General features: G+C 46.4%; 5 protein-coding genes and 2 long non-coding RNA genes across 28 annotated transcripts; 3 read left to right on the top strand and 4 right to left on the bottom strand.

Moving 5' to 3' along the window:
* Positions 1-7,105: 7,105 nt before the first annotated feature.
* MAL (mal, T cell differentiation protein) lies at positions 7,106-11,553 on the bottom strand. The gene is made up of 4 exons (XM_056343809.1): positions 11,399-11,553; positions 7,843-8,010; positions 7,492-7,629; positions 7,106-7,244 (listed from the first exon to the last, which is right to left on the bottom strand). Exons 1-4 carry the CDS (start codon positions 11,483-11,485, stop codon positions 7,170-7,172), a joined length of 468 nt encoding a protein of 155 aa, XP_056199784.1. The 5' UTR covers positions 11,486-11,553; the 3' UTR covers positions 7,106-7,169.
* A 45,998-nt stretch (positions 11,554-57,551) lies between these two features.
* Positions 57,552-62,627, top strand: LOC130151883 (uncharacterized). Its single transcript, XR_008822786.1, has 2 exons — positions 57,552-57,995; positions 62,244-62,627. It is a non-coding gene; the product is annotated as an uncharacterized LOC130151883 (long non-coding RNA).
* Positions 62,628-75,971: 13,344 nt separating this feature from the next.
* THUMPD2 (THUMP domain containing 2) lies at positions 75,972-87,607 on the bottom strand. 4 transcript variants are annotated; one of them, XM_056342569.1, is made up of 10 exons: positions 86,566-87,553; positions 86,074-86,203; positions 84,549-84,952; positions 83,309-83,386; positions 81,901-81,953; positions 81,511-81,598; positions 80,829-80,900; positions 80,117-80,231; positions 78,271-78,388; positions 75,972-76,780 (listed from the first exon to the last, which is right to left on the bottom strand). In XM_056342569.1, the coding sequence occupies exons 1-10, from the start codon at positions 87,481-87,483 to the stop codon at positions 76,474-76,476; spliced, it is 2,283 nt and encodes a 760-aa protein (XP_056198544.1). In that variant the 5' UTR covers positions 87,484-87,553; the 3' UTR covers positions 75,972-76,473. The 4 variants fall into 4 exon arrangements, with proteins under 4 accessions (XP_056198544.1, XP_056198546.1, XP_056198548.1 ...); XM_056342571.1 differs by lacking the exon at positions 86,074-86,203 and having other exon boundaries at positions 86,566-86,686; XM_056342573.1 differs by lacking the exons at positions 86,074-86,203; positions 86,566-87,553 and adding an exon at positions 85,765-86,041.
* Positions 87,608-88,218: 611 nt separating this feature from the next.
* On the bottom strand, positions 88,219-134,960 carry GPCPD1 (glycerophosphocholine phosphodiesterase 1). 6 transcript variants are annotated; one of them, XM_056342592.1, is made up of 21 exons: positions 134,311-134,486; positions 126,283-126,368; positions 121,969-122,053; positions 121,064-121,148; positions 114,606-114,681; positions 112,708-112,749; positions 111,342-111,465; positions 108,961-109,207; positions 107,712-107,874; positions 107,493-107,625; positions 107,204-107,258; positions 105,112-105,204; positions 103,146-103,223; positions 102,323-102,362; positions 101,470-101,531; positions 99,967-100,032; positions 98,846-98,982; positions 97,532-97,667; positions 97,031-97,191; positions 93,683-93,783; positions 89,953-90,083 (listed from the first exon to the last, which is right to left on the bottom strand). In XM_056342592.1, exons 2-20 carry the CDS (start codon positions 126,329-126,331, stop codon positions 93,729-93,731), a joined length of 1,887 nt encoding a protein of 628 aa, XP_056198567.1. In that variant the 5' UTR covers positions 126,332-126,368; positions 134,311-134,486; the 3' UTR covers positions 89,953-90,083; positions 93,683-93,728. The 6 variants fall into 6 exon arrangements, 4 of the variants coding, with proteins under 4 accessions (XP_056198566.1, XP_056198564.1, XP_056198565.1 ...); XR_008822474.1 differs by lacking the exon at positions 93,683-93,783 and adding an exon at positions 90,849-91,016 and having other exon boundaries at positions 89,975-90,083; XR_008822475.1 differs by lacking the exon at positions 93,683-93,783 and adding an exon at positions 90,849-91,013 and having other exon boundaries at positions 89,975-90,083.
* On the top strand, positions 134,710-246,775 carry CHGB (chromogranin B). 14 transcript variants are annotated; one of them, XM_056342586.1, is made up of 10 exons: positions 135,096-135,295; positions 135,963-136,014; positions 171,085-171,146; positions 171,835-171,946; positions 173,500-173,609; positions 174,415-174,584; positions 240,164-240,207; positions 241,697-241,790; positions 243,442-245,216; positions 246,363-246,775. In XM_056342586.1, exons 6-10 carry the CDS (start codon positions 174,422-174,424, stop codon positions 246,444-246,446), a joined length of 2,160 nt encoding a protein of 719 aa, XP_056198561.1. In that variant the 5' UTR covers positions 135,096-135,295; positions 135,963-136,014; positions 171,085-171,146; positions 171,835-171,946; positions 173,500-173,609; positions 174,415-174,421; the 3' UTR covers positions 246,447-246,775. The 14 variants fall into 14 exon arrangements, with proteins under 14 accessions (XP_056198551.1, XP_056198561.1, XP_056198560.1 ...); XM_056342585.1 differs by having other exon boundaries at positions 171,832-171,946; XM_056342576.1 differs by lacking the exons at positions 135,096-135,295; positions 173,500-173,609 and adding an exon at positions 134,710-134,811 and having other exon boundaries at positions 171,832-171,946.
* LOC130151033 (uncharacterized) lies at positions 160,714-170,443 on the bottom strand. Its single transcript, XR_008822476.1, has 3 exons — positions 170,327-170,443; positions 167,072-167,399; positions 160,714-161,503 (listed from the first exon to the last, which is right to left on the bottom strand). It is a non-coding gene; the product is annotated as an uncharacterized LOC130151033 (long non-coding RNA).
* On the top strand, positions 191,121-224,094 carry SHLD1 (shieldin complex subunit 1). The gene is made up of 2 exons (XM_056342596.1): positions 191,121-191,138; positions 216,479-224,094. The coding sequence occupies exon 2, from the start codon at positions 216,610-216,612 to the stop codon at positions 216,994-216,996; it is 387 nt and encodes a 128-aa protein (XP_056198571.1). The 5' UTR covers positions 191,121-191,138; positions 216,479-216,609; the 3' UTR covers positions 216,997-224,094.
* Positions 246,776-250,224: the final 3,449 nt, after the last annotated feature.

Below are 250,224 nucleotides of genomic sequence, written 5' to 3'. Positions count from 1 at the left end.
GTTCTCACTGCTAGTGCAGGGTGAGACGCATTGATCTCGGTGGATCTTTTCTCCATGAGCCAAAGCACCGGGGAGCGTCTGAACAATTTATAGCTGGTGCCTCCGAGAGTCTCCACACAAGCCCTGCAGGCCACCTTGTGCGCTAGTAGAAATGAGGGACTGCAAGGTAAAGAAGTGGTGGGGTGAATGGCATTTGCCTTTTCAGGACTTAAAGACTAAGTAACGTAGTAACCACAAATCTCCCTCTTCCCAAGGTCCGCACACTAGCTGCGCCTGCATCGGCTCCCGTGAGGGTCTTCAGGGCTCCTCTGCCTGCCCTTGCGTGCCGCTGGAGGCGAGCCCTAGCTCGTCTCAGACCCACAGGACAACTCATGTTCGAGCACTTGAACATGAACCAGGAATAAGGCATTTCCATCCCTCAAAGCAGATGGGGTTCAATGCCTGATTCTGTCAGCATAAGGGAGACGAAGGGGCTGGAGGGGGCCGTGGTCTTGGTGCAAGGGTCAGGGGTGGGGAAGGGACCGTAGCTGGGCCAGGGGAGGGGGTGGCAGTTGGAGGTGACCATCAGTCAGACTCTGCCACAGACCCACATGGAGCTTTGGTCCCTCCTTAGAAGTCATCTTTTGTGGGTTTCCTATTCATGCAAGATTGTTCATATTACTATAAATGCTTGTAGAGATGTTTTACCCAGCATACGGTTTACTCATCTCTCCTAGATAAAGCCGACTGTAAAATGAGAAACATCAGAAACTCCTGCATTTTCCATGGAGCCAGCCAGAATTTTCTGTAAGTTTCTGTGCTTTCAGACAAAGCAAATTCTTCTTCTGCCATTCAGGAGAAGACTGAACTGCTTTAGTGCTTTTAACTCATTGCATCACTGGAGGCAAGGTATCCAGTATACAAATATTTGGGGAACTGCCAGCGTTGTCGTTAAGAAACTATTCATTTAAGCAAGACCAACCAAGATTACAATCTGGGCATAGTTAATGAATTATATGTCTCTAATCTTGTTTTTGTCATAGGAGCTGAGGTTTTGCCTGCCTTCAAGCGGGTAGTTTGTTTTAAATAAAGTCTAATTGCCTGCTCTCCAGAGTAGATGCCTGCAGACCTCCCTGTTTTGCTGAGGAAGCTGGAAGAGAAGGCCAGAGATGGAAGAAGCTCCTGTTTCACTACCAGCTGAAATCCATGGTGGCTGCGGGGGATGCAAAAGGTCCACTGTTTTTAACAGTCTGAACAAGACTTGTAAGTGCTCTGAAAAAAGGGCTGATTTCTGGCTTTTTAAATGGGCTGCTCCATCTAGCGACATCTGCAAGGGAATCCCAGGGATGGGGAGGGTGAATGAGGTGGCATGATGAGATGGCATGCTGCTGAAGATGAGGTGCCAGTCTGGGGGGATCTGGAAATGTCTGAGCAAACGCAGAGCCTAGGATGGAGCAGCCCCGTGTACTGGGCCAGGCTGGGATGGAGCAGCCCCGTTACTGGGCCAGGCTGGGAGCAGCTCTCCAGGCCAGGACTGCAGGTGCCTTGTGGTCAACAAACTAAGTGCCAACCAAGCGCAAGCAGCACTCGGCAGAATGGCCGTCTCACGTTCCGTCTCACGTTCTATCTCATGTTCCGGACACTCTTGCTAATTCGCAATTAACCCCAGACAGGCACGGGGACAAGCCTGCAGTGTTTGTTATGCCCAGCATTTCCAGTGGGGTGACAGCAATCCTCAGGCCGATGCTGTGCTCCGGGCTCTCTGTGCGGACGAGACCTGGTGTGCATATGGCAGATGGTTTGTAGGTCCTGGGCAGCATCTTTCCCTCCAGAAGCATCGGGATGTGCCATTTTCCCGGCAGCTGCCTTGGGCTGCCCAGCTCCCCGGCCACGCGGGTCCTTATGGCTGTATTGAGATGAAGGGCTGGGCATGGTGGGCAATGGAGACCTCAGGCTGCTTTCTTCATGTTCTATTTTCTTCTCTTCTTTCACCATGCAGGGAACATGCATATTGCTACAACTCACCTGGCACCTGACAAGCACAATTCAGCAGCCTGGTGTGATGCAGCCAGACCTCACCGTGTTACTGGCCCTGTGCCAAGCCGGACACTCATTCACCTGCAAGCTGTTCAGCTGCACAGGATTGAAGCTGGAGTCACGCTGCAGGGGGGTCCAGAATTGCAGCAGGACTTTGTATCAGTTCATTTGGATGCTCTCGACCCTGTGGTGGTCCTTCTCTCCGCTTAGCCCTCCCCGGGCAAAGACCTGGCCCAGGTTAGACCAGGGCCACATCCTTGTCTCAGCTCGGTCCGCAGTCGCGCTGGGCTGAGGAGCACTCCGGCGCAGCAGCACCCACCTGTTTTTTTCCAGTGCTGGTTTACAGCAGGTTGGACTAATGCTGGGGGCGGGGGGGGGGGGAGAGGTACCTCAGCAAACCAGGTGGGGCCGGAAGGAAAGGGACAAGCAGGTGAACTAGTGCAGATTGTGTAAATTGGTGTGTGGCAGGGCAGGGAGAAGCAAAGGGCAAAGCAAGGCAGAAAGAAATGGGGAGGAGAGATGGGAGCCCTGCCAAGGCACAGGCTGCAAATGCGATGGCTGGGAGGCGTGGGACATGGATGTGAGGGGACAGGCAGCACTGCCTGGCGTGTGGGTGCTGGTCACACCTGGGCGCAGAAAGTGGGCAGAAACATCGCATCCCAGGGTCCAGGATCTGACCACAAATGTCTGCCTTTGTAAATGAACCTAAACAGAAAGCCTCTTCTTGTGTTCATGCTGAACTCAGGCACGTTGACAGAAGCAGAGGAAATTTGGGCACCAACCCCCACACACCCACCCCATGACAATATGATACTGAAACCAAAGTCAACAGGTGCGTGTTGAATATGAGAGCCAAGTGCTGTTGTCCAGAGTGTCTGTGAGTTCCTTCCCAACTCTGAAAAGGGTTTCTGGTTTCTTGTTCTACCTCTGTTGCAATCAGCTTGCTGTTCTCACACAAACAAGCAAAACAGGTCAGGCTGGCTTTCGGCAAGGAAGAACAAGAAAAAAAAAGTCTAATGTTTTTCTCAGATTGAAATTAAAAACCTTCAACCCAAAACCATGTTCACAGCCTAAAAGTCCCCCCTGGATGTGAAGCAACGGAGCTGCCTCCAATTCAGCTTTAATTTCCCTTCCATTCTCCAGCCCTTGTTGTTATCCAGGAACATGAGATGCAGAATGGAAGCATTTTCTGCCCCACGGGCTGGAAGAGCTAACTTGGTACCACTGTTTATTAGGCACCACTAACATGAAAACACCCCTTCTGGGGTCTAACCCCCATTTAAATCAACTCACTGTCGTGGTTTAACCCCAACTGGCGAGTCAGCACCAGGCAGCCACTTGCTTGCTCCCCGCCATGGGATGGGGGAGAGAATCAGAAGAGTAAAAGTGAGAAAACTCGTGGGCTGAGATAAAGACACTTCAGCAGGTAAAGCAAAAGCTGCGTGTGCAAGCAAAGCAAACCAAGGAATTCATTCACTACTTCCCGTGGGCAGGCAGGTGCTCAGCCACCCCCAGGACAGCAGGGCTCCAGCGCGCGTAACGGGGACTTGGGCAGACAAACACCATCGCTCTGAACTTCCTCCCCTTCCTTCTTCCCCCAGCTCCATACAGAGCATGATGCCATATGGTATGGAACACCCCTCGGGTCAGTGGGGTCAGCTGTCCTGTCTGTGTCCCCTCCCAGCTCCTTGTGCCCCCCAGCCTGCTCCCTGGTGGAGCGGGGTGAGGGGCAGAAAAGCCCTTGGCTCTGTGTAAGGGATGCTCAGCAGTAAGGAAAACATCCCTGTTATCAACACTCTTTTCAGCACAAATCCAAAACATCGCCCCATACCAGCTGCTGTGAAGAAATTAACTCCATCCTAGCCAAAACCAGCACACTCACTCAAGTTAATTGCTGCGGAGTACTTTAAGCATTCAGTTGAACGGTGACCCTGCAATGGCAGAGTTCCAGATCCCCGGGGCAGCGAGGAGGGCGCGCAGCAAGCTCGCTACCCTGGGCTTCAGGAGAGCAGACTTGGGCCTCTCCGGGCACCTGCTTGGTGGAGTAGCGTGGGGTAGAGCCCTGGAGGGACGAGGGGCCCGAGAGAGCTGGTTAATGCTGAAGGACCAGCTCGTCCAGGCTCAGGACCAGTGCGTCCCAGCAAGGAGGGAGTCGGGCAAAAACGCCAGGAGGCTGCATGGATGAGCAAGGAGCTCCTGGACAAACTCCAACACAAAAAGGAAGCCTGCAGAGGGTGGAAGCAAGGACAAGCAGCCTGGGAGGAATAGAGAAATGTCCGAGCAGCCAGGCGTCAGGTTAGGAAAGCTAAAGCCCTGACAGAATTAAACCTGGCCAGGGACGACAGGGGCAACAAGAAAAGTTTGTGTGGGTATGCAGTGATGGAAGGAAGAGCAGGGAAGACGTGGGGCCTCTCCAGAAGGAAACGGGAGGCCTGGTTACCTGGGATATGGAGACAGCTGAGGTACCTGGCAATGTTTTTGTCTCGGTCTTCACCGGTGAGCGCTCCAGCTGCGCCGGCCAAGTCGCAGAAGGCAAAGGCAGGAACTGGGAGAACGAAGAACCAGCTGCTGTAGGTGAGGATCAGGTTTGAGAGCATCCGAGGAACCTGAAGGTGCATGAGTGTGGGACCTGATGAGATGCACCCGCGGGTCTTGAGGGAACTGGCGGCTGAAGTGGCCGAGCCACTCTCCATCATATTTGAGAAGTCGTGGCAGTCCGGTGAAGTTCCTACTGACTGGAAAAGGGGAAACACAACCTTCATTTTTAAAAAGGGGAAATAGGAAGACCCGGGGAACTACAGGCTGGTCAGTCTCACCTTGTTGCCCGGTGACATCATGGGGCAGATCCTCCTGGGAGCTATGCTAAGGCACATGGAAAATGAGGTGACTGGTGATGGCCAGCATGGCTTCAGTAAGGGCAAATCGTGCCTGATGAGTTTGATGGCCTTCACGGGGTTACAGCACTGGTGGATAAGGGAAGAGCAACTGATGTCATCTACCTGGGCTTGCACGAAGCATCTGACACTGCCCTGCGTGACATCCTTGTCTCTAAACTGGAGAGACATGGGTTTGATGGATGGACCACTTGGTAGATGAGGAATTGGCTGGATGGTCACACTCAAAGAGTTGTTCAATGTCCAAGTGGAGACCGGTGAGGGGTGATGTTCCTCAAGGGTCAGCACTGGCACCGGTGCTGGTTTAGCATCTTTGTCGGGGACGTGGGCAGTGGGACCAAGTGCCCCCTCAGTGACTTTGCCGACACCGCTGAGCTGTGTGGTGTGGCTGACACGCTGGAGGGAAGGGATGCCGTCCCGAGGGACTGCGACAGGCTTGAGAGGTGGGACCGTGCAAACCTCATCAAGTCCACCAAGGCCAAGTGCCAGGTCCTGCACGTGGGTCGGGGCAATCGCAAGCACAAACACAGGCTGGGCAGAGAACGGACTGGGAGCAGCCCTGAGCAGGAGGAACTTGGGGGTGTCGGTGGACGAGAAGCTCAACAGGACCCAGCAATGTGCACTGGCAGCCCAGAAAGCCAAGCGAGCCCTGGGCTGCATCCCCAGCAGCGTGGCCGGCGGGGCGAGGGAGGGGGCTCTGCCCCTCTGCCCCGCTCTGCTGAGACCCCCTGCAGCGCTGCGTCTGCTCGGGCGGCCCCAGCACGAGAAGGAGCTGGAGCTGTTGGAGCGAGTCCCGAGGAGGCCACGCGGATGATCAGAGGCTGGAGCCCCTCTGCTGTGGGGCCAGGCTGAGAGCTGGGGCTGTTCAGCCCGGAGCAGAGCAGGCTCCGGGGAGACCTCAGAGCAGCTCCCAGCGCCCGCAGGGGCTGACAGAAAGCTGGGGAGGGGCTTTGTGCAAGGGAGGTAGTGACAGGGCAAGGGGTACTGGCGTTAAACTGAAAGGGGGGAGATTCAGGTTAGATATTGGCAAGAAATTCTTCCCCGTGAGGGCGGCGAGGCGCTGGGCCAGGCTGCCCAGGGCAGCTGAGGGTGCCCCATCCCTGGCAGTGGCCAAGGCCAGGCTGGACGGGGCTGGGAGCAGCCTGGGCTGGGGGAGGTGACCCTGCTCGTGGCAGGGGGCTGGAACTGGGGGGTCTTTGGGGTCCCTTCCGACCCAAACCATTCTGTGATTCCATGAACACCATCACTGAGATTAACCTGAGTTGGTTAACCCTGGAATTGGCTGCAGAGCCCACAGGCGCCCCTTGCCAGAAAAGCCCTCTCGTTCATGCCCAGGTCTGTGCCCCCTCCTTAGGGCACTGCCCTGTTGCAGTGCAGTGCTCCTGCGGCTACACAGGGCTGCATTCCTGTGTGCAGCAAAGGGAAAATAGCAGAAATTACTCTTGTGTATTTGCAAAACCACAGCAAACCCATCTTTATTAGCGACGTGGTGCTGGTGTATGTGAGAGCAGCCATGTGCCGTGCCAAAGACAAGTTGATTGCCTCTGCTTGTTCAAGATGTTATCCTAACCATGCATACAATTCTCCTACAGACTACCGCATACCTTCTGAGTTGTATTTTGTAGGCAGATTAAAGACAGTGTTAATTCCTGGCATTATGGTTATGCCTCATAATTCGGCAATAACCTTCAGGGGTTGCAATAACTCAAATTGCCCCTGAGACAAGTTAAATATTGTCCCCGTTTCTCATCACAAGTCAGAGACAGCATTTCCACAAACTGCATGAAAATGTTATTTTGGCACAGCAAGTTTATGGAGGGAGGGAATCAGGCTTACATGGATGGGCAGCAATTAAAATGACCCAATTTCATACTCATGCTCCTTAGTGCTGGTTGTTCAGGCTTCCCCTGATACCAATAACAACCCCAGAGGCATAAAAGTGTGGTTCAGAGAGATTTTAGCACTTTGAACCCAACTACATTATTCTTTTTAAAGCTGGATGTTTTTTCTATTTGAGCCCCGATTACCAGGATCAAACTGTACCCAACCCAGAAGAGAGTGAAGGGAAGCAGACTGCGCCAGGACATGGCTTTCTCTGGCAGGCTCTTTGTCTTCATTGCCATGGTCTCACATAAAAAGCTGCTTGTTTATAGTATATACATTTAAAAAAACACACCCAAACCCAGCCTGGAAACTGCAGTCGTTGAACAGCTTTCATGTTCATGGGGTGACCACAAGCCACACTTGCCGGGGAGGCTTTTAGGATGCTTTCCATCGCAGGAGCGAGGACACCTTGTGGATCACGTACACCAGGGTAGCTAAGAATGCAAATACCTACAATGGAAAAAACACATCAGCCAGTTAACTTTTTATTACGTGGTATGAGTTCCTGTGTGAAGCAAACACCTCATGATGCATTAGATTTCTATTGACTCTTGCATGTTTGGAGACATTCATGCATAGTAGGACCGGGACTAGTTTCTCCCCCCTCCCTGAATGGCTGGTGCAGGCAAATATTTGCCCTTAAGGCCACTCCACAGTTGCCTCCTCACCTTCCTTCCCCTGCTTGCCAGGCACTCACCGCAGCAGCGATGTTCTCACGGTACATGATCGCTTCCGGAGGGAAGACAGCCAGCAAGCGGATGCTGTAGGTGAAGTAGGCTTCCAACACGGCAGCACTGAGGTAGAACAGAGCTGCTGTCTCGTGGCAGATGACATCCTAACAAACAAGGATCACACAGTCATTTCCAAGGAGAGAGCACACTGAAGGGGGGGTGGGGGGGTGGGGGGGGGTGGGGGGGGGGTGGGGGGGAAGAACCCCCCCAAGCAATCCCCAGCCTGCGATTTGGGGTGCAGTAGCAGCAAAGGAGACAACTGTCTATTAGTGACACCAGGGAGGGCAGTGGCCCAGAGGTTTGTCACATCTACTTACCAAGGTGACCCAGAAGCTCTTGCCCCCATGCACCCCGAAGATGTAGAGGCACAGCAGGCTGACAGTCATGACAAAGCAGAACACAGAGACAAACATCACCCAGCCTTGCAGGATGGCGTCTGGGACCCTTGAGGATGCCACCAGGATCCAGACAAGGCCCCCAAAGATCTGCAAGTGAAAGTGAGAGAGAGGGTGAGCATGGGATAAATTGGCTCATCCAGAGCAAAGCCAAAAGCCATGCACGCCTCTCGCACGAGCACTGCACATGGCAAAAGCTCAGGGATGCCGCCGAGTTCTTCCCAGCTGCCGCTGGAAACTGAGTAGCTGGGAGCATCTGCTCTAACCTTGACCCAAAAAAGCCTCCATGTAGCCGTGCCTCCTGGTGCCACTGACGTTTGCACCCCCCCCACACCCCAGCACTGTGCTCGGGGGCTGGGGCAGGCGTTTCCAAGGTGGTTTCGGTGAGCAGGGAAGCTTATCTCAGAAGGGCGTTTGCTTCACACCCAGTGTGGCAGCTCCCTGAAGAGTGGTGCCAAGCCCAGCTCACCTGCACCGCCAGCACAGACAGGGGACCTCAGGGAGGCGACAGACATGGCCTTATTGAAGGCCATGTGCAAATGTTACCCTGAAAGGAGAGAGAACAGGCTGAAGAGAGGTAATATGGCCAGTTTTGCTCTCTGAGGTAGGGGAAATAAGGTTTGAGGCTCCCAGCTCCTCCTGGGAAGCAGGGCTTGCGTTGCTGCTCCAGCTATTTGGGTCATATGTCACTGGCTACACCAGAGCTCTGCCAGGTACCAGCTGCTGCTCCAGTAGCAGGTGGGACCCCATTCTCAGTCAGCCTTCAGAGCTTGCTGTGGGTTCTCTGGTGGGATACACAAGGACATCTGTATCTAGACTCCATCCTTTCTCTGCCAGCAGATTCCTGCACAAGCGGACGAGAGCATGATGTCCAATGCTGTGGAATGTCCAAGTTGCAAGTGGGGTCTTTGCACTGAAATGCGCTCAGCAGCTTCCCCCGCTTCAAATCAGCCCAGTTGTTTCTTGAACCTGTGCAGTTTAGTCTGTGCAGCATCCTGTGATGAGGAGCTCCTCAGCTGAACCCACACTGTGTGGAGGCCAGTGCTGCTGTGGGGACCTGTCCCTCATCACTGGCTGGTCTTGGCTTTGTAGGCAAATCTCCAGAGGTAAGACAGCTTCACTGACTCTAAGATCGCTCTGATTGCCAGTGTATCCCAGGCCAGCCTTTGCCAGCATTGTACAATCCATGGCATTTCCATTTCCTTGGAGGCATTTTGCAAGTGGAAAAAAAAAAACCATTCTGATTTATGATATTCAGAAGATGTCACATTGTTTGTGTCACCCCATACGTGGTTCCATTACGCAAATTGATACATTAAATCAATGATGGGGTTGAGACCTTGCACATATCTCAGTGAACGTAGGTCTTCCGAAGTGCTGCTGGTTTGGTGCCTCTTGTAACAACCAAAGCCTGAACACCTGAACTTGAACGCTAATCCAGCCCCTGTAATAACTCGTGTGGTGACACCACGAGTGCACCACAGCTAGAGATCCTGGAGAAAACCTTACAGCTGCTCCATGAAAATCCAGCACAGTCAGGGTGAGATATGAGGTTGGTGGAGGAAGTATCACTTCTCAATTCCTACCCCTTGCCATCTCTCCTTTCCGCAGGATGTGATTTCTCACTCAGGCAAGTATGTTTGACATTGTTTGGTCACTGACTTTGGTGTTACAGTGCTGCTGTTCAGCAGACTCACAAAAATGAGGCAAGGGTCAGGAGGCTCGGTGACAAGCCCCAGCAGAAAAATTTATCTTTTAAATAGCCTTTTGCAAAGGAAACATATCTCTTTTTCAGCTCGTTTCAGCTTTTCTGCATAGGCCTGGCTATCCATATATGCAGAAAGCTCTTCAAATAAAACAGATTACAGGAACTAAACCCAGCCTCACAGAATAAAAATGGTGGTTCTTAATCAGCACATCCAGATGCAGCAATCATCTGAGCTGCAGGCAGGATTTTCTGGCATTATTGCAACTGCCTTAGCATTTGAAGTGCTGATTTTTTTTATTAGTTTTTTTTTTACTTACCACATTAACACACTGCAGGCAACCTCAGATTCCACTAAGGACTGAGAAATTCTTTATACTTCTGAATGCTGTGATTCAAGGCAGCTGCCTCCTTTGTACATAGCAGAGACAATACTGCTGCACAACCTAGAGCCATACACCTCTGGAGCTGGAGAAATCCTGTTACACAGCATTCCTCTTTCCCCAGTGGTTCCTGAGCTTTTAAGGCTGCACATTTCCAGATTTTACCCAAACATAAGGACAGGGTGCTTATTTTTGTCTCATTAAGCAAGCTGCCTTGCCAAATCCCCTGGAGATAGGAATTACAAAAGAAAAAAAGAAAAAAGGCACCATGAGCACGCTGAGGCCAACACAACCCAGTGGCAGGGGTGGCTGGCAAGACCACCCAGCCAGAGTCTCCCCAGGGACTTTTCACCCTCCACGTAGCTGCAGGAAACCTGGAGCTTGCGCCCGGGGCCTGGGCAGTGACCAAGTCCCCAGAACATATTTGGAGATGCTGAAGCAGAGCCTTTCTCTACACATTGGTAATGCCTGCTTTAACCCAGCTCCTCTTTGCTGGGCTACTGTCCCTAGGAGAATGAAGTAAATGCTATAAATCCCAGGAGTGTGGACTGAGTTGGGTGACAGGAGAGGATTTGGTCCCAGATGGCAAAGCTGAAATTTTTAGCATGAAATAATTTGAATGCCATCCTACAACACTCAGCCAAACCCCTCAATGCTGGATGAAAGTGCTCAGGCTTTGGGAAAAGCCTCTTAAACTGCTGTGAGAAGAGCACGCTTCATGGGTGGGGGCAGAGGACACAGGAAAAAGATTCAAGTTGAAACTTTCCACCTTTCCGTCAGTGCTCACAGCAACGGCTTTTAATCCCCTGTGCCGAGTCCAATGAGACGGTCATTTTTCACCCACTCAGTGAAATGACAGTAAGGGAAGAAGTTACAAGATCTTTGCTCGCCCTTTGCTCACCTGCTGTAGCCCACACAGCCAGGTCCAGCACGCTGTGCCTCCAGCTGAGGAACGCTGCAGCTGCAGCAGCCCAGGCTCTTTGCTGCTGCAAATAACTACCTCGGCTAGCCTCCACCCCCAGCTTTAAACAAGTAGTTTATCCTCTCCCTGCATCAGCTTCTACAACCACCTTCCAATTCATGAATTGGCTCAATTTGGCAGCCTAGTTTAAACCTACCAGCAACCCCCTTGAATCTGTTCGGCAGAAAATTACAAAGGGTTTTCAGAGGCTGCAGATGAATCCCCTGCAGACTAAAGGAGAACTTCAGAGCCCCAGCTCCAGGCTTGAGGTTTTCCTTGAGGGGGAGTGAGGCACCAGGGGCTGCTCCCAGACCCTCGTAGCTCCTGGACTGCATGCTTTGTGTCAGGTCTCATCTCTCAGACACGTGCAGCGTGCTGGATGCCCCACAAGCAGCACCTGCCCTCCCCCAGGGAAAAGCCAGCACTCACAATTTCAGGAATGAAGAGCACATCTGGGAAAGTCGTCAGAACAGCCAGACCGCTGGGCAAAGAGGTGGTGGAAGTTGCCCCAGACATTGCAAGCCTCTCCCACGGTGACTAGCAGCCACTCTGGCTCTAGCTGCTGGAGTTAGCTGCCGAATGCAGCCTCCTTCCTTCCCTCCCTCTCTCTCTTCCTCCTTCCCTCCCCTTCTTCCTGCTCTTCCTCCTTCCTGTGGAGGTGAAGGCAGCTGCGAGTGGCACAGGTGCGGCCAAACCCTGTACCAAGGGTTACCTGGTGGCCGACGGGAGCCGCGGGAGGTTCTCAGCAGATGTGGGCAGCCCGGAGCCGTTCTGAGCCGTGCAGGGCCAGTGCCGGTGCGGTGGCAAGCGGCACTGGCTTACACACGGGGGTAATGGCGAAGGCCTGTACCCATCCAGCTGGGCGGCCTCTCATCCCCTTTATTTGCACAGTAAGTCAGTGTCCCCCACATGAGCTGGCCACAGCAGCAGGCACAAGGGCAGCTGGCATCCAGGATGTGCCAGCTACTGGAAAACAGTGGGGATGAGAAATCTCTCATAGACGGAGATGCCCCCCAAGACAAGGGCAGGCAAACTGCAGGGCAAACTGCTTCCAGTGTCTCAGGAGACTGGCTATGCCAAGGTAACAAAAATGGCCTAAAATAATGAGACTTCCCAAGCCACTTGGTTTCCTTTTATGTTTTTGCTTTTTGTTTTAGTCTGGAGTCCATGGGAGTCAGTCATTCCCCTCTCTGTAATGCAGAGCATTTACTTCTTTTTAACACACTGACTTGGATACCCAACAAAACCACACGGCGTCAAACACCAGGAAAAGAAAAGGAGCAATGCGGGAATGCATATTGCTATGGAATAGTGACCCATTGAAGAAGTGCCCATTTCAGCCAGGCCTTATATGTGATGCTTGGCCTTCTGCAGCTGCTGCCATGCACAAGGCTCTGGTGCAATGCGGCGCAGGAGGCAGGACTGCCTCGCTCCCGGCCCCTCGTGGCTCTGATAGCTGCCACCGTCAGCTCTGGCCCTGAGCCCCCAGCCAGCCTCCTCATGGCTGCAGCAGGGGGCACGTTCCATCGTCATAGCTTTGCTCTCCAATCCTGCAGCAGCTTATGTCCCAGCCCCAGGGCAGGATGGGGGCCCTGGGCAGCACTGAGTGTGGTGATGAGGCTACGTGAGCCAGCTACATTGGAATAATGGTGGCGTCTGCGCCACTGGTGTGTGTCCTTCTGGCTCGGAGCACTACGGGTACATTTTGCAGCAGGCTGGCAGGCAGGAACAGGGAGGGCTCTGCAGCAGGGAAAGGAATAAACACTTGCCCCGAACCCAAGGGACACAGAGACTGGGGGCATCAAGTGCAAGACAGGAAGATAATGTGAAAACTTTCCCTTACAGAGGAGCCAGTGGGGCAGGTGGCTGGACGAGGCTGCAAAATTGGGGAAATTGGACAAATACTTTTAATAAGCAGACTAAGGGAGAAATATGTATTATTTCATACAATATGCACAAGAATGTGAGCAGAAAGGGAAGGGACCACATGCCTGAGCCCAGCTGGTTTGAAATATCAAACTCAAGTCTTCACTATGGCTTGCTATAGGCATTGAAAGGACAACGAGCAACTGGGAATTCCCTGGGCAGCCTTGGCAGGACACACTGGACTGGCCCCAGGGGTGCTCCAGGAGGCCAAAGCAGGTGGGTGACTGTGAAATACCATAATGCAGGAGCTTTCCAGAGCTGTTTCTGTAGGATCTGAAGATCCAGTGCTGCGAGCAGCTGAAGCAAACCCCGCACGCCAGCCGGAGCTTTGGGCAGTGTTTCCCCCCAGTCGCTGCTCAAGGGCCACAACCAGCCACTGAACAGTGAAACACTGAACTTTTGTACCAGGCTGATAATGGGCAGAGGTCAAAGTATTCAATGAAGATAATTTACACACATAGGGTGTTTTAGAGGTTAACAGACGGCTTTGGGATATGCATTTTTTCCCTCAAACACTGTAACTGGTTATTAGTATGTGTTAAATAAAGCACCCCCAGGACCAAGGCTGTGTTGGGCCAGCAAGGGAAGGTACAATATCCACATGCTCAGCTGCAGACGTTCATCAAGTTTATTCCCACTGTACTCCTCCATGATTTGCTCCAGGGAGCCAACATGAACGCTGTTGACAGTGACATGGAAGAGCTCCTCTCAGGCTGGGAAGAGCCAAGGAGGAGCCAAACATGCTGTCGCCCGGGGCCAAGCCGCTGCTGCTGCGCTGAGCTGTGCGCAGCCTTCACCCGCCCTGTGGCCCCAAGCACTCCCGCTCCCGCTCCTGCTCTGCCGCGCCGGGGCCATGCCGTGCCGTGCCGTGCCGTGCCGCGCCGGGCAGCACCGGGCGGATGGGCCCAGCCTGGCGCGGGGTGGCCGCGGGCCCGGGACAGGCAGGAGGCCCTGGGCTGCGCTGGGGCGCGCGGCCCTGTCGCCTAGCAACGGGCGCCAGGGCGCTCGCCATTGGCTGCGCCCAGAGGGGTCGAGGCCGCTGGCCAATGGGGAGGCGCTGTGGCGTAGGAGAGGGAGGCTGGGGGACACCAGCGCAGACCAAACCGGCCCAAACCGGTCCTAAGGGCGCGGGTCGGCCCGGCCTCAGGCCGCCCCTGAGGGCCCGGCCCGATTCGGCCCCTGACGGCCCGGCCCGGCCCGGCCCGGCCCGCCTCACCGCTGAGGCTCCCCTGAGGCGCCCCTGTGGGCCCTGTCTGGCCCAGCCCCTGAGGGCCCGGTTCTAATCCAGTGTGCGACCGGAGTCTCCCTGCAGGCAGCTGGAGCTGGTGAGCTGCCCTGCTTCCGCTGTGGCAGAGCCACCTCGGTGCGGGGAAAGGTACCCTCAGGGGGGAAGCTGCTCTCGTAGGGCCTGACCAGGCTTGGCCTGTCGGCTTCTGTCCCAGGGGAGCCGGCCTGGCAGCTGTGCCCTGTTGGCTTCAGGTGTGGTTTGGGGCAGGGCTGAGGCAAGGGGCCATCGGGGCTGGGCAAGGCTTGCCTGCCTTGGCCTGTCAAGCACTGTCCCTGGGGTGTGCTCTGCCTTGGGTGCTGCTGTCTCTCCGCTTTCCCCACCCCTGCCAGAGCTGCAGGCAGGCACTGCCTGGGGGGCGCTGTGCCAGGCTGCTGTCACCTCTGGCTGGGGCTGTCGATGCCTTCCTTCTCCCAGGGCTCCCTCCTCTGCCTCTTATAGCACCTTCTGATGAGCTTGAAACGAAGATGAGACCAGAGCAGACTAGTCACCAAGCTGGCTTTTCTGCAATACACAGCAGGGATCTGTTCTTGACTTTCAAACTTGATGGTAAGAAACTAAAGTTGCAAAGAAAGAGTGTTCTGAGGTTGACCGGAAAGGAAGTAAAACCTGGTAGAAACAAATGCCTTGCTTAGCTGGCACCTAGTCCAGATTTCATAAGCTAGCGTAGCGGTAGCTTGTGTTCACACTCACACTTGGTGATGGTGCAGGGTGCTTTGACCTGACTGAAAGCCAGTGTAACCTGTTCTCCCTTCTAGTATTTTCTACATGCGTGACCTCCAAGTACCGGTACCTGACACTGGCTGGCTGGCTGACAGGTCTGTCTGCACCCAGCCACACAAAGTGGGGCTATCTAGCAGCAGCACCTCAGATAATTCTAGAATAGCCTTTGCTTTGAAATGCATTACTTCTTGCTAGAATGTGGGAAACAGCCAAGGCCAAAATACCTTCCACTTGATGCATTTCATAAGAATTCATCTCTGTTCTTCGGTCAGCCTATTCTGTCTGAGGCTTATTGCATTCCTGAAGGGCAACCTCTTTGGTTCCTCTCTGCCTTCCCAAGGTGAATTCACTTGGTAGGGTGGAGGGATTCCCCTTTCTGCTTGGTACATACAGTGTCATATCTGGTGCTTGTAATAGCATCTTTCATTCAGGAAAAGCAAATGAACATTTGTTCTCTGTGGGGAGGCCATTAGCAAGGTTTATAGTTATTGTGGACCCTTGCAGAGCTGAGTCATCCTGAGATAGCTGCCCTGAGTAAACATGCTTTCCCTTTGTTGTGTGTGGTTCTGTGCTTGAAGTGTAGTCCTGTCTGTAGTTATATTTAAATGGGAATGTTTTTATGAATGGTATTTCTATAAAAGTACTGCTGTTCTGTAAGTCTGTAAATACTGATGTCTGTAAATATGGGTGTCTGTATGTAGATTTCTATAAAATATATACAAACATTTTTCTGTTTAGCCTGGAAGGGGGATGTCTCTGTATCAGATACTGCCCAACAGTCTAACCAATTCATTGAGTTCGTGGGTGCCCTCCACAACAGGGTGAAAGCAAGTTTAGATGAATGTGATTCCTTCTTCCACCTGGGGGAGAGAAAGGCAGAGGAAGGAGCTTTCCCCAGGAGGAACTCTCCTGGGTCTTCTCATGTCTGCCAGCTCTGTGCTTTCTAGGACTGTTTTTACTTGCCCATGTCAGGCTTCAGATGGGAAGATGTAGCCTTTAAATTCTGCCTTATTTTCTGTTACCTGTCTGAAATGGCTTTAGTGTGCCTTAGGTTTGCCATGCTTCAGCTCTGTCGAAGTGATGGAAGGGTTGCTGCCTCTAGCAGATCCCCTGATGTCCTAGAAGCAATGCTGTGCTCCACAAATGTGGCCTTTTATCATGAGCAATGGCTAGTGATTAATTGGGAGAACGCTGGAGTGAAATGAGGAATCTCCAAGGATTCATAGAATGGGGTAGGTCAGGTGGGTCCTTCTGATGTTATCTAGTCTGATTCCTGCTCAGAATCGGCCCAGTCAGATGATGTTAGTCCAGGCTGTGTCCAGTCATGTTTGGAGTATCTCCAAGGATGGAGATTCAGCATCATCCCTGAGCAGCTTGTTCCAATGTTTGGGCACCCTCATGGTGAGCAACTTGCTTTGTCTTGAGTCAGAGTCTGTAACTTGTCTGTTGCCCCTTGTTGGTCCAGTGTGCCCCTCAAGAAGGATCTGGCTTTTTTTCCTCCAGTGAAGGAGAGAAGTGAGAGTATGAAGTGAGGTAAACACCCCTCAAAAACACCCACCCACCCTGCTGCCCACAACCCCCCACTCCATGTAGCATCTTCTCTAGCTTTTCCACTGTCCTTTGCCAGTAGCTTCGTTTCCTGTTGAGCAGTGGCTTGCATTTCCCTTAGCCTTCCTTTGGCTTCCAGTCGCCCTCCAGAAGCCCTTTCTGTTGTCCTTCACCTTTTTTAGTTTGGCTTCAGCTAAGCTGTGGCTTTCCAAAAGCCATCCCTGCATACTTGCACAATGTCTCTCAGGGGTGTTAGAGGATGTTGCTCCATGTCTGCTGTCCCCTGGCCACCTCCTCACTGCCCCCTGTCCCCTGCCTGCAGAGTCTGAGAAGTCTGTTCTGGTTTGTGTGGTTGCATTCCTTCCTCACCAGGTTAGCCAGCCTGCTAGCAGGGACTTTCTTACCCACTCAGTCAAGGAGGCCCAGGGACACCTGGACTGGCAGTCTGTGTTCCTCGTGTTCCTCAGGAAAGGGTCCTGTGGTCATAGGAGCCAAAGCCCTGACTGTGCCACCAGCCCGATGGAGGCAGCAGGATGGGTTTGCTCCTATTTGAGACTTCCTGAGGAGAGTCCTGCCATGGCCACCAGCTTTTCCCCCTGAATGGTGCCTGATGTCACGGGGGTGAGGGCCTGATGAGCCTCACCAGCCTCCCTGGAGCATCATGGAGCTGCAAGCCACTTGAGGCTTCAGGTCAGGTTGGCAGAAGAGTGCCTCTACCTAGCTGCAAAGGGGAGCTCTGATAAGTGCCAGCCTCCTGGAAGCCTTGCCTTGTCTCACCCTTCTGCCTGTGCTCCACAAAGAGGGTGTCACCTGTGTACGGGCAAGAGCACCCCCACTCCCCCTGCCTCTCTGGACCTGTTGTGCAAATGAGCAGTGTATGTTCTAAGGGCAGAGACATCTCTCTGCTCTACAGACAGCCTATATTCTGCATACAGGCAGAAGAGCTCCATACTTACTACCTGTGTGTACCAGGTCTTTGTTCAGCAAGGAGAAAAGCCTTGCTGTGTGCTTCTATAGACAGAGTGTGCCTGATGTACAGAGACACCGCCCCTTTCACCCCTCAGTCTTCACAGATTTCACGGGGAGGGGGGGGGGGTGGGGGGGTGGGGCGGAGAAGCCCTGCCCGGCCCATCTTTGCTTTATAACCAGAATATGTTCTGTGTCCCAATGGGGAAGTGGTTTGTGGTGCTGTCCATGTGTATTCTCCATACAGGTATTTTATAGTCTGCATGGTGACAGAAAGGTATTGCCTCACCTCACCCTTCTGCTCTTTTCTAGTCTCTATACAGCTGGTGTACACTGTATAAGCAGACCAAAAAGCCCTGCTTTGGTGGTATCTAGCCTATGACTAGATGGAAGAAACTTGCTTTGCCTGCATAGGGTCTGTGTACATGAAATATAGTCAATATCTGGAGAGAAAAGTCTTGCCATCTATTTTCTGATAGGCAGAGTATCACCTGATATGTGCTACATACTGAGAAAGCAAGCCTGGCTTAGCCCGTCTGTGTGTCATCTTGAGGAAGACAGTGTGTAGTCTGTATAGCAACAGAAAAGCCTCCCCTTCTCATTGGCATGTCGTGTATTCAGATGGTAAATATTAGATGTACAGGTAGGTGAGGTGCTGCTTTTCTATGTGTATGTTTTACGTTTGGCCCATATATTCTCTGTGCAGACAGAAAAGCCACTCGTCACCTTGGCTGAGTATATTCTGGATGTGCATAGGCTGTAGTCTAAAGAAAAGACTGAAAAGCCTTCCCCCCTCCTATTGAATATATTCTATAGAGATAAGCTAAATCCTCTCTTAACCTTGTGCATATTGGTAGCTAGGTTCTCTTGTGTGTATAGCCAGAAAAGCATGACTGTATGGGCCTTCTATAGCGCTCTGTGGAAAGAGGCTATTTTCTGTAAGCAGGGAAGACCTGCCTCATCTCTTTGTATCTACTCTACAAAGAGATAGTACACATTCTATATAATGGCAGTATGTGAGCTCTATACAGACAGAAAAACCGCGCCTTGTCTCTCTCTCTCTCTCTGTATGTCTGCATGTAAAGTAGGTGTATCCATGTGCATGTGTTCCAAGTCAGGACAACATGCACTCCTCCTTTGCCCTTCCTCCTTTGGCCTTCAAAATGCCTGTGTTCTATGTAGAGATGACATCTATTCAACATAAAGACGTTGACATTCATATTCAGCATAAAGACATGAAGCATAGCTTCCCCTCACCTGTTTGTTGTGTGTAGTACGTACGCAACAAATTCTATGTCTATTCTGTATGTCCTGTGTGTGTGTTCCATGCAGAGTGCATCTACGAAAAGAAAAGCACGGTTGTGCTTTCTGTGTCCGTATACTTTTTCGTGCATAGACAATGTATCTTCTGAATAGAGAGGAACACAGCTTCAGTGAGATGCAATCGGCTGAGGCTTCACTTCCTAGGGATAGAGTGTATAGTGTCTGTGGATGTTCTGCATAGACCACACGTGGGGGAGTGTGTATCTATGTTTGTGAAAGACACACATTTATATGTATCTCTATATGTCTGTCCTTTATACATATATAGATATCTAGGTGGTGTCCTAGCTGTGTGTATTTTATATCCGTACAGAAATTGCCTCACTCAGGCAATGTAGGACTTGTTCTGTAGAGAATATACATAGCCTACAGGTAATGTAAATGAAATGAAGAAAGCTTCAGCTAGGCAAGGTGAGGCTTTTTTGTTCCTATGTAAAATGCATACTCCCTCGTTTATGCCCCATTTGCAGATGCAAAAGCTTCAGCCAGACTCTTCCGAGTGTAGGCAGTTAAACATGCAGTTGAGCTCTAATCAACATAGCAATGGAAAGCAGGGATGTAGTCAGAATGCTTTTTGTCTGTCCACTGAGTGTCTGCTGTCTGAATGAATCTTCTAGCTTCAGCCTGGGAAGCTCAGCTGAGCCTTCTGTGCTGCCACAGATGTGGACTTGGTGCTGCTTGTGTATCTCTTGGGTAGTGGGCAAACAGCGAAGGGGGGGGGTGAGAGTGACCACAGGAGCAGAGAAGTGGCTCCCATGTGAAACAGGAGCCCTCCAGGTGGCCATTTGAAGGAGCTGAGGGGAATATTTTGGGAGCTACCTTGTATCTTGGCCAAAAGGGACCTTCTGTGAGTTGCACGTTTCTTTGAAGGCAGAGAAGTGGGTCGTGCCCCTGCGCAGGTGCTGCCTGTGAAGGATAAAAGCTCTCTAGGAAGCACTGAGAGCAGTTGGCCAAAGAATTGACTAATCCCTGTGCAATAAATAGCAGGGATCTGGTAAGAGGTGCAGCATTTGTGTCCCAATCAGGTGTAGTCCAGCTGTGTGCAGGCAGCATTTCCATTGTGTGAACGTATAGTGTGGTTCTTGGGTACAGAAAAGCAAGGAAGAAATGAGGAATTTTCCAGGAATCCCTAGGAGACAACAAATCGGGATGCATTAAAGGTCTTTCACAGAACATGCTAGGAATGACGTCTCTAGGAGATTGACATAAATTTTGTTGACTAGGAATTTCTGAAGAATAAAAATAGCTATTCCACTGCTGTTTTCTAGGATTGCCCACAATCTTGGATTGCCCATGGTTTGAAGCATCTGAGGAGTGCATCATCTTATGGTCCTGAAAGAGCGCTTCACCGCCTAGTTGTTTTGGAGTGCTTCATCATTTGGCTTTTTTGGAGACTTTCATTGCAAGGCTTTTTTTTGGAGTGCTAAAATGTCCAGTTCTTATTGGAGTACATCACCACACCACCCTGGAGGAGTGCATCACATTTGGTAATTTGGGAGCTGTTTGCTGTTTGGTTTTTTGGGAGCTTTCCACCCTAGGGCTTTTTTGGAGACTTCTGTCACCTAGCTTGCTTGAAGCTCTCTACCACACAATTTATGGGAGCGCTTTAGCCTAGGGATTTTTGAGAGTTCTCTGTCTTGGAGCTTTTTCCAAGTGTTTCACTGAATGGACACTTTGAGCACATAACCCTGGGGCTTTTTGAGAGACCTTCACCATTTTGTTTCTTTGGACACCTTTTAAGTTTGTTTATTTCCTGGAATTCTACAACGCCTGGTATTTTTGGAGTGCTTCATCACATGGCCGTAGAGGAGTGCATCAACATTCGGGTTTTTGTGAGCCATTCACAAGGAGCTCTCCACCTTGGTGCTTTTTGAGAGATGTCTACCCCATGGCTTTTTGAGAGGGCTCCACCACAGGGATTTTTGGGAGTGCCTCACCCTGGGGCTTTTTTGGAAGACTCTTACCCCAGTGCATTTTGGGAGCCATCCACCCTGGGGCTTTTTGGAACCATTTCACCATTTGGATATTTTTAGCACTTCATCCTCGTGCTTTTTTGGATGCTTTCAACGCTGGGGCTTTTTGGGAGCTCTCCACCATTTTGGTTTTTTGAGAGCCCTTTAAGGTTTGTTTTTCTTTTGGAATTCTACAACTCCTTGAATTTTTTGAATGCTTCACTATGGACACAGAGGATTGATTCATGGTGTGGCCCTAGAGAAGTCCTTCACGGAGCAGCCCCCAGAGGACTGTTCCTCCTTGCTGCTCTGGAGCAGTGAATCACGGTATGGCCCTCAAGGATTGCATCAGTGTTTTGTATTTTGGGAGCTGTTTGCCAGTTGTGATTTTGTAGATCTCCAGCCTGGTGCTTCTTGGGAGCTCTCCACCCTGGGGCTTTTTGGAGCACTTTACCACTTTGTTTGGAGACCTTTTAATTATTTTTTTCTGTAATTCTACAATGCCTGGCATTTTTGGAGTTCTTAACTGTGTGGCCCCAGAGGAGTGCTGCACCATGCAGTCGTGCAGGAGTGCATCACTGCACAGCCCTGGAGGATTGCATCAGTGTTTGGAATTTTGGGAGCCTCTTGGTGTTGAGGTTTTTTTCCAGCTGTCCAGCCTGATGCTTATTTGGAGCTCTCCACTGTTGGGCGTAATTTGAACTGCTCCACAGCTGGGCTTTTTGGGAGCATGCCACCCTGGGGCTTTTTAGGAGGTATCCACCCTGGGGCTTTTTTGAAGCCTTTCACCTTTTGGAAATTTTGAGTGCTTCACTCTGGTACTTTTTTGGATAGTTTCCACCCCGGGGCTTTCTGGAACACTTCAGCATTTCAGGTTTGGGGAGCCCTTTAAGATATTTTTTGTTTCTTTTCTGGAACTCTGCAATGCCTAGAGTTTTTAAGAGTGCATCGTGGCACAGCCCCAGAGGAGTGCTTGCTGTACGGCCACAGAGGAGTGCATCATCACGAGGCTCTAGAGGAGTGCTTCACATCACTGCCCTGGAGGAGAGCATCACTGCACAGCCCTCAAGGACTGCATCAGCGTTTTGTATTTTGGGAGCCATTCACTCTTTGTAATTTTGTACATCTCCAGCCAGGGGCCTTTTGGGAGCTGTCCACCCTGGGTTTTTTTGCAGCACTTCACCATTTAGTATTTTGGGAGATCTTTAAGGTTTGTTTGCTTTTGAGAATTCTACAATGCCTGGAATTTTTGATTTGCAGCGCAGCCCTGGAGGAGTGCTTTTCTGAGCTGCCCTGGAGGAGTGCTTTGCTGTGTGGACCAAGAGGAGTGTATTGCCGTGAGGCCTGGAGCAGTGCTTCACCTCACCACCCTGGCAAACTTCATCACTGTGCAGACCTTGAAGACTGCATCAGTGTTTAAGTTTTTTGGGAACCATTCACCATTTGTAATTTTGTAGATCTCTGACCCAGGGCTTATTGGGAGCTCTCCACCCTGGGACTATTTGGTAGCCCTCCACCCCACACCTTTTTGGTAGTTCTCCACACTGGGGCTTTTGAGGAGGGGTCCACCCTGGAGCCTTTTCAAACCATTTCACCGTTCAGATTTTTTGAGCACTTCATCCCGGTACTTCTTTGGATGCTGTCTACCCTGGGTTTTTTTGGAGCACTATACGATTTTAATTTTTGAGGACCCCATTAATATTTGTTTGTTTTCTGGGATTCTACACTGCCTGCAATTTTGGAGTGCCTCGAGGTGTGGCTGCAGGGGATTGCTTCACCTTGTCGCCCTACAGGAGTGCTTCAGCTCACCGCCTGGGAGGAGTGCCTCACCCTGTGGCCCTTGAAGATTGCATAAGCTTTGGGTTTTTTTGGAAAACGTTCACCATCTCTAATTGTGTAGATCTCCACACAAGAGCTTTCTGGCAGCTCTCCAACCAGGGGATGTTTGCAGCCCTTCACCATTGTGTTGCTTTGGAGAACTTTTCAGTTTCTGTTTTCTTCTGGAATCCTATGATGCCTGGCATTTTTGGAGTGCTTCACTGGACAGCCCCAGAGGACTGCTTCACCATGAAGCTGTGAAGGAGTGCATCACCACACAGCCCTTGAGGATTGCATCAGCATTATGTACTCTGGGAGCCATTCACCATTTTGATTATCCGTAGCTCTCTACGCTGGGGCTTTTTGGGGAGCTCCCCACCGTTTTGATTTTTAGGAGACCTTTAAGGTTTGTTAGTTTTCTGGAATTATACCACGCCTGGCATATTTGGTGTCCTTCACCGACTGTAACCCGTGACAGGATTGATTTGTCGCACATCCCCAGAGGAGTCTTCACTGTGTGATCACACAGGAGGCCGTCACCATGAGGCCCTGGAGGAGTGCTTCAGCTCGCCCCTCTGAAGGAGAGCATCCCCGCACAGCCCTCGAAGACTGCATCCGCATTTGGATTTTGGGGAATCATTCACCATTTCTAATGGTGGAGATGTGCAGCCAGGGGCTGTCTGGGAGCTCTCCACCATTATGGCTTTTGGGGAGACTTTTCTGCTTGGTTTGTTGTACAATGCCTGGAATTGTTGGAGTGCCTGACGGCGCGGACTGGAGGAGTCCTTTGCAGCACAGCCCCAGAGGAGTGAATCGCTGTGTGACCCTGGAGAAGTGCTTTTCCTTGCCACCCTGGAGGAATGCATCACCGGGTGCCCCCAGAGGAATGCATCGGCATTTGGTTTGCGGGGAGTAATTTGCCATCTGTAAGTACGTGAATTCCCAGACCAGGGGCTTTTTTGGAGCTCTCCACTCTGGGGCTTCCTGGGATGCATCCACCCTGGGAGTTTTTTTGAAATGTTTCCCCCTTTGGATATCTTGAGCCCTTCATCCTGGTGCTGTTTTGGGTGCTCTCCACCCTGGAGAGCTTTTTGGAGCGCTTCACCTTTGTGGTTCTTGGGACCCCTTTAAGATTTGTTTGTTTTCTGGAATTGCGCAACACGAGAGGTTTTGGAGAGCTTTGTGGTGGGGCTGCGGGGAATCGCTTCATGGTCTGGCACCAGCATGGTGCTTTGCTGTGCAGTCCTTGAGAGGCGCATCAGCATTTGGCTTTTTGGAAGCAGTTTGGGATCTTTAATTTTGTACGTTTCCAGCCAGCGGGGGATTGGGAGGGCTCCACCCTGGGGCATTTTAGAGGGCGCCTGCTGTGGGCCTTTGGGGAGCTCTCCAGCCCGGGCTTTGTCAAACCGTTTCAACATTTGGATATTTGGGGCATTTCATTCTGGTGCTTTTTTGGATGCTCTCCACCCTGGAGAGCTTTTTGGAGCGCTTCACCATTTTTCGTTTTTGGGAGCCTTTTAAGTTTTGGTTGCTTTCTGGAATCCTACACTGCCTGGAACTTTTGGAGTTCTTTCAGGCTGCGTGGCGTTGCTTTGCAGATGGCCCCAGAGGAGCACGTCACAATGCAGCCCTGTTGGAGTGCTCCATTGTGACACCCTGGAGTTCTTCACCTCGCTGCCCTAGAGGAGTGCATCGCTGCGTGCCCCTTGGGGGTTGCATCAGCGTTTGGATTTCTGGGAGCTGTTCCCCATTTGCAACGTGGTAGATCTCCAGCCCCCGTTTGGAAGCTCTCTGCCATTTTGGTTTTTGGGAGACTTTTATGGTTGGGGTTTTTCCGGGAATTCTACAGCACCTGCAATTGTTGGCAGTTCCTCACGGCACAGCAGCGGGAGATCCTTTTGTGGTGCAGCCCCAGAGGAGCGTGTCACTGTGACCCTGGAGAAGCGTTTCACCTTGCCACCCTGGAAGAGCGTGTCAGCATTTGGTTTTGGGGGAGCAATTGGATGTTTCGAGTTGTGTAAATTTCCAGCCAGGGGGTTTTGGGAGCCCTGGTGCCTCTGGGAGCACTTTACCCTTTTAGGTTTTGGGAGCCCTGTAAGCTTTGTTTGTTTTCCGGAATTCTACAGTGCCTGGATTTTTGGAGTGCTTCGCGGTGTGGCCGTGGGGCATTGCTTCACGGCATGGCCCCAGGGGAGTGCTTCACTGTGCAGCCCTGCGGGTGTTCATCGCTGTGAGGCCCTGGAGGAGCGCTTCAGCTCACCACCTGCCCTGGAGGAGTGCCTCACTGTGCGGCACTCAAAGATTGCATCCGCGTTTGGCTTTTTGGGTCTCGCTCACCATCTGTAATTTTGTGGATCTCCAGCCCGGGGGCTTTTGGGGAGCTATCCACCCTGCGGTTTTTTGGAGCACTTCACCAGTTGGTTTCTTTGGAGACCTTTTGAAGTTTGGCTTTTCCCTGGAATGCTGAAACAACCTGCCGTCTTTGGAGTGCTTCACTGTGTGGCCCCAGAGGAGTGCCTCACTGCCCAGCCCTTGAGAATTGCAAGCCGTGCTGGGGGCCGTGCTGCGAAGCGCTCCCCTGCGTCTGTGCCACAAAGGACTCACACAATGCCAGGCGTGAAGAGAATTCCAGAAAGGAACCAAACCTGAAAGGCCTTCCAGAAACCAAAACGGTGGAGAGCTCCCCAAAAGCCCCCCGGTAGGGACCTATGCAGAGACGAAAAGAGCGAACGACTCCCAGAGCAGGCCGTCACCATGAGGCCCTGGAGGAGTGCTTCAGCTCGCCGCTCTGAAGGAGAGCATCCCCGCACAGCCCTCGAAGACTGCATCCGCATTTGGATTTTGGGGAATCATTCACCATTTCTAATGGTGGGGATGTGCAGCCAGGGGCTGTCTGGGAGCTCTCCACCATTATGGCTTTTGGGGAGACTTTTCTGCTTGGTTTGTTGTACAATGCCTGGAATTGTTGGAGTGCCTGACGGCGCGGACTGGAGGAGTCCTTTGCAGCACAGCCCCAGAGGAGTGAATCGCTGTGTGACCCTGGAGAAGTGCTTTTCCTTGCCACCCTGGAGGAATGCATCACGGGGTGCCCCCAGAGGAATGCATCGGCATTTGGTTTGCGGGGAGTAATTTGCCATCTGTAAGTACGTGAATTCCCAGACCAGGGGCTTTTTTGCAGCTCTCCACTCTGGGGGCTTCCTGGGATGCATCCACCCTGGGAGTTTTTTTGAAATGTTTCCCCCTTTGGATATCTTGAGCCCTTCATCCTGGTGCTGTTTTGGGTGCTCTCCACCCTGGAGAGCTTTTTGGAGCGCTTCACCGTTGTGGTTCTTGGGACCCCTTTAAGATTTGTTTGTTTTCTGGAATTGCGCAACACGAGAGGTTTTGGAGAGCTTTGCGGTGGGGCTGCGGGGAATCGCTTCACGGTCTGGCACCAGCATGGTGCTTTGCTGTGCAGTCCTTGAGAGGCGCATCAGCATTTGGCTTTTTGGAAGCAGTTTGGGATCTTTAATTTTGTACGTTTCCAGCCAGCGGGGGATTGGGAGGGCTCCACCCTGGGGCATTTTAGAGGGCGCCTGCCGTGGGCCTTTGGGGAGCTCTCCAGCCCGGGCTTTGTCAAACCGTTTCAACATTTGGATATTTGGGGCATTTCATTCTGGTGCTTTTTTGGATGCTCTCCACCCTGGAGAGCTTTTTGGAGCGCTTCACCATTTTTCGTTTTTGGGAGCCTTTTAAGTTTTGGTTGCTTTCTGGAATCCTACACTGCCTGGAACTTTTGGAGTTCTTTCAGGCTGCGTGGCGTTGCTTTGCAGATGGCCCCAGAGGAGCACGTCACAATGCAGCCCTGTTGGAGTGCTCCATTGTGACACCCTGGAGTTCTTCACCTCGCTGCCCTAGAGGAGTGCATCGCTGCGTGCCCCTTGGGGGTTGCATCAGCGTTTGGATTTCTGGGAGCTGTTCCCCAATTGCAACGTGGTAGATCTCCAGCCCCCGTTTGGAAGCTCTCTGCCATTTTGGTTTTTGGGAGACTTTTATGGTTGGGGTTTTTCCGGGAATTCTACAGCACCTGCAATTGTTGGCAGTTCCTCACGGCACAGCAGCGGGAGATCCTTTTGTGGTGCAGCCCCAGAGGAGCGTGTCACTGTGACCCTGGAGAAGCGTTTCACCTTGCCACCCTGGAAGAGCGTGTCAGCATTTGGTTTTGGGGGAGCAATTGGATGTTTCGAGTTGTGTAAATTTCCAGCCAGGGGGTTTTGGGAGCCCTGGTGCCTCTGGGAGCACTTTACCCTTTTAGGTTTTGGGAGCCCTGTAAGCTTTGTTTGTTTTCCGGAATTCTACAGTGCCTGGATTTTTGGAGTGCTTCGCGGTGTGGCCGTGGGGCATTGCTTCACGGCATGGCCCCAGGGGAGTGCTTCACTGTGCAGCCCTGCGGGTGTTCATCGCTGTGAGGCCCTGGAGGAGCGCTTCAGCTCGCCACCTGCCCTGGAGGAGTGCCTCACTGTGCGGCACTCAAAGATTGCATCCGCGTTTGGCTTTTTGGGTCTCGCTCACCATCTGTAATTTTGTGGATGTCCAGCCCAGGGGCTTTTGGGGAGCTATCCACCCTGCGGTTTTTTGGAGCACTTCACCAGCTGGTTTCTTTGGAGACCTTTTGAAGTTTGGCTTTTCCCTGGAATGCTGAAACAACCTGCCGTCCTTGGAGTGCTTCACTGTGTGGCCCCAGAGGAGTGCCTCACCGCCCAGCCCTTGAGGATTGCAAGCCGTGTTGGGGGCCATGCTGCGAAGCGCTCCCCTGCGCCTGTGCCACAAAGGACTCACACAATGCCAGGCGTGAAGAGAATTCCAGAAAGGAACCAAACCTGAAAGGCCTTCCAGAAACCAAAACGGTGGAGAGCTCCCCAAAAGCCCCCCGGTAGGGACCTATGCAGAGACGAAAAGAGCGAACGACTCCCAGAGCAGGCCGTCACCATGAGGCCCTGGAGGAGTGCTTCAGCTCGCCGCTCTGAAGGAGAGCATCCCCGCACAGCCCTCGAAGACTGCATCCGCATTTGGATTTTGGGGAATCATTCACCATTTCTAATGGTGGAGATGTGCAGCCAGGGGCTGTCTGGGAGCTCTCCACCATTATGGCTTTTGGGGAGACTTTTCTGCTTGGTTTGTTGTACAATGCCTGGAATTGTTGGAGTGCCTGACGGCGCGGACTGGAGGAGTCCTTTGCAGCACAGCCCCAGAGGAGTGAATCGCTGTGTGACCCTGGAGAAGTGCTTTTCCTTGCCACCCTGGAGGAATGCATCACGGGGTGCCCCCAGAGGAATGCATCGGCATTTGGTTTGCGGGGAGTAATTTGCCATCTGTAAGTACGTGAATTCCCAGACCAGGGGCTTTTTTGCAGCTCTCCACTCTGGGGCTTCCTGGGATGCACCCACCCTGGGAGTTTTTTTGAAATGTTTCCCCCTTTGGATATCTTGAGCCCTTCATCCTGGTGCTGTTTTGGGTGCTCTCCACCCTGGAGAGCTTTTTGGAGCGCTTCACCGTTGTGGTTCTTGGGACCCCTTTAAGATTTGTTTGTTTTCTGGAATTGCGCAACACGAGAGGTTTTGGAGAGCTTTGCGGTGGGGCTGCGGGGAATCGCTTCACGGTCTGGCACCAGCATGGTGCTTTGCTGTGCAGTCCTTGAGAGGCGCATCAGCATTTGGCTTTTTGGAAGCAGTTTGGGATCTTTAATTTTGTACGTTTCCAGCCAGCGGGGGATTGGGAGGGCTCCACCCTGGGGCATTTTAGAGGGCGCCTGCCGTGGGCCTTTGGGGAGCTCTCCAGCCCGGGCTTTGTCAAACCGTTTCAACATTTGGATATTTGGGGCATTTCATTCTGGTGCTTTTTTGGATGCTCTCCACCCTGGAGAGCTTTTTGGAGCGCTTCACCATTTTTCGTTTTTGGGAGCCTTTTAAGTTTTGGTTGCTTTCTGGAATCCTACACTGCCTGGAACTTTTGGAGTTCTTTCAGGCTGCGTGGCGTTGCTTTGCAGATGGCCCCAGAGGAGCACGTCACAATGCAGCCCTGTTGGAGTGCTCCATTGTGACACCCTGGAGTTCTTCACCTCGCTGCCCTAGAGGAGTGCATCGCTGCGTGCCCCTTGGGGGTTGCATCAGCGTTTGGATTTCTGGGAGCTGTTCCCCATTTGCAACGTGGTAGATCTCCAGCCCCCGTTTGGAAGCTCTCTGCCATTTTGGTTTTTGGGAGACTTTTATGGTTGGGGTTTTTCCGGGAATTCTACAGCACCTGCAATTGTTGGCAGTTCCTCACGGCACAGCAGCGGGAGATCCTTTTGTGGTGCAGCCCCAGAGGAGCGTGTCACTGTGACCCTGGAGAAGCGTTTCACCTTGCCACCCTGGAAGAGCGTGTCAGCATTTGGTTTTGGGGGAGCAATTGGATGTTTCGAGTTGTGTAAATTTCCAGCCAGGGGGTTTTGGGAGCCCTGGTGCCTCTGGGAGCACTTTACCCTTTTAGGTTTTGGGAGCCCTGTAAGCTTTGTTTGTTTTCCGGAATTCTACAGTGCCTGGATTTTTGGAGTGCTTCGCGGTGTGGCCGTGGGGCATTGCTTCACGGCATGGCCCCAGGGGAGTGCTTCACTGTGCAGCCCTGCGGGTGTTCATCGCTGTGAGGCCCTGGAGGAGCGCTTCAGCTCGCCACCTGCCCTGGAGGAGTGCCTCACTGTGCGGCACTCAAAGATTGCATCCGCGTTTGGCTTTTTGGGTCTCGCTCACCATCTGTAATTTTGTGGATGTCCAGCCCAGGGGCTTTTGGGGAGCTATCCACCCTGCGGTTTTTTGGAGCACTTCACCAGTTGGTTTCTTTGGAGACCTTTTGAAGTTTGGCTTTTCCCTGGAATGCTGAAACAACCTGCCGTCCTTGGAGTGCTTCACTGTGTGGCCCCAGAGGAGTGCCTCACCGCCCAGCCCTTGAGGATTGCATCAGCATTTTGTCTTCTGGGAGTCCTTCGCTCTTTTCATCTCTGCATAGGTCCCTACCAGGGGGCTTTTGGAGAGCTCTCCACCGTTTTGGTTTCTGGAAGGCCTTTCAGGTTTGGTTCCTTTCTGGAATTCTCTTCACGCCTGGCATTGTGTGAGTCCTTTGTGGCACAGGCGCAGGGGAGCGCTTCGCAGCACGGCCCCCAGAGCAGGCCGTCACCATGAGGCCCTGGAGGAGTGCTTCAGCTCGCCGCTCTGAAGGAGAGCATCCCCGCACAGCCCTCGAAGACTGCATCCGCATTTGGATTTTGGGGAATCATTCACCATTTCTAATGGTGGAGATGTGCAGCCAGGGGCTGTCTGGGAGCTCTCCACCATTATGGCTTTTGGGGAGACTTTTCTGCTTGGTTTGTTGTACAATGCCTGGAATTGTTGGAGTGCCTGACGGCGCGGACTGGAGGAGTCCTTTGCAGCACAGCCCCAGAGGAGTGAATCGCTGTGTGACCCTGGAGAAGTGCTTTTCCTTGCCACCCTGGAGGAATGCATCACGGGGTGCCCCCAGAGGAATGCATCGGCATTTGGTTTGCGGGGAGTAATTTGCCATCTGTAAGTACGTGAATTCCCAGACCAGGGGCTTTTTTGCAGCTCTCCACTCTGGGGCTTCCTGGGATGCACCCACCCTGGGAGTTTTTTTGAAATGTTTCCCCCTTTGGATATCTTGAGCCCTTCATCCTGGTGCTGTTTTGGGTGCTCTCCACCCTGGAGAGCTTTTTGGAGCGCTTCACTGTTGTGGTTCTTGGGACCCCTTTAAGATTTGTTTGTTTTCTGGAATTGCGCAACACGAGAGGTTTTGGAGAGCTTTGCGGTGGGGCTGCGGGGAATCGCTTCACGGTCTGGCACCAGCATGGTGCTTTGCTGTGCAGTCCTTGAGAGGCGCATCAGCATTTGGCTTTTTGGAAGCAGTTTGGGATCTTTAATTTTGTACGTTTCCAGCCAGCGGGGGATTGGGAGGGCTCCACCCTGGGGCATTTTAGAGGGCGCCTGCCGTGGGCCTTTGGGGAGCTCTCCAGCCCGGGCTTTGTCAAACCGTTTCAACATTTGGATATTTGGGGCATTTCATTCTGGTGCTTTTTTGGATGCTCTCCACCCTGGAGAGCTTTTTGGAGCGCTTCACCATTTTTCGTTTTTGGGAGCCTTTTAAGTTTTGGTTGCTTTCTGGAATCCTACACTGCCTGGAACTTTTGGAGTTCTTTCAGGCTGCGTGGCGTTGCTTTGCAGATGGCCCCAGAGGAGCACGTCACAATGCAGCCCTGTTGGAGTGCTCCATTGTGACACCCTGGAGTTCTTCACCTCGCTGCCCTAGAGGAGTGCATCGCTGCGTGCCCCTTGGGGGTTGCATCAGCGTTTGGATTTCTGGGAGCTGTTCCCCAATTGCAACGTGGTAGATCTCCAGCCCCCGTTTGGAAGCTCTCTGCCATTTTGGTTTTTGGGAGACTTTTATGGTTGGGGTTTTTCCGGGAATTCTACAGCACCTGCAATTGTTGGCAGTTCCTCACGGCACAGCAGCGGGAGATCCTTTTGTGGTGCAGCCCCAGAGGAGCGTGTCACTGTGACCCTGGAGAAGCGTTTCACCTTGCCACCCTGGAAGAGCGTGTCAGCATTTGGTTTTGGGGGAGCAATTGGATGTTTCGAGTTGTGTAAATTTCCAGCCAGGGGGTTTTGGGAGCCCTGGTGCCTCTGGGAGCACTTTACCCTTTTAGGTTTTGGGAGCCCTGTAAGCTTTGTTTGTTTTCCGGAATTCTACAGTGCCTGGATTTTTGGAGTGCTTCGCGGTGTGGCCGTGGGGCATTGCTTCACGGCATGGCCCCAGGGGAGTGCTTCACTGTGCAGCCCTGCGGGTGTTCATCGCTGTGAGGCCCTGGAGGAGCGCTTCAGCTCGCCACCTGCCCTGGAGGAGTGCCTCACTGTGCGGCACTCAAAGATTGCATCCGCGTTTGGCTTTTTGGGTCTCGCTCACCATCTGTAATTTTGTGGATGTCCAGCCCAGGGGCTTTTGGGGAGCTATCCACCCTGCGGTTTTTTGGAGCACTTCACCAGCTGGTTTCTTTGGAGACCTTTTGAAGTTTGGCTTTTCCCTGGAATGCTGAAACAACCTGCCGTCCTTGGAGTGCTTCACTGTGTGGCCCCAGAGGAGTGCCTCACCGCCCAGCCCTTGAGGATTGCAAGCCGTGTTGGGGGCCATGCTGCGAAGCGCTCCCCTGCGTCTGTGCCACAAAGGACTCACACAATGCCAGGCGTGAAGAGAATTCCAGAAAGGAACCAAACCTGAAAGGCCTTCCAGAAACCAAAACGGTGGAGAGCTCCCCAAAAGCCCCCCGGTAGGGACCTATGCAGAGACGAAAAGAGCGAACGACTCCCAGAGCAGGCCGTCACCATGAGGCCCTGGAGGAGTGCTTCAGCTCGCCGCTCTGAAGGAGAGCATCCCCGCACAGCCCTCGAAGACTGCATCCGCATTTGGATTTTGGGGAATCATTCACCATTTCTAATGGTGGAGATGTGCAGCCAGGGGCTGTCTGGGAGCTCTCCACCATTATGGCTTTTGGGGAGACTTTTCTGCTTGGTTTGTTGTACAATGCCTGGAATTGTTGGAGTGCCTGACGGCGCGGACTGGAGGAGTCCTTTGCAGCACAGCCCCAGAGGAGTGAATCGCTGTGTGACCCTGGAGAAGTGCTTTTCCTTGCCACCCTGGAGGAATGCATCACGGGGTGCCCCCAGAGGAATGCATCGGCATTTGGTTTGCGGGGAGTAATTTGCCATCTGTAAGTACGTGAATTCCCAGACCAGGGGCTTTTTTGCAGCTCTCCACTCTGGGGCTTCCTGGGATGCATCCACCCTGGGAGTTTTTTTGAAATGTTTCCCCCTTTGGATATCTTGAGCCCTTCATCCTGGTGCTGTTTTGGGTGCTCTCCACCCTGGAGAGCTTTTTGGAGCGCTTCACCGTTGTGGTTCTTGGGACCCCTTTAAGATTTGTTTGTTTTCTGGAATTGCGCAACACGAGAGGTTTTGGAGAGCTTTGCGGTGGGGCTGCGGGGAATCGCTTCACGGTCTGGCACCAGCATGGTGCTTTGCTGTGCAGTCCTTGAGAGGCGCATCAGCATTTGGCTTTTTGGAAGCAGTTTGGGATCTTTAATTTTGTACGTTTCCAGCCAGCGGGGGATTGGGAGGGCTCCACCCTGGGGCATTTTAGAGGGCGCCTGCCGTGGGCCTTTGGGGAGCTCTCCAGCCCGGGCTTTGTCAAACCGTTTCAACATTTGGATATTTGGGGCATTTCATTCTGGTGCTTTTTTGGATGCTCTCCACCCTGGAGAGCTTTTTGGAGCGCTTCACCATTTTTCGTTTTTGGGAGCCTTTTAAGTTTTGGTTGCTTTCTGGAATCCTACACTGCCTGGAACTTTTGGAGTTCTTTCAGGCTGCGTGGCGTTGCTTTGCAGATGGCCCCAGAGGAGCACGTCACAATGCAGCCCTGTTGGAGTGCTCCATTGTGACACCCTGGAGTTCTTCACCTCGCTGCCCTAGAGGAGTGCATCGCTGCGTGCCCCTTGGGGGTTGCATCAGCGTTTGGATTTCTGGGAGCTGTTCCCCATTTGCAACGTGGTAGATCTCCAGCCCCCGTTTGGAAGCTCTCTGCCATTTTGGTTTTTGGGAGACTTTTATGGTTGGGGTTTTTCCGGGAATTCTACAGCACCTGCAATTGTTGGCAGTTCCTCACGGCACAGCAGCGGGAGATCCTTTTGTGGTGCAGCCCCAGAGGAGCGTGTCACTGTGACCCTGGAGAAGCGTTTCACCTTGCCACCCTGGAAGAGCGTGTCAGCATTTGGTTTTGGGGGAGCAATTGGATGTTTCGAGTTGTGTAAATTTCCAGCCAGGGGGTTTTGGGAGCCCTGGTGCCTCTGGGAGCACTTTACCCTTTTAGGTTTTGGGAGCCCTGTAAGCTTTGTTTGTTTTCCGGAATTCTACAGTGCCTGGATTTTTGGAGTGCTTCGCGGTGTGGCCGTGGGGCATTGCTTCACGGCATGGCCCCAGGGGAGTGCTTCACTGTGCAGCCCTGCGGGTGTTCATCGCTGTGAGGCCCTGGAGGAGCGCTTCAGCTCGCCACCTGCCCTGGAGGAGTGCCTCACTGTGCGGCACTCAAAGATTGCATCCGCGTTTGGCTTTTTGGGTCTCGCTCACCATCTGTAATTTTGTGGATGTCCAGCCCAGGGGCTTTTGGGGAGCTATCCACCCTGCGGTTTTTTGGAGCACTTCACCAGTTGGTTTCTTTGGAGACCTTTTGAAGTTTGGCTTTTCCCTGGAATGCTGAAACAACCTGCTGTCCTTGGAGTGCTTCACTGTGTGGCCCCAGAGGAGTGCCTCACCGCCCAGCCCTTGAGGATTGCATCAGCATTTTGTCTTCTGGGAGTCCTTCGCTCTTTTCATCTCTGCATAGGTCCCTACCAGGGGGCTTTTGGAGAGCTCTCCACCGTTTTGGTTTCTGGAAGGCCTTTCAGGTTTGGTTCCTTTCTGGAATTCTCTTCACGCCTGGCATTGTGTGAGTCCTTTGTGGCACAGGCGCAGGGGAGCGCTTCGCAGCACGGCCCCCAGAGCAGGCCGTCACCATGAGGCCCTGGAGGAGTGCTTCAGCTCGCCGCTCTGAAGGAGAGCATCCCCGCACAGCCCTCGAAGACTGCATCCGCATTTGGATTTTGGGGAATCATTCACCATTTCTAATGGTGGAGATGTGCAGCCAGGGGCTGTCTGGGAGCTCTCCACCATTATGGCTTTTGGGGAGACTTTTCTGCTTGGTTTGTTGTACAATGCCTGGAATTGTTGGAGTGCCTGACGGCGCGGACTGGAGGAGTCCTTTGCAGCACAGCCCCAGAGGAGTGAATCGCTGTGTGACCCTGGAGAAGTGCTTTTCCTTGCCACCCTGGAGGAATGCATCACGGGGTGCCCCCAGAGGAATGCATCGGCATTTGGTTTGCGGGGAGTAATTTGCCATCTGTAAGTACGTGAATTCCCAGACCAGGGGCTTTTTTGGAGCTCTCCACTCTGGGGCTTCCTGGGATGCACCCACCCTGGGAGTTTTTTTGAAATGTTTCCCCCTTTGGATATCTTGAGCCCTTCATCCTGGTGCTGTTTTGGGTGCTCTCCACCCTGGAGAGCTTTTTGGAGCGCTTCACCGTTGTGGTTCTTGGGACCCCTTTAAGATTTGTTTGTTTTCTGGAATTGCGCAACACGAGAGGTTTTGGAGAGCTTTGCGGTGGGGCTGCGGGGAATCGCTTCACGGTCTGGCACCAGCATGGTGCTTTGCTGTGCAGTCCTTGAGAGGCGCATCAGCATTTGGCTTTTTGGAAGCAGTTTGGGATCTTTAATTTTGTACGTTTCCAGCCAGCGGGGGATTGGGAGGGCTCCACCCTGGGGCATTTTAGAGGGCGCCTGCCGTGGGCCTTTGGGGAGCTCTCCAGCCCGGGCTTTGTCAAACCGTTTCAACATTTGGATATTTGGGGCATTTCATTCTGGTGCTTTTTTGGATGCTCTCCACCCTGGAGAGCTTTTTGGAGCGCTTCACCATTTTTCGTTTTTGGGAGCCTTTTAAGTTTTGGTTGCTTTCTGGAATCCTACACTGCCTGGAACTTTTGGAGTTCTTTCAGGCTGCGTGGCGTTGCTTTGCAGATGGCCCCAGAGGAGCACGTCACAATGCAGCCCTGTTGGAGTGCTCCATTGTGACACCCTGGAGTTCTTCACCTCGCTGCCCTAGAGGAGTGCATCGCTGCGTGCCCCTTGGGGGTTGCATCAGCGTTTGGATTTCTGGGAGCTGTTCCCCAATTGCAACGTGGTAGATCTCCAGCCCCCGTTTGGAAGCTCTCTGCCATTTTGGTTTTTAGGAGACTTTTATGGTTGGGGTTTTTCCGGGAATTCTACAGCACCTGCAATTGTTGGCAGTTCCTCACGGCACAGCAGCGGGAGATCCTTTTGTGGTGCAGCCCCAGAGGAGCGTGTCACTGTGACCCTGGAGAAGCGTTTCACCTTGCCACCCTGGAAGAGCGTGTCAGCATTTGGTTTTGGGGGAGCAATTGGATGTTTCGAGTTGTGTAAATTTCCAGCCAGGGGGTTTTGGGAGCCCTGGTGCCTCTGGGAGCACTTTACCCTTTTAGGTTTTGGGAGCCCTGTAAGCTTTGTTTGTTTTCCAGAATTCTACAGTGCCTGGATTTTTGGAGTGCTTCGCGGTGTGGCCGTGGGGCATTGCTTCACGGCATGGCCCCAGGGGAGTGCTTCACTGTGCAGCCCTGCGGGTGTTCATCGCTGTGAGGCCCTGGAGGAGCGCTTCAGCTCGCCACCTGCCCTGGAGGAGTGCCTCACTGTGCGGCACTCAAAGATTGCATCCGCGTTTGGCTTTTTGGGTCTCGCTCACCATCTGTAATTTTGTGGATGTCCAGCCCAGGGGCTTTTGGGGAGCTATCCACCCTGCGGTTTTTTGGAGCACTTCACCAGTTGGTTTCTTTGGAGACCTTTTGAAGTTTGGCTTTTCCCTGGAATGCTGAAACAACCTGCCGTCCTTGGAGTGCTTCACTGTGTGGCCCCAGAGGAGTGCCTCACCGCCCAGCCCTTGAGGATTGCAAGCCGTGTTGGGGGCCATGCTGCGAAGCGCTCCCCTGCGCCTGTGCCACAAAGGACTCACACAATGCCAGGCGTGAAGAGAATTCCAGAAAGGAACCAAACCTGAAAGGCCTTCCAGAAACCAAAACGGTGGAGAGCTCCCCAAAAGCCCCCCGGTAGGGACCTATGCAGAGACGAAAAGAGCGAACGACTCCCAGAGCAGGCCGTCACCATGAGGCCCTGGAGGAGTGCTTCAGCTCGCCGCTCTGAAGGAGAGCATCCCCGCACAGCCCTCGAAGACTGCATCCGCATTTGGATTTTGGGGAATCATTCACCATTTCTAATGGTGGAGATGTGCAGCCAGGGGCTGTCTGGGAGCTCTCCACCATTATGGCTTTTGGGGAGACTTTTCTGCTTGGTTTGTTGTACAATGCCTGGAATTGTTGGAGTGCCTGACGGCGCGGACTGGAGGAGTCCTTTGCAGCACAGCCCCAGAGGAGTGAATCGCTGTGTGACCCTGGAGAAGTGCTTTTCCTTGCCACCCTGGAGGAATGCATCACGGGGTGCCCCCAGAGGAATGCATCGGCATTTGGTTTGCGGGGAGTAATTTGCCATCTGTAAGTACGTGAATTCCCAGACCAGGGGCTTTTTTGGAGCTCTCCACTCTGGGGCTTCCTGGGATGCACCCACCCTGGGAGTTTTTTTGAAATGTTTCCCCCTTTGGATATCTTGAGCCCTTCATCCTGGTGCTGTTTTGGGTGCTCTCCACCCTGGAGAGCTTTTTGGAGCGCTTCACCGTTGTGGTTCTTGGGACCCCTTTAAGATTTGTTTGTTTTCTGGAATTGCGCAACACGAGAGGTTTTGGAGAGCTTTGCGGTGGGGCTGCGGGGAATCGCTTCACGGTCTGGCACCAGCATGGTGCTTTGCTGTGCAGTCCTTGAGAGGCGCATCAGCATTTGGCTTTTTGGAAGCAGTTTGGGATCTTTAATTTTGTACGTTTCCAGCCAGCGGGGGATTGGGAGGGCTCCACCCTGGGGCATTTTAGAGGGCGCCTGCCGTGGGCCTTTGGGGAGCTCTCCAGCCCGGGCTTTGTCAAACCGTTTCAACATTTGGATATTTGGGGCATTTCATTCTGGTGCTTTTTTGGATGCTCTCCACCCTGGAGAGCTTTTTGGAGCGCTTCACCATTTTTCGTTTTTGGGAGCCTTTTAAGTTTTGGTTGCTTTCTGGAATCCTACACTGCCTGGAACTTTTGGAGTTCTTTCAGGCTGCGTGGCGTTGCTTTGCAGATGGCCCCAGAGGAGCACGTCACAATGCAGCCCTGTTGGAGTGCTCCATTGTGACACCCTGGAGTTCTTCACCTCGCTGCCCTAGAGGAGTGCATCGCTGCGTGCCCCTTGGGGGTTGCATCAGCGTTTGGATTTCTGGGAGCTGTTCCCCATTTGCAACGTGGTAGATCTCCAGCCCCCGTTTGGAAGCTCTCTGCCATTTTGGTTTTTGGGAGACTTTTATGGTTGGGGTTTTTCCGGGAATTCTACAGCACCTGCAATTGTTGGCAGTTCCTCACGGCACAGCAGCGGGAGATCCTTTTGTGGTGCAGCCCCAGAGGAGCGTGTCACTGTGACCCTGGAGAAGCGTTTCACCTTGCCACCCTGGAAGAGCGTGTCAGCATTTGGTTTTGGGGGAGCAATTGGATGTTTCGAGTTGTGTAAATTTCCAGCCAGGGGGTTTTGGGAGCCCTGGTGCCTCTGGGAGCACTTTACCCTTTTAGGTTTTGGGAGCCCTGTAAGCTTTGTTTGTTTTCCGGAATTCTACAGTGCCTGGATTTTTGGAGTGCTTCGCGGTGTGGCCGTGGGGCATTGCTTCACGGCATGGCCCCAGGGGAGTGCTTCACTGTGCAGCCCTGCGGGTGTTCATCGCTGTGAGGCCCTGGAGGAGCGCTTCAGCTCGCCACCTGCCCTGGAGGAGTGCCTCACTGTGCGGCACTCAAAGATTGCATCCGCGTTTGGCTTTTTGGGTCTCGCTCACCATCTGTAATTTTGTGGATGTCCAGCCCAGGGGCTTTTGGGGAGCTATCCACCCTGCGGTTTTTTGGAGCACTTCACCAGTTGGTTTCTTTGGAGACCTTTTGAAGTTTGGCTTTTCCCTGGAATGCTGAAACAACCTGCCGTCCTTGGAGTGCTTCACTGTGTGGCCCCAGAGGAGTGCCTCACCGCCCAGCCCTTGAGGATTGCATCAGCATTTTGTCTTCTGGGAGTCCTTCGCTCTTTTCATCTCTGCATAGGTCCCTACCAGGGGGCTTTTGGAGAGCTCTCCACCGTTTTGGTTTCTGGAAGGCCTTTCAGGTTTGGTTCCTTTCTGGAATTCTCTTCACGCCTGGCATTGTGTGAGTCCTTTGTGGCACAGGCGCAGGGGAGCGCTTCGCAGCACGGCCCCCAGAGCAGGCCGTCACCATGAGGCCCTGGAGGAGTGCTTCAGGTCGCCGCTCTGAAGGAGAGCATCCCCGCACAGCCCTCTAAGACTGCATCCGCATTTGGATTTTGGGGAATCATTCACCATTTCTAATGGTGGAGATGTGCAGCCAGGGGCTGTCTGGGAGCTCTCCACCATTATGGCTTTTGGGGAGACTTTTCTGCTTGGTTTGTTGTACAATGCCTGGAATTGTTGGAGTGCCTGACGGCGCGGACTGGAGGAGTCCTTTGCAGCACAGCCCCAGAGGAGTGAATCGCTGTGTGACCCTGGAGAAGTGCTTTTCCTTGCCACCCTGGAGGAATGCATCACGGGGTGCCCCCAGAGGAATGCATCGGCATTTGGTTTGCGGGGAGTAATTTGCCATCTGTAAGTACGTGAATTCCCAGACCAGGGGCTTTTTTGCAGCTCTCCACTCTGGGGCTTCCTGGGATGCACCCACCCTGGGAGTTTTTTTGAAATGTTTCCCCCTTTGGATATCTTGAGCCCTTCATCCTGGTGCTGTTTTGGGTGCTCTCCACCCTGGAGAGCTTTTTGGAGCGCTTCACTGTTGTGGTTCTTGGGACCCCTTTAAGATTTGTTTGTTTTCTGGAATTGCGCAACACGAGAGGTTTTGGAGAGCTTTGCGGTGGGGCTGCGGGGAATCGCTTCACGGTCTGGCACCAGCATGGTGCTTTGCTGTGCAGTCCTTGAGAGGCGCATCAGCATTTGGCTTTTTGGAAGCAGTTTGGGATCTTTAATTTTGTACGTTTCCAGCCAGCGGGGGATTGGGAGGGCTCCACCCTGGGGCATTTTAGAGGGCGCCTGCCGTGGGCCTTTGGGGAGCTCTCCAGCCCGGGCTTTGTCAAACCGTTTCAACATTTGGATATTTGGGGCATTTCATTCTGGTGCTTTTTTGGATGCTCTCCACCCTGGAGAGCTTTTTGGAGCGCTTCACCATTTTTCGTTTTTGGGAGCCTTTTAAGTTTTGGTTGCTTTCTGGAATCCTACACTGCCTGGAACTTTTGGAGTTCTTTCAGGCTGCGTGGCGTTGCTTTGCAGATGGCCCCAGAGGAGCACGTCACAATGCAGCCCTGTTGGAGTGCTCCATTGTGACACCCTGGAGTTCTTCACCTCGCTGCCCTAGAGGAGTGCATCGCTGCGTGCCCCTTGGGGGTTGCATCAGCGTTTGGATTTCTGGGAGCTGTTCCCCAATTGCAACGTGGTAGATCTCCAGCCCCCGTTTGGAAGCTCTCTGCCATTTTGGTTTTTGGGAGACTTTTATGGTTGGGGTTTTTCCGGGAATTCTACAGCACCTGCAATTGTTGGCAGTTCCTCACGGCACAGCAGCGGGAGATCCTTTTGTGGTGCAGCCCCAGAGGAGCGTGTCACTGTGACCCTGGAGAAGCGTTTCACCTTGCCACCCTGGAAGAGCGTGTCAGCATTTGGTTTTGGGGGAGCAATTGGATGTTTCGAGTTGTGTAAATTTCCAGCCAGGGGGTTTTGGGAGCCCTGGTGCCTCTGGGAGCACTTTACCCTTTTAGGTTTTGGGAGCCCTGTAAGCTTTGTTTGTTTTCCGGAATTCTACAGTGCCTGGATTTTTGGAGTGCTTCGCGGTGTGGCCGTGGGGCATTGCTTCACGGCATGGCCCCAGGGGAGTGCTTCACTGTGCAGCCCTGCGGGTGTTCATCGCTGTGAGGCCCTGGAGGAGCGCTTCAGCTCGCCACCTGCCCTGGAGGAGTGCCTCACTGTGCGGCACTCAAAGATTGCATCCGCGTTTGGCTTTTTGGGTCTCGCTCACCATCTGTAATTTTGTGGATGTCCAGCCCAGGGGCTTTTGGGGAGCTATCCACCCTGCGGTTTTTTGGAGCACTTCACCAGTTGGTTTCTTTGGAGACCTTTTGAAGTTTGGCTTTTCCCTGGAATGCTGAAACAACCTGCCGTCCTTGGAGTGCTTCACTGTGTGGCCCCAGAGGAGTGCCTCACCGCCCAGCCCTTGAGGATTGCAAGCCGTGTTGGGGGCCATGCTGCGAAGCGCTCCCCTGCGCCTGTGCCACAAAGGACTCACACAATGCCAGGCGTGAAGAGAAATCCAGAAAGGAACCAAACCTGAAAGGCCTTCCAGAAACCAAAACGGTGGAGAGCTCCCCAAAAGCCCCCCGGTAGGGACCTATGCAGAGACGAAAAGAGCGAACGACTCCCAGAGCAGGCCGTCACCATGAGGCCCTGGAGGAGTGCTTCAGCTCGCCGCTCTGAAGGAGAGCATCCCCGCAGAGCCCTCGAAGACTGCATCCGCATTTGGATTTTGGGGAATCATTCACCATTTCTAATGGTGGAGATGTGCAGCCAGGGGCTGTCTGGGAGCTCTCCACCATTATGGCTTTTGGGGAGACTTTTCTGCTTGGTTTGTTGTACAATGCCTGGAATTGTTGGAGTGCCTGACGGCGCGGACTGGAGGAGTCCTTTGCAGCACAGCCCCAGAGGAGTGAATCGCTGTGTGACCCTGGAGAAGTGCTTTTCCTTGCCACCCTGGAGGAATGCATCACGGGGTGCCCCCAGAGGAATGCATCGGCATTTGGTTTGCGGGGAGTAATTTGCCATCTGTAAGTACGTGAATTCCCAGACCAGGGGCTTTTTTGGAGCTCTCCACTCTGGGGCTTCCTGGGATGCACCCACCCTGGGAGTTTTTTTGAAATGTTTCCCCCTTTGGATATCTTGAGCCCTTCATCCTGGTGCTGTTTTGGGTGCTCTCCACCCTGGAGAGCTTTTTGGAGCGCTTCACCGTTGTGGTTCTTGGGACCCCTTTAAGATTTGTTTGTTTTCTGGAATTGCGCAACACGAGAGGTTTTGGAGAGCTTTGCGGTGGGGCTGCGGGGAATCGCTTCACGGTCTGGCACCAGCATGGTGCTTTGCTGTGCAGTCCTTGAGAGGCGCATCAGCATTTGGCTTTTTGGAAGCAGTTTGGGATCTTTAATTTTGTACGTTTCCAGCCAGCGGGGGATTGGGAGGGCTCCACCCTGGGGCATTTTAGAGGGCGCCTGCCGTGGGCCTTTGGGGAGCTCTCCAGCCCGGGCTTTGTCAAACCGTTTCAACATTTGGATATTTGGGGCATTTCATTCTGGTGCTTTTTTGGATGCTCTCCACCCTGGAGAGCTTTTTGGAGCGCTTCACCATTTTTCGTTTTTGGGAGCCTTTTAAGTTTTGGTTGCTTTCTGGAATCCTACACTGCCTGGAACTTTTGGAGTTCTTTCAGGCTGCGTGGCGTTGCTTTGCAGATGGCCCCAGAGGAGCACGTCACAATGCAGCCCTGTTGGAGTGCTCCATTGTGACACCCTGGAGTTCTTCACCTCGCTGCCCTAGAGGAGTGCATCGCTGCGTGCCCCTTGGGGGTTGCATCAGCGTTTGGATTTCTGGGAGCTGTTCCCCAATTGCAACGTGGTAGATCTCCAGCCCCCGTTTGGAAGCTCTCTGCCATTTTGGTTTTTGGGAGACTTTTATGGTTGGGGTTTTTCCGGGAATTCTACAGCACCTGCAATTGTTGGCAGTTCCTCACGGCACAGCAGCGGGAGATCCTTTTGTGGTGCAGCCCCAGAGGAGCGTGTCACTGTGACCCTGGAGAAGCGTTTCACCTTGCCACCCTGGAAGAGCGTGTCAGCATTTGGTTTTGGGGGAGCAATTGGATGTTTCGAGTTGTGTAAATTTCCAGCCAGGGGGTTTTGGGAGCCCTGGTGCCTCTGGGAGCACTTTACCCTTTTAGGTTTTGGGAGCCCTGTAAGCTTTGTTTGTTTTCCGGAATTCTACAGTGCCTGGATTTTTGGAGTGCTTCGCGGTGTGGCCGTGGGGCATTGCTTCACGGCATGGCCCCAGGGGAGTGCTTCACTGTGCAGCCCTGCGGGTGTTCATCGCTGTGAGGCCCTGGAGGAGCGCTTCAGCTCGCCACCTGCCCTGGAGGAGTGCCTCACTGTGCGGCACTCAAAGATTGCATCCGCGTTTGGCTTTTTGGGTCTCGCTCACCATCTGTAATTTTGTGGATGTCCAGCCCAGGGGCTTTTGGGGAGCTATCCACCCTGCGGTTTTTTGGAGCACTTCACCAGTTGGTTTCTTTGGAGACCTTTTGAAGTTTGGCTTTTCCCTGGAATGCTGAAACAACCTGCCGTCCTTGGAGTGCTTCACTGTGTGGCCCCAGAGGAGTGCCTCACCGCCCAGCCCTTGAGGATTGCATCAGCATTTTGTCTTCTGTGAGTCCTTCGCTCTTTTCATCTCTGCATAGGTCCCTACCAGGGGGCTTTTGGAGAGCTCTCCACCGTTTTGGTTTCTGGAAGGCCTTTCAGGTTTGGTTCCTTTCTGGAATTCTCTTCGCGCCTGGCATTGTGTGAGTCCTTTGTGGCACAGGCGCAGGGGAGCGCTTCGCAGCACGGCCCCCAGAGCAGGCCGTCACCATGAGGCCCTGGAGGAGTGCTTCAGCTCGCCGCTCTGAAGGAGAGCATCCCCGCAGAGCCCTCGAAGACTGCATCCGCATTTGGATTTTGGGGAATCATTCACCATTTCTAATGGTGGAGATGTGCAGCCAGGGGCTGTCTGGGAGCTCTCCACCATTATGGCTTTTGGGGAGACTTTTCTGCTTGGTTTGTTGTACAATGCCTGGAATTGTTGGAGTGCCTGACGGCGCGGACTGGAGGAGTCCTTTGCAGCACAGCCCCAGAGGAGTGAATCGCTGTGTGACCCTGGAGAAGTGCTTTTCCTTGCCACCCTGGAGGAATGCATCACGGGGTGCCCCCAGAGGAATGCATCGGCATTTGGTTTGCGGGGAGTAATTTGCCATCTGTAAGTACGTGAATTCCCAGACCAGGGGCTTTTTTGGAGCTCTCCACTCTGGGGCTTCCTGGGATGCACCCACCCTGGGAGTTTTTTTGAAATGTTTCCCCCTTTGGATATCTTGAGCCCTTCATCCTGGTGCTGTTTTGGGTGCTCTCCACCCTGGAGAGCTTTTTGGAGCGCTTCACCGTTGTGGTTCTTGGGACCCCTTTAAGATTTGTTTGTTTTCTGGAATTGCGCAACACGAGAGGTTTTGGAGAGCTTTGCGGTGGGGCTGCGGGGAATCGCTTCACGGTCTGGCACCAGCATGGTGCTTTGCTGTGCAGTCCTTGAGAGGCGCATCAGCATTTGGCTTTTTGGAAGCAGTTTGGGATCTTTAATTTTGTACGTTTCCAGCCAGCGGGGGATTGGGAGGGCTCCACCCTGGGGCATTTTAGAGGGCGCCTGCCGTGGGCCTTTGGGGAGCTCTCCAGCCCGGGCTTTGTCAAACCGTTTCAACATTTGGATATTTGGGGCATTTCATTCTGGTGCTTTTTTGGATGCTCTCCACCCTGGAGAGCTTTTTGGAGCGCTTCACCATTTTTCGTTTTTGGGAGCCTTTTAAGTTTTGGTTGCTTTCTGGAATCCTACACTGCCTGGAACTTTTGGAGTTCTTTCAGGCTGCGTGGCGTTGCTTTGCAGATGGCCCCAGAGGAGCACGTCACAATGCAGCCCTGTTGGAGTGCTCCATTGTGACACCCTGGAGTTCTTCACCTCGCTGCCCTAGAGGAGTGCATCGCTGCGTGCCCCTTGGGGGTTGCATCAGCGTTTGGATTTCTGGGAGCTGTTCCCCATTTGCAACGTGGTAGATCTCCAGCCCCCGTTTGGAAGCTCTCTGCCATTTTGGTTTTTGGGAGACTTTTATGGTTGGGGTTTTTCCGGGAATTCTACAGCACCTGCAATTGTTGGCAGTTCCTCACGGCACAGCAGCGGGAGATCCTTTTGTGGTGCAGCCCCAGAGGAGCGTGTCACTGTGACCCTGGAGAAGCGTTTCACCTTGCCACCCTGGAAGAGCGTGTCAGCATTTGGTTTTGGGGGAGCAATTGGATGTTTCGAGTTGTGTAAATTTCCAGCCAGGGGGTTTTGGGAGCCCTGGTGCCTCTGGGAGCACTTTACCCTTTTAGGTTTTGGGAGCCCTGTAAGCTTTGTTTGTTTTCCGGAATTCTACAGTGCCTGGATTTTTGGAGTGCTTCGCGGTGTGGCCGTGGGGCATTGCTTCACGGCATGGCCCCAGGGGAGTGCTTCACTGTGCAGCCCTGCGGGTGTTCATCGCTGTGAGGCCCTGGAGGAGCGCTTCAGCTCGCCACCTGCCCTGGAGGAGTGCCTCACTGTGCGGCACTCAAAGATTGCATCCGCGTTTGGCTTTTTGGGTCTCGCTCACCATCTGTAATTTTGTGGATGTCCAGCCCGGGGGCTTTTGGGGAGCTATCCACCCTGCGGTTTTTTGGAGCACTTCACCAGTTGGTTTCTTTGGAGACCTTTTGAAGTTTGGCTTTTCCCTGGAATGCTGAAACAACCTGCCGTCCTTGGAGTGCTTCACTGTGTGGCCCCAGAGGAGTGCCTCACCGCCCAGCCCTTGAGGATTGCATCAGCATTTTGTCTTCTGGGAGTCCTTCGCTCTTTTCATCTCTGCATAGGTCCCTACCAGGGGGCTTTTGGAGAGCTCTCCACCGTTTTGGTTTCTGGAAGGCCTTTCAGGTTTGGTTCCTTTCTGGAATTCTCTTCGCGCCTGGCATTGTGTGAGTCCTTTGTGGCACAGGCGCAGGGGAGCGCTTCGCAGCACGGCCCCCAGAGCAGGCCGTCACCATGAGGCCCTGGAGGAGTGCTTCAGCTCGCCGCTCTGAAGGAGAGCATCCCCGCACAGCCCTCGAAGACTGCATCCGCATTTGGATTTTGGGGAATCATTCACCATTTCTAATGGTGGAGATGTGCAGCCAGGGGCTGTCTGGGAGCTCTCCACCATTATGGCTTTTGGGGAGACTTTTCTGCTTGGTTTGTTGTACAGTGCCTGGAATTGTTGGAGTGCCTGACGGCGCGGACTGGAGGAGTCCTTTGCAGCACAGCCCCAGAGGAGTGAATCGCTGTGTGACCCTGGAGAAGTGCTTTTCCTTGCCACCCTGGAGGAATGCATCACGGGGTGCCCCCAGAGGAATGCATCGGCATTTGGTTTGCGGGGAGTAATTTGCCATCTGTAAGTACGTGAATTCCCAGACCAGGGGCTTTTTTGCAGCTCTCCACTCTGGGGCTTCCTGGGATGCATCCACCCTGGGAGTTTTTTTGAAATGTTTCCCCCTTTGGATATCTTGAGCCCTTCATCCTGGTGCTGTTTTGGGTGCTCTCCACCCTGGAGAGCTTTTTGGAGCGCTTCACCGTTGTGGTTCTTGGGACCCCTTTAAGATTTGTTTGTTTTCTGGAATTGCGCAACACGAGAGGTTTTGGAGAGCTTTGCGGTGGGGCTGCGGGGAATCGCTTCACGGTCTGGCACCAGCATGGTGCTTTGCTGTGCAGTCCTTGAGAGGCGCATCAGCATTTGGCTTTTTGGAAGCAGTTTGGGATCTTTAATTTTGTACGTTTCCAGCCAGCGGGGGATTGGGAGGGCTCCACCCTGGGGCATTTTAGAGGGCGCCTGCCGTGGGCCTTTGGGGAGCTCTCCAGCCCGGGCTTTGTCAAACCGTTTCAACATTTGGATATTTGGGGCATTTCATTCTGGTGCTTTTTTGGATGCTCTCCACCCTGGAGAGCTTTTTGGAGCGCTTCACCATTTTTCGTTTTTGGGAGCCTTTTAAGTTTTGGTTGCTTTCTGGAATCCTACACTGCCTGGAACTTTTGGAGTTCTTTCAGGCTGCGTGGCGTTGCTTTGCAGATGGCCCCAGAGGAGCACGTCACAATGCAGCCCTGTTGGAGTGCTCCATTGTGACACCCTGGAGTTCTTCACCTCGCTGCCCTAGAGGAGTGCATCGCTGCGTGCCCCTTGGGGGTTGCATCAGCGTTTGGATTTCTGGGAGCTGTTCCCCAATTGCAACGTGGTAGATCTCCAGCCCCCGTTTGGAAGCTCTCTGCCATTTTGGTTTTTGGGAGACTTTTATGGTTGGGGTTTTTTGGGGAATTCTACAGCACCTGCAATTGTTGGCAGTTCCTCACGGCACAGCAGCGGGAGATCCTTTTGTGGTGCAGCCCCAGAGGAGCGTGTCACTGTGACCCTGGAGAAGCGTTTCACCTTGCCACCCTGGAAGAGCGTGTCAGCATTTGGTTTTGGGGGAGCAATTGGATGTTTCGAGTTGTGTAAATTTCCAGCCAGGGGGTTTTGGGAGCCCTGGTGCCTCTGGGAGCACTTTACCCTTTTAGGTTTTGGGAGCCCTGTAAGCTTTGTTTGTTTTCCGGAATTCTACAGTGCCTGGATTTTTGGAGTGCTTCGCGGTGTGGCCGTGGGGCATTGCTTCACGGCATGGCCCCAGGGGAGTGCTTCACTGTGCAGCCCTGCGGGTGTTCATCGCTGTGAGGCCCTGGAGGAGCGCTTCAGCTCGCCACCTGCCCTGGAGGAGTGCCTCACTGTGCGGCACTCAAAGATTGCATCCGCGTTTGGCTTTTTGGGTCTCGCTCACCATCTGTAATTTTGTGGATGTCCAGCCCGGGGGCTTTTGGGGAGCTATCCACCCTGCGGTTTTTTGGAGCACTTCACCAGTTGGTTTCTTTGGAGACCTTTTGAAGTTTGGCTTTTCCCTGGAATGCTGAAACAACCTGCCGTCCTTGGAGTGCTTCACTGTGTGGCCCCAGAGGAGTGCCTCACCGCCCAGCCCTTGAGGATTGCATCAGCATTTTGTCTTCTGGGAGTCCTTCGCTCTTTTCATCTCTGCATAGGTCCCTACCAGGGGGCTTTTGGAGAGCTCTCCACCGTTTTGGTTTCTGGAAGGCCTTTCAGGTTTGGTTCCTTTCTGGAATTCTCTTCGCGCCTGGCATTGTGTGAGTCCTTTGTGGCACAGGCGCAGGGGAGCGCTTCGCAGCACGGCCCCCAGAGCAGGCCGTCACCATGAGGCCCTGGAGGAGTGCTTCAGGTCGCCGCTCTGAAGGAGAGCATCCCCGCACAGCCCTCGAAGACTGCATCCGCATTTGGATTTTGGGGAATCATTCACCATTTCTAATGGTGGAGATGTGCAGCCAGGGGCTGTCTGGGAGCTCTCCACCATTATGGCTTTTGGGGAGACTTTTCTGCTTGGTTTGTTGTACAATGCCTGGAATTGTTGGAGTGCCTGACGGCGCGGACTGGAGGAGTCCTTTGCAGCACAGCCCCAGAGGAGTGAATCGCTGTGTGACCCTGGAGAAGTGCTTTTCCTTGCCACCCTGGAGGAATGCATCACGGGGTGCCCCCAGAGGAATGCATCGGCATTTGGTTTGCGGGGAGTAATTTGCCATCTGTAAGTACGTGAATTCCCAGACCAGGGGCTTTTTTGCAGCTCTCCACTCTGGGGCTTCCTGGGATGCATCCACCCTGGGAGTTTTTTTGAAATGTTTCTCCCTTTGGATATCTTGAGCCCTTCATCCTGGTGCTGTTTTGGGTGCTCTCCACCCTGGAGAGCTTTTTGGAGTGCTTCACCGTTGTGGTTCTTGGGACCCCTTTAAGATTTGTTTGTTTTCTGGAATTGCGCAACACGAGAGGTTTTGGAGAGCTTTGCGGTGGGGCTGCGGGGAATCGCTTCACGGTCTGGCACCAGCATGGTGCTTTGCTGTGCAGTCCTTGAGAGGCGCATCAGCATTTGGCTTTTTGGAAGCAGTTTGGGATCTTTAATTTTGTACGTTTCCAGCCAGCGGGGGATTGGGAGGGCTCCACCCTGGGGCATTTTAGAGGGCGCCTGCCGTGGGCCTTTGGGGAGCTCTCCAGCCCGGGCTTTGTCAAACCGTTTCAACATTTGGATATTTGGGGCATTTCATTCTGGTGCTTTTTTGGATGCTCTCCACCCTGGAGAGCTTTTTGGAGCGCTTCACCATTTTTCGTTTTTGGGAGCCTTTTAAGTTTTGGTTGCTTTCTGGAATCCTACACTGCCTGGAACTTTTGGAGTTCTTTCAGGCTGCGTGGCGTTGCTTTGCAGATGGCCCCAGAGGAGCACGTCACAATGCAGCCCTGTTGGAGTGCTCCATTGTGACACCCTGGAGTTCTTCACCTCGCTGCCCTAGAGGAGTGCATCGCTGCGTGCCCCTTGGGGGTTGCATCAGCGTTTGGATTTCTGGGAGCTGTTCCCCAATTGCAACGTGGTAGATCTCCAGCCCCCGTTTGGAAGCTCTCTGCCATTTTGGTTTTTGGGAGACTTTTATGGTTGGGGTTTTTCCGGGAATTCTACAGCACCTGCAATTGTTGGCAGTTCCTCACGGCACAGCAGCGGGAGATCCTTTTGTGGTGCAGCCCCAGAGGAGCGTGTCACTGTGACCCTGGAGAAGCGTTTCACCTTGCCACCCTGGAAGAGCGTGTCAGCATTTGGTTTTGGGGGAGCAATTGGATGTTTCGAGTTGTGTAAATTTCCAGCCAGGGGGTTTTGGGAGCCCTGGTGCCTCTGGGAGCACTTTACCCTTTTAGGTTTTGGGAGCCCTGTAAGCTTTGTTTGTTTTCCGGAATTCTACAGTGCCTGGATTTTTGGAGTGCTTCGCGGTGTGGCCGTGGGGCATTGCTTCACGGCATGGCCCCAGGGGAGTGCTTCACTGTGCAGCCCTGCGGGTGTTCATCGCTGTGAGGCCCTGGAGGAGCGCTTCAGCTCGCCACCTGCCCTGGAGGAGTGCCTCACTGTGCGGCACTCAAAGATTGCATCCGCGTTTGGCTTTTTGGGTCTCGCTCACCATCTGTAATTTTGTGGATGTCCAGCCCAGGGGCTTTTGGGGAGCTATCCACCCTGCGGTTTTTTGGAGCACTTCACCAGTTGGTTTCTTTGGAGACCTTTTGAAGTTTGGCTTTTCCCTGGAATGCTGAAACAACCTGCCGTCCTTGGAGTGCTTCACTGTGTGGCCCCAGAGGAGTGCCTCACCGCCCAGCCCTTGAGGATTGCATCAGCATTTTGTCTTCTGGGAGTCCTTCGCTCTTTTCATCTCTGCATAGGTCCCTACCAGGGGGCTTTTGGAGAGCTCTCCACCGTTTTGGTTTCTGGAAGGCCTTTCAGGTTTGGTTCCTTTCTGGAATTCTCTTCGCGCCTGGCATTGTGTGAGTCCTTTGTGGCACAGGCGCAGGGGAGCGCTTCGCAGCACGGCCCCCAGAGCAGGCCGTCACCATGAGGCCCTGGAGGAGTGCTTCAGCTCGCCGCTCTGAAGGAGAGCATCCCCGCACAGCCCTCGAAGACTGCATCCGCATTTGGATTTTGGGGAATCATTCACCATTTCTAATGGTGGAGATGTGCAGCCAGGGGCTGTCTGGGAGCTCTCCACCATTATGGCTTTTGGGGAGACTTTTCTGCTTGGTTTGTTGTACAATGCCTGGAATTGTTGGAGTGCCTGACGGCGCGGACTGGAGGAGTCCTTTGCAGCACAGCCCCAGAGGAGTGAATCGCTGTGTGACCCTGGAGAAGTGCTTTTCCTTGCCACCCTGGAGGAATGCATCACGGGGTGCCCCCAGAGGAATGCATCGGCATTTGGTTTGCGGGGAGTAATTTGCCATCTGTAAGTACGTGAATTCCCAGACCAGGGGCTTTTTTGGAGCTCTCCACTCTGGGGCTTCCTGGGATGCACCCACCCTGGGAGTTTTTTTGAAATGTTTCCCCCTTTGGATATCTTGAGCCCTTCATCCTGGTGCTGTTTTGGGTGCTCTCCACCCTGGAGAGCTTTTTGGAGCGCTTCACCGTTGTGGTTCTTGGGACCCCTTTAAGATTTGTTTGTTTTCTGGAATTGCGCAACACGAGAGGTTTTGGAGAGCTTTGCGGTGGGGCTGCGGGGAATCGCTTCACGGTCTGGCACCAGCATGGTGCTTTGCTGTGCAGTCCTTGAGAGGCGCATCAGCATTTGGCTTTTTGGAAGCAGTTTGGGATCTTTAATTTTGTACGTTTCCAGCCAGCGGGGGATTGGGAGGGCTCCACCCTGGGGCATTTTAGAGGGCGCCTGCCGTGGGCCTTTGGGGAGCTCTCCAGCCCGGGCTTTGTCAAACCGTTTCAACATTTGGATATTTGGGGCATTTCATTCTGGTGCTTTTTTGGATGCTCTCCACCCTGGAGAGCTTTTTGGAGCGCTTCACCATTTTTCGTTTTTGGGAGCCTTTTAAGTTTTGGTTGCTTTCTGGAATCCTACACTGCCTGGAACTTTTGGAGTTCTTTCAGGCTGCGTGGCGTTGCTTTGCAGATGGCCCCAGAGGAGCACGTCACAATGCAGCCCTGTTGGAGTGCTCCATTGTGACACCCTGGAGTTCTTCACCTCGCTGCCCTAGAGGAGTGCATCGCTGCGTGCCCCTTGGGGGTTGCATCAGCGTTTGGATTTCTGGGAGCTGTTCCCCATTTGCAACGTGGTAGATCTCCAGCCCCCGTTTGGAAGCTCTCTGCCATTTTGGTTTTTGGGAGACTTTTATGGTTGGGGTTTTTCCGGGAATTCTACAGCACCTGCAATTGTTGGCAGTTCCTCACGGCACAGCAGCGGGAGATCCTTTTGTGGTGCAGCCCCAGAGGAGCGTGTCACTGTGACCCTGGAGAAGCGTTTCACCTTGCCACCCTGGAAGAGCGTGTCAGCATTTGGTTTTGGGGGAGCAATTGGATGTTTCGAGTTGTGTAAATTTCCAGCCAGGGGGTTTTGGGAGCCCTGGTGCCTCTGGGAGCACTTTACCCTTTTAGGTTTTGGGAGCCCTGTAAGCTTTGTTTGTTTTCCGGAATTCTACAGTGCCTGGATTTTTGGAGTGCTTCGCGGTGTGGCCGTGGGGCATTGCTTCACGGCATGGCCCCAGGGGAGTGCTTCACTGTGCAGCCCTGCGGGTGTTCATCGCTGTGAGGCCCTGGAGGAGCGCTTCAGCTCGCCACCTGCCCTGGAGGAGTGCCTCACTGTGCGGCACTCAAAGATTGCATCCGCGTTTGGCTTTTTGGGTCTCGCTCACCATCTGTAATTTTGTGGATGTCCAGCCCGGGGGCTTTTGGGGAGCTATCCACCCTGCGGTTTTTTGGAGCACTTCACCAGTTGGTTTCTTTGGAGACCTTTTGAAGTTTGGCTTTTCCCTGGAATGCTGAAACAACCTGCCGTCCTTGGAGTGCTTCACTGTGTGGCCCCAGAGGAGTGCCTCACCGCCCAGCCCTTGAGGATTGCATCAGCATTTTGTCTTCTGGGAGTCCTTCGCTCTTTTCATCTCTGCATAGGTCCCTACCAGGGGGCTTTTGGAGAGCTCTCCACCGTTTTGGTTTCTGGAAGGCCTTTCAGGTTTGGTTCCTTTCTGGAATTCTCTTCGCGCCTGGCATTGTGTGAGTCCTTTGTGGCACAGGCGCAGGGGAGCGCTTCGCAGCACGGCCCCCAGAGCAGGCCGTCACCATGAGGCCCTGGAGGAGTGCTTCAGCTCGCCGCTCTGAAGGAGAGCATCCCCGCACAGCCCTCGAAGACTGCATCCGCATTTGGATTTTGGGGAATCATTCACCATTTCTAATGGTGGAGATGTGCAGCCAGGGGCTGTCTGGGAGCTCTCCACCATTATGGCTTTTGGGGAGACTTTTCTGCTTGGTTTGTTGTACAATGCCTGGAATTGTTGGAGTGCCTGACGGCGCGGACTGGAGGAGTCCTTTGCAGCACAGCCCCAGAGGAGTGAATCGCTGTGTGACCCTGGAGAAGTGCTTTTCCTTGCCACCCTGGAGGAATGCATCACCGGGTGCCCCCAGAGGAATGCATCGGCATTTGGTTTGCGGGGAGTAATTTGCCATCTGTAAGTACGTGAATTCCCAGACCAGGGGCTTTTTTGCAGCTCTCCACTCTGGGGCTTCCTGGGATGCATCCACCCTGGGAGTTTTTTTGAAATGTTTCCCCCTTTGGATATCTTGAGCCCTTCATCCTGGTGCTGTTTTGGGTGCTCTCCACCCTGGAGAGCTTTTTGGAGCGCTTCACCGTTGTGGTTCTTGGGACCCCTTTAAGATTTGTTTGTTTTCTGGAATTGCGCAACACGAGAGGTTTTGGAGAGCTTTGCGGTGGGGCTGCGGGGAATCGCTTCACGGTCTGGCACCAGCATGGTGCTTTGCTGTGCAGTCCTTGAGAGGCGCATCAGCATTTGGCTTTTTGGAAGCAGTTTGGGATCTTTAATTTTGTACGTTTCCAGCCAGCGGGGGATTGGGAGGGCTCCACCCTGGGGCATTTTAGAGGGCGCCTGCCGTGGGCCTTTGGGGAGCTCTCCAGCCCGGGCTTTGTCAAACCGTTTCAACATTTGGATATTTGGGGCATTTCATTCTGGTGCTTTTTTGGATGCTCTCCACCCTGGAGAGCTTTTTGGAGCGCTTCACCATTTTTCGTTTTTGGGAGCCTTTTAAGTTTTGGTTGCTTTCTGGAATCCTACACTGCCTGGAACTTTTGGAGTTCTTTCAGGCTGCGTGGCGTTGCTTTGCAGATGGCCCCAGAGGAGCACGTCACAATGCAGCCCTGTTGGAGTGCTCCATTGTGACACCCTGGAGTTCTTCACCTCGCTGCCCTAGAGGAGTGCATCGCTGCGTGCCCCTTGGGGGTTGCATCAGCGTTTGGATTTCTGGGAGCTGTTCCCCAATTGCAACGTGGTAGATCTCCAGCCCCCGTTTGGAAGCTCTCTGCCATTTTGGTTTTTGGGAGACTTTTATGGTTGGGGTTTTTCCGGGAATTCTACAGCACCTGCAATTGTTGGCAGTTCCTCACGGCACAGCAGCGGGAGATCCTTTTGTGGTGCAGCCCCAGAGGAGCGTGTCACTGTGACCCTGGAGAAGCGTTTCACCTTGCCACCCTGGAAGAGCGTGTCAGCATTTGGTTTTGGGGGAGCAATTGGATGTTTCGAGTTGTGTAAATTTCCAGCCAGGGGGTTTTGGGAGCCCTGGTGCCTCTGGGAGCACTTTACCCTTTTAGGTTTTGGGAGCCCTGTAAGCTTTGTTTGTTTTCTGGAATTCTACAGTGCCTGGATTTTTGGAGTGCTTCGCGGTGTGGCCGTGGGGCATTGCTTCACGGCATGGCCCCAGGGGAGTGCTTCACTGTGCAGCCCTGCGGGTGTTCATCGCTGTGAGGCCCTGGAGGAGCGCTTCAGCTCGCCACCTGCCCTGGAGGAGTGCCTCACTGTGCGGCACTCAAAGATTGCATCCGCGTTTGGCTTTTTGGGTCTCGCTCACCATCTGTAATTTTGTGGATGTCCAGCCCGGGGGCTTTTGGGGAGCTATCCACCCTGCGGTTTTTTGGAGCACTTCACCAGTTGGTTTCTTTGGAGACCTTTTGAAGTTTGGCTTTTCCCTGGAATGCTGAAACAACCTGCCGTCCTTGGAGTGCTTCACTGTGTGGCCCCAGAGGAGTGCCTCACCGCCCAGCCCTTGAGGATTGCATCAGCATTTTGTCTTCTGGGAGTCCTTCGCTCTTTTCATCTCTGCATAGGTCCCTACCAGGGGGCTTTTGGAGAGCTCTCCACCGTTTTGGTTTCTGGAAGGCCTTTCAGGTTTGGTTCCTTTCTGGAATTCTCTTCGCGCCTGGCATTGTGTGAGTCCTTTGTGGCACAGGCGCAGGGGAGCGCTTCGCAGCACGGCCCCCAGAGCAGGCCGTCACCATGAGGCCCTGGAGGAGTGCTTCAGCTCGCCGCTCTGAAGGAGAGCATCCCCGCACAGCCCTCGAAGACTGCATCCGCATTTGGATTTTGGGGAATCATTCACCATTTCTAATGGTGGAGATGTGCAGCCAGGGGCTGTCTGGGAGCTCTCCACCATTATGGCTTTTGGGGAGACTTTTCTGCTTGGTTTGTTGTACAATGCCTGGAATTGTTGGAGTGCCTGACGGCGCGGACTGGAGGAGTCCTTTGCAGCACAGCCCCAGAGGAGTGAATCGCTGTGTGACCCTGGAGAAGTGCTTTTCCTTGCCACCCTGGAGGAATGCATCACGGGGTGCCCCCAGAGGAATGCATCGGCATTTGGTTTGCGGGGAGTAATTTGCCATCTGTAAGTACGTGAATTCCCAGACCAGGGGCTTTTTTGCAGCTCTCCACTCTGGGGCTTCCTGGGATGCATCCACCCTGGGAGTTTTTTTGAAATGTTTCTCCCTTTGGATATCTTGAGCCCTTCATCCTGGTGCTGTTTTGGGTGCTCTCCACCCTGGAGAGCTTTTTGGAGTGCTTCACCGTTGTGGTTCTTGGGACCCCTTTAAGATTTGTTTGTTTTCTGGAATTGCGCAACACGAGAGGTTTTGGAGAGCTTTGCGGTGGGGCTGCGGGGAATCGCTTCACGGTCTGGCACCAGCATGGTGCTTTGCTGTGCAGTCCTTGAGAGGCGCATCAGCATTTGGCTTTTTGGAAGCAGTTTGGGATCTTTAATTTTGTACGTTTCCAGCCAGCGGGGGATTGGGAGGGCTCCACCCTGGGGCATTTTAGAGGGCGCCTGCCGTGGGCCTTTGGGGAGCTCTCCAGCCCGGGCTTTGTCAAACCGTTTCAACATTTGGATATTTGGGGCATTTCATTCTGGTGCTTTTTTGGATGCTCTCCACCCTGGAGAGCTTTTTGGAGCGCTTCACCATTTTTCGTTTTTGGGAGCCTTTTAAGTTTTGGTTGCTTTCTGGAATCCTACACTGCCTGGAACTTTTGGAGTTCTTTCAGGCTGCGTGGCGTTGCTTTGCAGATGGCCCCAGAGGAGCACGTCACAATGCAGCCCTGTTGGAGTGCTCCATTGTGACACCCTGGAGTTCTTCACCTCGCTGCCCTAGAGGAGTGCATCGCTGCGTGCCCCTTGGGGGTTGCATCAGCGTTTGGATTTCTGGGAGCTGTTCCCCATTTGCAACGTGGTAGATCTCCAGCCCCCGTTTGGAAGCTCTCTGCCATTTTGGTTTTTGGGAGACTTTTATGGTTGGGGTTTTTCCGGGAATTCTACAGCACCTGCAATTGTTGGCAGTTCCTCACGGCACAGCAGCGGGAGATCCTTTTGTGGTGCAGCCCCAGAGGAGCGTGTCACTGTGACCCTGGAGAAGCGTTTCACCTTGCCACCCTGGAAGAGCGTGTCAGCATTTGGTTTTGGGGGAGCAATTGGATGTTTCGAGTTGTGTAAATTTCCAGCCAGGGGGTTTTGGGAGCCCTGGTGCCTCTGGGAGCACTTTACCCTTTTAGGTTTTGGGAGCCCTGTAAGCTTTGTTTGTTTTCCGGAATTCTACAGTGCCTGGATTTTTGGAGTGCTTCGCGGTGTGGCCGTGGGGCATTGCTTCACGGCATGGCCCCAGGGGAGTGCTTCACTGTGCAGCCCTGCGGGTGTTCATCGCTGTGAGGCCCTGGAGGAGCGCTTCAGCTCGCCACCTGCCCTGGAGGAGTGCCTCACTGTGCGGCACTCAAAGATTGCATCCGCGTTTGGCTTTTTGGGTCTCGCTCACCATCTGTAATTTTGTGGATGTCCAGCCCAGGGGCTTTTGGGGAGCTATCCACCCTGCGGTTTTTTGGAGCACTTCACCAGTTGGTTTCTTTGGAGACCTTTTGAAGTTTGGCTTTTCCCTGGAATGCTGAAACAACCTGCCGTCCTTGGAGTGCTTCACTGTGTGGCCCCAGAGGAGTGCCTCACCGCCCAGCCCTTGAGGATTGCATCAGCATTTTGTCTTCTGGGAGTCCTTCGCTCTTTTCATCTCTGCATAGGTCCCTACCAGGGGGCTTTTGGAGAGCTCTCCACCGTTTTGGTTTCTGGAAGGCCTTTCAGGTTTGGTTCCTTTCTGGAATTCTCTTCACGCCTGGCATTGTGTGAGTCCTTTGTGGCACAGGCGCAGGGGAGCGCTTCGCAGCACGGCCCCCAGAGCAGGCCGTCACCATGAGGCCCTGGAGGAGTGCTTCAGCTCGCCGCTCTGAAGGAGAGCATCCCCGCACAGCCCTCGAAGACTGCATCCGCATTTGGATTTTGGGGAATCATTCACCATTTCTAATGGTGGAGATGTGCAGCCAGGGGCTGTCTGGGAGCTCTCCACCATTATGGCTTTTGGGGAGACTTTTCTGCTTGGTTTGTTGTACAATGCCTGGAATTGTTGGAGTGCCTGACGGCGCGGACTGGAGGAGTCCTTTGCAGCACAGCCCCAGAGGAGTGAATCGCTGTGTGACCCTGGAGAAGTGCTTTTCCTTGCCACCCTGGAGGAATGCATCACCGGGTGCCCCCAGAGGAATGCATCGGCATTTGGTTTGCGGGGAGTAATTTGCCATCTGTAAGTACGTGAATTCCCAGACCAGGGGCTTTTTTGGAGCTCTCCACTCTGGGGCTTCCTGGGATGCATCCACCCTGGGAGTTTTTTTGAAATGTTTCCCCCTTTGGATATCTTGAGCCCTTCATCCTGGTGCTGTTTTGGGTGCTCTCCACCCTGGAGAGCTTTTTGGAGCGCTTCACCGTTGTGGTTCTTGGGACCCCTTTAAGATTTGTTTGTTTTCTGGAATTGCGCAACACGAGAGGTTTTGGAGAGCTTTGCGGTGGGGCTGCGGGGAATCGCTTCACGGTCTGGCACCAGCATGGTGCTTTGCTGTGCAGTCCTTGAGAGGCGCATCAGCATTTGGCTTTTTGGAAGCAGTTTGGGATCTTTAATTTTGTACGTTTCCAGCCAGCGGGGGATTGGGAGGGCTCCACCCTGGGGCATTTTAGAGGGCGCCTGCCGTTGTTATCGATTTGTTAATAAGTTAAGATTGATTGACTTTGATTTATTATTTGATTTTATAGAATTATTTTATAGAATAGCAATATAGAAGGATAAAAATATATTTTGAGGAAACTTATAATTGCTCAGTAAAAGCTGCTATGAGACCCTCTGTACATCCTGTACCAAGGCCAGAAGAATGAGCTGGAGTCATTGTTGAAACTTAGGTAATAATTTAGGGTTTGAAAGGTTTCTTTGTATCTGACCAGTCTTCTGTATGTAGAAAGTGTATTGAGATGTCAGAATATGCGATTAATGGAAATTGGGAAGAGTCGATTGGAACAGCTTGTAGTTGCCTGCCAAGAAACCGTGAACTTTAGGAAAAGGTAATTCCGGCAGGGGGAGATGGCGACCACCGACTCACATACCACCTACCCAAATTGTACCCCAGACCCATTTCTAGACCTTTGTAAGCTCTACTGCACAGCATCGGATATAGGAGGAGAGTATGTTAATGATTTACTGGAAATATTATGATTATGTATGAATATTTAATGAATATGAATGAGTATGTTCTATATATGGTGTCTGATTTTGAGACTTGGTGTGCGTTGATCGTGAGAGGACTCGCTCACGCACCCGGCTGTCAGTAAAGAAGTGTCTGCTTATCTACATCACATTGGTGTCAATAAGTTCTTCATTCCGAGATTTCGGTAACAGTTTTGGCGACCCAGATGGGACCTCGCTGAAGGAGACCGGAGGAGTCGGGGACCTGATCGGTTCCAGCCGGCACCGAGGATTTCTCGGGGATACCCATCGATCCCCGATCCGTAAGGCTTTTAGCGACGTTCCCTGGATTTTTGGTAAGACACTTCTTTTTTCAATTGTAGTAAGTGGGTTGGAGTCCCACTAAAGTAAGTAAGTAAGTGCACTAGAGGAAGTGGGTAGGAGTCCCACTATAATAAGTGTATGGTAAGGAGTGGGTTGGAGTCCCACTGAGTAAGTCTGCCTGTCAGAGGCGGTGAAAGAGCTGCGCAGGGTAGGACTAGGAGTCTGCCCGTAAGACATAAGCGAAAGCTATTGCAGGGTTGGACTAAAAGGATCCTTGTGGAAGTGGAAGCCTAGGCGTCTGCCCATAAGACATAAGCGAAAGCTATTGCAGGGTTGGACAAAAGTGTAGACAAGAGAAACTATATGCTATAGTGTTCTCTAAGGTAGTGCCTCTAACAAGAAGTTAGAAGAAGTTTTTGGGGTTTTTTGTTGTTTTGTGAGTTTGTGTATTAAGAAGAAAATTAAGAGGTATAATATTGTGTTATATGCTTGTTTAAAGTAACTGTGGGAAAGTGTGAGTGTGGCTGTAAGGGTGAGACATGTAATTGAGAACGAAAGCGAGTGTGGAGCGTGGATCCGTGGATCGGAGTGACAGAGTTGAATAATTGTGTATTGTACTGTGAGTAATTACACCATGGCAACTAAGTTAACTCGGTTGTTTAAAAGTAAAAGCATGGGTAATCTTGCTGTAAATGACAAAATCCCCAAAAATTCTTTGTTGGGATGTTTATTGGCACATTGGGGAAATTTACAGGATGATCTGCAAAAGAGCCAGATGATTGAGTATTGTAATAATTTGAGTATTGTAATAATTGGTGGCCTTTGTGTATATTGGATGATCAGGAAAAGTGGCCCATGAATGGGACACTGAATTATAACACTATTTTGCAGTTAATGCTGTATTGTAAAGGAGAAGGGAAATGGAATAAAATGCCAGATGTGGATTTGTTCTTTTACTTAAGACAAAGAAAGAATTGGCAGGATGAATGTAAGCTAACTATTAGAGATAATTTGGTAATGGCTATAACTTCTGATAATAAGAAAGTGGAAAAAAATGTTGTTCAAATTGTGAGATTGGGAGTGGATACAGGAGCAACATTTTTTTATTAAATACCTGTAAAGGAAAAATTGGAACAAAAACAGGCCATTCCTGCAACCCCTGGATTTGAAATTTGGAAATAAGATAATTACACATGAATTTTTGTATGTACCAGAATGTCTGATACCCTTCTTAGGAAGAGATTTGTTATCCAAATTAAATGCACAAATTGTTTTTGACGAAGAACTTTTCTTGAAAATACCTGAGTCAAAAATGGGAGAAATCTTGGTGATATAAGAAAAAGTAAAGGAACAAGAAATTCCACCGGAGGTGGATTTGGCAGTGATCCCTACTGTATGGGAAACAAATATTCCCGGTAAATCGAAACTAGCAGAACCTGTTAAAATAGATCTGAAGGAAGGCGCAGGAACAGTGAGAATTAAACAATATCCAATCAAAACGGAAGTGAGACAGGAATTAAAGAAATTGATTGATAAATTTTTGGAGTATAAAATTTTGGAAGAATGTGAATCTGAGTATAATACTCCTATTTTACCAGTCAGAAAACCTTCGGGTGAATATAGACTGGTACAAGACTTGAGAGCAGTAAATCAAATAGTTAAGGATATTTATCCTGTAGTAGCAAACCCTTATACACTGTTAACAGCATTGAGGGAGACTTATCAGTGGTTTACAGTGCTTGGTTTAAAAGATGCTTTCTTTTGTATACCTTTGGAAAAGGGAAGCAGAAAACTGTTTGCTTTTGAATGGGAAAATCCTCAAACCGGGTGAAAGATGCAGTTGACATGGACTAGATTACCCCAAGGATTTAAAAACAGTCCAACTATTTTTGGAAATCAATTAGCAAAGGAACTTAAAATCTGGAAACAGGATAAATCAAGACCTGGGCGTTTACTTTTACAATATGTGGATGATATATTGATTGTTACAGAAGAAAGATTTATTTGTATACAGGTGACTATTGACCTCTTGAATTTCCTGGGACTAAATGGGTACAAGGTATCCAGGAAGAAAGCCCAGATAGCCTGCCAGACTGTGATATATCTGGGCTTTGAGATTTCAAAAGGACAACGACAATTAGGAAAAGATCGCAAAGAAGCTATTTGTGGTATACCTGAGCCGAGAAATATTCATGAACTCAGAGCATTTTTGGGAATGACTGGGTGGTGTCGCCTTTGGATCACGAACTATGGGCTAATAGCTAAACCGCTGTGCGAGGCCCAAAAGAACTCTCCCTTTGTATGGGGCCCACAACAACAAAAGGCTTTTGTAGAGTTGAAACGTGCCCTAATGTCTGCACCTGCCTTGGGACTGCCGGATCTAACCAAAGATTTCCAGCTGTTTGTACATGAAAGACAACACCTTGCACCGGGCGTGTTAACCCAGAGGACAGGAAGCTGGAAGCGACCAGTCGGATATTTCTCTAAACAACTGGACACAGTGAGTAAAGGGTGGCCAAACTGCCTTTGAGCAGTGGCCGCAACAGTGATGCTCATACAAGAAGCTCGGAAATTGACTTTGGGAAGAACAATAACAGTCTATGTCCCACACATGGTGATAACTGTCCTAGAACAGAAGGGGGGACACTGGCTGTCTCCCAGCCGAATGATGAAGTACCAGGTGGTATTGACTGAACAAGATGATGTGATTCTAAAGGCAACTAACCTGGTAAATCCTGCAGTGTTTTTAAGTTCCATACAGGAAGAAGGACGACTGGAACATGATTGCTTGGCTGCCATCGAGTATGTTTATTCCAGTCGTGAGGATCTGAAGGATGTGCCATTGGGGCGACCAGACTGGGAATTGTATACTGATGGAAGCAGCTTCATGGAACAAGGAGTCCGATACGCCGGATATGCGGTAACAACAGAGACTACAGTTATAGAAGCAGGAGCATTGGCGAGTACCACATCAGCCCAAAAGGCGGAACTCATCGCTTTAATTCGAGCCTTAGAACTAAGCAAAGACAGGAGAGTAAATATCTGGACTGATTCAAAATATGCCTTTGGGGTAGTGCATGTCCATGGAGCCTTGTGGAAAGAGAGGGGGTTATTGTCCTCTCAGGGATCAAACATTAAGCATCAAACAGAAATTTTACGATTATTGCAAGCAGTTCAAAAGCCAGATCAAGTAGCAATCATGCACTGTAAGGCACATCAGATTGGGAATACAAAATAATAGCTGGGAATAATTTAGCTGATAGAACAGCAAAAAAGGTAGCAAAGAAACAAGCATTGCAAATGGCAATAATTCCTTCTAAAACAGTAACCCTTCCTAGGGAAAAACCGAGATATTCAGAGGAAGATGACAAATTGGGTCAGTTATTAAATGCTAAGAAAAACTTAGCGGGATGGTGGGTAACTCCTAATGGACAGGTAGTAATTCCACCTCTTGTGATGAGAGAGATAATTCAAACGAGACACCAAGAATGTCACTGGGGAGCAGAAGCCTTAGTAACATCTTTACGAAAGCAAGTAATATCAGTTAAGATGTCGGGAATAGCTAAAATGGTAACTGCAAAGTGTGAAGTATGTTTGAAAAATAATCCAGTGATTAAGAAAAAGGTTCAAATGGGTAGACTGAAATCTGGTGTAGAACCTGGAGATTATTGGCAAGTAGATTTCTCAGAGCTACCCAGACAAAATGGGTACCGGTACATCCTGGTAGGGGTTGATACTTTTACAGGATGGCCAGAAGCCCTTCCCTGTCGCACCACACAAGCAAAAAGAGGTTGTGAAGTGGTTATTACAAGAAATAATTCCAACATTTGGAGTTCCTATTGGAATTTCCTCTGACAGAGGTCCACACTTTGTTGCTGAAGTAGTCCAAAGTGTTAGCAAAGTATTGGGTATTAATTGGGATTTACATGCGTCTTGGAGACCACAATCTAGTGGGAAAGTGGAAAGGATGAATCAAACTTTGAAACGACAAATAAGTAAAATTTGTCAAGAAACCAGTCTAAAGTGGCCTCAGGCGCTTCCATTGGCATTATTATGAATCAGGGTACAGCCAAAGAGTGGAACCTCAGTCAGTCCTTATGAATTATTATATGGAAAAACATATGAGTCTCCAGAACCAAATCTAAACATACATGTAAAAGGAAAACAAGATGTGTATAACTATTTGCTTTTTCTAAGGAAAACTTTGGCTGCAATTTGGAGTGCAGTAATTTGGAATAGACCTTTATTCCAGGAAAATTCAGTGCATGATTTCCAACCAGGAGACTATGTCTATGTGAAGACCTGGACCTCCGAACCTTTGCAGGAGCACTGGAGAGGACCTTTCCAGATACTGTTAACCACTTTTACAGCTATCAAAATTGCAGAATCAGATGCTTGGATACATTATACTCGAGTGAAGAAAGCACCTACTTCGTGGAAGATTGTGAATCGTGACCCAGAGACTTTAAAATTGACTTTGAAACATGTCTAATTTTTCATATCAGGTTACGATTGGTTTTTGGATTTTATTTTGGTCGGTAGTGTTGGTGGGATCATGGGCTGACTTGGTGGACAGGAACAAAAGACAAATAGAAACAGAACAAGTAATTGACATTCCCAAACAAATGGCTGAGGAAAATTTGATGGTAGGATTGATTAAAGAATATGCCAATTTACAAAACGTCACGCAGATCACTGCTTGTTTGCCAATACCGAGGGCAGTAGGTGAATCTATTCTATGGGGAATTTTAACTATGAATTTGACTAATCTGGAACATAAAAATGAAACCACCTATTGTGAACAAAGGCCAGTGACTCAATGGTATGAGCAAATGAAAGTCATTAGAAAACAGTGGAAAACTCCAGGTAGTCTGGCGGATTGTGAAAAATTGTTAAATTATGTTTTTACTAAAATAGGGAGATTTAAGACTGTGGGATGGTGTTCTTATGATGAACAATTTAAAACCAATGTGAGCAAAGGTGTCATGGAATGGAAGTGTAACGAAACTGGCCAAAGTACCCAATTAGTAGAACAGTGGGACTCTATATGGTCTATGTCCATATTTTCCCATTTTCAGTATATGGCAAGAACTTCTTGGTGTTTTACCTGGGATGGAAAAGTTTGTTTCAGTATTACCCTGGGTTGATGATAGGTCAACTACATCGGGAGAGAAGGAAAATAAAATAGTGCCATGGTGGAAATGTGAAAAAGTGTATGATTGCAGTAATGCAGACTTAGTAATCCAAAGAGTTCCTCCGTAGGCCACTGTTTTAAAATATGGTTGTTTTTGTCGAGGTCTTAAGAACACTCTCAATTTAACCAGCACTTTTACAGTTAGGAAAGGAACTTTGTTTAGTTGTAGTAAAACTACTATTTGAAGTCCAGGACATTTAGTTTGGGCATTAAGTGATGGAACCTGGACCACACATTTACCATTAGATGGTAAGGTGAAACATATTACTTTAGGCATGCCAACATTGTGTCCAATTCGGAAGAAATCACCATTTAAAGGATCCTTAGAGAATTTAGAATTGAAACGAATAAAGAGATCTGAGACAAATGATGATACTTGGAATGAACCATTTACAGGAGTGAAAACTGGTTGTGCACTTGAATCACTTTTAAATCCTATAGCTTCATATAGAAACAGAGCATGGCTCTATCAGTTAATTGGCCAAGTGGAAAAATTAGCAACAGTTAACCAAAAGGGGTTTAAGGAATTGAATGTACAATTACAGGCGACCTCCAGAATGACTTTACAAAATAGAATGGCACTAGATATGCTCCTACTTAAAGAACATGGAGTATGTGGATATCTCAAGGATAAATTGGACCACTGTTGTATCCACATTCCAAATGTCACTCAGGATGTGGAATGTGATCTAGACCTATTAGGAAAAATTGAAAAAGAAACTGAAACAATTCAAAAGGATATGTCAGAAGATTGGCTTGGGAAAATTTTTAACAAACTGGGATGGAATTTGAACTCTTGGATACAATCTATAATTAAAACTTTGTTTCTGTTACTAATTGTCTTTTTGATGAGCATGCTAGTATATGCATGTTTGAAGAAACAGTTTACCAATAGAATTGCAGTCAATCGTATGATTGAGAGAAGTACCAACTATTTTATCAAGACATGATCCATCACCAAAATATGTTGAAACAAAAGATATATGAATAATGTGAAAGTATTGAAATAATGATTTTCAACACTTTCAAAAGGGGGAAATGTTATCGATTTGTTAATAACTTAAGATTGATTGACTTTATTTGGTTGATTATTTGATTTTATAGAATTATTTTATAGAATAGCAATATAGAAGGATAAAAATATATTTTGAGGAAACTTATAACTGCTCAGTAAAAGCTGCTATGAGACCCTCTGTACATCCTGTACCAAGGCCAGAAGAATGAGCTGGAGTCATTGTTGAAACTTAGGTAATAATTTAGGGTTTGAAAGGTTTCTTTGTATCTGACCAGTCTTCTGTATGTAGAAAGTGCATTGAGATGTCAGAATATGCGATTAATGGAAACGGGGAAGAGTCGACTGGAACAGCTTCCAAGAAACCATGAACTTTAGGAAAAGGTAATTCCGGCAGGGGGAGATGGCGACCACCGACTCACATACCACCTACCCAAATCGTACCCCAGACCCATTTCTAGACCTTTGTAAGCTCTACTGCGCAGAATCAGATATAGGAGGAGAGTATGTTAATGATTTACTGGAAATATTATGATTATGTATGAATATTTAATGAATATGAATGAGTATGTTCTATATATGGTGTCTGATTTTGAGACTTGGTGTGCGTTGATCGTGAGAGGACTCGCTCACGCACCCGGCCATTAATAAAGAAGTGTCTGCTTATCTACATCACATTGGTGTCGATAAGTTCTTCATTCTGAGATTTCAGTAACACCGTGGGCCTTTGGGGAGCTCTCCAGCCCGGGCTTTGTCAAACCGTTTCAACATTTGGATATTTGGGGCATTTCATTCTGGTGCTTTTTTGGATGCTCTCCACCCTGGAGAGCTTTTTGGAGCGCTTCACCATTTTTCGTTTTTGGGAGCCTTTTAAGTTTTGGTTGCTTTCTGGAATCCTACACTGCCTGGAACTTTTGGAGTTCTTTCAGGCTGCGTGGCGTTGCTTTGCAGATGGCCCCAGAGGAGCACGTCACAATGCAGCCCTGTTGGAGTGCTCCATTGTGACACCCTGGAGTTCTTCACCTCGCTGCCCTAGAGGAGTGCATCGCTGCGTGCCCCTTGGGGGTTGCATCAGCGTTTGGATTTCTGGGAGCTGTTCCCCATTTGCAACGTGGTAGATCTCCAGCCCCCGTTTGGAAGCTCTCTGCCATTTTGGTTTTTGGGAGACTTTTATGGTTGGGTTTGGTTTTGGAATTCTGCACACCTGGATTTTTTTTTTGACTGATTTGCAGTGCATATCTGTAGGATTGCTTCGCCACGCAGCTCCAGAGGAGTGCTTCACAGTGCACTCCCAGATTGGTGCACCACCATGTGACCCCCGTAGTAGCACTTCAGCTAGCGACCCTGGAAGAATGTTTCACTGCACAGCCTTCATGGATTGCATCAACGTATGGGGGTTTTTGGGGATCACTCACTGTTTGTTTTTATGTAGATCTCTAGCCAAGGGCTTTTTGGGGGTTCTGTGGACAGGGACTTTTTGAAGGACTTCACCATTTTTGGTTTTGTGAGCCCTTTTAATGTTTGTGTTTTCTTCTGTAATTCTGCAAGGCCTGGCACATTGGGAATTCTTTGTGGCACAGCCCTGAAGGAGTGCTTCACTGTGCAGCTCTTGAGGAATACACCAGTGTGTGGGGTTTGGGGGAAGCTATTCACTGTTTCTTTTTATGTAGATTCCCAGCCAGGGGCTTTCTGGCAGCTCATTAACCACGGGGCATTTTGGAGCACTTCACCTTTGGAGAACTTTTAAGTTTGGGGTTTTTTTCTGGAATCCTACGATGCCTGGCATTTTTTACGTGCTTCACTGGACAGCCCCCGAGGAGTGCTTCACCATGATGCTGTGCGGGAGTGCATCACCACACAGCCATTGAGCATTGCATCAGCATTTTGTACTCTGGGAGCCATTCACCATTTGGTTTCTGCGTAGCTCTCTACCCTGGGGCTTTTGGGGAGCTCCCCACCATTTTGGTTTTTGAGACCTTTAAGGTTTGTTTGTTTTCTGAAATTCTACAATATCTTCATTTTTGGAGTGCTTTGGTACCCAGACCTGGAGGAGTGCTTCACACTGCAGGCCCAGAGGAGTACTTCACTGTATGGTCCTGGAGGAGTGCATCACTGTGAGACACTGGAGGATTGTATCACCACACAGCCTTTGAGGTTTGTATCAGCATTTGGGTTTGGGGAGTGTTCACTATTTGTAAGTTTATAGATCTCTAGCCAGGGTTTTTTTGGGAGCTCTCCAGCCTGTGGCTTTACTGGAGCACCTCACCATTTTGTTTCTTTAGAGACCCTTTGAGTCTGGTATTTTTCTGGAATGCTGCAACGCTTTTTGGAGTGATCATGGTGCAACTGTGCAGGACTGCACCACCATGCATCCCTCAAGGACTGCAGCAGTGTTTCCTATATTGAGAGCCATTCACCGTTGTTTTCTTTGTAGCTCTCTACCCTGGGGCTTTTTGGAAGCTCTCCACCATTTTGGTTCTGGGGAGATCTTTAATGTTTGTTTGTTTTCTGGAATTCTACCATGTCTGGCATTTTTGGAGCCCTTTGTGGCCCGGAGCCTTGCTTTGTGGCATGGCCCCAGAGGACTCCTACACTGTCTGGTCCCAGAGGCTTACATCACACTGAGACTCTGAAGGAGTGCTTCACTTCACTGCCATTCTCTGGCTCCACCACTTAACAAAAAAAAAAGCCCTACCAAAATAATACATATGGACAAGAAAGGCATTGCTGAATCCCCTCACCCTCATTACAACCTTCCTGTAGTACCAACATCACTGAGGAAAAAACTGTTTTCAAATCAGTTTCCCTCCTTGTGCATCCATGTGCAAGCCAGATCTGACCTCTGTAATGTCATTCTGTACAGCTCCTTTTTGGTCTTAACAAATGCATGTGTTCCTTGCAAAAGTGTTTTAAAAATCTTCATTATCCTTGTCTTCTGAACTTGGTTCCCAGTCAGAGTCTTCATCAGTAGGCTTGCTCTCTTCTTCCTCATCATCTATCAACCAGTCATTAAGGTTGTATTCAATTGGTTCATTATCATCATTGTCATAATCTTTCCCTACAGCCCTTCCTCCTCCAGGAACAAAACCATCACCTATTCATGAATCTTAGATGCAGAACAAGATCTAGTTAGTCTCTCCCCTCCAGAGAAGAGAGAATCACCTACAGCATCCCACCCAGCAGTGGCAGTTTGGGGGTTGATGTTCAGGACTCTTCTGAAAAGCTGTGCCATGTCTCTGACCCCTGCTGCAGCACTTACCCATCCAATCACTCAGTTTTCCTTCCTGGCCTTAATCCCAGCCTCTTGTTACAGAGGAGCCAGAAGGTGATGTTACATCTCTCTGCAGCACCTTTTATCGCTTTCCTCATTCTCCCCAAATTTTCTCTAGCCTAGACTACACATTACCTTTACTTTCCCTTTCAGCTGTCCTGTCTTCTTCCTGTACATCTGATCACTGATGATCTTCTCTAGAACTCAGGCCTTTTTCACCAGGTCATGGCCCAGACAAAGCTCCAGATAAGGTGCTGTCCATTCTGGGTAGACACAGGTACTGCTGCACAGTTAGCCTGCACTCATCTGGTTACTAAAGTACACCACGAGGACTGCTTTTCGTAACTACTGTTCCTGAAATGCAGCCAAAGCACATTAAGTTATCACAGGTGACAGCCGCAAACCAGTTTCTGCAGAATGATTTTGTAAAAGCTAACGACTGATGTAGCTGGTTATTCTTCACTTCATAGAATACAGATAATTACAATTAATGCATTTCTTTCAGATCATTTCTCCAGCTTGAGATGATTCTGTATGTATTTGTACTGCGTACCAGTGTAACAGCCATACTCAGCATTCCTGGCGCCACATTATCAGGCATGATACTCACCTCATCTCCGACCACAAGTCTTCATGAAGTGTCCCAGATCCAGGCTGGTTTCTGTAAGTACAGGCCACATTTTCTGTTAGCACTTGGAAAACAGTATCAGGCCTCCCCAGCCTCAAAGCAGAATTTGAGTAGTACACAACTCACAGGCTTCTTCCTTGAAGGCAAGAACTCCTGAAAAGCCAAACCACGATGCACACCTGCACACCCCAGAAACTTGCCCCTTGCCCCCAAGACCGCACTGTGTCCACCTGCATATGCCCTGCCAATAGCCCACGTTCTTAAAAACACGACAAAACTTCGCTATCTTTGGCCACATGTCCAACACTGATTAGGTCATCTTCCTGAGAAAAAAAACATTCAACAGTATATGCTGCTGCTGCAACTTTACAGTAAACTCAATGAGCACATACATTATGTACAGTCCATAAATTTATGTCCAGGTAAAAGTCTGACATAGTCAGGCTCAAGTAAATGCTATTTCTATTTGGTACCTCACCTGTCCCCATCTCTCTATAAAGGTTTCTTACCAGATGTGTACACTGAGAAAATCATGTATGAAATTGAAACCCAACAGAGATGTAGAGGATTGAAGCTGGGTTAATTAACATCGATAATACACAGCTGTGGGCTGGCTTCAGGGGCGGTGGGTTGGCTGGTGTGGATAAGGTGCAGCTGTGGCTGGTTCCTGCTAAGTGGTTAAATAGCTCTAAGGGGTATGGAAGAGGAGCAGTCAATGAAGAGAGATTGGGATGAAGTAAAGAGAGGAGAGACGAGGAGAAGGCAGCAGAGGGACTGGCCCGAAGAGTATGAAGAAACAGCACGAATGGTGGATGGACCTTTGAGACCTGGCGGGGGACCGATGGCCGTGCTGGGGCAGCTACCTATAACTATATAACTACTTATTGAACTATAACTACTTATTGAAATTAACTTGGTATGTGATGGTAAAAGACCTTGTTGCAGCTAGCTAGTTTTGAGAGTGCTGCAACACAGAGATGTTTTTGTTTTGTGGATGTTGTGCAGGGGTTTTGTAGGTAAGTTAAAGAGAGGAGGTGAGAAAGACACCCAGATGCAAGAGAGTGTTGGTAATATATTTGACAGCCTAATATTATTATACATGTCAAATGCTCTTTTGCATTCAGTATCTTACACTGGGTGTCCTCTGAAATTTCCTAAGTCATCAGGGCAAATCATAGCTAGTCTGGTATGTTGTTTCCAAATAAAATCTAAAGTTTTTTTAGTTGCTAGTCATATGCAGTTCACAAAAAAAACCAACTCAATCTTACTAACCTTGTGGACTTCATAAGTGAAACAAGCCTGAATATAAATAACCATTTAACTTCATGAATAACTTAAGAGACTCTTCTAAGCAAGTTGAAAAAGCAGGAACATTGAAAGTATGTCAAAACTCTCCTTTTAGTGTACACTTTGGCGGTGTAAATGAAAGCAAATTTCAAACCACAAGCTGAAAGCTAACATCACAACAGACTGTCTACAGTCCAAGGTATATTGCTGACTGACTAGACTTCTAAACATGCAAACAAGAAATTATTTTCACATATGAACATGCATCTCTCTGAAAGGACACGATTCCTCCAGTGTTTTCATTGCATCCATAATACTGAAGTAGCGTAAGCTTTAGAGTAAGTGCCTGAACATTATTGACCCTTAGTCTTCACACTGTCACCAAATCTGCAAAACTTGCAAAGAAAGCCAGTGCCACGGTCCTGGGTTGCAGCTGCTGCCTGTCCAAAGCTGTGAGTCAAGCCTCTACCACAACTGGAAGCAACAACTGCAGAGATAAACCGAGCTCAGTGAGCAAACTGAGGGTAACTAAAGTGCGTTCTATGTGTATCCCTCAGCTATCCAAAGGCTGCCCAAAACACCCAATTTAACTGCAAGATGCCAGTTGTCATCCCCATCAGCACAGCATGACGGCAAGTTACCCCAGCTGCAGCACATCCCCAGGCTCCATCCACAGCTCAGACGATGCATTATTTTAAAGGTTGACATGATCTGAGTCTGCTAAATCCTACAGTTCCTCCCCTACTACACAAGTCTCCTTCCCCCTTGTATCTTCGCAGTTCCATAGGGAGACAGAGCACAGCTGCCTGGCTTGGCTAGGCTGGTAACCCAGCCACGCACTGCCAAGTACTCCAGCAGTGGGAACTCACAGAAAAGGCCAAAGCAGCGGAACGAGGCAAGATAATCTGAGACCACAAGTTTGAGCATGGATAAAAGTGTGATCGCTTTTGGAACTACACAGTAACATGCTGACCTGTCTTGAATGTTGTGTTGTTTTGGGGTTTTTTTAATGTGTATGCATTATATAAACACATTTCTAATCACTTCCCAGTTTGTAAGAGGAAACCAGTAACTTCTACCTTAAGGATCAAACCAGTAACTTCTACCTTAAGGATCAAACCAGTAACTTCTACCTTAAGGATCAAACCAGGTAACAGTTAAAATACTCCTGCCCCCCCTCCCCCCACCATTTATCCGGAAGGGAACTCTTAACAGAAGTTAAACAAAATGTCTAGACCTTTTACTTCCCAGATTGTTCAACAAGCTCCTTCTTGTTCAGCAAGTCTAGCCATATCAATAGAACAGCACTTGCAGGCTGATAACTGATCTCTAGGGCACATGCACTTTGTGCAGCCACAAGATAAGCACAGGTCAAGGTATAAATATAGCATACGGTAAAGCCCTAAAAACAGTCTCCAAGAGAATTTCAAGAAACTTACTCCCAGATACTAATGCTCAGCTATTATTTCACCCTTCCTTCTTTTTATTTCTCCCTTTATGCTTTTTCCAGTTCTTTTCTGCCTTGCTGTCTTCCTCATTTCTGTTGTCCTGTACAGGCTTTTGTATCAAATTTTGTATTTGGGTTGAAAACGTAGTAGTTAAGACCAAAAAAACCCAACTCTCACTGAAATTTTAATCAGTTTTCCTTTAACCATCCTCCAATTACATTTTTTTCCTCTCACATCTTGTCATGCTTGTTATTTTCTAGAACAGTGTATTTTGTCCTACACTAGAAGACAACAATTACCCTTTTTTTCAACAAGTAGACTCAACTGATTTGTACACTTGTACTTTAAGCATGAAAATACTTAGTTTCTGTGGACTATTTTAGGTAAGAAACACCTGGTTCTAGTTTTATGACTTTAATCCCTGCTAGCTCACCTGTGTTGACATTGCAAACAAACAAACAAACCAGTTTAGAATGTTGAGGGCACTGCCTTACATGTTCATTCAGCATAATCACACTAAAGTCGCCCGTTACTTACGGGCTTTGAGATGGGTGCATTAATAAGGAATAGTTGGCTGAAGAACAATTTAGAAACACTTGTTCAAAGTCAGCAAATGCAACCAAAAATTTCAAAGAGGCTCAAGTAAGAAGACACATCTTTGTTTTTTGCTGCCACTTGCACCTTAAGTGCTCTAACTCCCAGCCTTTGCGCTGCTGATGTTAACAGCAACAGCCGAGTTCTTCCTCCCACCCCTGTTTCCATGAGCAGGAGCCTGCAACCAATTCCGTCAAATGCAGATTTCACTATGTCAGTGCAAATGCATTACACAGGGTTTGCGGAAGCACGGAATGGCCTACAATGCCTGTGTCTCCATGCGATCACTTTACTAAATGTGTACAGCATTTATACAGTGTCTGCTCTGGAAAACCATGTAAGGATCCTCATTCCACCAGCGGCTAAAAGAATGAGACTCTTCAGAGATCTAGACTGCCATATCTGGGGAGGAGTTTAAAAAAAATGCACCAACCGCTCAGTCAAGCTGGAGAAGCACCAACTAATTAAACAGGAAAGAATTACTAGTGTCTCTGTGACAACAGTAGGGTATCAAATCAAATTGTATATAAAAAACTGCCACCCACTGGAAATGAAAACTAGAAAAGTACAAGTTTTGATATTATTTCATTATTAAAAAAATCATTAACCAAAATGCCTCACAACTGGAAAGACACTATTACTCTGAAATAGAGAAGGAAAGAGCAATGGACAGCGCTCGGATGGGCTCTACTGGGAAACACCAGCCAAGCAAGAGATGTGCACGGTATCTGAAAAGGAGGGGAAAGAAAAGGAGGAAGAAGGCTAGTATTTAGCACTGCCCCTAATAAATGCCACAACAGTACAGTCATAAGGAAGACAGGACTGTGCAGCTGAACTAGTACAAACATAAAATCCAAGGTCCAAGGAGGTAAATCTCCTGCCAAATTTCTATTTGTCCTTCAAATGGAAATTGGTAATAAAAAGCATATAATGTTGCAAGACTAGGCCAAAAAGCAAAATCTAAGACAGTAACAACAGAGCACTTCTGGTTTTGACTACTTCCTATGTGAACTGTTGAACAAAATGCAGATGAGCGATTTCTAAACAAGTTGTTGCTCACGGGATAACCGATCCCAGGGCACAGTCAGGCTTCCTGAACTGGATTAGCTCCGCTCTTCAGGAAAACGCACCCAAACGGCTGCCCGACCCCCTGCTTCCACCCCTACGGGCTTCCCCTTCAGCCTCTCCCAAACCCACACGACTGTCCCAGAGCCAATTCAACTCTCCAAGCCAGCAGAAACCCACCTGCCTCCCTTTTCTTGGTTAGTTTTCTGCCGGGTTAGCTAACCATGCTGGCCCAGGCATCGTGCTGAGCATCAGAGCCAACGCAAGGCAAGCGGCCAGACAGCCGGGAGCAGGGCAGGGGATCGCCCCTCTCGGGCAACAGTGAGCTGTTACACCAGTCCAGCCCACCCCACAGTCACGGCTGTAATTAACAGGAATTGAACTACTGAGAATTATGCTAAAAATAATTAGGTTCCACATTCTGGTAGGAGGCGTGGTAACTAAAATGCGACAGGGCTACAGTTCTAGAAAGTAATGCTCCAATAAAGGTGATGTTAAACAGAAAGATTTGAAATGAAGGCAAACAAAAATCCCTAAGCAAGGCACGCATTATGGGTTAAGGAAACCACAATCACGGAAACAAAACCCTGTAGTACTTAACGCAGTAAAAACAAGATGGTAAAATATCCACCCTTCTCTGCCTGCCTGACAAGCTTCATAAGACAATTAAAACCGAAAGCCTTCATAACAGATGTTTATCCCTAGCAAAGTCAACAGAAGCTTCAACAGGTCAATCCAGAAGAAAGGATGACTAAAACGCCTATCAAAAAGCAAACACCTGAAAGGCAGTTTCAGTATTTCAGAAACAGCAAAGCTGTGGAAGTAGCGATGCCTTACTGGATCTTACTTACACGCCAGGGAAGAGGAGCAAGGGCACGGACATGGAGAGAAGAGATTTGTGCAGGACTGTGCGCAGGACGCTGCAAAACAGAGATCATCAGAATTCAGGTTCATCTGTTCTAGACACGTTCTCTGCCAGCAACACACAGGAGTGCCACCAGAAACCAGACTCCGGAACACAGCTGACAGCAGAAAGCAGTGAGTCACCAGGGGTTCCCCAGAGACACCCACAGCATCTGAGAGCTTCAGTGTGAAACAGCTGAGCCAGTAGGTGCATGACATCCCTCACCAAAATCAACTCCTGTGCCAGAGGACTGGGGAGAAGAAAATCCGGCTTTTTCTTTTTTTGAAATATGCGACCTCAAGCAAAGCACACCCTACCGAGTTCTGCATCTTCATTTGTTAACTGGCTGAAGCCGTAAATGATGAAAAGAACTGAAGGCAGACATGGTATAACAGGTACCTGCACAGGAACAATAATCTCACTCATTATCCCAACTTTCTGAATTTCAGTAAAGGGGAAAGTAAAAGAAGGGCCTTTCTTTTAGTAAGATGTTGAAAATCTTTGGAAGGGTATGCTCACACTAGATGAATGACCTGTGAGGTGGCAAACAAAGTTCAACCTTTATTAAATAAAAGCAGTATTTATTTTTTCCAAGATACACTGTGATACAAATTAATCATAGGAACAAAAGAAATGGACCTACGATCACTTCAGAATATGCTTCAAATCCACATACAGTTACCACCAAACCCAAAGGTGTTAGGATGGGGGCAAAACAAGATGAATTATGAATATGGTCTCTGTCAGAATACCACCTGCAGCACCTGGAACCCAAATCCTAAAAGAATGGAATGAGTTAGAGGGCCTGGGAACAGGGATGATGGTAACAGCAATTTCAGACCAAGAGACAGAGAAATCTCTCTAAATGAGAGATGAAGTAAATACAGAGCAAACTAAGCAACCACTCATTTAACTCTAGGAATATTTCCAAAAACTGAGCAGGACCAGGCATTGTCTTTTTTTACAACCAAAAAAACGTAACTTTTCTTTTACACTTCACGGGCCACCCTACACAATTAAATTATTTGCAGCAGTCAATTTTGATTTTAAATTTTAAAAAAAGTAAATTGCCTTTTGTTTCTACACAAAGGACAGAAATTACTTGTACAACAGAACTAACTTACAGACTTCCTAGTGAGTATCATTTTGGATAAGAAAATTTGACAGAAGGAGAAATTTGAGATTTTTCCTGACATGTAACTGCAAATCAGAAAAGCAATTTTGCTGTCAGTCTCTAAACTAGACTTTAAATGAAGCTGAATTACTTGACGAGTAAGTTTACTGAGATACAGAAGACAAAACCATGCAAATGAAAAATGTATGCAACACTGAAAAATACCTCCAAAAAAACCACCATTAGCAGATTGTCTGTGTTTTGTTACTGATACATTAACCGTCTTACAAAACTAGTAACTTGATTTCACCCTGAACTTTAGCAGTCTTCACAGGAGACATCTCTGTGTGTGGGATATTTGTGGGAACAGGTTTTAAGTCTTGCATTTTACTTAAACTTCTAATGAGAACTTCGTAATATTAATATTTTAGCTATCTATCGTGGCAACACAGCTTCAACAAAACAAAACTAAAACCCCAAACATCATCACTCTTTCAGACCCTCACTGAAACCAGTGCTATGTCCAGTGTTTATATTCCTGGGCTACACTAAGAACCAAACAATCCAGATGAAGCTTCACCTCCTACAACAAACTTGCACCGGTGCTGGTTAAAGAGACACATTACTGTTGACGGCACATATTTGATAGAGAGTGAACGGCACGAACAAGTTACCCGTTACCTTTCTTGTGATGCGTCCATTCGTTATAGTCTGCTCCAAGCCCTCTTTGAAAGCTGAGCTTGGGTGGGAAGGCAGATAATTATTAAAACAGTTTTAAGCCAAAAATCTGTACATACTTGTGGTGCATTAGCATGTTCCCAGGTACCAGGTAAACAGGATCCACAGCAGCAGGGTCGTATCACTCTGACCCATATCCCCGTTTCCTTCCAGTCTCTGCAGTTCAGTCTCCACCACGGGTTCTTACTTCACATTCCAAGATCTCCAGAGTAGAGACTCTGCCTTGGAAAGCACACAGATATGGGAAGTCTTCCAAAGGCTACACACAACAAACTTCAAAAAAAAAGAAAATGCAAAAAAAGCCCAAACCAACCCAGACACGCTATTTGTTATCTCCACCCTAATCGCAGCAGAGGAACACAATGCATGAGACCATCCCAGCTTGCCAAGTTGCAAACGCTTGTCCAAAACAGCATCTGAAAGCAATCTGCAGCCATCCTCTGTAATCTCCCTGTCAGCTCAGCAGCCATGGGAAAGCTTTGAATTAGGCTGTTCCCCTCCCACAACCCCTTTTGCATAGACCAAGAGAACTCCCAAGACCTCTCTCCTTTCAGGGGAATTTTTCCGAACGCTTCTCTGCAGGCAGAATCAATTCTAATTGTTGATCTGCTTGGCAAGTTTTTCCATATTCCACACTGTGCCCTTGGGGTAACATTACCAAGTGAGGAAAAGCATTATTTCTGACAGAAATAAGTTTCTTCACCTTAAAAAGCTAAAGCATACCCATTAAACACATGCACATGCTGCCAAGAATTAATAGAGAAAATAGTTTATTTTCCACTCCAAGAGATCTCAAGAGTGACATTTCAAGCTCATTAGAAACGAACCTTAAAATAAAACACAAGACTGCAAGCCCTCAAAAACAGCTGGACACTTTGGAGATAAGATGTGCTTCCTAAAAAGTACTGCTAAGGGTGAAAATCCATTTACATTTGGTTTTGCAGTTCTACAAATACTTTCTCTCCCAAAGCAGCTCGTCCCAATACTGAGAGAGGCTTTGCCTAAACAAGGATTTGAGGACTGTCTCATTACAGTAAAAACGTTTTACATCCAACATTTTACATCCAAACCATTGGTAGGCATCTTCCACCTCTCCTAAAAAGCTAAAAAAGCAGCGCCTTCGGACATCCAGAGAAGTGAGGCGAGCTAACAGCAGCACAGGGCTGGCTGGGATCAGCAGCGCTCCCCCAACAACTGCCGTGCTGCTTTTCAAGTGTATCAGGATTCCAGTTCACTCAGGCACAGCGCAAGAAAGCTACCGAGCCCCAGCAGCACAGATCTTCCTGTATTTGTATATGAAAGCATCCGTCTTTCCAAGACTAACTTCATAAATGCCATCTGGCACCAGAGACCCAAAGCATGTCTGTCGGCCGCTGAGGAAGGATTCTTCAGCACCATTCACCAAGGAGGAAGAATTTCCGTCAACATTCAGGGCTTCTGCAGTGCCAGTTTCAGAAATGGTGTTAGGAGCGTCGTTTCCAGCACACCGGGTAATGCCATCCATGCGCTTGTGGAGATCCTGGCTCAGCAGCAACACAACGGTCCCTCCAACACGAAGCACCCTGGCAATTGCAGGAGAAATAACGGTTAGGTGTTCAGCCTACCGGCACTCATTTGTCTGTGCAGAACTCAACGCTGCTGACACTGCAGATGCCAGCTGCCTTCAACAAAACACCTAAGCACATTAAGGGTCATGGCCCAGCTTGACAACCTACATCTCCAAACAGAATTTAAATTCCCTATCTTCATAACTCTTCCTAAATGGGAGAACTGGGCCCTATCCTGACTCCCAAACATTTCTGACCTTGGGAGTCCTTTCCATTGGGTTGACAGGGAAAACTGGACTGTTTTTCCCCGCCTCTTAGTACTCTTCCAAGGACTGAAGGCAGTATCGCCTTCAAACCCCATTTCTGGGTCATGTGAGCCTCCCACCAGTCTGCAGAGGAACAGCTTCCCAGGGCAGCCAGAGCTCCTCGGGTCGGTACGGCAGTTCTGAAGCTGGCCTCTCCCTTCAGAATCATTAAAAGGTCAGCTCTTTCTGCATTCCACTGATCCTTAATGGCTTTCAAACTTGGGAAACAGAGGAAACTCCACCATTGTCTGTAATCCATTTTTCTTAGTGCATTAGCGAACGTTACACTTGGCTTTCAAAGAAAGGAGAAAGAAAAGGCTATCCTGGCTGTGCTCACAGCAAGCGGATCGAACAGTCCTACTGGTGGGGCTCTGGTGGTAATGGTCCCTTCCTCACGTGCACCTTCCCAAGGAAATATTTTGCTTAGGGTGGTCCAATGGAGCAGAGGAGACCAGAAGACAAGCACGGTCAAAGGGAGGGATGCTCAGCGCAAGCTGATGTAAGATTGCCCTGCCATTCTGCAGAGCTGCCTCACCTTCCTCACCGTCTTCCCACCACACCCCTGTACGGGCAAGTGAGAGCAACACCCACTGAAGACCAGTCCTACGGAAAGGGCTTGTTTTCAGCCAAGAAATAAAAAAGCTGACAGTTTGAACAGCCCCTTAGAAGCAGCCTGCTACTAGCTTGGCTCAACTCTGCCACAAAGTGACAGGGTGAGAGGTGAAAGGAGGCATCTTCAGAGGCTTTTAAGCAGACCAGGTGGCTAGCTGGATATTCCAGTACATGCCAACAGAAAGGAAAATGCATACCACCATTTTCTGGCCTGAGATCGTTCCTGCCAACACAGGTTGGTAAAAGCTTGATTGTGAACCCAAAAGGAAAGCCTGTAATTTTATGCAAGCAGACTTAAACCAAGAAAGGATTATTGTTTTATTTGCCTGGCCGTGTTTTAAGTTTGTCTAGGTCATCCTCCCCCCCCTTCTCTCATTTCTGCCTTGTAAAGAACCCCCATGGCTGTGGCTCCACAGCAGCCTTTAAGGGACAAGTAAGGACTCAGACTTTCACAGCCTGCACAGGACCAGACTGCAGAGCTGGAAAGCATTTGCAATAAAGCAAAACCTGAAGCTGACCGAACACTTCAGATCACAAACCATCATGACGTTTACACCAAACCCCGAGCACGTCAAAGGCCACACACACCTCTCCATTTCCTGGAGAATATCCGGTAAGAGCTGTATGTCTTTTGTGATCTTGAACTTCTTCCCAAATGGAATATCCGAAATCACAGCATCAAAGCTTTCTGAAGGCAACGGCAACGCTGCAGAATAAAGGCAGGTCTTTACATCTGGCTATGTGAAAAACAAACAGTAGCTATGCCCCCCTAGACCTTACGCTGTCTGCCCGCTCTTGGGTGTGTCACGTGCCCAGATTCAGAGCTCCTTCTGTCCTTACCGCCACAAATGGCACTGCGAAGCCGTCGACCCGATGCAGACCGGGAAGAGACAACTGCACGAGAGCGTGGCCGAGCCTGCAAATTCCCCGTTACTGGTGGGTGATACGTTTGCCCCAACAGCAAGGCTCTCCAAACAGGGACTGCATGGTTCCAAACTAACTCTGCTTCTCAACACACACCACATCTTTACACGCAAAATGCAGAAGAGGAGCTAAGCTTGCAAGCACTTTGCTCAGCGCAGATGTTCAGATGCCTGTGTATGAATGGCAATGAACCACATGTTAAATTCCCCTCTATCCCCCTTTTTTCCCTTCAAGAATCCAATTACAGCCAGAATCACTTGGATTGTGTCAGACCTAGTGTCTTTGAAGTACCTCCCAAGATTCTGCACCCTGGAAATAGGCCGTTCCCTTGACCGTGATGCAGCACTGCACCCTTCTGGTGATGAAGGCCAGCCATGCTGGCCAGAGCGGACCCAGCACATGGAAGGATAAGACTATGGCTTCTCCATCCCTCAGGATGCTCAAAACTTCACTGGACAAAGCCCTGAGCATCCTGACCCAGCTTTGGGGTTAGTTCCACTCCCAGCAGATGCCAGGACTAAAGACCCCCAGTCCCTTCTCAGGTAAACCCCTGCTGCGATTCTATGCCAGCCTTTCCAGAACTGGCTGGAGATGTTTCTTGGACCATTCTTGGATCAACACTTGCAGCACAACAGCTTTATAACAATTTTATCTACAGACAGAAGGACAAGTTACCTACAGTCCTTCTCAAAATACGCAGAAGTAACAGCTTCTGACCAGTGACAAAGACACTAATTACTTCTTCAGCATTAGAAAAGCTTGACATAAAAGTACCTTCCATTATCCCAGAAGCCAAGCCCAGTCACAGCTTCTAAGTAAGAAATAAACCTATATATGTTCTTTGAAAAAACAAATAATATTTCTTACCATTTGGGTAAGAAATAAATATTGCAAAAAAAAAAAAAAAAAAGCAGCATACTTCATCACCCATGCACAGGGAAAAGTGGCCAGCTTTTGTCTGTTGTGAGTTCCATAAAGGACTAAAATAGACTCCAGCTCCGAGGTACACAATAAGGTCATAAAATTACTACCTACTCCTAGCTCATGAACCGAGAGCAGACTCCCTCTCCCAGGAGAAAGGCATCATCATTTAAAATACTCCTACTGCAAAACATCACCAGTTCAGCTGAGTCCCCGCTATTACTCATGTAGTAAACGTGAGTTACTAGCCACGTGTTATCTGGATTTGTCCTTGCTGTGTTCCCGTAAGACACAAAGAACTCTCGCATAGTCTGTACTCTTTCTGGCATTCACAAATACACCATTAAGAGACAGACAACTACTACACGTGCCTGACACTTACTTTCATTGCCTTCTGCTGAGTTTATTCTTGCCAAAGTTCCCAGGGGTAGGGAGGGGAGAACAAATAATTAGCCATTCACTAGCACTGGAGTCACTACTCTGCTATTTGTTGAGACTTAGCTCTACTACACATTACTGCAGTATCTGTATAATCCCAGAACCATAAAAAATTTCAAACATGTCTCACCTGAAAAGCCTACAGACATACCTTTCACAGAAGCTTTAAATAATTCAATCTTATCCATCAAGCCTGCAGTCCGAATATTCACATCTGCACCCTCTAACTGTGAATCACTTATATCAGCACCCCAGTAACAGGCTTCCTGTGCAGAGAAAGAGAAAAGTCATTGTGCTGACAACCAGGTGTATTTATTTTATCAGCCCTTCTCAGAACTGCCTTGCTGCACAGCTCTTCCAAGACAAGTGCCTTTCTGGGAGATCAGCTACCACCACACAGAACGGTATGTAGACCCAGGGGACAGAGGAATGGGGAAGTACGTGCCATCTTCACTCCTTTCACGTCCTGGTCTGCTGAAGACACTTGTAACTTACAGAAATACTGAGGCTACATCCTAACAGCAAGCCCCCAGCTAGCTACAGCCAGCCATGCTGCATCTAATACCGACACCTCTGACCCCAGGATAAGCCCAGGCAGTCTCAGCTCCACGGCTGCCTCACACAAACCCAAAATCCAGGTCTCCCAGCACCCACCTGCACAAGTATGTAGGCCTTGGTTACACACTCCTGTGGAGGAACGTTTGCACTAAAACACTTTTAGCTGCCTAGAAAGATCAGTACTTTGAAAAGTACATTTTCAGCTTTCCAGCTGGGGGCTTTGGTGTAACTGTGGTACAGATTTTTCTTGATGCAACTACAAGCCATCTTGCAAAGGTCCTGCCTGTTGCCACTGCAATACTCACGGGCCACTCTTTGGCAGCTTCCACCAGTATTGTTCCTAGCCCACACATGGGATCCAGCACAAAGGCACCAGCCTACAAAAAGAGAGGGGTTATTGCATCCAAGAAAGACAGACTCCTCTCCCAAGACAAAGCTTACTCAGGGATGTATGAATCGCCTACTTATTCCCACTGAAACCAGTGTAGTTAACAATAATCACTGGTTTACCAGACCAAACTTGCTTGTAAGATAATATAGTAAAAAGCATTACTAGTTTCACTAAAGACAATGTATCCAGCCTTCATTTGTGACATTTAGGGGAAAAAAATTATGAGTGGACTGCAGGCAGGTATTAGTAAAAATTAATCTGTGGAGAAGATCACGCTTGCTTCTGTCTTCCCTTGGGAGAACACCACCAAACAACATTTGAAGCCTCAACAGTGAAAAAATGTTGCCATTTAGACGTGTCTGTACAAGCAATAACACCTCTGCTGAGAAGGACCTGGGGTTCCAGCAGAAACCTGGTTGCACAGCAGGTGACAGGGCACTCCAATCACAGATAAGGCAAACCCTGCCCACATGCATTAGAGGACGGGGCGTTAAAATCACCACGCTTCTTCAAAGCTTCCAGCTCTGATGAGCAGCAGCTCCCCCCGCCGCCCCCCCATCTGGGGCTCTATATCTTTGCCACGAACATTCACTTACACTGATTTCAGCCAGAGATGCCATGGCCCACGCAATCGTTGACCGCAGTCCGGCTGTTTTGATATACTCTCTGTTTGCCAATGGAAGCCTGCAGACAGCAAAAAATCAACGTAAGATAATGGTGCAACCACGCAGAAAAGCCCGTGCGATACGAAAGAACAAATGAACTGGACAGACCCGCAGACAGTCAGACACCACAGTCTGCTCGTATCCATAACTCACTGCAGCCTGGCCTACATGCTCAGATAAGCTGCAGACAAACTACAAGACTAATGTGACAGTCCCACGAATATTAAACTGTAAGATAAATACTCGCAGTAGACAGAAAGACTATTTAGAAATTATGCCTGTTCTGATACTAGCAAGACAAAATCTGGTGAGAGCACCTACCTGAAAAGAGGAATCCCCACCACAGAATGAATGTCATTAAGGTGTACAAAGATCTGAAAGAGGAAAAAAAAAAACATTAGAAACTCTCAACTTGGCATGACAATAGCTTTAACTCATTTAAACCAGACACAGAAGCTTCTACAAATTTCTGATCACAGTTGTTAAGAACAAAAATACATGCTTTAGATAATTATGATTAATGGGGGGGGAAAAAAAAAAAAATCACACTAGATAATCTAAAAGCCACTCTAAAGACAGTCTAGTATTTAAGCAAGCTGAGAGGGGAATTTTGGCAGCCAGGAATCCATCAGCAAGCAGCTGAATCTTTAAGGGAACCGATTTTTGTAACACTGAACAGGTATTTTTAATTATAACCCCATTTACTCTAAGCAGATTATTTACCGTATACTAGCACTCAACTACTCACCTACCCCCTCTTTCTTTTAAAAAAAACCAAACCCACAAACCAACCCAGAACAACAATAAGAAAACCCACCGTAAGCGCCACTAAGGTGCATTTCAGATGGAAGGCGAATGTAGGTAACCCTTCCAGAAACACAGGCAGCGCAAAGAAATCGCCCTCCTGTCCCACACAGGGCATCTCAAAAGAAGACTGAGCTCCCCAGCAGGTCTTGCATGACGGCAGTCCCTCCCCGGGAAGCCCAAAGAGTAACGTGGTGCTGCTGAGAAATCCCAGTCCTCAGCACTTGAACGGTTTCAGAGCAAAAGGGAACAGGATCCCCATTTGCGGCTCAACGAAGCTGTGCTTAATGCACGGCCTGGGAAACCAGAGCCAGTGATGAACTCAGAGCTTCCACCGATGGCCTCCCACCTCCCAGCAGCAGCGCCGAGAGCAGCTCCCATACGCCAAGCGCAGGGATGGAGAAGCAGCTTGTCGAGAGCAACGAGTCATTGCCAAGCTCTCCAGACAGCCCACACCACGGAGGGTGCCTTAAGCAAGCTGCTTGTCAGGCACAGGGTCGAGAAGGAGATGCTCTCCAGCCAAGTTCCTCGAGAACACGACCTTGCTGCTCGCCCTCTTCCCCTACAGAGGCCAAACGACCTGCCCAGTGGCTCAGGTGATTGCTGTTTTCAAGAGGGTCAGAGCCCAGCAGCTTGTAAGCGCGCTGGATCCCAAGCCATCGCCTGCGTGGGTGGATCCTTCCCCTGACATACGGGCCCATCTGGCCGGTCTGTTATTTATTGACGTGCTCGGGAAGGCGCGCACACAGCGGCTGCGGAAAAGCTTTGCTCCGTGCTACCAGATGATTTCTGGTTAAATTCAGTGGCAGAAAGACAAACAGGGGGAGGCCGTGAACCCACACAGAGGGAGCGGAGAACAAAACAAAGGAGTGGGGGCCACCCTGGAAGCAGTAACAGGCCATCTGGCAGAGAAGCACCACACTACCTCTAGGTCGGGGTCCCGGAGATCAGCCCGCCACCCACACTGCTTCATGAGCGCTGTGCCAATGGCTCTTCCGATCTCCTGCAAGGGGGAAGAACACTCACAGGCAGTAAAAATAGCAGAATTAAGAAAACTACAGATCACAGCCTTGACTGTACAATCCTTAGAGATGCCTGGGAAAAGAAAAGAGTCTCTCTTTATCCCTAGGAGAACAGTTTGTACAGACCAGAAGAGGCAGAGCAAGTGAGCCAGGGGCACGGCAAACACACCACAGGACAAAACGACTGTCACTCAGCGGGAGTGCAGGCTGCTGAAGTTCGAGTTCTGCCCAGGTTACAACAAAAGTTGTCATCATTTCAGGATTACGTATCAGGCACAAAATATTTCTGATGGCTGTAAACTAGATTACCTAAAAGAAAACCTGAAAACACACAACTACAACTCACAATTTTCATGATTTTACAGCATCTAGAAAGCTCTGGCTACCTTCAGAGTACGAGAGTTCAAACACACGGTGTAGATTTAAGCAAACATACCCATTGGTACAGGGTACTGGCTTTAGCAGGAAAAAACCCCTCTGGTTAAACTGCTGTTACCTTCACGTAAGGGAAAACATACATAAATTGCAGCTACACACAGGGTTTCTTCTATTTTTTATTTTTCTTACAGTAGAAAGAGATGCTAGGCGAGAAGAGCGCTGGATGGAAAGGGTCCCTGGAGGTACCTACACCACCACGCTCTCCCAAGGACCAAGATCCACCCTGCCAAGGACACCTCCCAGCGCTGCACCACCCTCCTGGGGGACAAGCTCTCCCCAGTACCCAACCAGAGCCTCCTGAAGCTGCAGGTTCTGGCTTTTGCCCTTCCTTTTACACTGCCTGCTGCACCTGAGAGCAGTCTGGCTCCACTGCCCTCGCAATGGCCCTTCAAGTAGCTGTAAACTACTATCAGATCACTCCTCAGACTCCACGGGCCCAGCCGCCTCTTACCTTTACTCATCCTCAACCAAGGGCATTGATTTGAAAAACATTCAGGGGAATAGCACCCAGAAATTAACAACAGCCCTTGAGTTTCCACTTATTCAAGGTAAATGCAGGGTAAGGGCTTTTTCGAGAAAATACAGGAAAAGGTCAGATCAGTTTGTTTCTCTAAAACATACAACACAATAGAAAAATGACAAATCAACTACACATCTCGCTTCACCTTTGCTAAATTATTTTAAAACATAGATACTTTAGCATACCTGTGAGGTAAGGACTTTGGCAATTGCCCCACTACAACGACAAGAAACTCTGAAACTGAAGCTAGGCTGCTCGTTCACGACAGGTTCCTCCTCTCCGCTGCATTTGGAAGGGTCTTCTGAGGAATCCATGCTTTCCGTGCAGCAGCCCTGCCCCCCCACACACCTCTCTCCAGCTTCCACCTGACACTCCTCAGACACGGTCTCTCTCACTCGTTCTGCTTTCTGTCTTTTAGCTGCAGTATTTGTCTCTTCTTCTGATTTTCTCTTGAGAGGCAACTGGTTTTCTTGAGAGGTGTCATCGTTCTTCCCCTCGTGCCCATGAAAGTTTCTCCAGACAGAGATGACATCCAGCCAGTACGTCGGTTCCTCAATGACAAGGCTTTTAATCTCATGCAGCATTTTCCCTGGAAGAAAAAGCAGTCTCGGCATTTGATTTTCCTGTGGACTAAAGGCTGCTGCTGGCAGAGGCTGCGTTCAGAGTTCACGACCGCGCCAACGCAGGGCCCGCAGCAGCGGCTCGCAGCACCCACGCGGCACCCGCAGGCACCCAGGCATCTGTCCGACTGCAGGGCCGGCAGGACCAAGATAAATGGCGCAGGGGTTGAATTCTGCAGAAGGGTTTGGCAGCTGTGGAGAACCAGACCAGCTCTGCGAGTCATTCTCAGGGACAGAGGACCAGCCTACCACGCCATCCTCCCCAGAACACTCGGCGGGGGATTAGGGACGTGGGACACTTTTCAGGATTGCAGGACGGACACGAACACGAATCACTGATTCAGTTCAAGTAAAAAGCCGCAAGTCTGGTTTTTTCTAAAGGAGATCTCTCCTTGCTATTCATCGGTCTGCCTTTAATCCTGCAAAGTCTCCAACACACACCTGAACTTACGCCTCTTGAGCTGGCTATGGGGGAGGGGAACACGGAGGCCAATTCAATTAAAAACCTTGTAGCTGGTCGAGGGGTGGGGGTGGGAGGTATTTCTATTTCTCATTTAAAATTTTAGATCTATGGTTAAATTGGATCCTCAAAACTGAAGGCCACCTGTGACCTCCCCAAAAAAGTCTCGCCAGCAGGCGGGTGTCCATCCATCCAACTTGGAATTGTTACTGCAACAGCGACCGCGAATACAGCCCGGGCAGCTGAGATGGACACAACACCCGTGCGCCGAACCAGGGACACGGGAGACGCACCTGGATGCACCGGAACAAGGAGACTCACCGTTAGAATGCACACGAGGGGTCCCGGGCTGGGGGTCCCGGGCTGGGGGTCCCGGGCTGGGGGTCCCGGGCTGGGGGTCCCGGGCTGGGGGGTGGATTTTTGGCAGGGTGGTCTTACGCACACGCACATGCAGAGGGCCAGGACACGGCACAGTTAAAGCCACTGTCAGCCCTACAGGGCGCTGCCAGCGCGCCCGGGTGAGGGTCACCGCCCTCGGCCACAAAGAGCCGTTAATTCTGGAGCCGGGGCCCGAGGCCGCACGCGGGGGGGGGGGGGGGGGGGGGGGGGGGGGGGAGGGGCAGCCGGTACCTTTGCTCCGGAGGCGCAGCGGGGCGGCCCAGCGCAGCAGCAGGAACAGCCGCTCCGCGCAGCGCAGCCCCCGCAGCCGCCCCGGCGCCGCCCCCGCGCGGAACGACACCTTCCCCGGCACGCGCTGCACCTGCGGGCGCACCGGGACAGCTGCGGCGGCACCGGGGGGGGGGGGGGGGCACCGGGGTGGCACCGCCCGCACCCCCCGGTCCCCCCCCGCTCTGCCCCCGCCCGCAACCCCCCGCCCCTCACGGAGCGTCCCCGCCTGCACCCCCCGGTCCCCCCAGATGTGGCCCCGCCCGCACCCCGCCGTCCCCGTGTCCCCGCCCCTCACGGTGTGTCCCCGCCCGCACCCCCCTGTCCCCCCAGATGTGCTCCCGCCCGGTATCCCCGCCCGCACCCCCCGGTGTGTCCCCGGCCGCCCGCAGCGCTCCCCTCCTGCGCAGGCCCGCGCCCCCCAGCCCGGCCCCCGCCCCCGCGGCGCCCCCTCACCTCGGTGGCGCCCAGCCGCGCGCGCACCTCCCGCGCCAGGAAGGGCTCCAGCCCGCGCCCCGCCGTGCAGAAGTACCGCCGGCCCCGCGCCGCCATCTTGGCCCCCAGCGCGGCCCCTCCCAGCGCCCCCGTGCGGCCGCCGCGGGGGGGAGCAGCGCCGGGGGCCCCGCCGGTAGCGACCCGGCCCCGGCGGCAGCCGCGGGGCCGCCGGGCGGGGCGGGCGGTGGCGCCCCGGGCTCGCGGGGCCCGCGCGGAAGCACCGCGCGTGCGGAGCGGCCCTCGTGCGCGTGCCGGCGCCACGGGCGGCCCGAGCGCCGGGGGGCGGCGGGCGGGGGGCGCGGTCCGGCCCGCCCGGCGGGGGGCTCTGCCAGCGCAGCCGCGGGCGATCCGCAGGGCCCCGCTCCGGGCAGCCGGGCGCGTGCGGCAGCGGGGGCGTCCCTGGGGCAGCTGCGGCGCGCACGCTCCGCACAGCAGCCCCCGCGCACCCGGGGTGCGGTGCCGAACGGCGCGGCACCGGCGTGCCAGGGCCGGGCTCGGTGACAGCAGCACCGCCGCCGCCAACGGCGCTGCCACCGCGCCGGGGCTGTCCCCGGCTCCCGCTGCCCGCGGGCTGGGGGGGGGTGGGGGGCGCGATCCCCTGGGAGCGGAGCCGGCCGGGAGAGCTGACCCGCACCCCGCGAAGGGACACCCCGCCCCGCACGGGGGCTGCTCGGAGAACCCGGCGCGGGCGGCGGCCGCGGGACCCTCGGCGCTGAGGTGCCCCGGGGCAGCCGCGGCAGCTCCGCGGGGAGGGGCCGGACGGCGCCAGCTGGGACGTGGGAGCCGCGTCTGCTGTTCCTTCGCTTCCGCGCACGCCAGCCGCCTTTGCTGTTGCTCCGTCAAACTGCCTCTATCGCCACCCACGAGGGGTTTTTCCATCTTGTTTTCTCCCCCCGCCCTTGTGCTGAGGGGGTGCCAGAGCGGCTTGGTGGGCCGCTGGTGCCCCGCCGAGGTCCCCCCGCCCCACCGGGCAGCGCGCCCGCCTCGGCGAGCCGGACAGCAGCTGCCAACGCCGCCGGAGCCCCGGCAGGAGCCCGGAGCCCCCGCCGAGCCCAGCAGGGCTGGCACCCCGCTCCGTACGCCCCCGCCGTGCCCCAGGCGGCCCGGCCGAGAGCTCCGCTCCGCTGGGGAAGCGGCGCCGCGGAACAGCTCGGTGCAGCCCGGCCGGGTTTAGCGCAGCTGCCGCCGCAACCGCCGTGCGAGCAGGGGGCTGCCAGCGCGCCCTACGGCGGTACCGCCGCTGCACCCCCGCCCGCAGCGCGGGCAAACGCTGCTCCCCGAGCACCTACGGCCGGGAAACGAGCCTGGGAGGGGGCCGGGGCTCTCCGCAGCGGCACGGCGTCGTGAGCCCGGGCCAGCACAACGTAACACCGCCCCCCCCCGCAGCAGCTCCGCGGGTGCGCTGCCGCGCTGGCGGGCGGCGACGCACCGAACAGCTGTTGGCAAAGCCCCCGAGAGCCCCCAGAGAAGCCCCCGGGGGGTACAGATGAGGAGAGAAAAAACCCCAAGAAGCACGCTCTACCGCGTAACAGCCACAGGCTGCTGCTGTCAAGAATCTGGTTCAGTGCCCCCTCGCTCCCAGAAAACACAGCTCACACACTTCAGACGGTGGTTGGGTTTGGGTTTGTTTTTTTCTTTTTTTCTTTTTTCTTTTTTTTTTTAATAAAAGACAGCTTCCAGCTACCTAGTCATTACTGTGCTGTTTGTGCAGGACAAACAAACTTTAAATACAAAAATGCACAAGGCAAGTTGAAACAAGCTGCTTGTTTCGTACTACTCGGCAGTGCAGGCTCTAGCACTTACTTGCAATGGCTTTACTCTTTGTACAATCAGTTCTATGTAGCAATGATTGTATATAAAGAATATAGTACATACTGTTTTGTCCATTTACAAGAGAAAAAAATAAATATTTTCCATTCTTATTATACATTAACACTTCAGTAGAAAGTTACAGCTGTTGTGTTGGCGTGACCTGCAACTTCAGGAGGAAAAAGAACATGCATACCTATCTATTAAGAACTCTAAACAATGACTTTGTAATAAATTACAGAGGATAGATACCAGCCAACAGAATACCGATTTTCTGAATTCAGTACATTGGTGATTCTTGTTCCAAAGAACAAAGGAAAAAACCCAACCAAACCAAACAAAAAACCAACCCCAAACTTGCAAAATACAAGCGCTAGTAGCTTGTGTTATGTAAATAAGACAAGCCATGTATGACACAGCCTTTTCTTCAAATGTTTGTGAATAATAGGCTTGTGGTTTTAGGCAAAGAAGATTAAGTAGTTGAGCTGGTCCTTGCACCCTTCACACATAACTAGCACCGTAAAGATGCAAGGGCCTCAGCAAACACCTAAATTTCATGCTTAAGAACGAAAGCATGCATTTTGTAGAGTTTGTGCATGGTACCTATTCTGTTTATTAAGGTTACAGTGCAAGAAAGATTCTCAGACACTGAGGATGTTTCTGTAATTCTGCTAAAATTATTATCAACATTTCTAAAGTTTAGCCTGTGTGAGATTAATGAAAAAAAAATCATACTGGTGCCTCACCTTTGACTGCTATACACAGACACTGCATCACTAAACTGGCAAATGAGAAAACAATAGCAGCAGCCTAAGTGTGCCATGAAGTGGGGAGGAAAAAAGAAAAAGAAAGAAAAAAAAAAAAAAAAAAGAGGAGTTAATATGCATTGCAGTTTACTTAAAAATATATAGGTATTTTAAAATGGCACAAAGCTTTGTACAGGTGGATGTGGATGTATCGGTGCAAATACATATAAATGAGGTACCAATTTATTCAGGCCAGATCTAATTATACGTATCTTACAATCGCACTCTCAAATTTCCTGTTGTCAGCTACAGGCTGACAACTTGTAGCACTGAAGTAAAATCAAAGTCAAAACAATTTCTCAGCATATTCAGCATCAGATCATTGTAACTTCCCTACAATTTAGTTTCTGAGCTTCCACTCCCTCCCAGTCCTCAGATGGCTTGGTTTTCTGTTATTTTTAAACACATACTTAGTGTTAATACTTCATTTTCTTTTTCCTATAATCAAGTTGCAAATCTTGAAAAAGTTAAAACTGTGTACGTAAATTGGAACAATAACTGGCTGACTATTTTACCATTGTTTGAAATTTTAGCAAGTACTGCCAGGAAGGAGAAACACTGTTATTGCTATTCGGGGACTGCAAACAAACCAACCTGAAGGCATGGACAGCACTGTTCCAGTGGTGGATGTTAGATACAACATGGCATTCTGCCTACAGTTAGTCCTTTTGCATTTGAACACTCTTCAAGTTATCCACAGCTTTCTCGTCCAGGCAACTATGATGACATTTACATGGAGATATGGATTTAAAGTGGCTAACTGTGGGGCACACACAGCTTTTCAGTTCTGGTAATTCTTTCTTGAGCCGTTCCAGCTGCTCCACCTGGAATATATTTGGTTGTTCAGGATTTGAGTCGTATATCCTGAATAAATGAGAAAAGAAAAAGCGCTGATCAGCCTGACGGATCTCAGGTAGACTAGATGAAGGCACTGGGTCTTTTTCCCTACTAGAGTAAAATTAGGTATCAGCAAGTCAGTAAGAACAGTATGTTTGAGGTCAGTACCTTAAGTTTTGCCACTCATCTTGCAATATCAAATGGTATTCCTTTTAAACAATGGTTAATGTTTCATTGGATAGACTAATAAGCTACCCACTGGCATTTACCTCACTTACTCTTCTGAAAAATGTTGTTTTACAGGTGGCAAAGGCAGTGAAAAGCAGAGTTCCAGGCTTCAAACTTAAAAGCCTAAGAAATTTCAGAGACTGACATTATTTGTGCAGACCACGATACACTGCTTGTACCCCACACTGAACAGAGTTCATACTTCCTGCTTAACAAGTATTTCACCACCACTCCCAGTTCAGAACCATTTTTGTAAAAAATTACCATTACAGTATTAGGTGACAAGTAAAAGCCAGAAAACCTCATCTTTAGTCATACCCAATGCAAATTTAACTACCTACACTACTTTAAAGAGTATATCTGCTTTTCACTTTCCTTTTTTCACACACGTAAACAAAGCTGTGGGATGTGATTGTCAACATCGTACCAGATTGTCCGAATCCAAAACACATTTTGAGTTTAATGGCACAGGCAGTGAGCGTAACTCAAGTGCTATTTTGGTGTAATACATTATAAAGCAAAAGCATTCGTGTTCCTGTAAGCTAGCTTTGCTACAGCACTTACTGTGACAAGGATACATCCTGATCTCCCAACATTGATTTCTAACACCAGTACGTTATTTAGTTCCAAATTGCAAATCCTGGCATCCAGTTCCCCTCTCCTGCAGCTGTCGCGCTTACACAGTTTCAGGTATTGCACATCTCCAGGTTTACCTCCTTCAAATGAGAGCTGCTGGAAGAAATCACCATGGCTTCTGCCTTAGTCTTTTATGAATATTTGTAATTTTCACTTACAATTCCTTCAAGAAAGTGGTTAGTTTTTATTGCATCATCCTTTCTCTTTCATACCATAACTTCAAGCTATGTCCAAAAGGGACACGGCATCACAACGAAAACAATGGACGGCTACATGATACAGTGCCGGGTGCCTTTTTATGCTGGCAAGACAACTTTGAACTGTTGGCAAGTCCAAGACATCAAAAATAATATGCAGCTTGAAGAGTCATATAGAAAATGGGATTCAAATGAGGAAACACTTCTGCAGGAAATACAGATATGGATCACATTCCCTACAGTAAGATCAAAGATAGTCTCTGTAAAGAAACTCCTAGAAGCGAGGACAAACGCTGTCTGGTCCTACGGAACACGCACAGAAGGCACAGCAGTTACCTGCACAGCACCTATAAGCTAACACAGGCCAAAGACAGGACCGAAAATTGCCTCACAGAAGACACCTGCATCCTGGAAGGAAGGACGGATGGGCTTTTATTTTGCAGGTACCACCTGTGCTTTGTTGGCTAGGTTAGCTGACACTGGACAAATTTCTCTATGCATTCAGGAGAAAGCACTGAAATGAGAAGATAGTTTTCTATATAGCAACACACTTTAGAAACTGCCAATCAAGTACCTCCCATCAGCCAGACACCAGAAAAGCAACTAAGCCACTTGTTCCTAGAGCGTGGCTAAAAATGTTTTAAGCAGCTTCTGGCAAGTATTTTATTAGTTTTTTACTAGGACAACCATTAATTCTGTAATTCTTGCCTCATACTCAGTTCTTTGCAATTGAGATTTTGGACAAGTCCAACCCTCCAAGCTCCTTTCACACACTCCACTGGAACCAGTCTGCTCCAGTGTATATACAGTGTTTCTTCTAAATCAAAAGCAGGGAAAACCATCTGAAGCAGAGCTACCCTCGCACCTCAGAATTTCTGGTCCCCCCTCTTCGTTTGGGTCCACAAAAGTACACCAGCAGTTGGCAAAAACAGAAAACGGCTCCAGGACTTCTCTTAACAAATTATTTCCAACATCACTATCAAGATAAGGAATAAGCTCTCATCTCCCTATCCTTCGCTCTTCAACAGGACAATTATTTGTAAGTAACTATGCACCAAAGTTCCTCCATTTGACATCCTATCAGTATGCAAGCCCTGGAGAAGACTCCAAATCCTACTGTTTTGAACTAGCACTTTCTACAAAAAGCCTTGCACAACATTCCAGGGTTATGCAGCGGGCACAGAACTGACGTGCTTCGCTCCCCTCAGGTGTGTTTGCAGCCCCTGAAAACACATACATCCAGCAAGTGTCAGTCACAGCTGGTTTTCTTCACTATTGCTTGGTCCAAAAACCAAGAGTCAGCAGCATCAAAACACTGCTTTCATGCTTAAAAGGTTTTCTGAAGCTTTGGCTTAAAACTTTTCATTTTTCTTTATGTTTCAAGGTAAGCTTGAGTTTACTTTGCAATTCACAAAGGAAGACTTCAGACTGCCACTGTGTAACATCTTAATTCAATCACTGAGTAGATTAAACTACAAATCAACTAATACTAGTTAACTTCCTACATATATCCACGGTGTTACTTATTTAAGTAACATTCAGTTGCAGGCAAATAAAATGGTGCAAATTTGGACAGTCTTCTAGTTTTGAGAAGTGTTTTGAATGCTTTTGCCTTTATTGCCACTTAAATTTGTGTTAGTTTTGGGAAGTTACTAACGCTGATAAAGCACAGAGCTTTTGTCCGGAGTCTGCAAATGCAACGTGCAGCCACAAGGAACTGTAGTGTTTAGAGAGGAGACAGGCACACTGAAGATTCTCATGGAAGAGCTTCCACCATAGATGTTGGAGGATTACTGTTTATAGTATTTTCATGCAGCTATGTGTATTATTCAGCAAACAGAACTCAGACCATGTAAAGTGAACTAAAAAAACCCCAAAGATAATACAAGTGTAAGTTAGCACCCACCTCCTCTCCACATTGGTATTTAATATACAGCCAACTGGTGTACAAACGTAAGACTGCACTGTTCTTATTGAGTTAAGCACATTCAAATGCAGAAATATTTCCTGGATAAGCTTTGTAAACAGGCCAGGAGAAAAATACCAGATAAATCACGCCACAAATCCTGCTTCACAATTCATTACTTTTGCCAATCCAGAGAATTTTACTGCAATAGGTTAATGTTTCTTCTCTAAACAAGCGTTTCAAGCATGAGACGTAATTTTCTGTGTGAACAGAAGATACCCAGCCACGTACCTGAAGTACTTTTCTGGATTAGGGCCCAAATAGAAGCCCTGTGGGCAGAGATAGCAACTTGTCTGTAGGTTGCCCTTTTAACATAAGCAGTTTATTTTTGAGCGCTGAGATGAATGCTAGTTAAACATAAGAAAAAAGCAGAATATTGTCCTGGCAACTGCACTAGGCCATGCGATTGGTTCCATGGCTTCGGGTATGTCTAGTAATTTGCAGCCCAAGTGGAGAAAGGACCAGATGGGGTGGGGAGGCGGGGGGATTCTTTCCTCTGCCCCAGTGAGGTTGTTCTTTTAATAGCACTGACATTTGTAAGCTTTTTGGATTTAGTCTTGCAGTTTTTCGCCATGCAAAACAAACTCAAGACCTCCTACCTGCATTTTTTTTTGCCCGACACTTGATATCAGCAACTTTTGGCACTCAGGACACTGTTTTCCTGCCATCTTCACAAGTGGCTACAATGTTTTGCTCAATTCTACATGGACAATTAAAGTTCGGAAAAAATAACTTAGAGAAATCATCTCTACCCAGATGGTTCATACTCTTTGAATAATTACTGCATGCAATAACAATAACTCAGGCCCATATCCAAGCAGCCTAAAAGCTGTATTTGCTTCCTAGCTTATTCAGACAAATAACTGTTATTAAGATGGTTTAAGTAAAGGTCTAGTAAACAGCAACACAAAACACCAGGCACAGCGATTTTTTGATAAACATCTGCACTTGGCCTTAAGTCCAGAGAACAAAAATTCTGCAGAAGCCATGGAAGCAGCACATCCTCATTCAGTCCTGGAAATATTCTGGAACTTGAAACTGCAACTGTAGCATAAATTCACCTTACACTAATAAATGGGTTACTGCTGCCCCTACTTATTTCTAGACCTTGAAACACACGCGTACATCACTCCCTCTCTCAATACTGGAGTTCTGCTTCACAGTAGTTTTGAATTTATTTCTAAACTTCAAACAGCACAGAATACGGATGCTTACCCCATACATAAACTTTTGACAATGTGAAGTCTTGATATTAACTTCATACACTCAAACAGAATCATTTAGGTTGGAAAAGACCCTCAAGACCGTAAAGCTCACACTGCCAAGTCCACCACTAAACCACGTTCTTAGCCACCATGTCTACACGTCTGTTAAACACCTCAGGGATGGTGACTCCACCACTTCCCTGGGCAGCCTCTTCCAGTGCTTGACAACACTCCTAGTGAAGAAATTTTTCCTAATAAGCAATTTAAACACCCCCTGGCACAACCTGAGGTCATTTTGTCTTGTCCTGTCACTTGCTACTTGGCAGAAGAGACCAACACCCACCTCGCTACAGCCTCCTGTCAGGTAGTTGTAGGTGGTTTCAAAAGACTCCCTCTTTACCCAGCAACTCCACTGTGAATGGGAACACTTGCTGCCAGGTTTTTAGATTTAGACATGCATCCAGGACTTGCAGGTACCACCTGCATTTCAAAATGTCCAGCTTGAGATATCTGGTGAAAATTCTGGTGCAATTTTCAGGAAGTGTCATGCTCCTTCTAAGGAACCTATATTAAGATTAGATTTAATTCTACTCAGACAATTAGTAAATTCTGAAAAATAATTAAGAATTGTAAAGGAACATTCCAGTATTTGTTCTGGCCTACAGAAAAAAAAAAAAGGTCAGTAAAATTTAGAAATTATAGTTAACAAGCCTGCAACAATTATCCCAAAACAAAGTAATTGTTTGCTACTCAACTGCAGTTTGTAGCTTGAAAAAGAAAGAAAAAAATGCACTACTGTACTACTGTTTTTTAAACAGCTTTGAAATTGATATTAATTTTGGGGTTTATCTCAATGAGGTGGAAAGATGTCAACAAGGTGGAAGAGAGACATACAGGGGAAAGGCTATGAGAGGAGAGATGATTACTATTAAGAATCTAGATGGTCTAAATTGTGCAGGAAGGCTAAAATTTTTTGTTCAGTTAAATCCGTAAGGGAATTCAGCCTATAAGCAATTCCAGTGAATTGGTCAGTCATGAGAAGGCGAGGCAAAAGATGTTCTGCTATCATACTGCAACCTAAAACACAGGAAGCAGTACAAAAGGCACTGTAAGATGACACATAGCAGACTTGCAGCCTTGACATAAGTGCAATGTTACTTAAGTAGTGTTGAGCAATTAAGTATCTGAAGTAATGAAAGTAACGTGAAGTCAGAAAAAAAGGCTGTCACCTGCTTTACTAATAGTAGTGCATATCTTATTGCATCAGGAGTAATTAAGAACTCCAGAGGACTGGATTAGTAGACATCAGATGAACAGACATTTTGCATAAGAACACTTTATGCCGTAGTGTTTGATTAAAACACCCCACCTGTCTATAGACTGATAGTTTATCACTGCAAGTTACACATACCATAGAATCGAATTACTTAACAATTCTATGCCCATACACTAAAGAGCTGGAGTACCGTCTTGTCTGCACACTAGTCCAGAGATACTTTTCGTCTACTAAAGGGGCCTCAATCTTCAGTTGTAGGAGAGGTACAACACGTAGCACTGCCGTAGCAGAGAAGAGGGCTTACATTTCAATGACTTCAAGTCTGAAGCTGATCCCCGGTGTAAAAATCTCGTTATTCCTTTTTACCACCAAATAATAGGAGACACTCTATACAGTACGAGAAGGGACACCCCAGCAAACCAGAGAAACACTGACCCGTCACTCTGGAGGACTCTCAATAGCCAAGATCAGATTGAAGGGAGTTAACAGTTTTTCACACTGGGAGCCTAGAACTCTCAATTGCAAATGATTTCTTGCCTTTAGATACATTTTAACTTGACTCTCAGTTTCCACTTTATAAAACAGAGCCCTTGATGTTACTTGATCCCACACACACTTATTTTCTCCAGGTAAAACTATATGCAAAACAATGCCCCTGCTAAAGCAAGATGTTTGAAAAACTTCTGCAATTTGACAGTTCAGTTACACCTAAAGCTATTCCAGGTACATATTGTTTGCAATCTATCGTAAATTCTAATTTAATACAGCTTCTCAAATTAATCGTCATCGTATAATAATGAGTTTCACATCTTTTCTCATAAAAGAGCTAAAACTTTTGGGTTTAGTAAGGAACTAAAATAATACTTTTGTTCACAGATTTACCAGAGTACTCCCAAGTCCACCTGAACTGTGTGGATGTAACAACTACCTTCTGAAGCAACTAATTTGGCAGTTTGCCCTGAGAACCACACCAAGCTAATTTTAACTGGAAAAGTGGTGAATTCACAGCTTTGAAACACAACAGAACATTGGCAAAAAATTCAGTTAAAATCATTCACTTAAGTTGTGTTAACTATTTCCGTAACTAAGTGTAGAAAGCTGAAGATTTCAGCCAAACAGTTAAATAACACTGTCCTCACTGTGTCACAGTCAAAGTTTAAAAATTACCATCAGGAATGTTAATAGCACATTAAATGTGTATGCCATGCACTAGTTCTTTAAAGAATCAAATTACATTTACATTAACCTCAGGAGAAACAAAAGTTATTCTGCTTCATATATACAGCTGAAAAAGTAGGAATTAGTGTTAGCCGTGCTCATGAACTGCGTTTATGAGCTTCTTGTACTTACAGTACAAAAGGAAGATATTCTGCACTCAAGACAGCCAAAAAGCAACGTGAAATTTCACAAGAGTCAGGATACCACAGTTCCTAAGCTTTATTATTATTAAAAACACAGTTAAGTACCTGTCATATATTAGCCCATGAACACCATATTCTCTCAACTTCTTCCTGTTATCTGGGTCATTTGCATCATCACCCCATGAAAAAATAACTAGGCCCTTGGATTTGGCCCTTTTAATAAATGACGGATTCCTCAGCAGATCTTCAGAGTGCACATTAATTCCCTGAAATACAGAAGAGTTTAATTAAAATCCATGTTTCTGAAACACTCTCACATCAGGTTTTTGTAATCTTTTGACACTTGCAGCTCCTTACAATGTCATTCATAATAAAAAGTAATTTAATACGATTAAAGAGTTTACTGACAGTACTACTTTTTAAACACTGTAGTAAACAGACATTTGAAACAAAGAACATTATTTTGGCAGTTACAAAATGTTAGTGTATTTCTTCTATGAGGTTAGTCTTCATTTCAAGCATTAGCGTCAAAAATTATAGATTTACAACAAGTAGTAATAATTGTTTCATTTTACTGCCAAGTAATATCAGAACTTGTCGGCTTACCAGCAAGTTTTCAAATTGTGCAAAAGTAATGGCAATTGGAGTTGTACGAGACCTAAGATCCATAAGCTCTGGATAGAGTTTAGATTCTCCTTGGGTGAGAAATAGCACAGGGTACTTGTTCTGCTTATGCCGAACCCTGTTAGGAAAAAAAAAAGTTTGCAAGTAGCAGATGTGTTAAAAAGCAGGGGAATTCAATATTACTGTTTGAGAATCACACTCCTTACTGCATGTTCTTCTAGTCCCTAGCTGGTGCAACAAGATGGTACTACCATTTAGTATCAAACTGCGTGACAAACTGCTCCAACTGTTCTTTTTGGCACTACTAGAGACTTACAGTTTGAGGGAAGCCAGACTTCAAGGTGAACTCAGACCCACATCCTCAAAATGTTTATATAAACTTTTCAAACTGTTCAATTCTGTAATTTTCTTCTTAAATGAGAGTTACAGTAAAATAAAGATTCACGATAAGAATTTCTAAATGTGGTTAATATACAACATCTAACCTTACTAGTGTATTTTTCCAGTCAGATGGTATGAAATGACAACAGATGGAAGCAAAATTTTGGGATTAGCATTACGCACTCTTACACGCTTGCTTCTTAACTCTTTTATCACTACCCTGATTTGGTTTTGTCCTGCCCATTTACCCTTCAATGGTATTTCATCGGTGCAGCCTCTCAGCAAATGAGATTTCCATAAAGCCTTACATTAACAGTGCTAAATCACTTCTTGTTACAAAGTGCTACAGCATATTGTTAGTTTATATGTATCCCAACTATTTGCTCCCCAGTTCAATTTCTATGCTTTTTCAGTGCCCCAATACCTTCAATATGACATTCCATAAAAGAAAAACAAACTGCTTAACAAAACAAAAAACTCTAAAACACCCAAACCAAACACAGGTAATCCAAAGTTCTTTCATTTTTCTGTCTTTTTAAAAAGGCAGATACAGTGAAAAAATTGTAACTAAGATGATTTTCTTTGTAAATTAGGCTTGTGTACCCCTCAAGAAAAAGACACTGTGATACCAGAAGAAATCACAGCCTTTTTTGCTGTGTCAAGACTGAAGCATTCAGGAAGGCACTTGACAAAAATGTCTACTTTGACTTTGCTCTCCTATTTTATTTTTGGCACAGCTCAGATGACAATGTGGTCTTGTCTCAATCCCCAACTATTTTGGCATTCAAAGTTTAGATCTAATCAAAACATGATTTGCTTCTTATTGGGTATTCTTATGTCCAAAGTCAATTTTACCAAAAAAAAAATCCCCCACCAACCACAAACAAGAAGATACATTATCTCTTCTTAACTTACATTGTACAAATATCTGCATTAAAAGAAGAAAATACAATTCTTCTTCTTCCAGCATTCATCAAAACAGTCTTTAGAATAATATCTAGAAAGAGGTTCATATCAAAGTAAGTTGACAAGTTGCCGTCCCACTGTCCATCCTGGAAAACGAAAGGGCAAGTTTCAGCCTTGAATTACTTGCTTACTAAAAGTATTTTAACCAGCAATGGTCTCTCACTCAACCTCAGCAAAACGAGAGCTCAGTTTGCCAGTCCGAATACAGAAGTCACTCCTTCAGTCTGCTAAATGCTAGCTACAGATCTACACAGCCATCAGCCTGTGAGCTGCAGCTGAATACTAACAGCAGTAAGATTCACTGAAAAATTGACTGTCTTCTCATCCAAGAAGAGTTTCTGGGAAGCATTATTTTGAAAAAACAAAGGAATTAAATGAAAGATCACTAAAAGTTATTACAGATATTTTGTACTTCTATTTCTAAATAGAAAAATACAGCAAGATTTGTAGAAATAGAAGAGGATACTTCTCAAACGTCTTTGAGAATAGCAGGTACCAGTATTCCTGCAGCTGACCTGTTAAGAGCATCAGCATCTCCATGCATACAGACTTCCACCTACCCCTCTGCTTAGTTTCTTTACCCCACTCCAGGCTTCCAGTCCTAGCCATGACAATCATTTCCTTCTAGACCAAGCGCTAAGCAATCCAGCTGAAGGAAACAGCTGCTTGTGTTGCTGCACAACGTTGTAGCTGCTCCTGCATCAGGCCAGGAGAGTCTGAACTCGTCACTTCTCCCACATACAGTATACGCAACCTGCTGCGACCCACTGACTTTAAAAAGGGTCTTCTACTAAAAGCAGTCTGAGCTGTATTATGAACTCAACCCTATAAATAGCTCCTATCATTTTAAGAGTAAGTTTCTTCATTTGCTAGAGTGGTGCTGTTATACTCCCAGATTCAAAGACAGCAGGTTATAATAAAACAAGAGGGTGACATTAAAAAACAAAAACAAAAAAAAAAACAAAACCAAATTACGCCTTTGTTCCTAGCTTAGCCTGCCATTCTCATGGCTAAAGCCTGTAATTTGACATGGCATAGTATCAAAGTAAACCACATGTACATTTACTTACCCTTTGTTGGCAGATCCATTTTATTTCTATGTTGAACCCAACATCTTCAGAAACAGACTCCAGGACCTGAAAAAATTTCTTTATGAAGAGAATCCAAAGAAAAACAGGACATCTAAGCCCTACGAGGGTAACTACCGGGAGAATACATTGGAATTTAATGCCAATAGGGTCTAACAGTGTAATAAAAAAAAAAAAAAATAACATTTAACACAAGATACATATACACCTTCTTCTACTTCAGTTTAAAGTTAGGAAATACATAAAAATGGACAGAATCTTAAGGACAAAGTTTTGAGAAGGTACAAATGCAAGTTAATTCACCTTTAGGTGTGTGAGAAATACCCCATTTGTACTCCTAAAGATGACACTGTTTTTATTTCTCCAGGAAGTTTTTCTGAAGGCAGAAAGTATCTTAAACTACACATAATCCCAAGTATGATATCCAGGAGCTTGCCATTATGATGACAACACAGAAATATGTGAAATTTGAAGAACTATTGGTAAGGTGACTTCAAATCAAAAGGTGAAACTAACGGCTAATGAAATTAAGGAAACACTGGTAGATGATTCTTTAACCCTGTAAAGATGCCAGGTACAGAAGAGAGTAACATAGCCTTTCTTATAGGAAGAAAATTAAATTTAGGGAATCGAAACAGGTAGAGGAATCAAACCTCATTAGTCTATTATACAAAGTTCTCTTATTTTCTGCAGTTAAGCAGTATCTGATTAGACAGTAAAAAAAAAACCCAAAACTGCAGTGGGGCATATGACCTGTAACTGATGGATAGTTCATACATGCTCTGATATAACCCTATGAACAATTGGATATTAATAATCTCCAAAACCCAAATAAAAAGCAGTATTATTGTATAAAACAAGTCCCTAGAAGGCATATTAACATTCATATTAAAGTTCAGACATCAGGAAAAATAGTGAGGGGAAAAATAATAATAGAGGAAAAAAAGACTGCAAATGGTATGAAACTGTATTTGGTCAACAATTGTCAGTTGTTTCTGTGAAAAATAAGCCAACACAAAGCCCAAATCTGGCAAACAGTCATTGGAATGTACTAGAAAAGAAATCCACTTAACATTTCTCTGTGCCTGGCTTTTTCAGATGGGCAAGAGTACGTGATGAATTACCAAAGGCCAGGGTTTTTTGGTTGGTTTGTTTCTGGGTTTTTTACCCCAAATTAGCAAACAATTGTTATTGTATCTGAACGCAATACTCAGATGCTAACCAGCTGTAAAACTGAGTGCATCCCAGGCTATACCACATGGGTTCGTGAATTAAGAAGCTTGAAAGGTAGGCAATCTATTACTTTTAAGTGCTGAAAAGGCTTCAGTGGTCAACAATAAAACCTATGTTCTCAGTTCCAGCACTGATATCAGAGGCCCAAACCCAAATACGACTATCTCTTGCTACATGCACAAAGCTGAAAGAAAAACACATGTTTTCACATTTCACAATCATAATCTCTATTGCTCTATATTTGCTGCTTACTCTCTGCAGAGAAGGAAATGGCTGGGTCTCAAAAGCAGAGTTTTCTTCTTCTTTAAAAGATGCTGAAAAGAAATACAAAATATTGAATCAAAAACAAACAGCAGCACTGCTAATCCCAGCAAGAAAAGACTGGCTCAAAATCATAAGGCCTTTGAGAGTAAAGAATGGAACCAGGTCTATCCTTTGATTACCAAAGCCTTCCCTCTAACACTGACATACTCCAATGATAGTGTTGGCAATTCGTGTTTTGCCATTGGGAAAATAATTTTTACCCTTATTAAAAATCTTGCCTGAATATTTATCAGAAACAGGTTCTTCCATCCCTCACTGTTTCAGCCACTGAATCACATCCAGTACAAGCAGCCTTGCCTGTCAAGGCTTATTATTTATTTTATCTTTTCCCAGACAGTTAGAACGTGTAAAATACTTTGTCAGTTTGCTGTCCCTATAAAGGGGATGAATTAAGGCCCAAGATTTACAGCACCAGGAAGACAGCCTACAGCAGTTACCAAAGTTCTTGCTAGCAGTTCTGAAGAGCTGCCAAAAAGGTTCAGCTGGAGAAGCATAAGATGGGAGCATTAGTGGCAATTATGAATATTCATAAAATATATATTTATCTATATATTAAACTTCTACCCTCCTGCCTCATCTTCCCAAGGGAGTAACTTCTGTCCAGGTATTTACTTGCCACAGCAAAGAACTCTACAGCATGCACAAGATTGAAGTAACTACATAAGCATTTAGAAATGTTCAGGAAGAAACCAAATGTCATTAGAACAAATGACTGCAATCACAGAATCTGTATTTACACAGTAATAAATAAATCTCAAGACTCCTGCAAACTAGTACATACCATTGTGGTCTTTTACCTTCAGGGCAGTCACGTGAGCCAGCTAAAGAGCATAAAAACAATAATATTAACTAGTACTCCACCCATAAAGATCTTACTACATGTAAAATGCAACTAATTTTCCTTATAAATTGGTTTTAAAAGTCCATTACAGACATATTTTTAGTGATCTGTAAAAGAATAAAGGAAATCCTAGTACACAACACAATTTTCTTTCAAACTTCAAACAAAGATTGCAATGAAAGCTCAAAAACAAACTGAAAATATTCTTACTGAAAGCACAGAAAATGTGTTCAATAGTAGAAACACACGGAATATAATTTAACATTAAGATGTTAAGAAGTCTGAACATTAAATCTTCCTTTGTCAAATGTTAAGACTCCTTGTTTCCAATCAAGCGCAGGCACAGGTTTTATAATGTAGTTATATACTGAGATAGAATCAGGCCAGGCGTAGGGCCAAACTCCCTCACTCCATTCAAATTCTCTCTCCAAAAAAAAGGAGGAGAGCAAGTGATTTTAAGTTAAAAGAAACATAGTTCTTGGACCAGCCAGGTGCTTCCTTACTGAGGACACGAATCTCAGCTGGGTCTTCAGTGGCCCAGTCTCATTCCCTGACCCCACCTGTCAGACCACCCTTCTAGAAGATATAAATAATGAAATTTATTCAAGTTGTAATGATGGTGCAGAAGTACTATTCCAGGAATTAGCTACTTGTTCTACTTGTACAATTTTTAAAGCTTGTGCTCTCCCAAACTATCTATAGTTACTCTAAAAAATCTAAGCTTTATACACACAGCATAACACACTAGCCAAAGTAGCAATACCTTCAATAACTGCAGCTGATCAAATGTGAGTTCTTTGACAGCAATCTCAAACAGTTCCAAAGGCTCTGTATCCAGTTTCTTCGAAGACAAAGAATACATAATTAAGCACCACTGAAAACTAGAGAAAAGCCTACATGCTTTTGATATGGTAGCATTAAAGGCAACTGATATTTTCTCTTTTATCGATAAAGATATATTATAATACAAGATATCATTTGTAAGCAAGATGATCACTTTTCAGGAGACAACACAGGCACACAGAAGCATAAAACAGCTGTCAATTTGAGAAAACAGGATTTGGTCTTTCGTGCAAGTCAGAGGCTTCAATGTTCTTTCTTCAGAAAAGGTTAGCACATTTATTCTGCAAAAACTTGACAAGTTAATGTATTCAGGAAAAAAGTTTGCCAGTAAAGAAATGTATCAAAAAATACTCTAAGGCAGTTCAGTTCAGTATGGTCTACTCAATGTCCCAGAAATGAGTAAAAAAAAGACAAATGTCCTGGTAAAACAGACACACACACCCTGCCCCCAAAACAAAGATAAAAAAAATTCTTTTAATCCATTTTTCACTCCCCCTCTTCACTATAAAGAAATTTTTACTCAACAAGACAATACTGGTTCAATATACACTGAACATATATTTGCCTTAGTTGAAGTTCCATTTCTACAACTGTCCATACTTCTTATAAATTGCAGTATCGCAGTAGATGAGAGTTTAACAACGCAGGCTTAGTGCCAAGAAGAAAGAGAGAACTTAGACTTAGGTAGAGCAGACTGCAAGATATCTTTGTTTTCACTGCCAGACCAGAAAGGAAGAAAACTAGAACAGAACAGAGTCCAACCTCTTTGCAACTGCTGCTCAATGCAAGTATCGCAGCCTCAGTGGAGAGCATGCAACAGACCAGGCAGGAAAGCACCAAAGTGTTTTCCTTCTGCCTGTGGTTGTCTCATTATTAAGGAGTGTAATGGCACTTTATGAGAAACACTCAATTATTATGCTTCATAAACTCTCAGTATTTAAAAGGTGTTGTGACAGACCGTTCAGAGCGCCCTTCAAGGAACACTTATCTCTATGCACGAGTACCAGTACTGTTCACTGCTGCTTATGTCACTTTACTCTTGACTTACAAAAACAGCAGAAAAGAGGTTTTGGTTGAAAAAGAATGAACAACTGCAACCTCATGAGGTAAGCAAGGAAAGGAACAAGAAACTTGCTTTCAAGAGCTATTTTCCTGCTCATACAACCTCTGTCTTAACTCCTTTCCTTCTGTTCCACCAAGCAATCCAAAAGCAGTTCCTCTTATCTTGTTGGGACAGTAAGTGAGGCTGAAGTATATTGCTCACTTCACTGTTACAACACTGAGCAAAATGCTGTAGTGAAAAAGGATTTTCCACTAGAAAAACTAGTGGAAGCCAAGCCACTTATGGCTAATCAAACTCCATAAACGAAGGAAATCCTTGTTTCTTCCACTTTTCTGCTTTCCATCTACTGGCCACTACTGGGAGACCAAATAAGGTTTATTTAACCTAAAAACTTTTATTAGTACGTAACTGCCTAAGAGAAGTACACATTTAAGTATCAGCAGGGGTGAGAAGTCATGCTGAAAATCATGCTAACTCTCCCCTCAAAAAAGAAACAAGCAGAAGTTCTCACTCTGACAGTCTGAGTCCCAGCGGTGCTAGTGAATCAGTGGAGTTGTCTAATTTTTTCTTCCAAACCATAAATTTAAAAAATGGTATAAAAATAACTACAATGTAAACTTGAAGTCTCAAACTGTGCATCTGAAATGCTGTTGCTACAACATCAAAAGAAAAGCTCAACTTCTCTACTTATGCACACAGTAATGCTGCATATTTAGTCCCATTCCATCCCTTGATTCTCCAGAATTATTTCTACGAGCACTTGGTATTTTAGTTTCTGCAATGGTCACATTTAAAGATAAAATACAGGTATCTTAATCTTTACCTTTTTCATGGCCATGCAACATGTGAGATCATGGTAGACAATAGGCACATGATCTTTAGAAAGATGCACATCAAATTCCACATATGCTGCTCCCTACAGAAAATTAAAAAACACACAGAACAAAACAAAATCCATTGACTCTTTATGCACAAGGACTACTGAACCGCAGATAAGTTGTCAAGTATTCACAGGTCCTGGACATCAACCAAGTTGAATGCAGCTGGCTATTATCAGTTAAATCATACTCCACAATGGATTACAAATGGGGTGGGGGTGGGGGGGTGGAAATCTTAGGGGAAAGTATTTTAATTACCATAATGCAGTTCTGAGATATATAGATATAGGTATCTTAATCTTGTAAACCTTCTAGTAACATTCAAGCACTGCAAACTTGATTTCAGAGAAAGACTAAGACAATGTTTTCAAACAGATACCTTTGCAGTGCCCTTCCTCCCTCTCTCCCCCCTCCCCACCAAGAGACATGGGATCACTACAAACTGGCAAAGCTTTAGCAAGGCACTCCATAGACCGAGGAGCTTCTGGAGTCACTAGTGGATAACACAGTAGTAGTGTGTTATAACATGTGCAAGAGCAGAAGCAGCTGCATCTGGTACTCTCCTGCCCTTTTCAACTGTATGTTGTTTTCTGTTAAGCTTAAAAGGAATAAAGATATTTCTGATAAGCTTAAAAGGAATAAAGGAATAACGAGTTCCAAGCACAATCTTTCTGAAAAGAGGGAGGGCCAGAAAGAAAGAGATAAAGAAACACACAAAGCCTTTTTTTTTTTTTTAATGTCTGTAAATCATGCCTTTGAAAGTCCTCCAAGAATACCATACATCAAATTATCATCCTGACTTGCCCAGTCTTTTTTCAATCAGTAGAAAAAGAAAATAGGGCAGGCTTTTTTCAGCCCTCTTCTCAGCAGAAATATTTTAGAGTGGTAGCTTTCAGCCTTTTCAATCTGCAAATAGTTGAAAGTACTCTTCTGGTGATACTGCTGACAACTTTCATAGTATATTTCTGCCACAATGTATACTTCTGATGGTCCTTTTAAAAGCTATCTATACACCTGCAGCATCCACCCAGGAATTAAGAACTATCACAAGGATAATGTAGTAGCTGTTTTCTTTTCCTCTGCAGTCAGTACATGTTCCAGACACTGTGTTCAAATTACACTTACTCCCAAACCAGACAAAGCTTTCAGCTCTGACTCATGGGGAGTACAGCACTCCAGAATCAGAAGCCAATAAGCATAATACTCCAGATTCTGGTCCCATCCCTTTAACAACTTCAAAAGATGTTTGGTAAGAATCTGCATTACTGAAGATGTACCTGCAAAGCCTTAGGAACCCTACAACTTAAGCAGCAGGTGATCTCATAACAGCATCTTTATGTGTAAAGCTGTAACCACAGCTCTTCACTGCGAGAAGAGAAGCTAGGCAAGGAACCTCTGAATGTGCTTCTGAGTCCAGCTACTCCGCTGCAGGATGTCACTGGATTGTCTAGATCAATCTTACCACAGATCACTTCAGTGACTAAGATTATGGGAAGGAATAAAATTGACCGCCTCAATCATGGAATTTAAGCACTTGAAGCCAGTATCTCCCAAGTTGAAAGTCTCATCTTAGGATTCCAAGTCTCCATCGCAACAAGCACTGAAGCAAAGGATTGTTTTATTCTACCAGCTTGGCATCCAAGTCTCATTTTTGGACACCAACTCTAGGTACTCAGCAGTCCCTGAGCCACCTCAGAGAACGCTGACCGACTCTAACAGAGCCAAGATTTTATTCATCTGTTTGAAATTCTTCCACCCCTATGTCTCTGCAGGGTTGAGATTAAGATTTTCTCTGTATTAGACCACCATCAGAACATATTAGATGGAAGTTTTGATTTTCTTTAAGGAACTCAAGAATGACAGCCTAATCTAACTGTTACTTCCCTTCCTCTCTCTCAGGGAATCTCCACAGTGATTTGATGCAATTTCATACCAGTGCAATTACCATTTGTTGTATTAAATCATGGAAACTAAGCATACAAGCCAAGATAGTTTTAACTATACAAGTACTATATGCGTGCAAATGTGCATACATACATGACTAGCAGCATTCCTCAGAGAGGCAATAGTATTCTCTTGAACTTTAGCAAGTCTGAAATAACAGCAAAGAAAAATGTTTTGTTAGATGCAGCATAGCACAAAAGTCCACTGAAACAAGAGAAATACAAATCACAAGTCTTTATTTTAAAGAACACCCACATTTGATATCGAAGTGACTTAATCATGGGTTGTAGCTTTTTATTTTAAACTGCCCATTTCCTCAATTGATGTCAGTGAAACTAAACATAATCCCCTCCTCCCTGGATTAAAATGTAAGTCAACTTACTTAGCTGTTGTTGTAGAATTTCCTGCTCCCCTGTGTCCAACATCTAGAGTTGTTCTTGGTTTCCAATATTTTGCGTATGAAGCCTTCATATCACAAGTGTATCCCTGGATCGGCTTAATAATTATGTAGTCCACTACAAGAAAAATACCAGTGCTTCATATGTCAACAGATAATGGATGACTGAGTAAAATTATCTACATCTTTTTGCATCAACTGTACCTCTAACTTTTCCAATTGTCTTCCTTGGATTTCTGCTCATAATAGCAAGTGTAAGAATTCCAGCACTCTTTCCGAGTTCTGCAATTGTGGATGACAGGAGGCAGGCAGAACCTACATGACCTGGGAGCACATCGCCTTGTACTACTTTTTCACCTAAATCTTCCTAAAAACAAAACAAACAAAAAACCAAAACACCTACTGTTACATGTAGGTGAGAATTCTAAACAAACTCTTTCTTGCTCCTCAGGAAGATACATACAGGCACTGATGTAACAGAAGTTTCTTGTGTGCTACAGAAAACACTAATTTCAGGCTAAAAATTGTTTAATGTAACAGCGTGTGGCAATTTACTGCCAGGAATATGAAATTCTTAATGGAAATCGACAAAACTCATGTACATTTGCCTTTGAAAACTCTTAGCTTTTCAGATGAAAATTGTATGCATGAAACAGTCTGTATTCTAAAAAACTCAAGTTGTGATTAGAACCAAGATGAATTGGAATAATACATATGCTTCAAATAACTTTGTATTTTTCTGCAGGGAAGGAGGAGGGCCACTAACATGCAGAATGTGCACTTAACCATAGTCAAGTTCAGAAACCATGTAGCCGCTCTACGATTATGAGTGTAAATGATTTTAAGGGTATTTTTAGTCCAAAGAGAGAATGCTTACAACTTTCTTCTGCGTAAACAGTATGAAGAGACAAAAGCTGTTTTCTTAATATTCCAAGTTTTTTTTTAAAGATCTTCCAGGGAAATTAAATAGAGTGCAAAATAACATATGTAGTAGTGAGAATTCACAAATATCCAGTTTTAATTTGTACTAGTCAATTCAGAGAAATCTATTCTGTTTCCAATTTTAAAATTAAGATCAAATAATTGTAATGTAACTAGTTCATATACACATTGTTCAGGTTCAAGAAGGATAAGCAAACCTTTGTTCTGGTAAAAGATAAAAATCAAAGCCAACCTAACCTAACTGCATGCAGTACTGCACACTAAGGTTTGTGTCTAATTTGCACTAACTTCTAAATAGGTAGAAACTGCAAAACTTTGTGCCATATCGAGAAGACTCATAAAACCTTTCTGCAAAATGGGGTGGTAGCCAATGGTCTCGTAACTTGTTTTTGCAAGTCCAAAAGATCAAGAATATCAGGCAATAGCACTATCCGAACAGTGAAATCTTCACGGTAATTGACTAGCTCCCAAAGGCAGACAGGAGTTGCTTCTTCAGGGTGAAGAGACATACCTCAAAAAAATCAAAGATTAATTCCAAGTTATCAGGCTCCATGGTTTGTATTGTGTATTCTATCCATCGATCTGGCTGCAAAGCATAACCACAGTCTGGCTGAGAGTGTCGACATTTATATTCGTTGTTACTTATTAAGGAGAACTCCACAGTGTTTGCCATTTTCTGAGGGACAGTAGGGGATGTTTTCTCTTGGCCTTCTTCATCATCCTCATCTTCCTCTAGGCCTTCTAGAGTCAATTTTACTCTACTCAACCAGAAACACAAAACAAATGGTTAAGTCACAGCAGTGTCTTTGGAAACCCTGAAGAATTAGAAAGAAGCTTGAGCACAAGCTCATACAACACAAGAATTCTTCTCACCACCACCACCATCGACAGGACAGCATTGTGTGCAGTGGGCCCTCACAGGAGTCAAGAGCTTGCAGCTGCTGTCTAAATCTTATTTTGGTCAGATTCAAGTGCTCAAGTCACTTCTAAAACTGGAACTTGGGTAAATGTGAAAATTGTACTAGTGGTCTGAGAAGCAGCACTCCAGCAAAGCAACGTTTTGGTCTGCCACACAGCCAGCCTTTCTCCACAGACTGACACCCATAATGCCAAAAGGCTAATGAAAAAACACTGAAAATAGCAGTAATCGCCAAGGCTGGCTGCTGGTAAATGCACACACACAACTTGAAGTCTCTCTGAACACCGATTAGGCAGATGAATGTATTCTATTAGGCATAAATAAGATAGTCTGAAGTAATTAGTAAGTCCCTTGAGAAACCCTAAATGATCATTTAAAAGTAAATTGAATGCAGTTTCTGAAAAATCCTGGACTGAGAGGAATAAGCCTCTCAATAAGACTCAGAATTCATTGTTATTATACAGAGCAAACCTTCCACACAGAATTCATTATGCCATGTGTGATGGAAGCATATACGAGTAATCCAAATCCCTTTCTGAATTATCTAAGCAGCAGATGGGATAGAGTTATTTAGTTAGATGCCAATTCACTAGTAAAACTGAATCTGTACCTCAAACAATTACAGTCATAAAAATTCTTTACACCAAGTCCACATTCTTAATACCCTCATAAAAAAGTTACAACACAGATGCTCCACAAACTTGACAGTGTCATAGCAAGTGACAGTTACAGAAACTACCTGGGCAGATCTAGTTTTTTACGCAGCAAGTGGAACACAGTAAAACAGTATCTTATCTAGTGAATGCATCCAGCTTAACAAGTTTTGATTTCAACCATCTAATTTAGACAAGGATGAAGCTTCAGAAATTGCTCTCTCTCTACCTACTATAACACACAATGAATAGAGAACAGGACATAAGTATTAACTTTGACTGAAGAATGTTGTATTAAATCAACTTTCCCCTCATCAGAAGAGTTGGAACTTTCGGGGGGGGGGGGGGGGGGTTGGGGGACAACAACAAGTGTCAGACCATCAAAATACATTAGTAACTCCCAGGTTAACCAAGTGATCTGTAAATCACAGAGAGAGCAAGCTCCAGATCCCAGAAACTCAAGGGGGGGAAGGAGATCAAACACTCAGGGCAATAGCGCAGTCCTCAAAACATCAGGACTAAGGTACCTGCTTCTGTCAGTCAACTGTATACTTATAATAATGCCTGCTTTCTGAGACACCTCTGCAGATAAAAACAAACTGATCTAAACAGCAACAGAAGGGATTAGAGAATGCTGTTCTCTCCACCATCTACGTTGACTAGAAATCTGTAATGCAGTGGAGAGTTAACCATATATTAAATGGAGAGGGCTGTTTACTTTGGTAAGGAGAAAAAGTAGTAAGCAACAAAAAACCTGGAAGCCTTCTCCCTTTCCCCCAACTTCCGTTTCCATTCTGCTCTTTCCAAGAAGTTAAGAACAAAGAAGAAAACTCTGAAAGTAACAGCATAAAACTACTTCGGAACACTACAGTTCCAGCCAAGAAACAGGAAACACCAAGGCAGGTATGTAATAAGTATTTGTGAAAGACACCTGTTACCTACTGCTTAACTTGTGGTATCACATCTGATTTATACACATTCAATAGCTTAATAACTATTAGAAATGCAAAAGCTGAAAAGCATTAAATCAGCAGCAAAGCTAGAATAGTTTTGTTTGACTGTCTGTCTTCCTTTGTTAAAACAGGAGAAACTTCTGACACTACATTAACAATGAAATGAGGCAACTGAAACACGCCACCGATTTAATGTTATCATCATATTTTTACAAAGTGCTTAAATACTTGGAAATTGGCCTGATAGTACATGCCTATTAGCAACCCAATATTAATTTAAAGGCTATATTAATTAAGGAAAAAAAGAATCACTAGTATTGACAATTAACACAAGATAAATTGCGCACTAAGATGAGCAGGTTCTTACCTGAACCTTGATGTTTTAAATTTCTTCTTAGATATCACTACAGGTGGTTTCTCAGAATAATGTAGACGCAATCTTATTTCTGTTTGACACGTCAGCCACCCAGCATCCACAGTTTCAATACCATCTAATAAAAATCAAACAAAAAGTAAAAGACACTTTAACAACTTATTTCAGGGAGATCTAGATATTTTAATATACAAAAATATAAATACAGTTCCTCTGACACCATCTTCCAGACAATCCTCTTATCACCAGCCTTATTCAATAGCACATCCAGAGGAACTGCCGAGCACATCCTTTCACCTGTCTTTTCCCAACTACCCAGAACAGACAACAGATACTGCAGTTGTTTGCTGGCTTTTAAAAGGGGATTAAGTAGGAACAATGATCCTTCACACATGACCTGTCTGCAGGACAGCACGAAGTATTCCAGTGTTAATTTGTGGTATCAAGGACTAACTTAAGTCTCCAAAGGCAGATATAACATTCCCTTGTCCCGGGATCTCTCAATGCATGGAATACCACTGACAGAAGCTCTGAAGATCCATACACAACTGGAGATTCCCTGTTTCTATTGAAATACAGGTGTTGAATTAGCTCATCATAGTCAATGCCAGTAAAGCAGTGTAAGTCTGCAGGACAGGACAGAGGAAAATCCTCAACCTCACCATCACGACAAGGAGAGCCTACAAGCAGAATGGCTGGAAAGCACAAGCTGTCAGACCAGGTGCTGAAGCAGACCCCGCAGTTTTGAAGAATTCCTAGACAAACTCATCATTCAACGAGGATACAAAGAAACATGGAAAAGCTTTAAGACATGAGACATGCCAAAGAGTTACCTTGGGTGCCACAGGATTGAGCGTTAAGCGAGAGGTGGGATAGAACTGCCAAAAGTGAGACACATGCACACACGAGAACATGAGGGTTGAGCTTATGAGAGGTTTTGACAGTCATGCATCTGACTGAAGAGGAAGGTTGTATACATTTAGGGTAAGTGATAATATTTTTCTAGAGACAAAGAGTTTTTTCAAAGGCAAAGCTTTAGAAGAAAGTTAAATCTATTCTGTATTTCCAAAAAAACATGTTCATGACCTAAAGCTCACAAATTTCAACCTTTAACACCAGCACTCTTAGAATATTTCAACTCTTCCTAGCAGTCTCTTATTAAAATTAGATGGGATTATAGCTTGAGCGTGAATTCACAATGCTGGATACAAAAAATCCCCAAACATATAAGCAGAGAAAACAATCACTTAGCGGCAATTCCTGTCAAAACTTAGTATTTCAAATATTTTTCAACTACAATGCTTTATCTTGTTAAAATTAAATATGTGGTAAAGAGTAAAGGTCAATATATCTCACTTACTACGGATTCCAAAGTATCCATCGTCAATAGTAATTTCATTTTCTAGAACCAGAAGGAGGGGAAAAGAATGAAAGAAACTAATTAGTATTCACATTATAAAGAATCATTGCCAAGTTAAATTAATTCTACTTTTCCACTTCACTTCTAAAAAGTGTATCTAAAAAAAAGTAGGAAAACTGAAACAAACAAAGAATAAGCATGTTTATTGCAACCTTCTATAAAGCTTTTTCCCCATTTATGCTTTTTCTTAGTTTCTGCAAGACAGACCAAACAACACACAAAATGCCGTAAGATGTTTTACCTAAAGTAATCTGAACTGAGAAAAGCAAGAAGGTTGCATAATTTCCTAGTTTGATGCAGTATTTTGCTTATAATATTTAAATCCTACTGGGATCTAAGATGCTTTTCTTATTAGTGTCAAAGACATTATAAAGTTTCTTGCAAACATACAAGAAAGCTGCCCTCCTGCACATTTATAGGTAAAGCTTCTAAATCAAATTAGTCACAATTAAAATGCTTATTCTGCCCACGTGACAGAAATCAACCTAGGATGAAATACTCAAAACACTCATTTCACACTTAGATTTATCCTTACCCTCTCCAAAGTCTTAATATCTGAAATCTTAAGGCACTAAGTAAATTCACAGCATTAACAGAATTGCAGTAGTCCAAGCACACTAAATATTTCTCAAAACATAAATCTTAACAAAATTTTGTGTCTACAGCCATTAATCCTATTATTTTTTTTCTAAGAATAAAAATTGAGGGCAGGCCCATGATTATTAACCTCAGGCAACAATTTAGGATCATAATGACCAAGCACTAACATCCTGGTTTTGCTGCATTTTCTTAAAGACTGCTTATGAAGGGTTGAGTATTACTTGAAGAAAAAAAAAAAAAAAAAAATCCTAACTGGAACGAAGTTATCCAAATTTAGAGATGAAGTCTAGACCCTAACAGAAGTTAGGCTGCTTCCCTAACCAGTTACTGACAAATACAGAAACAATCTTGTTACAGCAACAGAAACACAACTAATTCAATTGAAAAAAAAAAAAAAAGAAAAAAAAGAAAAAAAAAAAAAAGGAGTGGGGGGACACAGGGGGATGGGACGACACCATGATCACAGAACTATTTGTGATTAACAGTCTCTTTAATACCAGCTTGTTTCTAAAAGACATCTTTTCAGTGCATCAGAAGGTATTTAATAGATGTGAATTCCTAAGTGTGGAGGAAATAACATTTTTCATATCCTAGAAAAGACAGCGCATAAAACATGCCATACCATAGCAGCATGAGAGATCTAAATTGCAAGCTACATTCAAAGGTTATTTCACTCACTCTTAAAAAACAAACTTTTCCCTGTTCAAAAAAGCATTAGGAACTTGTATGCAAGTCTGCATGCCACCTTCTCCCTCAGCAAAGTAGGTTTCTGCTAAATTGCCAGGTAAATAAGACCATTCGTGTTTCTATCTACGTTAATCCATTTACTCAAAGAAGCCTAATTAAAATTTTTTGCATGAAATATTAGTTAAATAAAAACAGCAGTGACTTCACACCCTCCCCCTCCCCACATTTTCTCTAAAAAAATAATATGGATCCTTAGTCTCAAAGAATTAAACTTACAGAAAATTATTACAATTCCAAATTAATAAAAAAACCAACCCACAATCTTAAGGATAGCAGCAAAGAATTTAACATCCACTCCATTTTTAAGCCACTTATTTATATATACATATATTTTGAGAGTAAGGCCCATGTTGTGCAAAGAAAAAGTTTATACCTCCAACACAATAAATTTAAGTATTTTAAAACTATAGTTATCAATCCCTCTACACCAATGTGCAGCATATTAGCAATCTTATGCATATGCCTCAAACAGATGCAGTTGATGCCCATACCTAAAGGGGTAATTGATCGTGGTTGTAGATGAGTCTCCCACGTGTGAACTATGACTTCGCAGGGACCATCGATAGTCTGTAATTTAAAAGTTAAATGTCTGCAATAATTTCTTTTGTTATATCTGATTTTCTACCCATGAAGCTGTTTGGGATGGTTGTGAACTAAAATTACAGGTTTAAGAAAGAAAAAGAAGAAACAGAGTGGGACAGAGAGAGAGCGTGAAAGAGAAAGAAAACAGATCAGGCTCGTTCGTTACCCCTACAACTGCTGACGACGCCATCTGATGCATCAGGCATACATATGACAAAACTTGTGACAGGGTGGAGAAGTTACATGGAATTATTAAACCTTTACTGCTTACAGCTACTCCACTGGACTACTTCAGTTTCATTCTGATACAGAAAAACAGTGTCTCTGAACTCATTAAGAGTGCTTGCTTTTTTAAGATACTACAGCAACAACTTACAAAAAAACATATCTCACATCTCGAATTTCAAATAGCACTCAGCATCTACTCATGCAGTTAACAGTTGCAGGGGTGGGTTCTCCTGTAAAATTTCCTTAACTAATTCAAAGTCTATAAAACACAGTTATTTCAGTTATGGTACAGAAGAGCAAATTATTTACCATTTCATTAAAACATAAATACTTGATCCAACTGGCCAGCAGTGAAACTCCGGCAGTCTATTCCATTTGGGACAGGATAAATTAGATTCTTGCACCCACACAAAAAAAAGTTACTGTCCCTCAAAAGATTGTATTTGTTGATAAACATAGCCAAGATTCAGACAGATAATCAGAACAGTAACTCAATCTCTTCTTTGAGAACGATTGAAGTTTGAAATGGTTTTCTAGGTTAAAGCTTTTAGGTAGCCACTGGCCAACAACAGAAAGAATATGCTTGATTCCCAGCTCAGTCACCCTAAGAAGTTTCCCTGAACATTGCATGGTTGTTACTATCGGTCAGAAGAACCACTGTCAGATAGCTTCAGAGTTTGTCATTTTGGTGTTTTGGACCCAAGTAACTCGTTTCCAAAAAGACTTGCTACTATTGCCAAAGCAATAGGCCAATTTGTCCCAGTACTTCAGGTTCTTGTTTAAACAGACTTCACATCAACAGGGACATCCAGACAGGTGTCAAGCTCGGCAATATAATTACACAGTACCATAAAGCTTTATCAACTTACAGCTTACTGAATAAATTCTTTAACAACAGATGGGATTTCTTGAAATACATCAAACACACACATTTAATCACCTATGCTTTCGGATGAATTAACAGCCAACACCAAATAAAACCACTCAGTAAGATGGGTTTGCTCTGTGAATCTTAGCTAAAAGCAATTCAGGGGCATCTATACTCAAGAGTTGTGTCAGAATAAAATACATATACTTAAAAGACAGAATGCATGTAAATAAAAAAAAGATGATACTATTAATTTCAGTTTATCCCTGTTTCAGGGCAGCTTTAACTCCCATCTTCTCACTGCTGCCACAATTATCACTCTTACGGACTTCCAGAAAAACAGACTATGAGAAGTTTCTTCCCCCTTCTCTCACACTGGCGTGTCACAGTCCCAGTTTCCGAGGCTGAACCCCGTTTGCCAGCAGGGAGGCTACCATTCACTTCCCAGCACCACGCAGGCCTGCAAGCTCTCCAACAGTGACTCCCATAACACATATAGAACCTGTAGCTTTGCAAACCTGGGGAACGCAAGTCCGTCCCAACACGGATTGAGCTGTTTTCTGCAAAAGGTAAGCAAGGTTTTCTTTGTAGAAATCCCTAATGTATTGAAATACCAATACCAGTTTATGTCTTACACTACTGTAACTGCACATTTTAATTTTAGGTTCTAAAATTATGAATGAGAATTTGAGTAACATTATCCTAACAATAACAGCACACCACACTGGATACATTCAGCAAAATTTCATCCCCTGAAAGGAATATGGTGGCCTGATTATGCATGTAATCCCTGGAGCCCTCAACACTTTCCACACTAAGAGCCAAGCACAGCTACCTGGAAAAAAAAAGGGCAATGGATCAGAGAACAAGCACAGATGTGACTGACAAGCCCCCTCACAATCCCTGCTCAGATGGTGTTTGTGTTCATTTAAATAATGTTTTAATCACATGTAACAGAAGCCATTGTTATAACGAGGTTAAAGTACTGATGTAATTTCAGTGGCATATACTGACCACATCTGAACAACAGCCCAGTTCAGATCAGCCCATAGTGGAAGTAAATTATGTGTCATCAATATTCATAAGATGGTAATAATGTTACCTAAAAAGTCAGCCTCTTCTAGGCCAGTCTTAAAAGGGCACACTTGTAAATCTCATGTGAAGCAACCCTGTGGGCAGTACACCGAGATTATAGTAAGTGGCACTGCACGGCACAGATCCCTCTCCACTAACACAGAAAGCTGTATTTTTTTAATCAAATACATCAAAAAATACATTGCTTGATTCATTTGTAGCTGAACATATGATGCAATTTTAAAGCTCTTAAAGGACGTTCAAGAATTTCCTTTAAAAATCAAGTCCTTTTACATTGTCAGAAGCTGGGAGGTCCCCCAGTAGTCATCAGACACTTTTAAAAATAAGGGTAAAATGGCTACGTAGCCTAATGTTCCAGAGGTTCAAAGCAGTCTGGATGCACCATCTGCATGAAGTGCTTGGGTGTTCAGTACAACCATAAAAATGAAAGCACTTCCGTGGATGTTTAAATGATAATTTAGGAGGCCAGTTCCAAACTTCCTGATCCAAGGCAACATAACAGAGTAGGCACTAGGAAACAAAAATATCATCTTAAAAACACCACGTTAACTGCATTTACTCAACTGTACTTCTCAAAAGTAAGTTTCAAGAATATTAATCTACTTCAAGAACATGAGACAGCTAAATTAATTGGAATTAACTTCTGATGCTGGATTTCTGACAAAAATCTCTCTGGATTCCTGTGCCATGCAAAAGACAATAATTAAGCACAAAACCAATCAACCAAAGCCATTCAGCCAGCATGACTAACTTTGTAAGGCAATACAGCAAACACAAGTCACTTGCCAAGAAGCCCTGAGCTAAGTAAAGATTTTATAGCTGTAGTATTTCCATCAAGTTTAACACACAATCTGCTATCTCAGCGCAGTCACGGCAGCGGTGTTCCTTTCTTATTATCAGGTTAACCATGGGTTATTAGTCTAGCAAAAGCTTTTCTAAGGCATTCCAATATTAAAGAAATTACTGAGTCTAGACCCAAGTTTCACCTTTATTACTATATTCCAGGCACTAAATGGATTTATTGACATTTTTGAAAAGTAAATTTAAGTCTAATTTGAAACCTCTATAATTAAGCAATATTCTCACAAGAGTGAAAAATGTTTACCAATGCAGTTTTAAAAGTCCTGCTGCATGCATGGATAACTTAGTTATTTCATACTTCCCTTGAAAGAAATAACCCTAAACATGCATGCTTATTTACTGTTGGAAAAACAAATACAGAACATGGCTTAACAGAATGTATTTACCTTACTAAGGTTTTCAAATATGCATCATGCAAACAATACACACAAAAACATTCTCCTTAAAAATATGATACGGAAGACTTAAATTCCAGACTAGAGGGTTTTGGTTCCCACCTTTTGTCATTCTCCCCCAAACAAACAGAAGGTATATGTAGAATAAAACATGGGAAGATCCTCACAGTAAGGTAACTGATACTAGACTATGTTTAAGAAAAGAACAAACTTTGAGCAAAATAGTTTAAATTACTGTCTTATTTCATCAAGTGCATGTATTTACTTTTCTTTTTAAAATGCTTAAGATGATTCTTCAATTATCATTAAAACATTTAAAACACAGTAAAAGCTCTTGAAACGCAGGAACCAAGACTTGCACCAATTTTATAGTAAAATGTCCTTTGTATATACATGTATTTGTATTCCTACAAAAATTCTACGGATTTCAATATATTAAGTATAAAAAAAACCCACTCTATTTACATAACCACAATCACGCTAACACCAAAATGCTTCAGTGCAAACAAACCAAACTCCCTGAGACATTGTACTATCCTTTAACAGAGATCAAATGATGACTTTTTTTGTTTAGAGAGAGGTGAGAAAAATACTTTCCTATTTGTTTTTTTCCAAATTGTGAATTATTGTATCTATTTTCACATCTAGCCTATAGCAATATTTTGGATGAGAACTATCGTTGCTCTGTGTAAACATGTATCGCTCCCAGCTTTGCCACCATGTCCATCTCCAGCATCTTCAAAGATGCAGTTGATACAGAAAGGCACAGCAATTTCAGCTGGATCTGTCTTCAGAATGATTTACTCAATTATGTGGTGTCAAATTCACATATTCAGACTTCAATATATATTTAAGACTACACATGTATTTAAGTTATCCTACTACAGACCATGACACAAAATCGGGCTGATATAAGAGGTTAACAGTGCCTGAGGGATCATATATCACAAGCCTATCAAATTTAGCAGATTAATCACATGCAATGCCAAATGAAAAAAATTACTGAAAAATATTCAGAATAATGTAACTTAGAAGTCTCTTTTCCTTATCAGAGTTTCTAATGCTAAAAGTCCTCCACATACTGTCTCATTTGCACTATACTGTGCATTACACTCATGTCACAATGAAGGGAACCTGCTTTTTCATTGTTCTTCAAAAAATTTACAGAAAGAGGGAGAAAAGACTGTACCTGTATTTCTCTTCTTCAAAATACTTTATGTTACAAGAAATACAGTCCTGGGCACTTAGTAAGTACAGGCTAGACACTGCTAAGTGGATAACCACGTACCCTAGTAATTCACATTACTTTGTTTTGTAGGGTGGTTTTCTTTTTTCCTCCTTTATATATATGCTGGTATTCCATAAAATTTATACTTACCTTGGCAGACTCTGCATCACACGGTACATAAAGCGTGCACGATACAGAGCACCTACTTAAAAAAACACACTCACCAATACATATCGTAAACTTTTTCAAATGTTAAAAACAGAAGTTGTTGTCTATAAGCACATTTTCTGCCAATCTGTTCTCACTAAGTGTGCTTTTTCTAGTGTGCTACTGATTACATTTTGAGCTTATGGGCATTTGCAAAAAAAAAAAAAAGTATGAGTCCCATCAGAGTTGCTAGGCTGTAAGAACTGATCTACTTTTGGCTTCAGTTTGACCTCAGAAAAAGAAATCTGTTATTAGCCTTCCCTTCTTTTGCCTCAGAATAACAATTTAAACATCAGTCTCAGATTAAACTATTTCACATGCTGTAAAGAAAAAACAGAATTGTGTTTTATTTGAAGTTACCGTCCTTCACTGAGATGACAACTCTGTCAAATACTTTCAGTGAAAGAAAGGCTAGTCCAGCTGACAAAAACTTAACACGCTCTTGACAGTAATTTAAAATATTTAAAAATATTTAAAAGATACAGATGAGATGATTCTGTAACTCCTTTGCACATTTAGCTATGGCCTTCATAATATCTATTTCAAAGAACTAAATCCCAGAATGGTTAGCTACAGGATTATTAATACAGTAAGACAGCAAAGATAGTATTAAATGGGTTGTTTCTTACAATTATTACTTGCTATTTAAGAAAAACAGTCAAAGAGCAGCTGCTTATTTTCTCAGCTTAGTCCAACTTTTTTCTGGATACAGTCTCATCCCTAGTCTGAAGAACTCCCCGCTTACCCTAGTACAGTTTTTACAGACCAGTATACTGCCATATACATTCAACTCACATGCGCCTTTGACATCAATACCTCTAAAAACACATCTGTGTGTCTCTCGGGTTTTCCCCCGCCACCCAAGTCATGCAAATACCTATATACAAACCTAGAGAAAACACTGGGATGCCCCATTCCTTGCTTCACCTTTTCACTCCAAGAGATTAACATATGTTAATTATGCAGCACAAAAACTAGTTAATATTTCTCATGCTTCACAAAAAATATCTGCAGTAATTTTAAAAACTGTAGATTAGGCAATTTTAAATACACCTGCTCACACTAACCATTTTTCTCCTGCTATTGCTTGCTTCCATGCTACAGATCCTTGACCTGCTGAAGTCCGTGTTCAATGGTAACTGTCAAAGTCGTTATAGCCTCACTATAACTAATGAGAATTCACTGTATCATATAAGTTTTATAATAGCGTCAGGCATTTCATTATCACTGGAATTTTTGAAACACTAACACTGGTACAAGAGAGAAGACAATTTAACAAAAATAATTAAAAGTTAACAGCACACAGTCATGTCTTTCCAGAAGTGAACTGCTTGTATTTCCACAAATAGTTGAATGTTTCATTTGTTGCAATTTGGGATTTATTTCTAATAACTCAAGTTTAACTCAGAAAATCCTTTTTACTTCAAGTAAGGGATTTTTTTTACTAGGGATGAGCCAACTTAAAATAGAAAAGGTTGTACATACCTTAGGTTCTAGGAAGTACCCTTTAAAATACCGGTACCGAACAGGAACTCCTCTAAGAAGCTCTACAGTAGCTTTCCATAATTGACTGCGGGAGAGGGAAATAACAAAACAGTAAGTGATATTCTAAAATAAGATTTAGTGTATTGCTGCAAGAAAAGCTTTTACAAGGTAACTTAGCAAAATGCACAAAGCACAATAGGTATTTAAAACTGAAATTACACTTTCTAATCTACAGGTCTGAAGTGCTCTGTAATGGAGCAAGAATTCTCAACCTCATTTAACAGATTGGGTAGACATGATGAAATAATTCCGGGACTCATTCAAGCTCACACAGCAAGTCACTGACAGGAGTATAAATACAACCTGCAAGCCCTATTTTCCTGCATCATACAAACAGTGATAAGCAGGGCACCCTTTTAAGAAACCGCTGAATTTCCCCACTGTGTTTAAAATTTCTTAAAGTGCACTCACGTTTGTATACTCACAAACAACTTAACACAACTCTCATTTTAAATAATCTTCTCCCCATCTCTTTATAGCCACAATAACTTGACTAGGTTAAAAAGAAAGTAAATGATATAAACATCTCCTATAACTTGCTGTATAGTTATGGGACTGAGAATTATCTATAGCAGTGTTTCAAAATGTCTACAATTAAGGTACTGAAATATGCCAGCCACAACGCTAGAAGCATCACCTGTAACTAGAAAAGGCATACTCAAACATTTTTTTGGACACATTCCTAAGCCTTCAAAATTTTCAAGGGCAATACAAGAAATTCTGTAGAGTTTTACTAACGGTATGAGTAGCTCAATAGTTTACAAACTCAAAGCCAGAATAAACATTGCTCCAGAACTCCAGCTGCTTCAAAGAAAACAAATAAAAATCCCAAAATCCTGACTTACCGATCATCAGTCTGAAGGACCACTGCAGCTTGTGGATTCCAGTTTCCCAAAGCACTGCAGCTCCCACATATAGCAAAAACCTCTCCTAAAAAATCCCAAACAAATAGAAAACACAATCATCATTACTCAAGCTTATATGGAATTAATAAGTACACCCTACGCTGTCAAACCGTCAAATATGTTAAAAACATACACCAGAATCACCCATCTAAGCTTCCTCTTTTTGGTTCATAAAGGATTTTTCCCCCACCCAAAACTACAACAGCGTTTTCTTCACCATCACAAGGATCTCACTGAGAGAGGAAGTACTGACAACCGCCCTTAAAAGGGCTGGCTTCCAAATCATCCTGCAGTAATACTGTTCCTTTTATTACCCTTTTTTTTTTTTTAATAGCTTTTACTAAGCCAAATAACATAACTTGAACTTCAAAGCCTGAAATAACAGTTTTGAAGAAGTCTTTATCCCTCTAAAACTGTCTCAATTTTTTCCAGTTATACAGGTTAATCTAGTAAGAGATACCACCAGAACTGCTTACGAAAGAAATCCCTGCACACCCAGGGGTTTGAAAAAATCTACAAAACCCAGGAATTAAATAAGATAATTTGCTCCTAAAAACAGCTTACTGAAATTATTTGAGAACATCTTGAACCACGATCCCCTTTTTTTATAAAAATCTTTTGTTCCAATTCATTTAAAAAATAAAAATCAGCCTTTTTGTATGTTCACTGTAAGCATACAAACCAGCTGTACGAGTATACTAACTACGCAACTCACTGCACACAATTCCCTAGGTCAGGTGGTCTCCCTTTTCCACACTCTACCAAGCTACATTATGGTTTGTTTTTGCAGGAAGGAGATAAAGGGGGGAGGAAAGACCACCTGAATACCACACAGTTAGACTTTCTGACTGGAGATTTTAAAGAAGCTAAAATTCTTTTAATATCTCTTTAAAAGAGCAGTATTTAGTACAGCTTAGTGCATATATCGGCCAACCTCTCAAGTGCCATCTAAATTACACTCCTCTTAGTAGCAGCTAGCTAGAGTAATTTTCTGGCCTTTTTTAAACAACTGTGAACATTCTCCGAATACTTTATTGCTCTGCAAGGTACAACATACAAAAGGCAGCATTTAAACAAGATGCACAGTCACCCTTCAAGTCACGCCAACAATTACACTGCAAGGCTGAATCAGGATTTGTAAAATGCTTCTTAAATTTTCCCAGGAAAGGCACAAGCAAAATGCATGATAAACTCCAACTGTCTTTTCAGAGGCAATTTAAGCTCAGCAGGCTTTTGCTTGTTTTTTTGTTTTAAGTGCAGAGACCATCCGCTTCTCCCCCTCCCCTTGCTGAGGAATCCGATGCTGAGCTGCAGTGAGGAAGCTACTCCAAGTCTTCTGCCCAGCCTCACAGCTTGCAACAGCCTCAGGGGTGTTGCAACCTCTCTGCTTGGGCCAGCTCTGTTGAAACAGTATGTTTGTATACAGGTGGGAGCTAGAAGCTCCATTTTTTGTTCCATAAAAGCTAATATTTGGCCACCTAACTGCCTCTTGGAATGGGACTGTGTCCTGACGTGGAAAAATTACTAAATTTGTATTACAAAATTAAAGAAATTTTAGGGTAAAACTGCAGCTGCTACTTCCAGGATGGAATGCAGTTGGTACAAACAGTATCTACTCCCAGGCAGTTCCCCAGGCAACATAACCTGCAACCTTAGCACCTGCTAAAAGGAACTGAACCTGAACAGGGGTGGAATGGAGTGAAGACTCTGAGGGCAGGCCCTGTTGGAACAGGAACTTGATGGTATCATGTATTGACAAACTGCACAGCAGCTGTCAAGCGAGTGAGGTAAGAGAAGATGTTGGCTGTTGAGCCAGCAACTGTGGCAAAACCCCTTTTCTTGGATGAGCTTTTCTCATTATGATCTCATTGTAATACCAAAACACACTACATCTCAAAGCTACCCTCTTCCAAGGTACAACCACCCCTCACTGAGCATGTGCTTTGTATTTTTTTATTGACCATCCCTTTAAAGGTAAAGCGAGAGAATTTTACACCTATGAGTAACAAAAGTATGTATGCCTAGAGTCACTCAACCTCCATCTAGAAGTAAAGAAATAATACAAAAGTCAGGAAGGGGAGAAACTAGGGAAGACTCAATCACAACTCTTGGAATCAGTCAATGGGCCAAACCCATCTTCTCCCTCACAGGAACATCTATCAGGTAAGAAAAGTACTATGATCTATGTGCATTTAATGATTTAATAACTCCATCTGGCTTTTATTTGTGATTACATTTTGTGTGTATGCTATTTCACACTTGTTCTTGCAGTCAGTGTACTATCAACAGCAATCTCGAACCTCAATCTGTCACAAAATTGTACAGTAAAAAATTCTCAGGTAAGATCTGTTTTGTGTGAGTTTGCAGAAACTTGAAGAATTGATTTGACTAGTGAATCTGTCACTGTGAATCCCTGAGTAGAGCAGTCAAATCACCCTCCGACACAGTGTGCTATCCAGCAGTCTCTGTAGCGAGCTCTGACAGGCTGGTCAGGCAAAAGGGTCTCATGTTTTCTGGGACATTGACAGACTAGGTGAACATACAGGCTTGGAGGGGAAAACCTCCCCTTTAATGTGACACCTGATTAAGACCTACAGAAGTTACAGCCAGTAACCAGTGACCCTGTTCCTTCTGCTAGGATAAGGCAGAAATTAAACACTCCGTGTCACAAATACGTAAAAGCCTACGTCAATGTGTCAGGCTTCATTACCATTGTTGACTCCAGAAGTGGTTTGGCTAGAGGGACTGAGTCAAAGCATCATTCCTATACTGGTAATGCCCTTTTATCCTGCCAGTGCGCCTGGAATCACTGGCTTTGACAGCGATGAGGACACAGGGAGCACATTAGCACTCAAAGTGGGGATTCTTGTCTCCTCAGCCAACTACTCGCCCTGGTGATCTGACAAAATCAGTACGTGACATTTCTAAATAAAGCGGTAATTTTGCTGTTTGTAGAACTGCTGATTATTCTGAAAACCTACCTCTCTTCTTTCAGAAGAAGGCATGTTGCTACTGCTGCATCTCAAAGCTCTTCTCCCCAGTCAGGAGCAGTAGTATCAGTATCGTCATCACCAGAAGCAACTTTCTGTATCACCTCTTTATGCTATACATATGGTAAGTATCTCCAGGTGATTCTTTGTAACCAACCACTGAGGCAGGATCTAGCTCTCCCTAACGCTGATTTTTGTTGCAGATACTAACAGAAAGTTAACAAATCCAAAGTCAACTTTACTAGTGACAGCACCATCACATCGGTGCAAGCAACAAGAAGTATAGCTTGCAATACTCCATTGATTAGCTACACCAGTGCTTCAGAGCCTCATTTGATCTAAGGTCAATTTATTCTTTAAACTCTTCTCCAGAATGCTATAAAAAAATATGTCTTACTAAAGGCTTCATATCCACATTGTGTGTCAATGTTCAGTTCCCAAATTCCCAAGCAAATGGGAGAAACACAGGAAAGGTCTAACATGGTGCAGATGTCAAAACTCTTGAAATGTTTTTATCATTTTTCCCCCCAACTACAAGAGGCGCCTATGCCATCTGGTATTCGTCTGTAACAGGAATTTTGCCAGTCTGTACATGCTCCACATTCACCTGCCTTTGTCAGGCAACCACCAATTACGTTTTTGGTGATCTTCCTTCAAAGTTCCTAAGGATGAAGGTCAAAGTAATAAGCACAATTTATCAATACTAAATCTTGGTGTTCTACATGACATGACATCTTGTGTTCCCTATTTAGATTACAGAAGTTATTTCACACATTTTTGCACAGATGGCATATCGAATTAATATTGTATATTCTTTCTGTCCTTAATTCCCACTGGAAGTCACATCTTGTTATGGAGAACCTTCAACAGGGATGCAGAGAGACTAAAAAATCAGAACAAACATGTCAATGCATGCCTGACTATCATGGTTCAGAATGTAAACACTTGTTTCCGTGGAATAAACTAGAGACAGAATACTGATTTTAAAACAATCATAACCATTTCAGTCAGCATCAAATTCTCAAGCACACTATGAAATTGCTGTTTGAAGAAAAAGGTAAACATTTTTATTCCCAAATTTAATTTTCAAATTCCTATGTGAAATTTCTTATTAATGTACTTTATAATGACTTATTATTTTGATATTAGAACTGATGTGTTCTTTTACCTCTGCAGAAAACAGACAAGACAGCCTTTGAACATCCTTCTATTCAGTCATTGTCTAGTTAAACCATAAGAAAAGGAGAAAGCATGCTTTGGGTACCTGGTACTGACGGTCCTCTTACTTCAAAGGTGACTTGAGAAGAGGTCATACCTGCAGAACTTTTGTCTTAGGATAGCTGAAATCTCCTATAGTGAAAGGAAAAAGATACTCCATTTCAGGAACAATACATCTGTTGCCGTCTTAAGTAAGAGGAAACACAAATCCCACCACTTACAGGGAAGAAAACCACTAGTGAAGTTACTGTTTCAGTGAGCAGTAAAAATAGATGGCTCTTTAAAACCAGCAGCAGCCCCAGAAAACAGCATCCAGCTGAAGAAGACATCACAACAGTGGCACAAGAAAAAGACTAGTAAACGAAACACCATATGCAAGTAACAATATCACGCAGCATTCACCAGTCTTAAGCTGAGATTTTTCAGAAACCTCTGTTTTGACTAATTTTGCTCCCCAAGAGGCCACCAGAAGTTTTAAGACATTTAAGATTATGACACTTGGCAAGCAGCAACTTCTGACTGTCCCAGCTATGCTATTCTTCAGCATCCTCTTCAAAACACAATAGAAGTTTCACAGAGAAGCACTACCACCTTGAAGGAAAAAGGGGAAGAACTCATGACAGATGACAGCTCTCTGCTGTCGCAGGCAGTGAGCTGTTCATCACTTTGGATCTCCTCCCCTACCAATAACTGAAGCATTTCACATGGAGCACCAGCAACTGGAAGTACCGAGCAGTCTTCCAAACACCACAGCAGGAAGAGACTGCCTGTAGCCAGGACAGCAGTTCAAGAATTGACCATGTTCAACTTCCTGCCCTCCTCCAGTACACAATAACTTGATGGAATATAAAGCTGGCAAAATCCCACCCCTCCCATACAGCAGAAACACTATTGACGTAGCATGCCCTTTTATATTATTTGTGAAAGTAGTAGTCATATCAAAGTCCAAGTCTGGATGTTGCCAGACAAACTGTCATTACCCAAGTACATTCCTTTGGACATGGGCTGCAAAATAATCATACTAATGCTATGCAGAATTAACTTTGCAATGCTCTCAACTAACCATTTTCTTTATGTCACTGTGGGTTGTGGTTTTGTTTTTAAACCAATGAAGTAGAATGTTTTTATTGCTGTTTCTGAACAGGACAAGAGCACTTTATTTCAGTATAATGTTGCTCATTGATCCTTTAGTAACAGCTTTAATAACAAGAAGAAGAACAAACAGCACTAGAGAACAAATCTACCTTTCGTTAGCTCTACTACAAGCCTTTGCCTTCAAAGGGCACAGGGCAGTTTTAACAGATGCCTTGAAAGCAAGAAAAGCTAATGGAAGTCAGACACCAAGGGCTGGCAGGGGAGGGGGAAGCTCATAATCAATCCTCATTCCTCCCAGGCAATCAGAAGGTTAGTTAAGGTCTGAAGTTCAAATGCCTACAATTTTTCTTCTGGATCTTCTCCTCCTCTCAATCTATTCCTGTTCTAACTATTGCTGCCTTTACTTTACATTCCTTTTTCTCCTCCCCTGTTTCCCTCTCTTCATGTCAAGGGAGACGACTTTTCAGTGGTAAAATGAGAGCAAGAAAATTCTAGCAATATACATGTTTCTGGTCATATATTCCAATTCTGCATGTATTCTTTTACAAGTAACATTTCTGTAAATGATAAAATCCCAAACTACTGAAGCACAAGTTCCATGAAGGGCACACCCTTTCTGAACTTTGTCATGTGTGTGTCATTAGGTGGTCTGTATGTTAACAGTGACACATTCTAGCATTTATTTTTAGCACTTGTTTATAGACACAGAAGTGCAGCATGTTTCAGTATTGAAACTAAAATTGGACTTGTGAAACCAGTCCAGTATGACACAAAAATCCCAGTTTAAAACAGAGAATGTAACTACTAGCATGCATTTATGAGGCCACTGAATAGTTCAGGGCCTTGGCTGTGTTCACCAACTATCCTTGCTTGGACATCTTTTAACTGAAAAAACAGGGGAGTCAAGGGGGCGATGAAGTAGGCAAAAATGCCTTGCCAGAGACTATAAAGCAGGTAAGCAACAGCTGAAGCCTGAACCCAGTTCCCCAAAGCAAGAACAGGCTTTTGCCTTAAGAACAAACAAACAAAAAAAAAAAAACCAACCAAAAAAAAGCCATTTCCCAATGCAACATGACTCAAAATTAAACTTGGCAAAAACCAGCATGTCTGTCTTACTCCAAACTAATTAACTACCCATCCATTCCTATCTGAAATCAGAAATCCTATTGTCTATAAAACTTTTATCCAATCTTGTAAAAATTCTGTTTACCTACTTGCAAGACATTTGTGGGCTTTTCTAAACCGCCTAGCAATAGAATATTGCTTTTCTATGTAACAACAGTTAATTGTAAGGAGATTTTGATAAACTAACTTTGTAGAGTTGTCAAAATTCTGCTCTAAAGGTATTTTATCTCAAAGACCTACTCAACCTGCCCAAGGGATGTATATCAGAAGAAAAACTATAGTTTACATCAACAAACACAGGCAAGATTTTTCTTCTGGCAGAACTGCAGCCACAGGCAAAAAAGGCATACTGATGCCGAAGAAGAGGGAGTAATTTAATTCCCAGAGGGAAACGGCAAGAAACCCTAGACAATCAAATCCTCTGGCCAGTAGGTGTCAGGCAACCTTTTAAACCCTATATTCCCTTCCCTCAGATTTTGAGCACTGCCTCACCAAAGCAGCTGACAATAACAAACCCCTCTCTGCTCCCCACACCTGTAAAGATAAACCATTTAGGAGAATGTAAAGAATCCTCAGCTCAGAGGGGTCATAACGGTCTGGTTATAGGAACTGAAACAAGTTAAAACAGTTAACATAAAAAAATGTTAAATGCTTCCTAATCAGCAAATATTAATAAAGTCAACAAAGCAGATTTACAAACTAGAACTCCTTGGGCGGTAACAATTTTTAAATAAGTTTCGCGTTCAAAAGTATTAAAGCTCAATTCACATCTGTTGCAGCTGCATGCATGCAAACAACTGACCCTCAGCCTGTGTCCCATTCTTCCCTTTTTTTATGGATTGCAACTACATGCAAGCAAGCAGTGAACACCTGAATCTCAGTCATTTCCTCATGGGAAAGAGACCTCACCCAGGCATTCACACAACGGTATCAGCACTTCATAACAAAACACAACACACAAACAAAAAAGTGTTTCTCTACCCAGAGATTCTTGCTTTTACAACAGAAACATGTTCTTTCCCCCACCATGCCACAGTTCAAGTCTCTCTCACACTCTTCTCCTATCGCAAAGCAAACCCTTACCTTTCACAATCTCGGCGGGTTCCCCAGGGAGGTGGTGACTGCACGGCAGCCAGCAGCACTCTGAGTCCCGGGGCTGTGCTGACCTGCCTTCAACAGCCTGCCTCAGGTAACCCTGCCCACCGACCAACCTCCCTGTATAAAATAAGCTGTCTGCCAGGCTTCCAGAGCAAGGGCAAGATACACAGCCTAGTAGGTAGGGTCACATATAAACCTTGGTTCCCCTGCCGCAAGACAAAGCTCTCCTCGTGGTCTTAGGAAGAAAAACAAATGGGAATCTTAGAACTTCATTGCCTTCGTATACTCAAAAGAAAAGCAACAAAGATTTTAGGCATAGTATTCTGCATGCTCAACAGAAGAGAAAATGAACCCCTTGTTCTAATATTGCCTGTAAAGCTTTCCTTTCACAATTTTCTCCCCCTCATGGGCACCTGAAGGAGTGTAATAGTGACAGGAGTTAAGTACTTCCCTAAGTGATAGGGAACCCAAGCTCTCCCCTCCTGATTCAAGAAGGGCGCTTCTAGAAGAGGCAATCAAAGAGCTGTGAACCCCTAAAGCCACTTGGAAGAAGAGAGAAGACAACATTTCAGACTCTCCTTCTGGTATAACACAATCAACTATTAAAGTATCACAAAATATCACAGCTTTCCTCTAAAATGAGGTAGCAAATGTCATCATGGATGGGGAAAACCAACATAACTTTCTGTTGTAGTCAAAATGTATCAGGAAATGGAATTAATTTAACAATTACAAGCTTGAAGTTCATTTGAACCTTCTGGCTTACAGGTCTGGTGGCATATAAAACCCCTTCACAACCCTTCAGCTTTAGTAGATTATTACCCACCCCCCCAATTTCCTTAACCTTTCCGATGTATTTTAAGAGGATTGGTTGTTTGCTCTCCCATTATCTTATATTCAATATTTCAGGCTTAGATAAATACACACCAAGTAATCTGGGACAATGCTGCAATGTAATAACCTAGTTTGCAAACACTGAACAAGTTCCAGACTTATAAAAATTCATAGCACTCAAAGCCAGATGACATGCTCTCTCACAATACAAGTGAGATTTTTAATAGCAACACAAATAGGTTTGCAAGGCTCTGACTTCTAATGCTCTAAGGGCAATGTCTGAGACAGGCTTGAAATACAATGTGATCATCTTTTTCTACTGAAGAGACTTACAAGCCTGAAGGCCCTGAACTTTGTGTTTGTTGTACCGACAGAAAGCTTTCAAAATTAGGCAGGAAACACTTTAGGCAACTATATTAAGACAGAAAAGCTGAGTTTAGCAACTGTGAGTTGGCTGTAAGGGTTGCAGAATGATTGGTTCTATTTGGCAGTAGAAGGAAAAAAAAAATGTATTGAAATCTAATGGAGGAAGAGAGGGGAGACAAACCGACCAAGCCTCAGGAAATTCTACACTGGCTTTCTAAGTTGGAGGGTCCTGCAGGGAAGGTTTCTATTGAGAATAATCAGAACTCATAACAAAAATAACTTCAAAATTAAATGAGAAGCAAAACACTGCTCTTCCAGTACATGAGAGGGATCCAAAGTTTTGCAAATCCTATCCTCTCTAGGATGCATTTAATGGAGTGTGAACTCAAAGAACTTCATTTAAGCTCCAAGAAACTAGATGACCCAGATCACATGAGACTGTCACCCTCTGCGTGGACTTAGTCCAGTGAAGTTAATCAGCATCTGGCACCATGCTGATAATAAAAAAGCACTTCAATGGAAACATACCTTGGCCCAAAACCCTATCTAATAAACTACCAGTATAAGTTTCTGATGTAAAAGTTATCAACCAAAAACTCTCTCTTGAGTAACACTATGTTTAAGGATGACTGGATAACTTTTCAATGAGGGTCAAAAACAGCTTACGCAAGTATCTTTCTAATGGGTGATTTTTATTTTTTTTTTAAGATATCCAGGTAAATTATTTTTTATAGGTAGTTAATGGAATTTTTCAAATGTAATTAAACAGACAATTAAAATGCAGCGGCTAGGTACCTAGGTGCCATGATATTCCTGGAATGCACTGTAATACTTTCAAACAGCTGGTTCTTAACATAAGAATATTTTTAACCACTACATTACTGAATGTGCTCAGTTATCTGCAGAAAAATACAGACCATGTGTGCACAAACAGGCTCTTTCATACCATTAGCACACATTTCATCACAGACCACAGCACAGACTGCTGGTACTGCAAAAGTAAACATATGCTCAATTATTTCAAAATATCACTCCACTTTTTTTGCATGTAAAGATCAAGGCTGCAGTATTTTTGCTTTTATTTTTCTGATTTCAAGCAGACATTCTGCAGGTAAAAGTACAGACTCATGAGACCTATGAACACCAAGGAGAGGTCCAACTCCAGCCTGAAGCAGGGGAAAGGTGCCACAGTCCCAGCCAAGTCACTCAACAGCTGAGAGCACAAGCTGGCAAGAGCGGGATCGACGCAGGGCACCAACGCTGCCTGCAACCTCCCTCAGGATACTGCGTTTGAACATGACCATGCACTGCAGGAGAAGGTGCTGTACTTACATTTTACCTTCCTGAAAGCTGTGCTATATGCAGCGATAGAAAATCCACCACGTGTCAGATCTGGTGCTGTGCTGAACAAAGACGAGGTATGAGGCTAACCACACAAAACTGTTTTAAGACACAGTTTTGTCATTTTTACTCACATTAGACTCCTGAGTATAAAAATACCAACTTGTGCTACTTCAGGCTATATCTTTAATATTTAAATGACACCTATTCCAACCCAATCAAACTTACAGCATGAAGAACAGATGTTGTTGCTTGTGGTTGGTCCTAACAATGTATCAGAATATTATAGTCTATTAGGTATACAAATTAGGTATGTAATAAAATTAAATAACAATAGTTACAATAACTGCCAACACCTGGAATTTAGAACAATGTCAGAGGATACACTTGTCAGGACATTCACTCCAAAAACTGGAGGAGAATTTTTATAAACAGTACTACAGCATCAACTCCTTCATCTTCACCCAAACAACCAGAAGGTTCTTCCTGCTCCCTCCTTTCCCCCTGCACCCTGACTGCATGAGAAAGGACAGCCACAAAGTCAGCAGCTCTCTCATACTGCATTGCAGTATTAACACTGGACAGAAAACAAACTTGCATACAAGATTTCAACATGCTGCTGATTCAAAGGCGGGAATTTTACCAATAGGGTTATGCCAATATTTAGAAAGCACCAAAGACAGAGTACTGTTTCTGAAACAGCAAGATATTAGTATACAGCAACAGAGAAAAATATTTTTAAGATGCTATTTCCAATATCAGTTTAACTACCCATTTGCAGGGCTAAGCCAGCCCTGGTAATCTGACTCAAGATCCCTTATCTGACACACTATGTTCACTTATAATGCATCTACTCTGTTTTAAATAACAAGATTTTAATGGTTTTCAGCATTTCCTAAATACCCACACACATTGCAAAGCTGCTGGGATATAAATAAGACAGAAAAGTTTGCTAAGTTCTTGAAAAAGATAGGAAATGGCTGGGGCATGTTTGCAACTAGACAAGAACAGCTTTTGTTTGGTTTCTCGTTGCTGAAGCATTGTTTGTTATTAACCTGCTGCTCACAAGTTCTTAACCAGGCAGTTCTTCATGATCACAGTAATATTCCTCACTTAGAAATGATGTGAATAAATAACACTCATAATGCTCCCCCACAGGTTTCCATACAACAACGAGCAACTTTTTAAAAAGGGTTTTCAAAGCCTGTATCCATTTTATTGAGAAGCAACCAGCTTTACTAAGAGATTTGGCTGGTAGCTTCTATTTAAGATAAACAGCATTCCTCTGATTGTTTTAATATTTTCTATAGTTATTTTACAGGCAACAGCACTAGAAGAGAAATGCATATAAAAATCTGGAAGGAAAAATACCTTTTATGACAAAAAATGATTCCACTATTTAATTCTCATTCAAAACATTTTGAAAGTTACTCTCCATCTAAAAGCGCATGCTTTAATGAACTGGAACGCTAACACCCTGCAAAACAAGTCACTGAGTGAAAAGGAAAATGGAAAAAAGAAAAAATACGAAGATGAACCTGTACCTACTACAGCAGCCTGGTTAGGAAGCGCGTAACAAAGTTGATTTCGAGCTGCCTTATTGGTCCCTATGAGACAAAACCCACTCAAAGACAAGGCGGCAGCGGTGTCTGCGCCTTCCCGCGGCAGCGGCAGGGAGCGGCGCCCCGGGCCCGCCGGGCGCTCACCGAGCGCAGCCCGCCGCAAACCCGCAGTGCGGCCGGCTGCCGGGCGGAGGCGGTGCGCCTGCCCCCGGGCCCTTACATAATGCGGCCGCCGGGACGGCCCCAGGCCAGGGCGTTCGGGGGGGGCGTAAATCAGCAGCGCCCGCGGCCGGCGGCCCGCCACGCTGACCGGGGGCGGCCCGGGCCTGGCTACGAGGAGCCCGGCGTGCCCGCTGCCTGCCGCGGCGCCCCAGCCCCGCCGGCAGCAGACCCCGCTCCCCGCCTAGAGGCCCGCAGCCGCCCCGGTGCGGCTCCCGGCGCACGCTCCCCCCGCCCCCCCTCAGGGCCCGGCGCCATCGCCCCCCTCAGCTCGCAACTCACCCACCGGCGCCCCCGGGACCGCCCCCGCGGGGCGCCGCCGCCCGCGCCCCCCTCACGGCGCGGCGCGAACCGGCCGCCTGAGGCCGCGGGTCCCCTCAGGGGCGCGCAGCAGCCGGCCCGGCCGCGCTGCCCCGGCCGCGGCGTGCACTGACCTGGCTGAGCACCGCTCCGGCTGTCCCAGCGCCTTGTGCGTGGCTGCGGGCGGCGCCGCCCGGGTCCCTGCCCGTCCTGCCGCCGCCGGGGCCGCCTGACAGCGCCGGGGGACGGGGGCGCCGCGGCCGCCAACCGGTTCCAGCTGCCCCCGGCCGAACCGGGAGGGGTGGGGCGGGGCGGCGCGGAGGAGGTGGCGTCATGTAACCGCCCCTCACCGACACGTCACTCACCCGGGCTTCGGCCCCGCCTCTCTGCCGCAGCCAATAAGGAGAGGGCAAGAAGGGCAGGCGAAGAGAACGTCTTTTCCTCGAAAGCCGCGGCCGGGCGAGGGTGGGCGGGGCGCGGCGCCGAGCCGGACGCAAGGCATCGCTGAGGGAGGGGGGCGCCGCCGCCTTCAGCCGCCCGGCCCCGGCGGGGACAGCTCCGCCCTCCTCACCTCCCCAGGGCCGGGCTGCAGCAGCTCCCCGCATTGCAGCCCATAGAGTACCGACCCGCCCCCGGTATGTCCCGCGGGGAGAGCAGCACCGCACCTCACAGCGCGGCGCGAACGGCCGCCTCAGGCCGCGGGTCCCCTCAGGGGCGCAGAGCAGCCGGCCCGGCCGCGCTGTCCCGGCCGCGGCGCGCACCGACCCGGCCGAGCGCCGCTCCGGCTGTCCCAGCGCCTTGTGCGGGCTGCGAGCGGCGCTGCCCGGGTCCCTGCCCGTCCTGCCGCTGCCGGGGCCACCTGACAGGGACGGGGGCGGCGCGGCCGCCAACCGGTTCCGGCTGCCCCCGGCCGAACCCGGGGTGAGGGGGGACCTGACCCACGTCACGGCCCCTCGCCGACGCGTCACTCACGCGGGCTTCGTCCCCGCCTTTCTATTGCAGCCAACAAGGAGCGAGGAGGAAGGGCGGGGGCAGAGCACGCCTGTTCCTCGAGAGCCTGGCGTCTGGGCGAGCGGGGCCGTGGCCCCGGGGGGGCGGGGCGCCGTTTCCCTCAGGCCGGTAAGGCGGCGGGATGGCGGCAGTTGTGAGGCCGGGGTGAACGGAGGGTGGGCGCCGCGCGGGGGCTGTGCTGAGGTGACAGGTTTATTCCACCATCTTCCTACCCGCTGATACCACCACACCTCAGGCCTGGTCCTCAGTGCCCAACCCGGGAGTGTGAGGGTCCCTCGGGGGCAGGCAGCCCCCTTTCCCTGAGGTACCGGCCTGGCTGTGAGCCTGTGGCCTCAGGGGCATGGTGGCTTCAGCACGCAGGGGCAGGCAGCATGCCTTTCTGGAAAGGCTTTGGTCTCCGTGGATTTGATGGTGGCCATCTATCCCCGTGTGCATTTTGTTGAGGCTCTCCCTGTGCAGGTGTCCCAGCCCTGGCAGTAGGCCATGGCCTCTGTTGCCCGCTGAAATGTGGGGTGGCAGGAGCTGGCAGCCTCTGCTCCTCACATGCTTGGGCCGGGGCTCCCAGGGAGCCCCCCTCCTGTCAGCCAGGCTGCGCCTCTTTGCACAGATCTGGTTGCGTGTGTGGCCAGTTGCATGAGCAAAAGGGCTGCCGTTCATGGTACAGCTAAAAACATGTCTTCACAGCAGTGGCACTGAGGCAAACTGATGTGGGAGTGCCCATGCTGGCATTTTGAAGCAGCAGACAAAGCTTAAGCATGACACTTGCCTCTTTCAGGGTATCTGAGACCATTGGGTGAAGACCCCAGGGAGCTTTGCTGTTTTGAAAGGTAGTGTTGTGTTTGTGACTATGACCTTGTGGCTTTCCTGAGACCTGTTTTTTGTAACGAAAAGGGTATCCCACTGGAATTCAAGCAACAAAGTATTGGCAAATAAAGCTAGACTCTTTTCCTCCCTGTTTTTGAGGGGCCTTGTGCTTTGTTTTGTAGCAGAGCTATGGATTTGTGATAGTATAACCAGTCCTTTAATAATAAGCTTGCATAAATAGTTTGGTAAGTAACTTGCTGCTTCTTTACACAACTTGTCAGCTGCCAAAGAAGCTGTGGTTTGAGTATGTGGAGAAACTGCTTGTTATGTCTTGCATTGAGAGCACTGTTACAAGCATGCTGCTCTATGCTGTCCTTCCATCTGTCATTTAAATAGAGGGCTATTTTCCATTTATTCATCCCCTGCAAATGCAGCCATGTTAATAAGTAATTGGCAACGCAGCCCTGGATGTTGTAGGGAAAATGAATGTTAATATCACATGTTCTATACCAGGAAAGTATGTAATACTTGTGAATTGCTGAGGTCTTTAGGTGAGTACTGCAAGATCAGAGTACCCTGCGTAACAGGGAAAACGAGTAGGTGGAGGTATGCAGTTAAAAGAAATGATAGCCAAAAGCAGTTTATTTTGAAGCCAAAAGGATAAGAGGAATCCCATTCCTGTGGGTAAGGGGGAGGGAGGCCTGATGAAAAGTGCTTGTTGCAAAGTGAGGATCTTGTTAAAGGCAGATGTGAACTGCTCTAGTTACAAACCCTTAGTAATTAAATAAACATTAGGAGCCATCACTTCTACAGGTGTAATCAACAGTAAGCTGAAGAAAGAGGAAGAAGAAACCTTAGGGAAAACACTATTCAGAAAAATGATTGCCTCCTTGTTTTTCTCTTGCCCATTTTAAAGATTTATTAGTTCAAGTAATTTGTTATAAAGCTGGAATAGAATTGAACATTTTCAAGCATGCTTTGGTGTGTTATATTTTTCCAATATGGGTCTTTGGTATGGTGACAGTCATGCTATAAAATTGTACCATTAAATTTTTGTTAAAAACTGGAAGTATAACACTTGCTCTCTTTCAGCCCTAATCTATTGCAAAAAAATGCCTGTATCCAGTCAAAACTATTGCATTTCATACAATAATTCATTATAGCTAAAACCTGCAGTTTAGGCTCTAAATGAATTCAAGAAATACTTATGTGTTCATTTTATTAAAGGTGCACATCTCCCTACCTCACTAAGATAAGAGAAGCTAATATAATCAGCTCAATAGAAATGCGTAGAGAATTCTCCTTTTCTCCTTGTAAACTTATGTGGTTGATTTCGGCTAAAAGCTGAAATTCTGTGAAATGAACCATTCCTTAATTCTTCGGGTATCTTAAAGTAGTATAGATTTATTCATTTGGGTAGTACATTAATAGGAATTACTATGCTGCAATAAGGGAAACGGCCAATTCTAAACATAGTAATTTCTCATGGCAACTTTCAGGGACTAGTTTTTTCTTTAAAGGTGTCCTGGTTTCAGCTGGGATCGAGTTAATTTTCTTCTTAGTAATTAGTACAGTGCTGTGTCTTGGCTATGATGTGAGAACAATGTTGATGTTTTTAGTTGTTGCTGGGTGATGTTTATACTAAATCAAGGATTTTTCAGTTCCTTGGGCCCTGCCAGTGAGAGGGCTGGGGGGGCACAGGAAATTAGGAGGGGACACAGCCAGGTCACCCAAACTAGCCAAAGAGGTATTCCATACCATATGACATCATGCTGAGTATATAAACTGGGGGAAGAGGAAGGAAGAGGGGGGGGGGACGTTTGGGGTTATGGTGTTTGTCTTCCTGAGTCACCATTACTGGTGCTGGAGACCTGCTTTCCTGGGGATGGCCGAACACCTGCCTGCCCATGGGAAGTGGTGAATGAATTCCTTGCTTTGCTTTGCTTTTGTGCACAGCTTTTGCTTTATCTATTAATTTGTTCTTATCTCAACCTTTCAGTTTTACATTCCTTTCCGATCTTCCTTCCCATCCCTCTGGATGGAGGGGAGTGAGCAAGCGGCTCCGTGGTGCTTGATTGCCAGCCGGGGTTAAACCACGACAAAAAGTAACTTGAGTTTGTCAAGATCAGAGATTATGTGTTTCACTCTGTAATTGATAAGGCTTTCCAAAGGGAAGAAATTTTGTTTAGCTGTATGATTCTTTTCTCTAAACAATTAATGTTTCCATGATTGCATCAGTAAGATTGCTCTTTGGGTTGAGGCGCATCTTCTGCTTTCTGCTTTGCCTCAACCTGTGAGATCCCCGTCTTGCTTTGTTCTTAAGCCTTTCATTGAAATACAAATTTTAATAACTTTATTTCTGTAAGTAATTCCACTGCGCTCCTCCTTGGTCTTGCTGAATAAAACAAAAGCAACTAATTAAGAATGAGGATTAAGCTTGTGTTCAGCATAAAGAAAGTAGGAAAAGGGTGGGATGGGAAATATTTTTATGTCTTGGGTAAAAAAAGTCTACATTTAATTAAGCTTGCCACTGTCTTCCCCCCCCACCCCCCCCCTTAAGGAGTTGCTTCAATATGGTTGGATCAGATAAGGTCATACTTTGCCATGACGCAGCAGACAAGTCTCAGCTACTCCTTAAGATAATATAAAACTGTACAGTAATTAGAGCATGTAGATGAGTTTATAAGACTCTCGTATATCTGTCCAAAAAGTTAAGATTAGTGGTCTGCTTTTCTTGTTTACATAGCAAAACAAATGGAATGGGGGTTTTATATCACGTAACTGGAGTCGAATCAAGTTGCTGTTTGCAAAAGTCCCAAAGAGATCAGAAAGACAAAGCTACAAGACCCATTTCAAGTGTGCAGACACAAATTCTATTTAAACTATGTCTGCACATGTTGGAAAGCATGTTTTCCCCTTTCCACAATAGGATTTTAATAAGAATTACTAGTACTTAGCCAGTACTCTCTGACAAATTGTTTTGTTGTTGTTCTGTCAATGATACTGTTGTGATGCAGTTGCTGAGCAGGAGTGAAAGAGCTAAAAGATGCAGTACGTGTGCAGCCTCCTCAAACACTGTGGTGGCTGCTTTAAAACTGTACCTTGCTTCCAGCCACGACAGGGTATGAAGCAGTGGTGAAGGCAGTGTGTGCCATAGGCAGAATATCCAAGTAAGTAGCCTTGCGGCTGTCCTAGTTGAGACACAAAGCCCTATGAGACCTATGCAGCCCGGTTTTTGTGATTAGTGACAATGATACTTGCCCAAGTGCAGGAAATAAGCGGTTGAGGCTAATGCATAGAATACACTAGCAAACCTGTACTAAAAAGGCACGAGGAAATACCTTTGACATTTTATGTCTGTTACCGTAGCCAATGTAGTATTTTCTTCAGCTGCCAGAATTATAGATGCAACCTACAAATGAAGCTTCATTCATACTATAAATAGTTATAAAGATTGAAAACATGAAATTATAGATGTGCTGCTTCCTCCTTCATAGTTTGCATTATCACATCCAGTGAACTGGTTATACCAACATCGGTGCTCACGGCTGGTGAAGGCTGCATGTATTTAGATGAATTGTGCTCCTTACTTTACTGCACTTGATTTCTCTGCAGTTGTTCTGGTTCTGATGGCTTAGTGTGAATAAAAAGAGCTGGTAAAATCATGCAAATGAATGCACAGCATTAGGCATTTAGTATCTTGTTAGCTTTTGTTTTATCTTTTTGTAGAATCACTTATTCTTGAAAACACACTTTGACCTTTTCTCTGGCACAGAGTATTGCTGTGTCATTATCTAATGTGAAGTCTGGACAATTTACAGGCACTAAAGAAAAGTGACTCTAAGAGTCTGGAAGAATAGACAGTAGAACTGCGTGGCAAACCCCTCTCAGTCTCATGGAGAATTATGAGAAAGGATTATTAGGAACAGGCCTGTTGTGCAATGGCATTTTCTCTGTAATGTATACTGTAATATAATGTAATCTGGTTTTCTCTGTGAATGAGTTAGTAGTCAGGGAGCACAGAAACGCATCAGAGAAGTGGGTGGTAAGAATTAAGCAAGAAGATAAGGCTGTGTTCAAAGCTTTTTAAATACCTACAGTAGGGAAGCCTAGAAGGTGAGAAAAAGGTGTGGAGGGAGGGGAGGAATGCTAATCTAGATTTGCAATAGCTCAGATTTCTCTGACCAGGGGAGACTATTGCCTAATGCAAGGACTAGGTGTGCTGGTAGCAAATGTGGCAACACACCAGAAAGGTGGAGATCATCACCAAATATAACGTAAATATAAAATGAAAGTCTTACGTGGCTACTGTTAACAATTATCAAATTTATAACAAGGAAAAGAATAGTTACAGATATTTCACTTTATCCTGTAGAAAAATCTGTCATTTTTTAATTTTTATGTATCATCTTGCACCAGTGGTAGACAATGTTACAACAGAAAACTTTCCCCAAAAAACCCCAGGTGCTAATACAATATTTGAGACATGAGATTTGGATTAGAAATGAGACGTACTATAATTAATCTTCAGGGTGCCTGAGCATGATTTGCTGCTTGATCTAAGCTGGTTTGCAGTTTCTGAAATGAAAGATGTTATGCATAGGATAAGCTTTATTGTGAAACACTTAAAGAACTAAAGTGCCAGACCATTAAAGCACCGCATTTAAACTGGCCCAAGTCAATTACAGTTATGAAACTTCTTTGATTTTTTATAGATGACTAACCAAAGTTATATAGTAAGTTTTATGTGTCTGTATAATTTATATAGTAGGTTATATACATAACTTTTGTTTTACTTTTGTATATATAAATGTATATGTGCTATTCTGTGAACTCCTAGCTCTGCCTGCATGCCAATTACAAGCCATTCTCTTGTGTTCTTGCACAAAATCTTCTGCTGTTACAATCTCCATCTCATTGTCTCTCAAATTGTATTCAAGACCTTCCATGCTCCTTTTGCCAGCAGCACCCATTTCACTGTGTCAGAGGCGAGGGTGGCCAGCAAACTGAGAACAACAGTGGCTCAGGAATTTGACAGAGATTAAGTTCTTTCTTCCTCCCTTCCTCTCTCTCTCTTTCTGATTTGTTCTGTTGGGGTTTATTTAATCTCAACAATAGGGAGGAGCACCTGCCCTAAGATAAGGGGAGATGGGGTTTCCTATGACAGCAGGAAGGTTTGTTTCTGGTGCCATTCAAAGGTCATGTTTGTGCTTTAAATTAAATGTGAAGCTGAATGTTGTGCTTTGCCAGATAACAAGAGCAGTGATACAAGTGCTTCCTTTGGACGCCTCAGGCCAGGGCTAGCAATAATGTGGAGTTGTGGTGTGGTGGTGCCCAGTGTTTCATGGGCACTGGAAGCACCACTGTCCTCTGCCCCCCGCCCCCTCCCCGCCATGTGAACACCAAAAGGCCCAAGAGGGGCAGGAATATGCCACTTCTTGTTGTCCATTGAAGCTCTCTGCTTCCAGACTTGACATTTCTTGACCTGTGCCTGTACTGAATATACTTTTAGGGAGAAAGTAAGTGGGAGACCTCAAATTCAATAGGGTAAAATGTTAGCTTTTCCTATCCTTTATCACTGTCATTTCTTCTCCATCTGCTGCACATACCAAGAGTGACAGAGAAACATGTTTACGTTTCAGTTATTGACGTGAAATTCCTTAAGGGTGCAGAATCCTGTCTGTAACTGGTATTTCTTCCTTTTTATACGTATTAATTAGGGTTACTGCAGGAGAACTGATACCTAGCTTTACTGAACTGTTGTTCCTGGGAATGCAGCCGTACCCCGGGGACACAATTCCTTGTAAGCAGAGCTCAGCCTGAGGAGAAGCTAAGGGTGTCCCTTGCCTAAGCCAGTCTAGCATCTGGCTGCAGCGTTTTGGCTCTACTGCAGCTGCTCTTGCACTCCTGCTGCCCTTTGTTCTCCCTCTGGCCCTTGTCTAACCTTTCACAGAGCTATGCCAGCTCTCTGTCAGAGAGTGGGTATTTTGTTTGTTTCTGTTTTGGTTTGTTGTTTATTTTTGTAATTAGATTAGTTCTGCCTTGGGTTGGGGAGCTGAAACAATTCAAAGATAGGTTGGATGAATGTTAAAGCTGTCTTGGCACAAGTGGGGACATCAGCAGCTGGAAGGTGAATCCTCTAGCTGCCAGGACACTGCTTGTTGCAACAATGGAGTTGTAGAAAAAGCATCTCAGAGGCATTTATTACTTCAGGTTTAAAACAGACGGCTATCAGCGAGCGAACTCAGAGAGGACTTCTGTAGGAAAAAAGGAGAACATGTTACTTACTTTACACCTACTCTGCATTCTTGGTTGTCTCTGTCCTGCTCAGCCAATAGCGCTTGTAAACAGAATGTGCCTATTCTGCCCACAGCATTGAAAATGTCCAAAAATGAGATATTTTTTTTTTAAGGCTAATTTGATACAAACCAAGAAACCTTTTGGAGCAATTCTGACTCTCATTTTCCTTGCTGGGAGTAGGTAAGAACTTCCATCTCAAAACTTCTGAAGATACAGAGAGATGTATGTAACTGAAGATGAACACACCTTGTTTTACAAATACAAATTTACTTGTGAGTAGGTCTTGTTGTTCCTGCCGAGTCTGACAGTTCTCAGTGGCTGTCTCCATGCGAACCTGTCACAACTTTGTCATTCACATTTTAGTCAAAAGCTTTAAAAATTAAGAGCAACCACTACAAAAAATGCAAGATCAGTGATAAAAATTACACATTGTAAAGCTGAACAATGCACAGCATTTGTGTTAACAGCAGCAGAAACTGGTATATCAGGTTCACCCCAGACATGTACAAAACCTTTTGGATTATTGAGAGAGAGAGAGACACACACACTCACACTCACTCAAACACACACTCACTCACTCACTCTCACACACTAAATAAAAGAGTACCAGGACTAATAGTAGCAAAATCTAGGCTGTAACTAGTGCAAGGTACTGATATCTTCAAGCTAGATGGTTTGTTGGTGTGAATCACAGAAAAGCACTGAAAATCTCCCCAGCTGCTCTCAGCTGGGAGACTGAAAGAGATCAAGGTGTGCCAAAGTACTGGCCTGATCTCAAGCCTGTGCACAGGGGTAGCACAGACAAAGCTGCAGGCAGGCCACACACACAGATGTCTGATTAACTGCAGTGTGTGAGTTTGGTCAGAGCTGGCAGCTCTGCTGGCAAGACCAGCCATGAAGCTTGGCCACTGTTCATGATCTGAGGAAACTGCATGTCTCTGGAAAACAACTGCTGAAGGAATAACCTTCCATGTTGTCTTCCAACACTTCCTTTCGGAACCTGACACTGTGGAGAGGTCAGGTGAAATAATGATTAAAATAATCCATGGGGAAGGCTCCCAGCAAGGAAGAGCTGTGTTGCAGTCCCAGGCTGAATTTGGTCATTGTGAGCCCAGGCCAGCACCCCAGGAAGCACAGTGTGTTCCCACTGGGGCTCCTGGCAGCAAATGGGGCACTGGTTTGTGTCACTATCAGTCACTTGAAGACTTGAGTTGCATGAGTTACTGTAGAGAACCATTTGGGCAGAAAGCATCTTTTTGTTGCACCTTGTATTTCTCTGGGCTGCAAAAAGCCCCACTGATTTGCAGGGAGGTTAGTCTGAGGCTCCTGGGGATTTCATTAACGATTACCTTGAGTGGACTGTGTTGCAGAGAGGCATGCTGCCCCATAAACAGCACCCACCTCCTTCCACAGCGGAAAAGTACTTGCCTTTAAAATCTGCTAGTGTTGAATCTTGACCAGTTGTGCATTGTATTACAAAACTTTCATATTTTTAAAGTACAAATAAATGTGTAAGCATGAGAGGTGGTGTGAGAGCACAGAAATGATCTCTTTTAGCATTAATGGCAAGCCGGGGGGGGGGGTGTGTGTGTGTGTCTTTGCTCTCTTCCAGAACAGGATGAAACTGTAATTATTTCTGCTGTTTCCCTTCAAAGCATTGCTCCACAAATAGTTATATCACTTTAAAGCTGAAGTAGTTTTTAACATTATTAAAGCAAACCAGAGTTCTAGTATCCTGGGGGCTCAGAACATGAACTGTATTAAGGGATTGTATGACGCTCAAAAGATGTTTTGGAGACTAAACATTCACCTTTGTTCAATGGAGTTAGAATCACAGCATGGTTGGAGCTGCAAGGGAGCTTTGAAGATCATCTAGTCCTGCAGTGGGCAGGGACTTCTTCCACTACACCAGATTGCTCCAAGCCCTGTTCAACCTGACCTTGAACACGTCCAGTGATGGGGCATCTACAGCTTCTCTGGGCAACCTGTGCCAGCACCTCACCAGCTTCATCATCATAAAGAATTTCTTCTTCATGTCCAATCTAAGTCTACCCTCTTTCGGTTTAAAAGCATTACCCTGCGTCCTGTCACTACAAGCCCTGGTAAAAAGTCTCTCTCCATGTTTCTTTTGAATATTGAAAGGCCACAGTGAGGTCTCTTAGATTAATGAATGCTGAGAACCAAATAACAGAAACAAGTGTGATCTTTCAGTAGATTTCTCTTTTTGTGTCGGGTCCCAGGACTGTGTGCATGCAGTCAAAATCTGCAAAGGTTCATAGTTGCTGACTGAAATGAGGAATTTTTTAAGGAATGGGTGTTAAAAGGCACTTGAAAAACCCCATTCTTTTTTACCCAGAAATGGAACTACTAGGAGGGTTTTGAACAGAGCATGCTGATTCTGAGACAGGTGGACTGCCTTGTCTCAACAAACTGTTATGTTAGCTTTCAAATTCCATTATCCCATGGATCTTCTGCAAATGATCCTGAACCAAGCCAAAAGTCAGGCTGAATTAAATCAAAGTAATTAAAAATACAGTAAATGAACCAGGGTTTGACATACTCTGAAACACAATTTGTGTCTTGTGCATAGGGATCATCACTTTCAGCTGCAGAGCAGAGATAATCAAACTCTCTTAAGGATAGAAGGGGATAATTCAATTAAAGCAGGAAACGAAAAGCAGCAGTTGCCAAAAAAGAGAGAGAAAAATTCCTGGAAAAAATACATAATGGGAAAGGATACAGTTTAAATCCAAAGCAAGGGGAACTGACCTTAATATGCTGTGGCTACTCATTCACTTATTTCCTGTTTATTTCTGTTTACTTTATTTTGCAACATGCTCCAGACCTTTAATATTTCCTAATCTGAGTAGTTATGGTTTGTTTTGTCAAAGACCTTCACACACCGCAGATGTTTCTGGAAAAATATATATTCAGAACATCCTTTTTATTCCAATAAGGAAAACATTTTGCAAACTATTACAGAAACAAAACAAAGATATCTTGGTTTTCCAACTCAAACAGTTGCACGAAATGACTGTACTGCTCAGAGGTGTTTTTAAATTTATTAACTGAGTTAAAACGATATTTCTAAAATTAAATATTACAGACTATGGAGCTAAAAAAGTCTGACTGTCAGCATCTCTTTCCCACATCTGTGTTTTGAGGATTGATTTCGTGCTGCAGGCTTACCCTCAGCAGTGGCCCATGAGCTCAGCCCTCTCCTGTCCTGACTGTGCACCTTGTGTTCTAGGACATTAAGATCCTGTTCTGTGTAGCTGGGAGGGCAAAAGGGGACGATGATGCGGGGCTTGTTCCAGATCTTGATTAAGAAAATTCCAACAAGTGGCATAATAAAATAGTTGGTTTAGTACAATTGAATAAAAATAGGAATACAGATAGCAAGTAAATCTTACATCCCTTCAGGTGCTGGGAATCTGGCTTGCAAGTAGCATGGGACAGACCCCAACTGGATTTTCCCATGGGCTGCTGTGCGTATCCCATCTGTGGAGAGGCTCTGCCTCTGTCCCATGCCGTGGTACCTTTTAGTTTGCATAACAAACAAAACCAGGTATCCTCTCCTGACAGCCTGGGCTGTTACTGCTGTCATAATGCCCACCAGTGCACAGCCCAGGCTGGCCCTGGGCACTCCAGCAGGTTCCCTCGCAGCGGCTGCTCATTCTAATGTATGAGCTGCTCAAGCCCTGAGCACAAAGCTTGGCAGGGCAGGCATGGTCTGCTCGTGGTCACCAGCTCCTCAAACAAAATGTCTTCTGCAAGGCTTCCAACACAGATCCCAAAGGCCCTTGCCACTTTGTCAATATAGTCCAGAACCAATGGATGGATTCAGAATGTACTGGAAAGCAGAAAAATATAAACACACAACCGAGCCATGTAAACCTCAACTTGCTTAGGGAACTGGGCAAAAAGAAATTAAGCACATTAAAAAATAAAAAGTAAAATTGGTGCTAGCTGACAAGATAGCAGGGAGAGCAACTTGCACACTAAGCTCCTGCCAAAACTTTATGCTCCCTATGCCATTGTCACCTTTATTTGCCTCATCACAGATAGATTACAACCTCAGCCATAACTTTTGGACAGTAGCTATGTTTAAAAACAGAACCATAGCTTTGAACTGAGAACAGTTTTGCTCATAAGCTCAGGAGACAGCGAAGCCATGTAACTCACGGCCATCCTGAATTCATTGTCTGCCTGTTGCTAGACATTAATTCATAGCTGCAATATCATACTTTGTTTACTCTGCATCTTATTTCAGGGCTTAATCTTCTAGCCCTTAATTGTATTGTAATGCTTCTGTTTAATAGGACTGTTTGCACAATGGAGGATTGTTTGTGTGAATAAATTAACTGGAAAGCATGTGTACAAGTCTCCTACAAGTACTCCACACAGCTGTCCCGAACTCAAGAAGTAATTAGTTATTTGCTAAAGTCCTGATCCAGCATCTATAGCCATCAATGAGCAGGTGTTGACTTCAGTGTGCTTTAGTTTAGGCTTTAATACTGTGGTCTCTCATCCTCTTGAGACCTGGTAGTGACTTCTACATTGAACGCCTCTTTCCTGGAGGATAAGGGTTGGGAACATCATGGAGACAGTACCCACAGTTGTCATGGGAGAGAGGACCCTGTCCTCGTCCCCAGGTCAGTAAATCCCTCCTCTCCAGGTCAGTAAATCCTACAAGGCCAATGTAAGCACTTATGCACTTCAAAATTAGTATGTTTATCGTGTTTTGCTGAATCCAGGACCTTCATTCCTAGGGCATAGCAGTTTCCAGGGCAGTCACGCTTATCACTCTGTGGCCCGTGTTTGTTCACACAGGGGTGTCGTTTATCCACAGGCACCCTCCCTCCTTAATACCGCAAGCAGAGCAGACACTGTATTGGGAAGGGAAGAGCAGTGACACATGGGACAGCAAAATATGGAGCCATTTTTCTGCTTTCCTGTGTTTCCTGTGGAGGAGTGTTGGGGCGAGTCCTGCAGCCCTCTTCTCCAGGGGAGTCCTCCATGGGTGAATAACTCTTCTGCCAGAAAGCCTGGGCCCATAAAGCATCTTCTGAACCTTTTCCCAGGAAGCGATTCAAGGGGTGAAGTCTCAGTTTTTCCATCAGCAGTTTCAAATAATTTGATCAATACCGCAGAGGGCTGGTGTCACATGCATAATGCCAGGGTAAGGTGCAGAAGTGTCAGGCAAATATATTCCTTTGATGCCAGGGTTTGCAAAATGATTGAATGCTGAGGGTTACAATGCCTTCCGATCGCTGACTTCAGACAAAGGCCCTAACTGCGTCAGGCTTGATCAGCAGGAACCGAGTGTGACCTGCTCCAGTGGCAAAAGACAAAGCCTTCCCTTGAGCCTCACATACCTCACACACACATCAGGGGCAAAGCCTTCGGCTCTGTCATCTCCACAACATGCTACCCATTTCTTTGTCCTCTTCCCCACAGGGTAACTGTTGTGCCTGTGCTGTGCCAGCTGCGCCCAAGAGGAAAGCAGCTTGAGCAGAGAAGATGTGGAAAGGGAGATGAAGGAAATCAGTGTAATCAGGCTGAAATGTGCCAGATTATTTGGCACCTTGGACTCCCTCCAATGTTTGTACAGGTTGAAGCAGCCGTTCTCCATCTGTCGTGAGCAGTGCTAGACATGGCCCTGGGTAAGCAGCTTTAGGTGGCCCTGCTTGAGCAGGGGTGTTGGCCCAGATGACCCCCAGAAGTCCCTTCCCATTTGAACCCCTCTGACTGTGTGATCTCAGGGCCAGCTGGTGCAGGTTTCCCTTTGCAGAAGAAACCCCCAGCTGGTTTGTTAAGTCAGGGAAGTGTTACTTTTCCCATCTGTGCCCACAATGTCAGCAGAGGATGTGTTTAGGAAGTGAGAACATGTGGGAGATATGGAGTGGAGCCCTGCTCCACCAACTCCCACTTTTTATGCAGTTACTTGGGCAGGTGGTACTGGTTCTAGAGAGACAGAGAAATTAGTTCAGGAGTAATATCTTCTGGCAAAGATGATGTAATTAATTTCAGAATGTGGCTTGGACACCACAAGAATGGGCTGCATCTGGAAAAGCAGGTAGACCTAAATGACCGTGTCTTTTCCAGAACACAAGAAGGATGCCAGAAATGGCTGTGTCTAAATTTAACACTAGCATAAGCTATGTTATTGATGATTAATTTAGAAAATAGAAATCTAACAATAGTTAGATCTTAACTCTATTTTCAGACGTTTGGGTGCTTCATATCTCAGTGTGCAAACAGATAAACATGAACTACTTTATGAACAGTGAGGTATCACGTCTACGGCAATTGCCTGTATTCAAAAGGCAAGAGGAAGTAGTTATCATTGCTTGCATCAGCCGTTGCCTTGCAATTGTGTTAGAAGAGCAAGCCCTAGGATAATCAGTGGTTTATAACTGTTTTTTCTTTCTAAAGTGTCTAATCTTTGTGTCTTCTATGTCCTGTGGTGTGATCAAATCTTGCACAAAGGCAGATAAAGTTGGGAAACAGTTGAAGAGTTTGGGAGAGCTGAGAGTTTGGAAGGAGCTATATTTGTCTTCAATCATTTTCATACTGCAGTAAATAGGCTTGGCTTTATTATTTTTCCAGACATAATGCCACATCATATTTTGCATTTCTAAGTTATCTAACATAACAACAACAGTATCTTAGATAAGGATGGTTATGAAGTCTGGCTGATAAGGGAAGACCACAGGGCATAGGCAGAATATTCTTCAAATTGAAGAAGCGGTTTTCCTGGACAAGTTAAAAAAAAATCCTAAGACAAGTCTCTCAATCCAAAATGTGCGTTTTCTTACTCATTTGTCAAAGTGGTGAACAACTTTTGAGTTTGTAACGTAAAGAAAATTTTGAGTTTGTAATGTAAGGAGAATTTTGTAAAAATCACTGGAAAAAGAAAGCACTTGTCTCAGATTCCATGTTATATATTTGCTCAATAGACAAAGAAATGCAAATGAAATGCCTGGCTCACCAGGGGAATGTGTTCTGCTTTTCATCCAGGAGCAAGATGCGATCATTTCAAATCCCAGTGCTGCATCACAGCACATACCATAGCGCATATCATGCCCCTTCCTCTCAATATTAAACATGCATATTGTTTGCTGTGATGGCACCATAGAGGAGTGTACCTTTATGGACCTTAATAGTAGCTTCACTCTTTTCATCATATTTTCACTCTTTTCACCCCACAGTCAGGCCACCTGCACCCCTTGGATGCCTTTGCTCCTGTAGAGCAAGGGTGTAGACAAACAAAACAGCCTGCTCCTCAGAGAAAAGTACACAAACATTGAAATGTAAAAAGAAAGCTGGGATGGCAACTTAGGCAGCTTTTAGAACACAGAAAGCTCAGTAAATCTCATTAGACCCCTCCTAGAAATCTCAGAACTTGAATCCAGCTCTTGGACTCTGTGGCTCCAGCTGTGCTGGGCCAGCACGTGAGAGCAGCATCCTGGCCACTGTGCTCTGTGGGCTTAAGAAAAGCAACCAGAATATGAGCTGTAGGCAGTGATGTCTCCAGTGATGTGACAGCAGGCAGCTGGGTGTCTCCACTGTTTCACAGAGACTTACAGGCAGCCGCTGCAAAGACCTACCACTACCTAATGGCCCACATGGGTTGAAGTCCTAGTACTGAGCACTATTTCACCCCAAGCAGATCTCTGCTGTGCAGCAATGCTGCAGATTTTCCTAAGGAACTGCTTTTTAAGAATATGGTTTAAAAATACCGTCTTCTTTCTGCTTAAGGAGATTGTATTTATACAAACTCATAAAAACTGCCAGCAATTTTCTGTAGAGAGGAAAAGAAGGAAGGAAGAAGACTAATGTTTGCATTAGGACTTCAGTTACCAGTGGGAAGGTCTTAGTAAGGACAAAAATGTTGGATTTGATTGCAAATTTGTGGTGGTCAGTCCAGAGCTGCTGCATGAAGGCATATTCCTTTGAATGCTGCCAGTAACAGATATACGTGAAGAACTGAGAAAATGGTAGCTGATTCTAGGACTCAAGTGTATTGTCAGCACAAAATGCGCACCTTCAAATGCCAGGAGTTTTCTGGTGCAACACAGGTGAGTTCCTTCAGCTGCAGGGAAACCGTGCTGATGGCCATCTAGAGAAGAACCTCCAATACATCTGTCCTTTTAATCTCCAGTTCAGCCTATCTGCTTGCCTTGGTGTTTCTGAGTTTACCACCTTTTAAGTTATCCTGTTTGATCTCTTCAGTTCTTCTTCATACATCCAAAGCATGAAATGCCTTTTTCACCTTTTAAATTCACCGGTAAGGAAATAAGTGACATTTTATAGGCATACTTCTAAAGAACCAGTCAGCAGCAACACTGTTTTGCCAGTTGAGTGGCACAGACCTATCCCAAAACAGGAAGCGGATTCTTACCTAAGTATTGCTGCACAGAAGTTGGTAATTCAACACTGGCAAGGTCCCATGGGTGTTAACTTGGTGTGATAATACCTGTAAGCAATAGGCATCTGGGGTACACCTGCAGAGGAGCCTGCAATCCTCATGAGAAACCATGCCTTGGTTTCCGGAAGCTTATCAAGAAAAGGTCTGAAATTTTGCCTGCCAGATAACAAAAACGAGTTAGGGATAGGTTTAAAAAAAAACCACCATATGCTTCTCTTGCCCTGAGCTGAAGTGCCAGTGAAAGACTGCAAACTTGGGAAGGACCACTTTGAGGAATGCTCAAAATCTCATGGTCAGTTAAACGATTCTGTTTATTTTTCGTCAAAACCTCAGTCCTGTTCCCATTGAGCTCACTGGCAAAACTCCCTCTGCTTCTAACATGTACTAGAACCAGCATCAACAATTTGTGCTGCCTTATACAAGCCTTGCCACAGGGCCATGTTGCTGGAAGTAACTACCTTCTGACACAGTTCCCAGAGTGGCCTGCACAATTGCTAGACTGGAAGAAACTACAGTTACAGGGAGATCTTTTCCCAGCAAACAACTCAGCTCATTTGGTTATTTGCATAGGTAGTTACAGGGCTGGCAGCCAGATATACAATACACAGTGGGGAAGGAATTAGCTGAAGGCAGAGGCTGAAATGGCTAAAGTTTACACAATGGGGAGGGAAACAAGACAAAACCAGCAGACCCCAAAGCCTTTGTTTGCTTTTGTTGTCTGTCCACACATCTTTGGAGTTCAGCTGTGAGCAGTTAACATCTAAAATTGTGATAGTATCTTGTATTTTCTTAGATTTTTTCAAAGCTCTGGAAAGGGTTCAGATGCCAAATTTAAGCCCACAGACATAAACTCAGCAACGCCTCTTTTTGTGTTCCTGCCATACAAAACAAAGGCAGCTATATTCATAAAGAGATTTTCTTGTCATGGTGGGTGACTTCAAAAAGCATGGTCTCTCTGTACCGGGAAACAGCTGCAGCTGATTTTCTTCTCATCCTTGCACAGCAAGGGAGGAGTGGCAGCCTGGCTGGCCAACTTTAGGAGAAGAATTGGAGCAGCCAGACCCAGGTCAGTGCAGTTCAAGCCACTAATAATACTGTCTTCTTGTGTATTCAGAGAAGCTGTGGCTGTTCCCTTGACCAAGAATACAGCTTAATCACATAGAATACAGCAAGAATTCAGGTACAGCTTCCTGAAGCCACGTAGATATTTTACACCTCACAGGCAAAAAGACCCTCAGGCAGGCAGTGATCTTGCCATGCTTCTCCCAGGGCCAACACAGGGCACAAACATCATTTTACCCAGGAAGAAGGGGCTGCTTTTAAGGGTAAAATTTGTTCCACTGCACATAATATCCATCTGCAGCCAAGCATCTTCTTTACCATCCTCTCGTCATCAAGGGAGGAGAAAGGATTTCTAAAACAGGGTAATTCTGAATTGTTTAGGTGTTTCCCTCAGGAGGTAGTAAGCAGCAAGTCAGACACGCTTGTTGCCCTCCACTGACTGAAAATCTGCTCAGTTTACTCAGACCCAGGAGCCTACACAGTAGGCATTTCAAGTAAAGATAGATGAATCTCGCCTACTGCTCCATGAACGCAAAGCCCAGCTCACTGCAAACATGAATTCAAACTTTTCCAGGGTCAGCCCTGTCCTTGTAAGGTGCTCAGGGAGCCAGTTTTCAAGAAGAAAGCTGGAAGAAACGAAACTAGCCTCTGTTTTAAGGAGATTTATCTTCCACAACGATTTGTCAAGCTGGAGTACAGCAAAGGGTGAAGCCAAGGCATGTGTTCCTGTGACCCAGTTACCTTCAGGAAACCCAAGCAGGACAGAGAGGATTCTGTCTTCTACCTACAGGAGAGCAGCTGAGCATTAAGACATAGTCACCCATAATTAATTTATTCCTCCAAAGGATAGTTAATAGCAGGGTTTTTTGCTGCAAAGTAGCAGCCTAATATTGGTGCTGATTTTAATTAACTAGCCAATGGGAGACAGGATGGGCTGAGGAGAGATTTCATACAAAAGTTAATTAATGCTCTGACCTAGTTTAAAGTGTTGCTTAAGTGGAAATTGGGGGGAAACTGACATCAACCAGTAATGGATCTTTTAGCATCCGTATTACCGGTTCTCCCATGTGATCCACAGCACTTAAATTAGCAACCTAGATGAAATTAGTGAACGCACAAGAAATATGGAAGTAGTTTCCAAGGTAAACATAATTACTTGTTCATGAACACACGGGAGTTAGAAGAGGAAGAAGCCCTTCTTGCTCCAGACAAGCACTTGGGTTTTGGCTGAGCTCAGCTCAGGGCGTGTGGTGGGTGGCATGGGCTGTGCTGTTTAGCCAGGAGGCAGCTCTGAGTAGCACCAGTCTGGCTGAACCGTGTGGTGGGACCGAGCCAGTGCCCAGCACATGGGAGCAGAGCTCAATACCTTTGCTCAGTGTTACTTGTAAGAGCTGTACTCCTGGGGGACAGTTACTTTGCACCTTGTGGAAAATGCACTGGGTTTACAGAAGCATCCTGATAATAACTCATTATCTCTTTAATGAGACTGTAACCGTCTCTGGGTTTTTAACTTTTGTCCTTCCTAGATTTGTTTTAATCATATGTCTCTTAGATTAATACCTTTTGCCTTCATTTATTTTCCCAGTCCTGAATATAAGACACTTCAGGATTTTATTTAATCTTTTTGTTTGGGAAATAAAATATAGATTTATCTTATTGACCATCTGTAATTTCGTCATATGAAAGCAGATTTCTCCACATCTCTGAAAACCCAAGGCCCTCTAAGATTCTTGCCTTGGGCCCACAGCTATGTATAACCACCAAATCACTTTTGCAAACCAATGCCAATGAATGCAGGACATTGATTATTGTGTTACTGTTCTTTAAGGGCTGTGTTTTGCTTGGCACTGCCCCTGTCTTGAAAAGTTAGCTGTATGAACAGGCACAATAACTGCACTGTGGGAGAAAGGACATTTTAGTTCACTCCTATTTCACAAGCAGGAATCTGAGGCACAAGGTCATGAAATTACTTTACCAAGATCACAGTAGTGCAGTCAAACCATCCCATCCTTTGCCCACTCCTCAGCATTACATCATCATACTCTCAGCTGGCAAAGTGCAGTTCGGATTATTGCAGTTGGAAGGGCACAAAAGACATATTTTTAAAACTAGTGTATCAGGTTAACTACAGTCTTGTAAGAATCTCTTCCTTTTCATAAACAGCTTCAGCAATGTGGTTGGGAGTCACATCCTGTACCCAAATTCTGTGAAATGTTGACTCGCCAGGCAAGCAGCTCTGTTTGAATGACTATGAATCACTAAATCACTGAAGCAAACTATTATCTGGCAGCTGAGCATCACATCCTTGTTTAAGTCACTCCATAGATAAGCGACAGCTTAAACACTCTACTAGTGGAGCCTCACATCCTTTTCTAGGTCACTTCACAGAAAAATGCATAAAGTTCCTTCTGTGCAAATCACAGCCCAATGTTTTCTTGGAAGTCTGAGGCGACTCCTTCCTGGGAGGCAGGAATTACACTCTTGGGATCTGACTTCTCCCTAAAATGCAGCCCAATCCTCAATAGGGAATTTGTTTACACCTTTCTGAATCCTATTAAAACCCTTTTTTGTCGAGGATACACCAAGTATTTCTCTTCTTTTTCTGCAGGAATGTGTAAATAAGGCATGCTGTCCAGTTGGCATTCAAAGAATACCAAGACTGGAAAGGTTTAATGAATTGTGGCCCTGCCTTTAGTACCTGCTTTGGTTAGGGGAGGTAGGTTCCTACCAGAGAAGGGAGGCCGCATACAGCTTTCTTAAGAAGTTAATCAGTGTTTATAAATAGTCTTGGGCTTGGGAGCGGCTTTAGCTCCTTGCTGCTGGGATTTTGTCCTAAAAGACCAATGGCTTTCAAAGAAAAGCCTGAAGATCTTAGGTGCTGAGTCATGGGTGGTAGGCTGCCCACCTTCAGTTATCTATTTTACTCTTTTATTTTAAATATTGCTGCTGTTCCCTTTCCCCTTGCTGTATTGAATATTCTACCATTTAATCTAGTTGTCCTCCATTTCTTCCCTAATTTGAGATGCTCGTGCTGCCTGCTTCTGGTCCCCTTCGCCCTTCTGCACTGGGAGGTGGCTGAAGACCTAAGCTGTGCTGTGTGCCTGTGGTAGCCTTGGTGTGAGCGACATTCAGCCTGTGTTCTGCTGTGCTGCAAGACTCCTGTCTTGCATCTCTTAGGGCATGTTTGATTTCTATCAGCTCCTTCTTCCTGGCCTCTGGAGGCACAGAAGAGGGCCTGGCCTTTTGTAGGGCCCGGCTGATCCCTTCTCCTTGAGGCTGCGCACAGCTTCAAGCACAGGATTAAAGTCATGTGGGTCAGCGTGCTCCAGCCATGTCTAAAAGGCAATGCTAGTTCTGATAGCTGTTGGCTGCCCTCAGAGGAGGTGATGTGTCTGCACTAAGGCAACCGTGACACAGTGTTGTTGGGCACATTCACTTTTCGAGGAAGGTTTTGCTGTGGCAGCCGCTTTCCGAACAAGACACCTTTCACCTGCCAGGTAGGTGAGTATGCTGCTGAAACCTCTTCTCCATGGTGCTGCTGATGTCCTACCTTTCACATCCCATCTCTCCCATTGGTTCCTGCCTGCACACTTGCACACTCCTCCTTCCCTCTCAAGAAGGGCACCCCATGAGCTTTGTCACTAAAACTGGGGAGTATTGAGTGGTGGTGTCCACACCCATATGGGGAATAATGCTCTCACTCCTTCTTCCATGAGTATTTCTCAAACAGTGGACCTTTGCCCCATGATGCTTGTTTGGGCTTAGCTCCACAGTGGTCTCCTTCAGCATGTCCTTGCACAAGATTTCTGTGAATATGCCTGAGCTGACCTCGTCCTGGAAAGAGACATCCTTCAGTGATGCTTCTTGTCTTCATCACAGGCTTTATATTTTATTGTTTACATGATGATGCTTGATGAACCTCTTAGCTCAAAGAAGTACTATCTCCCACCCCTCCCCTCCGTGAGGGATGCAAAGGAACTGAATAGGCAGCTGCCAAGAGATTCCTGGCACAGGACCTTGCCCTTGGCACCCTGACTCAAGGCACGTGATTGCTTGGCTCTGTCTACACGCATCCATTTGCGTGGATGCTACGTGGCTTGTTTGCAAATACTGGCGACTCCAGCTGAAAGGTGCCAAGTGCTCACAAGCATCCAGCAGGATGTTGTTGGTGACCTCCTTTGTGAAGAATGTCTGATCATTGGTGCCAGCAACCAAGTCCTGGCATGACCACAAGGCAAAAGGACAATGTAATAGTAGCCTCCAACCTCTTCAAGGGCAGTTGAAAAGATGACAGAGCAACACTCTTCTTGGTGGTGGCAGATGGTGTAACAAGAAGCAAAGGTCACAAATTGTGGCTTGGGAGGTTCAGGTTGGATGCTGGGGAGAAACTTCCTGATAAGGAAACGTACAGGCCTGGGACAGATCACCAGAGGGCTTGGGGGAACCTCCATCCTTGGAGGGAGTTCAAATATCTGCCAGGCAAAGCCGCAGCTGACCTGATTTAGCCCTGGCAATCATCCTCTTCTGAGCAGGAGGTTGGAATAGAGACTTCCAGGGGTCCCTTCCAACCAAATACTCATAGGATGACAATCTCGCCTGTTGGCATCTGCTGCAGGAAGACCTAAGGCAGAGCCTGTGGATTTGTGACTACCAAGTCTGACGAGCCCAGTAGTGGGAGGAAGGAAGAACCCAAATGGCAACAGATTACCAGCTGGCTCCCAGGCAGCTCGCATGCTGTTCCACCAGCAAGCAACCCTTCTGGCCTTTCTCTAGACACAAGGCAGCTGCAAGGACAGTTCTGTGCTCTGAAAACACCCCTTGCAGCATGCGATGTGCGAGGGCTACAAGCAGACAAGATACTTGCCCACTTCTGATGCTATCTATCATGAGGGTACAGGGCAGAGAAAGAGCTAAAGAGCATCATGGTCAGTGAACCTGACTTTCTGTGCTACTAAGAAATCAATATGAAAGTCTAAGTGTTGATTAAAATCAGTCATATGAGTCTTACCCTCCCTGTCCATATCTTTCCCAAGTCTGTCCAGTACCTATAGATGCAGACCTGCTTAAAGTTTGTGCTGGCCTTTAGCGTGTGAACTTCTATAGTTTGTCAAGGCTAATGACTACAATAATTCAGAAGCTGTGTTACCTCCAGAAATATAATACCATTCCTGGAGGTATGCAGTACATTGTCTAGAGCCTATTCTGGGCTTAATTTTGTCCAAAAATTGTGTTTAAATGTGTTTTAGAAAATAGCTATTAGATTACATCATTATGGATTGCTCTTCTTTTTGGCATTCAGTATAATGAATCAGTGGTCAGTTATTTCTTGGCAGGAAAGTAAAATGACTGTCTTGAACCATATTTGAAAGAAAACAGCACGTACAACCTAAAAGATTAATGGGCAAGAGACCATGTAAACAATATGTCATCTTTTTTTTTTTTTTTTTTAATTTAGTGGGGGTGGTGTTATGTCTTAATTTAAAGTGTGCTAGGCCTTTGAGGAAGGAATTGGAGCACTACAGAAGCAGGATGTGTTACTGGGAGGCAGTTGTATGCCTGTCCTTGGTTTTGGGAAGATGGAACCTTATGTGTAATTTTAAAGGCTTACAGGACACAAAATTGTATTTTCAAAGGGAAAATTCAGATTAATTCTGCATCTTGTAGTTACACAGGGGAGCTGGATGGGCAACTGTTATTAGTGCTAATGTAAAAGTGTACTGCACTTCACTTGACTCAGGGGCACATAAATGTACCATTAGCACTAAAAAGTTGCAAATTAATGAATTAGTATTCTTGCTTTCCTGAATGAGGTAATGTGTTTCTTGCTGAGAGAGAGTGCTAGATGACAGGAACGAGTAGCAATCTCTGTATGGTGATTTTTTGTCTCTCTGATCATACTGCAGGTGAGAAGGGCGAATCTGGGCAGCTATTTGGGATCAATTCACAGCCTTCAGTGCAAGGGGGTTGCTGGCACCAGCTTTTGGACTGTGAAAGTCCATCCTTTGCTCATTTCTTGGCCCAATGTAGCTGTGTATTTTCTGGAGCAGGCATCACCGCCTGTCACCAGGAGCACGTGGCCCTGGTTGGAACCTGTCTGTGCTGCTTCAGCAAGCAGTCCCTGGCCGTTTTAGGGCAGAAAGGGCAGGTTTGGCCATGTTCTGTTGCCTGCCCTAGGGTTTGCCCTACCCTGTGACAGTTCAGCAACTGTCTCTTAAACTTGGCTGTTGCAGTTGAACCCAAAGTGTTTGGTTTGGGGTTTTTTTGATCCCTTCTTTATAGCAGTCTTTATGATCCACTTCCATGCAGGCCATGTAGCATGGATATCCTGAGCCATGGTAAATGCAGGGTCTAAGCAGGACTACAGGGTGTGAGCAGGACTGCAGGGCTTTAGCCCCTGGGGGTTTGCTGACCAGAAATGGCCCAGCAAGAGCACTTGGCTGGCAATCGTTTAGAGACATCATTGCTGTGCTGAAGAGTGAGGTCCTGCAAGATGCTGGAGGTGAAAAAATGGTTCCCCTGTGCCAGCCAGCTTCTTTCCCCAAAGCTGGTTGTGCAGCCCCTCTAACCCTGTGTGCCACTTCTAGCACTACACAGTGAGATGGCTTAGCTGACACAAAGCTTACCTGCTGGGGAGGGAGAAAAGTTGGGCTGGTGGTCCTGCACACTGAATTGACTCAGCCGAGGGGCTTGGGGAACACTGCAGTGGGTGCAAGGGACAGGGTGAGACTGCTGGTTTTGGTGGGAGCCAGCTTGAAATGGCACCCAACAGCCCAAGGACCATGATGGAGGGGGCTGAGGTGCAGCCAGGAATGGAGCAGTCTCATGTAAGAGACAAATGTGAGGGTACAGCCCTCTACCAGCTTGTCATATTACCACTACCCCTGTTTAAAACTGGAATGCCTCGTCCACTGCGACCATCCCCATGATCTCTTTAGACCTGTTTTGCTCCTTATGACTCGGATTTCCCTGCTAAACATGAATGGCATAGAGACTAGCACAAGCCCTGGTATTTGCAATACACATGGAGAGGAGGTATATACACCCCTACAAACTACACAGTAGCTCTCAGTGATCAGACACCCCATCCAGTAAGAAGCATGAGACCTGCTACTTGTCTAAAATTTTTTTAAAGCCAGAATTTTTTTTCTCCCCCTTGCCAGTTTGGATTGAAAATTACTCAGGCACTCAAGGAGACATCACTGTGTTATCTCCCTGTGGAAGGAATGTCTTCTTTGTGCTGCCATTAGGGTTAAACTTGGCTTTGGATGATGTGCTCCTACTAATATATGTGGGGGTCTCTTACACAGAAGCCCTTTTAAGGGGCATTAAGAGTTGTCAATAGAGCTTTCATTCATTTCTGAAGCCTTCTTTATACTGAAGTCCATGAATCATGCCAGCCAATGCTAGCTTGAGCTCTGGTGGCCAATGGTTTCAGTGCTCCACTTAAAGCTCTGCTGGGAAAGTGTCATAGATTTTTAAGTTTTATCACATTATCCTAATTTTTCACAAGATTTTAGATGGATTTTATATTTACATAGAGAGCATCTCTTCTGATCCAGTCACAGTTTTGGACTTCAGATCTAGTCTGCGATTTTAAATTGTGGCTCATAGACTTCTGGATGCTTTTCTTAAGGCAGGATTTCTAAAGGGAAACTTTTCCCAGAATCTCTCAATGCTAACAGGGAGTTCCCAGCAGGGATATTCCAGTGTTATTTTGCATTTTTGTGCTGCTTCATGTCTGGTTTAGTTGTCTTTCAGTCCTTAGTAGTTCCTCAAGTTTGTGATTGCAGTCTCATTTAACATCCTTTGCTATGGAAACTTGTATTAGTGCCAGGGAACGGCTAAGCAAATGCCAGTGCAGAGTTTAAGAGTGGGAGGGAAGCATCATGAGACATGATGTTTATGAGGGAAGTGGAAAGTGGAATTCCTCTAACGTAAACCCAAAAATCTGCACCAGTACTTCCATTATGTCAAATTTTTCTACCCGCCCCCCAGCCTTTCTCAGGTTCCTATGGCCTTGCATTTTTGTTACCCTAAGTATCTAAATAATTTCTTAATTTATCCAGGAAATGAAGGGATTTTCTAAAAGAATAATGAGGATATTGTAAAGAAAACAAAGCTGTCTTTGCCAACACTATCCTCTTCCTCAAAAACAGGTGAACAGGGACCGGAAGGGGGTAAATGGAGGCAGGGAGGATGCATGTATTGCCACAGCAGTGGTCTTGCAAGAATCATGTTGCTGTTTAAATTTCTGTAAAGTGAAACATGCTGTGCTCTAAAATGACAAGATTTCTTTCTGATCTATGGGAAGCTGCTGTTATTTAGTAACTCCGGGTTCCCCTGATGGTGAGTTGCTATTAAATAATGTGAGTCATGGAAATTACAGCTCTGTGGAGATCCGATTCTGGTGCCTGGCCCCCATGTGCCCATGTGTTACCTACCAACTGAATGCTGGCTACCTAAGGTGACTGATTTAGGGCAATATGGTACTGGTAGGTGGAGTGGCTATTCCAGAGAGCAGCTATTCTTCAGACTCAGTGACAGATCCCACCAAAATGTTAAATATACCATTGCTCTGATTTCTGATTTAAAAGGTCAAATGGTGGTAAAAATACCTACTTGGCACTTCTCAGCTACAGACATGCATGGTTTGGTTATGACAGTTTTGCCGTAGTAGGCACAACCACTAATACACTGGGGTGAGGGACTAGCTTGCTTTGTGGACATTGTGACACTGGAAATAAAGTCACAGACTTTCATGTGGCCAAAGAAGGAACTGGACAACCTCTCCCAGCTTCAAGTGACTTGAGTTGCTGTGTGTGGATCAGAACTCCAGCTGGGGAAGCAAACAAGTACTTCCCACCATAGGATAAATGAAGAAAGAAAGGTACATTAGCTCTAGTCAGAAGAAACCACAGTACAAAAGTAAAAATGGATAGTGTAATAGAAACCATTCTAGCCCTTGCTTTTTGCATTAAAAATAGAAAACACCTATGCTCTGTTTAAATACAAGTTTCAGTAGTGATTTGGAGGCCTAAATGCAGTTACTTTAGTCTCTTAAATTACTAGTTGGCTAGTTCCTTGTTGGTCTTCAAATACGTGTTACAAATCTCATGGCTTGCTTGTCTGTACTGGTGCTGCTATTTGGAATGAACTCTTGGCTTGAATCTTTCAGACTTGCGGCAAAAATTGTGATGAGCAGCACCTGCCCTCTGATGCTGAGCCCTGAGTAACCTGGGTCAGAACAGGACTAGCTGGAGTTTCTGGGTTATAAGCAAGCCTTTTTGTTCTTCTCTTTGGTGTAGTTGGGGAATAGTGTTTTTCTTACAGAGATTTATTATTGATGCTGTGATCATGCATTGAAAGCCCCAACGTATACTGTTTTGCTTTGAGATCATTAGCAAGAAGCTGCTAAGCTTACTTTTGTCAGGTTGAAAATATATATATGTATGAATTATGTATAGAAGTTCGTTGACTCTAATAGCCACTTGAAAAAGTGCAAACTTTCCTCCAGAATGTCTGCATTCCAAAAATTCAGCATTTCTTCTCAGTTCAGTCATCATGAGACTTGGAAACATTTGACTTTGATCTTCTGAGTTGGGGTATGAAAGCATCGCAGTGCAATGGCGCAGTGACTGGCAGCGTGGTTTGGTCTCTGCGTAACTTCCAGGCAGAACTGTGGTGCAGAAGAAGCAAAGGGCTGCTGTCTTCTCCACCTAGAAAGGAGATCTGTGTGAATTTGAGTGCTTGGGATCCATCACAGTTGTCTGCATTAGGAGGAAAACTTGGTAGTAACAGCCTGATAGGGTTTTGTGGGCTTGTACAACAAGCCAAGACAGTATGTCATAAACACATATGCTCAGGTAGCCAAGTAGCAGGCAGACATATCCTGCTTCCCAGTTGTTTCTAATGCCTCTAAACGCTAACACCCCCGTCTCTCTGTTATTGGAGAGACGCTGCGGCTTGCCAGGTCCCAGAGCTGCCTGTCCTTCCTTGGTTTTGGAGGCCTGATCAAAGCAGAGCCACAGCCAGCTCAGGCTGCTCAGGTTTCAGGCTGTGCTCAGGCTCTGATATTTTTTCCCCCCAAGATTGGGAAACAAAAAAAGTGGTAAACATGTTAACAAACATTTGGCCTGTTGCTGTCTTGGGATCAGGGACTTGGTGACAGCTAATGGAAACTTCAGAAAAACAACATGCAAGCCCATGTTACAGAGGACTTGAGATTCCCTCCTGGGGCAAATAAAGGGTGACAAACTCTTTCATTCCTGATCAGGTGATCCCTTACTAAAAACCACAGTTGTATCCGTGTCTGGGCACACTTCTGTTTCCTTTTTTATATAAAGAAGGGGTGCAGAGATTCCCCTGGCAGAGGAGCAAGGCACTGCAGTTAGCCATGCTTCATCCAAGCCTTTGTTGGCGTGAGCTTGGCCGGGGTGCGGAAGAGGTGCCCATGCAGAGGCAAGACTGTGCAGAGCCAGGGAGCCCCTAGCAGGGTCCAATAGGGCTGTCTGCCTGAGCTGGGGGCAATCAGAAACTGACAGCAGGGACAGGAGGGAAAGTCGTGAGTGGCTTGTGTGATGCTGAGAAGAGAGGGCTGGTGCTGGGAGCTGGTGCTGCTGGTCCAGCACGTCACTGCAGTTGGTAGATTTCCATCAGCAAACTTGGATTTTTTGTGGAGGAATAAAGGGTTCTCCCTGCTCCCCCCTCCCCTGTTTTTTAGGGGGAAAAGTTGAAAGTTTGAAGTTACAGTTGAAAATACAAAAGGAATATCCGCCTGTCTGTCAGCCTAACATAGCCCTGAGGCAGGTACGTGCCAAATTCTTGTCGACTGCACCCTGGTTTCAAAAGTGCTGAGAGGCCCAGAGCTTGCAGATTGCAGCACCCTTGGAAAAGACATCTCCACCCAAGGGAATCGGCTCTGTTCCCAGAGTAAAGTGAGGCAGTGACTGAGTCACTACAGCTTTGATTTTTCTTTTTTTTTTTTTTTTTCCCCATTAATTTGGTGTTTTTAATGAGACCTCTCTGTTCCCATGCCTGCTTAGGCCAAACTGTCTGTAATCCAGTCAGTAGAATATAAACTGATGCAATGTAATGCAAATAAAACAGAGCATTCAGTACCAAGAAATGGTGAGCATCAAAAAACCTCCGAGTAAGTAGGCATCAGGCAATCTCTTAAAAATAGCTAATCTAAAAATAACAGATAAGGGAGGGAGTTCTTCTGTAAAGCAGTTAAGGAGCTTACGTCTGGAAACTAAGGACAAAGACCAGCGCTCTATCTGCAATGCACCTTTGCTTTTAGGCAATATATAAGCCTTAGGCCAGAGGGCAGGGTCTCTTCTGTATCTGTTCAGATGCAGAGCCTAAGGCAGTCTTAGTCTGATGCTTTTACCAAAGGAATTCAAGGCCATCCGCCAGCTGACTCAGGAACACGGTGTATGAAATTGTGCTCCAGCAGGGCAGAGGTCTTGTGGGGTTCTCCTGCCTCAGCCCAAGTCCAAAACGTTTGTAATCCTCTCCCAAGCTGTGTCAGCACTGGCAGTGGAAAAGCAGGCTAGGCAGCCGTGGGTATGTGCCAGCCCTGGGAGCTGCACCGCTCTTCCTGCTCCAAAAGGTATAACAGGGTGGGATCTCTGTAGTAATTGCAGGCCATGAATAAATGCAACCAGGACACCAGAAATACTAGCCTAAAGCCAGCAACAAGGCTCCAATCTCTTCAAACAAAAAACACAGTTGGCTTCAATCTTTCAGTAGCAGCGGGAGCTTTTGGAGCTCTGAGGATTGAAGCTGGAGGTGTGATAGCCTGGTGTTCGTTTTGAGGTGGTCGTGTAGGTTGATTGCACAATAGTATGCTCTCAGCGTTGATCACGCTGGATCAGGGTAGCTCATGTGAACACTTACAAGGAGGCTGTCACAGACAGATGGGAAGATGAGTTTTTGCATTAATGTATCACTGACAGCTTTAGCTTTGCTTCCCTCATCATCTCCAGGCTGGGGCACAATTTCCTTTGCACTTCTGCTCTGGTGACAGCTCAGAAGAGGAAGGCGCAAAACCACTCTTTTACTGCTGAATAGCCCAAAGCAAAAGGGTAGCAATGGAGAGAAGTCTTTGCTTTCCTTATGGTGTAACTGCTAGGCCTGCTGGGGAAACCAGCAGGCCTTTGTAAGCATTTCACAGCTCAGGAAAGAGTATGCCCAGGTGGAGTACTGGAGAAGAGCTGGAAGCCAACAGGTCTCAGAGCACTTTCTTGCCACTTTCTGTCAGCAGCACATCTGCAGAGAGTTAGAGCTCAGCAGTGCCCCTGTCATGTAGGGGCACTGGTACACGCCTGGCTTTTGGTGGGCTTTAGTCCTTCAGCTGTGACTCTGCCAGAATGCAGGCACTAGAAGCGGGCATGACTTGAATGGACCTTAGCAGAGGGCCAGAGTTTAGCAGCCGTAACTTCATAAAAAGAAATTATGGGAAAAAGTGTAACTACTCCAAAATAATATATGGGGCAGGTAATAAGGCTGTCACCTCAAATCAGGATACATTGAACAGGCTCAGAATGGAGCCTCCATTTTAAGTTATAAAGATGCTCTCCTAGAATTGTTGTGTGAAATTAATACCAAAGCCATTGTCAATCCTATGCCTTATGAATGAGAACTCAGTTAAAGTAAAATGATATTCTGAGAAGCTCCCTGAAGCAATACAGTGGAGAGAACTGCTGGGGAGCAGATAATGCCATGCTCTCTGGCCTTCAGTTTCACTCCATTCATCATAACCCCGCTTGCAGGATGCCAGCCTTCTAGATGAAAGACATGACTCTTCTCTTTATTTTGAGCCTGGCTTCTAGAAGATACAAAGCCAATGTGGGTGTGCTCATCTCAAATTACTTTTGAACTCTGATTAAATCTGATGGATAGGTAATGACCTCAGAGCTGATGTGATTGCTGTAACAAAAGTAAGTCTGTTACTAGACAGGGGAGAGACCCCTAGCAGTATAGAAAGTCAGTAAAGGTGGCTCAGCCCTTAAGCCCTAGAGGACTTATAGTGGAGAGAAGTGCATGAATACTGCAATTGACACTTCTTGCTGGACCTCCATACTGTATCAGGCTATGGAAAATCCAGGCAAGAAGATAGACTTTATTTCCTGTTCTCCTGGGAGTATTTACTTCAAGCGAGGCTGGAAGCTTCTTTTGGAAATTCCCTAAAGGCCCAACAGCATGAGAAAATGACAAATCCTTGGTGGATATGTATGTGTGTATAGACATATGTAGGTGCAGCTGTAACAATTTCCATCCCAGATCCCAGGCGTACAAGAACTGGGAACTCGGACACACGGTCCCTGCCAGAAATAAAGGAGTCCAGTTGCTGCCTGGTATGTACGGTGACAGAGAAGCTGAAGAGACTGTAGATCACTTGCTTCATAAGGTAGAAATAAGAATGAAAGGGAATAAACGGCAAAGGCTAAATCAATACTTAAAGGGTTATTTTGCCCCACAGAGAGGCTGCCTCTGCTCTTCCTATGTGCTTCCTTCATCACAGCTGCAAAGTGCAGGATTGCCGTCGGGCAGCAGCTGTGGCACAGGCACAGGCAGAGCAATTAGGATGTACAGAATCACTGGGTAGCAGGAATGCAAGGGAAGAGCATGGGTGTGGAGGCTTAAATAGAAATACTTTGCAAGAGGGGAAGTCTGTAAGAAGGAAATACAATGCTAGTTAAGACAGACCCAAGTTGTGCTTAGGTGCAAGATGAGAGTTAAGTTATAGTGTGCTTCATGTCTATCCTTGCATCATATAATGCTTTTGTTTTATGGTTAGTGAGCATTGATGCAGAAAAGCTCTTTGTAGGGAGGAAATGAGGCCCCACGGAACCCTACGTCTGCATCCACTGTTCTCAAAGCTTAAACAGAACAAAAATAATAGTGTCAGCAGCCTAAAAAACTTTACCTCAAAGTGGAATCAAGGAGCAGCAGATGCGAAGGGAGTAGCCCAAAAAAGAAGAGAGGTAATATCAGTCAGAAGGGTAGGAGCCATTCTGTGCCCACTCCAGCAAAGGCTCTCAAAGGAGAGAGGCACGATTTGGACAGGGCTGTAAGAAAAAAAATTGGCTCCTGCTGGTCCCCAACATTCACATTTTCAAGCCTTTACAACAGAAAACTACTTTTTGGAGAGAAACTTCCTCCTGAAATCACAAAATTCTTAGGCCTGTTATTAATACATGAACTGGCTACCATGATTTCATGTAAAGTTTAGAAGTAGCACCTTAAAAAGTCAGATACTGCTGGCAGACCCACAGCAACAGCTTCATGGGAGGGGGTGGGGGGGAAAGGCAATTTACTGGCATGTGGTACAGCAGAAATAACATTTGGTCTTTTAAACTTCCTGTACCGTAGGGTGCTGATTGCAGCAAGTGAAAGGCTTAAACTCCTAGTTAATGAAAGAGGAAGCAAAAAGCATTACTTGTCTTATAGCCATGAAGGAGAAAACCAAGAATTTTTTGGATGCCTGGCTGATCCACCCTTTGTAATGCAGATGACTGCTGGCTGTTCGCAACCTTAACCTGTCTTGAGGAGAAACACAGTTACCAGGGCAGAGCTTACAGGGTTGGGGTAACTTGGAGATGCCTACTTGACTAAGCATGAGAAAGACAAGTAGGACAGCTTATACGTTGACCTTCATGTTAGCCAGGAACCTGAATCAGTGGTAAGTGCTCTGTGATAGTTCAGTCCAAACTCTGCAAGGCGTTAGCCCCGCGTTACCTCTGTCTGGAGATAGTAATGACAAGGAGGGCTATTTCAACTTAAGTGGAACTGACCCTTTAGAGGGAGGTTTGCTGGTTTGAACGATTGCCTTTGAAGTGGCAAAACATGAAACGCACAATGTCTTTTTGTGTGGTCCTGGAGACTTAACTGCAGCACGTCTGGAAGGACTAGTAATACCTTTCATCTGACCAGCTAATAAATCTGAATAAATCAGTGAGGTTTAGGGCAACCAAACGCTTTTTTGGGGGGTTGCATAGGTATGGTTTGGGATTTTTTTCCAAGTAAGCAAGTGTATTCCCTCAATTGTGCTAACCCAGGTCCAGCCTTGGTAGGAATCAGGATGGATAACACACCTCAACCAGGGAGTCTGGAGACGCTCCTTGTGTGTCTGCTGTCATAATGCAGCTTTTAAGTCTCTTGCCTCTGCAGATGAGCTGCACTTTCCATGCTGAACTATGGTGTGCACACAAAGGACACAGCTGTAGGTTGAAGGGACGATGATCATGCAAAAAGTTAAGTGAGAATGCCAGGTGTCTCACCTTGTCTGGGGCGGTGGGGTGGGAGAAGAGAGCTTTCCTTCCAGCCTTCCTCTACCCTTTGCTGTCTGCAGTGCCACCAGCAAACCTCAGTGGTCTGGAAGGAGTGGAGATGAGTTGCCAGTTGCAGTTTCTCATCTCATGGGTTTGAAGAGCTGTTTCTCACAGTGGCTCACCTGAAGCCTGAAAACACTCATTCCTGGTGTAACTGCAAGAGGTTTTTTCCAGAGCAAAGGCTGCTAAAGCACTGTCTGCAGGGCTTGAGGGGAACTTCAGAATGGGAATCCAGTACAGCCTGAACCTCCATCCGTTTTAGTAACAGCCTCTAGAGCTAGGAAGTGAAATGCATGTGAATAATAATTTAAATATATGGATTTTCTTGCTTGCTTTCAGTTTTGAGAAAAGGGGCTAGTTCATTGTGGGGAGTGAACTCAAAACACTCAAAGTATGCAGACTACAAACTTTGATTTAATAATTTCTATTAAACAACAGAAAATTTTTTGTATCAACAGTGAGAAAATCAATCTTGTTTGTGTCTCCTCAGCATCTCTTCTGCCCTGGGCACTTCCTGTGGAGCAGAGGCTATTCAGCTGTTACTTTGTTTTCATGTACTAAATTCACTTGTAGCTGTTGTGAAAGGAGGAAGTGAGTAGACAGAGTTGCTGCCCTGTGGTGTGACAGTGGGAAAGGACTGAAAAGACATGAACTTGCTAGTTCTGCTGTTTATGAAGACAGACTTTTTTCTTCATGTTATTGTTACGTTTTTAAGATGGTAAGTTGGCAGATATCCATTAGCTTCAATGACATGAAATTGTACAGCTTAAGACTCTGGTCTTGAGACTGTCAACACTCTGAAAACTGACATTGTGACAGAGCTGCAATAGTCAGAAAGTGTATTTCCTTTTCCCCATGTGTGACCCTCAGTAGTCTGATCTTTGGTAAATGTCAAGTGTGGGGTTTTATTCTGTGTTTCCTGGCTCTTGTGTATCTTCTTCTTTAACCAACTTCAGACATGGCTGCTAGCATAGTTTTATCATGTGCTAACTTTAACATGCTGATAAAAAGAAGGAGCACAGCACACACTTATAGTCTTGCACTACACAATGTAGGCAAATGTAATCTCTTTGCTGATAATGCAGTCCATAAGGAATAAAGGTAAAGAATGTAGATTACAGTGGCAGGGGGACTGGGGGAGTGCACGGCTTTATGAGGCAGGCACAGGACCTCTCCCTTCTGGTGAGGGAGAGGCGGAAAATGAAACAAAGATCTGGTTGTCCACCTAATATGACAAATAGAAACTGGTAAGCTGTAGGTGTTTGTTAATAAGCACTGTGGCTTCCTTGTCAATTCTGCTTACTGTAGCTTGTTGCTTTTCCAGGACCCAGCAGTACCTACCAGTGGTATTCCCCACTGCCGGAGCTTTTCTAATGGGAAAGGCTCCAGATTATCTGGTGGGATGAAATCACAGAGATGACTGGTTTCTGGGCGCTGTAATATCGCATGTGCTTCCATAGCTAAATAAAGCAATTCTGCTGATGTTTTGCATTCCCTAGCCCCACTCCCTGGAGCGAAATGAAGCGCTGTGGTGCTGCCTTCCAGCCTGTAGAAAAGGTGCCATCCCACTCCCCAGAGGGGTGGGTAGTTCTTGGGGACAGGCAGTGAATGGCAAGAGGTAGCCTGGCACTAGAGCAGTGTCTGGGATTAGTTACAGCCCAGGAGGTAGCCAGGTTCGCATCTCCACATGCTTGGTGATCCCAAAAGCCCAGGCCTGGCTTGAGGGAGGCTGTAAATGCAAGGCAGAGGCGTAGCTGCTGCGCCTGAAAAGCAGACTCAAAGGCCCTCCCTGTGGGAACCTTTCCCAGCTTGAGCCAGCTCACCTGGGAGAAAAATGAAGCCCTCTTGGCTTCCACAGGACTTCAAAATTATTTTCTTCCTTTTAATGACTTCCTTCTAAACACAATAATTTGCCACCAGTACTTTTGCAGTCCCAAGGCTCTTGGAAAAAACGACTAGCTCTCTCCCAGTCTCAGCAGCAGCGTGCGTGCCAGGGAGCGCAGCCAGCTCCCCACTGGCAGCAGCCTGCCCAGCGGCCGGCCGGCAGCCCTCCTCCCCGGCTGCTCGCCCGACAGAGAGGGGCTGCCCCCAGCCGCCGCTGCCCCGGCACGGCTGGCTGTGCCATGCTTGGCAGCAGCACTGCGCTATATTCTCTTTGCTGGGAAAGCTCTGGCGTGTCCCGGAGCACTCGCTGCACCCCTATGAGGAGGGTCAGGATGTCTGTGCCATGGCTGCCGCCCTGGGGTCCTTGTCACCGTGCCTGCTGCTGCTGTTGCAGCATGTGTGCCACGTGCCTAGGCAATGGGTATGCCCCAAATTCAGCGCAGTTTGTATCCTACTTCCCAGCAGGATTTGTGATGCTTTCATCGTGCTGCCCATTAAACTCCTTGGTGCCATGTTACTTAGCTGTATTTTAAACAAATCTGAGCACAAAGCTTAGGCCAAGTGGACTCTCTAAAGTTGTTAAAAGTGATGAATGCAGGGACTTCTAACCGAGGAAGTCAGCCTCAGGAAGGATGGGAAACTAAGAATGGATGGGGAAAAGAACACCCCTGCCTGAAGTTATGCAGAAAGAAGCCTCTGAGTGAGGAAGTTTTCACTGCAGGAGGAGGCCACAAGTTAATGAAGTGTTGCCACTGACAGAAAACTGGTTGAAAGTAGGATAAAGGTAATTGTGGGAATGGGAGACCGTGACCTCTGACTCAAATAGCCCCCTGAGAGAGGGCAAACCCCGGTGGGGGAGCATGTGGAGTTCATAAGAACCAGCAGTGCTCTCTGAGGGTCAGTGCTGCTTTGCATTAGAACTGAGACACGTGTATCCTGCCCTACGTGTGAGCGGCCGACACCCTGAACATGTGCACAAAACATGTGATGCCCTAAACGCGTGTACGGAACACGCAATGCCCTGAACATGCATATGGAACGTGCGATGCCCTGAACGTGTGTACGGAACATGAGATGCCCTGAACACGCATACGGAACGCGTGCCCTCCAGCAGCTCAGAGCGAGGGCCGGGCCGCGATGCCCTGCACACGGTGGGCTGCAGGCAGAGCGCGCCCGCCGCCCGGTGCCGCGGTGGAGGGGCACACCCCGGGGCCGGTGCCCAGCAGGACGGCGCGGGCACCCCGCTGCGCACACCGCCCGCGTTGCCCTGCCCTGCACAGCTCTGTGCGCCTGCAGCCCACCCACCTGCTCACCTCCCACCTGGGAACAGGGGTTATCTTCCCTCCAAGCCGCACTATGCGGTTTGCAGCCGGCGGACCCGGCGCAGCCCTGTGCCCGCCGCCGCGCCGGGCCTCGGGCCGGGGCCGCCGCGCCCGGCGCTCCACACAGCGCCCCCCTCGGAACCCGGGGAAGTGACACGGCGTTAACGCGCCCGGAGGAAAGCCGGGCTAGAGGCAGCTCTGCCATCCCGCGGCCCTCCGGTATTTGTGTTTTCCTCCTCGCGTCTCTCCGCACACCCCGCGGCTGCCGGCCGCTGCCGGGGTGGACCCGCCGCCCGCGCAGACGCTCTGGCCGGCGGGGCCATGGCTGGGTCCGTGCCAGCGCGGTGCCCGCGCCCCCCTCCCCGGCCCCGCAGCGCCTGGCCCGGGCCCGCCGCGGCCGCCCGTAGCCCGCACGGCTCCGCCCGCGCCCCCTCGCCCCCCGCCGGCAGGGGCCGGCAGATGCGCCGCGGGAAGGCCCTGCCCGGGGCCCGGGTCTCCCGGCCGGCAGCGCGGCGGCGGGCCTGAGGGGCCTGGTCGGGCCTGAGGGGCCCGGGCGAGCCTGAGGGGGTCTGGGCGACCCTGAGGGGGGCCCGGGCGCTGCAGCCGCTTTTCTCCTCAGGAAGTGGCAGTGCGGATGAGGCGAGGCGCGGGGCTGTGGAGGGGCCTGCCTGGCACCAGGCCTGTGGGGGCTGCCCCATGGTTTTTCTGTTTCCTTTTGCAAGCGGTTGTTGAAATAATGTCTGTCTCTGCCTGCAGGAAAGGGAAACGGGACCGGGAGGAAGAGAACCCTCTCTCCAGCAGCCCCACAAAAGCAGCCGGTAAGGCCAACACCCAACACCCGCCACCATGGTGGTTGCACGTCACCCAGCAGGTGTTTGGGGGTTCCTGGGAGCAGCGCAGTGCCAGTGGTCAAGGGTGACCCAGAGGAAAATCCGGTTTCCTTCCAAAAATATGTGTCCTGGTTGCTCACTGAAAATAGTGAGGTAATGGCAGAGGGTGGGGAACAGGATTTGGGTTTCGTGGGCCTGTGGCTTGCTCCACATGCCGGGCTGCCTTACCACACATTTCCTGGTCAAGGTTTGACAGCACAGGCTATCAGTGCTGGCGTCAAAGGATGGCTAGATAAACCTGTTGGGGGAATACCTGCTCGTCCACAAGAGGGAGTGAAGGATGCCAGCTATTACTGGCTTCTTTCCTTTATAGGTTTTGAGTAAACAGCCCACCTGACAGCTTCTTCTGAAGAAAATCTTGGGTTTATTTCTAGTGTACCCACCCCTTTGCAGGAGGTCTTCATTGCTGTCAAAAGATTCAAGGGCATTAGTAGATGTGCTGTTTCAGATTCCTAGAAAAAAGCTTTTCTCTGTGCCAGACCCAACAAACACCAGTATATGTGATGAATGACAGACTGTTGACGATTGGCATATGTGCTTTGAAAGGTCACACCGTCCGTCAGCCAGATCAGCTGATGTGAAGCATGTAAGTGACCTGTTTGTTTCATTCCAGCAGGCTGGGACTAACAAACCATGAAGGAAGAAGGAGAGGATCCTGAAACAGGAACAGACTGTTTGCTCCTGGACTCTGTCCAAGGGGACTGCTTCAGCATCCGTGCGGTTCCCAGGTATGGCAGCAAGTGTGGCTCTTTCATATGCCTGAAGGCTCAGGGCTGAGCTCATGTCTTGCTTATCCTCACAAAAAAGTCTTGCCATCAGTTCTGGGAACAGGACTGCCACATACTTGACTTAGGAGGACTAGAGGGAGCTGTTCCAAGGGAATATTTGATTCATCACATGGCTGCACATGTTGTTAGCCCTGTCAAGGCAATATGAGGAAGGAGGCCAGCACAGGCAGCTGGCAGAGATGGCCAGGATCACAGCAGCCCATATCAATGACAGCCTTAAGCTGCTGTGATACCACATCAGCAGCTCCTCTTGCTATAATCTCCCATTTGCTCTTGGTGGGATAGGTTTGGTTGGGGTTTTGGTATGGTCTTTGGGGTTTTTTTCCAGACCAAGGACTGAAATAGGCATTTTTGTTCTTTAAAATATCCGTGTACTTAAAAAGTAGCAGAAATCATGAAAACAGTATTTGAGGAAAGTTTCTCCTTCACTGTGTTCCTTACTCACAGATCATTTGTGTTTTGGGACATGAAAAGCAATGGAGGAGGAGCTTCCCCCTGCAGTGACTGTTGGGGAGCAGAGGGTTTTGTACTTTGTTTTGGTTTTAACCTTCCACTCTGCTTTTCCTGGAAGCTTTCTGTGAATGCATTGACCTTGCTTGTCACTCTGAGGCAAAGCAGCTGGTCTCACAGCCAACATCTCCACTCTGCTCATTAGTGAGTTAGCATTGTGAAGAGGCCAGAGGTGCATCTTAGCTACAAGTTTACTCAAGACAGAAGCACCTAAAGAATGGTGTTGACTTAAAAAACAATCTGCATGGGGGTATTTACTTCATTTTTCAGTATTAATCCCTTCTAGGGTTTCCTTTGGCCCCTGGGACTGTGACATTCCTCACTGATAGTACCCCTGAGATAAGAGTGTATTGCCTTCTTCCTTTTACAGAAGAGGAAATACATGTGAGCCTGCAAGGTCCCAAGCCGTTGCCCAACCACTCCATCTGGTTCCTCTCCTACCACTCTTTACCAAAATAGCAGAAGGATAGAGCTGGTGGAGGGGGCAGCCATAATCTGCTTTTTTTTATTGCATATAAGTAGGCAAAACCGTTGAAGGAATAAACTTGCACAAAAGCTCCTGGATTCTCTGTTAAGAGCTGGGGACTAAATTCACATTTCACAAGAAACACTCTTGTTCTGTCCATGTTTTTTTTTTTATGAAAAGCTTAAATCTGTTACTTGAATGAGGGAAGAAAAGATGTCAGCTCACATTTACCCCACTCCGTCTCCATCAGTGCGTGGTGGGTGTTGAAGTGAAGCTCCTGCTTGAAAGTCTTTTTGGCGTAAGGCCTTGCAGTAAGGAGTGGGTCAGCCTGGTGTTCCTTCACTGGTGTTGCTGGAGGTGTGAGCTGGTGTACAGCAGCGCTCTGCCCGGAGCCTTTACTGTTGGGGAGAGTCTCAGCTGCATCACAAGGGGTTGTGCAGGGTGACTAAAAGCTAGTGGCTGAGGTATCGGGGGAAAATTAAGAGTGTTTGGGGCTCTTCTGCATCTTTTCTTGCAGATGGCTTTTCTTGAGAACCCCTGTTACTGAGTGAGTGCTAATCATGCTTCAGCCCGTGGATTCCTGTTTGCTCTCTCCATCTGTCCTTCTGTGAGCTCCTGCCCCCCCAGGTTTGTGCCTTTCACTCCTCTTCTGCCCCAGACACTTGTGTGGCTGTGCTTGAAGCTGTAGGACTGGAACACTTCGGTTTCATGTTCTCCAAAAGAGTTGCCCATCCACTGTGGCCCTAGATGTTTAGCTGAGTGGCACCAGCACTGTCCTGCTATCCACCCTGCTGTGTGTTCCTGCCCTCAGCAGTGGTGGATTGGTTGAGGGAGCTCAAGAGAAGGATGTCAGGATATGGGGATGCTTCAACCGCAGCTTACCAGGGTGCTGTGCACAGGGTATAGAACACAGCTGCCCACACAGGAAATCCTTGCCATCCCTGTGAGACTGAGATTACCAAATTACCAAGATGCTTCTTCCTTCTGCTAGTGAGCATGATGAACTTCATGAACAGAGCCAGGAGAAAGGGGTTTAACTTGTGACTTCTAGAAGCTTTGGTAGAAAGGGACCCTGTAGAACATGTTTCCTTTCAAATTGCACACATAATATACCTTGAAGGGAATATACTTCATAGCTTTCTGGTTGTGGGGCCTGAATCTGTACTTCTGGGAAGTCTCTAAGAAATCTAGATTTCTTGTGGACTTCTAGTTATCTTGCTTAGGGCTGAGGCCTGTTGTCTAATGAGTTTTGCTGTTGTTCTTCCTTTACACCTTTAAATTTCCTCTTACTTTCTTAAGTGAAGTAAAAGTATGCTAGAACAGCTTCTCTCAGCTCATAAAGCAGTGCAAAAATGTCAGATCATTTGTGTTAACTTCTGCTTAGTTTTTCATGCTCTAAAAACTCAGCTCAGTTACATTTGTGTCTCTGCAGTGGGACCATGGAAGGAAAGGAGATGCCACCAAGTCATAACTCAGAGGAGAGCACAGTATTGGACCTACCCTTTGTTTGTGATCTAGCAGAGTGCTTTCTGCCTTCACACAGCTCTGAAAACAGTGAAGAGCTTTTCCTTTCTGTGGATACTTTTCCCTCTCCACCCACAGGTAAAAGCTTCTGCCTCTTTACATGCTCTTTTTCTTTAGCCAGTGCATTATCTATTTAGGCAGTGTGTCATTTGACTGAGTAACCACAGCCTGATGCTGGTGCATCTGCATGTCTTAAAGCACAGTTTACCAGAGCTACGGTCTGTTCCAGCTTCACAGATTCCGTGTGAACTGAATCGATGAGGCCCAGGAACTAAGAGGATACCATCAGCTGCTAATGTTTTGACAACGCTGTTTCTTCCTGTTTAGTGTGTTCTCAGAGGAAGAGAGTTACTTGAACTAACCCACAGAGCAATCCACCAGACTTTAGTAGGAAATACTGTCTCAAATTGCCATAGTCAGTAAAAAATGTTTTTAAACTTTTCCTTATGTTCTTCATGTGCTCATCATGTATCTCCCAAGCATGAGCTAGGGATGTGGCCTCTGTATTCCTTTACTTTAGAACTGTAACAGTGAATGTTTGCTTGTGCTAATGGCCTGTGTGAAGAGATCTGCTTCAGTTCAGCTCTTGGGAGACAGCCGTTTCCTCACTTGAAGGAGGACTGATTCCTGCAGAAGTGGCATTTTAGGTCGACCACTACTCCGTATTCTTAGGAGTAATGGTGTATTGGAAAGATAAAGGGATAGCTGGCACATTCTGATTACTACATCCCTCAGCCCGGTCAGTGTAAATACATGGCAGGAAGTCTGAAATTGAAATGCATGGGCCCAATGACACTTCTTGCCATATATTCATACTGGCTGGACTGAAGGTTGTAGTAATTATATTTAATATTGTGGGGGGAAAATAAAATCTGATCAGCAAATAACGTGTGGAGATAAGTTTGTCGAGGCACCTGCGCAGGTGAAATGTCAGTGATGACATTTCTGGTTGCTTTGGAGTCTCAAGTAGTGTAAAATTAGAGTTTGGCTCCTTTTCTTCCTCTGGCACTGGGTGGTTTACTTCAGCCTGGTTCCAAGAAGTAGGAACTTGGAATTTGTTGTGTGAGTTTTTTGGTCGCAATTCCACTGTTTTGCATGCTAAACAGGTAAGCATGGGGATCTACCAACTGATCTAGCTCTGTCGATGTTGACTACTTGTCTGTGCAGTTGTCTTAACCTCTAATTGTGGGACATCCAGAACTGTAATGACATCCACAAACCAATCCTTGCTTTGGTTTTCCTGTGCAGACCAGGAAGTCACGTGTCTTATGTTACTAATAATGCAGATCTTCTACTGTAACCTCTAGTTTAAACCATGACACATATCACATTCCATGATCCATTTGCCGTTAGAGGAATAGTGTATCTGGTTTGAGGTTTTGCTTTATTTTTTGTGCCTGAGTGCTGACCACCACTGCAAGGAATGTACTGAGCAAGCTTTTCCCGCTGTCGTGGGAGAGGAGGATGGGGAAGTTCCTCTAACTTCAAAGGCTGGAAAAGCATTTGTCTACTCAGATTTCACAAGTCCTGTGTCACAGGCAGGTAGGAATAAATTCTGGGAGCTGTGAGGCGGTTCCTGCAATGTGTGTAATGGTAGCTCAGTTGCTCAAACGCCATTTAGTGTGGCTCAGGGCAACTGAGCTTGATTGGTCTGATGAATGGGATACACAGAAGTGCATGACTGCTCAGCAGTCGTAAGACTGGTCTGAGGCATAGCAGCAGTGACGTATGTGGAAGTGAAGACAGGCAGCTCTAAACTGAAATGACAGCATTGGGCAAGTGGTTTACTGTGCATGTGTGAAGTATGTAGCTGAACCTCAGTACCAAGGTAAGCTGAGAGGCCGAGGTCCTGCCTCCTTGCTGTCTCCAATACCCTCTGGTGTCAGTGGGGATTTCAGGTGGCTGGTAGGGCAGATCAGGCCTATGAACCCTCTCCTTCTTCGCTTATTTTAGAGAGCCCTCGCAAATGAAACCACTTGGCAGTAACTGTGGGATGCATAATGTAAAGCGGTTCCTTACTCCTGCGAGTGAAATAACCAAGTATCACATCAGACCCAATTCAGGCTCTGAACTTCCTGGTTCCTTTCTCCATTTAACAGCATCAAACCAATATACGTACTCGCTTAAACTCTCTTTCTAAGCCATTGAGTTTGGTCAGTGTGGCAGAGGAGGCAGGAGGACAGTTTTAAAAACAGTGCCTGTGTCAGGTGTTCTTGGACAAGCAAGTTCTGTCAAAGGTATCTTGGCAAAGGAAGCTCCTGTGCTTGTTTGTTTTCTCATGAGACATTGTAAACTGCTGCTGTGATACAAGATAATTTAGGAGAGCGGGGTGGCTATAGCTTGCACCCCACAGTATTACCAGAAGATTGCGTCCTGGGGCTTGTGCAGGATGCATGATGAGTGTTCTCATGAAACTTGAAAGATTTTTGTTAGGGGTGAGGATCTTCCCTAGTGATTCAAAAGCATTTCCAAAAGGGCGTTAGGTCTCTGGGAATGTGACATCTCTGGGAAAGAAGCAGACTGACAGGACAAGCTGTGTTTTCTGACATCTGCCACATGAAGTGGCCTGAGACTAACTAAAATACCATGTCATTCGAGCCTCAGTAGTCGGAAATGGATATGGAGGTATTCCCGGTACCTGAGTCACTAGTAATAGGTCTTAGCCTAGAGAGGCTCTGTCACTTGTAATAGCAGGAGATAGTACCCATTAGCCATGAAAACAGGCATCCCTAGGCAAGAAAACAGTAGTCCTGTGGGAATACTACTAAATGTCTAAGTTATGTATAAATAAGTGGGTTTACAGTCTGTGCGGGAGTGAGGGTTCTGCTATTGCAACAGACATGCATACTTTTAGCTTATTGTCATAGTGAATTCAAGGGTTTAAGTGGTGACAGACTGAGAAAATTAATTTGGATCAGTGAACCTTTCAGTATGCTTCCTTTTTTTTGTTTACTCCATACTGGAAAATAATTTAAAAAATCATTATTCGTTTATAGTGTTTCTAATCTGCATCACTCGGCTGCACAATGCTGCAGCAGCACCTTACTACTTCCTCTGGATTAAGAAAAGTTGCCAGCAAAAGTTCTTTCTTGGCAGCGCTCAGGTGTGTGTGTGGGAAGGCCTTAAATTATTTGGATCTGTGTTTGAAGGGCAGCTAGTAAAGGCTGTTTCCGATCAAGTAAGGCACTGGCAACGTTGCTTTTTCTTGTAGGGCACTGAACCAGAGCATACCAGGGACAGCAGAAACATAGGCTTGGCCGGGAAAAGTTGTTGCCTAAGAATGGGTTAGAAAATAGGTTACAGATGTGCTCTACGGATTGGAGCAGGCAGGGTCCTGGGCTCTGGCTGTGATCTGTGTTCTGGCAGAGCTGGATTTGCCAGTGCAGCCCTGGAGTGATTCTGCCAAGCTTGGAGGCAGCGTTGAGCTGGGCCATGGCACCATGCCCGTCTGAAGCATGGCAGAGCTCAGCCGCATTTGTCTTCGTGGTCATTCCATGGGGCTAGCAATCTTGGGAGGGTGGGTCTCCTTGTTTGTCCTGTAGTTTCTCCCTTAATCGCTTAGTCTTTGTAATGAAAAGTAGTTAAAAAGCTGTGTCCTTAGGAGAATGGATGGGTAGACAGAGTCCCCCAGTGGAAGAGAAGGTACACAGAAAACAGTGTCACAGGAACAAAGAAAATGAAGAATGGCAGTAGCAGAGGAAGGATGATGGTGGAGAGATGGGGTGGTGAAGGAAGACAGAGTTCACTGTGTTATTGCAGAGGCCTGTGTGTATCTAAAAGCTGGCTAGCTTTTAAAAAGAATTCAGTAACACAAGCCAGTTTGGAAGGATAGAGGTGTTCAACCTTTAGTTGCCTTTCCAAAGGCACTCTTTGTGTTCCTGCAGTTTGCTTCAGGTTTGAGCCCAGGCTTACCTTTGGTTATTTTCCATGGACTGCCTTGACCTCTCTAATGCAGCAAGAGTCCCAGGCTGCCCCCGATCGTGCCTCTTTATTCCTACTCCATCCTTAGCACTGGTACCCGGGTGGCCACGTGAGAGTCAGCTCAGGGAACTGGCCCAGGAAACTTGCTGGGCAGCCACGTGAATATTTGTGTGGATGAGATGGGGACAGCTGCTCTTTCTGGAAGCAAGACAGGTATATGCCAAGGTGCAGCAGTGTGCAATGTGTCCAGTCTTTCATATGCGGTTACAGTCTTTCCAGAACAGTAATTTCTGGAAAAAGTAGTGTTAGAGTATTAATTGCTTTTCCCTTGTGGGGACCCAGGCTGTAGGTTCTTTTTGATCAGTTGTGGATTTTGTAGACTTTCTTCAAAAATAGCCCATTTGAACAAGTTGTGAGAACTTGTGGGAGATGGAGCCAAACCATTTCAGTGGAGACTCACTGGCTGCAGGCAAAGCGATGAGTCTGGGCTATGGCACTGCTGCTGACAATGCCGCTCAAATCAAGAGGACATCTGATCACAAGGTTAACCCAGTTTAAAGATAAAAGCTATCACAATTTTTGGACTGTTGCAGGCACTTTCTGGATTTTCAGTCAACCAAGCATTTATGTTAAACAAAGCTGAGATTTCTAGCCTGTTAACACAGCTTTCAGTTCTATAGGCAATTGGGATTCTGCTGAAGAAAATGCTACACATACCCAGTGAATTTACATACATACAATTTTGCAGTGGGTCGCTATGTCTTTTATTAGCAACTGCAGAGTCACGCTAATGTTGGTGCATGTGTTCTGGCTTGTCCTTAAATGCTTTTTGCTGTTTACCACGTCCGCTTGGCTGTCAAGAGTTGCTTAATCTCTTGTGCAGAAATGGGTCATGTTTACTGAAGAAGCCTGGCGTGGTTCGTACATTTTCTGTATGGGAGTTGTGAACAAGTGCTGGCGTAGAAGCTGAAAATGAAGGGTACAGGCTGTACTTACCATGTCAGCCACAACCTTTCAGAGGTGGTGCTTGGTGGGCACTTGGAGATTCAATTTAGCCCTGAACTCAGTGTATAGAAATTATACCTTGGCTGTCTGAGCTACCACTGCTACCAAAAGTTGCAGAATTTCCAAAGTGGCTTTTTGTCTGGCCATACTGAAGACAACCTGAAGGCTAAAGACCTTTATATATAGTCTTATTTAAGAGGTCTATGTAATTTTGTAAATCCAGAACATGCATGATATTTCAGACTGAGCCAAAGCTGAGCTGAAAAGGACTTGTACTTGCACTCCAGGCAGCTGTGGTTAGGTACTGAAACTTTTGATAGTACCAAAAAGATCACCTTAAGAATATTTTACTTTTTGGCTCAATGAGGAGGTGAAGGGGAGGGTGCTCTACCAAGGTGATTTGTGCTGTTACGGTCTCCTTCAATTGCAGAAAGTGAACATGCTCTCCTACTTGCAAACCCACCTCAGTTTGAAGCGTGATCCCAAACACAGTGAGAACTAATTGTTTTTTTAAGGCAGGTGACCTGTGCTTTACTGCCTTGGCCTTGATGAAGAGCACGGCTGCTATTGTGGGAATCGGTGGATTTGTACTGGTTTTGGTTTGTTTCCTGCTGCCCTCTAGTGAGCAATGTTACCCTTTCTGATCCCGCCCCGCTTGCATGCTTGGATTGGAGGGCTGGTGATTTTTATTTTTCGTCACCTGGTGGTGGGGGTGTATATCACTGTACTGAGCTCAGTCCTGTGTCAGTTTACTGCTTTTGAGAAATCATGCTAAAAAATCCCCAAAGCTGGTTTGGGAATACTTCTGAGGAGTGTTGGCTGCTCATTGTTTACTGCGTGGATCTTGGCATAAGGTGACTTATGTTGCCTGTTGATGAAGTATTTTCCTGTTCTCAGAAGTTTCAGGCATCCAGTCAGAATACAGAAACAATGCTTAAACACTCAAGTAATTAATTAACCACAGATCACAAGTGATGAACAGCAATTAAAGTGAACAGTGTCTAAATAATCCATTGATTTAAAATAGTCCATCTAGACTATTCATATAATCCTTATAAATAAGAAAAACATAAAAATCAGGCCTGTGTCACAACAAATATGAGTAAGGTAAAGGGCTACATTTTTCAGCTCATGAATTTGCAAAGAATGACTCAGTCAGATATAATGCAGAGCTTGTCAGAACAGATTAGTTTCTTCAGTTCTCTGAGTTCTTAAAATGCATAAAACAGAGGCTCTCTGGAGAGCAGCCCCACAGGAGGAGACCTGGGGTTCTGGGCTGACGGCAAGCTGAGTGAGTCAGGAGTGTGCCCTGGCAGCCAAAGGGGCCAGCGGTGTGCTGGGGTGCACCACAGTGGTGTGGCCCCACCTCGACTGTTGGTGCAGGTTTGGGGGCCTCAGCATAAGAAGGACATCAAAGCACTCCAGTGTGCCCAGAGGAGGGTTACCAGGATGGTGAAAGGTCTCAAGGGCGAGACTTCGGAGCCGGAGCAGCTGAGTTCACTTTTTTCAGCTTGGAGAAGAGGAGGCTGAGAGGTGCTCTCATCGCGGTCTGCACCTGCCTCAAGGGAGGCTGCGGAGGGGACAGTGCTGAGCTCCTCTCTCTGGTGACCAGCAACAGGGCACAGAATGGAATGAAGCTGCGTCAGGGGAAGTGCAGACTGGATGTTAGGGAAAGGTTCTTCACAGAGAGGGCGGTAGGTCACTGAACAGGCTCCCCACAGAAGTGGTCATGGCACCAAGCCTGACAGAGTTCAAGGATTGTTGGGGCGACGCTCTGAGTCAGATGGTTTAGTTCTAGGTGTCCTGTGAGGAGCAGGGAGTTGAAGCCGATGATCCTTGTTGGTCCCTTCCAACTTGAGATGTTCTTACTTGTTATTGTCTGGGAATAGCCTTCCTACTTCTACCTGTTAGAATTACAGCTGTGCTGGTATCTGATTTTGTTACAGAAATAAAGACTCTTTAAAGCTTGGTTATTAACCTTTTTTTGTGTGCAACTGTCATTTTTTGCAGCCTTTCCAAAAGTTCTGTTTTTAGCAGCTTTCTCTTTTGTCCCTGATACTGGTATAAACATCCAGTTATTTGTCAAGGCAGGTTATTTGTTTAGCTTATGCAAAGAGAAGAAGCACCTATTTTCAAGCGAATGTGTATTTTTTTTTTATTGATGATTTTTAACCAAGTACACTCTCAAATATGATCCAAATACTAGATTTTTCATAATACTTTAGTCTTCTCAAGAGGAAAAAAAAGGTGAATTGTTCCAAATGCTAATAATTTTGTAAAGATGTTGTGATCCAGTGAGGCAGATGCTCAGTGGACTTGAATTTATGCAGCTCTGCTGAAGTCATAGGCAGGCCCTTGGGTCAGGTAACTGCATGGCTGTGGTGAGAGTGGCAACATTACCTTCCCAGGCATCTCTTTGTGGCTCAGTTGTGTTGAATATTCAATGAAGCTGCAAAGTGAAATGCATGCTATTTTACATAAGAGGAATACAGGGAAACCGCGTGACACAAAAAATAAAGCACTCAGCACTGCTTGGCACCACTGAATTGCTGAAGGTCTTGCATCTTTTGTAAGTTAATTTTTCAGGAATGTGTTACATAAAGCAACACCCAAAAATAAATCCTGGAAGAGAAAAAGACAGTGGTTTATTCTTCACAATCTGAGGAAGAGAACTAATCCCATTTTAAGAATTAGAGCACTATACTTAATAAGGGAAAAACTGCAACATGTGACTTGCCTTTCAGACTTCAATGCTTCAGAGTACCTCTGTGTTCTGTGGAAGTGAATAGTTCATACTAAACCATTGATCATTAGAAATCAAGTCCAGAGGAAATGCTTCAGTAACAAAGAGAAGGAGTTGTGCTTATGCACTGAAGTTGTCTGATGGGATTCTGCGGTTCTGTGTGTAAGAGAGCTTGGTAATTTGTCTCTTGGAGGTGCTAGGGAACAACTGTGCAGTGCAACTGCATGCTGTAGTCTGAGGGTTTGTATTGACTTGTTTGGAGTTGCATATTCTGCTCAGACTGAGCTTTCTTCTGCTACCCAGCTCATATTTTTTTCGCAGAAAAAGAGGATTTGCTAGGTTCACTCTCATTAGGCATACAGTTTCAGCTGTATCCACCAATCTAATTACCAAGCTTTTCAGCATTGAAAGAAGCATAGTACGTGTTGTGCATGTTATCTCCGAATCCTTAAAAAGTGCTGGCACAACACAGAAGTTGGTATTTGTATATTTCAGGGTGACTTTGAGGGACCATTACCGTTGTTTCCTTTAATTCGTTGCTTTTAATTGAGTGTATAGGCTAGTTAAACCCTTGCCAGCCTCTCTGTGTAGAGGCAGAAACAGAATGGGTTGGTTTCCAATTTGGGAGGCTCACATCAAACTTCACGCGGTGAAGTGATTTCTAAATCGTTCCAAGCTTCTAAATGTTTCTAAGTTATTCTAAATGTTGGTAGGAGTTTTGTTTTCTCTGTAGAGACAGTCCTAAGCAGTTGCCTGTCAAATTTGTAACTGGATGCTGTGGCCTCGTACTGGGAACTGCTGCATGATTGCTGTAGAGCTAGGAGCTAGTGGCTCATCCGCATGGTAACTTTGGGAGTGGGCCTGACCTTGTAACAAATTGCCATTGCTTAATGAGTCACCTTTTGTTAGTAAGTGCAACAGACTAAATATCTGTGGCAGGTCATGGGGGTGCTGGTTTGGGATTTCTTTTTAATGTTGTATGTGTGCATGTGTTGGTGGTGCTGGACTTAGAGCTTCTCCAACTCTAATGAAGCATGACAGAGATGAAGTTTTTGTTTCTGGTACTTGGCAGTAACTTTTACAGGTAGGGACTGACACAGAGCTCCTGGCTGATGCCAGCTAATGCTGGTTTGTGTCTGTAGAGCATAGCCCTGCAAAGATCTGAGTGACTGTGCTTCTCCTGACTGTCCAGGGGATTGGCTTTTCGGCTTCCTGCAGGAATGAAAACTTTTCTGTGTATTGCATTGATACATTTCTTCAAGCTAGCAAAACATATCTGTGTTCTAGTATTTAATGTTAAGTCCTGATGGGGAAGAGGGGAGACCATGTGGCTGTTTGCCAGCTGCTTACCCAGGATGTAGTTCAAGTGAAATCTGATAGCAAAGAATGGATAAGATGTGTGGTCTGAACCAGACTTCCAGAGGAGTGGTCTTTTTCTTTTTCTGAAATGACCATTCTGCAAAGATGTTGCCATGTATTTAAAGGGTGATGATATACCTAGGATTTCTATACCAGTTAATGAGCTGAGGCAAACAAATATGCCACACATGCAAGACTGAATGTGTTTGTTCAAAGCCAAATTCAGCTCTTTTCCCACATTTTACAGTCCTTTTCTTGTCAAATCAGTCACACTGACTGCTGTAGGTCTGCTCTGTTACCTTGGGCATGGCTTTTCCCTGCTGTGGTCTGTATTTTTTGCACCTGTGGGCTCTGTGTGTCTCATTTGCATGGTTGATGATCTCTGTGGGGCAGCGACCATGCTGTGCTCCATAGCTGTCTACTACACAGAGGACAGTAGTCTCTAGCTGCCTTCTGTAATAGCAAAGCCCAGCAGCACCTTGGAGTTTTGTGACCTAGGTACAAAGAACCTGTTTTAAACTTTTGAAAGATGTTTATTTAGTCCTTGTTTAGTCAGAGAAGGTGAAGCAAGGTTCAGAGTGAGGAACAGTAAATACTCCCAATGGAACCATTAGGCCATAAATCAGAGAACACACTTGTCCCGTTCACCATTGAGAATAAGACATGTTTCTGAGGTAGCTCATAACTTTAGATTATTTTCCATTTTTAATGTAAAATCCATATGTTGTCAAGATGATGCAGAGTTGCTGTGGTGCATTATATGATCTAGAGCCTGGATATAGAGTTGCCAAACGTGCTTATATGTAGCAGGGCTTACAAACTGAATGTATGCTGCTGCATCCCTTACATTGCTAAAAGATTTTTAGTGAGGTTTTGTTTTCCTGTGAGCAAAAATTTGTGGGATTATTGTATTTTTTCAGGTGCCATTCAGTTCATAGAGATTCCTCTTAAACGCTTCAGGCTTCTCATTTGCAAATATGTCACAGAGCAGTCTGTCCTTGCTTTTAGTTCTTTGTGCATTGTTTTGCTAGATTTTTTTCTTTTTCTACCCGATTTGGTACCTGTATTGGAGGAGGGGAAGTCGTTCCTTGCTGGGCACTGAACTATGCCTGGGCTAGTACAGTGGTCTTGAAAAGGTGCTCTCTTGAAAGGTCTCTTACTACCTAGTAATAGAAGTCTAGGATCCCTGCAGGTAAGTCAAAGTTGTCTTTTGCTGGTCACTTCAATCTGTTCACATGCTTGTTCTCTTATTTCCTTCCCTTGTAATATTCCTTGCTTTTGCACTTTCACTGCCTTGTCTTCTGTTCCGTGAAAATTGTGGTGGTGTTTCCCTCCCCGCTGCCCCCCGCCCCATCTCCATTGTCCACATAGAGCCACCTACCTGTTGTGCATTCTGGGCAATGTCATTCTTTTTGTCCCGAAAAGTATATGCTCCTTTCAGTAGATGGCCCTTGAAACAGCATGAAAATATTTACTCTGTAAGCCTGTAGTTAAAAACTAGAAGTCTTAAATGCTGTCCTCCCACCCTGTGCTGTGTGCTAAGTCTTCAGCGTGATCCCTAAAACAACTGTTATTGCTGGACTTTTATTTCAGGAAACTTCATGGGTTTTATTGGCTTCGCTTCCAAAACCCTTCTGGCATAGTTTTCAATGAAATGTTTGCTCTGCATCTGCCTTTGATGTTTGATGTGCTTGTAGTCCTTGTATTTGCAAAGGTGGTTTTCCAGTCCTTCCTGGTTATAAGGCTCAAAGGTTTGACTTAGACTTGAAATGGCAAAACTAAAATGTGAAGACAGTGTTTTAGTGATTTAAAAAGGTCAGACAGGCCTATGAGTCAGGTCCAGGAAAATAAATGTGATCCTACTTAAGTAGCCAGTCCAGGGATTTACTCAATGTTGAGCAAGGAGGGGAATCTGTGTATCTGTATAAAATGTCATTATAACAAACCGTTATTGGCATTCATTTCAAAAAGGAGGCTGCGCAAAAGCTCGTGCCTGCTTTCAAGATGCCATATAGCTAATTTCATTATTTTAACAAATGCATTTGTAGCTTTTCTTAAAGCTCCATCTGCTGGAGATTACCAGCTATGAATACTTTACATTGATGACAGCAGTCTGGCTGCTAGCTGTAGAGTATCATAAAGCTCTAAAAAGTGCACACTTGGCATATAGAAGCAATATGTATCTATTTGAGATATCATTGATCTTTTACTAGTGTCTGGTGAGAGGGGCCCAGTTTGTTTGCGGGCAGTAACAGCCACACTATGGGTGCACATCAGTGCCAGACAGTGGGACCCATAACAGGCATGTGGAGCAGTGTGCCAGACAGTGGGACTGGGCACTTGTAATCTCGCCTTGCCCTGAGGCTGTGCTGTAAAAAGGCCCTGTGGGCCATTTCTTCCTTATCTTTAACTGTCATTCCAATATTGGCTTTTATTCCTCTCATCATAGCTATCAGTGTTTGTCCACTGCTGTGGCCTAATCTAATTCAGGCTGCAGTAATGTCATTATGGTAATTGTTCCTAAGGTGGCTGTGAGGCAATTTTGTACATACTTGTGCCAATGCTGTTTTATCTTACCAGGCCAGTTAGCAAGCATTAACTGTTTAAATAAGAAGGAATTAAATCCTGTAAATAAATGTCAGAGAACTAGACTTTGTTCAATTCTTTGTGAATCATTTTCCATCCTCTGAAGTACGGGTGTGGACTCCTTTGAGATGGAAAATTGTGGATTGGGAATAGAAACCATTCAAGTATGTGTTTTACAGGGGAATGATAGACAAGTTTAGGCTCTATAAAGCCTGTGCCTCTCAGTCATCATTTGTAACCACCATGATGCCATTAAATGTTATGGGCACAAATAAGAATGTATACGGTAGTACAAGACCTCATCAGGAATTCTTAGTGACCAAGATGCAGGCTGATGCCAGGTCAGGATAGGGGTGTTTTTGGGTAGCCAGATGCTACTGGCTCTGTAAAGCTGCAAAATACATGAAAAGCTGATCCTTGCTTTGGGTTCCTCCTTAATGGGTGCTTCCCTGGGCTTCCCTGTTCCGTAAATAGATTTTTAGTGTGTGTGTGTGTGTAGTGTGAAGTTTCTTCTGTGCTTTGAGCTTTCTTTTGTATCCCTACTCAGCTTTTTCAAAAGCATTAGCTCTGCTCCTCACCCCTCAGAGTCATCAGTGGAGGTGGATCTGTCGTGAAGCAACTGCATGCCAGATGTCGGCAGTCAACTGATGTTGCTGAAGGGAGCAGAGTGTTTACTGAAGTTGATAGTCTTCTGTAAAACAAAGGTCCGCTTAGGGTGGTTGCCTTCACTACACTAAGCTCCCATCTGAAACAAATTTGTCTATAAATTGTCTTTATTTGGGCCCCAGAATCTTCAGGGAAAGGCATTATTAACCCGTCTGTATGGCATCTGGTATGTCTCTGGGTAGCCAGCATGGAAGCCTTGGCCTAGGATGATATTTCAGCAGGTAATTATCATTCCTTGTCTAGTCCCTCAAGAGCACAATTCCAAAATGCACTAGTGCTCATGATACAAGTTTCACACAGTGGTGTTGGTGCTCTTACATGCTTCTGTGTATGGCTGCAAGGGATTTACGGAACACTCCAGAGCAGTCGAGTATGGCCTGCCACGATATGAGCCTCTGGCCTGTCACAGGGAGAGGGGGATTAGAGATTCTTATTTTCCTGTGACAGTTATTTTAGTGCAAAACTGTAGCTGAAATTCTTCAAGTTCCATTAGATTTTTAGAAGAGAGATAAATCCCCTGTTTTGACTCATTGCCCAGGGACTGTTTTTACCACCTGCTTCTCACTCGGATGCTGGCTTTGAGCAAGCAGCAGGAGCCATTTCTTTCACATGATTAGAATTGAAAGCGCAGGCTGCTCTTGCAGAGATCCTCACCTGCTTCACTGCCTGACTCCGTTCCCTTGAGCAATATTGTGGCTCTGTGCAAGTGTGCTAAAGTGCCAATAGAAGGGATATGGGTTGAATGAAAGTGCAGGATTCAGGAAAGGGAAGGAGGAAATTAAACTGTCTGTGAGGTTAAGGGAGAGGCCAGGAATCCTGTACAAAATGGGTTTTGTTGTTTAATCTCTGGCTAATAGGTTTTGATTCATTTTGTCACTATTTCAAAGCTGAGGAGCTCTAGGAACAGTCACTGATGTAATAGTGGGGCTGGAAGGGTGTGGCAAGACAGATAGCAATGGCGGTGATGGAGAGAATTTTTTTATATGTGGGAGCTGGGTGGCATTCCCTTTACCCATCACCTTGGGTTACCATTTTAATTGTCGTTCCTCTTTTTCAGACAAATTGCATTTTTGTATGCTGAGTTCCTAGATAACCTTCCATAGCTTTACTTCTTACCATTGAGAGGTGACTGTTCATTAGTGTGTTCATGTTGTTTGGATCCAGGTATCCAAAAAGTATTTCACTAAGCAAAGTGCAGAGAGCTGGGAGAATGTGCTCTGCTTTCCTGATGTAGCAGTGATTTGGGTGCCACTTGTGTGCATCAGGATACACCGTTTTTTCTCCCAGGCTTCTTTGCAGAGTCTGGAGGAAGGCCGTGATGCAGGAAGACAGACTTGGCTGTGTTGTGTCCCAACTTTGAGAATCCCTCTTCAGAGAACCATAGCAGAGGATTTCATAGTCACCCTTCTTCACAGCACCAAAGCTTTTATAGGATTGCCCCATGATCTGATGTATGGAGGCTGTGACAGCTGAGAGTGGGTCCCGGAGATGAATGCATCCTTCTAAATCCACTCTTGTGCTGGATTAGGAGCTGCCCCTTCCCCACTGCAGACTGAACGTCTGATTCCCTTCATCTCTTCTTCCTGATGTGAAATCCAGCAAGTGCTCCATCCCTCTTCTACTGCTGTGTTTCTGTAAATGCTGGGCTGGGTTTTTCGTGCTAGTATATGTCTAAACAAGGATACTATGAACCACACTTCAATGTATGTCTGAGCAGTGAGTGCCCTATGTTTGAAACATTTTAGAGACAAAAAAAGTTCACCTTCTCTACTAATATGGAGAAAAAGATTTGGTTTCCTTTTTATAAAAAAAGAAAACATCAAACCAAAGTCCAGCAAATCTCTAGGATGTATTTTTAGCTTTGAAATCAAGCTAATTATATTAAAGGATTCACAACATGAGAGTTACACAAGGGGCAAAGAACTCAGAGGAGAATGGGCGTGCAAAGAGGTTGGACTATATAGCTCCTGCAGACCCTGCTGTAGGTGAAATTTGTCCCATTTTTTGTTCTGCTTTTAAGGAAGGGAAGCATCTTCTGCAGAAAACAATTTCAGGGAAACTCCAGTTTTCCTTTGCAGCTGGAGAGGAGAAGCTACGAAGCAGTCATGAGGCCTGTAAGCCAGGGTATGCGTTTTTATAACAAAAGTGCTAAAATAATAGTCACACCAGCTGTGAAACATGCTGGTGTATGCATCAATGTTTCCAGTCACTTTGGAGTGCAAGAACTGCTGTACAGTTGAAACATGTCCACAAAATACTTTTTTTCTTGAAGAAAAATGAAAATACATGCCATGAATCCTTAAGTAACTGAAATAAGTGGGGAAACTGGTATAGAAGTGTGACTGTTCCTGTTACCCGTACATGTTACCCGTTCATGGCATCTTTTCGTCAATGTTAGATTCTTTTGTGTGGGGATCTCAAGATACCGGCTGCTTTCCTGTATAATAAAACTGCTCTTTGCTGCTTGCTATTATGGTCTTGTTGTAGTGCAGATACTGCAAAAATGACCCAAGATGTATAGATATGTGTTGAGGAGCCAGCAAGTGGCAAAACATGAAATGCCTGTGATCACCTTGTTACGTAAAACCAGTGTTACCCTTCCCTGCTGTCTGCAGAGCATGGCTTGGTGTCTCAGCTTGTCAGCTCCATCACTTGTGTGTGGGTGGTAAAGATCTGTGAAAATGGCTTTAAAATCCCAATTTAAATCATGAAGGATGCCTGGCTAGGACAGAACAATGAAAAATGTCAAATTGGTTTGGAAAGCCATGCTGAGGCCATCCTGCCCCAGCCCGCCAGGGTATTTCTTTGATAGTGTGGTGGTGTGGGAGTCATCTCCCAGGTTAGCATGGGCGTTTGGGGAAGCAGTATGGCTGCATTGACTGGAAATGCAGCAGTACTCAAGGCAGAGGACCCAGGTAATGATGCTGCAGAGCTTCCAGTAAACCCTGAGCTTACACATTTCATCAGTGCTCTGGAGCGTATCACCTCCAGTCCAGCTGTGAGCAGTGTTTGTAGTTTAGAGGGCGATTTGATACTCTTGAGGATACAATGGATAAATAAGAAATGTTCCTCATGGAGTCTCTTTAAAACCTTGAGTTTCCATGTTTGTTCTTTTACATATGCTCGTTTACTGGCAGTGGCTTTCATCTCTGCTTGATTTTCTTGAGTGTATGCCACTGGTGCATTCATGTTTCACCTGCCCACGCTGCTTGCACTGAGCAGCTTTGCCCTGTGGTGCAGTCCATGGAAAGACAGTGGTGTGCATCATGCCACATGTTGGAGCATGTTTGTACAGGAATGTTCCTCTGACTCTGATGGTGCTTTTGTGTAATTCATCATAGTTACTGCTGAGATAGCAAACTGCCCCCTGGAGCTGCTTATGTAAATAATCAGAGAATGTTTTTATTACCAATTAACAGGGATAGCTTATGTAAGCAACATGTGCCAGAGCACTGGGTGCTGAAATACCACTATCCTTGAGGATGTCTGAATGTCTCTGAGATAAGGTGTATGAGCCTGTATGAAGTACCTCCATGGCCTAAGCAGTGAACTCATACCATAATGAAGGTTGTTTCTTCATTATTCTATCAGCAAGAGTTTTACTTTTCCCCCCACCCGCCCCAGTCTGATTCTAAATGTAGGGGGTTTGCCTTGTAATTTGTCAGATTCACCTGTCCTGTTACACAAAACACCTTGGAGAACCCTCAGAGACCTAAATTCTGTGTATGAAGTTCATATGCTTTTGGGCATCTTTTACATCAGTGATCATTTATGTGCAGCCTGAGTTCCTCCTTTTCACTGGGTGGCTTTCACTACGCTTCCCTCGCTATCATTCAAACCTTTTTTCAGACGTACAGTGTGATTACATGGTATAAAAATGATCTACAGTTTATTGGACCCAAAAGGCTCTGTCCTGACAGTTGTCGTTGAAGTGCAGCAAGAGAAAACAAGATATATCTGCCCAGATTGCCGTGGTCTCTTACTGCTTTTGAATTTATTCCCTGACTTGAAGCTTCTTTAGGTACTGGTGTGAATTGGCAACAGAGAAACATATCTCAGGGAATCCTCTGTGGCTGGTGGCAGGAAGGAGGAGAAAAAAAGGGATGCTGGTGGCATTGAAATGAGAAGCTGCATTCCTTGCTGTGCTCCCAGGACTCTGCTTAGTGTAGAGGCCAGCTTAGTGCTGTGAAAGGATGCAACTTGTTCCCACCCAACTTTGCCATGGCAGATTTGGAGTAAGAGCTGAGCAGAAGGCTGTGGGCAGGGATGCCTGTTTCCTGGGCATAAATAGAGCTTATGGTGGATCCAGTGCCTGGAGCATTTCAGGGGATGCGCCTTCGCTCTGTGACAAGGTAGGTCATAGTGCTACTGCCTGGACAGCCATTACTGTCTTCTGGCTGGAGGTCCCTGCTCTCTGCAGTGATGTGGCCTGGATTAATCACAGGATTGTGGGGATCATTGTGGAGTTTTTTCCTGGTTTTTTGTGTAGTTATTTAGTACCTGCCTTTGCATTCACATGCTCTCAGTGTCTCCTTGCTTCCCCTCTGTAACATCTGGCTTGTACTACACTGCATGGATTGGGTCCAGATGAAATATTTCTAAAGCCTCCCAGCTCAGGCATCTATCAAAAAAATAAATGATGTAAGTGGGGAATCTGGCACTGAATTTAAATTAGTTCTCTGTGTGTTTTAATTCAGGCCTCAATTTTTTTGCCTGTTTCTCTGTTTCGCTTTGCTGACCTCATTGGTGTGCAGCTGATGAGGCTGCAGCGTAAAAGCACAAAAAATAGTGACTCATAACCCTTTAGTAGCAGACTGAGAGTATAAAATAGAGCACACTTTCATCATCCACAATATTTTTCTAAACAAAACAGCATAGACTAGTGATTCAGCATCAGTGTGGCTCATAGTACATTAAGTTTTATCCTGGAGCCCTCCTGTGTTTGATTTCTTCCTTCATTTCATGAGTTTAACAACCCTTCACCCCACCCCTCTTCCTTCTTGGTGTGATGTAAATTTCATAGTAGCTGAGCCCTGTGGCTGGCTTACACATGCACATATATATTCCTATAAAATCTCCTCCACAGACAGATGGAATGCTGTCAGGCTGAGCCGTGCTTCTGTGTTTGCAGCAAACCTCCACGCTAAGGGTATATGTGAAGGGTATGGGCAGCTGCTTATTTATTGCCGTAATGAGCACTGGCAAGCAAATGACATTTTGTGCTATGTGCTGCTTGCTGTTCTTTTCAGCATGTTGAGGGATTTCTAGCTGTGCTCTGTTTATGTTTGTTCCTGGGTAGGGGTGGAAGCAAGTGGTGGCTTGAGTTTTGCAAGGTGACTATTTTATAAAGATAGCACTGACTGTGTGGTAGAGATGGTCTTATTCTAAAAGTTACTTTGGTTTGTCAAGAAAGTAAGACATTTGCATTCCCACCTTCCATAAATGCCCACAGACTATTTTGTACATCTCTAAGTAATAATATGATGCGTGTTAGTACTAAAGGAGGTCTCAACTTTGTACAGGCTGTGAAGCCTGACAGGAAAAATTGGGGGTTTTACAGTCTGAAAAGATGAAATGAACCAGAAAAGAGTAAGCATAGGAAAGCAGACAAGTGGGCTATAATGTCTTATAGATGAACAGGGACTTTGATACTTCCACAGTGGTCCATTTTATATGTGTACTTCTATCTCAAAGAATTATGCAAAACTTGGTATTTATTTTTTTTTTTTAAAGTTAAATCCAGAAAATAATGATGATGTAGAGAGGAATCTGAATGTTGGTTCTGTACGTGTTGGAAGATGAGGAAAAGGAAAGGTGGTAGTATCAAAGTCAAGCATTTCTTTACACAGCAGGTAATAAGAGTATAAAACTCAGTGCTGCAGGAAATTATTGAGGCTGAGAGCTTAGCGGTATTAAGAAAGGGGATTATGCACTGATTTGGGTAATGAGAACAAGCTAAGCCGATAGTTCTTGCTGACACAAGCATTGCTGAGATATTGGATACATGGGGCGGTGTTTCAGGGCTCGTACTAATCACTGCCTAATTTCAAGTGTCAGATCACACCTATATATCTCCATTACTATATTTCCCTGTTGCCACCTAGAACAGACCACAAGTGGAGGGGCCATACTAGACCAAGTATGCTTCTGGTCTGATCCTGCCCGACACCTCCTTCCTTTCCCCTTTAGAAAAGAGTGAGACCAGTGTTTTAATGTGTTGTGCTGGTTTTGGCTAGGATGGAGTTAATTTCTTCACAGCAGCTGGTATGGGGCGATGTTTTGGATTTGTGCTGAAAAGAGTGTTGATAACAGGGATGTTTTCCTTACTGCTGAGCATCCCTTACACAGAGCCAAGGGCTTTTCTGCCCCTCACCCCGCTCCACCAGGGAGCAGGCTGGGGGGCACAAGGAGCTGGGAGGGGACACAGACAGGACAGCTGACCCCACTGACCCGAGGGGTGTTCCATACCATATGGCATCATGCTCTGTATGGAGCTGGGGGAAGAAGGAAGGGGAGGAAGTTCAGAGCGATGGTGTTTGTCTGCCCAAGTCCCCGTTACGCGCGCTGGAGCCCTGCTGTCCTGGGGGTGGCTGAGCACCTGCCTGCCCACGGGAAGTAGTGAATGAATTCCTTGGTTTGCTTTGCTTGCACACGCAGCTTTTGCTTTACCTGCTGAAGTGTCTTTATCTCAGCCCACGAGTTTTCTCACTTTTACTCTTCTGATTCTCTCCCCCATCCCACCTGGGAGGAAGCGAGCAAGCAACTGTGTGGTGCTTAGTTGCTGGCCAGTGCTAAACCACAACAGCCTTTTTTGGCACCCAGCATGGGGCTCGAAGGGTTTGAGATAACAACAGATTTGATTGGAATGTGCTAGATCAAATGATCGGATTTATAGCTGTAATTGCTGTTTAGCTGTTAAAGGGCAGGTTTCTGTGCTTGGATGGGGCTTGCATGGGTGGCAAAGCTGACAGCAATGCTTTAATGTATACAACTCTTGCCTTCAGTAGTCTGTACCTCTTAAGTAGTTACTTGAAAATAAATCCTTGGATAACCTGTCCAAACGCAGAAGCAGGAGGTGGTTGTTGGGATAGAGAAGCAGGCAATGCAGAGTTGGAGGAGGGGACAAATTTTTTTTGGTTCATATAGGTTATATTTGTGCACGAATAAATTTTACAGTGGTATTTTACATTGTTAATGGGTAACACACAGATATTGTACATCAAAAATACAGTAACTTGTATAGACCTAAGGAATACTCACCTTTAAGATGCTGACCCAGTACCTAGCCCCAAGTCCTTCTCTACTGTTCATAAAACAAACTTATTCTGAATGTAATGATTTAAGCACTTACAATCTATAAAGACTGCAGAGAAATAAGTCATCTTTGCTTCTGGTCATGGCGCAGCACAAGTGAGATCGGTTTTGTGGTATCTTATAATTCAGTACCGATTTCTTGAAGGGGTGGAAATGCTGGATTGAAGCAGAACCTGATTTACAGAGCTACCATCTGCAGTCCCAGCTGAATTTAACATTGCTCTACATTGCTGCTTCTCTGGATGTCTAATGAGGTTATTCCTAGGTTAATTTTTCTCCTGATGCAGTTTTAATTAAACTATAATGAAGGCAGCAGAAGATGCAAAATAAAATAACTTGAGAAAATCCATTTCATGCTGTACCAAGTGCTTTGTGGTAGGATGTTTGTTATTGCTGCTAATTATTATTTTATATGAGGCACTTGTCTAATAGCATGTGTGCGCATGTGAATCATCTGCAGAGCCTGTGGCAGCATTCCAGAAGTGAAGGTAGCTCCAGCGGCTGAGTCACTGAGTTTGTGCCAGCGGGTTTCATTCCTGTGTTAGATTGAATGTGAGGAAATATTAGTATTCTTCAGCCCAGCAACCCTGGAATGTAAAGGGAAATATTTTTGCATTGTTAAGAAATTATGTATTGCTGTTAGCTTTCAACAATCCGCTGATAGTTAATGGAGACACTAATTTATTCCTGATGAGGATCTAACTCTGAGGTTTTTTCTCTTACGAGAAAGAAAAGGAATCATAATTTTGCAGAGGAAAGCAAGAATGGGGTTGAAAGTTGGATCTGATACTCAGAATGTAAGCTTCATGCTCCATAATTAGCAGATACGAAATACATACCCACCAGGATGAGTTAAACCATGTGGCGAAAGAGGGTGAACATGCCTTGTTGGCAAATGGCATTCTTCACACAGGGTTTTGCCTTTGTTGTTCCCTCATTCAGGCACAAAATATTTATTCATTTAAATTATTCATGATTTATCTTGTATTACCAATACCTAGCAGTTAAATATTTGTAGATGAACCTTTCTGTTCCATTATGGATTAGCTGACTGCTGTCTCCTCAGCATGTTGAAAGGCTGATCTTAGAAGGAGGTGATATAAAACCTAATGGTATCTTTCAATCAATACTCTACCTTTAAAAAGTGCCTGTGGCTGGTTTTAGTACTTCAGACTAGTAACCTGTTTTGTACAATCCTTTGTTTGCCAAAATCTACCTCACTGTAGCGCAGAACAAAACCATGCTGCTGTTTCTAGATGCCAATGTCTAACTGCGGTTGTGTTGAAGTGTTGCAGCCTGTGCTTTCTGGGCTCATAGCAATGGTTTCCCCACTCTTGATCCTCCTGTTAAGAAATGGAGAACAAACCAGGCTAACCACTTCTGAAGAATAAGATGATTTCAGAAGGAAATCTTCCTGAAAGGATCTGGCAGGAGTCTCTCCTGCCAGTTCACCTTTTCTCAGCTATGCACTAAAACCAGAATTTGCCTCTCCAGACTGGTACTAAATGAATGTGTAGTCATCAGACTTAGCCAAAGCCTCTTTGCAGCTAAGCCATGGAAAGGTACTGCTGCAGCTAGCAGCAAATTTGGTCCCCTTCGAAATATTATAATTGTATGTGTCTCCTGCTCATCTTCATTCCTGTGGGATCTTGAAGTAGGTATTAGTAAGACTGGAGTGATCCCAGAATAGTGGGGTGGCCAAATTTGAGAGAAGACAGGAAGCTTGGTTTGGTTCAGCAGCCTCAGTGCATGGGATTTACTCTGCATCTTCCAAGCTCTTTGAAGCCCTGCCAGGCAGTGGCTGGGCCCTTCCTTTCTCCTCACGTCTCAAACAGACCTCCATAGCTTTTCTCAGCCAGCAAATTACTGGCTTGTTGCAGGAATCTGATTCCCTCCCTTGATTATTGCATGAGAAAGTAAGCAGGCTTCACTGCTGTTTTGGAAGCTGTTACATCTGATAATGTGTCTGGGATTTTCCTTTTGCAAAACACTGTTTACTTCCAATTTGAAAACAGTTGTTTCTACTCCTCTCAGAGGAACTAATATGTTCTCATTAATTTTAATTCTCTTCTGGTCACCATAGTATCCCTAACTGCTCTTCCCTTAGTGACTAATGAATAAGCAACAGAAATGGCCTGAATACTCCTGTACCTTGGCTCTGATACTGTGTTTCCAGCTGTGCTGAAAGAAAGGAGGCGGAAATGAAGCGGAAGCAGAGCCCATCTTCAGGGGTGCAGGGACCAGACAAGGACTCGAGCTTTGGGTGACCACTGGCAGGCACGCCACTGCTCTGCTTGGATGGCTTACTGCCGCATACAGCACCTGCCAGACTTTCCCTCTCTGTGCCTTTCCTGCCTGCACAAGGAGGAGTAATGCTGTGAGAATAAACACTGTAAGGACTATAAAGTGCATGTTATTGGGAACAGGAATATACCAATTATCAACTCAATACTCCAGATGCCACTCTGCCTAGGGCACTTTACTTAGAGTGCAGTTCTTGTGGAATACTGCACCTGGAAGGGCGTATTGTCCTTACCTGTGGCAGGTTGCTTTGGTAGTAAGGCTGTGACAGTGAGAGGAACCAAAATGGGAAAGGAGACGGTATGCCAAGCAGCACCCTTTGGTCTCCATTTCCTCTCCTCACGGTTGGGCCACAACCATGGGTCAGCATGCGTCTTGGTCTTGCCAGATATTGTTACTACATGTTATTGCAGAACATAATCAATTAGGCAAGAACTAAACTACTTCTGGAACTTAAATGGTATCTAGAATTAAGTCTGGTTGGTGATAACTCACTAAAATTTTCATGTAGTTGTCCCTGCCTCTTCTTGCTGCTTTTAGCAACCTGGAGAAGAGGTTAATGTTCTCCGTTCTCCATCTGTTAGAACATCATCTATGTGACTGCTGATTTAACTCTTGCTTTGTCCTTTTCTATAACACTTTGGCCAAAACCATCTTTGTTTTTCCTCTGGGAGTGTTTGCAGGAACATCTCTAGTTTCATTAACGTTCATGTGAATATTCCCTAAAGCTCAGTGTGGTCTTTGAAAAATATCACTGTCCCAAATGTGCTTTGGTGCACATTAAGTCCTGCTGAAAGGCAAAAAACTAAGACAAAGGAGGTGCAATAAACCATCTGTTGTACCTTAGTTATACCTTGATACAAAGGACACTCTGGGGGCTGGATGACATACTGCATGCAGCACTCTGCAGAGCATGTGCATCCAGAAGAGAGCATGGAAGCGAGTACTGATTGCTTAATTTTGTATGGTGTCTTACTCCGTGGATGGTCTCCTCAAATCATACTGCTCAGTGCCCATCAGAGAAGACTTGGCATGGATGGTGTAGCTCATTCAGTGGATTAATTTGAATAAATAAAACCTACTGCCCTGTTCCTATCTGTGTGAAGTTCCAGGCACTAAATGCACAGCAGACAAGTGGTGGTGGAGGGGCATGGGTATGGGCGCTTGGAGAAGAATTCAGGCCTTGCCTGGGAGGTGACTAGTTTCTCAGAAGCCGCCACTAATGCATTTGGGTAGGGTGGTCACACACAGCTAATGCTTTTGTTTGTCAAAAGGGCTGAAACCCATGTGCCCTGCCTTGAACCTTGGACCTTACCTTTAAAATAATGGTGAGGGCAAATAGGTTTTGGATAAAAGTTTCTGTGGGGAAGCTGTCCAAAAGATTCCTCTGCTTTTTTGGAGAATTTGGTTGTAATTCTGCTTGCTAAGGCTTTTTTCTTCATAGTCAACTCTTGTGCTGACCCTATGGCCAGTCCCTTGGGTTGTGGCTGGTGTGCTCCCTGCACCTTGGGGACTTGAAGTTGCTTGTGGGTCTGCCCAGTGCCAAAGCCAGCCAGATAACCCTGAGTTGGTCTAATAGCCCATCATAAAACAGATGCCGGTGAGCTGGGGCACAGTGTTGCTCCATGTGAAATGCAGCATGGAATACCCTGAGAACAGGAATATTTTAGCACGGTCCAGGTCAGGGGCAGCAAATCTGAGGGGAGTAAGGGCTCTGCCAGGTGATGCAGGAGTGTGGCAGTGAGCTGATGTGCTGGGTTGCAGCCAGCCATTTCAGTTGAATAGTTTGTGAGGCTGGTGATCCTGGGGGGTAGCTCAGGGCAGTATTTTAGAGGCTCGAGTTTGCAGCCCTGTCTGGTGACTTAACTTGTGGCCTTACTTTGTGCTGGCCCCTGCGTCTCCCCATCTCTTTGACTGCCAGCTCTTCAGTGCTGTCTGCTTTGCTCTTAGCAGAAAAAGCCCCCAGCCCAGTTCCACTGCCAAGGTGGCCAGTGTGGGAGCACTGTGAAATCTATTGGCTGCTGGGAAAACACTTGAGACCCCGGTTTGGATGGGCTGGGGTAGTGCCACGAGTGTCTGCACTGATCCACACCTACTGTGTCATGATACTACACTTTCCTCCTCCCCTGGTACCCCTGAGCATGCAAAGAGGAGGATATCAGTGCTACAGTCTGTGGTGGTCTGGAAAATGCTGAACTTTATATGAAGACGTTGGCATCTCTTGTTAAACACTTTCTCAAGTCTGTGGATTTAGAGTATAACAGAATATTGTTACCTAGTTGCTAAGCTCTTTGGGTAATACTGCAGAATGAAACAGCACGTTAGCTGTAACAGTATTTTATTAAAATGCATCTTAGCTTGTTCCCAAGCAAGAAAATATTAAAATATTCTCCCTTTCATATGTGCTCAGTAATCTGTTCATCTGTTTTCTGACTTTTTAATATTTTTACAAAACTCGGGACTGTGGTTGTTTATTTTTAAAGGAAATTAAACTGTTCCCAGCTAGGGAGCTTTCATTAGACTTAGTCTGTAGCATGTGTCTCTAGCATCAGCAGGTCCTGATACTGAGCTGTAATTGAGTTTTGCATTCTGTCTGAGCAGTTCATCTCAAAACCTGAAATCTAGGGGAAAAAATAATTTGTGCAGATGGTCTTCATAAAACAAAGGCAGATTAAATCTGGAGCTGTCACAGAATTGCTCTTACAGATGCATCTGCTGCAAAATAATTACCTCTCTTGAGCCCAGTAAGTTAATCAGTGTCTTCTGTTTGTGTCTGCAGTGAAAACAATTAAAAGCTCATTCCTATTTTTTAGGTAAACTTACAGATTCTCTGATTTTTAAGGGTAATTAGATTTGATGTGTATCACAGTCCAAAGTGTTCCTGTTGGACAACAAGCTGTCTGTAATGCAATTTACCTGTAGCCAGGATGTGATTTCTTTTCAATCACTTTTTTTTCCTTGGGCTGTTTTTCACTAGAGTTCAAAATCCTTTTGTCTCTTTTCACATAAATTGCATTTGAAAAGCTTAGGGCTTTTTGTACAAACGTAACAACTGTCATTATTTGCATTTATTTCAAATTTTCTTAAAATTAATTTTCTGCAACATGAGGAAAAAATTTATAATGTAGTTAAGAAAACACAGACTGCTACTACCTTGGTTGTAATTTGTGAAGACCTGTGTTGGGAGTCTGATCTCTCAAACAGGGTGAGACACTTGTGCAGTGTGGACGGGACCCCACTGAGACAGGCAGTGGACATCAGGAAGCAGCTGCTGACAATGGCACCTAATTTCTAGAAGCACATCTGAAACTCCCAGGGGACTTCTACTCTGGGATTTCCAATAGAGATTTTCCTCAGTGTGTTTTGCAAAGTCTATCAATATGGCTCAGCATCACTCTGTGGTTTCCCAGGGGGATAAATCCCACCCCTCCATGCTGAAATGACTTGTGCAGCGTAGACAGCTGCAGCCCTGGAGAGAGAGTGCCGCTTCCCTGAGGGTCCAGAGCAGTAGTGCCTGCTTCCTCCCTGGGATCGCAGCTGCCAGGGAGCACACGGACAGTGCTGTGATGAACCTATTTTCTGCTCCGAAGGCTCCCCTGGAGCCTGCACCAGGCAAGCATTGCACCTCACATGCATGTGCGGCCTTAACCATGGGAATGCTCATCGTGTAGTTGACCACACAGTGTGAACACTGCCACAAAGAGTGAGGGTTTGAAAGGAGGCAGCATGGGCTGATGCCATCATTCCTGCCATGCCTCTCTGCAAGGTGCCAAACATCTTACATCTTTCCTCCTGCTTTGCACAATCCCTGCTCCTCCAGGACAGACCATCCTTTGCTGTCTTCAGATTGAGTCTGTGGTCCCTGTAGTGTCAGTGATTTGATCAGGAACAGATTTAAATAACTGTACATGTGCCTCCTTTTCCTCATGGCTTGGCGGGACAATGAATAAGCCATCATGGTTGTGCTGGAGGCTAAAAAAAAAAACAAAAAAGAAAAAGAAAAAAAAACTCAGGATCCTTTGAACTCTAGTGCATAGCATTGATGGTGCAGTTGTGTTTAAAAAGAACAGGATCACACCCTATAATTAACCTTGCATACCTTGTTCAGGATGATTTCATTTTGTTTGCTCCTTGTGATCTGCTTGTGCTTTTATGTTGGCATTAGAGCACCAGTGCTGCTGTCACTGAAATGCACCTTTTGTCTCCACTTCTGTTTGAATAACTTGATCTCTCAAAAGTCTGTGCTGCAGCAGACTGGCCTCATATTTTTTTATTACAAAGTATGGGTGACAATTGCTACGGGGGGGGGGGGGGGGGGGGGCGGGGGCTTTAAGGGCACAACTGAACCTCAGTGCAGACAAATGTTTGTTTTATTTTAATTCTCAGTGACCTTTATTTTATCCCGATTCAATTGCTCACTCAAGGACACCAGCCTTTTTGTGCTCTTAATGCATTAAACATTTTCCCAGCTAAAGAAAGCATCAGATACATCTCCTGTTGTCTTAAAGAGTCACAGTTAACCTTCAGCAGTGAATGTGACCAAGAGGAAGTGGAAGAACATGGAAGTGGAAAGTGGATTTGTTTGTAGAGGGGAAGAAATTAAGGACTCTAGTGCTATGATCATAGAGGTTTTCAAACTTCAGAGCTGAGAATCCCCTAAATGTCAATTTTCTGACAGGTGTACCTAACTTAATTTGATTAACAGGAAATGCACCTAGCCACCTTATTTATAAGTTAATGATGTTCAAGTCCAGGTCATTCCTGGATATGAGCATTTTCTGGTATGCTTTTGTATCTGTAGCTACACCTTCTTTAAGAGGCACAAGTGTCTATATACTCTGCAGAAGTATCCTCCCTTACAAAGGTACTGAGGCTTTGCGGAAGGCTTATGAGGAAATGAAAGAGATTAAGGAAGCAGGTTGTCAAGGTACTGGAATGCAAATTGTCCACATTTGATCTAAAGAAACACTATTAAGTACTCTTTGAAGACCAATCCCAAAACTTGAGCCAAAAATATTCACTGAAGTCTTTGTTTCAGAATTCCCTGCTTTATTTATAAATAAACCAGATGTATTTACTACAATCACAGAATCCAGTCTGTTTAAATTATGTTTTCTTTAGGTGCTTTAAAACAAGCATCTTAAGCTGATCATAATTTTTTGGGGTCAAAAAAATTAAAAGAAAATTACTCAAATGTATGATCAGCTAAATTATCTGGACTGTCAAATCCCATGCCACCAACCAATCTCAAATAAGAGCCAGGAGACTTTAGCTTGTCCTGGAACACAGCTGTCAGGAATATCTCTGGCCTAGCCATGGGAAATTAGTAGTGGTAAACTTACCGTTTTACCTGAAAAATAGAATCTACCTTCACTGTTAAGGTTCTATATCATACATCTCCAGTTTCACCACTGGATAAAAATGTCCACTATTAAGGTATTCATTACATTAAATACTTGCCTTTTCCTTTTAATAATTGAATGGCTTTGTTAATATGATTAGTATTATTAATTATGCTTGCATTAATATTTTCCAGGAGTGCTAATCAGTCGTTACCTGTCATTAATTCACTGACATTTTTAAAAGAAGAGGAAATGTTACTCCAAAATATGTGTGAACTTCCATTGTTTGAACACTTGTCTGAAAATGACATTTGATAGCTGAAGTTGGCAGATGTTTCCACTGCTGGAATGAGTGAGTTTCACAATTTGATCAAAATTATCTTCAATTCTCTGTATTAATTTTAGCCACATTATAATTTGACTACAAGTAGCAAAATCTGAAATTGTCCAGCAATACTTGCCCAGTCCTATCATGCAAAATTTTTAGGTGACACCAACCCTCCTTCCTCTGTCACTGAGAGGTGGTTCAGGGATTCAGGCTGTGCATGTGGGTCTGGAAAACTTACCTACTCCCAGACACTCCCTGCATGATTTCAGGGGCTGGTTTGGGGCTGCATACCTAGGGATTATGAGCTCCATGGATTTAAAGCTATTTTTGTTAATTAAACCAAGTTTTCAGGCTTCTGTAGCAATTTTGCCCCATGTTTCAGTGAGACATTCCACTTCATAATGGTTTTTCACCTTGTCTAGTTAACTTACTCCGAGAGTATTAAAAGTAGCTAAATACCACCCTGATGGGGTTTGATTTATATACACCTCTGCCTTCCATTTCAGTGTAGACTCATTCCAAAACATGTTCTCTTTTTCATATTATTTTTTCACATGGGCCAGCAAGCCTTTCTCAATAAGTAGAACAATATTCACAGGCATGCTGTCCTTCCCCCTGCTCTTTAAAATTTATATCCAAAAGCAAGATGCTGAGGTATCTTTACTGGTTGAGATCAGAGTCAAAAAAAACCCCAACTTTGAGCAAGGCCACCATATTGAATTACTGTTGTTCCTTAAAGAATCCCCATCACTAGTCCAAGGATACGTTTAAACCCATCTGACTGGGGATTCCTGGTGCAGAAAGCTGGTTGCATGCCCAGGGAACTGGATTTGGTTTAGTTTGTATGTTGTTTTTAGGAATGTAATTTTTATGCATTTAGCACCTACGCTGCAGCCCCTAGTTGTCCAGATTCAAAACCACTGTCTTTTATCTATTGATTGGCCGTTTGTTCAGCTTTACTCATGTTTATTTTCATAATTTTTATTTCTTGTCTTTTTTGTTCCCCTCTGATACTGTTTTGGAGAGAGAAGCAGTTGCACGTGGAGACCTGTGTTCTCATTCCAATGACAAAACAGCAGTGGGAATTGCTAAATGTAACATTGGTTGTTTCACATTTGAAAAAAAGAGCCAGGCAATTTTGAGAGTCTGATCAGTAAGATACAAATTCTGAACTTACTGGTGTTTCCTAGTATCTGGGTGTCTGTCTCTATAGTGTCTCTAGCCCATATTCAGAGAACAAATTCTGAACAAGCATGATCATAATTCATCTCACTACTCTGTTGAAAGTCATGCGAATGCTGTCACATCACCTTGAAGAATAGTTAGGGTATTGGTCTTTACTGTTTGTAAATGGTGCAGATATTTACACATACAAATATGAGATGGGTTATGAAAAACACACATTACAGTGTTCACAGATCCCTGCAATAAGCCCTAATGCTCCTGTGTTTTTAGGAGTTTTATATTTCTCCTTACCTTTCTACTTGTGTGATAATTTTTGAATGAAGTAGGTATTTCCAGTTAGGCAGTCTTGTGGCCTAAAGTGGGTGAAAAATGTTTCTTTTAATAAAGGAACATGTGAATTGCTCTAACGGACTCTGGCTTATCTGTCTTTTCATTTGTCTTGTTTTGCAGGAATTAGTTTTCTGTTCACAAGTATATGTGAACATCATGTTTTCAAGCTATGTGTGGAAATGCAAGATCATAATACCTCTTGTGGCGTAAAAACATCTGTGTCATAGAAGTGTGGTGAACAAGCATTACGTGGTTGCAGTAACTGTCACTAACCACAGTTCGTCACTAGTTGAAGGTGTTACTGAAAAACTGTCCAAGCAAGTGGCTCACACGCAGCACCAGGCTGTTACCTGATGAAGTCTGTGCAGCCTCCTGGGGCAGAATAGCTGTGGGGTAATAATATGGAATGGGCAACATGGAGTTTTATTTTGTTTGCTTTTTAAACAGGATTTGGGCTCTTGCTGACCTTTGTAGTTTACCCTGAGTTGTGTCTGGTAGTAATTCAGGTGGAATGTTTGGTTTGGAGCAGAACTGAGAGGTTTGAGTACACGCAGATCTGCTCATTGCTAAGAAATTTTCTTTAAAAGCAGGACTAATAGGCTATGCAGCCAGCTAGAGGGTTGCAAATGAATCTTGAGTGACTGAAACCTTTTACTGTTTGGCCTTTGAGGGCAAAGCTGAGTTATAGCAGGGAAATGCCTGTATTGCCAAGCCTTTCTCGTGACTGGCTGAGAGGACAAAGTGAGGAGATAGGAATGGGGACTGCTCTCATTGCTTGCTCAGTGATTTTTTTCTTTTTTGGCTTTTAAAGTTATACTCCTTCTTAATGACTTTCTCCTTTCTCCCTTCTGCTCTGCCCTTCAGATTTTTGTAGTCCATTCAGAGGTATAGAGTCCCACAGCCATGACACCACCTGAGAAAATTTTGGTAGGTGAGTGCAGCCCATTAAGGGTCTGACGACTCACTCCCTATGCAATTCTTATGTGATGACCATTTCTGGTTTCAGTTTTCAGGTGCTTGGTTTATTAACAACACAGCAATTCCTGCAGAAAACTGAGTGATTAAATGGCAAAACACTTCTGTTCAAAACCTAATTTTCTATTAAGCTGGTTCTGATGGAAGAGATTTTCAGTGATTCCCAAAACAGCATGTAGATCATTAAGAAAAAGCCCTTGTGGTTCTCAAGCCTCCAGCATTTGTGAATGGTCTATAAATACGCCTGTTGCTTTGGTCCAGTAATACTAAGAACTCTTTACTTGACTTCAAATAATACTGCAGCAAAACTAGATGGCTCAAATGTTTATTCAGGTGTACTTTTAAAGTGGCAAGCCACAGTGCCACAGACTAGTGATGAAAAAATACCTCCAAGTTATTAAACTTGTGTATCTTGCTTGCTTTTCATTGTATTCTGTTGAAATTTTATTTTCTGTCTCTTGAAAATTTCCTTGGTGACTGTTTGATATATCTTGACTTTGATTTCTTCAGTATGAGCATATTTCATTTATTAGCCTGTGGAAGGCTGATAGGTTGAGACTGATATCTTGCTTCCATACTTATGTTTGAGTCTCATTTTTCATTTTTGATCAATATCTGATGGTCAAGCTTCCTCTGACGACACAGAAAAAACCAGCCTCGAGCTGTGTGATTCCACATCTCACATGGCAGGGCTGGGGAGAGGACAGAGGCATAGGTCTGCTCTTCGTATGCCAAGGGACTCCAAACTCAGTATGTCTGCACAGCCTGTTCAACGTGTACAGCCACATCAGGCCTGCGGGAGGACTGGGAAAATGCCTCCCTCAACCTTCATATCTTCACCAGAGTATCGGTAGAATTTTCTTTTACCTTTGTACCTGCAATTTGCCTGTGCTTTTTAAAATTATTTCTTTGTGGGTTTTTCCCCTACTCCTCGTTCTAAAAGACATGCAAGGCTTTCCATGCTTGTCTGACATGCAGCATATTTTCAGGAGCACGACAGAAACAAAGAGTGGTTTTAAAATCATCTTCTTGCAAGTAAATGCAGGAAATGACCTCAGAAAGTGTTCCTTTGTTGTTCTTAGGGAAAAAGATCAGTCCTGGCTGGAGGTAAAGAGTTTTGATCTGAAGAGGGACAGGCTGCACACATTCAGCTATTTCTGTCACATCTAGAGAGAATCAGTCCATCTGTAAGCAGTTCTTGTGATATTCCCACACTCACTTGTGATATTCCCACACTCATGCTTTTGGCCTTAGACAAAAATAGAAGATCAGGACCGTAAAATCTGAGAACTAGAAGGTACCTCTCCTGTTTTTCTGTTGTGCAACTTGTAGTGATCTGCTGCTGAAGAATTAGTGAAGTTAAAGCTTAGTTTTTATGAAGACAATGCCATCTAAAATCTCAATGGCTTCTTTTAAATTTGGTGTGAGCATCTGTGTATTCAGCACTTCTGAAAACCAATCCACTGATTTGGGATATGAACCTAAATAATAAGTTGGTAGAAAGTTGAACAAACTCACATAGATGCATTTGACTGAGACACACGGGTATGCAAGTTGGAGGGGGTAAAGAATCAGGAGGAAGTTAAATTTAAGTCAGCCTTCACCCCTTTGGAGAGGCACTTTTTGCAAGGGCGTGTAGTGACAGGGCAAGGGGTACTGGCTTTAAACTGAAAGAGGGGAGATTTAAATTGGATACTAAGAAGAAATTCCTTACTGTGAGGGCGGCGAGGCGCTGGGCCAGGCTGCCCAGGGCAGCTGAGGGTGCCCCATCCCTGGCAGTGGCCAAGGCCAGGCTGGACGGGGCTGGGAGCAGCCTGGGCTGGGGGGAGGTGACCCTGCCCGTGGCAGGGGGCTGGAACTGGGGGGTCTTTGGGGTCCCTTCCAACCCAAACCATTCTGTCATTCTACAGTTAATCTGCCTTATTTGACTCAATTTTCAACCTCCATAGTTTTTAAAACATTTTCTGTTCCCCACAGCAGCTGTTTTACAGTAGATGCCCTGTAGTACCCAGGCATCAATTCCACAGCACAATTCAGGCCTCCAAGTGCAGGACCTCCCATGAAGATGGCCATGTATTATAGTATTTGTAGTATCACAGATATTGTAGTATTATAGGTCATAACTCTCGGTCCAAAAAATATTTACAAGTGGTATGATTTTACCTGCAGTTCAAGCAGGGTGCTTAAAAAATACCTTGCTTTGCAGTATTTTCTTGGTTTAGAAACTGCCTTCCTGCCTATAATTCTCATGTCACTTGTGTCCACAGCTGTGCATAGGTGGTTGGCAGTAGAGATGAAATGCATGTGAATCTGCAATGTAGACTGTGTGTATGTTTTTGGGTGCCAACATTGTAATGAATTGAACTGTCAGGTGCTATAATGACAAGGGAAAGCAGCTTCCTCTTTTCCAGGTTCACACGATCTGTAAATAAAGTGAATCTCTTGCTAGATTTTATGTAATGTTTTGGTCTTCTAGTCTGTTCTCATTAAAGAAATACTGTCAAGACAGGCTCTTCCTCTTCTATTTTAGCTGTATGAATAGCATCATATTCTCTTTTTTCCAAGCAAGCTGTCAGGCATGTCACTTTGCAAGGAGATGCAGAAGGTAGAATTTTTGTAAACTGATGTTGAAACTTAAACTGTTGATCTCCAGTGAGAGCTGTCTGCTTATTCCTGTTCTTGCCAGGGGCATCAGCTGAGGATTGTCAGTCCTCCTGAGTACTGAAAATGTGTGATTCTGAATGAAAGGCAAAGTATTTAATATATCAGGAAAGGATATTGCTTTGGGTTTTGTTTTCTTTTTAATACTTGCAAATACAGTGATATTGTCTTACTCAGTAATACTTGTAATCTTGAGTTGCTTCCTGTTATTGGCAGTGGTCATTACTGAATATTTCAGAGCAAGAGGCAGTTTCCCTCTCTTTATTTTATCCCCATCCTCCAGAATGGGTGTTTGCAGCATACAATGTGCTGCCTGTTGGGCCCCATTCTTACCTCTAGCAGAGGATTTGTTAAAGCCCCAAAGAATAGGATTTAATAATTCTTACAGATATGATTTTTTTTTTTTGTTAGACTTGTCTATGTTCACTAATTGTCATCCAGATAGATGTTGAAGTCCTCTTTTAATTTGAGCTCACAGCTTCATCACATCACACAGCTCACACATCATCACAGCTTCTGCATGACAACATCTGCACAATGTCTAAAAGTACAGTATCTTTCTTTTGTGCGTCTTGCCAGAAACAGGAAGGATTTTTCCCTTAGAACTATGCAGAATGTTGTCTTTCATCAGTCCCTCTTCTCTTCAAGAGGTCTCCTTGGATGACTCAGGTTCCCAGGGGACTTTCTCAGCTCATATCTGAAGAGGTGGGCATAGCAAATCCTTCTCCAAATTCTGGAGTTAACTAGCTAGTAACTGGACCCAGGGGCTGAATAAAAATTCCTTCCCTTGCAGTTAATTAGGGTTCTTTGGGAAATTCTAATTATGTCAGAAAGCTAAGAGTTAGTGAAGACCTGACTCTGTATAGAGTCAGCTGGAAAAAGGAGAACAGATAAGGCAGGAATTTGTAATTTTTAGGCAGGAAAGAAGTATGAAAGGGAACAACGACCATTTGCTTTAGCTGTGCAATGTAAATAAAACAAAGCTCATTCAGGTACCATAAAATACAAAACCGAGTTCTGCTTTGTAAAATTCTTTACCAATCTTAAGCAATGAAAATCAGGCAGACAGAACTGTTTCTCACCAGTTTCAAGCACCATACTTTTGCTTTTATTCTGAAATAGGATGAGCTTAAAACCAAATATGATCTGGGGCTAAATTAGAGCCTTTCAGGTATAAAATGCAACGCTGCAAATTGCTGGTTAAAAGAAGGAAGAACCATTCTTTTTAATAAAAGGCTTTTGCCTGCTCACAGGAGGAAAGGGGTCAAACTTGCCTCAAATGGTGTAAATCCTTGCCATGGGCAGAGCAGTCCTGTGGTGATCCTGGTGAGTAAGGGACTTGATGTGGGAGGATGGTTCTTATTTTCACTTTCAGAGGAGGCAGAGGCTTGGCTTGGGAACGCTCGGGGTGGGTCCTGCCTTGTCAGAGATTGAAAGCCCATTCAGATGTTTTGCTGTGGCTTAAGGAGAGGCTGGTCTAACACAGTACCGCCGTGTCTGTGCACATGAACATGTGTGGTGCTTTTCTTGCAGTTGCTTCCCCACACTTTCCTGATGCCTAATTGGAACCTGAGCAATTAGCTTAACAAGCCTTGTCAGAGTTTCCTTTTGGAAATCGGTGCCTGTGGTGTTACATAGACAAGGTCAGATTGGCTGTCAGTTCCCAAGACTGTATATGTAATGGGAAAGCAACAGATAGTTGCAGTTTAATAAAGCCCCTTGATGCCCTCATCTGCTGGATAATAACTTTAATTGACAGTTAATGTTTTCAGCTGCACAAACAGGGTTTTTTATTATTTATGTTCCAGGGAAAGGTTACTCTTGATAGTAGAATCTTTAACCTTAGATCTTAAGAAGCTTTTTAAAAATCACAATTTGAGACAAATAGGATGCTTTAGGGTTTTTTACTGGCTACAGCATCATGTAAATTAAACCACTCTAAATAAACCTATTTGCGGAGTTCTTAACTTTGCTGTTTCTATTTTTAGAATGGTTATGAACTCCAAGAGAGGCATTTGCCTTGTAAAAATAAAATCTCAGGCCCCACAGTTAGTTGTTGCCCATCTCTTAAGGCATACCTGGAATCTTTGTGATGAGAGATGTTCTGTATGCTGTTGCACTTTCAGCAGCTGTTCACAGTTACATCCAATGCCTGCTGTTCTGGGGCCTGGCTGAGGATATATGGCCAGCAAGCTCTTGGGGCGCAGCAATAAGTGATGGTATTTATGATGCTGCCTCTGCCCATACCTATTGCCCTGGCCCATGGGGCTTGGTTGCTTAGGAACAGGTTTGTGAGATGAGAGTGGTGCCTATCTCTTAGCTTTCAGCAAATAAGGAGTGTTAATTTGTAGGAGTTCATACTGCAGCTGACTCGCTTTGTGGTTTATTAAATCCAGCATGCTTAACTAGTGCGTTCTCTGAAAGATTTCATTTAGCTGAGTCTTCCAGCTGTCTTAAAGTATAGCACAGCAGGCATCAGCTGTGAACTTTTGGAGCAGGGCAGAGCTTAATACCAAGTCATTTGGAAGGGTGTCTAGGGGGAATGTGCTATGCCTGCTCATCGCATTTCAAAAGAACTTTACCATTTGCAGGGCTGGGTGTTTGGTTTTTTTTCTTGAATTTCAAATTCCTAAAGGAGTTACGACAGAAAGGGAAGGGTTTATGCTTCCCCAGAATAACTGCTTAGGTCTTATCCCACACAAATTAAACCCCACCTAGCTTTTCACACCATGGATGTGCAGCAAGTAGAAGAAAAAAGCACAGAGCCTGACTCAGTACTGGGCTATACCCAGTGCTATTCCTCCGTCACTGTCTCCCTTTTCTACTCCAATCCCCAAATTCCTCCAGTCTCATCCTTCCCTTCTTGCTGCCTTTTGCCCACCCTCCCACGCTCACCTCCCCCAGGTCTCCTGACAGAGCAGCCAGCATTTGCACAGCTCCCAGCCAGTTCCTCAGCAATCAGACACAGCAACATGTGCCTCTCCCGTGGGCTGGTGGATGAAGAATATAGCTGGTTATGTCATGTGTAAAGCAGTCTCTCACAGATACTGTCTTGTGAGCTATAGCCTACTGCATCTTATGGCAGGAGAAAGCTGGTTTGTGTGTCATCAGGGAGACAGCAAAGTAGCAAGGCTCATTATATTCTTATTTTCACTTTCAGTTCACAATTTAAATACCCACAAGGAACAAATTTTCTCTGCTTATAACAGTCTTTTTGAATGATAATGTCATTGAACATTCCATTTTGCCTTTGTTCTAAATGCTGGAAGGTTTCCCAAACAACGATGCAAGAAGAAAACAGCTGTTTTCTGCAAGGCAGAGATGTGCGCAGAGAATTTGCAAACTCTGCCACAATTCTTCAGTAGTGTAAAACAAAGGTTGTAGGATCTGTCATTTACTCAGTGATAGGTGTTTGTTGAGCACCTAGAAGAATGATACTTGTTTTTTTGATACTTGTTTTTACTTGGTTTTTTGGTGCTATTCCAATTTAAATGTTAGTAATGGAAATCATACAATGCAAATATATGCCAGTTCTTGTAAAGGGATGTAATCAGCAGTTCAGGCATGGGTTTATAACTGTTGTAATCAATGGGAATTTTATTAATGCAAGTAAGGGCAATAGGATTTGGTCCCCAAATGTCTAGCTTTGCAATGCCTGAGTGCTCAGGTATACGATTACTGGCAGGCTACGGTACTGTGAGAGACTGGGGTGTAATGAGCTCCTGCTAAATGCTCCCTAAATTTCTTCTTTCTTCCCAGAGCAGAGTAGAATTGCATTACCACGATGATACGCACACTCCCACTGGAAATCAGCCAGGTAGAAAGAAAAAAAAGATGGTTTTCTCTGTGTTAGTTGTCTCAAGTGCTCAACACATGTAACTGTAAGGTGCATGGTCACATAGGAAGTTTGGCTGTGACATGGGACCTGTTCTTGCCTCCTGTGCATCAGATAGATGCATCCCCAAACCATGTGATTTGGCACAAATTTGCTGTCAGTTGGGAGCTCTGCTCAAGCCCAAGTAGTATCACTTCTGCGTGTGGTTTCCCATGCCATATGGATGTGTCTGATGGAGAGGCAAGATGAGTTTTTCTAGGAGTGGTGAGAGGCCTGTAGCAACCCTCAGGGATGGCACCTGTGCTCACTTGCTTTATCACTTAATAGCGACCACAAAATTAGGGATGCTTTCTTAATTGTGGATGATTGCTTTCACCTCAGGTGCATCCTGGCAGGTTAATGGGAAAAGAGAAATAATACAATCTGTGAGAACTTCTGAGCAGCCCTTTTCTAATGAGTACCATCAACCAAATCACCTGGTAACTTTTGTCCTTCTTGTATGACTCATCATTTCCCATGGATGTTGAGAATGTGTTGACTTGAACTGTAACAAGTCACAGTGGGGAGAAGACTCGTGTGGGTAGAAAGAGCAGCTGGGGTGTCCACGGCAAGAAGTGGCTGATTTTGTGACCATCAGAGGAGAGTCTTCAGTCTTCCTCTTTTGAGGAGAAGTTTGGGAGCACCAGTTAACTGTGATGTGCCAAGAGGCAGGATCTGTGGTCTATTTCAGATCTTGAAATTGGCATAAAATCAGGGTGGTGTCTGGAGCAAGGCTGTATTTTAAGCTCTGATATGGGAGTCCGTGTGCAGTTTGTCTCACCAGCTAGAACGCATCTCCTGCTTCTGCTTTTCAGCTACTCCTAAAAAAAGCTGTACTCGGCTATGCTCAGCCCCATCTACTTCCAGGGAGAGTAGGTAAAGTATTGGCTACTTTTGGGATGGTCTTACCCAGGGAAAGTTTCTCTTGTCTTGCTCTTTCCTTTCCTTTATTTTTCCTTTCCACTGTTGCGTTGCTCGGTTCTCTGTTCAGGGACATTTGTTCAGACAAGCTGACCCTAATGGTCTCTTTGGGCCTTCGCAGCAGGCAGCATGGCTGTAGCAGGAAGCAGACGCGTGTTTTCGCAGTACACCATCTCCGAGCTGAGTACCTGAATATCTCTGCCACCGAGATACTCTGGATAATAGTCCTGTCATTGAGTTTACAGCATAGGGATGTGTGCTGGCATCACCTAACCAACCTCTGGTTGAACATCAATCACTACTGTGAACATAACGGCAATTTGTATGTCTCCAGATTAATTTAGTTCTGTTCAAAAAAACTATTTGCTTTTCTCAGTCTCATAGTTTTCTTCATCCTTGTTTAGGTTGGCACAACAGAGGCACCCAGAGAAATTCAGCCCTTGCTCCAAGTTACCCACAGCATGATCAATAAAATGGCTGACAGGCATCAAGGGCTGAACGGTTCAGAGATAGTGCTTGCTGTCCTTGTCAAATGTGGCTGCTCGGGTAATGTCTAACACCTGAGAGCACCAGAGCAGCTCTGGGACCGGTATGGGACTGGCATTCATTTTGGTGGGCTGGAACTCAGCTCCATCTGTGCGCCAGGGATGAGTCATTCCTAAGCCCTAGGGCAAATGATTCCTGCCCTAAAACAAGCGATGTAATTGCCCTTTTCACAGAACTGCTGATGGCAGAACACTGTGGTTTAGCTCTCCCATACTCGGGTCTACAGTATAAACCTCTCAGACCCTCATAATAGGGTGGGCCTTTGTGTACCGGGCAGGAGGGGAGCCACAGGTCCTACGCGCAGAGTTCCCGTGGGGGAGGCAAGACAGCATGGGAGAGGGCTTGGACAAATCCACCTGTAACTACAGAATTAGCAGCTGCTGGCTTCCAGCTAAGTCCTTGCAAAGGACAGAGACAGAGATCACAGCAACACCAGCTCTAGGGAAGCACCAGCAGCTGCAGGGATCACTGTCCACCTGAACTGGGGCGGGGATTTCTTTCCCCAGAAAGCCAGCAGCATAGCAGCTCAGCTGCTTGAAAGGTTGCCTTATTTTACACCCTAACTGTATGTGCTTAAACACAGTTACACGGAGGCTCTGGCCACTAAATGAGCTGCTTTTCTAGAAGTGCAAATCATAATATTGCAGTTGTTGCATTGCTGAAGGTGGCCCAGGTCCAAAGCAGGATTTGGTTATGTGCTTCAGGCGGTGGGGTTACGTGCTTGTACCAGATGGAGACTTTAAATTTTCATGAGCAGGTTTATAAACACAAAGAATATCCTTTTATCAGCCTCCAGGTCTTTTACTAATAAGCTACAAATGCTGAACTTCAATTAGCATGGAGTGGAGGTGCAGATGAAATAATATGCATTCTTACTAGTGATTATCCATCATGTGAGAATGAAATCAAGACATGAGTAATGACCTGTTTCAGTTTTTTGAGGCTTTTTTGTTGGGTGGGTTTTTTTCCCGTTAACACATGCTCGGTGTAGTATAAATGAGTGAAAATAGCTAAAAATAATTTGAGCCAGATTCTCTGGTGATGACACTCCATTGCAGTTGAACGGAGTGTGAGTTTTCAGCCCTGCTCATCTTCACCTTGACTTCTGTAGGTGTTGGGCCAAGCCAGCACAAGGGTGTGTGACAGCTGTGTTGTTAAGTTTGCCATGGAAGGGTAAAGAGTTTACAGAACTACTTGTTTCGTGCTGCTGAGAGCTGGCCAGAGAGGTCTAAGCTTTGAAGCAATGCTGCTGTGTGTTGTTAGGGAATCCTGGCTTTCTTGAGGGGCTCAGGTGCATGGAGAGGGAAAAGGATTGATTAGTTTAATGCTGCCTTTGCCTTTAGCAGCAAGTTTCTTGGCCTACGTGGCGTGCTTGTGTGCTGTGTGTGTGCCCCAGCTGAGAAGTTTTCTGGACCCTGCAGGCATCCAGCTACCGAACTTGTGCCCTGTGGTTTGTAAATCACGTAGGAGATCTGTGCGTTACAACAGCACTATCAGCTCTTTAGAGGGTGTTGAGGAAGGACATCTACCTCAGTTGGTACCTTTTGGGGAGGAAAGGGGCTGGGTGTATTTGCAAAGATTGGTCTTGGCACATAGTTTGAGAAGAAGGTATTGGGGAATTGTCAGGAAAGCTGAATAAAAGTGCAGCTTTGTGGGGTATAGATTGGTTCTGGGGATTCTGTGTTTAACTTTTCATGTCTTGCCTTAAGAAGGCTTTGCTGGAAAAGTAATCCACTAAGAGGATAGGGCCTACTGTTGAAAAATAGGCACATAAATTTGAATCAGTAACTGAAAGAAAACTGTTCTCCCAATAATATAATTGAGTACTTTCTGACTAATCAAACCCCAGAATATACCCCTGATGTACTTACCAGTCACTTCTTTGGTGGATTGTGCTTCAGCAGGATGGCTGTTTTATAGGTCATACTGGCTTAGAATAGGATATAATCATTGAAGTTGGAAAAGACCTTTGAGATGACCGAGTCCAACAATAAACCTGGCACTGCCAAGTCCACCACTAAACCATGTCCCTCAGTGCCACATGTGCACGTCTTCTAAATACCTCCATGGATTGTGACTCCACCACTTCCCTGGGAAGCCTGTTTCAGTGCTTGATGACCCCTTCAGTGAAGAAATTTTTCCTAGTATCCAATCTAAGGTCACGGGAGAAAGACAGAACAACATTGCAGAGGTCTCCCCTGATACCTGAAAACCAACAGGTTTTTGCTCTTTCCAGATCGTGCAGGGTTGAAATTTGTAGCTGGAGGCAGCTGCTGCTCTTTTATGAAACATGGCTGTGAGCTGTGCGTAAGAAGGAGCAAGACAACAGACGACAGCACGGCACAGGGGTTTGCAATTGCCACAGGAGTCTGAGCGCAAGGGCCGCTTGATTGAATTATCGGAGATGCATGGGGCTTCAGTTCTAACTTAACACAGGCACCAAGGCTGCAAGATTATTGAGGCAAAATGGACTTGTTCTCTTTGATTAGCTCTGATTTGCTACTCTCATGGCATATATTGATGTTAAAAGAAGGCCAATAATCTTTTCTTTGTACTACATTGGAAATGACACATTGCAAGAGGAGGAAAATTTGTTTAAAATTGCGGAGTTGGAAATGAAGTTGAAAAGAAAGATCAAAGATTGGAAGTAGGGGGAGGAAGAAAGAGGCAATGTACGGTGTGGCTGCACAGACATCTTAATTTCATTTTAATGAATCTCTGACCACTCAGGAAGGGGAGGGTAGCTCTTTGTGTACTGGGAGGGAAAGAACAGCCTTCTGCCACCATACCGTGATCTCCTTTGAACATGGTCTCTTACCAAAATGAAGGACTCCACTCTGCTTCCCATTTCACAAAGTTAAAAAAGACCACGCTATTTCCTGACTCCCTGCGTCCTGCTTATGTAACTTGCAGATAACGGCTGTGCAACCTCTGGCTGAGCCCTGGAAAATTTTCTTGTCGGTGACTCAGGTGCTTGGCAAACAGGCTGATGCAGCAGGCTTGGCGATGAGATTGCAGTTAGAGGTGCTCCCTGGGTACCAGAGCCCAATTCAAGGTCTCTTTATGGAGGCTCTTCCTACTAGAAGCTGTGTGTGGCTTACTGATCATCCTGGTCACATCATTGCCAAGCGTCTCTGTGCTGTTGCTGTATTAATTATGTACAAGTACAAAGCATTGCCCTTGATTGCATTGGAGCAGAAGAGAACCACAGCCCTGACTGTTGTCCAGAGATGTGGGTCAGCAAGGAAGGAAGAGAAGAGCTAGGTATGAATGATCCTCAGCCTTTACATAAATTTTATCTATAAAAATTCTTGCAGGATGTGGGTAGAGCGTTTAGTGCAGCTGGGCTGCAAAAATGGGACTTCATGGGGAAGCACAAGGTCCCCTTTTGGAGTTCCCATTCCCAAACTCTGTGCAGTGTTGTTTTATAGACTCTAGATCTGGCTGAAAGCTGGAGGACAGGTCTGCACATTGCGCTGTAGGAGTAAAATTGAGAACTATTAAAAGGGAAGGATTAGACCTGGGTATGAAGGGAGAAAACTGAAACAGAGGCAGAACTGCCTCAAATGCAAACCAGACTTCCCTGTGGGTCAGCTTTTGTCTCCAGCAGCAGCACATCCCAATTTCTACCTCTTCGGAAATGTGACTGAGAGGAGCCAGGAGGTCCATACCACTGAGTAGGGTCAGTCACTGCAGAGGGTTGAGACTGGGACAGCTGTGACATCCCCAAATACAGCACATCTTATACGAGTCTATGCAGCAAGCCCCTCTAGCAGTCCAGCCAAGTTTAAAGCAGTATTTAGTGCACTCCTGTACAGACCCTGTTTGCCAGGCTGCAGTGAGGGGGGACAAAAAAAGATGTTGCCACATGTGTGACCTGGTGACTAATGAGTTTCATTGATCTTGTGCTTGCAGGAGAGAGCAATCTACCCTCTGCAGTTCCTGTGAGCTTTTCTGCTGGAGGCTCTGAGAAAGCAAATGTGAGATGCTATCCAAAAGCAGGACTGTGTGAGCCCACTGAACCTAGTGATGCTGCACTCTCATGGATGTATGAACGTGATAGTGCAGAAGATACCAGCATCAGGAAATCTCTTGATGGCTTCTATAAAATGTATTGCAAGAAGTGGCCAGACAGAATGGATCCCACCTATGAGGCTGCATCACGATGTCTGTCACAGAAGATTTCAGAGCTAGCAAACAGGGATGGAAAAAAATACGCATTGCGTTGCCTGCAAATGGCCCAGGTGGTCTTGAACAGAGATGGGTGTAAGATCTTTCCAAACCACCCCGCTACTGCTTGTTTTTCAAAGCCAGCTGAAGAAGTTGCATTGGAAGACAGGAAGAGAACACCTGGACTTTCAGACGATGTTCTGCAATTCCTTTTGAAACAAACACAGACAGAACGTAGCCCTGATGTGTCACATGAGAAGTGAGCAAGACGCTGGTTTGTTTCTGTCATTGGAGCTTTGCTTTCACTCTGAAAAGACGTGACTTTCTCAGAAGGACACTGTTCTCTTAGCACCACCTTCAACGCCACATAGTCCATGGAGGGACTCTGCCAGGCAGCCCCACCTAAGGAGCATCTGTGGTCCTCATATAACTGCCTGGGGTGTGGTGACTCTCAGGATGGGTGACAGGTGACGTAGTGTCAGTTGCTGGGACATCAACCATGATGATTTATACCTACCAGGGTGACCTACATCCCCACCCCAGCTGAACAGTGGCCCATCCCAAATTCAGCCCCTGTGCAGGCATGGATGTCCAAGTGCTGTTGACTGTAACAAGACTGATTGAACAAGCTTGGCACGGTATGCCCTAGACCTAGGGAGGAAGTTAAGATTTTGTTCTGTGCCTGACTGGTACTGTAAGGCCTGTGCCTCTGCCTGATAGCTGTGTGTTTTTACCTACAGACATACAACCCCACAGATTATGATTGCAGTGCGGGTGAGCTTTTTTGACAGAAAAAATGTGTGTGCAAGGGAAAGAGGAACTACAGCTTCTGAGAAGTTTTGGGGTTTTTTAAACAGGAGGGATAAAAAAAGAGAAGAAAAGCTTTATCGCCTTAGTGATGCTTCTAACACTTCAAATGCACCAGCTGAGCAGACGGGATTTTTTCCTATCTGTATGAGGCGGTTTAAGAACAACCTGAAATAGATTCATGAGTGAGGGCTCTGCAGGGGTGTCCACAGGGGAACTGCGGAGTTGGTGCCAGCTGCACTGGTAGCTGCCTTCTGCAAAATGCAGAGTGCCTAGAGAAAGCAGAACTCACATATCAGCATGCCCAAGACTGTGGGTGGCTTGGTCGATTCTGTGGGGGCGATGCTGCTTTCTCCAGCTCTCTCCCTACCCACTAGCCCCTGCTTTCACAGAGAGGAAGCCAGTGTTTGTTGCTTGAGTACAATCTGTTATCTTTGTGGCACTGCACAAGACCTTGTGATTACCTTCCCGGGGTGTTGATGGATGTGAGAAAATCTTCTGTGAGATGTTTGAACCATGGAGGTGGTTGCTGTCCAGTAGGGATCATCTGGTGTTGGTTGGTTACAGCAAAGGTTTGCTTCTTCTAACGAGCTCTGCTGCTGTTTATACCCAGAACTTCCTTGCTCTGGTTTTCGTTGGCAAGGTCACCACTGGCTGCGGTGGGAACTGGCCCAATGCAGTAGTTGCCCAACTTGGGTTATGGTGACTGTCACTTGCCCTGTGACATTAAAAGGTGACCTGAAGGACTAATACCCAGCAGTCGGTTTTGGTCGCTGCCTCCTGGGGAATTAAAAGTGCTCTGAGTCTGATGCATCACTATGAATTTAGCTGGCCTAATTCTCTTTGGCCTTTGTGCTTATGGAAACCAGGAGTGAATCCCAAGGAAAGTACCTGCACGAGGGATGCAAGACTGGGCTCCCGCTGTTGAAGCCCTACTGGGAAGGGTGCTGCAGTCACCCAGGGCTGCAGTTCAGGCCCATCTGCTCCCTTTGAAGTAGTCACCCAGGAATGAGCAGAGCTTCCAGTCCCTCTTCGGGCAGGTTGTCAGTCATTAAAGCTATGCTTTACTGTCTGCAATTATAAATGTTCTGTTCTTCAATGAGGTATCAGGCTCTAAAAGAGACATGTAGGTTGGAGAATATCATTATGTGGTGGCCCTTACCAGGGTTGCCAGGCCCACTGCTTCGATGTAGTTTTTCCTCTGGTTCACAGCTTTCTTGGGGGGCTTGCAAGTTGAAGAAACCTCCTGGAAAAATTCTGAATTTTATCTTCTCCAAACTTTTATTGTTAGATTTCCATTAAAATTTAGAACAAACCTAATTATTTTATGGCAGATATTCATACTTCAGGTGCTTACAGAAGCAGAGCAGAGCTCAGCTGGATAAATTAGGCTCCAAAATCCCATTGATTTTTAACGATAAGAAATCAAGCTAAATGTTGAGGGGAGTCTGACAATTTTATCAGATATCTGGTGTTAGGAACCAAAACATGATAGGGTTTAGAACCTTATCATTCTTACTGTGAAATGAACAGCTCCATTTCTGGAGAAACACTTAATTTTAGGAGGTGTTTCACTGGGATCTTCAAGTTCAATACTTTTATTAAGTTAAACAAGACTGCAGCACAGAGAATAACGCTCATCACTCCTTTTCCCACTCACTGCTAATTAATTTTTTACAAACCTGTGCTGGAACCTGCTGTATGTGTCTCCAAATCAGCTGAAAGCCAAACCATTTGTATTACTCATTTCCTCGATAAATATCTCTCCTCGATTTCTTCAAGACATGAGGAGATGAATGCATCTGTCCTTGGCCAGGTGTTCCAAGCAAGACTCACCAATTGCTTCAAACAGGCTGTCCTTGAAAGAAGCACAATCTTATTTGACATTTTATGGTGCTACGTAGAAGAAATTGTAACAATGAATATTACTTCTGGTGAGCAATAGCACAGGGAGCCTAAGTTATGTCTCTTTTAATTCCTTAAGCTGATTTGCAGTTATAACTGAGATGCTTTGCTTCATATTAACCAAGTTGGATTCTTTTCCCCCTCCTAATTTTGTGGGTTCTTTCCTGCTTTTTGTGTGTTGCTTTTGTGACTTTTCTCAGCCTAACAGAGGGATATCTACCCATGTTCTGGATCCACTCAACTGCTCTTTCACAGACTACTTCACCCCCTTCTTGCAATGGAGTCTTCAGGAAGGTGGAAGCAGCTTTCAGGGAGCAATCAGCTTGAAATGTGTAGGGCTGCCAGGATCCTGTGTCAGACTAGTCCTCAGCATTGCAGAGTGGGATGGCTGTGTAACAACACCACTGCGCTTCCTGCCACTGCCAACACAGCCGTGGGTACCTCGTCTTCTGCTGCCTGTTGCAGAGGCACGAACTTGGCCAGAATTGCTGCCCCCTAAAAACAGTGCCCAGTCAGTGATGGGAGAGGGGAGGAGAACGGACCCCAAGAAGAGTGAGAGCACAGGGAGAAGGAGGGATTTGGCAGGGGAGAACTGCCCCAGGAGCGCAGGTGGGTGAGTAGGTGCCTTGGGTTGAGCTCTTGGGCAGCTGCTCTCCTGGACGTTGCCCTCCCACCCCAGCCACTCACCCAGCGGACAGGGGAAGGAGGCAGCCCTTCCCTGGGGCAGCGAGGCTATCCCCGCAGGGCAGAGTGCTCCCAGCCTCCTTCCCCTGGCAGTTTAAACACAGCTTGGCAGTGCTTCTGTCCCATTTCCCTCCCCACCATCACCTCTCCACCAACCTCCAGTTCCTTTCTGTCTTTCATGATAGTGCTAATGAGATCCCTGGAGGAGTTTTCCCTTTAAAATTAAACAGATCTCTCCGAGCCCAAAGAGCCTGATGTCAGTCAGCAACAGAGCAATGAACCCACGCAGAGCCACTTTAGGTCTGTCACTTGGAGGCCTCCTATCTCCTGGCTCAGTGACAACTTTGCTGTTTCACTCCCTCAGCCAGGAAGACGTGTGCCTTTGTGCATGTTTTCCACCCACTGGTTTGCCCGCTGAAGGGGTGGTTTGCTGCGGCGATGTTGCTTGCTGACTGGGGAGGCCATTCATTCTCCAGTGTGGATGTGTTCGAGGAAGCACAGAGAGCAGGAGGAAGGGATGTGCTTAAGATGACAGCACATGGGCAAAGAAGAAAGAAGGAAGGACAGTTGGACTCTCAAAGGTCAACATCAAGGTTCCTGGCTAATGCGGTTACTCCAGTACAGCCACACCGCTTGCACTAGTTTTAGCATTTGATCTTCAGCATTTCAGTTTGGAGATAGCTCTTAGCTTACCAGCTCAGCTGCTGAGACCTCCCATCTGCTCCCTTTCCATGCCGGCCAGATCCCAGCACGGGTGTGTGTCTTCTGTGCCCATCGGATTCCCGGCTGCAGTTTCACATGGGACTGCTATCCCTGCCTTGCTGCCTCCAGCAGATTGGCACAGCTGTGGTGCTCTGCAGGTGTTTCCAGCAAAGGCAATGGAAATTTGGCTGCTGACTAACCAGAGCAGGAAGAGGCCCCGCTGGGCCAGCTGGCTGCAAATTATGGCCAAAATCTTTGGACTTGGTGCAATCTCTTTTTGCGAATAGTTTTATACTAGAATTGTCTCGGTTTAGGTTGCTGTCCTTGAGTCATTGTGGAATTGATACATCTGGCTTCTCGCCGGTTCTGCTTGATGTGCTGCTTGCTTGCTTTTATGACAGGGTGTTGTACACATGCTGAAGGGCACACCAAATTTTGGAGCAGCCCCTCAGCTGTTCCCCAAGCTACTCAAGTTAATGGTGCTAGGGGAAAAAAAGGAGGTGAGGACCCAGCATAATTTCTGTAGTAGTAAATGTATCCACAGATGCTGGTCTGTCAGAATCCATCCTGCAGGCAAAAATTATGGAGAAAGGTAATACCCACTGCTTCAGCCATAGATACAGCTGGAAAAACAAGTGTGCTCTTGAGTGTGCTATCAGTAATTACAGTAACAGTACTAGCCTCTCCCTGCCAGCTCGCGCTGCTTAGCCACCACAGACCTGTCACAGCTATAAGGGCATTAATACTGACGGATGTAGGGAGCTGTTGCTAAGGTTGTACAGGGAGGGAGGAAGATCTTCCGATGTTTGAATCCAATGTTATTGCCTATATTTTTTCGCCAGCATTTATGATGTACCACACAGTTACATGCGAGTTGCTATGCAAAAACTTTTAACTAACATTTTAAGAGAAACAACCTCTCAGAAAGAGGGAGCTGGAGAAGTCAGTCTGTATCCCTTCAGCTGCTGTATTGGGTTTGGTGATGAATTGATCTGTGCTTTGGGTTAGCTTTAAAACCACCTGGTGTCCTATTCAGATAAAATAAACAAACAAACAAAAAAGCCAAATGCATTCAATTTCCACAAAGAAAGCTTGGAGCGAAATACGAGGTGAGGCTCCTGTTCTTTAGGAGAGTCCTGCTGCTACTGATATTTGAGAGATACCTGCTGGGTTTTGATGGAAAAGAAGGTCTAATGGACTCTAGTCTGACCCTAGTAGACCAGCCCCGGAGCCAGATGTGGCCTTCCCCACTGATAACAACTGTGAGGGATCTGCCTGGAGCTGTGGGGAGAAAGGGTGCACGCAGGCTGCTCCTCCTGAGGCCCAGAAAAGCTTGAGCTCCTGGGTTTTTTATCAGCTTTTTGAATGAGGTTTAGAAAACATTCAAGGGAAGAGCTGTTCATGTGTTGTTAATGATGGCAAAATGAGGCAGACTTCGTTTGGAAGGGGTGTGTCCACACTGGAAGTTAATCTGGGGTCCTGGTGTGGGGGGATCATGCTGCTTCTCTACACACCAGGGGCCAGAGGGAAGGTGAGATGCCTCCGGAGAGGTCATGCGTCTCCTTCAGCTCCTCTGGGCTCTTGGGGCTGTGCAGCCGCTGCCTTTAACAGCGCAGTTTTCTTATTAGAAACTTCTGATGCAGCAAGAAAAGGGGTAAGAGGACTCATTACTCTTCAGCCCTTTAGGAAATGTGATGCAAGCAATGACAAAACAGAGAATAGGCGGCTGCTGAAGGAGCATGAAGATAGATACCAGTAGAGGAGACATGAAACTGATTTTTAAAGAGCAATGTAGGCAGAACAGGCTGGATGCAGCTGAAAAATTTTGATCATGACTCACATCTACAAATCTTGGCTGGCATCTCACAGAGGACGTGGTAAACTCTCTGTTACTGGAACACGCAGTCTTCTGGGAGGTTTGCACCCCTCATGGTCAGGAGCCTGCAGTTGTTCTTTACGCTGCTCACTTCCAGGTACAATATTCAGCTCTGCCAAAAATAGATGTGTGTCTCATGCTGAGACAGAAGGAAGGGCAAAGACAGAGCCCTTTGGAATAAACATCTCTTGAGTAGGTGATAAATTTGAAGCAGATCTCATCTAGAGGAGAGGGTTTTTTTTTTTCTTATCTGTATTTGTTTTCTTTGGAGTATGAGCCTGATTCCTGTGTCCACACTGATTTGCACGGTGATTGAGAGACTAAGTTTTGGGAAGGGGTAAATTACCTACAAGGAAGAGGGGGTTCCTCTCAGTTCAGCACTTGTTCAGGTGGGTGATAATCTGGGATGTGGCTTGGAAATAGTTGGCCAAATGGTTGGAAATGCTACTGCAGAGCACTTCTGAGATCACTGCCTTCACAGACAGAGCCCCCACACTTGTTGCAAAATGGAGAGGAAATGTGTGGCCTTTGCAAATAAAACCAAAAATTATGCGCTTGGGACAGCTTCCTAGAAAACAAGTGAAAGTTCATGAAGCTTGAAATTCCCCCTGGGATGGGAAGGATTATACATCTGGGATATCCAAGTTCAGGTAGTTGCAGCGGTTACATACAGAAAGGCCTTGCGCTGTGGTTACTTTTCACACCTGAAGTCAAAGGCATGAATCAACCCATGCTCTAACCCCAAAGGCCCGATGCTTTTGAAGTGACTTAATTCTCCCTCTGCCCTATCCCACGTATAGAAAAGGAAGAACACTCCCATGCAGATGTTCCTGCCCTTAGATACGTCCCAGTGTTCATGTTGCGGCTTTGCTGCTGCCATGACCCCAATGCACTGCTGACTTTATACTGTCTGGGTATCTGTTACTATGTGAAATACCTGCTTTCTCCTGCCATGTTGCTATTGTCTGAATTTCAAATATTTCAAGAATTTTCAGCCCTATTGCCTTTTGGGTGGGGTTTTTTTTTTGCCTTCTGTGACCAGAAGCCACAGAAGCGTGGCCATAGGCTCATTGGTTTTGGTCTAACTCTGCTTAGCTGCTGTCGAAGGACTGAAGTAGTGGCCTGGAAGCATGGCCATCCATGGGTGGATAGGTGATGCCTCCTTCCAAGCAAAGAACAGTTTTTTCTGGATTAAGTACCAGGAGTGGTATGAGGCCCTCACAGAAATGTATCACTTCTGTGTATTTCTCCCCAGCCTGTGCAATAACCTTTGGGAAACTTTCTTTCGGAGAGATGAAGTGCTTTCCTCTCCGCCTGGCTTGCACTTGACTTAGCTTTGACACCTTCTGTGGTTTCATAACTCGGTAAAGCACAAATAATCTTCTCAGAGGCCCTTTGCTGTTGGTTTCTCTCCATTCACTTTGCTTCTGTGACCCACCCTATCATTTTATTCTTCCTCCACTACATTATTTAAGGCAGGAAATAATCTGTTTCCCTGGAGGCGAGGAACCATGCGATGCTGGACCACGTTGTACCTGAACATGCTCCCCCACTGTGAGCTCAGTAGGCAGCTGGGCTGCTTTGGTTCAGCTCTCAAAAGCAGACTTGGCTGTAACCACTGGATATTTAGCTGCCAGGCAAAAAAAATGCACCTGAAGTTAGTCTCCTTGAAACTCTCCTGCCAGTTGTTGTCTGTGCTGTGTGCACGCTCTGGACAAGGTGGGATTGCAGGTTGTCCCTTTGTGCAGTGGGAGACATCCCTCTCGGTTGCTGGTTTTCCCATGCTTTAGCCCAGACATCACTTGCTGCTCAGGAGGGCAGGCTGCCTGATCCTAGGGCGGAGCTGCCCCGCGGGGTGATCCCAGGCGCTCTCAGCACCATCCTACCCTCCACTTCCCACCCGCTTCAAGAGCTGTAGGAGGAAATTTCCCCAGCTTTCCCTAAATCATGCAGCTGCGGCCTTGGCAATTTGCACAGAAGGGAGAGAGGGACTCTCTGATTCCTGTTACGAATGCTGCGTACCTGCAAGTCGTATTTGTTTCCTCCCTTTTGCAGTGACCCTGCCTGAAGCAGTGAAGGTGTTCCCTCCATCCACCTCCCCTCCATCTCCTGGAGTGAGCCCCCGCAGCTGTGTGCCCTGCCCCATCCCAGGGCTGTTCCCAGGAAGCTTTGGGCTTCCGATGAGCCCGTTGTCACCTCTGTTCATCCCCCTGTGCACTCTGGTGGTAAATGGAGGCTGCTTTTGCAAAGGCATTCGGTGCCTTCCACTGCAGAGCAAATCCAAGGGTTTTTTTCCTTTTGCTCATTCGAGGAAGTGTCCTGGCTCACAGCAGAGGAGCAGCACCCTGAGCCTGGGTTAGGACAACACCTAAAACCCACAACACCCTTCAGGGCTGTGGGTGTACAAGATTCCACAAGACCTCCAAGTGAGATGTGTTAGTGATGTCAAAGATGGGGAATAACATCAGCCCCATAGGGTATGACAAGCAAGGCCAAAACTGATCTGTCATTACCAAGCAGGAGGGACACGGAGCATGGTGAGGGCTCCACAGCCAGTGCCTGAGTGGCTTCCCTGCCGTGCAGCCCAGGTCCAGTGCCCACCCCAGGTCCGTTGGAGGTATGTGCAGTTTGGCTGGGGTATTTTCCAGCTGAGCTGGACCAGCGTCCTTCGGTGTCCCAGAGGAGTGAGTCGGGCTGCTGCAGGCACAAAGCCCCTGCCCGAGCGCTCCAGCTGCCTGGGTTGCCTTGGGGCTCATCCTCAGACTCGGTCTGGCAGGCAGTGAGCGCTGCCTCTCTGTGCCCAGGACGAACCTTACATAAATGCCTGATCGAAACTATTCTGTCATCCTTGATGAATCCTCCTGCTATTAAGTCGCTCCCCACTTTCCTCGGCTTGGAGCTCCTCCAGGATATTTGGTATCGATGGCCTCGCCGATGCCTACTCTGACAGAATTTTTATTTTCCCTCCCACGCAGCTGCTAGTGGGAGGCTCTGATTCATGCCAATGACCTGCCCGATCCTGGAGCCGAAAGGCAGCCAGGGAGAGAGCTGAGCTCCTGCAACAGGCAGGTGCCGGAGCAGATCCTCAGCAGGCGTCAATGAAGTAGCTCCCAGCCTGTGAATGGAGCTGGGGCCATTTACACCAGCGGAGGATCTTTCCCCAGGAGTTTGAGGTATGCGTGGGTACTTTGGGACATATGGTTGCTAAACTCAGTTTAAACAGGCAGTATACATCCTATATAAATGTGTCTCTTTCATTATTGAGTGTAGGTGATTTTCTGTGGGGCATATGTTTTACCACAACACAAAAGTTCATTTTAAAAATACCTTGTTCTGTAGGCTTTCCCTAATGACTATTTTTCCCCACACATCTATTAGCCAACAACATATGCCAGCATTTCTTCCTTAAAAGTAAAAACTGGCACATAGCACACAGAGCATGAAATAATAAGATGTGATTAAGACAGTAGCTGGAGCTAACCAAAGCCAGAAAAACTCATGGCTGAAAGGTCAAACCTTTATTTAAATTGCCTTTGCAGTGGCCTGTTTATTTGCAGGTGCTGTGAATTAAGAGGGAAAGTCTTGTAATAAAAAAAACATCTGGCATGGAAAATCTCACCTCAGTTCAAGCTGAACAAAGTTTCACTTGCATGAGAAGGGAGGTCCATGTAATGGGAAGTGTCAGTCAACCTCGGGGCAGGTAACACTATCCAGCGTTACCTGCAATGACGGCATTTCTAGGTAAGGCCAGTACTTGGGCCAGGAATGCTGCTGAAGGGGTGCTAAAGTCAGCACCTCCCACCAGGGAAACGGGAGGACTCTGTGACTGAAGGTGCTGAGGTGGGGATCAGTGCTATGCCCTGCAACACGTTTTCAATGTGACCTTCACCAGCTGGTTTGTTCTGAGTTCCCAGCAGCTTGTTGTGAGTGTCTGAGAGCTTTGAAGGAGGAGTGAGAGGACAGGGCATTTACACCCACATTTTGTATAACAGCAGCTCCCCTAAAAAGGCTGCAGTTAGAAGTTGAAATAATATGGTTTTGTGTCCGGTCCAGGCACCCTAGTTTTAGGAAGCAACTCGGCATGTGCTGTGTGAGGCTGGCTTGTTTTTGCGTCCTTGTCCCCTCCTCCTGCCTGGGTCTAGCGGTTCCCTGAGGGAGCATCACTGCTCTGGGCATGGCCTGGGGGCCAAGAGAGTCAGCTGAAGAAGAGCACAGCTGAGGGCAGCCGTGGGATAACTGCCTACGTGCTCTCAGAGTGCTTCTTCCCTCCATGGGATGGCTGGATCTATAGGGGAGTTGCTTTCTTTTGTATTTTGGGGTGGCTTTTTTTGTGATCTGAGTTTTGGGGCCTTAGTTTTGAGATGTGTTGGTGCTGGAAGCAGAAAGAGGTGCCCACGAGATGAGTACCACATGGGGCAACAAGAAACGCGTGTGTGTAGCCAAGTCCCATGTCTGAGTTTTTGTCTCCATGAGTGTTAGAGCTGGTTGTCTGGTGTTCAGGAATAAACCTGTTGCACATGAATTATTGAGGGGAAGAAAAAAAAAAAAAAGTATCTTCTGGGGTAAGGAAACAGGCTGTGGCTAAAGGCAATTTTGAAGGCTGGAGGGGGTCTCTACAGGCAGCAGTGGATGAGGCTGGAGATGCAGTGGTGTGCTGGGCAAGGGTCAGACTGATTTCTGGACCCCTTCCTCCTCTTGCCACTACCATGGGGTGCCTCTGTGGTGCTAGTGCTTGATGAGAGGAGATGGCATCAGCGCCTGGACTGCCACAGGGAGAAAGAAGTGAAGTTGATTAAGCACAGACTTGTTGTTCAGCACTTGAATGCAGCAGGCACCCTCGACAGCCCTGGTCCCAGGTCGTCCCCAGAGCTACTCAGCCTGGGTGGGCCAGTCACCCAGCCAGCACCGGGTGCTCCTAACCTCGAATGGAGGTGTCCTCTTAACTTTGCTCCCAGTGTCAGTTTGCCACACCTGACCCATTTGAGCTGAAATATCCCCCCTGAGGTAGCCACCCCACATGGGTGTGCGTGGAGGAAGAAGTGTGCAGGAACTGCCTCTTCCCAGAGCCAGGCCAGGAGACTTTACAGGCTCAGAACGCTCAGTGCGCCTTACATGAGAGCTGGCAAAGCCACCCGCTATGGCTCGCTCTTCCCCACATCCAGGGTAGCAGAGTGTCTTTCAGGGTCGCTTTTTCTGCTTTTCCCTTTTGCATCACCTCTCCACCCCCAGGGTTACAACTGGATGCTGGGCTTTCTCAGCCTTTCAAATGTCACGTGGAATGGCTGGGCTGCGTCCCCCCCAAGGGCCTCCTGTCTGAGTGTGGCCAGCACCAGCTGCCAGCAGGAAGGCTGAGGAAACCCTGGGGCATCACCTAAAGCCGAGGAACGGGGCCAAGCCCAAGGGAGCAGGCATGGCCACTTGTTGGAAATCCAGAGTGACTGTGCCAAAGAGAACGTCCCACACGTGCATTTTCAAGGAACAGGTCTGAAGACAAGTTAGTGCAGCATCGAAGGTGCTAAGGACCCCAGGGAGGCCCCCTTCCCATGGGAGCCTGGCTCCCAGCTGGTCGAGGCCACCTTTGCAAGGTCTGGAGAGGGAAGTAGTGGCAGGTTCCTGCGTTAGTACCCCTTAGGTAATGGGTCACAAGTCTTGGCGTCTGCTGGCTTCCACCTTGCAAGGGCATTTAATCTTGAAACAGATTTTTTCTATATTCCCTGGCAGGCTGCGTGCTGGCTTTACATCCCTGGCAGGGGGCCTGCAGAACATTGCAAAAGTTTTTGGCTGGAAAGCTGCAGAGGCATATGTGAGAGATGGGATTTTGAACGTCAGCAAAGATGCCCATTGCGCTCTGCCTGGTCCTGCCCACAGGCTGCCAGGTGCCAGCTGCAGCGAGCCTCCGCTGCTTGCAGTAGGTGCTGCTCCTTGAAAATTGGGGCTTTTCCAGGGAGCGCAACAGGAACCACAGGAGCCACAAAGTCATAAGCTTCTCATCAAGACCAGCTAGATGGATGGGATGGTGAATGAGCACCAGGCAGTGCGGAGGTGAGTTTCTACCAGACCGTGCTCCTGTATCTGACCTGGGAGGGAGCTTTGGAGAAGGGGCAGAGCCGCAGGGCCATGGGACCCGGGTATAGCATCTGCGCTTGGAGCTCTGGTATGCCAGCGCTGCCTGGCTTGTTTGTACAGCAGTGGCAAAGCCAGAAGGTTTGTGACCATCTGTGTTTGAAGAGGACCTAAATTGTTACTGGCAGGTGGATAGAGAAGTGACACACATTAATGCCTCCCTGACAGAAAGACAAGTCAGTCAGCTCACATCCATCCTGCCAGCCCGTCACTCAGCACTTGTCCTGTCAGCCAGCCAGTACTTCCACAGCTCCAGATTGTGCCATGCCCAACCAGAGTGGTTGGGACAAGAGGGAGGTAGGTGGGGACATGGCACTGGAGCAGGTGGATGGCCAGGCTGGGATGCAGGAGCAAGCTGGGATCCCTGGGGAGAAAGAAGACACATTTAAAATCCTGGAATTCATGTGTCATTAATTCTGTCTCTTGCAGAATAGCCCTTCTACTCTGAAAAGATTCCGATTAACCTTGAGAGGATGCTTTCTTGGTTATTGCAGGGTTGGAGGGAAGGTTTACGTTGCATTTGAAAGCCTTCACTTTGGGGAGCCAAGCTCCAGGCATTCCTCCTGCAAGGGGAAGTGGCTACTGCCACTTGACTTGCAGAGCCACTGTCTGCTGGGCTTTTTCCCACTGATCGTTGTCACTGACTTTACGTATTATAGTCACTGCTATTCCAGAGCCAGGGTGGATTGATGTCCTGGCCGGTGTGCTGCTGTGGCAGGGTGGGTGGCGTGTTAAACAACAGGTCACCACTGAAATGCAGTTCCTCTGCTTCCTCTGCCTCGCTGTCAGGGCGTGTTATCTGAGATCCCTGGAGTCATAAAGGAGATGAGACTGGAAAAAAATCAGAAGTGGAAGGATGGTGGTGTCCAGTGAACCAGGAGGGTTGTGTGTGAGGAAGGCAATGTCACTGGCAAAGACCCCGCCTTGTCTGCATGACATTTTGCAGAGGAATTATAACTATAATTTCCTCTGGAAAATTGTCCCTGCATCACAAATCCAGGTAGTTACTATCTTACCCAGGAGGGAATGCCTGAAAACTCACACGTCTATGGCAAAGCTGAAAATGACAGGCCAGGGATGTGCTCTCTGGTCCTGGCTCTCAGCTGGTGTCATTTAGATGTAGCCTCTGAAGTCGATAGAACTAGACAAATTTACACTGACAGAAGTATCTGCCAGGTATTTTCAGTTCCCAAGGCTGCCTTTAAACCTAAGCCTCTTAAGCCTTTTTTATAAGCACACAGCATTTCACAAAGAGCGCCTACAATCTTACAATCAGGGTACGCAAAAGAAAAAAAGGATTTTCTAGTGGGAAGAGATCTTAGCAAAAACTCCTCTTGCATTTTGCAGGTTTTGCTCTCTCTTTTATAGGGTCTTTTTGCAGCTGGGTTTCTGTCTTTAGGGTCAGTGGTGATTGAAAAGAGGTGATTGAAAATTTCTTTGGTGATTCCTTCTGCTGTGTGAGTACTGGTGTCATGAAATAGATCTTTCAGCACTGTGCTTTCAGCCTGGCGTTATGTGCAAGGGCATAATGGGATTTTTTTTTCAGTACGTAAGTCCTTCAGCAATAAAAAGTTTCTTTTGAAATCGTTAGTCTGTTGCAGAAATCTATATATTTTTATCTTACAGAATTGAAATTTGCCCCTGAAATTTCCATGATACTATCAACCATAGAACAATATTGTTCTTACCAAACAGTACCCTTGCTGAGAGTCAAAGAGCTATAAATATTTAAAGAAATTAATTACTAAGCCAGACTAGTGCCCCAGTCTGTAAATATTAAATGGAACATACGTGGTTGACAAAATGCAGGCAGAAACACTGAATGGGGCCATTTCATTGCCCAAATTAAATTATTTGCAGTGTAAAGGCAACTGTAAAAGTCATTTTTGCTTAATGACAAGCAGCACTCAAAATACGAGGGCTTAAGTCAGCATTTTGCTGCTGAAAGAAATTTCCATCCTGTTTTACAGTCTACTGCACAAGCCCCAAGCGTCTTCACCAGTGAGGCTACCAGTGTGTGGTTAATTGCTTACTTAAAAAATACTTAATGTTAGGGGGGGTAGGCAGGCGTTGTTTTGGGGGCAGGGGTGTGTGGTGGTGGTGGTGGTCGGGGTTTTTGTTGTTGTTGGTTTCGGTTTGGCTATTTTGGGGGAGCCCAGGTGCTGGAAGGTGAGATGCCCCATAGCTCTCTGGGCATCTGCCGCCTGGGAGCTCCAGTCTGCAGTGACACCGAGCATCCAAAAGCCGGGCCAGAGAGCTGTGCTGGCAGCTTTCGGGGCTGCATTGTCCAGGACTCCTCTGTGGTGAGGAGGGTGTTGGGGTGGCTGTTACTTACCCCCTTGCAGAGGAGGTGTCTGGGGCTGCGGAGGTTGCTCCTGTTGTCAGCAAGGCAATTCTGTTACAGCTGAGCCTAGGAGAGGATTCAGTCACAGCCAAATTCATAAAGCCATGAGTAATCATGTAGGGGCTTTCTGAGCTCCCCTGGATCCAAAGCTGTGTTTTAGCTTGATGATCAGTTCATCTGCAGTGGCAGGTTTTGACTGGGACTCCAGCTCTGACAGCAAATCAGGAATCTATACCAAGGCAAGAAGTGGCAGCACAGGTAAAATGAAGAGATTTGTGACTAAAATTCCCGGTGGTACAACAGTATTAGGCAAATTCTTTCTCTTGTAGGAGAGCAGGCAACGCGCATGTTGTTTTACATCAATGTCACTTTTCGGTGGATGCCATACCGGTGTAATTGCAAGAGCTAAGTTGCATCTGCTGCCTGGAGCAAGCAATGTCGGTGAGCTGCTGTCAGGGAAGGACGTAGGAAATGGCACTGGTTTTCAGTGCTAATCGTGCTGACAGCGCAGTATGGAAAAATTGTCCTTTGTTCTGTAGGGCCCAAAGTCTGCTTTTTATTTATCTATTTATTTTCATATTGCAGCACAATCTAGTTTTCTCGAGTCGGGAGGGAGATAGGTGTGTATGTGAGTGGCATATGTGAAGACATTCATGTGGAAAACCTGGGATGTCAGGGAAGTGGTTGTGTTCAGACTCGGTCTTCTTTCTCATACCTTTGTTTTGAGCTTGGCTTGGGTTTGGGCTTTTTTTTCGTTCTGGTGATACCTTTACAGCTTCTGATGCCTGTGAATGTATCCAGAGGCCCTGAAGATTTGTGTCAGCTGGCATAAGGCTTTTTCCAGAATACCACAGCAGAGTCTGTACATATAATTTTAATATCCCTTAACAGTTATGACATGTCTTCTAGGCACATTTTAAACCTCTTTTAAGTTTGGCCATATAAAATTTGCCTTATTTCTGTGGTATAGGTACAATAACTGAAGAGCTGGAGCTAGAAGGATCCTGCACAAAAGAGGGTTACAAGTGAGCAAAATCTGCTGTTTCTAAAGACTGAGAAAGACAATTTAAACAGAGTCGAACCAAACTTTTAAGGTTCTCTTGTTTCTGGAGCAGAAATATCCTATCCTGTAGATTCTTTAGGTTTTATTTGAAGAAAGTCTTTGAGACTAAAGATTAGCAGTTGTTTTCTAGCAGTTGCTTCCGTACTGCCCAAGAGCACATGGCATGAACAAAACCCTAGTGTGTGAGGAACTACATAAATAGAAAAAGGAAAAAAAGATATTGCCCAAACTACAGAAATTACATGTCTGTACCACACAGGGTCTCTTCACAGCTCCTCTGTCTCTCGGCTGGAGCTCAGTTTGCCAGGCAGGTCATTGATACCATGCACTAAGGCCACAGGCAGTGACAGGTGTGTTTAACTTTCAGGGGGAAAATATTTCAGTGGAGGCAAAAGATGTGCATTTTTAGCTTTAAACTGGAAGCTGGTTATTGTATAAATACAGAATTAGGTGTTTTTATATCTCGGTGCATTCAGGTGATTTGCATCCCTTGGACTCAGTTCTCCTATGAGGGCGCATTTTTTGTCACTGTTGGGTTTCAGATGACAGAGAAGCTAAACCAAAATGTGCAGGCTGACCACCCATTACACGTAACAGCCTGTATCAGCCCCCTCTGCCCAAGCACAGGCTGCTGCAAGGGGTGCTTAGAAGCGTTTTGGCTTAGCGGTATCATTTCATCTCCCATGGGTTCAGCGTAAGCTGACACTGTTCCTGATCCCTCTGTCCCTGCTCTTTGTCAGACGCTGCCGTAGCTCAACAAGCAAGCTCCGTACGTCAGCATCACTGCAGGTGCCTGGTACAGGACAAACAGTCTTTGCCCAATAAGAAGGAGGAGGCCTGAGTGTGGTCCTGGCTGCCACCTCCCACAGAGGCTTTGGCTGGAGGCGTGCAAAGATTTTGGGGTGTATACGGGCATATGGGGTCTGAAGGGTTGTCCCTTCTGCTTTGCCAGGCCCCTGGTCTGGACAGTGCAGATGAGATCCAGCTGGGCACTGGCCTGTTCCCTCTCCGGTGGATATGTCTGATGCATTTTTAAACTCCTCTGAAGTCCATCACCATACGAACAAAGAAGCGAGCCATGCACCTGATCCTGCCTCACTGTAGAGCTTCTAAGATGATAATTGAATTCCTGGGGCATGGTTCAACTACACGTTGCACCACCTCTGAGCCACTCTAATGGTATTAGTGAGCAATGTGTGTGTATCTATACATACATATGGTAGTGTATAATGGCAGCAGAGCCTAAACATCTGTGCAATTCCGTTATTCATTATGTTGCAACCAGCACTGCATATGTGTAAGACCTCTGAAAGGATTTTTGCTGCCATTACTGAAGCTGCATTGATGGTGTCCCTTGAGGCTTTTCAGATTTGATTGGTGTTTTTTGCCAAATCCATTCCCTTAGCACCTTCTGAATGAAGGAGATGAGTTTGTTCATGAAATGGGCTGCAGGATTTTCATTCCATGAAAACTAATTGACATCCAAGAATGAAGATAATCCCACTAGCATGTCTAATTAGAGGAGAGCAATCCTCATGTTCCCTCAGCAGTCTCCTCTCAATTTAGAAGGAGCCCAGACACAGAAACTCACTTGTCATCATTTAAAGTTCTAGCTTCTAGCATGAGCGAAACATGTATTTTTTTTAAAGCATTTGTATTTGAGAGAATCCAGCAGGATAAATACTGTTTATTCATAGAGTGATAGATTGTCACAACATTATGAGGCGTGTGATCACTGCAGTCAAAGTTCTGACACATCTGAGATGGGAGGTTGGGGTGTCCCACTCACAACCGACGGAGGGAAATATGCCACTGCCTGCTCTAAGCCTGACAATGCAGCCACATCTCTTTCCTAATCTGCGAGGAAGTTGGTGCCAGCTGATACCTGGCTGTAAAAGTCTGTCTAAGGCAATGTTGTTTTGAAAATACAGGCTGACTTCATTAACTGTGGGCAAGGTGCTTGGATTCTCTCTGCCTGGTTTTCCAGCACTAGCAGAAACGTCTGTGGGATCATGTTTTGAAATCATACCCTTGGGTGCTGAAGGTGGAATTAGATATCCTCCATCCAGTTCTGTCCTTGCTCCTGTCACGGACCTCTTGGGTGACCTCCTGCAAAACTTGCAGATCTCTGTAACCTCAATTCTGACCAAGTCTGAAGGCACTAACATGTACTCCCGTGTAGAGCCTGACCTAACGGATGGCAAAACATGCCCCAGCAGTGCTTTAACATCTCTTCTTGTCAACGGCAAATTCAGGACTTCTTGATTCTTTAGGATCAGCCTAGACAATGCTGAGGTGAGGGAATGTTTCAGAGAAATCCTACAAGTCAAATACAAATAAACCAGCTAGCACAGGGAAAACAGCTGTGAAGCCGCAGTGATAGCTGCTGCGGTGCAAGGGATGGATTAGAAGCCACGTGAGGCAGGGGTGTGGAACTGCTTCATCTCAGCTGTCCTGCAGCGAGGCAGCTTCTGCAGCGGTGGTTGTACCAACTATCAACAGGACTTGTGCGGTGCAGGTACTTGGTGCGAGTACCTCATAGATACTAAAATAGCTGGCAGTTTTTCTTCATCTTTGTGTAACTTTCTCCTTTTGACTTCCTGTCCAAGGTAAGTATAGCCAAGCAAATGCTGGAGTAGAGCAGTTACAGAGTGTGTAACAGTTACACAGGGTGTAGCACGCACAGTGCGCTATTTATGCACCTGGGGAAGCAGAGAAGGCAAATATTTCACTGAGAATTCTTTCTCACGAGCAGCTGAGGAGGTTGAGGCCGGGCTGAATCCTCACACAGACAGGGGAGGACATGGGAGCCTTGGAGGCAGCGAGATACTTCATAGTTTTTTGAGTCGGGGTCTGGGCTTGCCCAGTCAAGGCTGGCGATTGCCACAGAAGGATCTGCCCGAGGAGATGGGGCTTGCACAGGCAGCAGGGGAACGGCGCGCAGGAGCAGGAGGCTGAGGGAGCAGTGGGGGTGTTGCAGCGTTTATTTGCTTTTCTTGGTGCCCAGTTAACTGGGTTCTGTTATTTTGCAGAAACCCTAATCCGAGGCCGGGTTGAGCAGGGGTGTCTGGCCTTGCCTCCTGGAGTTCCTGTCTCCTGGAAGGAGCTCCCAGCGGAGCTGACCTTCCCGGCTTGCTTGATGCACAGCTGCGGCTGCCGGTGAGTTTTCCTGGCATGTGGCGTCCTTGTGTCCCGTGTGGTGTGTTGAAGGGCTGTACGGTTCTAGCAGCTCGGCGTTGTTAATGCACAGCGTAACGGCCCAGAGCGATGTACAGCTCCACCGGCCTCCGCGGGCAGGGCGGTTAGACGGGCACCTGCTCAGCGCCGAGCGAACGGGAGCGAACAGACAGCTGGAGATGGGCCTCTGGGTGCTGCCGAAAGGAAGCGCAAGAGGAGCCCGGGTGTTACAGCTGCTTGGCCCTGCGGGGGGCTGGGGGGGCGCGGGGGGCTGCACGGGAGCCGGGGGCTGCGCTTTGCAGCCATCGCGGCCCGGCCGGGCCGGGGGGCTGCGCACCGAAAGGCTGCGGGACTTGTCCCGTCGGTGAGCGCTGCCCCCCGCTGCCTCCCCGCCCGCCCCAGCTCTGCCTGCGGGGGAGATGCCGGGAGCGGCGGTTTCCCCGGGCGGGGGGGGCGCCCCGTGCCCCTCGCCCCTCGCCCGCCGGGTACCACCGGCGCGGGGGCGCTGGGGGTGGCGCTGCTGTGAGCGCGGGGGCGCAGCCCGCAGGAGAGGCGGCGGCACCGGGGGGCTGCGGCCAGGGGCTGCACGGGGGCGGCCCCACCTCCCCGGCAGGCGGCGGGGGGCGACGCGGTGGCTGCCGAGGGCGGGGAGCCGGGGGCGCCTGGCCCGGCCTGGCGGGGGGGGAGCGGGCGGGGGCGGCGCCGCCCCCGGGGGCTCGCAGTGACGCAGCTCCCGGCGGGGCCCCCCGCCCGGCTCCTCCGCCCCCGCGCCCCCTTTAAGTAGCGGCGAGCCGAGCCGCCGCGCCGAGCCGAGCCGCGCCGAGCCGAGCGGAGCGGGCATGGGGCCGCTGGCGCTGCTCGGCCTCCTGGGGGCCGCCGCCCTGGCAGGTGAGCGGGGGCGCGGGCCCGGGGGGAGGCGGCGCGGAGCCCCCTCGGCGCCCGGCCCGGCCTCCCGCGAGGGGAAGGCGGGTGAGCAGCCCCGCGGGGCGGGGGCTCGGGGGGCTTTGCCTGCTGGACCCCCGCTGCCGGAGGGTGACGCCACCGGCGGGGGTATGACGTCATGCCCAGCCCGCCCTGCGTCACCGCGGGGTCGCCCCTGCGGGCGGGGGGGCAGCCGGGCCGGGGGCGCCGCTCGGAGCGGTCCCCGCTGCCACCGGGCTGGGCGGCCGCTGCCCCCGTGTCCCCCGGCGGTCCCTGCCCGCGGCGCGGCCGGGCGGGCGCGGAGCTGCCCCGGGGACCGCGGGGACCGGCAAGTGGCAGCTCCGCACCCTTGACTAACGGGGGGGGGGGGGGGGTGGCGTGCGGCATTAAATATGAAAACCACGCTGTGAGATGAAGGTGAAGCACACCAGGATGAGGTGGTGGCTTGGCTCCGTAGCTTTTCGTGCTGCCGCAGCGTTTCCTGGAGGACCCGGTGCCGTTCTGGGTGAGCGGTTGGGCGCTGGGTGCGGTAGCGGAGCTCTCCGCATGGAACCGCTCCCGGGTCTCGTACGGAAACTCCGCGGTGCTTTGGGAGCCGTCAGGTGCCTGAGGGGAGAGCGGGAGATGGGGGGAAAGACCCCAGCCCGGAGGCGCTCACCAGGCTTATCCCAGAGACCCCATGGGGATTTCTTACCAAACACTTGTACCGGTTTGTGCCGTCAGACGGGTCAGGTATCTCTTACGTCCCTTTCGGCTATCTTCCTGCCGCGTGTCAGCCAGAATCAATGAACTAAGGAGTTTGTTTGGGGCAGGGAATCGGTGCAACGTTAACTTCAAGAACTTTCTAGTGCTCCTTCTGCAAATCAATATGCCAGAGTTTCTGTGATCTTTCCTGGGAAGGGTTTTTGCTGACATTTTGATGAGCAGTGGCACTGCACTGAGTCATCGGCATTAACGAAACAAAGCCGTGTGGGGATTTTGTCAGGGACGCACCAAAAGATCTGTCCCAATCTTGGAGATGCAAGCAAAAGCCGTGTGAGTTTGTCCTGTGTTTCTCATCCTTTTTTGTGATCTTCCATCAGTTCTCAGAATTTCTGCAGAATCAAACAGCCTGATCCTAACTGCCTGGGCAGATTTGGCTCAGGAGGGGGAAGCAGACCCAGGGCTTTGCTTTACTTCGTGGGGCTGAGGGCTGGATTTTCTGCACGGGTGGGGGGAGGATTTCCACCTTGGTGTGTGCTCTGACTTCATCTCTGCTGTGAAACCCTGCAGTTGTACCGTCTGCCGTGTCCCCACATGCCCAGTGGGTGGGTGCCCTGCTGCCCGGTGCCGGGTGATGGCTTTAGCCCTCCTGAGCACATGTGGAGAGGAAGGCAGAGGTGCTGGCCAGCCACCTCCAGCTGGCCGGTGGCCCCGAGGGAGCTCTTGCCAGCTGGCACAGGCTAGCGCTGCCAGCACCCGTGTGAAGTGGGGCACGCTGGCTCCCCACGGCCTCCCTGTCTCGGCTCTGGCAGAGCAGCTGCCTCAATGTATTATTTCAGGCTCTGGGGTAGACTGGGTACTCATTTTGTGCCTCCGAGCAGGTTAATGCGACGTATGTCCAATACCGTTTGCTGCTTCTGACGTTGTTATGATAGGCTAATGCTTACTCTTTGTGCATGTCAGCTTTCCTCGTTAACCAAGTGCTTGCTTGGTCATTAATCTACCTGTAAATCTTCTTAGAGAGGTGGGAGCTGTTTCATGACAGGGCAAAGGCAGGGAGCACAACCTGACTTTATGTTTCTGCACCACTGACATACCGCTCGAGGCAGCCTGAAGTTGGCATCTCTAATAGCAAAAGAATGTTCAGAAGTTTGTTCTGTGCTTTATCACATCAGCTGGGTGTAACTCACAGGAGATGTGTTGTGGCAGCATCACTGAAAGGACAAAAGCAGATGTTTGCCCTTGTGCGTGTCGTGATTTCTCACGGGCTGGAGGAGAGGAGCCTCGTCAGGAAGAGGCAATGAAGCGGGTCATCCCCTCCGCTTACCTCTGAGCGCGGACTGCGAGCCGCTCCTGCCGCAAGAGCAGCAGCTCCAGCCCCTGTGGGGTTGGGAGAACTTTTTTAATAGAAGGGACTTCGCTGCCAGTCTCCTGCCCCCACGTGTACGCACATCCTCATCCTCCATGCTCAGATGGAGGATGCAGTCAGGTTAGACTGCAGCGGCGTCAGCACTGTGCAGCGTGGTAATTATTTGCATACTAGGTTAGTAAATAAATTGTCCTAAAGCCTGGCTCAGCGCTGAGCGCGAGATGGGGGAGCGGTTGGCTCTATGTAGCACCATCTCCCACACACACCACCTGGCGTTCTGGGGAAGCGGTGGGGTAGGGGTGTAGCGCTATTTTAGGGGAATCCCTTCTGTGCTACCCTCGTGTGGGTTCCCTTCGCTGATCGCAGTTGTATACGCAGAGAGGAGACGGGGGCTGGAGAAGCACATCCCTACATACGCGTTTGGGGGAGCAAAGCTAGAGGATAGCAGAAATACCAGAATAGTTACTGCATCGCGTTCAGTTATTACACACAGTCAGTGCTCGAGGGGGTGGCTGCTTCCCCTGAAGACACGGAGAAGGGTTTTACCGCTTTCAGTAGCGTGAGGCCACCCGCTCCTGGCTGCTTTGCAGGAACCTTCCTTGGGGCAGCATTAAGTTTTCCTGACGCTGTCAGGTAAACTGACGCCCTTCTCTGTAATCTGCTTTGTGTTCGTCTGTTACAGATCCCTCCCTGTCCCAGGCAAGCCGTACTGCAGAGGGGGTGATAGGTCTAAGGGGATTTAAGACTATCCTGACTTGTGCAAGAGCTTCGGAGCTGCACCTCAAGCTGTGTGTTTGTGTGTGGTGATTATATACCGTGCGGACAGTCTGTGAAGCCACGACACAGTAAGCCTTGCTTCTCGCGCTCGTGTGTGGCTGGCAGACTTGCTTCACTTCACTTCTGCAGTTCTCAAGGTGGATGAGAATTGACACAGTTTATGAATAATGCACAGCAGCCAAGCTTATTAACCAGCTGGAGACATACTGCAGCAGCGATGGCAAAACAAAGCAGCATGGGGGGCTCATGTGCAACAGTTTCTTTCCAAAAGCAAATGCCTTTGGCCAGGTACAGTACAACTGGTGCAAGGAGGTGTTAATTACCCTGTGCGTCCTCAGCATGGAGAGGGAGGGAGAGAGACGGGTTGTGCTGCTTCATTCCGGAGCAGTGTTTTCCACTAGGATTTGACTTTTTTGCTTATTTCTTGGGGTGATAATGGACCACTCAGTGAATGGAAGTTTTCCTGTCCCTTCTGGCTCTGTCCTTCCCTCCAGGAGCCGCCTCCTATCCAAGTGAGGCACAGTTTCTCCAGCAGAATTGGGACAGTAGTTGCTTTAAAGCCTTGAAGAACGGTCTCCTGCTGGGGAGGTGGTGGTGGAGCCCCTGGAGCCCCTTGCAGAAGCCAAAAGGTTCTTGGGGTACATGTAAGCCTAGCTTGTTTCCAGTGGGTTTTTTACCACCAAACAGGTGCAACTAAATGAAGACCTGACTTGCAGGTCTTGGAATTCAAGTGTTGCTTTCTGGGTTTTGGTGTGTATTCTTGTTGTGCTAGAAATGTCAACATGCCTCTTCTCGTGCTAGGCTGTAACTTCACGTTGCTTTTCCATCCTGAATTAGAGAAGCTGTAATGCAAAATGTGTCTGGTTTACTGACCTGCCAACCCAAACCCCAAGCCATCTCATCAAACCAATTTGACTGAGGCCTCCTGTCAGTGATGCTTGTTGCTAGGATGAGTCTGTAGTAATCTGTTTTTCTTCTAGGTGCCAGCGCAGTTCCAGTGGAAAAAGACCATACTGAAGAAGTGGTGAGTAGCTGTATGTCAAAGCAAATGTCAGAAAGTATCTGTCACATGCTTTGCATGTTTTGTTTTTAAACTCTCAGGGCAATCCTTTTTTTTTTCGTAAGGTAGACTCTTAAGAGATCACTGGTGATGTGGAACTCAGAGTCCCTTTAGCTGTCAAGAGATACCTGCGTGCACTTTGGTGCATTTGATGAAAACGGAAGCTGGCTTCTTGTGTCAGTGTGGTACTTCTGAAACTCGTATGTTGTACAGCTGCCTGAAAAATGATCTGAAATATTATTTGATAGTACGTGTTACTGGATGTTAACAAGTGAGATGGCAACTTTGAAGAAAGATGAAATATCTGGTGTTACCAGCTATGTAATGTTCTTTCTAATGCCATCCTCCCATCTGCTTTGGAAAGTGTCTTAACCTGTTTGATTAAATAAATGCCATTGGCTGCTCTCAGCGCCTGTAACCAGACATCAGACTCCCACCACTGGCTGATAATATGATCATTTAGATTAGTAAACACCTGGTAATAACTGAACACAGTTAAAAGACATTCAGCTCTATAAAAGTTTTATTGTCTTCTCTCATCCAGCCACCCAGATTGTCAGCTTGAGACTCTCATACCCCTGACGATCTAAGCCAGGGGTCCTCAAACTCTTTAACCAGGGGGCCGGCGCGGATGCAGTGGCAGGGACTCATCTGCGGCTGCTTGGTTTCCCCCCCAACCCCCGGCGGGGGGGCAGGGGGGGTGTCTGTAAATATGGGGGGCTGGACTGAGGACCCTGGGGGGCTGTACCCGGCCTGCGGGCCGTAGTTTGAGGACCCCTGATATAAGCAAGTGCTTAGATCAACCAACAACTTCCAGCACTTGAAAATCACTTGTACAGAAGAGCCACTTTGGTAGCGCTTAGGATTAGAGGTGGTTGTGTGATTTTCCTAAATCATCCATTTCCTCCACTTCCAGAAGGCTATCCAGTTGAATATCAAGCGCTAAAAGAGGCAGGGTTTGCAGCACACGGGCACAAAAAACCAGGGAGCATGTCACTTACAGGGGATATAAAGGCTTTTTGGTTTATTGTTAATCCAGGCAATACTTCCAAACACTTTTTGCAGCATCCTCATTTGGACAGATCCTACAGGATGATCCTCCCCTTTTGAGCGTGTGCTGTGTTCATTATTTTTTGTAGGGTGGTGATATCTCATGTTGTTTGACTCTCCTTTTTCCTGAACAGGGTTCTTAATATTTTAAAATGTACAAAAGGAGCCCGTTACCTATGCAAACAAAAGGGGAGATAAAAAGAGCTAATGACTGTCCTTTTACTGGTATGGGAGTGAGGAGCAATGCACTTGTTGCCCAAATGTACGGGAAATTGGAGCTGGGGATTATGCTAAACTCATAAATACTCGCCTGAACTCTAATCCTAAACTAGTCTTCCTCACTAACTGGGTCAAAAGTAGGATTTTTGGTTTTGCCATGAGAATTTTTTCTCGTTTCTTTTAGGTAACGCGGTGCATAGTGGAAGTTCTGTCCAACGCTCTATCCAAGACAAATGCACCACCAATTAATCCTGAATGTAAAGAAATCCTGAAGAAGAGTAAGTACAACGTTACCTGAAATTGTGAAAGGAATTTGGTAGATGGATGGTCTTGTGCTGGAGCTAGTGAACTGTTACTTCAGCCTGTGTGAAACTGGTGCCTCCAAACTTCCGTGTCAGAATTCCCATGTCCTTCTGTTTAGTTTGTCTTGCTAAAGAGCAAACAGCCTGACCCGGTAACTGGCAGGGATGCAGGCTACACCTGCGGCTCTCTGCTGCAGCCACCTGCAGAGCCCCAGGAGGCTGGGCAAGCTCTGCAGGTAGCCTGAGAGGTCAGCAAACGCGACCGGGCTCGGACCACATGCCAAATGCATCCCAGAGGGTAGGAACTGGCTTCAAATAACCGCCACTTAAATCAACAAGGCTCCCGAACCTGGTGGCAGCTGAGTCCACGCTCAGCTTGGGAGTCTTTTGCTCAGCCCAGAAAGGATTTAGGTTTGTGGTACTGATTCCGGAGGTCTGGAGAGGTGTGCCAAAAGCTCATTTCAGGTGAGCTCATTCCTGCGGCGTGGCTGCCTCGATGTCGAGCCGTAAGGCGGTCGGCATGCTCGGTAGCAGTCAGCAGTGAAGTGTGGTTAAGTTTGACACTGTGCCAAACCGCGGAATGCACATCTTTCTCTTCTGCCAGGGAACAATAAAAAGGCTCTTGAACTTGCTGCCAGTGAGAAGCAATAATGAAACCCATCTGTCTCCTACTGTGTATTAGCCACGCTGCGATCATCAGAGGAGGGTGGGAATATGTGTATTTGTATCTAACGCAGCCCCAAATTTCTAGGGGATGCTGAACGCCATTGGGCACCAAGCTTTGTTTGTGATTGTTAATTTCAGGGGAAAAAAAATGTGTATTTGCTGTGTATTTGCCATATATTGGGAAACAAAACCACACCTACTGGAAAGAGAGGGTAAGGACCGTATTTTTGCCATTAGACACATCTCCTCCAAGAATTATCAGATGATGAGCAGCTTTTCAGAAACGCTGAGCTATTTTTAAATCTGTGCAGCTGCTTTCAGGATTTGTGATCTATTTCTGATGTTACTCAGGTACAAATGCAGCAGAAATTCCTTCATGTGTTTTACCATTGTGGTCAGTCAGACTTGCATTTAGCATTCTAGGAATAGTGGAAGGAACGTGATTTGATTAAACACACTGATTACAAAGTAACAGGTTTCTTTCTTTTCTTTTTTTTTCCAGTCAATTTAGAATTTTAAAATTTGTTAAAAGCTCCACATGTCTTTGAGTAGCTTGAAATAGGTGGTTGTCTTTTTTGTGGATAAGCATATGTGATGGATAAGACTTGGCATTCAAAGAACTGAACACAACTCCAGATCCCATTGATTTTTCATGGGAATGAGATTTAATTTAATTCAATACTAAAAATGTGATCACAAACAAAGAAAAAAAACGAAGAGGAAAAATTATTGTCAAAATTTCAGTGGAACTTTTAAAATGCCTGATTTAATGAAAATTACTTAATGCTTTTCCAGGCAAACGCACAAAGTATTAGGAAATCACTCATTTTAAAATCAGAATAATAAAAAAAATTCTGTCCAAATCTTCTTGCTACTTTGGGAAGCCACTTATCTATTTAAACTGAAATAACGTGTCAGTGCAGAGTAGGATTACTTCATTATGCTGCTCTTGTTATTGTAGGTGGTAGAAATGACAGAGAGAGGAGTGAAAACAAACAGCTTGAAGTGAGGCATTTGAAAGACCCAGGAGAGATTGAAAATCATCGTCCTGGGAGTGTGGAGAAAGAACAGAGTCAGGCAGAAGAGGAATCTAAAAAGTACATGAAAGGAAGCGACGAGGAGAGACTTGCTCACGAGGAAGGTAGAAGCAAGGAAGAGGAGGATGGACACCACACGCCTATTCAAGAAGAGAGACTTCATACGGAAGAAAAGAAACACTATCAGGAAATCAGAAGAGAGGAGGAGAAGAGCTACCACAGTGAAGAGGAAAGTAAGGAGAGCAAGCGTCTTGACGAAGAGGTAGAGCGTGCTGTTCTCAGCAAGAAGTCCCGCTCTGGAGGCACAAGCACAGAGGAGTTCCCTGATGGGAATAATCCACGTCCCGTGGGCCGCTGGCACTCGGAGGAGGGACTGCAGAGCCCTTACAAAAGAATTCGTGAAGGTGAAGAGGGAGAAGCAGAGGAAGAAAGAAGTGAAAAACACCACCATGAGTCTATGGAGCGTGATTTCTCCCATCAGCAAGAGCACGAAGAATCTGATGACAGCGAAGAAACAGTGGAGGAAAAGCAACCCTACAAACCCAAACGTTATCATGGGAAGCACCGAATGGGCGACACCTCTGAAGAGAAGAGGGGCCATGGTGGTGAAAAAGAAGTAACAGCTGAGGAATCGGACACAGAGGCGGCCCATCTCTGGGACAGAAGGAACCGCCATCAGAAACATCGTGAAGAGTCTGAGCAGCAGCATGAGGAGAAGAGCGGTTATCACGGGAGGCATGGGGCTGAAGAGGTGCAGGCGAAGAGGCGTGCAGACCAGGGAAGCGAGGAGTACAGAGAAAGGTGGCAGCAGAGTGACGAGAGCAGTGAGGAAGAAAACAAGAGGCATCGCCACAGTGAAGAAAGTAATGAGAAATGGCACGAGGAGAGGAGACACCATGATGGATCGCGTGAGGTGAGGAGGCACCGTTCTGAGGGAAGGACGTATCTTCGAGGGGAAAGCGAGGAAGAGCTGGACGGGTATCTCGGTGGTGGCAGCAAGGAGAAGCAGCATCGTGCTGGAGGGAGATACCGCTTGTGGGACAGTGAAGGTGCAGGGTCACAGAACGCGTACGCTCAAGAACGCAGTGGGCAGGCCAGAAGACAGTACAGCACTGAGGACAGTGTAGAGCAGCAGCGCTACCCTGGCAACAGTGAGGAGGAGGAGGTGGTGGAGGAAGTAGGAAAGAAGCATCACAGCAGTGATCAGATGGAAAATGAGGAGAATATGGAGGAAGGAAGATATGCAGAGAGGGAGGAGTACAGAAGCCATCTCCCTGGGGAGAATGAGAAGAGAAGTACAGCATCCCACAGCCCTTTCTACCTGTGGTGGAAAAGCCAACCCTTTGAGAAGCAGGACAGTGCAGGGGAGCAGCTTCTGGAGGGCAAAGAGGAGGGCAGGCCCACCCTGAACGAGGAGAGTCTTTTCCCTGAATATAATGACTACAACTGGTGGGAGAAAAAGCAAATCCTAAGTGCTCTGAAGCACGGACGCACCGAGAAGAGGAACCTTGGCAAAATGAACAAATATGATATCAAAAGGCAATACAACAAGATGGATCAACTCGCACAACTTCTGAATTACAGGAAGAAATCGGCTGAATTCCCAGAGCTGTACAATTCGGGAGAAGACATGAAAAAACGTCACATAATCAGGAATGACAGAAGAAGTCTGAGCCAGAGGCCTCTGACAGAGGAGGAGGTATGTAGAGGAGGAGGTATGTGTACGGGGGTTTCCCTGACAAGCCCGGGGACGCTGACTTCACGTGCACCCTTCCCAAGGCAGCTAGCGAACTGTGCGTGGAAAACCACAAGATTAAGTCGCATTGAGAGCCAGATCTGCAGTGACTTCAAAATCTGCTTTCTTTGAATGAATACAGTGAACCTACCCCAGGGCACAGTTTGCAAAATAAAGACAGTGTGCATCCTTGTTAGCTTCTGTCTGCAAGACAGGAAGAAAAAGATTTTCTTCCTCTTTGGGCCTCACCTCTTCCCTTCTAGGGTCTTACAGACTAATAAAACAGAGATGCCCATTGCAGCAGGAGCAGAGAGGTAATTAGCAAGCACCACTTCGTCTGTCAGGTTGTTTAAAACATACAGCTAGAAAATAGGTTGGACATTTAGAGTGAAATTCAGCTGTCCACTGACTTCCTGGTGCAGCTGCAGGGCAGAACATGGCTTGCCCCTGTAAGCCCAGTTCGTCCCGTAGTTCCCATGTGTGTGAGCCCCTTTCTTGGGCTTCCTGGGCTGCTTTGGTGTCCTGGAGAACCTGTCACCTGGACGCTCCTTACATACGTCACTGTAGCCATCGCACACAGCTGGGCTGGGTGGGAGCAGTGGCGGTTTAATATCCGTTTACAAAGGTTAAATGGTGTTAGAAATCACCATCATAAACAAGAACTGGTCACATAATTCTTTATTTCCCCCCCAGCACCTCTTAAGGGGGAGGCGTTCCTCTGGTTGCTCGCTGTGTGCAAGCCTGAGCCCCCGGGCCGTGCCCGTAAGGCTGCAGCCTCCCGAGGGACCGTCACCGAGGCAGGGGGCAGCTGTCCTAGCAGGAGGTTGCTGCTAGATAATGGTGCTTTACAGCCAAGAGGGAGCTGTAACTGGGGCCAGCTTGGAACGAGTGTTTCGATACTTTCCCCTGCCTCAGTTTGGCTAAAGGCAGGAAACGGCACAAATCTCCGAGTACGTGCTGCGCTGCCCATACCCCTCGCCCCACGCTCGGCCCCGGGGCCAGTGAGCAGCTGGAGTGGCTGCCTCAGAAATGGTCTTTGGCTCTCATTTTCATAGAACAAAACGTTCGCCAACGCTATTTGCCGTGTAAAACACTCCTATGTTTTCACAGGAAAAAGAACTGGAAAACCTGGCTGCAATGGATTTGGAGCTGCAGAAAATAGCGGAGAAGTTTAATGACCACAGGAGAGGCTGACGATGCTCTGCGTGGCGTTTCAAAGCTAGGTGTAGCTGTACTCGCAGTACCTGTATTGTGTGGTAAATTCACTGCCACTGGATTGTTGTTTGCCCCTAAAACCAGGAAATACTATTTACTGTCCACTATAGTGTAGTGATTTATACAGCTGAAAATGTCTTTCATTTGCCGTTATGCTATTGAGATCTGAATAGCATGAATTTTAGTATTATAACCTTTCATGCAAGGCAGGTATTTTTAATATGCTTGTGAAAATAATTGTGGTAGTGTTCTTCAGAAATATATTTGTCTGAGTTTGAAATAATAAAACCCGTTGATCTTGGACCAAACTTTCTCCTTGCGTATTTGCCTTACCTGTTATTCCAGAGTAAGCTGTACCGGATGGCTAGGCGGTGCGCAGTGTGTCCACTTACGGTTCACCGGTATTTTTTAGAAGTTACAAGAAGCCTTCTATTTGCCAGTGAGCAAGAGCACAAGAGGTAAGAAGGAGCACCGATTCATTTGCTCCAGAAACATCCTGCGAGTTAGTAAGTTCTGGAAGTTGGTGGTTAAAGCAGCAGAGGCTGCAACACCAAATGGACACTGTTAATTTGGAAAGCACGCGGCACTGCAGACCACCGTCTGGCACGGTGGATTGGTCCTGCCGTGCGCTCGGACTAGGCAGCCCCACTGACTGAACCCGCCACCGCACGGGCTTTGCCTCCCGCAGGCAAGCAGGCGGTGGCGAGGAGCGCTGCAGAGCCTGTGCGCGGTGCGGCAGCGCGGCACCTCTTGCACAAGGCCAGTTTCTCGGCAAGCTGGGGGCAGGATGGGCACTGGTGTAACCAGCAGTGCAATGCCTCCCGTCAGTAAGTGCTGTTTGGTAATCTTATGACGCTACAAGCAGTAAAAGAAATGATCCCATAATTAGTTTCAATTATTCCAAATATCCGAGGCTCAATTTAATTTAACTTACCCAAACGTGAGTGAGTTTTACAGGCTTTCTGCTGTGACGGTGTCTTCGGTTGCTTGTGTAACGCCACACACGGGAGCAGTGCTGCACAAAGAATTCAGCCCGGTCATGTTATCAGTAAGTGCACAGGATCTATCGTCCCAGGTCAACCCATTTAATCCACCCGCTCATTAAAATGCGAGCATACTCTCCAATTAACTGCACGGCAATATGAAGGTACTGCGAGATACTGATCCCTGAGCTGCGTGAGTGTGTCTGTGCCCAGGGACCACTCCAATGTTCCGTCTTGTTTGGTGAAGGTACGTGAAGATTGAGCCTGGGTTCGAAGAAGCTGACAGAATTTTGACTTGAGCAGGACCACAGTTTCACCAGACGCTTCCAGCACCACAGGGGCAAGTTAGGAAGTGACCAGCTGCAAAATACTTCGTGTGCTGTCTTCACATTGTGAGACGCCCCCTTTTTAAAGCTTACAGTAGCAAGTACTGCAGCACAGCTGGTATGGGAAGGCACCTCTGCCAGTAAGTAAATACCAAGCAGCACACAGCTTTAGCCGTAGCACAGAAAACTCCCCAAATTGTTCCAAGTATGTAACTGTAGCAGTGGTTTTTTTAAAGCTCAGCTCATGCAGATACACATTCATGAATCAGCAGTGGTTTGCTTCCAAACGTGTCCCTTGGCAGACTTTAAAACCAAATAGGGTTCGTTCTTGGTGACAGCCCTTTTATCTGTCGTCTTCCTGCTCCGCTCGCATTGCCCTGCAGGGCTGATGCCACCAGCACTGAGAGCTGAGCAGCTGCTTGGGCCGCTCCCTCTGGTCCATTTTTATCTACGCATCTGCACTAGTCGGGAGTTTTTTTCATGGGTAACACTAGGTGGGTTTTTTAAACAAAACTTCAATATAAATTGGACTAATATTCATTATTTAAAGGCAAATGGCATGGCTTTGGCACTGAAGGCAGGTGGTACAATTTAGAACAAGTATTCGTGTATCAAGGTGTGTAGTCTTGTTCCAGGACATCAAATGTAGCGGAAACGGTGCTTCTGGCTTCTGCGGAGGTGCTGCCTCACGCCTGGCTCGTGTGCCCTGGCTAATGGCAACCTTGCCGTGTCGTTCTGGAAAAACAGAGGAGTGGGAAGCTTGGCAACTACTCGATTTCTTCTCATCTGCTGTTTGCAGCAGATTTGCGTAGCAAAGGCAGTTCTGTGTTGTTCTCTGTGAGTAAAGACGGGAATGGGCACAGGTGCCGAGTCGTTTTAGTGCAGCCATGCCTTCACCGGACCAGGGCCCCTGGCCCCGCCAGACACCCGCAGCACAGCACAGCAGCTGGGACCTCTGCACTGCAGCAGAGCCTGGGTACCACCGGCTGCCAGGGGGAGGCTGAAGTTCCCCTGAGGTGCAAACAGCACCTGGATCCCCTGTTGCGTCCTTGCTGTGCAGCCGGCGAGCTCGGATGGGGACCTGAGGAGGCACAAACACGGGCAGGTGCGCACAATGCCTCGTTTCTAGGCACCACCAACTCCTGTTCTCGGATGACGCGGCCTGTTTCAAGCTGTAGGCACGCTTTTTAAAAACGTACCTACAAAACTTTTTTCAAGAGTCATCTGGAGGTAACCACTGCTGCGCCACGCGTGCCGAGCTGCGCCGTCCCTGCCCACAGTGAAGCCGGCTTTGCCCAGGCACCTGCCGCCTCAGGGGGGGCAGGCTGAGCACTAACCTGCCCGCAGGGACCCATCGCTGGCTCCCTGTTCCCGATCCACACACCCCCAACCACAATTAAATTGTGCCCATTCATTATGTCTGATACTTGCAGAGAGAAGAGTCCCTGGACATCCTGCCGAGGCTCCAGGGCTTACCAGGCTCCGCAGCTCCGCGCAGCCTGAGCACAGGGACTGCAGGGACCGCAGGGACCGCAGGGACAGGAACCGCCGGCCTTTCCTTCACCCCCACTTCTGTCTTGCCTCCTGGTGATGCTTTTCATCACAACTGCCATGTCCAGCGCACGTTAAGATCTTGCAGGATGCACTCCCTTCCTTCCCATTGTTCTGCGTTTTCCATGGTTTGTGACTTGTAAAACTCTGGACAGCCTTGACTCGCATTTCAACAGCGCTCCTCTCATCGCAGGCGTTAGTATTGCCATTACAATAGGAGCGGTCCTTGAGACGTGCTCTTTCACTGCTACATATAGAGTGTGGTCTGTCAATTTTAAACTGGCAATTTTAAATATTTTACAGGAATGATTTCTTGGTTTCTTACTGTCTTTCACTGGCACAGGTGTTACTGCACCTTTAAAAACTGGGGTACAGGGTTCAGCACTGGGAGCATGTTAGTGTTAATGCTGGTGAAGTGGAGCCACTCCAGCTTTGATCTAAAGTAATTTTTCAGGTGTTCCGACACTCTGTATGTCTCAAAATGGATCTTTTTATTATACAAATAAAAAGAGTCTTTCCTCGGGTCATTATTTTTAGCACACTGTAGGTGACAAAAGCGGGATGTAAAGCTTATGCTGGTTGCTTAACCTGGCTTCTCCTGTGGAAGTTCTGACACCTCTGCTGAGTGCCTGCCGGCTCGGTGGATGCGGCACAGCAGTTCCGGCACCTGCTCTACAGGTCAGGAAACTGAGGCAAAAGGTATTTTTTTTTTATTAATCTCCTGGCTTACACTGACTCCATCTTTTTGCCCCTTCCTGGCTTCCAGGCTCCTACCCATTGCTCTAAGCTGGGTCATCTCAGGCCTTCATCACACACTGGGTGTGGGCTGCCGCCGGAGTCCCAGTTTGCCATCAGTATGCGCGTGCAGACATACAGTGACGGAAAACTTAGCTTCCC

Source organism: Falco biarmicus, chromosome 6 (assembly GCF_023638135.1).
Source record: "Falco biarmicus isolate bFalBia1 chromosome 6, bFalBia1.pri, whole genome shotgun sequence".
Classification (NCBI taxonomy): Eukaryota; Metazoa; Chordata; class Aves; order Falconiformes; family Falconidae; genus Falco; species Falco biarmicus.
The sequence above is the reverse complement of the archived record's forward strand: the minus strand, read 5'-3'. Positions and strand labels throughout refer to the sequence as shown.

Bases quoted from the DNA above. Each gene is read 5' to 3' on its own strand.
- MAL (XM_056343809.1), bottom strand. From the start codon at position 11,485: ATGTCTGGGGCAACTTCCACCACCTCTTTGCCCAGCGGTCTGGCTGTT. The intron at 7,630-7,842 runs GTAAGTAGATGT...CTTGTTTGTTAG, and splicing joins AGAGCTTCTGGGTCACCTTG to GATGTCATCTGCCACGAGAC. The intron at 7,245-7,491 runs GTGAGTGCCTGG...TTTCCATTGTAG, and splicing joins GTGAGAACATCGCTGCTGCG to GTATTTGCATTCTTAGCTAC.
- THUMPD2 (XM_056342569.1), bottom strand. From the start codon at position 87,483: ATGGAAAAACCCCTCGTGGGTGGCGATAGAGGCAGTTTGACGGAGCAA. The intron at 81,954-83,308 runs GTAGTGTGGTGC...TTCCTCTTTCAG, and splicing joins TCCGGGACCCCGACCTAGAG to ATCTTTGTACACCTTAATGA. The intron at 76,781-78,270 runs GTGTGTGTGGCC...TGCAATTGCCAG, and splicing joins ATTCTCCAGGAAATGGAGAG to GGTGCTTCGTGTTGGAGGGA.
- GPCPD1 (XM_056342591.1), bottom strand. From the start codon at position 126,331: ATGACCTCTTCTCAAGTCACCTTTGAAGTAAGAGGACCGTCAGTACCA. The intron at 109,208-111,341 runs GTAAGAACCTGC...CTGGTTGAGTAG, and splicing joins TTTAAAACATCAAGGTTCAG to AGTAAAATTGACTCTAGAAG. The intron at 105,205-107,203 runs GTATGTATGCAC...AATTTTCTGTAG, and splicing joins TGAGGAATGCTGCTAGTCAT to GGAGCAGCATATGTGGAATT.
- CHGB (XM_056342576.1), top strand. From the start codon at position 171,852: ATGAAGGAAGAAGGAGAGGATCCTGAAACAGGAACAGACTGTTTGCTC. The intron at 174,585-240,163 runs GTAAAAGCTTCT...TTTTTCTTCTAG, and splicing joins TTTTCCCTCTCCACCCACAG to GTGCCAGCGCAGTTCCAGTG. The intron at 241,791-243,441 runs GTAAGTACAACG...TTGTTATTGTAG, and splicing joins TAAAGAAATCCTGAAGAAGA to GTGGTAGAAATGACAGAGAG.
- SHLD1 (XM_056342596.1), top strand. From the start codon at position 216,610: ATGTATGAACGTGATAGTGCAGAAGATACCAGCATCAGGAAATCTCTT.